At 38.3% G+C, this 288,358-nt stretch overlaps 14 protein-coding genes across 44 annotated transcripts; 7 read left to right on the forward strand and 7 right to left on the reverse strand.

Moving 5' to 3' along the window:
* Nucleotides 1-4,015: 4,015 nt before the first annotated feature.
* On the reverse strand, nucleotides 4,016-8,445 carry purbb (purine-rich element binding protein Bb). Its single transcript, XM_077243577.1, has one exon. It carries the CDS (start codon nucleotides 8,343-8,345, stop codon nucleotides 7,452-7,454), a length of 894 nt encoding a protein of 297 aa, XP_077099692.1. The 5' UTR covers nucleotides 8,346-8,445; the 3' UTR covers nucleotides 4,016-7,451.
* Nucleotides 8,446-13,809: 5,364 nt separating this feature from the next.
* Nucleotides 13,810-15,686, forward strand: h2az2b (H2A.Z variant histone 2b). The gene is made up of 5 exons (XM_077243578.1): nucleotides 13,810-13,924; nucleotides 14,625-14,702; nucleotides 14,792-14,905; nucleotides 15,047-15,176; nucleotides 15,317-15,686. The coding sequence occupies exons 1-5, from the start codon at nucleotides 13,922-13,924 to the stop codon at nucleotides 15,376-15,378; spliced, it is 387 nt and encodes a 128-aa protein (XP_077099693.1). The 5' UTR covers nucleotides 13,810-13,921; the 3' UTR covers nucleotides 15,379-15,686.
* Nucleotides 15,687-21,684: 5,998 nt separating this feature from the next.
* On the reverse strand, nucleotides 21,685-24,647 carry ved (ventrally expressed dharma/bozozok antagonist). Its single transcript, XM_077242032.1, has 3 exons — nucleotides 24,176-24,647; nucleotides 23,134-23,390; nucleotides 21,685-22,250 (listed from the first exon to the last, which is right to left on the reverse strand). Exons 1-3 carry the CDS (start codon nucleotides 24,447-24,449, stop codon nucleotides 21,903-21,905), a joined length of 879 nt encoding a protein of 292 aa, XP_077098147.1. The 5' UTR covers nucleotides 24,450-24,647; the 3' UTR covers nucleotides 21,685-21,902.
* An 8,975-nt stretch (nucleotides 24,648-33,622) lies between these two features.
* On the reverse strand, nucleotides 33,623-41,192 carry polm (polymerase (DNA directed), mu). The gene is made up of 11 exons (XM_077243616.1): nucleotides 40,231-41,192; nucleotides 39,691-39,868; nucleotides 39,501-39,599; nucleotides 39,243-39,413; nucleotides 38,929-39,000; nucleotides 38,667-38,787; nucleotides 36,968-37,100; nucleotides 36,681-36,783; nucleotides 36,357-36,572; nucleotides 35,747-35,830; nucleotides 33,623-34,028 (listed from the first exon to the last, which is right to left on the reverse strand). The coding sequence occupies exons 1-11, from the start codon at nucleotides 40,401-40,403 to the stop codon at nucleotides 33,942-33,944; spliced, it is 1,437 nt and encodes a 478-aa protein (XP_077099731.1). The 5' UTR covers nucleotides 40,404-41,192; the 3' UTR covers nucleotides 33,623-33,941.
* Nucleotides 41,193-41,640: 448 nt separating this feature from the next.
* On the forward strand, nucleotides 41,641-59,209 carry gnsb (glucosamine (N-acetyl)-6-sulfatase (Sanfilippo disease IIID), b). Its single transcript, XM_077243618.1, has 13 exons — nucleotides 41,641-41,977; nucleotides 43,377-43,436; nucleotides 43,513-43,716; nucleotides 48,217-48,282; nucleotides 48,571-48,669; nucleotides 49,892-50,059; nucleotides 54,723-54,805; nucleotides 54,888-55,006; nucleotides 55,086-55,189; nucleotides 55,282-55,383; nucleotides 56,780-56,890; nucleotides 56,986-57,093; nucleotides 58,272-59,209. The coding sequence occupies exons 1-13, from the start codon at nucleotides 41,813-41,815 to the stop codon at nucleotides 58,419-58,421; spliced, it is 1,539 nt and encodes a 512-aa protein (XP_077099733.1). The 5' UTR covers nucleotides 41,641-41,812; the 3' UTR covers nucleotides 58,422-59,209.
* A 371-nt stretch (nucleotides 59,210-59,580) lies between these two features.
* On the reverse strand, nucleotides 59,581-62,739 carry mrps24 (mitochondrial ribosomal protein S24). Its single transcript, XM_077243619.1, has 4 exons — nucleotides 62,650-62,739; nucleotides 62,356-62,424; nucleotides 60,290-60,401; nucleotides 59,581-60,107 (listed from the first exon to the last, which is right to left on the reverse strand). Exons 1-4 carry the CDS (start codon nucleotides 62,686-62,688, stop codon nucleotides 59,824-59,826), a joined length of 504 nt encoding a protein of 167 aa, XP_077099734.1. The 5' UTR covers nucleotides 62,689-62,739; the 3' UTR covers nucleotides 59,581-59,823.
* Nucleotides 62,740-62,930: 191 nt separating this feature from the next.
* nudcd3 (NudC domain containing 3) lies at nucleotides 62,931-68,719 on the forward strand. The gene is made up of 6 exons (XM_077243620.1): nucleotides 62,931-63,287; nucleotides 64,038-64,288; nucleotides 65,791-65,923; nucleotides 66,078-66,221; nucleotides 66,875-67,063; nucleotides 68,084-68,719. The coding sequence occupies exons 1-6, from the start codon at nucleotides 63,090-63,092 to the stop codon at nucleotides 68,192-68,194; spliced, it is 1,026 nt and encodes a 341-aa protein (XP_077099735.1). The 5' UTR covers nucleotides 62,931-63,089; the 3' UTR covers nucleotides 68,195-68,719.
* A 2,985-nt stretch (nucleotides 68,720-71,704) lies between these two features.
* camk2b2 (calcium/calmodulin-dependent protein kinase (CaM kinase) II beta 2) lies at nucleotides 71,705-144,547 on the forward strand. 25 transcript variants are annotated; one of them, XM_077243621.1, is made up of 25 exons: nucleotides 71,711-72,006; nucleotides 76,530-76,624; nucleotides 84,688-84,747; nucleotides 86,495-86,549; nucleotides 87,570-87,635; nucleotides 97,806-97,878; nucleotides 101,247-101,349; nucleotides 101,513-101,596; nucleotides 103,681-103,775; nucleotides 103,852-103,974; nucleotides 104,194-104,277; nucleotides 104,392-104,434; nucleotides 109,359-109,439; nucleotides 114,057-114,094; nucleotides 118,404-118,436; nucleotides 119,462-119,530; nucleotides 122,295-122,339; nucleotides 124,171-124,219; nucleotides 125,398-125,478; nucleotides 128,041-128,160; nucleotides 129,293-129,442; nucleotides 133,999-134,074; nucleotides 135,124-135,218; nucleotides 135,329-135,563; nucleotides 138,639-144,547. In XM_077243621.1, exons 1-24 carry the CDS (start codon nucleotides 71,945-71,947, stop codon nucleotides 135,559-135,561), a joined length of 2,013 nt encoding a protein of 670 aa, XP_077099736.1. In that variant the 5' UTR covers nucleotides 71,711-71,944; the 3' UTR covers nucleotides 135,562-135,563; nucleotides 138,639-144,547. The 25 variants fall into 25 exon arrangements, with proteins under 25 accessions (XP_077099738.1, XP_077099736.1, XP_077099737.1 ...); XM_077243622.1 differs by having other exon boundaries at nucleotides 129,302-129,442; XM_077243624.1 differs by lacking the exon at nucleotides 129,293-129,442.
* Nucleotides 144,548-145,996: 1,449 nt separating this feature from the next.
* On the forward strand, nucleotides 145,997-179,379 carry ogdhb (oxoglutarate dehydrogenase b). The gene is made up of 23 exons (XM_077243646.1): nucleotides 145,997-146,178; nucleotides 147,076-147,474; nucleotides 150,108-150,296; nucleotides 152,561-152,663; nucleotides 167,057-167,172; nucleotides 167,318-167,472; nucleotides 167,777-167,923; nucleotides 168,027-168,117; nucleotides 168,993-169,172; nucleotides 169,532-169,660; nucleotides 172,872-173,051; nucleotides 173,146-173,298; nucleotides 174,066-174,168; nucleotides 174,290-174,418; nucleotides 176,074-176,224; nucleotides 176,307-176,434; nucleotides 176,561-176,739; nucleotides 176,827-176,898; nucleotides 176,985-177,110; nucleotides 177,510-177,582; nucleotides 177,677-177,840; nucleotides 178,002-178,156; nucleotides 178,476-179,379. The coding sequence occupies exons 2-23, from the start codon at nucleotides 147,241-147,243 to the stop codon at nucleotides 178,594-178,596; spliced, it is 3,078 nt and encodes a 1,025-aa protein (XP_077099761.1). The 5' UTR covers nucleotides 145,997-146,178; nucleotides 147,076-147,240; the 3' UTR covers nucleotides 178,597-179,379.
* Nucleotides 179,380-179,422: 43 nt separating this feature from the next.
* On the reverse strand, nucleotides 179,423-186,059 carry pargl (poly (ADP-ribose) glycohydrolase, like). The gene is made up of 16 exons (XM_077243647.1): nucleotides 185,768-186,059; nucleotides 184,601-185,113; nucleotides 184,423-184,509; nucleotides 184,168-184,278; nucleotides 184,020-184,091; nucleotides 183,845-183,931; nucleotides 183,175-183,335; nucleotides 182,978-183,090; nucleotides 182,495-182,567; nucleotides 182,352-182,427; nucleotides 182,129-182,276; nucleotides 181,843-181,921; nucleotides 181,647-181,755; nucleotides 181,465-181,555; nucleotides 181,234-181,362; nucleotides 179,423-179,850 (listed from the first exon to the last, which is right to left on the reverse strand). The coding sequence occupies exons 2-16, from the start codon at nucleotides 185,111-185,113 to the stop codon at nucleotides 179,732-179,734; spliced, it is 1,968 nt and encodes a 655-aa protein (XP_077099762.1). The 5' UTR covers nucleotides 185,768-186,059; the 3' UTR covers nucleotides 179,423-179,731.
* Nucleotides 186,060-197,239: 11,180 nt separating this feature from the next.
* Nucleotides 197,240-246,836, forward strand: zmiz2 (zinc finger, MIZ-type containing 2). 7 transcript variants are annotated; one of them, XR_013207172.1, is made up of 20 exons: nucleotides 197,328-197,927; nucleotides 227,525-227,630; nucleotides 231,247-231,361; nucleotides 232,428-232,621; nucleotides 233,244-233,427; nucleotides 234,014-234,235; nucleotides 234,544-234,735; nucleotides 235,384-235,482; nucleotides 235,712-235,877; nucleotides 236,781-236,922; nucleotides 237,028-237,238; nucleotides 237,349-237,454; nucleotides 237,972-238,129; nucleotides 238,209-238,276; nucleotides 238,867-238,935; nucleotides 239,421-239,665; nucleotides 239,838-240,007; nucleotides 243,616-243,834; nucleotides 244,521-245,011; nucleotides 245,098-246,836. XR_013207172.1 is itself a non-coding variant. In XM_077243651.1 (19 exons), exons 2-19 carry the CDS (start codon nucleotides 227,581-227,583, stop codon nucleotides 244,626-244,628), a joined length of 2,718 nt encoding a protein of 905 aa, XP_077099766.1. In that variant the 5' UTR covers nucleotides 197,240-197,927; nucleotides 227,525-227,580; the 3' UTR covers nucleotides 244,629-246,836. The 7 variants fall into 7 exon arrangements, 6 of the variants coding, with proteins under 6 accessions (XP_077099766.1, XP_077099767.1, XP_077099764.1 ...); XM_077243651.1 differs by having other exon boundaries at nucleotides 197,240-197,927; nucleotides 244,521-246,836; XM_077243652.1 differs by having other exon boundaries at nucleotides 197,268-197,953; nucleotides 244,521-246,836.
* Nucleotides 246,837-247,254: 418 nt separating this feature from the next.
* ppiab (peptidylprolyl isomerase Ab (cyclophilin A)) lies at nucleotides 247,255-250,592 on the forward strand. Its single transcript, XM_077243654.1, has 5 exons — nucleotides 247,255-247,555; nucleotides 248,766-248,796; nucleotides 249,324-249,412; nucleotides 249,487-249,659; nucleotides 249,771-250,592. The coding sequence occupies exons 1-5, from the start codon at nucleotides 247,487-247,489 to the stop codon at nucleotides 249,901-249,903; spliced, it is 495 nt and encodes a 164-aa protein (XP_077099769.1). The 5' UTR covers nucleotides 247,255-247,486; the 3' UTR covers nucleotides 249,904-250,592.
* On the reverse strand, nucleotides 250,576-254,937 carry LOC143750530 (RING finger protein 122). The gene is made up of 6 exons (XM_077243655.1): nucleotides 254,687-254,937; nucleotides 253,209-253,359; nucleotides 251,884-251,929; nucleotides 251,154-251,195; nucleotides 250,988-251,070; nucleotides 250,576-250,866 (listed from the first exon to the last, which is right to left on the reverse strand). Exons 2-6 carry the CDS (start codon nucleotides 253,316-253,318, stop codon nucleotides 250,749-250,751), a joined length of 399 nt encoding a protein of 132 aa, XP_077099770.1. The 5' UTR covers nucleotides 253,319-253,359; nucleotides 254,687-254,937; the 3' UTR covers nucleotides 250,576-250,748.
* Nucleotides 254,938-256,890: 1,953 nt separating this feature from the next.
* On the reverse strand, nucleotides 256,891-261,869 carry dusp26 (dual specificity phosphatase 26). The gene is made up of 4 exons (XM_077243656.1): nucleotides 261,435-261,869; nucleotides 260,722-260,921; nucleotides 260,421-260,632; nucleotides 256,891-259,964 (listed from the first exon to the last, which is right to left on the reverse strand). The coding sequence occupies exons 2-4, from the start codon at nucleotides 260,898-260,900 to the stop codon at nucleotides 259,762-259,764; spliced, it is 594 nt and encodes a 197-aa protein (XP_077099771.1). The 5' UTR covers nucleotides 260,901-260,921; nucleotides 261,435-261,869; the 3' UTR covers nucleotides 256,891-259,761.
* Between the last annotated feature and the right edge of the window lie 26,489 nt (nucleotides 261,870-288,358).

Raw genomic sequence — 288,358 nt, forward strand, 5'->3', positions numbered from 1 at the left:
AATAAATGCTATTCATTATTCAATTGATTTCCAAGGGATTGGAGACATAATCTGTCTCCCCGGCCGTTTGCTCGCTCACATGCGCATGCAGCAGAATGTTTGTCTCACATTCCGGGCACATGGCAACACCAGCTAAATATAGCCTGCCAGTGCCAGCCCATGCAGAGCAGAGCACGCTGGGATTAGGGTTTGTTCCTGCGAACGCAGAATCCCCATCACGTAACGCTCCCTCCTCCTCCTCTTCCTCCTCCTCCTCCTCTTTACGCGTTCTGTCCTCTCGTGCGCTTGCGTCTCACCGGGGAACTCGAGCTGGTTGCCAAAGGCTGCAGTTCCTTTACTGAGTCAAGCGGTGTGTGTAGGCTATGCTGCTCTCTGAGGACTTCATCTCAAACTGATGTCGAAAGCAATGTGCACACGCATACAAAAAATCAGCCCGCTACTTGTTGTTTCAGGGGAGACTGCAATCAACTGGTCAAACCTCCCAGCTAACAAAAATGTGTTCTAAGAACGTTTTCCTAACGTTCCCATTAAGTTATTTAATGTTCTCTGAACGTTTAAATTTTTTTTTTTTAAATATTACACGTTTTTTTTCTTGGTTGTACGAGTGTTAAAGGGATAGTTCACGCAAAAATTAAAATGCTGTCATCATTTAGGCTACTCACCCTCAAATTGTTCCAAACATGAATTTCTTTCTTCTGCTGAAAGAAGATTTGAAAGAATATGGGTATCCAAACAGGTCATGGACCCCATTATGGAAGCTTGTTTCTGCCACAGAATAAAAAATAAAAAGGTAATTACTTTTTATCTCACGATTATGACTTTTTTCATCCATTTGCGAGTTTATATCTCGGATTTTTGACTCTTTTTTTCTTAGAATTGTGAGATATAAACTCGTAACTGTGAGGTCTAAAGTCAGAATTGCGTGATATAATGTCGCAATTGTGAGAAAAAAGAAAGTCAGTTTTCCTCAGAATTGGACTTTATAACTCGCAATTGCAACTTTATATCTTGCAATTCTGACTTTATAACACACAATTGCAACTTTTTTAACGCAATTGTGAGGAAAAAAGTCGCAATACCCCATTGACTTCCATAGTATGGAAAAAATATATACTATGGATGTCAATTGGGTCCATCAACTTATGGGTTACCGACATTCTTCAAAATATCTTTTGTGTTCAACAGAAGAAATTTAAACAGGTTTGGAACAACTTGTGTGGGTGAATGATGACAGAATTTGTATTTTTGGGTGAACTATCCCTTTAAGGGAACATTCCATTTTAAAAACATTATGTGATTGTTATTTTTGAATGTTCTCTGAACATTCTGAAACACTTAAAACATGTTAGATGAACATCCAACATCCATGTTTCTTCATAACTTTGAAAACACCTTGCCAGAACGTTAGCCAATGTACAGAGAATATTGTTCCCTGTTGGCTGAGCTCGTTCACAAATATTACACATTTTGTAACATCATTTTAATCGACTCTGACACGGATGGAGCCATGGTTGCAATCCCTTGAAAATAAATTGAATGAATTGCATTTTTTCTGCAAAATGTTTTTTGCAATCAGCTGCTCAAAAAGATCTACTCATATCCACTTAGATAAAAGTCTTCTAAATGAATAAATGTAAATGCCATTACATTTGACTGAAAAACCTATAAAGCATTATTAATCTTGAAAAAGGAAAAAAATATACACCACAATAAAGTTCGAACAAATAATGCATAGGCTACAAAATGGCCTCGTTATGCATTAGCTGAGATGATTTAACAATGAGCAATATTTTTTTGTTAGTGAAATATAATTCTACATTGTTTGTTCATGTTCATTCACAACTTTTAATCAAGTATAAAAAAATGTATAAAAGAACATTAATATTAATAAATGCTGTGGAAGTCTTGTTCATTGTAAGTTCATCTTAACTAATGAAACCTTGTAAAGTGTTGCCCATATTTGCATTACATGCATTCAGAGAAAAAAAAACTAAACCCAAACTGAATTTTCATGGTTTCAACCTATGCAAATGTTTTGGCTTTTTGCTGTTATGACATCACATGACTCCACCCACCATGACCTAAATCAGAACAACGACAGACCGTGTCCGCATTTAATGCTGAGAGACAGCGACGACTCTGTGACCAATGAATGTCCGTGAGATCACAGCAGGAGCTCATTGCTTTCCCAATAATCCCGGCCTGATTCGGCAGAGACCTTAAAGTCCTTACGCTCTCAGAAATAAAGGTACAAATGCTGTCACGGGCACAGGTACCCTTTCAAAAGGAAGAGGGCATATTAGTACCTCTATAGGCTAGTAGAACCTTTTAAAAGGGCCTGCCCTAGTGACAGCTTTTGTACCATTATTTCTGAGAGTGTATGTGCTGTGGGGTCAGCCGGGACACGGGGCGTATTCGAACCCGGCATCCCCTATCCCGTGAGGATAACTGTCATCAAATAGGCCGCATGCATCTGTGTGCTGCAATGTTACACTTTGCAACACTGCCATGCAAGTCATGCATTAAAGTCAAAATCAAACAATTTATAACCCGTTTTACTTACAATACCACTCAAAAGTCATCTGAAAGTGCCAGTGATGACTTTAATAATTATTATAATAACAAAAGATTTCTATTTCAAATAAATGCTGTTGTTTTAACGTTCTATTCATCAGAGAATCTTGAAAAAATGTATCATGGATTCAAAACCAAATTTTTCAACACTGATAATAATCAGAAATGTTTCTTGAGCAGCAAATCAACATATTAGAATGACTTCTGAAGGATCATGTGACACTCAAGACTGGAGTAATGATGCTGAAATTAAGGTAAAAAACTGTTATTTTAAATTGTAATAATATTTCTATTTTACTGTATTTTTGGTCAGATAAATTCAGTCTTGGTGAGCTTTAGAGACTTCTTTCAAAAACATTAAAACATCTTACGGACACCAAATATTTGAACGGTGGTGTGTGTTATGCGACATATTATGAATAAAAGAAGCTATTCGACTAAATGTACGATGGAATGGGTTTTTGGACGCCATGTGGAAGCTGAAGGTCAAGTTTACCCTCAAAAACAAGAATATCCCACAAATAATGCTTAAAAAAAAGAAGAAAAAAAAGAATATCTATTATTTGCTTTTGTGCAGTAACTGATAACACATTAAGTGGAATTAAATTGCAATAAATGACTGCATTAAGTAGCTTAAAACAATGACTAAACTGCTATTTAATATTAATATTAATCTGTGCGGTCTATATGTGACATCAATCAAGTAAAGTAATTTTAGAATAAGATGCACTAATGAACTCTTTACAAGCACAAATTTATACTTAGAAAAGATAAAGGCTCAATTTTAAATTTTAAATAGTGTTTTCAACCTATTTTACTCCCTTAATGCCATGTTATTTCAGAGTTAAACGAGATTTTAGCCACCCGTAATTGACTGACTGGATCATTAAAAAAAAGTGGGACTTACATTCCAGAATGGAGATAGTTGGAGATGAGCAGCTGAAAAATAATAGGGATTCGTGACATCATCCAATAAGAACAGTCATTTCAGAGGTGGGACTCTGAAACATAAGTCACTACATTTTGATTAAAGATTATTATATTATTATATTAACAAATGGTTTTATAATGAAGGCCTACTTTAAGGTAAATTGGTACAGTTTTTTTATATTGAACTAAAACTATCAAAACATTTTTGTTAATTGAAATAAAATATAAATATTAACACTTTAGACAAAATTTTTAAATGTTACCTTGGCAATACACTAAGGTAAATTAACAAAATAAACCAAAATAATATAAAATTAAAACAAACAAAAATAAACCTAAATAGTAATATTTAAAAACAACAAATATACTAAAAATTAAACTCAAATTAACATGCACTGAAAATACTAAAATAAAAGCGAATTCAAAATATTAATAAAAACTATATTAATATTACTAAAATAACACTGAACACACAACCAATGTACATAAACACAACAACACCAGGCCAGTATTATGCTTTCCATCATTTATAATTTCCTTTATTCTGTTACAAACATACATAGCATTTTCTAAATATAGACTTGTAAATCTCAGAGAAAAGAAAAAAAAAAGTTCAGCCATGGGAAAAACGGAAGGCTGCCGGTTCTTGAGAGGCAGTCTAGCGTGGGACGGGGCTTGATGGGATGGGTGGAGATACTTTGAGTATCTGAGACCTGAGCTCTTGACAGTGTCCTGCAGAAGCTGTGAACTCACTCTGTAACTTCAGTATCAAGTAACAGATAGAAAATATATATACTGAGAACGCCGAGAACCTGAGTTTAAAGGGCATTCCGACGTTAAAATCTCTGCTGAAAACACAACATATATTGGAAAAATAGCTACCTTTCAATAAAGATTGTTCTATGGATTGCTGCTCTTGTGCGTACGGTGTCCAAAGAAAACAAAACAGTGGTTGACACATGGATGCTGTTAAGAGCTCGGGTGAGTCGCCTGAAATAACAGAACATTCTTTCAGAAGTTTTCCAATCTTTCGTACAGTGGAACAGAGGTATTGTTGTTCATTTGAAAAGTATGCGGACGCCCCACAGAACTTTGCACAAATCCCAACCTCAGGAAACAGGAAGACAAATCGGCCAATTGTGAGTCGGCTAAGAGCCTGACAGGAAATGAACTCATAATCTCATCCCTATGGATGAGTATTGCTTCCTGTCCCTTTTTTTTTATTTTTTTATAGTGACATTAAGGTGGAAACAAAACACAAATCTTTACAGTACGTATTCCCAGTACACATTTGAAATAAACGCAGCCAAGTTCAGTCGAAAGAAAGTCCATTTCTGGTGTTTTGCAAGAGATTTGTGCCCGATTCCAGATCTTAAATGGACAGGTCATTGAAGAAAAAAAGAAAAAGTGCTGCGATACTTTGCGATACTCCACTTTGACATTTAGCAGCCTAGAGCGATTTAATGCATGTATGCATCTTAGAGTGAAGGGAAAAAATGGCTTTTTGTTGGTCATTTGCGTTTTTTAAACAACATTAGTCAACCATCTTGGTTCTTCAACATGACACGTTCACGTCGCTAACAGTACAGATGGGTCATACAATCAAAATGATTTAGACACGCCAGCAAGAACATGGAAAATCTCCTTCCGACAGCGAGTTTGTAAAATGAGTTGTGAAGCCAGCTCAGGCTCAGTCCCGAATGGTGCCTCCCGTCTACAAATGCTCAGTTTAGCGGAGCGACCCGAACAGCAGCTGAGGAGGGGCGAGGGGAGGGGAACGCAAGAATGTCCTGCCAACAGCTGCTGTGTCACGCTTTCTATTGCCGTTCGCGCTCAGCTGCCAAATTGGGGCCCGTTTCAGAAGGTTAGTCGCAGAAAACACTATGCTGAATGTTACACATCACTCTCTCTACTATACGGCTGCGGCTCCCCATCACATGCACCAAACGCAGTCTGCTGATGTGATAACATTTGCAGTGGCTCAACAATCGGGCCCTTGTGCGTCGACGCACTTGAGAGCAGACGGCACAGCTGAATCCACGGCCACCAGAGCAGGAACGCTCACCCTCTCCGACGCTTCCCGCATTAAAATAGCCGGCCTGCCTAGTCAGCTCACTGTTGAGGAGAAACAGCTGCTGCACTCGCGAAAGTACAGAGAACCAGCCGGAGACTGGCATCCGTTAACAATCACGCTGCCAATAGATAAAAGTGTGGGAGAATATTTCATAACAAACTATCCATTGCAATTCGTCTTGAAAGGATCACAGCAGTACACATGACTTCAGCAGCTGCCATTTAACACAAAACAGTATGGAGGGTTAAAGGAGGCTTTACACGCCAGCACTAAACACTGTTGCACCCAAGAAGGGAATTTTTTTTTCTTTTTCTCTCAATTCTTCGCCGTGGATACAAGCATTTCGCAGTTTATGTTTTTGCTAAAGTGCATGGATGAAATATTCTCAACATTAACTATCTTTCTCCATCATAACCCACTGGTCTACTTGGTTATTCTTATAATATTTTTGGTGAAAGTTTAAACAATAATATTGCATTAATATGGCTGCAGTTACTACGCAAGAGAAAGCAATAAATTAAATAAAAAGGCAAATGCGGGACTGACATGCACAGAAATGGACGCACGTTGCCACCGGAAAGACGTTTGACATTAATCACGTAGAAAGAAATCATATGCGTGCTGTAAACTCAAAGGGGTTGTGGGAGGAGTTTGGATGCGGTGATGTTTCCCAAGGATAATCTCATATATGATGCTATACTCTTCTACAAAACAAATCCAATATTTCAATCCCAGCTTATTTTTCTTTTTTACAAAATTAGCTTCTTGAGCCTTAATAATTTGGTAGTTTATATATAATTTTTACTGTTTATTCAAAAATATGCTGGTTTTTTTTTTTTACTTATTCTCATAAAGAACAATCTTACATAAAAATTAAAAAAATGACAACGCAAAAGGGGACGGGGTGAAAATGCACTCGTCCATGTCGCTCTGTCCTTTAAGCAATCTTAAGCAATCTGTCCTTAAATATTGAGAGGGGACTTGGACCCAAGTTAGAAAAAGACAAAGCTCTTTGTATTGACCCCAAAACCAAAATATCCCACCGGTCCATAATGTTGTTTTATAACACCGGTTGAATGATGTGCATAAAGCAACAATTTTCATTACTAACGCCTCAAGGAAGTCACAGGTTTACAGATTACCACTTCGGATTTAAAACATCTCTGGCTGTGAACAGCTGAGACATGTCAACACAAAATCAGGGGTCAAAACATTCCCCTCCAAATCTGAATTTAAAACTTTTCATCACTCAAATTGGCCAAACCATAAAAGTCATGTTGATGCAGGAACGAAAACCATAAAACAATAACTTAGGGAACATCGGCCTATTAAAGAAAGAAATAAAATTATCGGAGAACTCAAACTTCTGATGCAACGTTTTGATAACAGTTGTGAAAGTCCCATGCTGCCTGGATAGGAAACACACCATGAATACCAGTGACACTATGTGTATATGTATATATATATATATATATATATATACACACACACATACACACACACATATACACACACTAAATTTCTCCCCTCTAAAAACATGTTGGACCGTATGAACCCTTACAGCCTGGTATTATGGTATCCAGGCCGCTTTTGAAATTCAGCAGCCTTGATGTAACAAAGGTTTAATTGTTAGCTAAGACAATTAAACTTGCTGGTTTAACAGGACAGGGCAGCATCGGGAATAAGTCATACCCAACAAGACATCCTTCGCCCCATGGCTTCAATACAGACAACCCACCCTCCCCAAACCCTCACCACATAGAAACTTCACAGATCTAGTTTTCTGTCCCATGAATATTTTAGTAGGCTATTTGAGTTCAGTTCATGCACTTCTTGTTTCACACGTGTGGTCATCTCCTGGCGAAGTCTGCAGTCAGTCGTCGTCCACGTCCTCGCCCTCGGACTCCTCTCTCCTCTCGTACATCTTATCCCGATGTCTCTCCTGGATCTCCTTCATCTCCTCGGCGTAACGGGAGAAAGCTCCTCCGAACTTCCCCCAGGCCTTGAAGGGGATGGTGATGGAGTTCCTGTAACTGGGCTTGACCTCGCTGACCCGCAGGAACACGCCGTACTTGTTAGAACCCACGTCGAAAAAGAACCTCTTGGAGTCCACCATGATGGAGGTGCCCTCGGGAAGCTCGCCGTACCCCCCCGCGGCCCCGTGCCCCCCGCTCAGCTCCTCGTCCTCCCCGCCGTAGTCATCGATGAGCTTGGCCAGGGCGTCTCGGAACTCGATTAAGCCTTGCGCCGGGAGCGCGATGGTCTGGCCGGTCTGTACGCTGCCTCCGGGACCACCTCCTCCACCGACACCGAAGCCCGGACCTCGGTTAACGGTCTGGCGGATGCGCAGGAACCTCCCGCGCTGGTTCTCCTTCAAGTCAAGGTAGTATTTACGGTTCTCGCGCACCAAGAACTCGCTTTTGAGCGCACGCCGCGGGCCGCCGTCCTCACCTCCGGACGATTGCGCGATCTGCTCCGGGCTGCTTGGCCCCAGCTGGGCGTAGTGCTCGATGAAATCCCCGAGGTAGTCGCGGAACTCGGCCGCCACGGACATGGAGAGAGTCAGGCGGCTCTTGGAGCCACCAGCACCCACCTCCGCTATCTTGATGAAGCGTCCCTTCGCGTTCTGCTTGACGTCCAGGTAGAAGCGCTTGTTCTGGATGTCAAGGCGCTTGGACGCCAGCTCCTGGGTCTCCTGCTCCCGCTGGAAGTGCTGAGGGCCGCCGCTACTGCCACCGCGCTCGCTCCCACTGTCTCCATCCGCCATCTTCAGCACCTCCAGCCAACTTCTCTCTCAGAGAAACGCTCCTCTCTCTCTGCGCTGCTCCAGCACGCACGCACGCACCACAGCATTGGCCTCACATCTGCCAATAACAGGCGGCGCGCGCCCGCGAGGTCATTCATAGGTCCGCGCGCTTGTCATTCGCAGGACGAGGGAGGTGCGCGCGCGCTCCATTGGTTAGAGACATTTCCTCCTCGTGTGCAGGCATTTCCTGTCCTTCTGGGGCTCAGCTGAAGCTTTGAAGGAGAACTAAGAAATGTATCATTGTTTTTTTAAATCATCATATTTGGATCAAATTATTCGATTGCTCTGATTTGCAAATGCATATGCAATGCAGTAAAAGTGCAGAGAAGAAAATACATGCAAATATGACGTGCCGTTGACGTGCTTAAAGAATATAAAATCAATATAAAAATAGAATAAAACATTCAACAAGATGCTATAGGAGTTTTGTGCAGACAATTATTGTACCATTATGGATGTGACAGATGCATTACTCATATTTCATCTGTATTCATATATATATATATATATATATATATATATATATATATATATATATATATATATATATATATATATATATATATATAATCAAATCAACCTATTCATATGCACGCATTTTTCTGCGTATTCCCTTTTGAGATCTGACCCAGGATCAGCCGTTTTTCCACCCTTGGATTTTGAGCTATTTACGAAATGACGTAAAGGCTGACTGTAGATCCGCTGCTGAACTTCCGCCTTCATGTGCGCGATGACGTCAACTGTGACGTCGGGGTGTAATTCCCGAGGTCAGCGTGTTGCGCGTTTTTTTTCTTAAATGTTTTATTTTATAGGTACAGATAAAATAGGGGGGCGAGAAAGCTAAACATGAGTATAAGTTTGTTGCCTAATTAACCAAGTTTAGGCCTAATTGCCTAAAAAGCCCTAATTTTACACCTTTGACTGAGAGGGCAGTGAAGTTTTACAATTTTCACTAGAAGCCGCTCTGGATCTGCTGATCTCCATATAAACTCTCAAAAAGGTACATAAGGGCTGAGGAGCAAGACCATTTAGACATTTAAACACAAACTTTACATAGTGGAGAAAGACAAATTGAGCAAATCTTAAATCTTGTATTTACTTAAGATCTGACAATGATGATGTTATTTGCTTTCTATCTACAATGTGCAATGCTCTGTTGTAAAGACATGTACATCCATAGGACATGTGTGATAATATCATCGAGTTTAAAAACAAGGGCATGATCAGTTTCTTATTATTTTGAAGCTGTAAGATTTGCCTTAATCGTTTTATGTATCTTTTTCACATGACTTATACAATTTAACTGAGAATCTAAAATCATGCCAAGGTATTTTTCCTCTGATCAATAACCTCCTCTTTAATTCTAATGTTTAAGGATTCTGCTATAACTAATTATTTTATTGAAAAACATATTATAGACTTTGTCTTTTTAGTATTTAAGGTTAAAGAACTCTACATCAGTGGAAAACAACATGGAACTTCTTTGGGTAACTTTTTCATTGATAATGTGTTTTAATAAATAAAATAAAAAAGCAATAATAAGGATATAATAAATGCTCTTTCTTCTGTGTCTTTTCCTGCAGCAAGATTCTTTTGGTCTTCTTTATTCGGTATCTCTCGGGTCAAAGCATGGAAATTGCTAAATAAATTTGGTGTTAATAACAAAATGGAGGAAGTGCTTTACAAGATATATAGGCTTCTTCACAGAATGTATCCTGCTAAGCTTGTTTTGGAAAGATTTTAGCTTAATATTTAATTTAGGCTACCTGTGAATTTCAAACTATTCTGCATCTGTTTTTTCACTGTAGTTACTCAAGGTTTAGAAAACATTATTAATAGAAAATGTAAACGTAATAGTATATGATAAAAAGTGATTTTCTTATACTAAGAACGACAATTTGCAATGTAAAGAACAACATTTTATACAGTTATTTATTTTATTAGGAAAATATACATAAAAAGAAGTGGACTCAGTCCTAACCAAATTTTTCACATTTTATAAATGACTTTAAATGATATGTAAATTCTTTTGGAACAAACTAAAAACATAAAAGTGCTAAAAACATGTAATGCTTTGAAAGCACTGGAATTTATGTAATTTTTATGTTTTTTTTGTTTTTGTTTTTCATTTCCTGGCAGCTGATGTTAATGTGACAATGTGACTAATAGGCCTGATGTTCTCGTGGCATTGCATAAAGTAAAAAATTGTTGTGCACATGATTAGTTATTACTCTTGTATTGCTTTTCACTGTAAAAAAATATTTTTTGGTGGAGTAAATACTACTGAAAAAAAACAATGTAATTTACATGAAAAAGTTAGTTCAGGCAAGAATTTAAAAAACTAAGTAAATTCCATATTAGTACTTAATTCAAGCGAGTAGAAATGAAAGTGTAAATATCAAATCAATAAAATTAAGTAAAAATTACTCAACTTTTGTGATACTGGGGTTCCCATCATGCACTGGACCTTGAATAATTAATGAGGTTCATTTTTCAATGGTTTCCAGCTGTATTTACACTGTTTTATCATTGGTTTTTGTTGTCAGTATTAGTAACTTGCCATTTTGTGACATTTTCAGTAAATTTTTTGCTCAAAATGACACATTCGAACACAAAAACGACCCATCAAATGTTACCGCCATTGTGTATTGTCTACCAAGTATTGAGGTCTTTGCATTCACATCATGCTTAACATCTGACAAGATATAATATAAATTACTTAGATGACCTAAGTGAAGCACATACTACAAATGCCTAATAAAATGCAATATTATTGTTGTAGTGAAATGTAATGCAAAGGAAATTTCAACTAAATCGATATTAATCAACCTTTTACTAGCTAAACTACAAGTTAAAATCACTCATTTTCTTTGTTATTATCACTTAACTAGGTTAAGTAATGTTTACTTAATTCCATATTCCAAGTAAATTTAACTTAAAGATTTCTAATTAAAGCTACTGATAAATATGTTTAGGTTTTTACTTGGCAAATCTTTGTAAATTTACTAGCATTTTCTGAGTGAAAAAAGTTGCCTAGCTTTTTTCAAGTAAATCCTACTCTAATTTTCAGTGTAGGAGGCATTCAGGGCTAAACAATATGTAACTGGTTGAATAAGACGAATGTTTTGTTTGTACATGATTGCAAATTGTTTTCATTATTGCTCAACACTGTTCTTATGTGCTTTAGTGATGCCAATAAATCACTGTGAAACTGAGAATTAATTATATTAACATAATTATAATATAAAACAAATATTGAATGTTATAGTAATCAAGATGAGCAAAGCATATTTAAATTGTCTCAAAAGTTATTTTTGATTAACTCTTAAATAATCCACGAATTATTCCATTTATTAGCTACTCTGGCGCTCATACATGCACACTCAGTGTTTTGAATCGCCTATAGGGATTTTAATAACTACATCAAATTCATGCCATTTCTGAATTAAAATAACTTGTTCACATGCAGAGTCTGTCCATTTCTATATGCCATATTTCACACACTCAAGTTTCAAAAAAATAAAAGAATACTAAGAACAGATTCAAAGGAAGCAGAACCCACAATGTGATTTGTTTTTAAATAGCCTAATGTTTTTTATTTTTTTTACTCGTGACTATTTTGGGGAAACATCTAAATGAAAATTCATATTAACAATGTGTATGTATGGGGGGTCACATGGGTCCTACATAAAAAAAACATTAAAAAATGATATGTTGGATATAAGAGTCATTATTGGTACATTTCGAGTCTGACAGATAAACCTTCTTCTATTAAAAAAAAAACTATTTTGAATCAATTAATGATTTAAGAATAATAACAAATTATATTACACTATCACTAAAATTAATGCTTTATGTATATTTAGGGGGGAAAAAATTATGCGATTTAGCAACTCCCACTCCACCCATTATTGACTGTCTCTGCCTCCTGATTCATACATTCAACTTGAATTATCATGAAACCATAAAGTCTAATTTTCAAATATTTTTTGTGTTTACTCTATATATAAACAATTGCATAGAATATATATTTTCTGTATTATTTGTAATTGAATTAGTAAAAAAATAGATGTTGTATCTGTCCCTACGTTCTGGTCAACTCTGTTACCGCTGTTATAAAACAAACAAACAAACAAACTCCATAGCATTTGTAGAAAAAGCATGTGACTTGCACCAAGTGATGTCACTTCATCTGGCGAGAAACTCTGGAAAGCAATGATGTCAGTCATTATTCTTCTCTCATTAATTTGTATCTCATTAATATTTAGGATACACCAATAGTAGATTCATTATTTGTCAAGTCTATTATTGTGATATTGCAGTGAATCTCTCATTCACTTTTTAAAAAATGATAATGGCGAAAACCCATAAAATTCTGTTTTTAGACATGCCATGTGTTATCTGGTTTGAGGTTAGCATTTTGAACTAAAGTAAAAATGGTGGGAAATGTAAACTCTGTTATCGTCAACTATTATCATCAACCCAATTTGTCTATAACAGAGTTGACAGATCTTTCTGGTAGCCTACATTGCTGATCAGTATTAATATTTTAAATCTTACAAGTTTAAGATCAGCAAATAATGAAAATGTTGAAAAGTGCATTCTACGAAAATAAAAAAGTTTAACAGAAAAAAAATGATATATTTTTTGTTTTCTTTCTCTACTTGAAATGTACCCGCAATTATGGAATGAGTCATAAACACTGTAAACACTTAGAAACGCGCTTCAATGGGCATTTAACAGCTGGTCAAATATTAACAGCTGTTAAAACAGCAAATTCCCACAACTGCACGTAAAATGATCATCCTGTGGATGGAAAGAAGAACTGAAAGAAGAAGACTGGGATGAAGAGGAAGATCCATTAAATAATAAGAAAATACAAAGGACTAACAAACTGTGTTCCTCACTGGCTCCGTTTTCTGCAAAGGGAAAATTTAAAACCTGTTTGTTTTATTTAGTTGTCTTATAAGCTACACCTCCTGTTGTCTATTAGTAGCTAAAATATCACAGTGTGGTCGTCAAAGTCAACAAAATGAAAGAAACTCTCGAGAACACTTTTACAATTTTAGCCTTAGGGGTGTTGAGAAGGAGGAGCTGATCAGAAAGAACATTACTTTGTTTAATAAACAAAGTAAAAGACAACACGTCCTCAATATTTATTTGTTTTGCATTGTAGCTTTGACAACACCATAGGCTACACTAGATATCAGACATGCTATTATTCTGTATATTTTATTGTGATTGAAACATTCCCAACATTTCAAAATAATAGTTTAATCGATTTTAATGTAATAAAAGATGACGGCGGCACGCATGCGCACAATACTAGCGTGCTGGTGGTCCGTGAAGAAAAAAAAGAGAACTAAAAGACACCCACCTAGTGAAACGCTCTGTGATTGGATGAAATCACCATTTCAAACCAAGACGGAGCTCGCTGATTGGTTATAACGTTGGACCGTAGCGCGCTATCGCTGAAGTGGGCATCATTGTGTTTTCCCTCCGTTTCAAGCGAAAAGAGAAGAAGCTCGTCTGACGATATGGTAAAATAAGTTTTAAATTGTCTAAATTCTCAAATAAATCTTAGCTCGGACCGATGTATTCTGTATAAACCGTAATTGTGTAGTGCTTTAATTCTGTGCACGTGATGGCTTTTAATAAGCTCGAAGTGTTTGTTTGTTGCAGTGTTTTGCTAACGTTAATAGAGCGCCGACCATGGGAATAAAGTGCATTTGGTTTATTGTTCTTAAAAGGAATAATAAACCCAGAAAATGTGTGTGTAAATGTAATATTTGCAATGCAGGACAAAGTTTCCTGGCTTTAAACTAAATTTAGCGCTTAAACGCATTATGACTCTGGCTGGTGGAATATAACGTTATCTATATTTTTAAAGTTAGTAGAGTAGAGATAACGTAGTGTTTGTACATAAAAGTCAAACCTTTAAGGCATTTTCCTATGTTGTTTTCTGTATCTTGGCCAGATAAACCAAAAAAATCTATTTTTTGAAAACTCCGAGCAAAAATGATTACTAGTCTCTTTTGTTTATTTTATCACTTCATTCTTGAAATTGGTCTATAACAATACACATTGCTTACGTAACTCTCAACATGATTCCGATTCACCAGATGTTGCTACCTTTTTGTTCTGAAGAAAACATGCCTCATTTACAATGAGCACAATGTAATTTCAATGAGCCTTGGAGAAACTTTTGAGTAATACGTCCTTTTTCTTGTGCTTCCGCAGGCAGGAGGAAAGGCTGGAAAGGACAGTGGAAAAGCCAAGGCGAAAGCGATCTCCAGATCACAAAGAGCTGGTCTGCAGGTATGGATTCCTCTGCCAGAGGGGAAAAATGGACTGGTGTTAAATATAACTGTATGATGTTGACCGTTTCTTTGGTTTATGTGATTCAGTTCCCTGTAGGTCGTATCCACAGGCACCTGAAGACCCGAACTACCAGCCATGGTCGTGTTGGAGCCACAGCAGCCGTGTACAGCGCAGCTATCTTGGAGTACCTGACTGCTGAGGTAATGGTTTTATTTTAGCACCGTTTGTTAAACAAGCCTGTTGGATGTCATAGTGGCAGGTTGTTGGCTGGCTGGGATTTTTCTGTTATACATGAATCGTCTCTAGTGCAAATGCAATCCCAGTAATTGTCATATTGGCAGGTGTTGGAGTTGGCTGGAAATGCCTCCAAGGATCTGAAGGTGAAGCGTATCACTCCAAGGCATTTACAGCTGGCCATTCGTGGTGATGAGGAGTTGGACTCGCTTATCAAAGCTACCATTGCTGGTGGAGGTGAGTTTTACTTGCGTAACGTGATTTTTCAAGTGTGGTGTGATTTGAAAAAAAAATTTACGCTGATGCTGTTAAAGTTATAGTTTTAAGACTGGCGCTGATATTATTTTAATTCCATTTGTATCTGTCTTTCCCTACAGGTGTGATTCCACACATCCATAAGTCTCTGATCGGAAAGAAGGGCCAGCAGAAAACTGTATAAGATGGATTGATGTTCGACTCTGTCTTTGTATAGCAACAGCAATCAGCGTTGAGAAAGCAGTTGTTTTTGTCGTTTCCTCATTTGTTTGGTTATGTTTGGTAAGTGTAGTTTAACATGACAGAGGTTAGAGTTTGACGTACTGTATCCATGATTATAATGGGGGGGATGTTATGTGTTCTGGGGAAAAAAGGAAAACTAATCCTGCCTTTTTGTTTAGTTGGGTTAAGGGATGGGGTTTTCTGAGGTGTGGGTTTCCTTTTCGGCTTTTAAAAGTCTGTTTTATACAATAAAATACTTTTTTTTCTAAATGTAATGCTTTTCTGTGATTTTCATTTTAATGCATATTCCCAAGAAACTCCTTTTTGTTAGCTTTATGCTGTGCTAATTGCTACAAGAGATATAGTGATAATTTAATCCTGATAACAAGGCTGCAAATAATCCTTTATTTTAAAATGTACACAAATTCACTCTTTATGTCTAAAACAATGTTTCTTGTCTCCTTGCATTCACTTATGAATTACATGATTCATGAAAAATTATAGCATGATTAGTTAAGTAGTTTCAACTTTCCATCACATGTTGTCGGTTGTTTAATTTAGTTTCTACAGTAAAACAGTTGTCCAATGTTAAATTATTAGCTACTTGCATCTTCCCATGCACTCTTTCACCATTAAAACTAAAGTGTTGCGTTGACTCTACTTCTGTAAACGGTAAGCCCTGCCTTCTTTGGTTTGATTGGCCATCTCAATCATTTTGAGATTGACGACTACTGTTAGAACACAGGCAGACCAGCCTAAAAATGCTGATAATAGTCATTCTTGGATCTGACATAAGGGATAATGTGAATAAACGTATAGAAATTTTTTTCCAGCTATATTCCCATTTTATATATCTTTTGAAACCAAAAGTACATGTAAATAACCTCAGGGTGGGCTGTCAATTTTACTCGTATATAAAATATATTTTAAATGAGCTTTTCAAGTATATAATAATAATTGTAAGGAATAAGTAAGATTAAATGTTTACTTTCAATTCGATATAAATTGTATCTACACTTGTGTTCAAAAGTTTGTTGAATGTTTTTAAAAGGAGACCTTCTGCTCACCAAGGCTGTATTTATTAGATATTAAAAAGAAATACTGTAAAAGTTTGAAGTATTAGAATTTAAAATAACTTTTCTCTTTGAAAACATTTAAAAATGTAATTTATTCCTGTGATCAATGCTAAATTTCATGTCTGATTATTATCAATGTTAAAAACAGTTCTGCTGCTTAATATTTTTGTGGAAACCGTGATGCATTTTTCAGGATTCTTTGAACTAAGTTCAAAAGAACATAATTTAGTTGCAATAAAAAAATATTTTTTTAAGATTATAAATGTCTTTGTCACTTTTGAATAAATGTATTCTATCCTCACTAAATAAATGTATTTCTTTAAAAAAAAAAAAAAGTTAGTATAGTTTGTATTAAGTCACCTTTATTTATATAGCGCTTTTTACAATGCAGATTGTTTCAAAGCAGCTTTACAGAGATAACAGGAAAATAATGTTGTAATAATATTGTTAAATATAAAATTAAATGTCCCCAACTAAGCAAACCAAAAGCCAAAGGGTGCTTCTCATTTCTTATTTGTGCATCCTCGCTTCCTTTCCTAGCGCCTCAGCTCCCCCCCCGTAGGTTGTCAGGGAAGGACGCAGGGAAAGAAAATGAGGACGGAGGAATCGAATGAAAGCTTTTTTTATAGATTGGAATACTTGATCATTCGAGCGTCACTTCACAGCGTCATCAGCAGCGCTCAAAGCATCTGCCCTTATGTTGTTGAAGTTTGTTTATTTAAGAAATTCATAATGAATAATAATAAAGCAAGATACCCTGTTGAAATTTGTGAGATGTGTGGTTTATATAAACTGCATAGGTAAACTATAATTTAAAAAGATTGTGACCGATGTGAAGGGGGAGGAGAATGTATACGTGCGTCACGTTTAGTCAATGGAACAGTTCCGCATAGGATACACCTGTGTATCCTCGCTCATGACTCCTCTGAAAGCCTCATCACTCCTCGTTCCTCGACTCCTCGCGGTGCAATTAGAGAATTGAGATGTCCTTCAAGATGGCTGTGCTTGATTGGTTTCCGGGTCATAGGATGGAGGAGCGAGGAGACGAGGAGGGATATTGAGAAGCACCCAAAGTGACAAATGCGACAGTGGCAAGGAAAACTCCATCAGGTGACAGAATGGAGAAAACCTTAGGAGAACCCAGGCTCAGTCGGGGGGCCAGTTCTCCTCTGGCCAACGAAGAAACAGTGTATGATTATCATTGAGGCAGTATTGCAGGTCAGCGGTCAGATTGGATCAGAACATTATATTATGCAGTTCATCTGATTGAAGATCGGAGTCATCACGCTCGTATGGAGACGAGTTTGTTGAGGATCAGTGCCGACGGCTGTCGTGTCGATGAGGCCTTCACAGGTGAGAGTCTAGTTGACACAATCTCTGCTGACATTTCAGGGATGTGTTGTGGTCGTGTCTAGGCGCAGGTCCGACATCTGATCTGGATACGCCTGGATCCGGCTGATTACATCATGTGTTGTGGTCGTGTGTAGGCTCAGGTCCACCATCTGATCTGGATACGCCCGGATCCGGCTGATAACCTCGAAAACCTACAGTAAACCTCGAAATAAACAGAAAGACTAAAATTAGCTTAGATGCCATTCTTTTTATGATGTAGCGAGTACATCAGGTGTTATAGGAAGTGTTCCCGGTTCCAGCTGACCTAATTTATGCAGCCTAATAATCATTTAACTGATTTGAATAATAGGAATGTATAGTGTTCTATGTGTATGCCAGGTTGAAGAGATGTGTTTTTAATCTAGATTTAAACTGACAGTGTGTTTGCTTTCCAGACAATGTTAGGAAGACTGTTCCAAAGTTTTGGTGCTAAATAGGAAAAGGATCTACGGCCAGCAGTCGATTTTGATATTCTAGGTATTATCAACTGGCTGGAATTTTGAGATTGCAATAGATGTGAAGGACTATAATGCGTTAAAGGGGCACTCGGCAACTCTAGCCATTTCTTCGCTGATTTTCACTTTTGTTGTTGCATATTTTCTCAACGAGCTCCCCCTACAGCTGTGGGGCGTATATTTCACAACACTGTCGTAAAAAAAACTCACTTGCGGAACCCTCCTCCCCCTTTCTACCGCTGCTCATGTGCATTAGTTATTATCGGAGCCGGCCAACTTCAGGGGCGCGTCTAGAAGGGGGGCACGGGGTGACACTTGCCCCCCCTGGAATATGATTGGCCCCCCCAACATCATTGGGCTAGATTTACTGTAAACCTGACAATGCCCAACGCCATTGGATTAGAGCGCTGTCAATCACTGCTTGGTTTGCGATTCGCAAAGCGGAATCACATGTCCGCGTTTTTCAAACAGAAAGAGAGAGAGACACCTCAACACGTCACTGTTTATGGTATACACACACTCAATTACAGTATATATTTTGAAATATCGCACCATATGTTAGTCTGATTACTTTCATGTGTGACTGATCAAGCCAGTAACGTTAGATTAGCTAACGTAACTTCGGCAGATGACTTGTCAGTGTTATTCCGCGGCAGCGCGTCCATATAAATATAAAATAGATACATGGGTCATCCCTGGTATGCAGTGACTTTCCTGTCCTAATGATTTATTTACTCATATTTTCTCTAAAATGAGTCACATATTTATAATAAATGGCTTAAATTGTAGATTTAAGTATTCTTTACCATTTAAACAGAGATAATAGACTGATGTCTATGTCTATAAAACACTATTTTGTATTTTACACAATTTTAATTGATGTATGCATTCAATTATATCATGTCCTCAGTGCACAGTAATCAACTTCTGCAAGAAATATAAACCATGAAATGACAAAAACCTCAAAATATTTTTAAATTATGTTACAGACTAGGCTAAATTGCCTCTAATCATACATATAAATCATGTGGAAATATAGGTATTTTTCTTAAAATTTTCTTCAATTACTGCGTCCCTGAAGTCATCTTCCACCCTGTTAGTATGTACTTTTTTGCCTTCCAAATCCGACTGGAATTTCATTGAGACCATTTTCAAGAAGTGACTTCATTTCTTTTACCTGCTGGAATTCAACTGTACAAACTGAGGTATGCTTCAGCTCTCACGCCTAACTTTGTTTTTAGTTTTTGAAATGCTATCCTGCTTGTCCCACCCTTAAAGTTCCACCCTGTCAGGCTATGTTATGGAGAATGTTTGTCCTATAAAAAAAATGTAAAAACAAATCCGACATAGTTATAAAAGTTCTGTTCATCTGTAGAAGGTTAGCTAGCTAAATGTTGATCACTCAAAGAGCTATGGCTAACTTAGCTCAGAATTGTCCACCCTGTTAGATCTATAAACTTAACAGGGTGGAATGTGAAACATATTCTATTCATCAAAAATTGTTTTGCTTGTTTCAAGAAGAAAAAAATAATCTAAGATGGCATAAGGGACATATACTATCCAAGAAAAGCTCATTATTGTTTAACATTTACATTATTAACATGTGATAATAACTATATGTATATGTCCCTAACAGGGTGGAATATTTTTATGGACAGTGTCTGAACAATCTACCAATACTTATTATTATAGAGTCCCTGAGCTTGACCAATATGTGGTGCTTATAGTTAAACATGTCACTATTTTGATAGAATGCTAAAAACATGAAAATCATGTCATTTTTTTCCCAACACTTATGAAGCCAAAATGTCACTGCATATCAGGAATGACCCGCACATTACTTTATCTTTTGTTTTAAAGACTAAAGGCACTATCATATTTTTCCTAAAAAAGCAGAGCCGTGGTGAAACTTAAAATGTGAGACCTTTACATGCAACTCTGTGTAATTCATACTGAATGGGTTTTTGTTTATTTCTACACCACAACAGGACATCCAAGGTTTCTTTAAGAAGAAACCATGTCAGAGACAGATTTCATGCAGAGAACGTACGCCTACACACACACACACACACACACACATTCAATGTTTGTGTTGAGAATAAAGCATGTTAAATGACTAATTAATGCCTAGGTGATGTTTTTTATTTATTAGAACAAAACTGTGTGGTCCAATCCATGTAAAATACAAAATGATTTTCAGGCTCTTGTTCAGTGCCAGATTTAATACCATCTATATTAGGTCACTGAGCATTGCAAAGATTTTTTTAAATCGTCCTTAATATTTTCTAAACAAGTATTTATTTCCATTTGAATTTTCTGATTTCCCAGGTGCCCCCCATGACTGGATCTTGGTCCCCCCTCTGCCCCCCCATTTATAAAATCCTGGAATCGCCCCTGTTTATCATGTCTACCGAGGTGAGTAATACATCATACACAGTATCTTATGGCGTGTGTGTTAATGTCGAATTGCCGTAAAGCAGTTCGTGTTTCTAGCTCGTTCTCGCTTCTCACGAGACTTCTTATTTCCAACTTACCGGGACTTTAGTCCCGAAGTTGCAAGGTTGGTTTTCCGCCTAGGAACGTTAGGGGGAGCGGGGAAAGTCACCATTCTCACCAGAACAGGTTATTTAACCATCCAAATGATTTCTAAACGGTTTAATTAAGTTGAAATAGTTGCCAAGTTCTCCTTTTAGAGCTCGCTCAAGTACTGGGGAGTTTAGTGCTTTGTAAGTAATCAGCATATTTTAAAATTGATACAATATTTAATAAGGTGTCAATGCTGTCAATGCAGTGTTGACAGAACGGGCTAATATGGTCATACTTCCTGGTTCTGGTAAGAACTCTAGTGACTGCATTTTGGACCAGCTGTAGTTTGTTTATTAAGCGTGCAGGGCAACCACCCATAATAGCATTACAATAAACTAGCCTTGATGTCATGAACGCATGAACTAATTGTTCTGCATTTGTCATTGAGAGCATATGACATCATTTAGATATAATTTTAAGATGAAAAAATGCGTTTTTGTCCAAAAATTAGAATCTCTGTTTTTTCAGAATTAAGTAGAAGGAAATTACTAGTCATCCAGTTTTTATATATCAGCTATGCATTCCGTTAATTTTGTGAATTGGTAAGTTTCGTCAGGGCGTGAAGAAATATAGAGCTGAGTATCATCAGCATAACAGTGAAAACTAATCCATACTTCCTAATGATATATCCTAAAGCATATGCAGAGTGAACAGCAACGGTCCTAGGACTGAGTCTTGTGGTACCCTATACTAAACTTTTGATCGATAAGACATCTCTTCATTAAGCACTTTACACCCTTCGAAAGAAAACAAACGGTGTAGTCAAATAGAAAAAGATTTATTTATACACTCCTCTTGTACACATAGACATTTTTCAAATTTTACAAACATATTTAAATAATTCTTCAAAACAATAATAAAAAAAAATTCACATTTGTTATTGCACTTCACCCTGTATTCACAAATGCAAAGATGTAAACAAAGCCTTGACTAACAGTAACAGGCAGAAATGGCGGGTTTGCTGGCGGTCTCTCCTCTCACTGTGTGCTGTAGTAGTGAGAGTGGTACGGCGGGTACGGGGTCATGATGGAGGGGTTGCTGGGATGGATGGGAAGGCTCTGTATTTGGCTGTACTGATACAGGGCGTCCACAGGCAGGCTCGACAGCCCTCCGGAGGTGGCAGGACCGTAGTGGAACCCGGAGCCGTACGGTGTCGCGCTCTCCTGGACCCCCGCGTAGAAGCTGGGATACGGAGCGGCTCGGAAACCGTGCAGATCGGAGTAATGCATCATATGCGAGGCCACTTTAGCCTGACAGGCGTGAGCGAGGCTGTCCTGAACGGTCCGTTTCAGCTTCATGCGTCGATTCTGGAACCAGTTTCTGATCTGATGAAGAGAAGTATAACGTAAGTTTATATTTAAATATTATATTAGTTGAAGCACTTAAATCACATTATTGAAAATCAGTTTTTGTAGCACCTAATGAGGCCCAATCAGTTAATGTTAGCGAACTAACAAAGATAATTGTTCATCTTTGTTAATATATTAGTTCATGTACAATAATATATGTTCATGACAGCTCTGGTGCCAGAAGTTAGTTAGCTCTTAGTTAATAAAAATACAATTCTATGTTTGTTCATGTTAGGGTAGGCTACATTACGTTTACAAGACAACGATGTAGCTACTAAAACGGAAAAGTTTTTCCTTTGCATTTTTCAAATGACAACAACGTTGTCAAACGATCACGTTCACATGGAAGGATCGCAAAAATGACTATTATGCATGGCAGGCCAGAAGATGGCGATGTCACTTTGGAAACACTACGTACCTATAGACTGTAATACGCATGCGCATGACGTCACTGTTTTCACAAATTTGCGGTTTTTTGTAGTTTACACAGAGGCAATAACGTATTTTTTGCAAACTTACACTTTGAATCCCGTTTAAAAAGTTTTCATTTTTAGCTGAAAATGGTGACGTTTAAATGGCCTTTAAGTTCGCAGTGCATAAATGTTAACACATAACTTTTGATTTTAATTATAGAGTAGTGAATGTTTAAATTAACATTAACAAAGGGACCATTCACACGACAGCGTTTTGAACTAAAAACGGGAAACTTTTATGTGTTTTGGCTGTTCATTTATAGGATATAAATTTTGGGAGCCTGAAAAAAAACGGGATTCAAAGAGATTCCAATATCGGCCCTGTGTAAACTAACGTTACAAAAACAGGAATTTAGTGTTACCAACAAAATAAATCAACCACATACCTGTTTATCAGACAGATTCAGTCTTTTGCAGAGCTCAGCTTTGTCCTGGGCTCCCAGATAAGCGTTCCTCTTGAAGGCTTTCTCCAGACTGTTGATCTGCTCGGCGGTGAAAGCTGTTCGGGGTCTGCGGCCAGAAGAGGGAGATGCAGCTGGAGCCGGGTCTTTGAGGGCCCCAGGTGAGAGAGAACGGCCCCCCTCACTCTCGTACCCGGACGTCTCCTCCTCCTCCGTGCTGCTGCTGAAACCGGCCTCTGATGCTATAGACAACAAACACAGATTAATATACAGATCAAGATAGGAGGTCAGGTCACAAAAAACTACTTTGCAAGAGGGAAAGAAAAAATATACATTTGCATTTAAATAGAAAATGCTCAAATGAAAAAAAAAATAGAAGAAAATTTAGGAAGAAATCACAAAATTATATGAACGTAGATCCTATGTAAACTGCTAATTTGCTGTAAGCATTCAAAATTTTGTTTTAAAATAACACACTAACAAAATGACATGATATGGCTTTATACTTTTTATTTTATTATTATAACAGTATTTTAATAGTACTTTTAACCATTGTTACCATGTTAAATAATATTTCTACTTGTTAGCTACTAATTCAATACAAAAAAATAACAAACATTTTAGAATTTTACATTAAAAGATTATTTAAAAATATTTTTTTTTAATATATTTTAAAATGTCTTTTCTGTGTTGGCTAAGATTACTTTTTACTTTTAACTATTGTAACTATAACATGATTCAGAAAACATGGAGAATCAAGAGAAATGTATGGAGAATCATTACATCAAATAATTAAATTAAAAACAAGTTAATTAAATTAAATATAAAATGTTAGTATTTTAGATCTGTATTTAAAATAACTTCTTTTCTATTTAAAAAAAAGCTTTATAATTTAAATTATATGATTTTACTGGTAATTATAAGAAAAACAATATCAAATAACAATAGTATTTTTTACAGCATTTACATTAAATCATGAAAAAAACGCATAGAAGTTTACCCTTGGATTATTAAAAAAGCATTTTACCGTGAGTGTGTTTCTGGATGACATTGTTGTCATTTGACTCGGTCTCTTGCGTAGATGCACACAGCAAACTGTTTCCCGGCTGTGCTGGCTCCATACGTTTCTCCTGAGCCTCCGTGTTTTCCGGTCTCCATCTGCTGTAGAAGCCGGGAAGGCTCTCGGATGCCGTGCCAGAGGTGCTCGGGCCGTCCCAAGAGTTTGAGGGATGTGTGGATGCCGAGCTGCGCAAGGCCTGGCTGCTCTGAGAAAGCCACTCGATGGAAAAATGCCCCTTCATCTCAGAGAACTTGTCCAAATCCAGCAAAGAAAAAACAAATATCCGGTATCAAACAAGGTCTTCTTCTTTAGGGAGAGTTTCCAGAAGTGAAGTCCTGTGACTGAGCGAGTCAGATCTGTGTTTGTGTTCTGATAAGCGTGGTTTTGGGTTCACTGATCAACACCTCCAGCATGAGGCTCAAGTATTTATAGGGCTAATCCCAGCTCATTTACAATTCACTTGGCCCGGATCAAAGGAAACATCCTCCCCTGTCCTGATCTCCACCCCTTCAGTTTTCACAAGTGTGGTAATGAAGACGTCTCAATCGGCCTTGAGTGAACCCATTAACTCCTGGCACCAGTAAGTCTGGAGATGTAATCCCCTCCCTAAAACCATCTCTGATCCCGTCTCCTCGATGAGGTGTGTGTGTGTGGGGGGGGATTTCATATGTCCACGCTAGAAGGAGTCTGATGGAGGAAGTTCAAGGTTAAAAACAGAGTCTGAGTCATGGAATTCATAACCAACAGCAATATTTGGTCATCTTAAAAGTTAAATAGTTTTAGTGCTTCATGAGAAACCAATGAAAAGCTCTTCAAACTGATTGAAAAAGCATCATAGTATGTCCACAAATATAAATCCACATAAAAAAACAAAACTTTCTTTCTTTCTTTCTCTTTCTTTCTTTCTTTCTTTCTTTCTTTCTTTCTTTCTTTCTTTCTTCCAGAAATGATCAAGAAATTGGAAAAAAACAAAAAAGGACATCCAGTTTGTTTGTTCATTTATGTATTTGTTTAGGTTCTCATGTGTAATTTTTTAACTTTGTTTAAAGTTCTAAATCAGATATTTCTTTGGTTATTTCATGTATGTGTTTACTTGTTTAAGTTCTAAATCAGGTATTTTTTTCAGTTTTTTCCAGTTATGTGTAATTTATGTATGTATTTATTTATTTCAGTTCTAAACCATTCACTTAGTTATTTTAGTTAAATCAGGTATTTTTTAGGTTATATGTCATTTATTTCAGTTCTAAATCATATTTTTAGTTTTTGTCATTTCTTTATTCTAAATCATTCTAAATAAATGTATGTATGTATTCATTTATTTATTTAAGTTCTAAATTAGGCTTTTTCGGGTTGTGTCATTTATGTATTTATTTATTTAAGTTCTTAATCGTGTATTTTTTAGGTTATGTGTCATTTATTTGTTCGTTTGTCTATCTTTTTATTTATTTAAGTTCTAAATCAGGCAATTTTTTTTAGGTAATGTGTCATTTATTAGTTTGTTTACAGTTTCAGCACAACAAAATGAAGCTGAAACATTTCATAGTAAGAAAATATATACTTTTAAAATATATTTATTTATTTTTACTGCTTCAAAAATAAGCACAAAGGTTATTGTTTTTTTGTCGATAGAATAAAAATGATTGCGTCAAACCACCTTGTTTGTTTGATGTGTTCATTGTTTGTTTGTCAGTTTCTCTGATAGAACAAAATTTTAATGAAAATGTGTCTCTCTCTCTCTCTGTCACAAACACAAACGCTCCGTCTCTCTCATACACACTTAATGTTGCCGTGAGTGTCTGCAAACGTGGGTAATTCAGCTCTTGTTGATCCCTCTTCAGCAGGTATTGGTATCAAAGCATGCGGCTCTTTTGAAGTGGCAGGTAGAGGTTAATGGGCTGTTTTAGAAACACTACACGAGTTTGGAGACAGTAGTCTGCAGAGAACAACTACTGATGGAGATAACTGCCGGCCCTTGGATCTATTCACCCACCCAAACGGGATCATTACGCATAGTTGATCTGGTTTATCAGCTGCTTGCTTGAGATTAAGTTGATCAGTCCCACTATTGAAGAATACGTGATTTCAAAGCCCGCCAGACACTTTTGATTATCAGACGAGCAAATGAAACAGACTCAGATTGTCCCATTATTGTTTCTAAAGGATCTGAAGGGTTTGATCCCTTTTGGGCTCAATGAAGGAAGAAAACCCGAAAGACGGCGCCAAGGGTGGAGATTTTATGCATACAAAGGTTCACTAAGATTTAGTACCTGCCAGCTATAGATGCTGGCAAATCTTTCATAGTCATCTTTGTTTATTTATTTGTTTATTATAAATTCTAAATCAGGTATTTTTTAAAGTTATTTGACATATAGTTGCTGTCTTGGCATTTATTTATTTATCTAAATCAGGTATTTTTTAAGTTATTTCTTATTTGTCATATAGTGTGGCTGTCTTTGTATCATTTATGTATTTAATAATTTTTCTAGATCAGGTGTTTTTTAATTATTTCATATAGTGTGGCTGTCTTGGTATTTTATTTATTTTTCTAAATCCTGTATTTTTAAGTTAATTCTTATTTGTCACATAGTGTGGCTGTCTTTATATTAATTATTTATTTATTTTTCTACATCAGGTATTTTTTTAGGTTATTTGTCATCTAAATAAATTTTTTTGTTTGTTATTTGTCATATGTGGCTGTCTTGGTATTTGCTTTTTATTTTCTAAATCAGGTATTTTATGGCATAGTGAGGTTGTCTTTGTATGCATGTATTTATTTATTTATTTTCTAAATCAGGTCATTTTAGGTTATGTGTATTTTAGTGAGGCTGTCGGTATTTGTTTGTTGGATGGTTGCTTGATATTATTCTTTTTCTTTTTTTGGCTTGACCTCGTGGGTTGTTTGCTTATTTATTTCTAGATTTATTTATTTTAAAACTGACAAAATTAAGTGTTTTTTGTCATAATGTCTCTAAATGGTGCACCTAACCAAATATCACATAAAAAGAACAGTCAATATTAGTTGTAGAATCATAAAAGGAGTTTTATCATTTTCTAGAATAATTATATTTTGCATTATATCTTTAAATATGTTTCTGAATGTTCTGGAAAAGGCATTTTACAGTTGTTTGGAAATATTTAAATGATGATTACAAATTATGAATGGAAGCAGCTCCTTTACAAAATCAGAGAAGTGACATAATGTTCATTCATCATCTCAACTAATCAAATAATGAGAATAAAATCATTCAGACAGTTGAATCTGTCAATATTGTTCCCTCTTCAGCCCATTTAAAGGTTCAAAGGGCAGATCATTTGTTTACACTCTCTCATCATATCTTCAATTCTATCTGTCTCTCTCTTTCAGCGAGAGGCCAAACAAACACCCCGATCTCATTCCTCTCTTATCTGTCACTGATCTCTCTGTAATTGTATTGTAGGTTTCTATATTCCACTAGGATCAGTGTTAGGGGACGGTCCCGTCTCGTTTCCGCTGTCCCCGGGCCCTGATATGTGATAAACCCGGGGCTGACTTTGATGTGTGTGTGTGTGTGTGACTGCCGTTCAGACAGGAGCCTGTTTTTATGGATGACAGACGGGAGGGGTTGGAGACGGCAGGGCCACCTCTCATCTCACTAACACTATCATTAAAGCAAAGATTACAGTGTGTGTGTGTGTGTGTGTGTGTGTGTGTGTGTGTGTGAGAGAGAGACTCTTCTGTTATAATGTTCCTGAGATTATAGTAATGTTTTTAGTAAAATCATGGTGAATTCAGGTTGATTGGGACACTTTTTGCCATTGATATGAAAGGGAAAATGTGTACCAATCAACCTGAATTCACCTTGTGCTTTATAGAAACCAGAATCCAAAACACTGATCTGAAAATGCTCTAATTTAACAGCAAGAACAGCAGCTGAAGAACCATTTACAGCAAAAAAAAAAAAAAAAAAAAAAAAATATATATATATATATATATTTGTGAGAACCTTCTAAGAACATTTTCTTTTAAAAGAGTACAAGTTGCATGACTGAGCTCCAAATCAGGTATTTTTTAGGTTTTGGGTCATTTATGTATTTATTAAAGTTCCAAATCAGGTATTTTTTAGGTTTTGGGTCATTTATTTATTTATTAAAGTTCCAAATCAGGTATTTTTTAGGTTTTGGGTCATTTATTTATTTATTAAAGTTCCAAATCAGGTATTTTATAGGTTTTGGGTCATTTAATTATTTATTAAAGTTCCAAATCAGGTATTTTTTAGGTTTTGGGTCATTTATGTATTTATTAAAGTTCCAAATCAGGTATTTTTTAGGTTTTGGGTCATTCATTTATTTATTAAAGTTCCAAAGCAAGTATTTTTTAGGTTTTTGGTCAATTATGTATTATTAAAGTTCCAAATCAGGTATTTTTTAGGTTTTGGGTCATTTATGTATTTATTAAAGTTCCAAATCAGGTATTTTTTAGGTTTTGGGTCATTTATTTATTTATTAAAGTTCCAAATCAGGTATTTTTTAGGTTATGTGTCATTTATTTATTTATTAAAGTTCCAAATCAGGTATTTTTTAGGTTTTGGGTCATTTAATTATTTATTAAAGTTCCAAATCAGGTATTTTTTAGGTTTTGGGTCATTTATGTATTTATTAAAGTTCCAAATCAGGTATTTTTTAGGTTTTGGGTCATTTATTTATTTATTAAAGTTCCAAATCAGGTATTTTTTAGGTTTTGGGCCATTTATTTATTTATTAAAGTTCCAAATTAGGTATTTTTTAGGTTTTGGGTCATTTATTTACTTATTAAAGTTCCAAATCAGGTATTTTTTAGGTTTTGGGTCATTTATTTATTTATTAAAGTTCCAAATCCGGTATTTTTTAGGTTTTGGGTCATTTATTTATTTATTAAAGTTCCAAAGCAGGTATTTTTTAGGTTTTGGGTCATTTATGTATTATTAAAGTTCCAAATCAGGTATTTTTTAGGTTTTGGGTCATTTATTTATTTTTATTAAAGTTCTAAATCAGTGTTGTTTTTTTCCAGCTTACGTGTCATGCATTTATTTATGTATTATTTATTTAAATTCTAAATCAGGTTTTTTTTTCTCTCCTCTCCTAATAAAACATTTCTTTGACAAATAATTATTTAGTTTTAAAGCAGTTTTATTGATTTTTATTTTAATTTCTTACTCACTGGTATCAGTCTGATTAGGCTCATGTTGGATATACTGACAGCATTTTTTATTGATGGATATGTTTTGATGATCAAGTTAAGATGCTCAGCCCATAATACTGTTGTGTTCTCATATGTATTAGTGCTGATGAGTCCAGTTAAAGGCATCATTTGTGCTGGGTGTGTTGTGAATGATCCTGAAGTGCTGCTACAGACGGCAGTCTCTCAGAGTAATGGCCCCCGGCAGTGAGGGCCTTTGATTGTCCTCATTGAGCCTCTTTCATCTCTAATAGGGCTGTTTGCTGCTCTGTTATGACTGCTCAGGTATTGTCCCTCTCCAGCGCTGCAGGGGCCCGAGGGTCAAAGATCCAGCTGTGCAAAATCAACACCGGCACCAAGAGCACAAAATAATCACAACATCAACATTTATACATGTTTTTACCTTTATGCTGGGCATCCGTTGACAGATTTGTGCACAATACTTCATTTAGAAACATTGTTCCCTACGACATGCTGATATCGAAATCAAAACAATAACATTTATACATAAAGGTTTCAATAAAATAAATAAATGTATTTATTTCATTTAGATGTTATATATCAACATCAAATAAAATACATCAGTGTTATTTTAGTATAATTGAGATACTATTATTGTTTTTATTTTTTTAATTTGTTTTTATTTTTATATTTTCTTTTTTCATTTAGACTTTTAAGTTTTAGTAATTTTGTTAAATTTTTGTCATTTTTATTAGCTTTTTAATGTCTTAATATCTTTTTTTCATTTCAGTTTTAACTAAATGAGAAAGAGGACAACAGTGACAAGTTTAAGTTTTTTATTTTATTTCAGTTAGCAATTTGGTGGTAGTTTTAGCCATCAAAAAAAAAATATATATATATATATATAAATGCTGACAGTATCCAATTTGATACCAATAATTAAAAGAAATAACTAGTTTAAATAAATCAGTTACTGTAAAAATTCAATAAATAATTGCACTACACAAAAAATAACCTAAAAAATACCTGATTTAGTATATATATTAGTGCTGTCAAATCGATTAATTGCATCTAACACAAGTTTGTGTATATAATATATGTGTATGTGTGTAAATGTATACATATCAAAATGTTATGTTAGATGCAATTAATATATATATATATATATATATATATATATATAATACATTACTTGTGTGTGTGTGTATGTATAGTAAAATCTTCCTTAAAAGTAAACATTAAAATGTGTTAATACAGTGAACTGCATAGGCCCAAATGCCCTGCCCATTATATAATATGTAGAATATAATAAAGTTACTAAATATAATGCTAAAACCTTAATACATAGCAAATTTGTTCTCTTCCCTATGTTGAGAATTTTTGTTAATCCTATAAAAACTTGCTCTTCCTTTAGTGTGCCGATATCAGCTGGACTTATTTCGACATTTCTATGACATTGTATGTTACGTATCAATTATCACATTAGAACTTCAAATTGTGATTGAACAGTGTTTAACGACTTTAATACGGCCTCGTGATGGTGTGTTCTGGTCTCGTTTGTTATGCAGGGAATGTCCATGAAAGTCACTAATCCGGTTAATCCCATCAACCCTGATTGCAACACATCCAGTAATCCCTCATTGACTCCAATCAGAGATGTGAACCACAAAGAAGGAGCCGAGGAACCGGGCCGGTTGGAAAAGCAGGTCTGTGATCATGAGAGATCTCAGAGCCCCGTCTCCTCCAGAGATCTGCTCCTCGCGGAGACCAGAGGTGTCCCGGACGCTCCGGCGGCCCTTTCAGGACACTTTTGTTTCACACCTGGAACCGGGGAGGGGAAGTGTGAAGGAGGCATTAAGCCCTATTGAGCATAACTGCCGAAACCCACCCACCCCGTCTCTTACGACACACATCACTGAAGAGCCGGGGCCAGATCACCATGTTTGTGAATGCTTTCAAATCATGGACACTTGACTGAAAGGAGCGTCCTCGCCGAGAAAGACAAGGGAGGAGGGAACGCTACATTTGGGCCTTTCCTTTTCCTGTTAAGAGTGTAATGTAAAGGCTGATGTGAGGTGTGAACCTAGACATGGCCTTTGAAGTTAAAATGACATTTCGAGGTCAATTATGTTGTTAGCAGAAGGTGTCTGCCGGTTTCAAACCGCCATAAAATACAACTTAAAGGTAGATAAAATGAGACACGCCGCTTTATGTCCTGTCAAACCTGAAGACACGCCGCTTAAAGAGCCTGCAAACCAACAGCCATCAGAGATAAAACAATATAGTGTTTTACACTGTCCATTAGTCTATTATACACTTTTGTGACATAAAAAAGACTAGGCAAAGAATATGAGATGAAACTCAAAACACTGTTAGTCGTATTATTTTTTGTGTTGATTCAAAAGGCTTTCTTGCCCCTTACAAAAACACAGTGATTATATCAAATAGTAAAACAACTGACTGATTATCATATTCATACATACTAATATTTACACTGTACTCTGGGGGTTTTATAAACTGTACTGGAGCATTACCATCGTATATTGTCTAAAAGGCATCATATTAAAGGGATAGTTTACCCAAAAATGAAAATGATGTCATCATTTACTCATCCTCAAGTTGTTCCAAACCTGTATGAGTTTCTGTCTTCTGTCGAACACAAAAGATGAATGTTTCTATATGTTGGTAGAAAAAGTGAGAAATTGTATTGGGAAAGACCAAAATACAAGTCAGACACGTCAACGTTAATAATTTATCTCAGAGAAAAGGATTTCCACACCAGTTGCATTCAAACTATTATTATAAACATATTTGGTTTGACTTGTGGCTATTTTGTGTTTTCCAATAAGCAGATTATTAATTTGAAAATACTGTAAGCACAGCAGCTTTTTTCTTATTTACTTTATCTACTATCTCTCCATAATATATAACTGCACTCAAGGCAAATGTATTGTAAAATCATGGATTAATTCTCTCATGGCACATTTGATTCTTTTGTAAAGGCTAAATAAATGCTGCTGCCATTAACACTGAAAGAAAGGAGACACGCAGAGCTGAATTTATACTTGAAAGATCCCCCGCAGAGACAGAGACGTCTGTTTATATACTGGAGGAGACACGAGACAAAACACGTCTCATTTCACCTCACGTTAGCTGTTGAAGCGCCAACATTTCCTCTGTGAAATGAATCAGATGATCAGTATGTATTAAAATACAGTACAGAAAGATTTTTTCATGTTTTTGAAAGAAGTCTCTTATCCTCACCAAGGCGTCATTTATTTGATCAAAAATACAGTAAAAATTAAGATATAGAATATATTTTAAAATGTAATTTATTTCTGTGATTTAAAGCTGAATTTTCAGCATAACTACTCCAGTCTTCAGTGTCACATGATCCTTCAGAAATCTTTATTTTGATCAATTGAATGCATCCTTGCTGAATAAAAGTATACATTTCTTATTAAAAAATCTTACTGACCCCAAACTTTTTAAAAACTGAAATATATTGTATTCTTTTAAAGAAACACTATCTACTATGGATTGACAGAAGGAAGAGGTTAATTGAAAAAATAGACGTCTTTTATACGGTTTAACAGCAGTTTTTACAGATTACGTTTAAAATCTTAGGCACTATTGAACTCAGCCTTCATCAAGGTCCTATACAGTTCAACAAGATTCACAAAGGATCTGGTGAGTTTTAAAGTTGACATTTCACGTACGTTTTTTTTTTGTCACAAAAAGAAATGTTAGCATGTTTCTTTTTTATAAATATCCTTATTTTAAGTAGGTTGCAATGCCAGAAAAACAAAATGGCTGCTGACTTTGATGTATTTTTATTTCTTTAGTTATGTCTGTTTTAACCCCAGTATTCGAGAAAATGTTTTAAAATATATAATGAGCATGTAAAGAAGTTTGGCGGTTGGAAAAAGCGGGTCAAAATGAACCAGGTGCACAAAAAGGAGGTTAGAATAATGTCAGGCATAATCTAACCACAAACACATCTGCATATATGATGTGTACATGCATCAAAAAGTCACTGACAAAGCTGAGAGCCTCCATACATCTCCGTAAATGTCAGTAGAACGTTTATAGGTTTGGTATATGCAACTTTATCGAAATTAAAGTATATATAAATTGTAGACAATCACACCAGCAGCTAAGACGATAAAATCAATATTACATAAAAAACCACCAACGGTCATTTATCCAAAGACAACGTCAAATTAATGCAGCGCTAAGATGGAAATAATAAGCAGTGACACATTTTCAGTTTTAATTAAAATATTTGATTAAAAAGTATAAAATAAGAACAACATCTTATAAACATTCAAGTATCTGATAAAAGAGAATTACCATTTCTCATCACTGTACCTTATTTACAAAGAACCACGTTAAAGCCTTAAACCATAGTGCGAAACAGAGAAAACTGATCAAATTATTGGCAGATATCTGATGCTTGCAAAACATTTGCACATCTTATAAACATTTACATGTGAAACGTGATCTGATCATAACTGGCAGCTCTGTGACGGAAGCACTGGCACATTGGTAGTGATAACTGGAGACTGATAGACTGAGTCAGGCGTTGCGCTCGGACGGAGGAATAAACTCAAGACCCAGGAAGGCAAAAATCTCCTCTTCCGTCTTTGCTCTGAGGTATAGATTCTGTGCAATTTTACAGAGAGAGATGTAAATGTAGCTTTTTTAGCAAGGTGTTGAGCGTTTTTACAGTAAAACATTTAATGTTGACTTATAAACCCTTGATCCATTAATACTAACACTTTATCTTCTATTCTATATCTATTATCTAAGAAAAAAAAAAGAAAAGAAAAAAAAACTAGATTAAACTGGGAAGGAACTTGAATATTGTTGTCCTATTGTTAGTTTAACTGCTTCTATTGTTCTCATTTGTACGTCGCTTTGGATAAAAGCATCTGCTAAATGAATATATGTAATGTATAAATGTTTACAATTTATAACTGTAAATATATATATTATGTCCTTCTCAAAAAATTAGCATATTGTGATAAAGTTCATTATTTTCCATAATGTAATGATAAAAATTAAACTTTCATATATTTTAGATTCATTTTACACCAACTGAAATATTTCAGGTCTTTTATTGTTTTAATACTGATGATTTTGGCATACAGCTCATGAAAACCCAAAATTCCTATCTCAAAAAATTAGCATATCATGAAAAGGGTCTCTAAACAAGCTATTAACCTAATCATCTGAATCAACTAATTAACTCTAAACACTTGCATGTATAACCTGCACTTGCACTTGACCTGTATATAGGTCAAAAAGTATTTAAGTCAAATTACACAGAATATGTTAAAGTGCCCCTATATGCTCTTTTAAAGACTCCTAATTTTGTTGGTCAGATGGTTCAGTCTGTTGTGATTGGTCGAAAGCTTACAGTACGTGTCGGAAGCCAAATGCCCATTACCATATCATTCAGCTCCTGATTTCGCAGAACAGAAAATGGCGTCTTCTCTACATGTCGACAACACAAACCAAACTCTTCCAGTCTCAGCTACAACTACAGTGTTTGAGGGTCAAAAAAGACGTTGTTCGCAAGCAGCCAGTTGAGACCATAGGCTGGCATTATGCAAATCTGTTACAAACCTACGTAGGTTCATGCAAGAAGTAAGACTGGAATTGACCCTTCTCAAGGAGTTTGATTGACAGGCTATCTGACCAATCATAATCCGCCATCCGCCGAATCCACCATTTTTGTCTGACAAGGAAGTCAGGAGAGTTAGTAGATTAACGTTGGAGGATTTTAACTTGAAAAACTAAGTGTACTGACGTCTTTTCGCGGTTAAAATAACATTCCTTCTTGTTCATTCATGTTTATTTGATCCTATAAATTAACTAGAAGGAAGAGATGATCAGTTCGAGAGCAGCTTTAACTGAGGCGATCTACAGCGATCTGTCAGACACATTAAAGAGCCACAAAACGGTATTTTTTGTTTAAATTTCTTTTAAAAAATGACCAAATTTGAAAGTTGTTACTTTGTTTCATATCAAAAGTAACCTGGTCTGTCGTGTCTGTCAGCGCGTTGTCAGTGTCCTCTGCTCCGCGTTGTATTTTTCACTTTGTGAGAACATGGTGTGTGTCGTGAGAGCGGCGTGGCTTGTCGGACATAGCAACAGTAACTAAAGGGGGCGGGTCTTTGCGAACAGTCAATTACTGACGACATGTTACAGGCAGTTCAGAATTGGTTCTTTTAGGAGACAATAACTCCATTTTACATTTACTACCAGCTATATTAAGCACTACATAAAAGGTAATATCCTAAAAAGCATAATAGGGGCACTTTAACATACTAAAACTATCGATGTACTTTTAGTGGACACATGCCGACGTGGCTCACCTGTTTGCTGTCGTACAGTGCGTGACTGCTCAAAGACATGTGCTTCTCTTGCCCAGCCCACCGTCTCAACTCCCTCTCGAACAGCTGCAGAACAAACAGCCCATCATGAGTGAACATCACTGACCTCAAAACACTAAGAGACGCCTCTTAAACATTCACATTAATCGACCTGATGATACATTTTGTTACTAGGTAAAATTAACGTTAACTGAAATTACGTAAAATAAAATGTACAAAACTTAAACTTATTTTATTTCAGCTAGCAACATTTCTTATTTTCATTTAGTTTCACTTGTATGTATGTTCTAAAATAACCAAAACTGAAATAAAAATGTCTAAAATCTATTCTATATAGACATATTTTATAATGACAAAAACGAATCGATTTTGATTGATTTCAATCAATTATCATTGATCTGACTATGAAAATTACTAAATGTATTTAATAATAATAATAATAATAATAAGCGTTTATAAGTACTACTAAGAGTGTTTGTTTTCAAACTACTCAACCAATAAAACTAACTGAAAACAAACAAAACATAACAGAAATAAATAATACTGAAATTTCGAAACAATTGAATCCTTTGGAAGTGAGGAAGCTACACACCTTAGACCCGGTCCATCCGAGAGTAGCGAAGGCAAACTGGCTGTAGGGACTGACCACCAGATCGACCCGTACAGCTCTTTCACGTTCACTTCCTGTCTGAAGCTTAAATATGGAAAAGCATCTCTCAAAGCGATCCATGTTATTAGGAGCTCTAGCTGGACCGTCCATTTTTTCCAGATAAGAGTTTCTGGTCGTCTTCTGATACAGCAGTAAACCCTGATGAAAAATACATGTTACTTTGTAAAGATATTGCATGACCATTTGCAACACCAGACACAAGGAATGGATTTGATCATCCAACTATTCAAAGAACTTCACAAGTACCTGCTCCTCCAGCCAGTTTGTGATTTTAGCCATCAGTCCTTCCTCTTTTCCTTCTTCTGGATGCGTTATGAGAAAGTCCACATCATGACCGACTTCTTTCCCCCTAAAATAGCAAATCTCAACTGCTTGATTGTTTATATTGTCGCAAAATGTAAAATATATTATTCGCACAGCTCTATTTATAAAGTTGGATATATAATACATTAAACTTTTCCTGCATACATACAGTATACTCAGGTAAATGCACAAAAATGCTTTGAAGATACAGTATTAAGGCAAAATCTGACCTTCTGAACCCTCCCATGAGCCTGATCTCCGCTCCGGGCAGCACAGCGCGCACAGCTTTCTCTACGATATCACTGACGACATCAGCCTCCGCCTTAGTGACGGGTTTCTGGAGGTCAGCGTAATACTGGACTCCTGGAAGGGATGAGGTCAGAGGTCATTTCAAATTCTAGATCATCCATTTCAGTTTTTTTGAAGAACCAAATAATAACTCATTAACCGGTGCTAAATCTTCTTCTAATTTATTTGTAGACTTATAGATGCAAATTGTTTAAATATTTTTATATTTATTAATTAATAAAATAAAAAAACTTTACATGGACACACACTTAAATATAAATATAGGTATATTTATTAGGTATATACACAAATAAATTATATATATATATATATATATATATTATATACATATATATATATACACACACAGTACACTTCCCGGCCACTTTATTACGTACACCTTCTCATTAACACAAATATCTAATCAGCCAATCGCATGGTCAAGATGATCTGCTGAAGTTCAAGCTGAGCATCAGAATGGGGAAGAAAGGGAATTTAAGAGACTTTGAACGAGGCATGCTTGTTGGTGTCAGACGGGCCGGTCTGAGAATTTCAGAAACTGCTGATCTACTGGGATTTTCACACACACAACCATCTCTAGGCTTTACAGAGTGTGGACCGAAAAACAGGAAATATCCCGTGTGCGGCAGTTCTGTGGGAGAAAATGCTTTGTTGATGTCAGAGGAGAACGGCCAGACTGGTTCAGCTGATAGAAAGACAACAGTAACTCAAATAAGCTCTTGTTACAATCGAGGTGCAGAAGAGCATCTCTGAAGCTCAACACGTCAAAGCTTGAAGCAGAAGATCTCCAGCAACAGAACACACACCGGTGACACTCCTGTCAGCTGAGAACTGGAGACTGAGGCTACGATTCACACTCACTCACCAAAACTGGACAATAGAAGATTGGAAAAACGTTGCCTGGTCTGATGAGTCTGGATTTCTGCTGGGTCGTTCAGATGATCGGGTCAGAGTTTAAACAACATGAAAGCATGGATCATCCGGTCTTGTATCAGAGGTTCAGGTTGCTGGTGCTGTAATGGTGTAATGGATATTTTCTTGGCACACTTTGGGCCTCTTAGTACCACCTGAGCATCATTAAACGCCACAGCCGGCCTGAGTATTGTTGCTGACCATGTCCATCCCTTCATGACCACAGTGTATCAACTTCCAGCAGGATAACACTCCATGTCACAAAGCTCAACTCATCTCAAACTGGTTTCTTGAACATGACAGTGAGTTCATTAAACTCTATTTGCCTCCACAGTCACCAGATCTCAATCCAATAGAGCAGCTTTGGGATGTGCTGGAACGGGAGATTCGCATCATGGATCTGCATCAATTGTGTGATGTCTCACAGTCAATATGGACCAAAATCTCTGAGGAAAGTTTCCAGCACCTTGTTAAATATTTGCCATGAAAAATTAAGGCAACTCAGATGGCACTAGGAAGGTGTACGTAATAAAGTGGCCAGTGAGTGTATATTTGATCAATCAAATGTTGTTCGAAACAAACAAACACACACACACACACACACACACACACACACACACACACACACACTATATAGGTTGTTTGATAAAAAATATTTATATATTTATGAATACAATTACAAAAATGTAGCACATTGAAATGCAGTACCCGCTTGCTGTGCACGGTTCAACTGTTGTCCTGTGCGAAGCAAATCATCAGGAGATCGCAATCCTTCTCTAAACCAGCGATCTGCGGTCCGCACACCCACCCCAAAAATACCAGTCAGTGCCTGCAGGAAAGGTTACGACTTCATAATACACAAACTAAAGGTACGAAATCAGGCATTTCATTTACAATGGCAGATGCCAATATTCAGAATAGTTTGAGTAGTATGAAAGTATGCTATTTTTGAACATATACCCATCATTACCTTCATGGCCTGAAATTGATCTGATTGTCTTGTTGACTCCACTTCTCTTGATGATCCATCTTCTAAAATCTCCTAAATGGTAAAATAAGCTTTTTTAACAGATATATCTCTAGACAATATGGATTTTTGAGAGAAGTTTACATGTATGCATATAGCAGACACTTTTATCCAAAGCGACAAAGGCAATGGTTCTTCTTCAGCAGAACAAAGAATTTTATATGGGTTTGGAACAACTTGACGGAGAGTAAATAATGACAGAATTTTCATTTTTGGGTGAACTATCCCTTTAGGCTACAGGAAAGGATAATTGTCACCTTAATAACCCTCTGTGAATGGTCACCCAAGCAGGGCAAAGACCTCAGATCCTCCATGTTCTTCACTCGATGGGGAAGTGCCTTTAGGACTGAAGCTGCCCGTCTAAAAGCAACGCTCCGTCCTTCATTGTCATTATATTCGGCATTTTGAGACAAGATTTCAAGAGCATCCTACAGGACAGAGTGTCAAATAACTGCTCATCTTTAGCTCAATGGCAGTGAATAAACAGAAAGCAGTTGAGAAATCAAATAACTCACTGTTAGAAATGAATTGTGGTGTTTCAAAGGTGTTCGTCTTTGACAGGCATAACTTTTCATGAGCATTGCAGTTGGGTCTATGTTGGGTTTTGGGTTAACCTGCCACACATTTACAAACTTAGTTCATTTATTCTTTTTAAAGTAATGTGTCCATAAAAGCAGATCCAGCAAGTGAGATCTGCCCTTGTACCTGTAATTTGTGTCTGTCCTGAACAGTAACGGGATGTCCTGCCTCCATGCTCTCCGTGAACCACCTGATATCTAACAAATGGACAGAGCTGGACGTGTCTGGTCCTGTTTGGTTGTCCAGCCAGGCCTGCACTTCATCTCCACTGTTGTTTTCTGACACAATATGTGTGATGGAGGAACTGTAGAAGAAAACAAACAGGGCTAGTCTAAAAGTTATCTTTCATGGCAGGGGTTTTCAAACTTTAAGATGCCACAGACCCCCAAATATGATCATCCTCCTGTGAAGGACCCATCCTAAAATTTAAAAGCCATCTATCATTTATAAACACCCAATTTATACACTGAAAAATGTATACTATACATCTAAAATTAAATTAAGTTATATTATTTATATATTTCTACTCACTATAGTAATGCACACAACAGTATGTATTATTTAAATCCAATTGTATCTGTATTATAGATTAATAACCCGTGTTTTGTGGTACCCTTACAAAAAAGAACTATGGTAAATTGACGACGGTTCGCAATGTAAACATACCTGTAGGTTTCTTTAATAAGAAATCCTTTGCTCCGTCCTAGTCGTGTAAGAAATGCTCTTCTAGATGTTCCCATCTTTCTCTCCAAGATGAATATAGAAACATGGGGAAATTTACAGATGTCATTCTGTTGACTAACAGTTAGAGACACTTTCCTGCGTTTTAATGGGATCATAATCTAGACTAGATTAAACACTTTGGATCCCCTTCTGCCAATTTTAACCACCTCATCTACCACCACTGATCAGATGCAATCCAACACACTGCACTTTCACAAGATTGAGTGACAAGATGTCACGTGTGAGTCAGAAAGAAAGAAAAAATCATTTTTTATGATTCAAGTGCGCGCATTAGTGGCCCGACATTTGCCTTCAATTGGTCTCGGTGGGCATAAATAATAAGTAACGTTATTGTGTTTTAACACTTCACTTGCTATTTTTAAATGAAACTGCTATAAAGAAAGTAAGTTTCTCATTATACATTTCCAGATGAATAATGTTTTAACCGCAGCGAAAGGATGTGGTGTTCACATGTGGTTTCTGTTACTTTTTTCAGCGTTGGTGAGGATCGACCAATCATAGTCATATATGATTACTAGATAAGGATTGCTACACCGGATTTCTAATTATGTAGCAACGTATCGTGCATTATAAACAATAGATTTAAACGACAATGGGGTTGTTCAAAAACGTCTAAAAAAAATTATCCAGCATTCAGTTCAGGTTTTCGGGCCACAGGCGACACCTCTCGGAAGACGGACCGCGTATCTCATGTACACAGGGGGATCTATTTTAAGTGATGCACAATGCACATGTTGGTGCACTCATAAACAGTTCCGACTGGATGCAGAGCGACATTAAGTTAAATTTAACTAAGAATTAAATTAAAACATAAATAAAAGAATGAATTTGAAGCGTCCAGAAGGTTTTCCTTGATCCTCAAATGTCATTTTCGATTCTAAAACAATAACAAACAATCACGTGAAGGGGAAGGGGTGTGACTTTGAAATAAAACGCGCAGTCATGTTTGTTAAAATTTTATTTCGATGATTTGAGAGGAATATATATTTATGGTTTAGTCCTATTTCTCTTTATTGACGATGATGATGATATTCAATTCCCTATAACATACGCGAATTGAAAGAATATAAATATATACATTTTGCATATTAAATGTCATATACATTATTAATAAACTTACATGTGTCATATTTAAATTAAAAAAATCTAATAGAAGACTGTGGAAGATTTTGTGTTGTCAGAACATTATTCACATAAAAAATAAAATAAAAAAAAACGATGCAAAGTTACTCAGAACATCGTCCAACAGGCACAAACTTTGTATCAGTGGAAGAAAAAAGCCAAAACAGCGATTAATTTTCTTAATTGTGACTGTGTATCAGCTGTTTTATCAGGCTGAAGTCATATGACACTGAGCGTCTCACTTCCTCAAACTTTCTCAGCTCATCCCACCGTGGTCCGCGAGTGCTGGAGTTCGCCACGCGAAACCCTCTTGTGCTCGACAGACTCCGTGTCTCCGGGCAGGCAGGCACACAGATCGCGGGTTTGACCTGATTTTGGCCTCATGGCGAGCTCGCGCTTCGGTCAGTGCACGTCCAGCGCGCGCGTCGTGTCCACCTGTGTCCTCGTCAGTCTTCTCACCTGCACGCTCAGGTGTTCAGAATGCGTCAAACTGAACAACATCATTCTCATTCTCACCGACGATCAGGATGTGGAAATGGGGGGAATGGTAAGTGTCTAAAAGTACACTACACATGTTTTTATTGGTCGTGCATCATGCCAGTACCACATTTGAACAAAAGTACTGTTCTGGTAACCTAATAAAATAGTAATACCATGGTACTTTGATATTTAACATGGTACTGAAATTCATACACTATATTGATATAGTATTTCAGTGAACTTCCAAAAATAAAATGGTACTACTTTGGTCTACGTCCAAAAAACAACAACTATATGATCCTTCATAAATCATTATAATATGATGATTTAGTATTAATGTTTGAAACCGTTGTGCTGCTTAATATTTTTTTATAACCTGTGATACTTTTTTCAGGATATGATGAAAAAAAGTAAAAAAAAGAAAAGGGAAAAAAGAGTAGCATTTATTTAAAATGGTAATCTTTTGTAACAATATTCATACACTACTGTTCAAAAGTTTCAGGTCGGAATTTGTTCTCTTTTTTTAAAAGAAATTAATACTTTTATCCAGCAAGGATGCGTTAAATTGATAAAAAAGTAATGCTAAAGATTTATATTGTTAGAAAAGATATATATATCTTGAATAAATGCTGTTTTTTTAAAAACTTTTTATTCATCAATGAATCCTTAAAAAAGTATTACAGATTCCAAAAATTTTTTATGCAGCACAACTGTTACCAACATTAATAATAAATCAGCATATTAGAATGATTTCTGAAAGATCATGTGACACTGAAGACTGGAGTAATGATGCTAAAAATTCAGCTTTGATATCAGGAATACATTTTAAATCCTAAAATACATAATTTAAAATATTTATTTTGAAATGTATTCAAATAGATAAGCAGTTATTTTACATTTTGTAATAATATTTCACAATACATTAAAAAATACAGTGAAAACTAATATTGTGAAATATTATTACAATTTAAAATAGCTGCTTTCTGTTGTTATGCTTTTTAAAATGTAATTTATTCCTGTGATCAAAGCTGATTTTTCAGCATCATTACTCCAGTATTCAGTGTCACATGATCCTTCAGGAGTTTTTACTGTATTTTTGTCAAATAACTGCAGCCTTGGTGAGCAGGAGCGACTTCTTTCAAAAACAAACAAACAAACAAAAACATGTTAATTATTCCAAACTTTTGACCACCAGTGTTCTATACAACATAACAGATTTCTGTTATGCTTTTGAAATGTATATACATATAAACTGTCAGGCTAAACCAGTCTCATGCTGGGTAGGCAGGGAGAGCATGTTAAAGTCATATTGAACCTGCAGTTGTTGCATTTCAAGTTCAGAAGCGAGTCATTAGGCGAAAATTAGTGTGTCTTTGTGAAATAATACATCCTGTTGACAGTTTAGGTGTTACAGATGATGCATGATATTAAAATAAGAGTCATATTGAGTCTTTCTGTTTCCACAGACGCCCATGAAGAAGACCAAAGCACTGATCGGTGATGCAGGTGTGACTTTCTCCAATGCGGTGAGTGCTCAGCCATAAAGTCCTTTTCATAGAGCTGATCAAATATCACAAGTTTCTCATTTCCTGTTGTGTTTAGTTCACTGCCACCCCTCTGTGCTGTCCCAGTCGTAGCAGCATCCTCAGTGGAAAATATCCACACAATCATTTGGTCCGAAATAACTCCATCTCTGGAAACTGCAGCAGCGTGACGTGGCAGAAAGAGGTCGAGCCCTTAGCCTTTCCGGTTTACCTCAATAAGATGCACTACCAGACCTTCTACGGGGGGAAATACCTGAATCAGGTCAGCCTTTAACTCGTCCGGTAATGAAATCTCTATGAAATCTCACTGGCCTATTTGCAGAGTGTTCATTCTTTAAAATTGTCAACAATGTTATCGGAAGCTCTTCACAAATCCTTCAAATCTTTGAAGTGTTCTTAAAGGTGCTCTAAGCGATGTCACGCGTTTTTTTGGGCCAAAACTTTCATTGACACATACAGCAAACATCTCCTCACTATCCGCTAGCTGCCTGTCCCCTGAACACTGTAAAAAAAAAAAACGCGGCCTCTGCAGACACCCCAGGCTCCACAAACGGCAACAAAAACAAACTGGGCTAACCCCTACCACGAAACATAACAAACTTTTCCAGCCAATAACCAACAAGAAGGATTTGGGGGGGTGGGGTTGAAAAGTAAAACCTGAAAAGTAACCTGGTCTGTCGTGTCTGTCAGCGTATTGTCAGTCTCCTCTCTGATCCGCGATGTATTTTTCACTGCGTGAGAACATGGTGTGTGCGTGAGAGCGGCGTAGCTTGTCGGACATAGCTACAGTAACTAAGGGGGGCGGGTCTTTGCGAAGGGTCAATTGGTGGCATTTTGCGGCCATTTTTCCTGCCGGTGCGACCAAATATTTATTTAGGTCGCGTGATTTTTTTTTTTCCCAAACCACTTCAGCGGAAATCCCGCCCTGCTGTAGGTTTACGGATCAGTGTTTGGTGTAGGCAATCAGTACAGTGATTGACATGACCAATGAAAACCTTAGGATCGGCTGCAGGGCAGGATTTCCACTGAAGTGGTTTGGGGGAAAAAATCACACCACTGGCGCGACCACAATGTTGCCGAGAAGCGGATGCAAACAAAATGAAAGCGGAACGAAAATGCGCTACTCGTTTCACGGACCGTTTATTAGTTCGGACCAATAATATAGAGCGCAGCGCCAGAGAATGTCTAATAAGGAGAGGATTGGCACTGTCTGGTTACTTCCGGTTTCTGGACTGGCTACAGTAACACGTCTCTGTCCATGCGGGGGCGCTCGCAGGCGAGTGCAGAATGAATGGGAGTCTATGGGGTTTCACCCCCAGAAATCCACTTTTCTCAGGATGTAATTTGAAAGTTGCATTCAAAGGGGGGGGGGGGCTAAGATAATACACTCAGCTGAAAATTGCATTTTTAAGTTCACTTATCTGTTCTAAAAATCATTTAAAAAATGTGATGACGTCACATAATAGCAGAAGGCTAGCGTGTTCCGGCCAACAACGACCTAAACTGTAAGAAATCGAAAGGACATAAGAACTCGTTCATTCGACTTTTGGTCTATAATCTATATTGAACGTGCGGAATCAACAATAAAATCTACGTTGATTCAACGACAAGCAGGAGAAAGGGATACATTTAGCCGTCTAGCTCCATAGACTCCCATTCATTCTGCACTCGCCCGCGATCACCTCCAGTGGAATTCTAATGGAACTGCAACCAAGATGATATACAACGGGGCTAATAGGAAGTGCCAAGTCTCTCCATAGACGGACTCTGTCAGCGCCCTGAACTTGCCAGTTGCGGGACGATCTAAATCACGCGATGCTGTTTCTAGGAGATCCAGTGAAGAAATCCATTGACTTCGCCTCAGAATTAATAATTCATCATCGCCGTGAGAAACACTCCCGATTCGGCGCAGGGTTCTCCGTTATAAACCATAGATCAGCGCTGATGTGGAAACCAGGAGAAACACTTTGCTTTCAGTTCCCAAATCTGGATGTAGGAAAACTCTTATTTAAACACTTATTTGAAATAATAACAAATTACCGTTGTAAACCGTAGGATGTTTATTGGATATTTTCATTCCCTAATAAATTTTTTTTTTTTACTCGTTTTGCTTTTTAATTTATATTAAGACATTATATATGATAAGAATTAAAGTTAATTTCATCTACACCCTAAATAAGCTCAGTGCTTTATTGTCAGCCCCAGTGCTACCAGATCTGTGTTGTAGAACTCCGTGTCTCGGTGCTGCTGCTTCAGATGTTAGTCTGGAGCCCTGTGAACTTAAAATAAAACTGCACATTGGAATATCTCTGTTAAGTCTATTATTAAAAAATTTGTCAGCATTACAGTTATTTTGGGGGAAATTTGAATAATTGCATTGCAAGCTGATTTAAGGTGTGGCCCTAAATTTTCAGCTCGCGCTCCTAAAAATTTCAGTCAGGGGCTACAGCGCTCGTAGTAAAAAAATTTAGTCTGGAGCCCTGTCATAGTAGGAAAAAAACATCTATGGAAGTCAATGGGGTGTTAATCTACTGTTTGGTTAAAGTAACACTAGGTAGTTTTTCAACCTTCATTATGTTTCCAACACCCTTGTGATGGTACATCGACTTACAATAGGTTGAATGACACGTCTGCCATAGCCTGACAGTGTCTGTATCGCTTTTACTGGCACTGTGTTCGAAAAAAGTCGAATTTTGTAGTTTTTTTTGTGCTCTGGTTCCAACCCGAAACCAGAGCACAAAAAAACTACAAAATTCGACTGCTTTAGGGCATACGTCACTTCCCCCACTTCCTCAGATTCTGACGTGAGAGCCCAACTAGCGTTTGATACCCGTCTGTATCAGTGTTGCCAGATGTACGATAACTATCGTATTTGTACGATAATTTTGACCTCTGTACGATCAATAATGAAAAAAATCCCATAATGTATGATAATTTAAGAGTTTTCAGTCGTTCGTCCAAACACACATCCTACCACTTCTCTCTCTGACCCAGAATCATTTTGCAGACTCACATGCCTGCACGCAAGCACATACACACACACACATACACACACACAAGCACCACACGGTGTCACCCGGCCCGCACGTCAACACTACACACCCCCCATGTTGGGATGAATAGATGTATTCTGCACGTTTACGTCGTGTACGATACTTTTCTTCCAAATACGATAATTTTGAACTTCTGGTACGATAATTGGACATTTCCAATCTGGCAACACTGGTCTGTATGTTGTTGTCATGACCGATTCAACAACTAAAAGGAAGAAGGCACGGGTTTTGTCAGAGGACACTAAAAGAAGAAAAAGGTAGAGTGACAAATTAAAAGACCGGACGAGGATCACTATTGGAGGGAGAGCAAGACAGTTTGAAGACGGTGAGAGTGTGCGCGCGCGCGACTCTTTGACTGCACAGCAGTCAGTCATCTGTAAAGTGTTTATACATTTATAAATAAATTAGGGAGTCAGGGAGCTGACTATCGCGCGAAATGTATAAGGCTGAATAACATGGCCTGGCCACGGAATCTATCTGGTCCTCCATTTATCTTCATGAATCAAGTAATGCTAGTAGAGTAACGAATTATCAATCTGGTAGCTACACTAACATGCTAGTTTACGATGGTTATAATAAATAATCTTTCAGGATAACTATCCTAATGTCTGCAGGCTGATATGTTTGTGTATTTATTTTTCTCGTGAAAGTGTCTTGCCTCTTGTCTTGGCTATAATGCAAATCGATTTTCAAATTTGCAGATTCATCTATGGTAGCTTGATATTATAATATTGACGATATATGGCTATTACCTACCACACAAACATTGAATTGAATTAGCATATCCGTTACGTAAAACAGTAGACAATAGGCTACTATAATGACGCTGTCTTGTAAACGTGAGCTACGCGATCTTTTGACGTTTGAAAAAAATAAAACCAGGGTTGCCAACTCTCACGCATCTGGCGTGACACTCACGCATTCAGCCTCAATCTCACGGTCTCACGCTCAACAAAGAAATCTCACGCTAAAATAGACATTCTTCTGTGCTGTATTTTTTTTCACTCATGTGCACTAATCTCCGAATTACTATAAGCAAGTTCAGGCTCTTAACTACTGATTGGACCACTGCATTTTCTCACGCAGAGAAAAATCACGGACAAAGAGGACACTGACACCGACAGACTAGACAGAGAAGGTTACTTTTGATATGGAACAAATTCTCAGCTGTCAGATTCTGTCAATATTTCTAACGCTGAGGCGCTTTTAAATGTGACATATTGCTGTAGCGTGTCAGTTCAAACGACACGTGATACAGTAGCCTACCAATTTTCTCTTCAACTACTTTCCAGTCCTGGTCATATTTCCCCTGAAAAAAAAGGTCTAAATAAATTGTGTGCTTAATCATTATGAAAATAGTCACATTTTACTCCCAAATTCTGATTACTATAATCAAAATGCTATAATACAATAATACTTTTTTGTTTTCAAATCAGCACTAGTACAACAAATGCTACCATGTAAAATAGTATTTCATATACTTTTTTTCATTGTAATGAGAATTGGGAGAGATTAAATATGTTTACCTGCCACGGAGATAATTGAAAAAAGGAGGAATCTTAACATGGCTTTCATTTCATCAAAAAAATATAGTTTATTTATTTCTGTTTGAATTTGAAGGGGGCAGTATGACTCATGTTTTGACCAGTATTGTGAGATTCTTCTACTGTTTTCACTCAACTTGTATAAATCCCTCTCTGTGTCTTCAGTATGGAAGTAAGGACGCAGGCGGTGTGGCTCATGTGCCTCCCGGCTGGGACCAATGGCACGCACTGGTAAGTCACGAACTGAAGCATCAGTCCCACATTACTTCCTGTTTCACTCTATCTGCATTCAGATCAGCAGGGAAAAGCTATATGTGCCAGTCACTTATAGACACGCATTCATGCAGAACGCATGGTTTAGTACAGTCATGTGAGGGGTTTCATCACATCCTGCACCGCAAAAGCAGATCCAGTTTTTAACCGTTTAATCTCGCTTTTACTGATTGTTTTATGGCAGGTATTTCATTGTGCGTATGTTAAATTCGGTGTGATCTTTTGGTTTTATTTGTGTATCCACAGGTGGGAAACTCTAAGTATTACAATTACACACTTTCTGTGAATGGAAAAGAGGAAAAACATGGGGACAAGTATGAGAAGGACTATCTCACAGACCTGGTTGTGAGTCTTTAATGCTTTAAAGTGTAGAGTCAGTATTAATGCTTCAATTTGACTTCAATACTGTGATGTACGTCCGGGTGAAAGTGGATATTCAATGAGGAATAAAATACATAAGACTTATTATTTTATATTTTACAAAGGGTTTTAAAATCTGTCAAATACAAGTTATGACTTATTTTGAATAAGTTGCACTGATAAATAGTTCACAATAAGACTAGGATTGTGTGTTTGGAAAGCACATTTTAATTTGACATTAAGATGAAACTTGTCAGGTCAACAGTCATCATAATATCACTATATATACTGAAGTGAGACTATTTACTTCCTTGTAGATGTGAAAGCCAATGAATTTGCCTCATCACCTGCTAAATATGTTTTACGTGTGAAATGCATCAGTAAACACAATCTGGTTACCAAATAATGTTGCCATTGGCTGTTTTAGAACAAGATACGAGCTGTTTGTATCATTGTGACTAATAAGCCACGTAGTTGCATTGCATGTTAGATCGAGCCTCCTCACATCGAACTGCTGTGTAGTGTGTCATGTGACTTCTGCAAGATTCATGACTGGACCCCTTTGATACTTGCTGTAACGTTGTTTAATAGCCCTTAATCTGACACTAAAACCTGCTCTGTTATTGTTTAACTAAGGTCAGGTATCCTGGAAAAAGATTAAACTCCACTCACAATAGTAATTCTCCACCTGAGTTGGGTGTAATGCATTACTAAATAATTATTTACTGTAATTTAATTATTTCCCCCTTAAATTATATAATTTAAATACAGAATAAAATTACGTTACTTTTGATGTAATCATAGAATGATTGTATATAAAATAATAGTGGATTTAACATCAAAATTTAACCTCTAATGATAATATTTATTTTATTTCAAGTAGCATTTTTTTGTTTAACGGTTTTAGTTAACTATAGGGAGCTTTAGGAACAGCTAAAAAACAGTGCATCTGCAGTAAATATTTAAATGTTTTTGTTTAAAAATATGAATGTTATTGCATTAGATAAAATATAAACCAAGTGGCATCTGCCCAAAAAAAACAAAAAACGAGGAAACTTTTTTTGAGGCATGTTTTTATTTCGTACAATCAGGTCTTAAAATGTGATCCACACATGAAGTGGCAGAAAATCTGGTTTGTTTGCATAAAGTTATATGTTACATTTAAAACCGATGGTTTATATCTGAAATAAGTCTTTGTTGATTCTAGTTGAACCGGTCGCTGCATTTTCTGGAGGAGCGGAGCCCCAATTATCCGTTCTTCATGATGTTGTGTCCGCCGTCTCCTCATTCGCCGTGGACTGCCGCCCCTCAGTATCAGAAGACCTTCAGCGACGTGAGAGCGCCACGTGACGGCAGCTTCAACAAGCCTGGAAAGGTTCAGCTTTCATCCTTCATGACATCTGATAGGTTAAGAGCAAGTACTGCAGGGATAAATGATGAGATGAGGTTGCATTTAACAAGATTGACTTTCCACAATATTTTAATCTGAGAGAAAACTAATCTAAAATAAGTAATATAAATATTAGTAAAATTGTATTTTATATCAAAAAGATTTGTAGTTTATTTATAAATGTATATAAATAATATTTTATATACAACCCCAAATCAGAAAAAGTTGGGACATTTTGTAAAATGCATTAAAAGAAAGAATCTGTGATTTGTTAATTCTATTTAAACTTTTTTTAACTGACAAAAGTACAAGGAAAAGTTTTCCAATGTTTTCACTGACCAACATAATTGTATTTTGTTAATATGAACAAATTTTGATGGCTGCAACACACCCCAAAAAAGTTGGGACAGAGACAAAATAAAAGTGACAAGATTACCCAAATTAGATTATCCAACTATTTTGAAGCAGTCCACAATGAGCAGGTGAATTGGTAATAGTTGAGGGCATCATGTTTGGGTGTAAAAGTGCTTCAGTCTTTTTAAGCAAAGATGGGTCATCACTTTGTGCCAAATATCATGAGAGAATTGAAACAATTTAAAAAATCACATTTCTCAATGCAAGATTGCAAAGAATTTATGTCTTTTATCATCTTCCATACATAATATTGTCACAAGATTCAGGGAATCCAGAGAAGTCTCAGTCTGTGTTGGGCAAGGCAGTAGACCTCTGTTGAATGTGCGTGACCTTTGAGGCCTCAGATGGCATTGCACAAGATACCATCATGCTAATCCGTTAAATACAGACACATGTGATCAGGAGTAACTTGGAAAACCGTTTTCACTGCACACAGTCTGACTCTGCATCAAGAAATGCCACTTGAATCTCTGTTACGCAAGGAGAAAGCTTTACATCAGTTCTATGTGGAGATGCTGGCGAGTTCTCTGGGCCTGAGCTCATCTCAGATGGTCTAGAAGACAGTGGAAATGTGTGCTGTGATCAGATGAGTCCATGTTTCAGCTTGTTTTTGGGAGAAAATGGACATCGAGTTCTCAGTCCCAAAGACGAAAGGGTCCAACCAGACTTCCACCAGCGACAGGTGCAAAAGCAAACATCTGTGCTGGTATTGAGGTGCATCATTGTAAAGGGTATGGGTAACTTGCATTATTGTGAAGGTACCATTGACATGGAGGCATGTATTTGGATCGTACAGAGACATAAACTGCCATCAAGATGACATCTTTCCTGGGAAGCAAGACAATGCCAGGCCTCATTCTGCACATGCTTCAACTGAGTAGTTTCTAGACACTCTGCACCATAGAAGGGATGTGCCTGCCTGTTTAATGCAGTCCAGATATGTCTCTTATGGAAAATGTATGACCCATCATGAAAAGGAGAATCAGGCAACGACGACCACAGACTGTAGAGCGGCTGTCTTGTATCAGACAAGATTGGGCAAATATTCCACTAGCAAAACTCCTTAATGTATCCTCAACTCCAAAATGATTACAAAATTGTAATTACAAGGAAAGGTGAAGTGACACAGTGGTAAACATGCCAAAACACGATACCCTCAACTATTACCAATTCACCTGCTCATTGTGGACTGTTTCAAAATAGTTGGATAATCTAATTTGGATAATCTTTTCACTTTTATTTTGTCTCTGTCCCAACTTTTTTGGGGTGTGTTGCAGCCATCAAAATCAAAATTTGTTCATATTTACAAAATACAATTATGTTGGTCAGTGAAGACATTGGAAAACTTTTCTTTGTACTTCTGTCAGTTAAAAAAAGTTTAAATAGAATTAACAAATCACAGATTCTTGATTTTTAATGCATTTTACAAAATGTCCCAACTTTTTCTGATTTGGGGTTGTATATTTCTCTGTAAATATGCACATCTTTAGCAGCCATTTTTCTCAAAATATTTCATAGCAGATTTAATCTAAATTAATTTTTAATCTTAAATATTGGTAGTGATAGTTGTATTTTATTTTTTTAAATGGTGCAAGTGTGTTTTTTAAAGCATGATTTTATTTTTTTACATGCTTTCTTAAAGGAACACACTGACTTTTTGGGACTTTATCTTATTCACCGTATCCCCCAGAGTTAGATAAGTCCATACATGCCTTTTTCATCTCCGTGCGTGCTGTAACTCTGTTTGACGCACCCACCGCTAGCCTAGCTTAGCACAAAGACTGGATGTAAATGGCTACAGCTAGCATACTAATCCCAATAAGTGACAAAATAACGCAAACATTTTCCTATTTACATGTTGTGATTTGTATAGTCACAGAGTGAACAAATCACAAGGTCATATGAGACACAGACATCTTTTAACCGTATAAATATTGGGAACTATATTCTCAGAAGGCGAAGCATTGCTACTTGGGCGGAGTGATAACCGCAGCACCTGAGACGCACCGTTGTTTCTTCTTGTTTACCTCTAGCTCCGCTCATTTGTTACTGGGGTGATAGAGCGCGTTCGTGACAACACAATACTAACATTACAGGGGATACATGGAGCCCGGGAACAACTGCAATAGTAGTGACCACCCTATTCATATAATAGTGTCACTAACGTTACATTAGATCTAGCTAATGGCACTGTTACAGTAGGCTAGTCATCTAAAAACATGACTAGCCTACACTTACCGCAGCCACAGGTGATCCACTTTGTCCCGTCTGTGCTATCGATGGGATGGCCGTATCCTTCAGCACACGTTTCATGGTCCGTGTGGCAAATTCCATTTTCTCAAAATAGTCGTCCTCAGTGAAATGTACTGAGCAAACACGATGGTCCTTGATGATCTCTTCAGGTGTGTTTGGATCGATATCCAGAGCAAGTAGCCATTGATTCATCAGGTCAGCGTTTTTGTTTGAAATTCTATGAAACATCATGGTATTACCTGGTCTCTCCTGTTTATTGTCGGAGCTCTTTACAATACAGAGAACACCCATGATTGTAATCTATGCTTTTACTATCTAGTAACTGCTGACTCTATTACTCCAACTCTGAGTGAACTCTCTGCTCCTCAGCACGGTGCGTCTCAGGTGCTGCGGTTATCACTCCGCCCAAGTAGCAGTGCTTCGCCTTCTGAGAATATAGTTCCCAGTATTACGGTTAAAAGATGTCTGTGTCTCATATGACCTTGTGATTTGTACACTCTGTGACTATACGAATCACAACATGTAAATAGGAAAATGTTTGCATTATTTTGTCACTTATTGGGATTAGTATGCTAGCTGTAGCCATTTACATCCAGTCTTTGTGCTAAGCTAGGCTAGCGGTGGGTGCGTCAAACAGAGTTACAGCACACACAGAGATAAAAAAGGTATGTATAGACTTATCTAACTCTGGGGGATACGCTGAATAAGCTAAAGTCCCAAAAAGTCGGCGTGTTTCTTTAAATATTTTGTTAAATAAAGAATACCAGCCACTGAGTTTAATAAATTAGTGCTCTCAAATCGATTAATCACATTTAACATAAAAGATTGTAAATGTATAATGTCTGTATATAACATATACATATATACAGGTGCTGGTCATATAATTATAATATCATCAAAAAGTTGATTTATTTCAGTTATTCCATTCAAAAAGTGAAATTTGTATATTATATAGACTCATTACATGCAAAGTGAGATATTTCAAGCCTTTATTTGTTATAATTTTGATGATTATGGCTTACAGCTTGTGAAAACCACAAAATCTAAATCTCCGAAAATTAGAATATTACATGAAAATCACACAGTAATTACACAGTAATCCCATGGTCATTGAACCAGGTTTTGGTTATTTTGGCAGTGTAGGCAGGTGCAAATCCTGCTGGAAAATGAAGTCAGCATCTCCATAAAGCTTGTCTACTGAAGGAAGCATGAAGTGCTCTGAAAATGTCCTGGTAAACAGCTGTGTTGAGTGGACAGCACAGTGGACCAACTCCAGCCGATGACATGGCTCCCCAAACCAACACAGACTGTGGAAACTTCATACTGAACTTCAATCATCTTGGATTGTGTGCCTCTCCATTCTTCCTCCAGACTCTGGGACCTTGGTTTCCAAATGAGATTCAAAATGTGCTCTCATCAGAAAAGAGGGCTTTGGTCCACTGTGCTTTATTAAATCCAGAGTCAACGCAGCCGTCTACCTGGACATTTTCAGAGCACTTCATGCTTCCTTCATTTTCCAGCAGGATTTGCACCTGCCCACACTGTCAAAAGAACCAAAACCTGGTTCAATGTCCATGGGATTACTGTGTAATTACTGTGTGATTTCATGTAATATTCTAATTTTCTGAGATTTAGATTTTGTGGTTTTCACAAGCTGTAAGCCATAATCATCAAAATTATAACAAATAAAGGCTTGAGATATCTCACTTTGCATGTAATGAGTCTATATAATATACAAGTTTAACTTTTTTAACGGAATTACTGAAATAAAATCAACTTTTTGATGATATTCTAATTATATGACCAGCACCTGTATTTTTTTAATTAGTTTTTGCGTTTTTCAAAATATGCTGAGTTTTTATAAATTTATATTTCAGTTTTAGTTGTTATTTTAGTCTGTCAAATTAAGCTAAATGAAAAAGGTCAGATGTGTATGACCTCAACATGAGTGTAAGATTAAATGCTCTTTCTCTGATCTCAGGACAAACATTGGTTATTACGACAGCCTGTGAATCCCATGCCAAACAGCTCCATTGAGTACCTCGATGACGCTTTCCACAGGAGGTACAAAAATACAGATTTCATAAGTTTTATCACATAATGTAATGTAATGTGATATGATATGTGTATTTAATATCTCTGATAGGTGGCAGACGCTTCTGTCTGTGGACGACATGGTGGAACAGCTGATTAAGAAACTGGATTCAGTAAAGGAACTGGACAACACGTACATCATCTACACGTCTGATCACGGCTATCACACTGGTGTGTCCTCTATCGCCACGCTTCTATCGATGTGTTGTTGTCTGTCTTTATAACACCATATTTTAAAAATCATTTTCAGGCCAGTTCTCATTGCCCATTGACAAGAGACAACTGTACGAGTTCGATATTCGCATCCCCCTCTTGGTTCGGGGTCCAGGAATCAAAGCTAACCAAACACTTCAGGTTAGAGGAATGAATTACTGATTTATCGAGCGATATGTCTAAATATATTATTTTACGTAAAATGCTTTAACATCTATTTAACTGTCCACTAGTCTCCAGTGATGAATATAGATCTTCCCATGACTATCCTGGACATCGCTGGAGTAAATCTCTCCACCGTCAACATGGACGGACAGTCTTTCCTGCCGCAGATGGTGAGTGTGTCATGTTTTTCACTTCCTGTTTCAGTACATGTGTATTTATATTCTTATTGTGTGTGTAAATACACTCCTGGACAAAAAAAAAAGTTTTTTAATGGTCTTAAACATTTGAATCACACATCACTGTTCAAGATTTTACCAAAGGTTGCACAAATACTGTAAATAAAGTAACTTGGCGTGAAATAGCCATCCTGATTGATGAGTCAGTGTTGTTTCACTCAATGTTAATGGCTTCAGTACATGAATAGTTGAAAATGTCTCCCAGTTCGTTTGCTTTTAATTTGAGACCAAATATTTGCTATAGGCTTCAAATCTGAACTCTGACCAGGACAAAACACGAGCCTCGTGGACTTGGTCTTGAGACACTTCTTGGTTGTCTTTGCAGTTTGGGAGGAACATTGTCTTGGTAGAGATGCATTATATTCTCAGCATATTTTAGAAGACATCACTCGGGAGCATCACCAAGAAACTTGTTTCATCGTTATTTACAACTTTCCATATTCTGCCAAAAACTGAATTCTGTTTTGATGTTTTTTTGAGACTGCAGTGGCTTTTTATGTAGAACATTTGATTAAATTCAGCTAATTTTCCAATCAAACATTTGTGATTCTGACAATTAAAAGCTTAGTGTTTAGCCATTTTGTGCTTGGCCCATTTTATTTTTATTATTTTTTGTTGCCCGGGAGTGTGTGTTTCTTTCCATTACGAACTATACTATAGATTATTTATACTATACTGTACTGTGCTATACTTTTTATATATATATATATATATATATACAATACATTATATATTCAAATAGAAAAGTTATTTCAAATTGTAATATTTCACACTATTCCTGTTTTTACGCTTAAATAAATGCAGCCTTGGTGAGCAGAAATGACACTTTTTATTTTATTTTTTTATATATAAATCTTACCGACCCCGACATTTTGAAAGGTAGTGCAAGTCTTAATTGATATATATTGGTGAAAGTGTGTGTATTTATTGTAAAGACCTTGTGGGAATCTCTTAAAATCATATTGCATGGTAAAATCAGAAGAAACAAATTATATTTTGCATAAAGAAAACAAATGAAGCATGTTTTAGGACCATTAAGATCGCAACAATTAAGCAAATTTTTTAAATCTCATTACAAGAAAGCAACAAAATAATTGTAATGAGGAAATATTTCCTGCCATTAGTCTTTATGCTCATTTTGAAATGTGTATCCTAGCAAGATAATGTTCATCACTTTTTTTGCAATAAAATACAGAGAATGAGAATTATATTTAATGTGTTTTCTCACAGTTAATGGGGATTACAGTAATGGAAACTGTCTACTAATGTCACAATGAGAAAGAAAAAAATGCTAAAATGAGTCTTTTCTCTTCTAATGTTGTCCATGAAGGCACCATCATTGCGTAATGGCACCGAACGGCCCTTCTTCCTAGTGGAGTACACTGGTGAGGGATATACTTCCCAAGATCCCAGCTGCCCTAAACTTGGCCCAGGACTGGCTGTAAGTGTTTTGTGAATCATAACCTATGAACCATTTTCCCATAAACCTCTCCTTTTTTCTTAAAATACAAAGCAAAGATTTCCTCTTTCTTCCAGCATTGTTTCCCAGACTGTGTGTGCGAGGACGCCTTCAACAACACGTACGCCTGCGTCAGAACTCTGAAGGATGGAAACCTGCAGTACTGTGAGTTTGCAGACAATGAGGTGAGCTTTACACTAATCCCCATTTACAATTACATTTATGCATTAGGCAGTCGCCGTTATCCAAATCGACTTACATTCTATTCAAAGTATGGATTTTATTACTTCATGTATTCCCTGGGAACACTAAAAAAATTGATGTATTTGAATCGCATATAGAATTTCGATAAACTTGATGTGATGCATATTTGTCAGTCATACATCAATGAAACGGGTAAGATTTCTGCACAAAAAAGCCATGAACAAAGCCAATCAGCTACGAGGTGAATCACAACACTACAAACTTTAATTTGAAGCGAAAAAGTAATTGAAAATCAGACTGTGTACTTTGCTTTATTGATAGAAAGAACTACAATCCCATGAAGCATTGTAAACAGCATAATCGAATTAAAACCGATGGAGAAATATAAAACTACGAATTTAAAAATGTTGATTATATATATTTTTTAGATTATTGCAAAATATGCATATGTATTGAATATTTAAGTATTTTGAGGGGCTTAGAGAGATCGACTCGATTACATCATTTGCGGTGGATGTGGGCGGAGCTAACAAGATCTTTTGAGGTTTTGCTTGTCTCAACTCACTCATTGGTGTAATTTCCTGTACAGCATTATGAGTAATCTAGTTTTTCCACCATGAATTTATTTGAAATAACATGGGCTGACGGCTTCAGCAGAAGCGAATACCAGCAATTAACAACCTCGCAGCTATGGTCACAGTAAGGTCATCTTTAATGGTTTAGGTTTAAGTTATCATTCAAAATCAATTTCCCTATGGACAAAATGAATGGCGATTTTACTTATGGAACCCGACTGTTGTTACTGTAGTTACACTGTATTAAATGTTTTTTTTTAATGCTGTGTTTGACTTTTTCTGGATTTATGATTAAATGCCAAATTATCAAAACAGTGATAATCAAACAAAGACATAGAACATTAACAATTTATTTGCACCCAGAAAATGCTGCACAGCATAGGCTTACTGTTCAAATTTAAACAGTATTTTTACATTCATTATGGAAATCATAGACCCTCCAATGGGATTTTAGACCATCCATGGAATGGCAATTGAGCGCGGCCTGACCTCACAGACCATTTTGTCAGGAAAATGCCCTTTTCGAATGCATCTGGATGAATGTTGACGTAGCCTCATTGAATTTCGCCTGTGTTCTCCTGCAGTCATTTGTAGAGGTGTACAACCTGACGGCAGATCCCCATCAGCTGGAGAACATTGTGAAGAAGGTCGATCCTTCCCTTCTGCAGATCATGAACCAAAGGCTGATCAAGCTGCAGTCCTGCATGGGAAACAGCTGTCGAAACCTCAAATAACCCAGCTCGAGCGGAGAACGCCAAGTTCACTCATGTGAAGATGTCAGGGTTTTCACTTGCACAAATCTCTCCTGAAATTCTTAAAGGGATAGTTCACCTAACAAATGTGGATTTGCATTTGGTGCAAAAACGAAAGTCAAACAGGTTTGGAATGAACTAATTAGGGTGAGTAAATATTTACAGAATTGACATTTATTTGGAGTGAGCTGTCCCTTTATTTCTGATGTGGTGAAGTCACACACACACCCCTCTGATAAATGTGAATGTATCTACAGTGTGATTCTACTTCAAATGCTGAAATACAGCTACAAGAAAAGCACTTCTAAGGACTTGAACCAGTTCAACTGGAAGTTTACTCGTCCTCAGGCTTTCCTTACTTCCTACTGTTGTCATGCAATGTTTTTGAGCACTTTTATGGTAAATGAATGTTCAAACTAAATTTTGACGACTATACTATCAAAACATTTACCCTTTGCATTTTAAGAGCCGTTTTCTTTCTTTCTTTCTTTTTTTTGACCGTTATCTTTGGTTATGCATGGTTGTTTTATGTTTTCTTCATACTGTGAATTGAACCATATATGTATCTATGTGCCACTGTGGAAATCCTGCTCTGATGTTGTTTTAATGAATTTTGCTTCATAAAGGGAAATATCTGATATTTAAGGGACTTTTGCCAACTTTGACTTTTAATCTATATGATTGTGCCTTTTTGCACTAAATCAGTGTTTGTGCTTTTGTATGATACAAATGTCTTCTTTTGAACAATCAATAAATTTACACAAAATAAATTAACTTTGCAGTGTCCATTTGATGCAAGAGCACATTACTGCCACCTGCTGCACTGGAATAACCTCTGACGTATATGAAATATAATTTAATGTATGTGATGAGTGATATACTATATATATGAGTACATATACACATGTACTATATAATAAATGTATGCAAATAGTTTCCTTCTGACAGATTTTAACAACTACATTTAGTGTAATGCTCTGAACGAAAGTCATCTAGATTTTAAGATTATCAAGAAATTATGTGCATAATATTCATATGTATGAATTGCTCAATTAAAGGCTCAAAGTTATTTTTTATCTCCTTAGGTCCATTTATAAAATGCACAATACTAAATAAAAATGCAAAATACATAATTCAATGCTTTTTGTGTGGAAAAAAACCTTTATTAACAACAGAAACTCAATGTATGAAGCAACGCAAATATAATTTGATCTTTATAAATACACAGTGCAAGGCTTTTTTTTTACATTGCGATGTGAATATTTTTACTAATGATTTAATTAAAATGTAAGGCCTTAATTTACACTCATTGAACATTGTAAAACACCTAAAAAGACATTTCACCCCTTCAATAACCAACTTTCTAAAGCCGCAACATATGGCCTTAGAGATATTTGTAGACTACTTTTTCTTCTACTGTTTGCAACTCGATCTTAACTGGACATTTGTAGAAGTGTGAGAGCAGTTTCTCTGTGTAGCCAATGAGAAAGTAGAATTTACTCGGTAAGAGTTTCTGTATCATCACAGCACAGATGACCAGGATGTTGCCTCTGCGTTTGATCACCACCTCATCCGCTAAACAGCCATGAAACGTGCCGTATATGAAGCGCCTGATGAAGACGTCCTCAACCACGCGCTCGGCCGCTCCAGCTTCACCCTGAAGATTACCTACGGGATGAGGAAGTGAAAGATTGTTATTCAGGCACTTACAGTACACATACTACAGTTAAATACCAATGAAACTGAACCATAAAGGTCTGCAGTACCAGCCCACGTAATGTTGTGAATCCAGCAGGTTAAAGAAAGCGTACTGTTTGAGTGGGATGTGTAATGTAAATATTGTTACTCACTAGTGTGTTGTGAGAGCCAGCCCTTCCTGTGGCCAATGTGATGCGGGTGATGCACCTGCTCATACGTCAATGGCCTGTCTCCTTTACCCACTCGAATACGAGCTGCACGGTTCTGTTAGACACAAGATAAATGGTTCTGGAGTGAGGTTTATGTAAATAAAGATCCTAATAGAGTCTATGATGCTTTTTTGACCATGCTAACTGGGCAATATGAAAAGCATTGTTTGTCTAGCGAAAAAATGATGACAAACCATGAATTACTAAGGGAATAGAGAAGGCATGTAAAAAGAAAAATGCTTTATATAAGAAATTTATAACAACTAGAACAAAAGTTGAAAATAAATATAAGATATGTAAAAATAAATTAAGTATTATAAGATTTAGTAAAAAAGACTTAGCATAAATTATTGGACAGGTATAAGAGTAATACATGGAAAGTACTCAACAGTGTAATTAAAAATAATATTGGAAAAGAAGATTACCCAAATTATTTAGTAAATGATGACGCAAGGATTATAAATAAAGTGAATGACATTGTCAAATTTTATATGAGTATTATGTAAATAATGGATATAAGTTAGCAAAAGAGATTGTGGAGCAGCAAACTGGGTACAGGGTAGATGAAGTTAATATTTCCAGTAATAAACATTCAATATTTATTAGGGGAGCTGATGAGATGGAAATACTAGACTTTGTTAATAACTAAGAATAAAATTTGACATGTCATTATTAAAACAATATTATAGAATATATAGTAAATCCATTTACAAGTAAGTCATAAAGTAATTCCTATTTTCAAATTTGGAGATAGACATATTTTTTCCGATAACAGAACAATTTCTCTGCTTTCCCATTTCTCAGTTGAAATTGTCTTATGTAACTGTTGTAAAAAAAGATAGATCGTCTGGGTTAAAGACGCTTCTTAAAGGGATAGTTCACCCAAAAATTAAAATTCTGTCATTTACTCACCTTCACGTTGCTTCAAACCTGTATGAGTTTCTTTCTTCAGTTAGAACACAAAAGAAGATATTTTGAAGAATGTCTGTAATCATTGACTTCCATAGTGGGGTCCATCAACTGTTTGGTTAACCATATTCTTCAAAATATCTTCTTTTGTGTTCAGCAGAAACAGAAATTCATACGAGTTTAGAACAACGTAAGGGCGAGTAAACTTAAACTACTCATTTAAAAACACCTTTTTGAGCCTGCAAATACTGCAGTCAGTTAAATCTGTTTCTCCACTTCCTATGCATAGTATTTGATGTGTTCTAGCTTTTGTTTCAAATGGATATTGTCACCAGACCTGCTATTTTGAAATGGTTGTGTTAATGGACTGGTGTGGAATAAAATGTGGTAACTACCTCATAAATATTTACGTATGTTCCCATTGTTTTGTTCAAGATGCACATCAGTGATGTTTTTTCAAAGGCACTTTTATAAAAGCTACTTAAATAACCTAATTGAACTAAGGTCTAATCCTGGCTTAATTAAGCCTTGTCTGTGAAACCGGGCTTTAATGTCAGATAAAGTTGACAAAATTTCTCTTAAACTCAACTTGCAATTACTATTTGGTAAGCAATGCATTATTGATATATTTTATACATTTTGTGGACGGCATGCATTTAATTTATTTTGGAGTTGTTGCTTGTTTTTGGTTAGGTTTCTTTCATTTATTAAGGATCACATCCTATCCAACTTTAAAATGTGTTTTGAAAATGTTTTTTTTTCATATTTTCCAATTTAGTATACATAAATCTAAATATGGGGGAAATAAGCCGTTGTTTTTCATTTTAAAGGCAGTTCAATACTAAAAAGCAATATGAAGTTGCAAAATCTGTTAATAATTGTAAACATTTGGGCTTTTCTTTTTTCTTTTTTAATTAAAACGGTTTTTTTTCTCGTTTCGTTTATCCTAATGTTCTAATGTCGGTATTTGTATATCTTCAAAACCAACAAAAAATCGAAGATAAATTAAAATAAATGTTTTTGGATGAATAAGGATAACACAAAATTCCCATTATAAATCAGACGAACCCCATCTGAAATCACTAGATCCGATCACATACCTTCAAACAAGCTGCAGTGCAGTGAATGTCCCTGAAACATGCCGCTGAATTTAACTGGCTGGTCACCATCTACGAACACACAGATTATTGGATTAATTACATGAATTTATTAATTATATAATCCCAAAATCAAGCTTCACATTCCACACTACGTTCAGTGCCAGTATCTCTTTATATTTTAATCAGAACGCCTTTCATTTCCTACGTCAGTTACACGATATATGGAAGATCCTCACCTGGAAATAGGGGTCATTAGTTACAAAAGCAAAAAAAAAAGTCAGAATGAAATCTTACCGACAACAATTTAGTCTGTCTGACCAAGGACGTCGCCATGTTTTTGCCAAATTGCACAAGGGCGTCATTCGTTAAGAGCGCATTACTGCCACCTGCTGCAATGGAACAACATTTTATCCTATGTAAAGTAGGCTTATGATATAATTTAAAATGTATGAAATTCAAAGTCAAACACATATTAGTACACTTTATGATATTGAAAACTAATTACTATATATATATATAAAGTGTTTTGTTTTTGGACAGACTTTTATTTTGTACTGAGTGAACCGGAAGTGCCTGAGCAGCTGCGTGCCTGCGTCCTCTCGAAAGATCTGTTGTTGCAGTGCTGTTGCACAAGTTTTCTGGGGGTCTTCTGTTGCTTTGCGTTTGTTTTTCATCAACAAGTGTCTAAATTAAACAGCGTTGAGTCAAAATTGATCCCGCTGAGCTACTCAGCCATGTCTTCTCCGGTGGAAATGACGGAGTTGTATGATAACGCGCTGTTAGGGATCCTGCAGCATGTTGGAAACATTCAGAATTTCCTGCAGGTTTATTTTGGGTTCCTGTACAGAAAGACGGACTTCTACCGTCTCCTCAGCGGCCCACAGGACCGCATGGGCTTCCCACCCGGAGTAGCTGAAAACATGGTGTTCAAGGTACTGAGCGACTTTAGTTTTGATCCAATAAACTGACTGGATTCTTTATAAATAAGTATAAATGTGTCAGTACCATGGTACAGCGATGGCACCAGCTGGAAATGCCATGGTGACGTTACTGAATTTATTAACAATGATGTTTAATATCTTGGTACTAGTTCAAAAACCTGGTATGGTCTTGTTTTGCTGGTAATGAATGATAATGACAGCTAGCCTTGTGTCAGCGTTGTAATTTTGTTTTGGGTGTGACAGTTAATAAAAAAACCTAAATATTTTTATTAAATAAAAATAAAGTAATTCATTTTTTTAATTATCATTCTAATTAAATTATTAATTTAAAATAAAGGTAATTAAAATATTTATTCTATGTATTTAGTGACGCTTTATAATTGCTCTAGTGTCTTTAAAAATCTGACATTAATTAAAATAATAATAGATACGATTTATTAAATTAAATACAATTCGATTATTAATATATTTATTTTATTCCACCTTATAAATGTCTTCTAAAAAGAATTAAATAATTTATTAAATATGCTGTAAGTGTCTTTAAAATAATTAAATTAATTATTAATTATTAGTATTTATATTATGCCTCTTTGTAATCACTGTAACAGTCTACAAAAATAATTAAATTAAAATGAATAATTTATCAAATTAAAAATAATTTATATTATTTATAATATGCAACTTTATAATTTCTGTTATGAATTGAAGAGTCAAGTGTATTTACTGTCATTCTTCCACCAGACGTTTAAGTTATATGAGAAGCTTGCTGAGCAGGACAGAGAGAGGGCAATGAAGCAGGCCGAGGAGCCGAAAGCTGCTCCTCCTGCAATACAGGAGCTGGAGGTTCAGTCCGAGCTCGAGGCCGAAGCTCCTGTGGAGGAGAAGAGAAGCACAGAGGAGTCCACACCTGTCACAGCATCATCAGCGCTGAGCGAAGAGACGCCCGCAGGAGCCACAGCGGCATCACACGCTGATTCTGACACCACTAAGGCGTACGTTTGACTTTACATTTGCTCAAAAAATACCAATACTGATTGGGAGGGAAAAAAACTGGCTGGGAAAAAAATCGATTTGATTTAAAAATCGAGTTGGTAGGTCAAATCGATTCATATTTTCAAAAAATCAATTTTTTTGATTTTTTTTCTCCAATAATTTGGATTGTTTAACAATCTTTTTTGCACACTGCACAGTGACTTTTCAGTTAGAGAAAGGGTTTGCCTTTGCAATTTTGTTTATGTTGATGCACTTTAATTAAATACGATAAATATATATATTTAAAATATATTTACAGTTTGCAGTTATTTTGTTTTAAATGGAAGGGGGGGGGGGGGATCGAATCGTAAATCGCGTTTTTTATTTAAAAAAATCGCAGATTTTTTAGGGAAAAAAATCGCCCAGCTCAAATACTGATACACACTACCGTTCAAAAGTTTAGGGTCAGTGAGAATTAATACTTTCATTCATGAAGGATGCATTAAATTGAACAAAAGAGACAGTAAAGCCATTTATAATGTTACAAAATGTTCTATTTCAAATAAATATATCTATTCTGTTTCAAACAAATACTTTTCTATTCATCAAATAACCCTAAAAAATTATCCCAGCTTCTACACAATATGAAGCAGCACAACTGTTTATAAACTCAACATTGATAGTAATAGGAAATGTTTCTTGAGCAGCAAATCATCATATTAGAATGATTTCTGAAGTGTCATGTGACACTAAAGACTAGGGTAATGATGCTGAAAATTCAGTTTAATGAAATGATGCAAAGAAATAAATGCAGTCTTGGTGAACATAAGGCCCTGTTTACTCCTGGTATTAGGAGGTGTTTTGGTCGATCGGATCACAAGTAGACGAGGGAAACACATTACCGTTTACACCTGGTGTTATAATCCGTCTCTTCTGTCCACTTTCAACCACTTCTGTCCTGATTTCTTTGAGGAGAGGGTCTATGCGGAGTAAATGTTTGGACTTTTTCCAGATCGTTCGATCTAATGGACAAAATAATAACCGGAGACGACTGAAAAACATACAGAGAGCAGCAGCTTTAGTTTCTTGTCTGAGCCGCGAGATCAGCCGAACGCTGTGAGTGTGTGTTAGAAATCAGGAATGATGAGAGAACATTGTGTTTGGTACGTTTTTCATCTTTAACCAAACTTGTGTCTTCAGTGGACAAAGATTCGCACGCTTCCTATAATGTTCACTCATGAGGACAGTAGACGGAGAGAAGACGGTCTTTAGTGGCTGTTTGAACACATTCAATCACATGAGCGTTTACACTACGAAAGCAATCCGGTCTAATGTGTTTTCACTACCTCTGGAAGTGGCAGAAAGTGGACACGATCAAAACGTTTTAGACTCCGTTTACACCTGTATTTAGAGTCGTCCACTTGTGATCCGATCGACCAAAACGCATCTTAATACCGGCTGTAAACAGGGCCTAAGAGACTTCTTTTAAAAAATCTTACCGATTTGTGTTCTGCATTTCCAGTGGACAGGAAAGCTATCAGTCCAATGCAGACAGTTACAACGGTGCCGTTCGAGACGATTACACCTGGTCGCAGGATTACACGGATGTGGAAATTCGAGTGCATGTGCCGCCTACCGTCGTTAAAGGCCGACAGGTGTGTGTGACCTGCTGCCCTCTGATTTTATCATGCTTTACTCTCTTACAGATTGGCAACAATCCCCATTTAGATTGACTTTTATCTTGCTGTCTAGTATTACAACAAACTAAATTCGTTAACAGTCTGCTTTCCATTCCGTCTTACCGTGCAGGTGTCAGTGGACCTGCAGCCGGGACGGGTACGTGTGGCCGTGAACGAGGGAGGATCTCAGAGAGTCCTGATAGAGGGAGAATTCACACATAAAATTAACACAGAGAATTCCCTGTGGAGTCTGGAGCCCGGCCGCTGCGTTCTGGTACACATTATTTTTGGATGGTGCATTTAAAAGTTTGATAGACTGATGTATCAGCCAATCATTAGCCATTTTGAGATGGTCTCCGCTTTTCGGGGGTTTCACCTCATCATTGTAAGGTCTAAAATTTACTGAAAGTCTTGTGACTTGTCAGTGGATAATAAACATTTGTTTTTGTTTGTTTTTTAAGTTCAATTTGAGCAATTTTGTGTACATTTCCTGTCAGTGCTGTTTTAAAAGAAGTCTCTTAGGCTCACCAGCTGTTTTCAACATCGATAATAATCAGAAATGTTTCTTGAGCTGCAAATCAGCATATTCGAATGATTTCTGAACGATCACGTGACACTGAAGACGGGAGTAATGAGTAGCTTTGCATTACAGGAATAAATTACATTTAAAAATATTCACATACATTTTTATTTTATTTTGAATTGTAATAATAATTCACAATATTGCTGTATTTGTAATCAAATAAATGCAGCCTTGGTGAGCATATAATACTTCAAAAGCAGTAGTGTACATAGAATTATATCTCTAGATATTGTATGGAATTATTATTATTTGAATTTTTGTGTCATTGTGAAATGGATAGAGATCGGATGTATTTTGTTAGTAGTTGTAGACAGTCGTGATGATTATTTGGACTTTTCCTCCAGCTGTCCCTCAGTAAAACCGGGGAAGTTTGGTGGAGCGCCGTGTTGAAGGGCGAGACTGAGATCGATGTGAACCAGATCAACCGGGAACGCACCATGGCAACCGTAGATGAAGAGGAGCATGCCGTACTGGACCGCCTGACGTTTGATTACCACCAAAAGCTCCAGGGGAAGCCACAGAGCCACGAGATGGTGAGCACTAGAGATACATGAATCTGGATACATTTACAATGTCAATTTGTTGTTTATAATGGAGATCACAATTCTGAATGGACAACTAAACAAAATAACGTAATTTACTAGTGGTGCTGGCAAATTTTGAATTGATGCAGACTATTTAAAAAGTAATGTATTCATGTCATCTTGAGTTTGGTTGTCTGATGTTTGGGAGCATAATCATGCGAGATACTTATACCAGAATCATTCTGATGACTGACTTTGGCTCAGGCATTTCAGAATGATCAAACCAACATTTGAGATGCTGTGCAAGGAAATTGGTCCACTAGTTAGTACAGTTATCCAATCACATACTTTTATTGAGGCAAAATCACGTGAGATAAAATGTAAAAAGTTTTTTTTATGCACATTTTCAGAATTTATGCGCATCTCGGTGTTTCCATCCAGTGTTTTTTATGCCATATAATAGGTGGATGGAAAAATAGTTAATGACAGATACTTTTTTAACACTCACTTGTCACCACCTACTGATGTAACAATGTAATTGATATTCTTTATTTGAAGTTACTTTCAAAAGATGATTTACTCTATTTTGATCACTACCGTAGACATCAGTGTTTATATCTGAACTATAAACTTTTATAGTACTTCTGTGATCATTTGTATCATTGTAACAGAAATAATAAAACTGTGTGTGTGAAAACCTATAGATTACTACTCTCAGCTGGAGAGATCTGAATGTTCACTGCGATCGTACTTGTCAAAGGTTTAATAGACACAGGCAAATCTTTATCATTTAGGAATAAGTTTGCTTGTGAAATCGAGATCACTGTCAATTTACAATAATAAAGCAACTCTAGTGAGCACGGATTGCAAGTTATTTTCTATATTGCTTTATTACTTCTGTGGAACATAAAAGAATTTCAGCCCAAGGACACTTTAACAGGCTTTTATTTATTTATAAGAGCTCTGGGACTTTTTGCATGAAAAACTATGTGGATATTGCAGTGAAAGATGTTTTATTTTGCATTTCAGAAAGTCCATGAGATGCTGAAGAAGGGCTGGGATGCTGAAGGATCTCCGTTTAAAGGACAGGACTTTGACCCCTCCCTGTTCAACATCCCACCTAATGCTGTCCAGTTTTGAGGTTACACGACAATGTCAGATTTGAAGTCAGCATTTACTGTAACACACTGAAGGACAGTGATGTGGCGCTTTCTTGCGGTGCTACAAAATGAACATCATCAGTGTCTACACTGCACAAATCAAGCCAATATAACTGATTTGCTGAAACTGATCACTGTCTCGTATTTTGCTAGTGTTTGGCATGCAAATTGGGCCATTGATCATTTATAATTTTTAGTGTTTTATGGAATCAGTTGACTGAGGTTTTCTTTGGCTGCTTGTGTCTGTGATCATTACATTTGCCCAGTTACTGACTATTCAGGGCTTATTATGTGTTAGTTTTATTGCTATTTCAGTGACCTACAATAGGAACAGTGAAAGAAAGATTCATCAGATATATAAAACGTCTGTAAGCAGATTGCTCAAACTCTCACATGGGATGAAATTGTCATTTTCAGATTGTGTTGGCTGATAGATGTTATTTCCATTATTTGCATCAGAATTTTTTTCATTTGTGCCTAATTAAAACCTTTTTCAAACATTCAATTTGTTATTCTTTGATTTTTGTTATGCTGTCACACTGACAATGTGTGAGTATCATTGCATTAGAACACACTTCTAATTGCATTACATGCACTAATGTATATTAAAACTATATATATATATGTATATATATATATTAAAACTGTATATATATATATATATATATATATATATGCCTATATATGTCTATATATGTTAAAATGTGATTCTCATTTATTTTAAGTGAGGTATGTAGACAATGTACCACACTTACAATATAAAATATTAAGTTAAAATGTTAAAGTAACAAAAATGTTTTATATTTTCAGACAAATGTGTATATTAGGGTAAAATAAAAGATATTAAATGATATATAACAAATTAAAATGTTTCATGTAATGACCCTCATACATTTTAAGTGAGGTATATACATGTCCCACAAATCGTCAAATTTACAATACATTTGGTAAGTTAAATTTAACAAAATTATTTTTTAATTTTTTAACTTGTTTCATAATGATGTGACCTCTCAACACACCTACTAAAAAAGGTGTTGCAGGTGTTTAATTCTCAACAGATCTCAGATTTCTCTACCTGCTTGTGGAAGTTTTTTTTTTAAATAATAATTTAGTTATATAGAATGGAATAATTTCTGGCTTCTTTGACTTTATTTATTTTTTGGTCTAATAAAGTTGTTGAAGCCTCTATTAAAATAGTACGTAATTGCTACCCTGTAAATTACAAACTAGTAAAATTTAATAATAGCATTTCCCCCATGTGCTCCTTCTGTCATCAGTTTGAAGAAACTATTATTCATTTGTTTTGGGACTGTACTTGTTGCAAAGTATTTTGGGCTGAGTTTTCTAATTTTGATAAAAAGGATTTATTTTTTCAAATTTCTGTATAAACCAATTTTTGTTTTTTGGTGACTCTGAAATTAGACCCTTCTCATTTGAATTAAAAATTGGTAAAAAAAAAAAAATGTATTGCTATATCTTGCCAATTTTTACATAAACTTTTGAAGAAATCTTGTCCTTTTTATTTTTAAGAAAGATATTGAAAAATTCGGAACACAAATAAAGATACGCAACTAACACTTTGATGCTTCAAAAAATTCATAAAGAGATCATAAAACTAATCCATATGAATCAAGCGGTTTAGTTCAAATTTTCTGAAGAGAATCAATCGCTTTATACGATGAACAGATTGAATTTAGTCTTTAATTAACATAAACATTGATCAGTGAAGATAAACAGAAGCTCAACCGGAGCTGGGGCCTATACCATGAAGCCGGTTTAGGTGGCTAGCCAGCTATGTTTCAGTTTAGTTTGCGTCAACCCTGGGTTTTAGGGACCATGAAAGTGGTTTGGCTTTTAGCAGTGTTCATCGCCATAGTAACTTATGCTCCACGGCTAACCTGAGACCTGTACCATGATGGTAGTTGAACAAACTCAGGGTTACAGGATTAGTTTAGAGTTGACAAAACCAAACCAATCCAACCAGGCTTTGTTGGTACCATGATGCTGATCATCAACTTTCTCTGTCAACTCAGGCTTTGATCCTGAGTTTAGGAGTTTAAGTGTGACATCAGTAGCGAACAGCCAATCACACGTTGAGAAAGAGTGAAACTGAGATTAATTTCTCGCGAGAGAAGCAGCGAAATTCACTTATTACATAAAAGTATTAAAATAGTAAGAAATTAAACAAATTTACACAGCAAGAAGAAAACAGCTGTCTATGAAAGAGGACAACTAAAAGAAAAAGTCTCGCTACTGTATATCAGTGCAAGTAAAAGTTGTGAAGTTATTTTATACAGCTGATGAAGGTATACAGAGAATTGAACACTTAAGCTCACATTTAGTCATTTTATAGCTTCATCTATTGATGCTAAAGCGAATTTATATTACCTTTATATATTTATTCATTTAAACTGCGTAATAATAATTGATGAACTAAAATTGTACATGTGTGATTGATAAAGGGTATAATAATTACATAAATAATATCTAAATCATACAAATTTATTATTCTAAATAAGCATCACTAAAAACCAGACGATTTTGTCTTTAAAAATCATTTGCTATGTGGTGACCTTTAATTTGTAGAAATTAAAGAGTAGAAACAGGTGGAGTGACTTTATTGCATCAGACATGTGTCACTTTGCTCACAGCTGATTGGTCCAAGTTCAGTTTGCAACCTCTTACCCAGAACATAACCTGCCCCGGACCAGGTTGGCCGTGTAGCGTAAGTTACTATGGCGATGAACACTGCTAAAAGCCAAACCACTTTCATGGTCCCTAAAACCCAGGGTTGACGCAAACTAAACTGAAACATAGCTGGCTAGCCACCTAAACCGGCTCCATGGTATAGGCCCCTGGGTGATGCACAAGAACAAACCTGTAGCAGAAGCTCAAACATGCTGCGTAACACGAGAATGAACCTCATTGGTTCTTGCTGAAGCTCAAACTGATGATCCTCATTGGTTCTCGCGCATCAAGGAAACATGCTTGACATGTCCACTACAAGCAAACATGATGTGTGAGTTGATGAAATTCTAAATTCAATTTGTTCATCATATAAAGTCATCGTGTCTCTTCAGAAAATTTTGGGAAAAAATAAAAAAGTTTTTATGATCTCTTTATAAACTTCTCGTAGCATCACTGTTTTAGTTGCGTAGCTGTCAATGGAGGAACAGAACTCTCTCAGATTTAATGAAAAATATCTTCATTTGTGTTCTGAAGAAGAACGAAAGGGTTTGGAACGACATGAAGGTGAATAGGCTAATTAATGACAGAATTTTCATTTTGGGGTGAACTATCCCTTTATGTAAGACTTATTTATGGTGTAGTGCTGATGCATATAAGCCGGTATAATACGCTTTGTGATAACGTAATGTAAAGCTCATTGTTATTTGTTTTGTCTCTGCATTTGTTACTGTTATGTTTATCTTGCAGAAAAATGTATTGCCGGTGTAACGCCACAAGCAGAAGCTCCGCTGCGCCCTCCAGCGGTGACAGCGCGTCTCTCACACACACACAGCGGAAAACAAGTGCACTGCAGTTAAACGGCGCATTCGGTGAGAGGTTGGTAAAGCAGTCGAGCCTGCTCGTCGGCGAACCTCTCCCTCCCTCGAATATCCATATCCACGTTTAAGTTTTGTCCTGAAAATCCCGCAAGTCGAAGGCTCAGGAGCGTATAGTAGTGCTGGAAGTCAGCTCGGATATTGCCGCGAACGCTGAGGGCTGAGAAATGGCAACGACAACTTGCACGCGCTTCACCGACGAGTACCAGCTGTACGAAGAACTCGGAAAGTAAGATTTGCTTTCTCTGCTAGTGTTTGTGCATAAGCCGAGTGTCTTATATTGATGCCACGCATTTATGTAATGTAAATCCATATGCTAAAGCCCAGAGGAGTTGTCAGGAAACATTAGAGAATTGCATTTAAATTCTCCCACTACTCTTTAACTATTTATAATTGATATTAAACAAGAGAAATCTGGCGATCATTATGAGGATGTTGGATGCTTTTTGGCAATGCAGTGAGTATCGATCTGTCTGGAAAGATAGAGCACTGTTGCATTTAAATACTATGTTATTGTGCATGTTAAAGTGACTGTTTTCATATATGCACATCGACCAGGGCTTCGTTTTTCATTTTTTATTTTTTTTTGTGGCACATTTGAACTCGATGCGTCTTGTGCACAATGCACAAAACAGCTGACAGGGAACATTAGAGGGAGTTGCATTTAAATACTCCCACTACTGTGTTTATTTGAAATCTGCTCGTAAATATAAGCCGTCAGGGGTTTGATTTTGAGAATATTGCATGTGTTGTGGCTCTGGTGCATTTCATGCAGAATGCTCAGAGGAGCTGTCAGGAAATATTTGAGGGGAGTTGCATTTAAATACACCCACCACTGTGCATGTTACAGTGAATATTCCTATCTCTGAAATGAGCAACCACATGTTAATTCTGAGGATGATTTTGCTGCATTTAATATGTAGAACTCAAAGAGAATCAAACGAGTGCATTGAAATGCATGTACTATTGAATCAAATAACATAAACAGTCCGAGCTAAATTTAGAGGATATTGCATGTTTGCAGCCCCTTTGAATGCACTGGGGAGCTTTTAAGACACGTAAGATGGAGTTGCATAAAAATATACAGATAAAAAACGTGAGGATATTGCATGTTTTGTGGCCCCTCTTGGTTATGTTCAGGGTGATTTATATTTGAGAGTTTAGTCAGGTCAATAGGTCGCAACATTGTACCTCCACATGAACGGTTGATATAATGTATTAAGAGTTGTCTGTCACAATCTATCATAAACTCTGGGCAGCAGTGAAGGACCGCTACATTGTAACGAGTGACATTTGAAGCTGTGAGAGCTGCCCTGACGGCTGTTTGCTGTCTATAATCTGTGTGTGTGTGTGTGTGTGTATATGTTTGTGTGTGTGTGTGTGTGTGTGTGTGTGAGACATGCCTGCGGCCTGACGTTAGGAAATTATTTTACTCCCTCAGCGCCCCTCCTTCAGTCAGTCAGTAAGTATTGCGTTTCTTTCGCACAGTTTTCTCCTAAATTATTAACCGGGCCCGTGTGTATCACCCAGTCATAATAACACACAAATAGTAGTAAACAGATTTTTCCCTTTGAAACCTTTTAAACTTCTCTCTTTTTTTTTATAATTGCTCTTTAGCTTTCATTTTCAGTTCATTTGAACCCAGTCTATTTTCTCTCTCACTGAGGAGAAACAGACATTTACAACTTTTGAGATGTTTTATGTGTGTGATATTTCAACAGATCTTCACCATGCTTAGCTGAATATTTTACCACATCCTCAGTTTGCGGTGGAGACATGCATTTTAGCCGTTACTTTACTTTCTTTAGTAGATACTTGTACATATCATGTTGGTTATGTATACATTAGTGGCCAAAAGGTATGTCTGGTCAAGGAAAATTGACATCTTCTCCATTTTTTCAAATATTATAAAAAATGTGTTAAAGATTATGTAAGCATATTGCACAGTTGCACTTGGAGTCAATTGTTTTATTTGTGATAATGCAATGAAATTGTGCTGACATCATTTTTGGTCAGGCTGTTATACAAACAAATGAACACATGCAAAAAAAACGAAACAAGAGAGAACCAAAAAAATATTAATAGCTGATTATGTTGTAGTCAGTGAACGCTTTTTCCTGTGAGCTTTGTTTTTCTAAGCATTTTCTTTTGTATAGTAAAATAAAACCTGTAGCTATAGTTATCCCTTTTTGCTAAATAATTGTCAGATAAATACCTTAACCAAGTTTAGTGTTTTGTTCTTTCCTCATATTGAAAATATTTGAAATATATAAAATATTTTGACGATTTAATCAAACTTTAAGAACAAATATTTCCCCCAGACATCACTTTTGGCCACTACTATATCGACCTCACCTTTTAAGAAATATTTCTTGTCTTGAGCAGCAAATCCTGTGACAATTGAAAATTCAGCTTTCAACACAAGAATAATTTACATTTGAAAATATGTTAAAAAAGAAAAGTTGTTTTAAATTGTAATAATACTTTTCAATATTAATAAATTGCAGTATTAGTATATTTTTGATCAATCTAATGTAATACATTTATTATTATTAATTATTATATCATAAGTTGAATAACTTTCAACTCATCTTGACTTGACTTGTCAGTCCAAAGTTGAGGTGTGTATTTAGTAGTAGTAGTTTGTGGGCATGTTTTCTGCTGTTTAACCTGAGCAGCTCAGTGGTTTGGTCTTCCTGACAGGACGACAGCAGTAAATCAGCTCAATGTCTCCGCTGAGACGTTCAGGCTTCTTCCAGCACTAATGAAACACACGTTTGCTAACAGAGCGACAGACAGACCCGGCGGCTCCAGGCCTTCGTCCGGTCAGAGGTGAACGGACGACTCATGCTTGTGACACGCTTTGACAGTCTGCGTTATTAGTTGAGAAGTTTCCATTCTTCTTATTAGAGTGAAGAATAAGAGTGGCTGATAACTTTTTCATTTTAGTTGATAAGTGTCATAACAGAGCTGATATCCTTTAAAAGTAAATACTAACATAATTGAGTAAATATTATGCAAAATTAATATAATTTTAGCAATTGATATGCTCGTGTTATTTACTCTATTTAAATCAAATAGTGTGGTGTGGTATATCTTAAAACCACCAACAGTCAACCACTACATTATTTGTCATTGTTAATATGCTCATGTTAATATGCTGACCCTACTGCAAATCAGATGGTAATACCATTGTAATTATATTGAGGATGCAAAATATATATCAGCTAATTTTTTTAGATCTTTAAATTTATATGTGTTGTTTGAGATTGTATATTGGCATAACTAACATAAAGTTACTATTTTAAAACACAAATAACTGTTAAATTTAATATTAAATAAATAAATCTCTTTTTTTCATACTGTAAATTATCATGTTTTGATGCCTATGTGAACTTTAGCATTTAAAATGATTAATTTTTACTTTTTAGTGTTTTATTTTTCATTTATTCACACAAAATATTCTACAATTTTATCCAAAAAATGTTATCAGTCAAAACATCAAAAGATTATAAGCTTATTGTTTTCAGTCAGAATTTTAATATTCATCACTAATTTATTAAGTATTACCATGCAACTATATCCAAACGTCACGATAAAATCTTTTTGAATATGTATGATCGACATTTAGATGTTTTGAATGATGATCTACGTCGAATGATGTTCAAAATCATCCGGTCTTGGTTTCTTCTAGTCCGCTGGCCAAGCGAATCGTGCGCAGGTGATTTGCCTGAGGTCACAGAGGGGCATATGGTCTGTTTTTATCACGTTAACATCACATGGATGTTTCCAAGGGCATTTGAGCCTGTCGGTGAGGGGCGGGAAGTCACGGATCCGACTTCATCTGTTCAGAGCGTCTGCTTGAGACATTCTAAGTGTGTTGTGTAACTGTAACAAGGTGTGCTAAAATTAGCTGGTAAGAAATTACATTAGACCATTATCACAACTGTCTCAAGGGATTTTTTTTTAATGCAGCTCTTTCTGAAAATAGCACCGAGATAGATAGCGTGTGCTCTACATTTTGTTCCCATGTGAATATCATGAATATTTGTGCATCAGACACCAGCATGTTGTGTTTTCTGACTCTGTTGATGCTTTTGGTAAAGAAGATGTGTGCATAACACTTATTTTTAAAGAGACTGTATCATCCATGCCCCATAAAGTCTGCTAGAATAGGTTTTTATGCTTGAATGTTCAAAAACACCTTATTTTCCCCATGTTTGACATTGTTGGAGCACCTCTCTTTCTAGTCTGTCAGTAACGCTCTGTTTAGTCTCTAAAAACCCTCCTCCTAAAAAGTAAAATGGATTCTGATTGGTTGGCTGAGTCAGTGTGTTGTGATTGGTCAACCATTTCGAGCGTGTTTAGGGAAATGTCACACCCCTTACCATAACCGCAAGTTTCAACACACTACTAAACTCAACCAGGCCACGCCCCTTTTTATTTTTGCATATGTCTTGAGCAGGAATTATTGAAATGAGGAATATTGTGACGTGTTCGTACCCGGACTCAAGACTACAATTGAGGCGTTTCAGGGAGTTCAGAAACACTAACACTGATATAGAGAATAACTCCCGCGGGAGGGACTTTGTGCTTCGCAGACCCTTTTCATGCTCAAACAGCAACATTACAAAGGGTACAACCCCCCCAAAGGGTTTTGAGCAGATTTTAGGGTTTGGGGGTTCTTCAAGTTCAGCGGTGTATCTGCCCATCTTCTGAGCTGTTGTGTTTTTCTCTTGTCTGTTTCTTCAGGGGGGCCTTTTCGGTCGTGCGACGCTGTGTCAAGCTGTGCACGGGCCAAGAGCATGCTGCCAAAATCATCAACACCAAAAAGCTCTCGGCAAGAGGTAAATCATGAATGCTGGAAAATGTTTTTGGGCTGGGAAAACGGGGTTGGTTTGCAATTAGAGCTGGGTGATATGGCTAAAAAACCTGTGGATATTTTAAATGTACCTTAATATGTATGTATTGTGCACTGACATGGCTAAAAATTCTGGTTTTGTTTCAAGCAAACAGCTTGAAATTATTTAAAATATTTTAATGTAAGAAATGAAATACATCTCTTACATAAAAAATGAAATTTATTTGCATTCAAACCATCACAATATTTGATATTCATTTGGGCTGTCAGAATTAACACAATAATGCATGCGATAAATGTTTTTCAGTTTAACGCGAAAAAATATTTGACGCAATTAACACAGAATCCGTTTTTTTCATCGTCCTTCGGCTGCGCTACAGTATATGATCACGCTATCGTTCATTAAACTGCTTTTAAACCATTTAAGCGCAATAATATGCAAAAACAAGAACTTAAATCTGTACTGGTGCGCTGTCTGTGAAGCGTCTCTCTGTTAACAAACATTTGAATTTTAGCGCGCCAGCACCGCATTGAGTTCTTTCATGCTTGAATGGACAAAAACTTATCCAAAATACTCCGTTTATGTCGAGTATCCTCATAAGCACAGTCTTAAATGAGTTAAATAAAGTGTTAATATTTTGAAATATTAATACAATTTAAAATAACTGTTTTCTTTTTGAATATATTTTAAAATGTAATTTATTCCTGTGATCAAAGCTGAATTTTCAGCATCATAACTCCAGCCTTCAGTGTCACATGATCCTTCAGAAATCATTCTAATATATGATGATTTGATGCTCAAGAAGCTTACTATTATTATCATTATTTAAAACAGCTGTGCTGCTTAATTTTTGTGGACATTTTTTTAAAGTTTTTTTTCAAGAACATTTATTTAAAATAGAAATATTTTATAACATTATAAAAGTCTCACATTTGATAATGCATTCTTGCTTAATAAAAGTATAATTTCTTAACTTACTCTCCCCAAACATTTGAAAGATATGTATTCTGAATAAGTCAAAATAGAAAGAAATACCATATTGAACCTAGTTTATGCCAAAATTCCATGTTTACTATGGTACAAATATAGTACATTTTTTGTCATTTTCGGTGACAGTGGTGGCTAGTATTAAGTGACCACAGTTTTACAATGCTAAACGAATTATGGCTGCATGGATGAGTTTAAATGACTAGGCGAATATAAAGATACAGGCCTGTGTGTGTGTGTTTTGGGAAATGTTGGCGCACGAGGGCAATCATACGGTCTTCAGGTCATCACAGGCAGCCTGACCGTTTGGCACACCAGAGACAGAGCGTGTCTGTGCGGCCAACATGCCAAAAGCACAGGATTCATCTCCCCACAGAGCGCAGACATGCTCGAACACCAACCCACGATGGTGCGGAGGGGCTTCACTTTTCAAGTACTCAAACACAAGGGGCTTTTGTTTGACTGTTTGAGAGCTGCGCTTCTGCTGCCACCCTCAAACAAAGCAATGCCACACTTCAAGTGGAAAGATTTCAGATTGCCGCCTTGTCATCGCTGCTGTTGTTTTGACTCAGCTTTTGACCACATCTATCACCTCACTGACGTCCATGCAATGATTCGTTTTCTTTGTATTCGTATTATTGTGGTTTGCAATGGAAACAGGCTTTATATGTCAGGTGAAGACATTGCCAGTGCTGAAAGAGTTAATGCAAAATGTGGCAAGTTGAAACTTGAGCAAATGTGAGGGGGCGGGGCCAGGGTGGGGTGATTGACACAGAGAGCAGCCAATGAATACACAGCTCCCTTCCTCAAGAAGGATTCTCTTATTACACAGTGGACCCTTTTCACTGACTGTTAAGACACTGTTATTAACCTCGAATATTGAGCAAAGTTGTTTTATATTTTCACTTGTAAAAATGTAAGTCGGCGCGATACAGAAGTTGCAATACTCTTTTCTTCCCTGTTGTGATGCATATCCGAGTGAAACGGCTTTTCGAACAAGGAAAAGTGAGATTTTGTGAATTGCGAATTGATTGGATGGATGTGGTTTTCTGTTGGTGGATCTCATGTGAATGACAGGTTGCCCCGCCCACACGCCAGTAAACACATCATCAGAGAAGAGAAAAGATGTCGCTGCAAGAGGGAGAGGAAGCTATTTTGATTAAAGATTACGAGGCACATAAATTAAAAAAAAAATGATAATGTGCACGGATAAATCATTTATAATAAATACTGCAATATTCCATAAAAAACAAGAATGGTCAATTTTGATTTCATGGTGACTTTAATATAAATTTATTTATAATACTATATTTTGTGTTTTATTATCGTTTTGCACTGATACTGTTGGATGAAACCAAACTTGAACTGGCTTCATAATGACGTCTAGAGCTGCTAGTTGAATCGACTCTTTTATAATTGATGAATTTTGCTACATCGACAGTTATTGAATTGAATTGATGCTGGATAAATAACACTTGCCTTCTGTAGAGCTGCTTCATAGCTGAATCAAACTCGTTTCATAATTGGTGAACTTTACAGTTATTGAACTGAACTGACTCAACACTGAACTGAATTGAGCTGAATAATATTGTTTTGTAAGAGCAGATTGAATTTTGTCTCATATTTGATGAAGTTTGCATCACTGATTCTGTAAAGCTGCATTGAAACAATCTGTATTGTAAAAAGCCCTATATAAATAAAGGTGATTTGACTTGGCGTGAGTGTTTCTAGTACAACGGCTGTCGGCTGAGGGATGACATCTTTCTTCTGACTACTCTTTATAATTTTTTTTTTTTTCCTCTTTTGGAAAAATCATAGAAATGCTATTTTGGATTTTTTTTCTTTTGCTTTTGGATCAAATGGAACGCATGGTTGATTTTTGTTGGAGTTTCCGTTCACCACTGTAGAAGTTTACTCAACTATGACGACTATTGTAAATGTGAAAAGAATTCATAAGAGCTGCTTTGGGAAGTTGTGATTTGCTGTGAACACTTTGTGCATGATCGCAGCACCTGCAATGCAGCATGGAGTTGACCTGGATTTACCAGAGTATCACACACACACACGCATGCGGCTCTGGAGCGTTTATCAGGACTGAACCCGCTAGTTTGATCGGGGCTATTGACTCAGTGATTGTTTCCAATTATAACAACCTACCACTGGGATAAATACTGGGGAAAATAACGATTGTTTGAGCTGTAATTGTTTCTGACAGGCCTATTATCCTGCCATGCTTCTGTGGATGCAACCGTGAGCACAGTTGCTTGTGATTGCATACAGTTAGTATGTGTACAATGAACATTATCTTTCATTTACTTCTTGGTGAATTTTGTTTGAAATAAAATTGCTTGCATTTAGTTGTACCTTGCATTTTGTTGTAATATATGTTCTCTATGTATGGTAACTGATTGTGATGTTTCTCATTTGTAAGTCGCTTTGGATAAAAGCATCTCCTAAATGCACAATTAATCAATTCCCGATGGATACAATCAAGTCCTGAGTCCTGACCCATATATCTGTTCTTGTTGAAATTCCCATTTTAAGGCAGAACGATTAATCAAAGTAAATTCTCCTCCACTCGAAGTTTGCATCGCTTTTAACTTGCATTTGGTAAGTTTTCGTCATCTGTCTTCCTAAACTTGTAAGGAGAAGCACTTTTAAACTGGCTGTTGTCAACAGAAGAGAAGCATTGGCTGGTCCAGCCTGAAAAATGTTTTTTTTTTTTTTTTCACGATTTGAGCATTTGGAAACAATTAATGAGGCAGTTGTCAGATTTCATTGGTGACTTCAAATATGAAATTTAATCATGAGCTTGGTGAACAACTTTGATGTTTCCCCATTCAAAGAGATGATTGCAATATCTGCCTGAGAGGCGTTTCAAAGATGGCCGCCAAGTGAAATGACTTGCCTGAAAGGGACTTTGGTAACCTGGATTTTTTTTTCAAAGCTTTATAAGGCTCCCTGTGGGTTTCTGTCTAAATGAAAGCTTGATAGTTTAACGTTTAAAATGAAGAAATCAAGACATTTATAAATGCTATAAATGTTAGTGTTGTAGTTTTACTCTAAAATAGATTTTTTTTTTTACTTTTTTTATTTTATTTTACAGTAAAATATTGATATAAAATTACAAAAATGTTGACCAAATTCAAACAGGAACTAGCCTGGGTTTCCCCATCACAGAACGGGGAGGGAGCAGCAAGACGATGACGACGTCTATGCGACACACCGAGGCAGTACCTGTGGATCCAACATGGCAGCAGACACGAAGTTACCTTTCGATGCAGCACAAACGGCAATAGTCGCTGAACGCCATCGTGTACACATAAATCTCTGACCCATCGTCTTCTTTCCTCGTCTAATTTCTTTCGCTTTACATACGTCATCTGGTATAATTGAAACGATTGGCTATGAGCTACGTACAGGCGCATTTGATAGACATTCTTAGCACCCAATAAACGACTCTGGGCATTCGTAAACCACGCCTCGAATACGAGAAAAAGAACATGTGGTTCCCAGACCCACGTCTCAATGAGACTCGGTCTGACGTTAGCCAGGCTAAAAAGGCACAGTAAAACCTGGAGCTTTTTTCTTTCCATTCAAATTTTACATCACAACTGCAATTTTTATCAGAACAGAAACCAATTACAGTGCTTAGCATAAGTGAACACACCCATGCTAAAGTTGACTAAAAAGAGGAATAAAAAATCATCTTTTGGAAATTGATCTTAATTCCTTAATTTAAAAAATGAGGAAAAATCCAACCTTTAAGGACACCAATTTTCTTTGTGAATGAATAATGTATTGTAAATAAATAAATGTTCTTCCTTAAAATACAGGTTGCATAAGTCAGGACACCCCTATGTTAAATTCCCATAGAGACAGGCAGATTTTTATTTTTAAAGGCCAGTTATTTCATGGATCCAGGATACTATGCATCCTGATAAAGTTCCCTTGGCCTATAATATAGGGGCTATAATTCCCTGGGGCTATAATATAAAATAGCCCCACATCATCACACACCCTTCACCTTACCTAGAGATTGGCATGGTGTTATTTCAGTTAGCCGAATAGCTGGTTTGATTTGCATTGATGATTGAGATATGATTTTATGGAAAGTACCCCATGCCAATCTCTAGGGATGATGAGGGGATATTTTAATTCCAAAAGATGATTTTTTTTAATTCCTCTTTTTAGTCAACTTTAGCGTGGGTGTGTTCACTTATGCTAAGCACTGTAGATGTTTTCTCCCCTTAATTGTGCAGCCATATCCCGTTTCACTCAGAAATATGTCACATTATGGGAAAATGGCTTGGGAATGCCATTTCATGAGTTAATTTACATATTGATGGGATTTAGGGGGTACGTTTAAAATGACAGAAGTCTTAGAGTTACAGCAACAAACACAACCTCTTCGATTCTAAATGTTAGAAACTCACATTTGTGAGTTTTTTTTTTACTAACATAAGTGAACTTGAGACAATGCATCTTTAATCCCCATAACTACTGTGAGTGATGTGAACAGGTCAGTACTGTAGCTGTGGCGTGTGGTATATTACTGTAGTCTTTCTCTTTCGGCAGGGTCTGGTGGTGCTCTTTGCTGCAGAGGCGTTTTGTGGTGTTTGGGTGTCAGCACTCTCACAGCTTCACACCAGTCACTCCGCTCAATGTGACAACTTCTCGAGCTGTTGTGTGTGTGTGTGGATTTTTTTTGGTGTGTTTGGGAGGGTTGCAAAGAGGCCTCTATGATGTTCTGTAAACCGACTATAGCTTGAATAGCAATTTATATGGCTCATATCATGCATTTTTTTTATGTAATTTCATTTTGTCCATGAGGTCTAATCTACACTAATGTGCAAAAGTAAAAGCTTTTCTTTAATCAAAGATTCCAAAAAAAATGATCATGGTTTCCTCAAAAATATTAAGCAGCACAATTGTTCTTAACATTGATGATCATTTCTTGATTTCTTGACTAATGTTTCTTGAGCAGTAAATCAGCATATTAGAATGATTTCTGAAGGATCATGTGACACTAAAGACTGGAGTAATGATGCTGAAAATTCAGCTTTTATCACAGGAATAAATCACATTTTAAAATACAATAAAAATATAAAAGTTTTATTGTACAATAAACCTTTTTTTAACTGTTTTTGGTCAAATAAATGCATAAGAGACTTCTTTCGAAAACATTACAAAAATCTTCCTGACCTCAAACTTGTAAATGTTACTGTGTTGAATCTGGGACTGGGGTAAAAACATGTTATTAAATATTCTCTTGTTGTACAACAGGTTTGTAAATGCTTCTCATTACAAGATTGGAAAGATGTTTTGTGCGTGTTGCTCAGGGACTCATGTTTGGTTGGTTTAGTCACTTACTGTTTTTCGCCTACTGTGTAGTATAAGTATGCGATTTCGGATGCATCCCTAATGATGCTGGGATGATAGACAGCGGGCCGTGTCTGTTTATCAGGACTGGATCGTGAAGCGCTGGAGATAATCTGTGCCCTGTGTCCCAGCTGTCATCCTTCCCGTATGACTCATGCATGGCAGACAGCAGGAGTGTGCCGGAGCGGTCCAGGTCTCTCGGCTGTGTGCGTCTGTCTCTGCGTATCATGCAGATTCCTTCGAGTCGAGCATGTCCTCCACAGTCAGACTAGAAGAGGTTGCACTGGTTGGCCGTTGCCATGTGGTTTACAGTAGATCCTGTGGTCTGCATGATGCTGAGCGTGACCTTTGCTGTCGTGTTTGAAGCGATGTACAGACCGCTTTAAAAGGGTTTAACCAATGGGAATGGAGCAGGAACTGTTTGAAAACAACCGTCACTGCCCATCAGAACTATACAAAAAGCTTTGTTCAAAAGATTTGAAATTAATTATGAATGTGATATTTCTATTTTCACATCAAACATCATGCATTCATCCTGCCATGACAACTTTAGTTAGCCTATTTTCAAGATATTTGTTGCCATTTTATGTTTGTTTGTTCCATCTACGAAATGCACAAAAAGTTTGGAGTCAGTAAGAATTTTTTTTCTATTAAAGAATTGAATACTTTTTATTCAGCAAGGACACATGAAATTGATCAAAAGTGACATTTAAAGACATTTATAATGTTCTATGTTCCATTCTATTTGTCAAAGAATCTTGAAAAAATTATCACTGTAATTTTAAGCAGCTCAACTTCTTTCAATATTGACAAGAAATTGTTACATTTTTAAAATAAATGCCTTGGTAACCATAAGAGACTTCTTTCAAAACATTAAAAATCTTACTAACCCCAAACGTTTGGATGATACTCTATATCTCGGCGTGCGGGGGGGGAGTGCTGTGGTGCTGGCCCTTGTTAAGATAAGGAGTCTTATTGTTTATAAATATTCATGGTCTTATTGTGCAGGTTTAATTCATTTTCATAATCTTTCAGCATAATGCAATGACTTTCTCCGCCTCTGAAACGGCTTTTCCGCTGATGTAAAAAGCATGTGTGGGCGGGAAAAAAGAATGATGATAACCTCTTGTCACGATGGGTTGATAAAATAGTGCCAACTTACAATTTCAGCATGTTAATTAGACATTTCAGCATTGTATATTTGGATCAGCGTGATTTTTCTCACAGTCAGCCGAATCTGCAGTGGGGTTTTTTATGTTTTATTTTATATTAGTTATTGTTTATATTATTTCAAGCTAGAAGTTTTTTTTTATGGTTAAATTTTTAGTTTGATGGACACATCGACCATTGACTATTGTATTTTTTTTTCTCCATACTATGGAAGTCAATGGCTACCGTCAACTGTCTGGTTACCCATATTCTTCAAAATATCTTCTTGTGTTCAACAGAAGAAAGAAACTCATACATGTTTTAAAGAACTTTCAATTTGATTTTTTGGGTGAACTATCGCTTGAACTAAAATTCATGTGAAATAAGCATAGTTTTATAGTGGCTAAACTTCCACAAAATTATTAAATTCCACAAAAGACTTGTGTTTACATAAAAAAATAATGCACTGCACATTTAATCAATCCATCTGCAATTTCTCCATTACATTACGGATGCAATTGTTTTCCCAGATCACCAGAAGCTGGAACGGGAAGCCCGTATCTGCCGTCTGCTCAAGCATCCCAATATCGGTGAGTCTGAAACCTCGGCCATTAAAGTTCACAGATCTACCTGAACTTCTCCACTGATGACAAAATGAGCTTTGAGGGACAATGATATAGAAAGCTTTCCTGTTAACTCTTTCCCCGCCAGCGTTTTTGATCATTTTCACCAAAGTGTCATGGCCGCCAGAATATTTTGTTGCATCAATAACTGAATATGCAATATTTCAAGAGAAAGAACAGAGACTTTTTTATCAACACTTGAATGTGGGTAAGTTTCATTAAAAAAGCAACAATTTGAACAAATAGCTGAGAAAATCGAATTTTTGTCAAAGACTACATCCAGACCGGATTCAGAACGATGATCAAAACATAGACGGAGTAGATCGAGTCCATCAACACAGGGCCGGCCCAGGGCATAAGCGAACTAAGCGGCTGCTTGGGGCCACCAGGGGGCCCAACAATCGAGTAAAAATTTTTTTTTATGACTTAAACAAGTGACATAAATGAATGAATGAATATTAATGAATATTTCAAGACAAGAAAATTCTGATTTCATGATCAATATACCTGCGAACAACTGCTGCTGTGTTTGCCAGCGTTTAAGTCATACGCATAATTTAGACACCTCGCGAGTGCATAGACAATTCGTGCGCAACTGCCCATAGTCACGGTATCGGTTTAAGTTGGAGAAAATAGCCGCAGGGGAACTTAACCTTCTAGGTGTAAGGGTAGCAGTTTGAATAAATAATAAACATAGCAGTTTGAACTCTTCTCCACTTTATTATACCACACATCAGATCACTAACTCCAAAAAACCCCGACACTCCAGTACCAAGTGCGCACGACCCATTCCTATCTACGGCAAGCCCCGAGGGGAAAAATAGATTGCATACACACATACAACGAGCGCCAGTACCTCATTACCACATGACAATCCAACAAAGTCTGTTACAATAATAATAATAAAAAAAGATTTTAAGGACAGTTAAACTGTATTGAGACAGTTGAGAAATAATACTATTTTTATAGTTTTCAACAATAATTGTCATTGTTGAACCCTTGCTCTTATTATGTTTCTGATTTCTCGGTTTTGTCATTATTTTAGCAAATAATTTATTTTATATGTTTTGAGACAGTTTGTTTTAAGAAGTTTCAAAGAGTTAGTAAAAGAGTAAAACTTTTAAAAGTTAAAACTTTTTTATTTAAGTAGGCATCTATTTTTATTAAGTATTTATTTTGTATTAATACATAACCTCACTGTATTCATTTATAATGTATCATTATTACGTGACATTTGTGTCAATAATCGTCAAGCACAGGTGACTTCGCATAGTGGGAGGGGGCCCCCAAATCAAATTCTGCTTAGGGCCCCCAAAAGGCTTGGACCGGCTCTGCATCAACACCCCGAAAGCTTCACAGTCCTACAGCTCGTCCTGGGTTGACATTTCATTCTGTAACATTAAGCAGTTTTGATTTATATGGCGTTTAATGTTGATTATCTCATTATTTTACTTATGCATATGTATGCATATGATATCGCTTGTTTCTGCTTCTTCTTTGCCTGTTTTTTGATTAGGAGATTCAGTAATCTTTCAGAAGATGTGTAATAGCGCCCCCTACCGTATAACAGTGTAAACACGGAAATCCAGAAAATTCTGTCAATTGCGGAGAAAGAGTTAATTTCATTTCATAATCTGCTCTTTGAGTTATGCTCTGAGAGAATGGCAAATGAAAGTATTTGATGATATTATGACTCTCTTTATCTTTAATGCAGTGCGGCTCCATGACAGTATATCAGAGGAAGGCTTCCATTACCTCTTATTTGACCTGTAAGTGTTTCAATATAATGTGGTGCATAATATCTCTTTCTCTCTGCTTTGTTTTTGCTCCGTGTGCTTTAGACGCCCACCCACTCTACCTTCCCCATAGCATCCCTCTCTCTCTCTCTCTCTCTCTCTCTCTCTCTCTCTCTCTCACTCGAGAGCCAGTTTCCATAGCAACAGAGCAGGGCTGCCCAGTCGAAGAGAAATCCTGCATCGGGGTTTCCCCCCGAAGCCCCAGTGATCTCTATTCTGGAGGATTCCCCCATCCATACTCTCTCGCTCTGTCTCGCTTTCTTTTCCTGTCATACGCAACCGTGCACACACATGTGTCTGTAAATTAATATTACAGCTGTCTTTAGTTTGTCCTTTTTAACTGTGCTTGTTTAATAAATGCTGATGACTTCATTTATTTATTTATTTGTGTATTTTCTTTATTTTTTTTAACGTAATTTAGTGTTTCAGGTGAAGTATGTAAATTCTGCAGAACAATTAAAAATCACGCCATTGGTTGAGCCTGTGTTGCTCTATCAGGCTTTTGACACTTTAAAGAAATCAACCTAACCCAGCCTAACCTAGCATAAGAGAAAGTATTTTATAGTAAAAAAAAATATTCTTTTAATTTATTCGTTTTTGCACATTTGCTATCCTATGCTATTTCATTTTTATTTTATTTTCAAAAATAATTTTTAAAACATTTGAATTATTATTATTAGTTTATTCAATTTAAAATATTTTAGTTTACATTTTTACATTTATTGTATTAATATTTTAGTTTAGTAATATTTTTATTTAATAATATATATCCAATTGTTTCATTTTGTTTGGATTCCTATTTTCCTATTTTTATTTGATTTAATTTCATCGAAGCCATTACACCCAGCAAGAGTGCAAATGCTTTTGCAATATGAATGCACAGTTTTTGCGATGCCAGTGTAAAGCACACCAAACTGAAGCTGACGAATTACAGAATAAATTTGCATTTGATTATGGTGACCGTGGTGCCGATATCTTCTCTCTGTCCTGCAGTGTGACGGGTGGAGAGCTGTTTGAAGACATTGTAGCCAGAGAATATTACAGTGAAGCTGACGCCAGGTAAAACGGCATCTCTATTTTCTGTTATCCAGACCCTCCCACGACCATTTCCTCTCCATCCGCATTTCTGTTCTCCTCTCTCACTCTCGTTTTAACTGGGCAAACGTATGTACTTTGTACACGCTCGAGTATAGTATGGGACATATGTGAGTGATAAATGAGTTTTTTAAATGTTTGAGGCAGTGTCACGCTCTCTCCGTGCGTCTACTTCTGCAGATCCCTTTCCTCCAGTTTTCCCAACGGCTTCATTTTTCCCCCCGTTCCATCTATTCCTGTTTTCAGATCTTCTCACAGACACACGCACACACACTGCAGTCACCCTCAGGAGAAAAGCTTTAATCAATTTGACTGTGTGGGAAAGCATGTGGGAGTGAGAGATGCGGCGAGAAAGAGAAAGAGAACTAGAGATCCATACCGAGGGAGGAAACACAAGAGCTGGCGAGTGATGAGACTACAGGGCTCAATGAGCTCATCAGCCATATTCGTGGGTAGAAACGTGTCACGATGCCGCCCATTCCACCGTCAAGACGATGAAATGTATCCGTCCCGAGGGCCGTAGCCCCTCCACCTGCCTCCAATAGAGCAGTGTCTCTAATTCACACACACAATGACAGTGTCAGCTCATATTCAGCCCTCTCCAGCACAGGAACACATGAACACGCACACTGGCTTCATCCGAGCTTGATCGGTTTCAATAGCACTAGAAATCCCTGACAGAGACTTGATGTCATTTATAATATGTGGTTTGGGTGTTCTGAGTTTGCCGTTTTATTGTTTATTAGTTTGATCACTCAAACTAATAGCCTAATGACACGATACATGGCTCAAAAGTGAGAATGTCTTGGTTTTTTTGGCCACAAATTATCAATGTTTATTTATAGCTGTATATTTTAAAATTGGTTAGAAATTAATTAATTAATTAATTTAAATTTCAATAAGTACATACTCTACCGTTTAAAAGTTTGGGGTGATTAGGACTGAAAGAAGTCTTTTAAACTCACTGCATTTATTTGATAAAAAATATAATTACAATTTAAAATAACTGTTTTCTATTGTAATATATTTTCAAATGTAATTTTATTCCTGAGATCAAAGCTTAATTTTCAGCATCATTACTCCAGTCTTCAGTGTCACATGATCCTTCAGAAATCATTCTAATATGATGATTTGCCGCTCAACATTTCTGATTATTAGCAATGTTCAAAACAGTTGTGCTGCTTAATATTTCTGTGAAAAAATATATATTTTTCAGGATTTGTTTATGAATAGAAAGTTCAAAAGAACCACATTTAGTCGAAATATAATATTTTTTAATATTATAAATGTCTTTACTGTCACTCTTGCTGAATAAAAGTATTAATGTATTTTTTCTTTCTTTTTTTTTATCTCACTGACCCCACACTTCTGAACCATATTGTATGTTTTAATATTGGCTATTTATTTATTTAGAATATATTTATTTATTTATATTCATTAAGTATTTTCAAAAAAAATTCTTTACAAAATCATGTGTTTTACAAAAAGAAAGACATACAACATTGCTGATTAGTTTGCCATTTTCTAAACTTTTAAACACTTTTATTTTTATTTTTTGCCGTGTTGACAACTTCAGAATCTTTTATTCGGCTACATTATTTGAGTGATAAAACATCAATCCATCACAGAAAACTAAACTGTTAAAGGGATAGTTCACCCAAAAATTCTGTCAGTATTTACTCGCCCTCATGTTGTTCCAAACCCGTAAGACATTTGTTGATCTTTGGAACACAAATTAAGATATTTTTGATGAAATCTAAGAGGTTTCTGAACGTCATTGCAAATTTCAAGGCCCAGAAAGGTAGTAAAGACATCGTTAAAATAATCCATGTGACTACAGTGGCTCAACCTTAATTTTATGAAGCGACGAGAATACTTTTGTGTGCAAAAAAACTAAAATATCGACTTTTATTCAACAATTTCTTCTCTTCCGTGTCTTTGTTTTTTGCACACAAAAAGTATTCATGTCGAATCAACGAATGTAAGATTTTGAGTGGCAGTGCAGCACTGGCCTAAAAGGACTTTTCTCCTAACGGTCCCGAAACGCTCTCACCATCCTTATTAATGAGGCATGTGTTAGATGTGTGTGAGGAAAACACCGTAAGCATTTCAGAAAACAGTTGATACACTCTTAAACTCCCAGACAGACACACACACACACACACGCACACACACGGATCATTTCCATATTTTCAGCTCTACTCTGTTTGATTCATCGACCCTTCCCTCCATTTCTCCATCCCACATGTGAGCGTCAGCGGCACAGCGCCCTCACAGGAAATGATGCGTCCCCGCCCGACTGCTTCTATTGATCTGCGTCGTGTTACATCAGGTCTTTCACTGTTATCACTCGTCTCATTTCATCACCCTCTCCATACAATCATATCAAACAGTCTCTCTTATCTGTGTTGTTCCTGTCCCGCGCTCGTCTCCCCGTGACTAATTCACCACCTCCTTCACGGCTCTCTTTCCTCATCGATTCTTTTTCTTCTTGTTTCCTGTCTGTCCTCTCCTCTCTCGCTTGTCTTTACAGTCATTGTATCCATCAGATTCTAGAGAGTGTCAGTCACATTCACCATCATGACATAGTGCACAGGGACCTGAAGGTCAGTATGGGAAGTGCACTGGCCCCCTGCATGTGTCATGTGATTCTTGCCTGTTTCGTGCCGCCCATTTGTGTGTCTGACTGTCTTGAACCGTACGTCTGGGACTTTAGGTGTGTTTCTGCACTCGATGGCTGTTTTCACACTTGGTTTGATCGTTTAGTCTGAACTGGAGTTTAATTTCTCACTATGATCTCGTTTCACATCGTGTTATTTAGCTACAATTGGCAGTGGATTTGCACACTTAATGCAAATACTATTGTGAGCCCTAGCAGCATTTGCAGCATTTTTTTGTGTGCCATTTTAGCTAGAAAACAGGGTCTAAGATCGAAAACATTGTTTGACTCATATTTTTAGTAGCTCTAGTTTTACTACCAAAGCTTAAAATGCACAGGAATTGCAAGAAATGGAAATAAAGCACTGATTGTTGGAGCATGTTTCACTAGAAAATACTATTTCAGACTTTCTTTAAAATTGCATGTTTAATTCAACGCGTTACTTTACATTTCTTTGTAATTCTTTGTGAAATTTCTGAAGGAAATTATTTTTAAATGAAATGTTTTGTTTGTGTGCAAGTAGTTTGGTCTCAATTCCTCTACAGGTCACTTTACACTTTGTATTATTTGGCTATGATTCACAGTGCAATTTGTGTCATACCATCATAAACACGTCTGTTGCAGATGCAAGTTGTCAATTTTGAACAAGCATCAAAAATAAAGTTTTATTATAATGTAATGTTTTATTATTTATTATAATTCAAAAAATGTGTTCACAAAAATGAGGGTTCTGTCTTCATTGCTTCATGCCGTTCCAGACCTGCATGACTGACTGTCTTGTGTGAAACACGATAGAAAAATTTGACATTGAAAACACTTTTTCGGCGCCGTTGGTTCCGGAAGTATTTTTTCCATTAATTTCTCCCATTGGAATTAAAGTCTTGATTAAAGATTTTTAAGCCAATTAACCAACTCAACCAGCAACAAGGTGAATCATAACATTACAAACTTTGATTTGAAGCAAAAAAAAGTATTTGAAAATCAGACAAAAGTACAAGACCATGTACTTAACAGCTTTTGTGGTTGAAATAACTAAAATCCCATGAAGCATTATTTAAAAATGACAGAAAAAGTATGACACTACTACTATATTTAAAAATATTGATATATATATGTATGTTATAGCCTATATTTAAATTTATTGCAGAATATGCCTATATATTCAAATATTTAAGTATTTTGAAAGCGTAGGGAGATCTACTTGATTACATCATTTGCTATGCTTCATGTGAGTGGGTGGAGCTAACAAGATCTTTTGCAGCTTTTTGCTTGTTTCGACTGTGATTGGTGGAATTCTCCATACAGCATTATGGGTAATGTAGTTTTTCAACCATGATTTCCGCTGTTAAACACTATTATTTCAAAACTACGTTGAAATAATGCAGGCTGACATCTTTAACAGAAGCAAATACCATCGATTAACAACCTCACAGCTCACAGTAAAGTTCTTTTAAAGGTTTATAAGTTATCATTCAAAATCAATTTCCCTATGGAGAAAATTGAGTTTTTACTTCCGAAACCCAACTGTTGCGCTCTAATAGTTTTAGTTAACAATGACAATACTGACAATGCTCTTCAAAATATCTTGTTTTGTGTCATATGCACAGTTGTGTCATACAGGTTTGGAACGACTTGAGGGTGAATAATGACAGAACTCTCACTTTTGCATGAACTATTAATTTAAGGTAGTATTATGCATCCTTTAGGGGTAGATAAGGTATATTTGAGCGTTCTGCCCCATCGATCAAACCAACCAAATTGTGACGTCAAATGAACTCGGGTCGGCAGCAGACGCTCGAGTGTGAAAACAGCCGAACTGCTCTTGATGCACTGAGAGTTTCTCCTCACCCGTTCTGTCTTCTGCTGTCTGTGTGTTTCTCGTATCGCTGTCTGTCTTCCTCTCTGTTGTTTCAAAACAGTGTCATTTATCTTTGCAAATGGGTAATTCTCGGGCGCGTGTAATGTATTGTTTCAGTCAAGCCTGGCATTCAGGATGACAGAGTGCCGCTGTTTTGTTTAATAGTCACTTGAGTGAAGGGCTCTTACAGAGTCTCGCAGTTTGTTGGGGTCTTGGTTCATAAGCTCAAATAAAGCTCTGACTGTATCTGCTCAGTTCAAACTCATTTCAACCAGACCTCCACCCCCTTTGAGAGGGGAAAACGGGAGGTTATCTGCGCCATATGACCTGCTGGTGATGCTTTTGATAGGTCTTACCTCTTGACTTGCTGACATAGGAAAAATAGTCAGGAATTGAACTTTTATTGCTCAGGAGACTTAATTGAGTTCTTATTTATTTCATTTACCCATCAACTTTGTTTCAGGTTGTTCTCCTTAAATAAGAGTTTAGAGCCATAAAATTAAATTGGATCGCATAGATGAGATAATTTGGCCATGGGTGAATTTGACACATGCGACTCAGAATCAAAGTTTTGGGGTCATATGCTCTAAAAACAATGATAATGTAATGATTTGCTGTAAAAACATACTCTTAGGCTCAAAAACAATCATAACTTAATGTTGTACGTCTTAGATTCAGTTTTTTGACAGAGAAGTTAGCTAGTATTTGCAGGACAAAGATAGAGGTCTATACAGTTTTCTCTCTTTTTTAGTTGTTTATATTTTTAGTGATGGATGGATGGAAAAAGATGGATAGAAAGAGATGGATGCATGGAAAGATGAATAGATGGAGAAGATCGAACAATAAGATTGATTGATAGATAGATAGATAGATAGATAGATAGATAGATAGATAGATAGATAGATAGATAGATAGATAGATAGATAGATAGATAGATAGATAGATAGATAGACAAGATGGAACGATGGATAGTTAGAGAGATGAGATGATTTGGCTAGACAACGGTAGTAAAATGCCCAAGATTGAAAACGTTGTTTTACTCAAATTTTTAGTTGCTCTAGTTTTACTACCAGAGCTTTAAATGCACAGGGAACTACAAGAAATGTAATTAAAACAAAGATTATTGGAGCATGATTCAAGAGAAAATACTATTTCAGACTTTCTTCAACATTTGATTCTGCAGCTGGGCTTTAATAAATGTTGCTTTCAGACTGGAGAAGTTTTGAGCTCTCGGAGTTACACTGTTGAACTCTTCTACATCAAAAGTTTAAGAAATATTGGATTTCTTGTGTTATAACTCCTTTAAAGTGGTCCCATTTGTGATTTTTCTTTCTTACGGAGTCTTTTTATGTTAAATTAGTGAACCAAACAGTGTAAGCCTCGGGGCTCTTCAGATGCCGGCCTGTGAGCCAGATCCAGCCATCAGTCATTTTTATTGGCTTCCGATTGATATTGATGAAATTGCTGTGCGGCCAGAGACAAGTTCAGCACTCAGTGCTCGCATCTGGAGCAGAGTTAGAGGTTAAGTCTATAGTTCAGTCATGTGAACCATTTTTTATTGAGTCAATTCTGACAAATGTGTCTTATTCAGTAAAGAGACACTGATGGTGAAAATAAGACCTTCATAGGAAAAGTGACAGAGAAGTTAGTTGAACGGATGTGGCTCATTTTATTATCAGATCAAGTTGTAATGAAATTAAATTAAATTAAATTATCTGCTGAAATATCTGAGAATTGCACTTGATCTAGTATTTGCAGGACAAATATAGAGGAAGTCTATGCTATTTTCTCTTTTTTGGTTTTAGTTATTTATAATTATAGTGATGGATGGATGGAACAACATATATATATATATGGATAGATGTATAGATAGATAGATAGATGGATGGATGGATGAATGGATGAATGCATGGATAGGAATGATAGATGGATGGAACGATAGATATAGATAGATAGATAGATGGATGGATGGATGGATGGATGGATGGATAGGAATGATAGATGGATGGAAAGATAGACGGATAGATGGAACAATGGATGTACTGACGGATGGATGGAACAACAGATATATGGATGGATAGATGGATAGATAGATGGATGGATGGATGGATGGATGGATGGATAGGAATGATAGATGGATGGAACGATAGAATGATAGATGGAACAATGGATGTACTGACGGATGGATGGAACAACAGATATATGGATGGATAGATGGATAGATAGATGGATGGATGGATGGATGGATGGATGGATGGATAGGAATGATAGATGGATGGAACGATAGAATGATAGATGGAACAATGGATGTACTGACGGATGGATGGAACAACAGATATATGGATGGATGGATGGATAGATGGATGGATGAATGGATGGATGGATGGATGGATGGATAGGAATGATAGATGGATGGAACGATAGATAGATAGATAGATAGATAGATAGATAGATAGATAGATAGATAGATAGATAGATAGATAGATAGATAGATAGATAGATAGATAGATAGATAGATAGATAGATAGATAGATGGATGGAAAGATAGATAGATAGATAGATAGATAGATAGATAGGAACGATAGATGGATGGAACGATAGATAGATAGATAGATAGATCGATAGATAGATAGATAGATAGGAATGATAGATAGATAGATAGATAGGAATGATAGATGGATGGAAAGATAGATAGATAGATAGATAGATAGATAGATAGATAGATAGATAGGAATGATAGATAGATAGATAGATAGGAATAATAGATGGATGGAAAGATAGATAGATAGATAGATAGATAGATAGATAGATAGATAGATAGATAGATAGATAGATAGATAGATAGATAGATAGATAGGAACGATAGATGGATGGAACGATAGATAGATAGATAGATAGATAGATAGATAGATATATAGATAGATAGATAGATAGATAGATAGATAGATAGATAGATAGATAGATAGATAGATAGATAGATAGATAGATAGATAGATAGATAGATAGATAAATGAATGGATATATAGGAATGATAGATGGATGGAACGATAGACGGTTAGATGGAACAATGGATGGACTGATGGATGGATGGAACGAAAGATATATGGATAGATAGATGGAATGATAGATAGATGGATAGATAGGAATGATAGACGGACGGATGAAACGATAGATAGATAGATGGAACATTAAATGTACTGACGGATGGATGGAATGACAGATATATGGATAGATAGATGGAACGATAGAAGGATGGATGGATGATGGAACGATGGATGTATGGAAATATAGATGGATAAAATAAAAATAGGTTTTTTGTTTTTCATGTCAGGACATTATGTGTAATGAAAGTGCTCCGATCTAATGATTAAAACTCTCAGATTCATCTTCATCTGGATATTCTGTGCCCCAAAAGAAGGCAGTTAAAGAGTCCTAGTGTAGAAGAAGTAGAAAACAGCTTTATATGTTCCAGTTTTACAACTTGTACACACACATGTACACACACATTGACTCTCAGTAAATCAGCAGCACACGCCTACACAGGCTGACTCACACGTCCACCTTCCTCTCCTCACACACCGGTACATTTCACCACACAACTGCCAAAAAACACTCCAGGGCCTCCTGCCAGTCTTACCTCTCTTTTTACCATTCAGTCTTTCTCTTTCTCCTTCTCTCTATCTCTCCTGATGCTCGCTGTCGTCGTGGGTGGTGAGAGCAGTTGAAGTGTGTAGTGTTAGCTAGAGCTTCCTGTGTCAGTAAAACAGGGTTTCTGAATGCAGGAAGAACATCATGTCTGCTGTTGCAGAAGACCTAGACGCACGTTAACACTTCAGTCTGCGGACTGATCAGAGTTTATAATGTAGAGAAAGAGCCTTTATTTCATCCAGAAGTGTCAGAAAACTCTTAGGTCTCTGTTGTGGGTGCCGGTGGTTGTCTTCCTCAAGCCCCGAAGTTGCTTTTAGTTATATGTGCTATTTTTTTAATGTGTTTGAAAGCTAACCCTTGAGTTTTCTTTGCAGATAAGTTAAATCCAAGGGTTAATCTCTGTCTGTCTGGGTCATGTTTTACTCTGAAATCAAAATAAAGAATTAATGAGCCAAACTTTGATAACTGGAGCCCTTGATTAAGAAATTTGGGATGAAATGTGCTTAACGGGCATCAAAATGTCACACATGTTTTAAGAATTTTATTTTAAATGTTATTATTTTATTTTTTTAAATATAACAAAAAGTAAATAATAATAATAAAAGAATTTATAAAATACTAATATTTATTTATAATAAATATAATACAAATAAATTTAATAAACATTAAAGGGATAGTTCACCCAAAAATGGAAATTCCGCCAGTAATTACTCACGCTCATGTTGTTCAACCCCGTAAGACCTTCGCTCATCTTCGCAACACAAATGAAGATATTTTTGATGAATTCTGAGAGCTGGATCACTCCTCCAGCTGCTAGGTAATTGTTTTCTGCTGGCTAAGAAAAGTTATTAAAGACATGGTTAAAATAGCCCAAGTGACTACAGTGGCTCAACCTTAAGTTTATCAAGTGACGAGAATTCTTTTTGTGCACAAAAACCCCCAAAAATAATGACTTTATTCAACTATTCATTTTCTTCTGTGTGTGCCTCTGACGCGAGTTCACGAGAGCCACGACGCATGCGCGGGAACTGAGAAGATGAAATGGTTCTAAAGTTTCCTGGATGTCCGAATCATGAGAAACCAACGAGAAAACGTAAAAGTGCCTTACCAATCCCGCAAATGAATTTTCACTTTCACTCTTTCACTCTCACCACTTTCACTCTTTCCCATTAAGAAGATCGTGAGCGTCATCTTCTCAGTTCTCGCGCGCAGGCCCAAGATGAATAGTTGAATAAAGTCATTATTTTTGGGGGGGTTTTGCGAAAAAAAAAAAAATTATTATTGTTGCTTGATAAACTTAAGGTTGAGCCACTGTAGTCACTTGGACTATTTTAACGATGTCTTTAATAACTTTTCTTAGCCAGCAGAAAACAATTACCTAGCAGCCTATGCAGGAGTGATCCAGCTCTCAGATTTAATCAAAAATATCTTCATTTGTGTTGCGAGGATGAGCGAAGGTCTTACGGGTTGGAACAACATGAGGGTGAATAGTTACTGGCGGAATTTCATTTTTGAACTATCCCTTTAAAATGTATTTATTATAGATAAATAAAGTAAACAACCATTTTAAGAATTTTATTTTAAATTAAAAATGTTTTTATTTAAACAAATAATGAAAAAATTAATAAATAATAACATCAATAAAAATAATTTAAATAACAATAAATTGTATTTCTAAATAAATAAAAATGTATTTTGATTTGTGGGGGAAATGTGACCTGGACATGTTGTATGGAGATTCATCCTGTAGATAAAAGTCTTTGCCACACTTGTGAAAATGTGCAAGATTTAAAAGACAGTTTTTTAGTAGAGGGAGTCACTTAAAGTATTTTATTATGTTTGGCAAAGAAGATGTATTGTTACATTTATTAGTTGCTCCTTGTAATGGCCCTGCATTACCTGCCTGTGCCTGTGCACGAGAGAATGGCATTGCTCAAACTAACATGCGCCCCCTGGTGTTTGCATGCAGTCACTGCATCCAGCAGATCCTGGAGGCGGTGCTTCATTGCCATCAAATGGGCGTGGTGCACCGAGATCTCAAGGTGAGTGACAGGTGATGTGTTTTTCTGTGCTTGTGTTGTGCATGCTTTGATGTCCAAATGTGCCTCGCGTGCTGTACAATTATAATGAGAGTCGAATGGTGAGATGATTAATAACCTGTTGGAGGCGTGGCTTAATACTCCGGATCCGATTTGGCATGGGTGACTGTGCTGCTGCGTGCATGGATATCTATTTCTTGCTTAACTTCAGATTGGGCTAGTATGTCAGATTCATTTTTTGTTGTTTTTTTACGTCAATTTAAATGCAATTTGTTTGAAGAGTTCACAAACAAGTTGATGCTGAACTAGAATGGGATATCGTTCACCAGTAAATAATTTACTGTGTGATCAAGAATGTCTATTAATAAAGTAAATAGGGTCAGTTTTGATTTCATGTTGCTTCTCTTTCTAATCCTGCTTTAGTTTAGAAGGTGTTTTTTTTAATATTTCGAAGAATCAGGTTATGCAAATCTCAGTCTGGATGCATGTCGAGTGCCGTTTCTCCGGATGTGGCTCAAGGTCATTAAGTATTTCACACCATCCTACGGATCCTCAACCAGAACGCATTTTAAACCAAGAGCCCGAAACATCATGATGCCATCCGAGCTCCACGAATAGCTCCCGCAGATGGCAACGGTGGTTGAGCGTCACAACTTCTATACAGCATCTGTAGCGTGAGAATGAGAAAGAAGGAGATCAAAGATTTAGCCTGAATAAGTTTCCCATGATGCTTTGCTCCCCTGGACCCAATTTCCCACCTGGCTCGACTTCCACCAGAGCAGAGGGAACGTAACCTACTTAATAACAGCACACACACTCTCACTCTCCTGATGAACATTGTGTGGAGGTGTGAATGTGTGTGATGATATATTATTAACCGATATGTCTAAATGAGTGACAGTTGGTTATGTGACAACCTGCATGTGCGTTTTACCTTCGACATGTTCGAATTAAAATGAACCCTATTGGATTTCTTGATACCGTTTGTTAAATGTTCTGTGTAAATATTTATGGAGGTACATTACCGTTCAAAAGTTTGGGGTCAGTAAGATGTTTTTATGTTTTTGAAAGAATTATTTTGCTCACCAAGGCTAAAATAACCTAAAGATAAAGATATCTTATTTATTAAAGATGATAAATAAGATAAAGATCTTTAGTTTCGGTCAGTTTAATGCATCCTTGCTGAATAAAAAAAGTATTAATTTCTTTAAAAATAAAAAAATGTTGACTCAACTTTTGAATGGTAGTATGTGCATATTTATACTATGTACAGTTTATAAGATGTGAAATGTGAAATCAAATCAACCCTAGTAGGTTAAAGGTTCTAAATGTTCTGTGTAAATATCTATGGAGGTAAATATTTTTTGTGCAAAAGTAAGCTAATTTTACTGAAATCTATCTAACACCAGTGGGATCACTGAGAGCCCGTCCTGTCAATCAAATGGACCATGTTAATCTAAAGATGATCCAGTCAGATCTCAGAGGAAAGTGCATGTAGGTGAAGATATTCCTGGTACCTCTGCTGGAGTGACTAAGCTGCTTATTTCCACACAAAAAAAATGTTTTAAATGCATTTACACAAATTAGGAGTGTAAATGTGTTAAAATAGTTAAATAAAATTTGTGTGTGTCTGTATCACACACACACACACACACTGGCCACTTTATTTAGGTACAACTTGCTAATACCAGGTTGGACCCGCTTTTGCCTTAATTCTTCATGGCAAACATTCAACAAGGTGCTGGAAACTTTCCTCAGAGATTTTGGTCCATATTGACTGTGAGACATCACACAGTTGCTGCAGATCCATGATGCGAATCTCCCGTTCCAGCACATCCCAAAGCTGCTCTATTGGATTGAGATCTGGTGACTGTGGAGGCCAATAGAGTTTAATGAACTCACTGTCATGTTCAAGAAACCAGTTTGAGATGATTTGAGCTTTGTGACATGGAGTGTTATCCTGCTGGAAGTTGATACACTGTGGTCATGAAGGGATGGACATGGTCAGCAACAATACTCAGGCCGGCTGTGGCGTTTAATGATGCTCAGGTGGTACTAAGAGGCCCAAAGTGTGCCAAGAAAATATCCATTACACCATTACAGCACCAGCAACCTGAACCTCTGATACAAGACCGGATGATCCATGCTTTCATGTTGTTTAAACCCTGACCCGATCATCTGAACGACCCAGCAGAAATCCAGACTCATCAGACCAGGCAACGTTTTTCCAATCTTCTATTGTCCAGTTTTGGTGAGTGAGTGTGAATCGTAGCCTCAGTCTCCAGTTCTCAGCTGACAGGAGTGTCACCGGTGTGTGTGTTCTGTTGCTGGAGATCTTCTGCTTCAAGCTTTGACGTGTTGAGCTTCAGAGATGCTCTTCTGCACCTCGATTGTAACGAGAGCTTATTTGAGTTACTGTTGTCTTTCTATCAGCAGAACCAGTCTGGCCGTTCTCCTCTGACATCAACAAAGCATTTTCTCCCACAGAACTGCCGCTCACAGGATATTTCCTGTTTTTCTGTCCACACTCTGTAAAGCCTAGAGATGGTTGTGTGTGTGAAAATCCCAGTAGATCAGCAGTTTCTGAAATACTCAGACCAGCCCATCTGACACGAACAAGCATGCCACGATCAAAGTCTCTTAAATCCCCTTTCTTCCCCATTCTGATGCTCAGCTTGAACTTCAGCAGATCATCTTGACCATGTCTACATGCCTAAATGCATTGAGTTGCTGCGATGTGATTGGTTAATTTGATATTTGCGTTAACGAACAGTTGAACAGGTGTACCTAATAAAGTGGCAAGTACTTATATACACAAGACATTAAAAATGTAAAAGAATTAATTTAATAATTTTAGAAGTTTCAAGAACTGAATGTTTTTCATACTCTTGATGGGCAATGAATTTACATGACTTTTCCAGTCATTCGTGATCAAGAGAAAAAAAGGTTTCTTTACTCAAATAGCAGCTTCTGTTTGCTTAAATCTTTCTAGTTATGTCAAGCTCTAAAATATTTATATTTACTATTGAAATTTACATGATTTGTTAAGATTTAATATTTTTCCATTTTTGAATAAGATCAAAGATCATAGATATCAAGTAGGAAGATCTCGCATATGATTTTAAATGGAAAGCATTGGTAATTAATCATGCTAATCAAACATGATTTTGATTTATTTTTTAAACGAAGTTGAAATCAATATGAAAATACTTGTAGCGAACTCTACAGGTGACAGAACTTGCCTCTGCCCAGCACAGCTTATGCTTTGTATATCTCGCGCACAGCTGTGGTTATGCGTTAAGTGTTAAAAGGTGACGTGTATTAGATTTGGGTTCAGCAGTAATATGAGTGCGCCCCTGATCTCCCCCCAGCCGGAAAACCTGCTCTTGGCCAGTAAATGCAAGAACGCCGCCGTCAAGTTGGCCGACTTTGGCCTGGCCATTGAAGTACAAGGGGACCAGCAAGCCTGGTTTGGTACGTGATCACTTTAAACTGTTCATCATTTGTTTAATATTTTGTTATTTCCATGTGTACTGTGATACCCAGATAGTTTTCTCAAACATCCAGACTGCGTTAAGATAGAAAGTGTCTGTATGTTGCATTTTTAGATGTGTATTTTTTTTACTTTTGCACGCAGGGTTTGCTGGAACGCCAGGTTACCTTTCCCCAGAAGTGCTAAGAAAGGAGGCTTATGGGAAACCTGTGGACATTTGGGCATGTGGTGAGTCACACACTCACTACCGGTAGAGTTAGTTGCATCTATTTCTATCTTCTTTCTCTCTCGACACCCCCACACATATTCAGACGCATCAGCTCTCCGATGTGGAGAGCTCATTCCGGCAGGTGTTGTCAAGAGGCTGTTGCCAAGCGCCACTTTCACCACCATCCTGTTTCACGTCCACTTTCTCTAGAGTATCTCTAGTTGAGCGCTTTAATTACTTTGCAGATCAGTAGGTGGGATGGTGTTGTTTTGTCTATGGTTGGGTGTGATTCATTTCAACTAAGTGGTTCATTAGGACAGTTCATATATCAAAGAAGCAATTCACAGATTCACAGTCATTCTCAAAATGTAACACTCATTATTAGTGTTCCCCTATGTAGCATCTTATGTTTGTTTGTTGTCACAAAATAAATGCTGTTAATTAAAACTTTATCAATCTTGAAATGAATTTTAGTTTACATTTGATATAATATGCCTCTATATAAGTAAACAATATAATTTATACTTTTTAAAAATATTTACTTAATATTTTATTTAATGTAATATATTTGCATTATTTTATTATTTAGAATTTTTTAATTATGTATATTATATTATTTAAAAATAAAATTAGACATCATTAAAAGCGTAACTGTTTTGACAACATATATATATATATAAATAAATAAATTAGATTAAAAATATATTATTAAATAAATTAGACCATGAAAAAAGCCATTGTTTTGATAACATTTGTCACTTTAATTTAGATTTATATTGTATTTTTATATAATGTATATTAAATATTTGTTCAAATATATTTGGAAATAAATAAATAAATAAATATATATATATATATATATATATATATATATATATATATTTCCAAATATATTTGAACAAATATTTAATATACATTATATAAAAATACATATAGATATATATATATTAGGGCTGTCAGTTAAACGTGTTATTAACGGCGTTAACGCAAAACCATTTTAACGCGATTAATTTTTTTATCGCGAGATTAACGGTCTTTTTGGTCTAGCAAACTTTGTAGTTTTTTTTCACATGCTTTTGCAACAGGACGCGGCATGCGCGGCGCTGCGCTATGAAACCCATTCATTTCAAGGGCTTGCGCCGTGCGAGGACGCTTTGTTGCTTCGTCGACCAAAGCGCAAGTGGATCTAGCTAGACCGGAAACAAAACAACAGGCACGCGCACACACACTTGTTTGGGCTTGCGAGCCGGCCAAATAGGTTAACGTTACGTTTTGAGTGGATGACGAGCGCGAGACGCCGAAATGGATGCCAATAAGATTCTGAATGGAAAGTTTAGTTTTAAAAAGTTGGCAAATGGTTCCATTGACTAGACCAAAGTGATCTGTGTGTTTTGTCGTTATGAACTGAGCTATCATCATCGCAGCACGTCGAGTCTGAAGTACCACTTGATGATGGCCAAGCACACACACACAGCTGATGCGAATTCTCCGCCCCCTCGTCAATATCAGTACCTCGTCAGTATTTCTTTCACCCTTTTATTGATGGACAGTGTTACATTGTGTTACAAAGAAATTATTTGCTCCAAGTGAGAACGTTAGTGTGAAATTGAACACAGTATTGCCTATGTTGTTTTCAATAAAAAAAATGTGCACAAAGCAAGCAATCCACTTTTTTCATGTTGATAAGAGCATTAAAATGAGAAAAAATAATGAACAAAATGAAATCAAGAGACATTTAGAATAGATAAAAATGTGCGATTAATCGTGAGTTTACTATGACATTAATGCGATTAATCGCGATTAAATATTTTAATCGTTTGACAGCACTAATATATATATATATATATATATATGCTTTAGGTTAAAACATTTGCCATTTTTGTTTACATTTATTATATTTTAATATAATTTATGTATAGATTTAATATTTATATATATTAAAAAATATTTGAATTTTTTTTATGTACTATAATTTTGAATCTCTCTCTCTCTCTCTCTCTCTCTCTCTCTCTCTCTCTCTCTATCTATTTAATATATAATTTTATAATATAATTTAGAGAATTGCATAGAATCTAATATTAGTGAAATGTCTATAATGTTGCAGGAGTCATCCTGTATATTCTGCTGGTGGGATATCCTCCATTTTGGGATGAAGACCAGCACAAGCTCTACCAACAGATCAAAGCGGGGGCTTATGATGTGAGTCCCCTTTTGGTTTCTATTATACAGTAAAACTTGTGGAGTCAAAATATAACTGTTCATTTGTTTCCTGTAGTTTCCCTCCCCAGAATGGGACACGGTTACCCCTGAAGCCAAAAACCTCATCAATCAGATGTTGACCATCAATCCAGTCAAGAGAATCACGGCGCAAGAGGCCCTTAAACACCCGTGGGTCTGTGTGAGTATTACCAGCCACCGACCGGAACAAAACACCAACACACTCCAGAGTACTTATGCTTAAAGTCAACATGACACCCATATTACTTCTGAGATGTGGTATATTTCAATTAATGTGAATAGGATCCGTTTTAGTATTTATATTAACTTTAAGACACAAAATAATGCACAAAAATTCGTATAATTCGAATCAATAAAATGGTTCTTCTGTTTCTCAAAGCAACGCTCCACTGTGGCGTCCATGATGCACAGACAGGAAACAGTCGAGTGCCTGAAGAAGTTCAACGCAAGAAGGAAACTCAAGGTCTGCTGATGTCTCTTCTTCAAAGTCATTATACATGCAACTAGATGCATTTCATCTGTATAAAACCACCGCTTGATTCTTCTGTTTACATTACTGTCTCTTTCTCGCATCTAGGGTGCAATTCTGACCACCATGCTGGTGTCGCGCAATTTCTCAGGTAAGTTCACATCAAGACATTATGTACTAAATCACTAGACCAACTGTTGAATAGACATAGTGCCCAAAATAGACAAAACCAAAGGCCTGCACAATCACTCGGTCAACCCGGACTGCTCTAGGTGAGCTATTTGACTTCTTAAAGTAGAGGAATAAAAAATTACAAATCAATAAATGAATCTGACTTCTATTCTAAAAGCCTCAACACAAACTCTTATTAACAGTGTTGTTTTAGAATTATTTACTATAGTATATTTTTAATTAGCATTTCCTTTTATATTTTCACATTTAAATTTGAGTAATTTATATGCTTTTGTTATTTTTATTGTTTTTTTTATTTTAATTTAGCTTAAATTTATTTATATTTTAGTGTTAGTAATTTTAGTACTTAAGTAATTTAGTTATTTTTAGTAGTTGCCAAGGCAGCATTTCACATTTTTGTGTTAGGATTTTAAGTTTAAATTTTGCGTCTAATATTTATATTTTATTTTCTAAAATATAGCTTTATTCCCGCCACAATTTTTTAATTGTTTTAGTTAACAAAAAAAAACAACTAAATTATTCACCCCAAAATGAAAATTGTGATCACACCAAACTCGTATGACTTAATTTTCATATGATGCAATTGAATGGTGAGTAGCAGCTCTAATGGTTACAAAACATAAAATGAATCCATGCAGTTTGTTTGCTATATTTTGCGTCTTCTGAAGCCAACTGATAGCTTTGTGTAAGAGTAAAAGCTTTTTTCCATATGTCTTCAGAAGTAATATAGTGTATAGGGTATATATAATATAATGGACAAGTAAAATGGTGCTTTTATTGTGCTTTTTGGATGGTCATCACCATTCACTTTTATCGTGTAAAAAAAAGAGCAGCATCAACATTCTGTCATGCGACAGGGGATAGGAAATCATTCCTCGTTTTGGAAAGACATAAGGGTGAGCAAATGATGACTGAGTTGTCATTTTTGGGTGTACTATCCCTTTAAATGATCTACTTAAGTATTTATGCTGTTAATAAATCCTGCCTTGTGGTTTGAGGCATCAGACACTTCAGTTCAAAAGGAAATCTCGCAGCTAAGGCAACGATACGCAGTTTCTTATCCGACTGTTGGATTTGGAGTGCAGCTGGACGTTCAGAGTCGGGCCGTGTCCTGACAGATTTATTCAGAGACGTGTGCTTCCTTAGGAAGTGCGTGGCGTTTGTGAGCAGCGGGCCTCGTATTCTAGATGTTTGTAGCTGTGCCAAATGCTGCTTGTGATAACTGGCGTTTATAATAACATGTGATTTATATCTGCTGTAATGTAGCATCTGCTCTCTCACTTCCCGACACACACAAACACACACACACACACACATTCTCCCTCGCTCGCACTTCAACAGCAGGCTGGTGGGCGGAAGCAACAGTGTTCCTGTTTGAGGAGCATTTTAGATGGCCACTCTCTCTCTCTCTCTCTCTTTCTCTCTTTCTTGCTCTCTCCATCAGAGGCTCGTCACCCGTCCTCTCTCTGCTCATTACTGTAATTACCTCATCCCGCGGGGTGACTCAGTGCTAGAGGAGGCGTGCGAGTGTCCGAGCGTCACTCCACACACTAGCCCTCAAGTCATCCCTTATCCATTATTCGGCCTTTGATAGAGACATTATATATATATATACATACATACATACATATATATATATATATATATATATATATATATATGCCCCTTATTCTGTCTTTTTTGGGGGGGAGAAATTGTAAAAATGTAATCATCACAAAAGTCATAAATAAATCTGCCTTGGCTATTTCATAGTAGAAAAATAGTATGATGATTAAAGAGTCCATGATTAAAGAAAAAATGTTGATTGCATTTTTTAAATGTTTTTTTATATATACATTTTTTATATATTATATATATATATATACACACACATTCTTTTATATATATATGCTGTCAATTGATTGAAAAATTAATTAATCACACCTAACATTTCCATTTTTTAATTTTTTTTATTTTGTAGTAATTTCACATTTAAACGCCAAATTAATGTAGAAACAACATAAAGACAGTAGCCCTATTTGTAAAAAAATTTGTTTAATAGCATGTTTTAATGAAAAAAGGCCAGTATCACTGATACCAATTATTCTGCTACTAATTAATAGAAGAAAAAATTGTTCACAATTTTAGCCATTAATTATAGGCATTCAGTTATCAAAAACTTCACAGTCGTCACTGCATGAATTATAAATTAAGTATAGATGAATCCTTATTAAAGCTACAAAAGTTATTATTAAAACTAAAAAAGAGCAGTGAGTGATTTTCTTTTTCTTTTTGTTCTTTGATTAACATTAATGACAGACTGCAGCAGGTTTATTAGGCTGCTGTCACACATTTCAACTCATTTAACTGTGCTTGTGAGGATACTCGGCATTTTGTCACCGACGCGCACCAGTCCTGCACTGCGTTCTCTTATGCGTCTTATTGCACTTGAATGGTTTAAAAGCACTCGAATGAATAAGAGCGTGATCATATAATGTAACGCTTGCCAAAGGATGACAGGAAAAAACAGATGCTGTGTTAATTGTGTTAATTTTGACAGCCCTAATTATATTATATTATATTAATATTGTATTATTTTTTACTTCATAATAATATAATAAAATTCATGAATAATAATATTATTATATATACATTATTATATCTACTGTATAGATTTTTTGTTTTCTACTATGAAATTGCCAAGTCCAGTTAAGCTAATTATTGTCAACAAATGTTACTTGGTACCTATTTTTTGGTAGGCTTCTTTCTTTTCATGTTTTTATTTTAATTAAAATATTTAGCGCTGATTTTTATTTTATTTTTATTTATTTTTTACGTGTATTTTTAACTACAGGTCAAATATCCATTTAGTAAGCAAGTCGTTTTTAATTCAGTAACTTCTCTGAAGCATACAACTCATTAGATTTGATTCAAACCAATAACACAGCAAGTCGTCTTGACTGAATCAGTAAAAGAACCAGCTCATAAAAAGTCATCTGTTCATGAATCGGACTGTACTGTTTGTATTGTACGCTTTTTTGAAAGGAGTAAATGTGGGTGAACATTAGATTGCATATGGATTTATTTCTTATTTTCTTCATCTCTTGTTTACCTCTTCTCTGACACTTATTTCCCTCTGTATTTCTACTTCCTTCTCACAACACCGAAACTCCAACCCCCAAATAAATGCTTTGCCGTGACTTAGCTCGGCGCTGGCGTAAGTGGCGTTTATTCCCCGCTGATAGGAGAGAGTGGCTCCCCGAAGAGAGCTTGACAAGAAAATGAGCCTTTTCTTTATTCCAGAATGACAGGGGAAAACTCATTATATGATTACTACTGTAATGGACTCTCAAAATCCCTCTCTGGTTGCAGACAGCAGCTTGTGTTTCCAGCTAACTCTCTCCAAGCTAACAGACTGTTCTATCCTTTAGTTTCTCCCTCAATGTCTACAGCAGTGGTTCTCAACTGGTGTGCCGTGACCTAAAAATGTATCTTACTGCTAACGTCAAAGGCCTTGTGTCTGAGCTATTTCGGTGTTAATTTGTCTGTCACTTGGCAGAAGATCATTTCCAGCGCATTTGCTATAAATGTTTTACGCCAACTCGGGGTTTGATCTTATGATTAACTCTTCAGTGCGTGTGCCTGAAAGTGTGACATCTGCAGCGACCAGCCAATCAGCAATCTCACAAAACATGGAGATTCTGCTGAAGATTAAGAGATCATTATGAAAAATATCATGAATTTAAAAGGCAGGAAAAACACTGTAGCTGACATGAAAGCTTGAGAATGCAATTGCATGAAAATATCTGGCTGTATTAATGCAAGTGAATCAACTACATTTATTTAATTCAGTTGTATAGGTTCACAAAGAGCTTAAAAGAAAACAAAAGTTAAGTGGTTTAAAAATAATTTAAAGAATAATATATTTTAAAGCTTGTATTTATATGTATGCATTTATGTACATTTTAAATAAAAGTTTAATATTAATTTTCAAAATGTATTTGCTATATTGCATCAGATAAATGTCACTTTGTCCGCAGCTGATTGGCCCAGGTTTGGTTAGTAGTTGGGTAGACAGTGAATCGCTTCAATCATAGGTCGATTCAGGATTTGGGTTTTTTTTGTTTCTTTTTACATACATTCATAGTGGGGGTGTTCAATATGACCAAAAACATAATTTTATTTCACAATATATATTATGATATAGTTATTTTTGCTGGAAATAGAGTTGTTATGGTGAGGTTGTTACTTTAGATGCCAATTCTTGATACCAATTTCAATACCGCAGCAAAAGTGAATACTTGCCTAATATTAAGTAAAAAGCTTTCAATTAAAAGCAATTATTGAAGTAAACCAGTAATCAGTCAGTATCAATATAAGAGCAATTAAAAAAATGACAAGCAGAAAAATTGAATAAACCGTTCTTTAGGTTTTATTGTAATTCTAAAATTATTAGATCTAAAACCCAAACATTTATTCAGTCAGTTAATAGTGAAGTAGAATAATACTTTGGAGAATCGTAATTAACTCAATTTTAGCATTTTTAATCAATTATTGATGAAAACGAGCAATTCATGATTCAAAAATCCATGTTTCAAGATCTACGCATATGCATCAGCAGGATTTGTAATCGATGCATCGAGAAAACAAGTGAATTGTTTTTACTTAGCCAGAATAAAACATTTTACAGAAGGTTATATGTGTAGCCTAAGTTAAAACAAAAACCCTGAAAAAACTAATGGAAAACGTACCTGGGTAGCCACTAAATCTGGCCTTCTGAAATAGGCTTTTTTGAGGGGTTACTTTTTAGCATTACGCAATATTGATTCAGTGTTGGCAAAACCAGTTGAGAAGCAGTGGTCTATGGCACGATGGGCATATGTGTGTGTCTGTGTGTGTGGCAGTGGGCAGGCAGACCACGGCTCCCTCCTCAGTCTCTGTGGCCGCCGCTGCGGCAGGGACCACCGCCGGTCTGGTGGAACAAGGTAGCCCTCGTCACATCCATCCATCCACCCATCCATCCATCCACCCATCCATCTTTTCATGATTCATATTCAGCATGGAGCTTGGAGCATGTCACGGTTACAGCGATCTCGTGTTCAGCACTGCGGACGCCGCTGGCTGACTTTGGGAATGGCCATTAGATCTCTCTTTCTTTATTCCTTCATTTCTCTCCCTTTGTCCTCTCCATCTCTCTGTTTTGCAGGCTTCATAAAGCCCCGTTCACACTGACTGAGGGTCACTTTGTGCAGCTGTATCGTTGATCGTAGTGGGCGTTTGTTCTGCCCTGGGCTGCGCAACCAGCCATTGTTTGTAAAAATCTCATCGCAAATGGAGCAGCTAAAAAATTAGAGTTCAGAAGAGGAACGTTTTTTTGATTGCAGCTGTGAATAATGCATCACAAGATAAATGCATGAAACAGAATTGTTTAGAAAGCACACAGTTTCTGACACAGTTTGTATTAGATCAAGAGAAAGAGTAAGAAATGTTTCTTGAGAAGCAAATCAGCATATTAGAATGACAATGAAGACTGGAGTAATGATGCTGAAAATTCAGCTTTGCATCAGGAATGAATTATATTTTAAAATATATTCATATTGCAAACGATTATTTTAAATTGTAAAAAAAAAAATCACAATATTACTGTTTTTACTGTATTTTTTTTATCAAATAAATGCAGCCTTGGTGAGTATAAGAGACTTATTTTAAAATCATTAAAATATCTTGTCGACCTCAGACTTTTGAACATTAGTCTACCTGAAGTTGTTTAGGATAAAATGCAAATCTAAATGCATTTGGATTGTGTAAAACGGTGAAATTACTCACTTCTATTAGTGGTTGCTGCTCTATTTGCGTGAAAGAAAAATAACGGTAACATTTTACTTAAAGCCTTTATGTGTAATCCGTTATAAAAGTATTTTTAATGCAATAAATATGCCTTGTTGCATCGCTAAACATGCCCAGATTGCATCGGCAATAGTTTCTGCTCAAACCAGCCGCTATTAATAAAAATGAAACATTTTTATTATCATCTTGTTGCTACAAATCACTATCAGTGCGAACGGCTCACAAAATCATCTCTCTTTTCTCTCCTCTGCTGGAAAAGCCAGTTCGTTAGTTTTAAGCAGTCAAGTTGTTGTCATTTTTGCTGATCTAAAATGGTTTAACTGTTTGGCCAAGATGTTCTACCAGTTCGAAACCACAACCCAGTAACCATCTAGACCAGCATATGTTAAACTCAGAACATCATATTTCCCCACAGCCAGAGTTTTTATTATATGCATTATCGTCTTGTTTAAGCTGAACTTTCATTGTTTCTGGTCTCAAATGTCCACATCCCTTACGAAAATTTAACAGTTTTACTACAAATAAAACCAAAAAATCATGGTTACTATAGTTAAACCATGGTAACCACAAATTAAACATGTTTTTGCTACACTAACCATAGTCTAAACATGGAATTTATAGTAAAACTATTATTCAAATGGTAATCAATCTGCGAGAAAACAATGGTTACTACACTTCATTAATTTTCATATGCGTATGAATAGAAGTGAGTATGAACCATCTGACTGACATGTAATGTGCAGGTAAATCTGAAAATAGTTATCGATTTAAAGTGGCACTACTGCAGCTCGTTTTAGCTGGATTTTCCAACAGGGTCCATCTATCTCTTCTGATTTCTTTTTTTGCACTCTCTCGCTCTCTCTCTCCACTTGCTCCATCCTTCCATGTGCAAATCTGTCATCCTTCAGTCGTGTCCTTCCTCTTTTCTTCTTCCCTTGGGTTTTTTTGTGTGTCAGATCTCTTGATTATAGGTTTCTCTCTCTTTCTCTTGCCTGATGACTGAACGTTGCACGAGAGCACACGCATGTCTTGTGATGCAGGAGAAGCCTGATGTCATCCGATTCGAGTGCATGTGTCTCAAACCTGTGTGTTCGGGAAAGGGGGTTCAATGTCCTTTCAGCATTCAATTATAGGACACTTTTACTCTGCAGCAAGTCTTCAGTGATGGTTAAAGGAATATTATTAGCTTATTTTGAGTTTAATGTCTGTGGACTGCTGTTCATTGCCACTAGGGTTGGGTATCGGTTGGGTTTTATCCGATACCAGTACCTACTCTGTATTTTTTAAACGGTTCCGGTGCTTAAACGGTTTTTGAACCGGTACTTAAGAAAACGAAACCGCACACTCTTGGTCAAAAAATAATACCCTTTTATTTACAGGGCCAAACTGGACACAATATTAACTTAAATCTTTAAACAATATAAATACAAGTAACATATGGTAATAATGCAAATGTTTCGAGTCAACAGCTGTAGATACAATCCATAGACATTATATTGAAATTAACCTGGAATACATGGTGCATTTTCAAATATAATAATATCTTGTGGTCCATTTATACTTGAAATTTTTGCAAGTTTTGAATTTAGTTTGGTTGAACAGCATCTGTAACACAACGGTTTACCTATAGTGGATTGCTTCACAATTTTAAAATAACTCCTAGCAGTCGAATTATTAATTTTGATCATTTTTATCTGTTTTGTAGAATCTTTTTTCCCCCCACAGATGCTCATCTCTCCGTCTCTACTCCACGTCTTCACTGTTTCTGTGTGTGTGTGTCTCAGAGGTTTTAGATGAATCGGGTTTATTGCCACCTCTAGGTGTCACTGCAATTGTGTCATGGAGGAAAAGGCTTGATAATGGCACAACATGGCAAAGATAAAGATTTGAAACTTAAACCAAAGATGAAAAGTTAACCTTTTTTATATGGCAGTGAAGAAACACACATTTGAACCCCCTGCCCTCGTCCAGACAAACACACTCCAGATCATGAACCAGTACTGATCTCTCTCTCTTAATCTACTCTTTCTTAATCTCTCCTTCTCTCCATTCCTCTCTGCCTCTAACATTTGTGTCAAGGTAAGATTCTCGCTCTTTTTCTCTCTCTCTCTCTCTCTTAACCCTCCCCTCCACACAACACCTTCTTCTTATCTGCACGGATTAATAAAGTCGGGGACTTTAGCTCCATAGAAACGCTAAGAATATTTTGTTCATCTTGCCAAGGCGGCAAAGATTTAAAGTTCACATTGGATTTGCTGGCTCTATTTCATTTGATTTCATTTTAGTGATGTGAAGTTGTCAATGACAGTTTTAATGCACTTTGACAAACTTTAACATCCTTGTGGCACGAATAGCATTTTATGGTAACAGGTGTTCGCCACCTCATGAAGCAAATATTTGAACGCATCATGCTTAAACTGCACTGTGTGTGTGTTTGTGGGTTTATTTAGCTATACTTTGGAGATAAAAATGTCCCAGAAGTGAACTAAATTTGACTAAACCTACCTTTGGGAGGTTATTAAAAGGATTAATTGAATAATATACATTTGCCATTCAAATGTTTTGGATCTGTAAGTTTGTTGTACTTTTTTTCAGCAAGGATGCATTACATTGATAGAAAGTCACAGTAAAATTGCTTAATATTTCTATTTCAAAGAAATACTGTTCTTTTGAACTTTCTGTTCACCAAATAATCCTGACAATTGACAGTTTCCACAAAAATATAAAGTAGCACAACTGTTTTCAACATTGATAGTAATAAGCAAGATTTCTTGAGCAGCAAATCATCGAAATTGGAATGATTTCTGAAAGATCATGTGACTGGAGCAATGATGCTGAAAATTCAGCTTGGATCACAGGAATAAATTACATTTTATATATTTGCATAGAAAAAAGTTATTTTAGATTATAATAGTATTTTAAAATGTACTGCATTTTTTATCAAATAAATGCAGCCTTGGTGAGCAGAAGAGACTTTTAAAAACATTTTAAAAATGTTACCGACCCCAAACCTTTGAACGGTAATGTAAATGTTTAGTTTTTTTTCCCATTCTAAAAATGGAAAAAACTTCTATTTTAGGGGTTGAATTAGAGTATTTTTACACAGAGAAGAAAAAAGAAAGAAAAAATTCTATATTTTTGTCTTGATTTAATGTAAAAATATTCTTAAAACAACTATTACCTGAATACCTATTTTCATGTTTATTTTTATTTATACTTGTATCTTGTTTTAAACCTAAACCTCAGGTAATTTACTTCTAAAAAATCTAAAGTAATTTGGCTTTTCAAGTAAGTTTGTTTAATGGATGTTTAGTAGCTGTTAATTAGCATTATATAAAGTAATATATAAACAGACGTATATACTATGCATTTAGCCGGGTAACTGTGTGTGTGTGTGTGTGTGTTTGCTTGCACTCTTCTGCACGTGCACCAGCGCATCCCCTTGCGTATGCATGGCAGTCACCGACCCCTCACTCCTCGACGGGATGTTTCGATCACATCGACTGATTTATTTGACCAGTTTTCGCTCTGGGCATTCGCTAACACACAGCACACTTCTGCCCGTGATGTGTGTGTGTGTGTGTGTGTGTGTGTGTACTCTTTAATCCTCTGGATGTGGGACGGGGGGATTTCCCCAGCTGGCTTGGACAGTTATGTGACATGTTAGGCCGAGGACCAGTAGCGCTCCTGTAATGTTGACTGTTGCTCCTATCCCGGCGTGCTGATGTTTGCGTTTCCTCTCTCCCCGTCTACAGCAGCCAAGAGCCTGCTCAACAAGAAGGCCGATGTCAAGGTAAGACCCCGTTTATTTCCCTTCTCCTCTTCCTTTTTCATACCTTTTTCTCTTTCTCTTCACATTTGCCCAGTTTCCCGTAGAGGAGGGATCCTGAACGGTTCATGTCTATTAATTGGTGGAAGTTTTGATTTGGCTTCCAGTGTGTGTCTGAAGCTGATCTGTGTGTTTGCGTTCGCAGTGTCTGTCTCCATGTTCTGTGTGTTTGTGACACCTCTGCAAGATTAGATTCAAGTGATCTTCAAGTAAGATGAGGTAGTGGTTGGTGGTATAATAATCTTGTTTCATAATATGAATAATATTACATTAGTGTCAGGATATATCACAGTATAGCTATTTTTTCCAGAATTTCATTCCAAAAATGTTTTATGAATTACATAACCACGTACTAATGTCTATTTCGGATAATTTAGTGAATAAAATGGTTTACAAATAATCCGAATAAAATTTTGTTTTTTTATTTGCAACTTGATTGATGGAAAGCGGAAGATTTTGCATAACAAATGAATGATAAATCTGGCAAAACAGCTTTACTTTCTGTGACAGTTCAACAATTAAAATTCATTCATTCATTCATTCATTCATTAATCAAAAACCATAATAATAAGATTGGATGAGCCACACTCATAAAATAGCCTTTATACGAACAACTGAATATATGTGATGTTGCAACTAGTGTTATTTTAGCATATATATGCTATTTTAGTATTTATTAATATTTTGAATTAGCTTCTAATTTTATGTTTTCTTTTTTTATTTTAGTTTGTTTTATTAACTTTGTTTTGTGCTTTTGTCATTCTTATTTGTTTTTATTTTTAAAATATTTCTATTTTATTAATATTATTCATATTTCTTATTTCTGTTTTAATTTTAGCACAACTGAAAATTACAACACACAAACATATATATATATATAGAGATACATATATATATATATATATACATACGAATATGATGTAAACATAAACATTTATGTTAGATGCGATATTTATGTATATTATATATAAGAATAAAAATGACTGCTACAGCACTTATATATGTATATATATATATATATATATAATTATTATTATTATTATTTAATTCAGCTTTATTTTTAACAAAAACTATTTTTAAATGGTTTTAGGTTTAGTTAATAGCAACTCTGGTTGCAACTTTAAACTACATGTCAGATTTTTCTAAATTGCACCGTGGACATACTGCAGTAGAAACAATGTAGCAGAATCTTTACCAGTTTACCCGTTTATGTCGTCGCACAGTAAACATGGTCATACCACTCAGCCCGAGTATAAGCGTGGTTCTTCAATAACTTCTGAATCTTATTCCGTTATACCTATATAATTCACCCATTGAGCCTCAGTCATTGTTCGAGTTGTTCCTGATCACCATCAGTTCCATTCAAAGCATCATGGCGCTCGGTACGGCCCGGTGTGCGTCACACAGCATCAGGTGAACGCGCACAGATGTTGACCTCTGACCTGTAATGAGCTGTTAGAGAGAGTGCACTTGCAGGTTCATTTGTTCTGATAACATATAATCCTCTCAGACAGAGGAAAAAGGTCGGCTTTCACCTCTATTGCACCGCAGAATTAGAAATGAAACTGTGACTGCTCTCTATTAGGGATTGGATGTGGAGTCTAATCTAGAGAATAATCCCCTCCACTCGCAGCATTAATCATGCGTTACGTAATCTTTTAGCCTGCAAGTTTTTATGAGGCCTAATGCCTAAAAAGCTCCCCAAGGAAAATCCTGCGACTCTCTCCTGCGCTGATGCTGCGTTTCTGTAACATTTAGTCCTGAATAAATGAGGATATTTGGGCTGAACCGTCTCGTCTCAGACATTATGCTGTACATTTTTTAATTTGTTCAGTGCGTTACAGGTCAGTGATCTTGCTTGAACTTAAGATTCCTCCCTTAAGTTTCTCATCCTCTCTCTGGCCGTTCATTTCTGGGTGAATTGTAGAAGTTTTACTACAGTAGTTTTGTACTGACATAGAAAGATATCAGAGAAGTTTGGAGTCAGTTACATTTTTTAAAAATGTTTTTGAATAAGTCTTATGTTCAATAAGGCTGTCGAAAATACAATAAAAAACAGTAATTTTGAGAAATGGCTGTTACATGGCTTGAATTTCGGCATGGGATTGCGTGCATTGTGCATAATTTTACTCATGTTTACCCAAAGTGTGTGCACATAAAGCCGCCTCTTTCTGTGGAATCAGTAATACGTACTTTGATGAATAGACAGTTCTAAAGAACTTTCTTATTTGAAACAGAAATCTCTTGTAACATAAATGTTTATACTTTAAATTATGATTAATTTAATGCATCCTTTCTAAATAAAAGTATAGATTTTTGCTGACCCCAAACTTTTGAACGGTATCGTAGTGACCAATATGTCTAGCATTCATATCTTCCTGTGACTGTCTCTCATCTGGATCAGCTCGGCTCGCTCGCCCACCATCAGCATTTCCGTCAGACTGTGTTCTCATCCTCAGCGGAGCTCACTTCCTGTTAGCCGCTGATCTCATCCACAAGTTCACTCAAAACTGCACCTGCGGCGGGAATCTTTTTTTTGGAGCGCTCTCATTATCCGCTCGGGCTGGTGTGATCTTTCATCACCCCTCAACTGTGCTAATGAGCCACTTTCAGTCTCCCTGCCAATCATTCCATGATTCCTCCTCCCACGCCTCACTTTAGATCCACAATATCATCCCAATCCAGAGTATGAGTGTGAGAAAGCCGGGGGGTGGACCTCCTCGATGGGAATGTAGCTCTCGCTCCAGGAATAGCTGGCGGTTTGAACCCAGAGAACCGCGAGACAGAAATAGACCCTTCCACTGTACCTCACTCATTGCTTAGCAACTGGCTTAACACACTCCTCCTTTCTGACAGTTCCCTCCTTTTTTCTGTGCTGTCGTCTTGCCGTTCGTTCTGCAGTACGATGAAGAGCATCACTACGGGATGAATTGTGAGGGGAAGCTTGGATGATCATGGTTTAACTCCCTCCCACAAGTTCAGTTTGAAAGAAATAACAGATTAATGAAATGGACAGAAAGTAAAAGAAGACAATAAATATAGATGGATATAAATTTAGACCCTTTCAAGTCATAGCTATGAATTTGAATCTATTTTTATCTTATCTATCTATCTATCTATCTATCTATCTATCTATCTATCTATGTCTATCAATCTATCTGTCTATCTGTCTGTCTCTATCTTTGTCTGTCTATCTATCTATCTATCTATATATCTGTTTATCTATCTTTCTATCTATCTCTGTCTGTCTCTATCTCTGTCTGTCTGTCTGTCTATCTATCTATCTATCTGTTTATCTATCTTTCTATCTATCTCTGTCTGTCTCTCTATCTATCTCTCTATCTGTCTATCTATCTATCTATCAATCTCTCTATCTGTTTGTCTGTCTGTCTATCGTTCACTTGTTTGTTTGTTCTGTCTATCATTCGTTCATTCTATTGTTTTATCACTTGGTCATTCTATCTATCTATCATTTTGTTGGTTTGTTCATTCATTTGTTCATTCTATCTATCTATCATTTTGTTTGTTCATTAAATCTATCAATCATTTGATTGTTCGTTCATTCATTTGTTCATTCTATCTATCTATCTATCTATCATGTTTTTTGGGGGTTTTTTTGGTCATTTATTTGTTTGTTCTGCCTAGGTTTATTACTTCTATAAACCTATTGTTTGTTTAGTCTCTCTATCTTTCTATCGTTCATTCATTTGTGTGTTCTGTCTATCGTTCGTTCGTTCATTCTGTCTATCGTTTTATTGTTTGTTTATTCTATCGTTCTATTGTTCGGTCATTTTGTCATTCTATCTATCATTCTATCTATCATTTGTTCTATCTATCATTTTATCGTTTGGTCATTCTATCTATTTATCTATTGTTTGTTTGTTCATTCATTCTATCTTCTATCTATCTATTGCACTATTGTTCTTTCTATCTATCGCTCTTTCTCTGTCTACCGCGAACATGTTTTTTTCCTCCTGACTGTAGAGCTACAGGAACGGTTCTGTCAACACCTGCACTGACTCCCATCAGCAGGTTATTAAGATAGGGAAGTTTAAGAATATCTGAGAAGAGATTAAACCACATCAAAACCTCTTTTATCCAACAGACAAGTTTACTTTCTTGCCAAAAACCCACACCTTGCTTCACCTTATCTCAACCTTCCTCCCTCTCATATGTCTGTCCGTTTCTGTTCGATTAATGTTCATCTCAGCGTTTATCATAACATGTATTTAACTCTCTCATTCCATCCCTCCATCACCTCCTTTCCACCCAGAAACGGAAATCCAGCTCCACCGTTCAGTACATGGTGAGAATGATATTTAATCCTAATCTCTTTATCCCTCCATCCCTTTCTCATCTCACTCTTATTTATCCATTCATTCATTTGCTCATCCTTTTGGGCTTTTGTGTCATTTAATGCATAATGTCGAATAAATCTACTCTTCCTCTGTAATGATCTATATTGATTCTTCTCTTGCTCAAATGTCAAGCGATTGATTTAAAGGGTCACATGGCATTAAATGATTCCTCAAACACAGGTGAGGGTCCTCAGACCTGCCGTAGTGTTTTTGTGTTGGCATTATTTATGATGTGGAGGGTTGTAGCGAGTCATTGTTGACCTTTGTTGTGTATGTTTTAGATTGTGTCTTTTGTGTTTGGCTTTTCGTTATCGCTTCCCTGCGTCAGTGTGTCTGTCTGATGTTGTCTGTGATTTTACTTCCCGTAGCTTCATAAGGACTTTACTCCAGTTGTGCTTTCCTACTGCATCTTTCTCTAAGAAAACTATGGAGCAAGCACAGATTTTCAGAACTTTTTGCTTTCTTTGTTTCTATTTTGAATGCTTTCATTCAGCTTGCTGGAAACACGTCATAGCATCTTAAACTGAAGAAGCTGTTTTTTGCTGGTCAACTTTGGTAACCGGTTGGTAGTCCAGTGGTTAACCATCTGGACCAGCAAATGATCAACTTGGACCACATAAAAAACATGTAAAACCAGTTATCACAAACTGTTTTTAACTGGATTTTCCATCAGTACAATGTAATCAATTGTAATTATTTTTTAATTTTGTATGGAATTGTGATGTGGACATGAACGTGTGCTTGATAGGTTTTACGAGATTCATCTAAATTTACATTGATTTAGAAACGATGAACAAAGGGCACGCAATGTATCTCCAAGACCTCTGCTCAATTTATGAATTATGATTTCAAACACAATCTACTCCCTCACCACTGAACACATTATCAGTCTCTCTCTGTATGTCTCTCTTTCTGTCCTCTCGCCCTTAAACACCCACTGACACCCTTTAACACTCTTTTGTGTTCTGCACAGCCACAGTCAAACAGTGCGAAAAACAGCATAGTCACCAGTCCCAAAGGAAACGTCCCTACTCCTGCTCTGGTATTTACCTCCTTATTCCTCTCTGTTCTCTCTCGCTCCGACTCGTCTGTCACTTTGGCTTCCTTCTCCTGTCTCGCACATATCTGTCTGTGTCAGCGTCTGGCCCGTCTCAGGCCACCTGTCATAGACGCCGTGTGTCTGTGTATCTTCATGTTTGTCATCGAAACAATGCTAATGTTATGATTAACGATTTTATAGTCCAAATCTGATGAATTTTGATGCTTAGAGCGACAATTAGCTTCATGTTTTCATAAAGATTTGTGTTGAGTGTGCATGGACGTTGTTTGGACAACATTTGTGTGTTTCTCATTGTTTGGATCAATGGCAAGCCAACCAAACTTTGACATTGGCTTTGTGTTTACACTATTTTTGACACTCATTATGATGTTCCTTTTAATTATAAGTGTTTGTGTGTGAATGTCTCTGCATTTTTGCTTCTTTTTTGACCTAATGCTGTAAAGTCTGACGGATAGAAATGATTTATATTATTGTACTGAATCAAGTGTGATATAAACCAGTACAATATTGTCTTATAAAACCCTAATTTCATGTTGTTTGTAAAACTATTTTTAGCAATAACTGTTCAAAGCCTCACAATTGCATTGATTTTTGAGAGATGCAGTGACCCCAAACATGTATTTGGCCACCTGAGTCACATTTAAAAGATGTCCAAATGTTATTGCATTAGATAACAAAAATATAAAAAGGAAATGGCATAACATAATTTCAGACCTAACAATCCTTTTTGGTAAATTGTTTTGCTTGAAAAGTGTTCTTGTGCTAACTTTCTTAAACTGCTATTATTATTATTATATTTTATTTGATTTAAAATTTTTTTTTTTTTTTTATAATTTAATTTGTAAAATGCAGGGATGCAGGGAACTCTTTTGTCAGCTGTTCTAAGATATTTACTTGAAGTTCCCGTGATATTTAAAGTTAATATTTCGATAATTTAACAAAACAAGTTCACAGCTTTCTGATGACTCATGCCCATGCAGTTAAACAATTAAATATTTCCTCTTTTTTTATTATTCTAGTGAGCGTTTTATTTTGATTTGTTTTTATTTATACATTTATTTATTTTAATCTGGTATTTTTATTATTTAAGTAATTATTAGCTTATCATCGACTCGCAAACCCCAGATTGGGAAACCCTGATGTAACGCAATAATATTCACTTATGAATGTGAATTAAGTGTCCAGTTGCAATTATAGACCATTTTAGATTACTTAAGTTGCAGGTTTTCAAAATTTTATTAAGTTTAAAGAGCAAAACTCTGTTAAAAGGCTGTTAGCGCACTAGTCTAGCCTGTTTAACTGGATCTATATCTTTGTGATTTTATAAATATTTTGTTTTAAAAGAAAGCACTTGGCATTAAAGTGCCCTAATTATGCCATATTTAAGGATCATCATTTTGTTTTGGAGTCTCGAACAGTTAGTTTACATGCAAGGTCAAAAAACACTTTAATTTTCTCAATACACATTGCAGCATCAGCTCTTTTCTAACAGTGTCTGAAACAGTTTGATAAAGGATTCGGTCTCTCAAAACCCCGCCTTTCTGAGAGCCTGCTCTGCTCTGATTGGTCAGATGACCCAGTCTGTTGTGATTGGTCAACCGCTTGCAGGAAATGAAACCCCCTTTTACCATAATCTGAACTTCAGCTTCAGATTTTCCTCAGCACTTAATACACAGTTATACAAACAGTAACGATGGCGTCAGTTTTACCGTATCAATTCCAGCACGAGTCCCCCAAAGTAGATTTGCTTTCACAGCGCAGAAAACAGTGACTTCTCTACATGACGACAACACAAACCAAACTCTTCCAGTCTCCGCTACAACTACAGTGTTTGAGGGTCAAAGTAGACGTTGTTTGCGGGCAGCCAATAAAGATCACAGCCAGGCATTATGCAAATTTGGGTAACACTTTAGTTTAGGGTCCAATTCTCACTATTCACTACTTGCTTATTAGCATATATATTAGTAGGATATTGGCTGGTTATTAATACTTATAAAGCACATATTAATGCATTGTTCTGCGTGACCATATTCTACATCCCTTAATCCACCCAATACCTAAACATAACAACTACCTTACTATTAGTGAGCAGTAATTAGGAGTTTGAAGCAAAAGTCGTAGTTAATAGTGAGAATTGGACCCTAAACTAAAGTGTGGCCTCAATTTGTTACAAACCTGGAATTACTGACAACTCATTTCAGGCACTTTAGAGTCGGTTCTTTTTTTCGGGGGGAGACAATAACTCTATTTATCATGCACTGTAAAATTTTGCAGACCTTTTACATTCACAAACAGCTATATCACACACTACATAAAAGGTAATATCCTAAAAAGCATAATGGGGCACTTTAAAATGTTATTCGAGAAGTTATCGATTTGCTGAGCTCCTCATTAGCTCTACAGTGTTTGCACTGGGATTAAATGGGTTCACATCTCTGGACTGGCTTCAGATGTTGGCTTTGACCTTCGCTGTCCTCTGCCTTTAACCAGAGCGCCACCTCTGACTAATAACCTCCATCATCTTCCTCCTCCTCCTCTCTCTCGCTTTGACTGAGACTGCTCTCATGTGAATCTCTACATTTCTCCTCTTTTTTTCGCTAACACTTGTTTTATTCCTGCCATCTCTCATCTCCATCTCATTTTGCTCGTCTTTTTCCCTCTCGTTCTCTCTCTCGCTGTCTCCTCCTCTTCCTCTTTTCTCTCTCTCTCTCTCTCTCTCTCTCTCTCTCTCTCTCTCTCTCTTTAGGAGCCTCAGACCACTGTTATCCATAACCCAGCGGATGGGATCAAGGTACATCCTTCCTCAGCTCCCTCCCCATCCTCTTCTCTTTCATCCTCCACTCTCTCTCTTCCTCTCTCTGCTTCTGTCGTCTGTTGCCAGTCTCTTCATTCTGTGGTGCGAGGAAGGTTGTTTTTTTGGGTTTGTGTGTGAGCATGTACTCGCATTAAGATGGGAAAGTGTTTGAGAAAGAGTGTGGTGTTTAGTACGGTGTTCAATGTTAATTGTTTCCGTTAAATCAGTGAAAACCAATGGTTCAGTCTAATCATTTGACCCATGCTAGTCAATATGCACATGGTTTTAAGTAGAAATTAATCAAAAAGACTGCATTCAGAATGCATTTTCTTCCATAATATGACACATTTGCAAGAAAAGTCTTTACAGTACTGCTAAAAAGTTTGGGGTCGTAATGTTTTTTAAAATGTTTTTTTTTTAAGAAGAAGAATCATATGCTCAACAAGGCTGCGTTTATTGTATCAGAAATACAGTAAAAGCACTCATTTTATGAAATATTGGTATTTAAAATAACGTTTTGTTTATTTGAATATAATTTAAAATGTAATTTATTCCTGTGATCAAAGCTGAATTTTCAGCATCATTACTCCAGTCTTCAGTGTCACATGATCCTTCAGAAATCATTCTGATATGATGATTTGATACTCAAGAAACAATTCCGATTATTATCAATGTTGAAAACGGTTCGTATGTTTTGTGGAAAACATGATAAAAAATAAAATCAGGATACTTTGATGAAATAGAAAGTAGAAAAATCAGCATTATTTGAAATTAAAATATTTTGTAACATTATACAACAAATAAAACAAAATCTTAGTGACCCCAAACTTTTGAATGATAGTCCACCCCCCTTGATTACTGTTTCCAACCCAGATTGTTAGCAAATATATTATTTTTATATACTATATAGCATTTTTTTTCTAACTTCCTTAAAAAGGTTTGATTTAATTTCATGTTGACTTTAATGGTGTAATTTAAGAGTCTTTGTTTATTTACAATAATTAAGTAGCTATTTTTTATGCTAATAAAAGTTATTTTAGATGTAGAATAGAATCAGGGTATGACGCAAGCCAGATCTGAACCTGCATCTCCCATATGAGAACCACAGCTAAATGTGTTTTTTAACAAATATTTCATACTGTTATCAGTTTCTTTCTTATTAAAGATTATATTTATCCAATCAGACTTTCCGATTCTTACCAAAAAAGTTTCATATCCTGTCTCCATAATGACAGATGCCCGTGGTCATATGCATGGCCACAGCTGGGTGAAGTGTGATCGTCCGTTTGTCTGTGGCTCAAACCCTCATGGTGCCTGCGGTGGGCTGATAACACACACACAGGAACCCGTAGAGAGAAATACGAGCAGACGGGGGCTCAATCATTTGCATTTGTTATACATCAGAAGCTAAATGCAAGCTATTAAACGTGTGTGTGTGGGTGGTTACATGCATATGCAGAGGGAAGGAGGGGGCAGCTGCGTTCTCAATGCTGCCATCTGGGAAAGAGAAGTGGAGTTGCACAACAGAGTTTCATTGAATGGCTGTGTTACAGCCTCACCAGCTGGCTGAGCCTGAGATTAAACCTAGTTCAGATACAGAGCTCAGATCAGCCCGCTACCGTCTACTTTACTGTTGCCAATGTCATTCATCTGAAGTGTATTATGTACGACTTCATTTGTGGTGATGATGCATTTGTCTCAGTGGTAGTGTTGGTCGTGCTTTATTGGAGTTAGTTGCTGTTTGTTGAGTAAATATTTCGTTGTTGGTATATTTGTGTTAATGAAGATGTGAGTTTCAGACACTGATTTGCTTTTGTCTGTCGTACAGGAATCTTCAGACAGTAGCAACACCACCATTGAGGATGAAGACGTCAAAGGTGAGTGCCGTTTGTTTCTGTTGCATTTTACTACAGCAATACGCTGCAAGAGTCCATGCATTCGCTGTGACTTTTTCTAAGGACCATGTTTCTGATGATGACATCAAGCCCTTTTCATAATCTATTAAATTCCTGATGGATAACAAGCCACGTCCATTTTTTCTTCAAATACAGCTAGGATGCATTAAACTGATCTAAAGTTAAAATATATATATAATGTTACAAAATATCTTAAATGCTGTTCTTTTGAACTATATTTTTCAAAGAATGCTGAAAAAAAGTATCACTGTTTCCACAAAAACTGTTTTCAAAATTGATAACAATCAGAAATGTTTCTTGAGCAGCAAATCATCATATTAGAATGATTTCTGAAGTATCATGTGACTGAAGACTGGAGTAATGATGCTGAAAATTCAGCTTTGATCATAGGAATAAATTACTTTTAAAAATGTTTTAAAATAGAAAACAGCCATTTTAAATTCTAATAATATTTCACAATATAACTGTAATTTTTGATTAAATAAATGCAGCCTTGTTGAGCAGAAGAGACTTCGTTCAAAAACATTAAAAAATGTTTAACATTTATTTTTTAAAGTAGGCTATAGTGTATATGCTGCAGTCACAGGTATGCCTCGTCTTTGAACTTTGATCCATCTGGTTTCCTATCAGGTCAAGCCTGAACAGTCCATATACAAAAAATCCAAAGCATTTTTTTATACCGAAATGTTATTCGTGTCTGCTATTGTTGTGACATAACAACCCTGAGGTTCAGCTGTCAGGCCTTATGACTTCCTCTGACTTTGTAAATTACATAAGAAGTGTTGGCTTAATTCTGCTCTCTGCCATCCTGCTCTTCTGGGCGACACGTTCTTCCAGGGCACCTTGAATGTATTTTTATCTTAAAGAACACTAGAAATGTGAGAGATGTGGGCTAAGGCCATGTGTGCGTTTTATTCATACGAGTCAATGTTGGTTCACCTTGCACACTTTTGTGTGGAAATGTCGTGTTCAAAAGTGACAGAAGTGATCGGGTCTATTTGTCACTCTTTACTGTAAAAGTCTCAGTCTCAATAATAGGTTATGTTGTTAAATAGTGTGCTATGTTCCGTCTTTTCATGCCCTCCTTTCTCAGTCTGATCTGTCCAATCTCTTCCCACCTTTTCCTTCTCGCTCAATAGGGAAAAGCCTAGATAGCAGTTCAATTAAAGCCCCCTCTGAAGTCAGCCAATCACCTCCAGGCTCCGCCCCCGCCATCTTCTGTAAGTCTCAGAATGACTGGTCTGCACTCGTTTGGTTTGGCCTAGCTGGTTTGCACTGCATCTATCCGCGCTCTGCTCACTAACTTCAGCAAATCCCTGAAAAAGAAACCGCTTCCAGCTGAGTTTTGCTCCTCTTGAGGTGACTTCTAGATGTGAAAATATTGGTTGATGATCAATTTGGGTAATAACAGACAGTTTAAGGTCTAGTGTAATTTGCACAATGCTATCTGTGGTCTTTCTGCTTTATTAATCAATAGGGATGTGTGGCGTAGAAGACTGTTCAAGAGTTGCTACAGTATAGTTCATCCAAAAATGAAAGTTCTGTCATCATTTATTCACCCTCATGTCATTTCAAACCCATAAAACTTTCATTCATCTTTATAACACAAATTAAGATATTTTTAATGAAACTTGAGAGCTTTCTGTCCCTCCATTGAAAGTCCAGGTAACCAAATTTAAAAGATCCGAATAGGTTATAAAGTCGTCATAAAATCGAGCTATACACTCACTTTATATGATGAACTGATTTAATTTAGGCTTTAATTTACATATAAACACATACATTTGGTAAACACTGAAGCTCGGAAAAACCTCATTGGTTCCTGTGCATCATTCCTGTGTCGATCATTCGTTAGGTGTCTGAAATTAAATCTGTTCATCGTATAAAGCGATCGTATCACTTCAAAAGAGTTGGATTTAAATGCCTTTTATGAACATTTGATCTTTTAATTTTTGGTTACCTGGACTTTCAGTGGAGGGACAGAAATCTCTCAGGTTTCATTAAAAGTTTGTGTTTCGAAGATTAACTGATGTTTTATGATTTTCGAATGATATAAAGCGGTGTAAAGATGACAGAATTTTAATTTTTGGGTGAACTCTCCCTTTAACCACTAATAAGTGTAGATAAAAGACTTGAAGCCCTACAGGAAGGGGTTTTGATCACCGTGGCATCCAAAGAGCAAAGACTGTTAAAAATGTGAATATCCCCTTAATGAAAGCAACCCACTTTGGCCCTGTCCCAAATGGCAGCATAAGCATTCGCCATCTTCCAATGAGTCCGGCAAAAGTGCGCATCGAGGGTGCATATCGACCGCAAAGGGGGCGTTCGCGAGCACCCTTCTGAAACATAAAATGACAAATGGGACACACTACGGTCTCATGGACTTAACGGACACGCGCACACGCAGCCATTGTAAGTCCACAAGACCAAAAATGCATATGAAGTGTGCCATTTGAGACAGGGCCTATCTCTTGCTGATCAACTCCCTGCTGTTTCCCGTGCGCTGCCCCCAGCAAATGTAATGGCATGCACTCATCCACTTCCCCTGTACACACATTTCTTTAAAGGCACAATACGTAAGTTTCACTGCTAGAGGTACAGTAGCTGATTTAAAACCGTAACAAAGGTGTAACTTGATGACTCAGTGAATGAGTGTGGAATCATGGGAGGGGTCGTCTTCACCTCCACAGCCGATGGAAAGCAATCCGACGGGATTCAGGCAGAAATTATGTTCATGCATGAGCTAATGTATTAAAGTTTTATTAACGTTACTGTGGGGTGAGCAGGGCGCACCGAGAACCTGGGACATTTTACCCTGCTGTTTTTATTCTGCTTATATGCCGGAGTTAAAGTTACCTTTAATGTTCGCCTCGTCCTTCCCTGAACTTGAGCTTTGTTACAGTTACGTTTGATCACTTAAATTCACATTATTTTATTTTAATCTACTGAAACAGCCACAAGTGCTGATTTACTACTCATACAGGTCACTTTATCTGACGAATTAAAATTGTGGGGTACTGCAACACTGTTTAGTTGGTCAAAACAATCATATTGAAAATATTGTGTGTTGAAAGTGATGTTATAACGTTATTCTGTTCGTTCACTCGGTGTCTGCTATGAGACACTTGTTGTCCAGTCCAGTAAGCTAGATTGATATCATATTAATAAACCCTGGATGACTTGTGTTGCTAAATGGCATGCAATTCATTTTAAAACATTGTATGGTGGAGAAAATGCTGTATTACTCTTTTTGATTTTGCAATGTTAGCCACTTGACAAAAAAGTGTTTATAGTGATTTACTTTTTGGGCACAAACCTGTTACTCAAAGTAAATCAAGAAAACAAGCTATTCAAACAATAAGACTAACCGTGTTGAGCTATATAACAATGATTCGTTTTCTGTCAATAAAGGGATCCAGACCTGTCTAATAAAACATGGAATATATAAAAGCGCCTGTGGTGTTTCCACGGATTTTACTGAAGTAAAACCGGTAACGCGGATATGACGTCATTAACAGGTGACGCAATGACACGGGCCATTATACTGGTTAAAATGGCTGATTTCTCTGGATTTAAACATTGTTGAAAACATTTGGGATAATGTAAAGTACATAAGTCAACAAAATACAGTATACTCTAGTGGTTTTTGGATATTTAAATCGAAAAATCTTACATATTGTGCCTTTAAGATGCATGAGTTTGGATGAATCTGTATCATTAGTATCATCTTGTTCCCATCGGTCATCATTATAACCCCCCCCCATCCCCCGATGTGTGAACAGCCACCAAGCTGACCGACATCCTGGGCTGCGCCCGCAGGGTCTCAGGACCCTCGACCGGGCCTGATACTGAAGCAACTGCTCTCTCCACCCAGTCCCCTCCACAGACCCCCGTCCTGCAGAGTGAGTACAGCGCCCCCTGCAGACCCCCGCAATCAGGCTCATGCACAGGGTCCAGGATCAAATTTTTGGCTGTTGCATTATTTATTTGAAATATATTTTTGTCATTTAAGTAATTATTTTGTAATTGTTAATATTGTAGCTATAATATTAATAATCAATATTAACATTATTAATTTTAATAATAATAATAATTATTAACAATAATTATGAATGTAATTATTTAAAAATTATAGTATTTAATAAAGTATTTTAATTTAATCATTTGTCATAATTTTTGTTTTTTAAAGTAATTTTTGTTTTTAATGATTTTAAATTAATATTAGTATTGATCTGTTATTGTATTTTATATAATAATCATTTTCATTTTAATATTTAAATATTGAATAAACTAACAGAATTTAATAATAATAATTGGTTTTAATTTACTTAATTTGTTAATTTAATATTAAAGTATTAAATTAAAAGCTTAATTTATTAATAATTTAATAATGTGTTGAAAAATGTTTTGTTAGTATGTAATAATGAATTATTCATTTGAATGATTAAATAATAATATTGTTAATCTATAATGTATTTAATTGTTAATAGACATTAAATTAATTTGACTTAAATTAAGTAATTTAATAATGAAGTGATTTTTTTTTTAGCTGTCAGCTATGGTTCTTATTATGCGATTTGGACAGTGTATTATGGTTTATACCTTTTAAGTTTCCAGTAACAGGGGTTATTGGGATAAAGTGAGTAGTATTCAGCTAGTCATACTGTATGTTCTTAATATGTCAGGTCCCATGAGCCAACCTGCTTCCTGCCTATTAAAGCTTTTTCTAGGCTACTGATCTAACTTATTATAATGTGAATGTGCATGATGTTTAATTTATTCCCTTAGGTAACTAACAAGAAAAACTTGAACTTTTAATGTTGGACCCTGTTCATACTGACATTCGGCCCAAGCGCTGACCGTTTACCCTTGTTATTGACACATACCCCCTTCAGTCAGACGTAACTGCCCCGTGCATCTTGTTATTTGTCTGATGCTGCTGTCATTCATTTCCTTTTCATCTCTTGACATGTTATCCATTTCTCTGTCTTTCACCATGGGTTAATGCTTTCCTCCCTTTCCCGACCCACTCAGCCCACTCAGCCCGCTTCACAGATCTGGTGAGCAGTGTGGGCCGTGCACCTGTCCCGCAAGCTCAGGCCGAGCCGACCTCCTCCCAAACCTCTGCCCCCCCTCCCCAGCCCTCCTCCCCCCCGACACCACCCCCCTCTGTGTCTGTCCAGAGTGAGTATATAGTGGAGTGAGTGTGTTTTTAGCATAAAGTCTAGTCCACATTGCACTTGATTTACTTCAAGTGAAATCGAAGGACAAACTGGTGTGATGTCATTTTAAAGCTAAATCAGGCCAAAACAAAGTTTGATTGGAGTTTGGCAGGAGCTTGCCAAAACCAACTTCATTGGAAAGTTGGCAGCGGCTGATGAACACCTTCGAACTACCATTGGTCTGTGGTGATTACATCATGTGGTGATTACATCATGTGGTGATTACATCATAGGGCCCCACCTTCTTTTCTATGGGAATCTCCTCTGGTTAATTTCTTCTGTTCAGTTCGTCGAGGCCTAATGTGATTTAAAACATGAACTCACTGGAGAGCCGCTGAATAGTAGAAATTGAAGCTGTAATTCTAATTGAAAGAGAAAGTAATGTTTTTTTCATGTTTAATACTGTAAAGCTGCTTGCTTTTAAAGTAACCATTTAAAAGTTTTTTATGGTATATTGCAGTATTACAAATGATTTATCAGTGCACATTGTGTTTTTAGGCATTTATGCCAACCTGTCACTCACATGAGATCATAGCAACAACAAAAAAAAAACGTGTATATATGCCAAAATACGGAAGTAAAGACAATCGCAAACTATGTTTCATGCTGACTTTAAGCATTCTATCATATTAAGTAAGTGCTTTGTAAATCAATGTTGCACAAATTGACTGGAGTGTTCAGAAATTCGAAGTTTTCACGCAACATCACACCTTTAAATCGTGGAGGGCAAAATAAGACTTTCCTCCACTACCCGCCAGTCCTTTTTACCAAGTTTGTACCAAGTACTAGTAAGACAGTGATTATTAAAAGACCAAATTCAGTATACACCTTATTGATGATACAAACTATGTACAGTCAAGCCGATGAACCCTGAATATAAACTCAACGTGCAGTTAAAGGTACAATATGCAGGATTTTTTCGCCACCAGGGGTCGCTAACCTCTTACAATAACAAAGGCGTATATTGATGACGTATATTCCACATTAAGCTGAATTATGGTTCTTGTCGTCAAGCTGATGGATCTTTTATAGATGAGTGAATACATTGAAGTTTTTAACATGACTGTGGTGTGAAGCAGGGCGCGATTGCTAGACGAATACCAGCACCACACACAACGCGAGTCCCGCGGATATAAAGGAATAAGGACATTTCATTCTACCGAACTACACGCAAGTGCTGAATTAATACTCACACAGGTCAGTTTATTAGACGAATTAAACTTGAGGTAACGCAGCGCTGTTTCACTTGCTCTAACAGTTACATTATCACACTAAACGGCATTTGAGTGAGTTGAATGTTGCTAGTTAGATTGTTTATTGGCTGTATGAGACTAACTAAGCTAGAGCAACATTAGAATAACATACAGATCATATTCTAACATTTCATCATGCTGAACTAAATAACAATGATAGTTTTATGTACATTTGCTCACCTGTCTAATAAAGTACATGCAACACTCGCGTCTCTGTCAAGTCGAAGTTAGTCGTGGACGAGGAGCTCTCTGCATCTCGAAAGATGCTGATCTTCATTTTAGTCCTTTTTTTGTCTCAAAGTCTGCTTGCCATGGTCCATAATGTTTGAACAAAACAACAACAGCGTGAGCGTCCTGCTAGGCATAACGGGCATAACCCAGTTGTCCACGTCTGTCGCCATGGTTACTATGGCATTGCAAGGTCAAACCTGGCGGAAAAAACCGAGGCTAACACGGATATGACGTCATTGACTGGCGACTCATCACCCCTGCTCACACGTCCTGTTTCCTTGGTTAAAATCGCAATTTTCTCACGATTTACAAATCGTTGGAAATATTTGGGATATTGTAAGTAATCAACTCAACAAAATATATAACATTGGCCTAGTTGTTTTTGGATATTTTACTGCAAAATTCTTACATATTGTACCTTTAAGCATTAAAGTCCCTGTAAAGGTAATTCTAAAAAAAAATTCTAAACACATTATAAATGTTAGAAATGTATTGGTAAAACATATTACAAAGACTATGAACTGTGAAGTACTGAATTGTGGAGTTAGACCGTTAAACAGTTTTTCACCATTGCTGTGTTCCGGATTTTTTGGGCGGGGCTAAAACGGGGTCTTGATGACGCACAGGAGCCACTGAGACTGGCCCCTCCCCTAACAATATTATAGGGCTTATTCACATCAGTTTGTTTTCAATCGCGAGTTACTTGTCAGTACTATTAGATGCAACAGTCTACAGTTCGCTAGCTAGCTATGCCTTCGTCACGGAAATGCGTACTACTAAATGCGTAATGTGAATGGGACCGAACCGACTATCTCCCGCCTCGGCCTTCATCCTCCCGTCGCGCCGACAACTGGTGCCGTCATCGGCAGTGCCCACCGTGCGAGCATCCATTCCGGCTGTAGCGGTGACAGTTGAGTGTGGCGACGGCAGCTTTCCCGCGAGTGGGCGTGGTTTCAGCAAAGCCAGCGGACACGCCCCCAGCGTTTGAGAGCAGAGGCTACTGCTCATTTTTTCAAGATTTTGATAGCTTATTTTATGTACTTGCCGGCTTTTTTATCATTCAAATTTGGCTGGGTGGCTTATAACACATTTTTCTGTGGTGTGACAAACTCAGAACACATACTTAATTTTGACTTTACAGGGACTTTTCCCATAGAAAGCTATTATAAAGAAAATGCTTAACCATTTAGCGGCGTTCATATTCTGGTCTCATCTGCTCACCTGTATATAGAATGCATCAGTAAGGTATATACTGAATTTGAACTTTTAATATCACTGTTTTAGTAAATTAAGGCACTTCATGTGTTTTTCACGTTAATCGCTTTAGAACGTCCTGCATTGTATATGGATCACAAGATCACAGACTGAAAACTATGAATTGTAAAACTGGTGCAAAAATATCCACGTTGCAATGATCAGATGCTTTCTTAACTGTAGTTTTCTCATCGCTGTCACCATTGTTGTGTTTTTATTTTTATATAGAGAGGAAAGCACAAAGCACAGTATTTCAAACTTCTTTTAACCCCTAAATGAAGAACAAAAAAGATGCTGTGAGTGTATCAGGGCCTTAACAGTCTGTAGCTGACACCACCATCACATAAAAGCGCAGGATTTAAACATCTGAAGTGACATTTTCCTGTTTGTGAAAGTGTGACAGAACTGCCTCAGCTCTGATGTACTTCCATACAGTTTTCTCTTTAAGGAAGTGGGACTTTTATCAAAGCTGAAACCACAGTCAGAGACTTTAGATCAGGCCTGTAGTGTCAGATTGACGAGGAGAAACTAAAGGACGTGTCGAGGCCACTAAGCTCCCTGACGGGAGGGAGAGGGAGAGGAAACATGGAGTAAGCCTTATCTAAGGGTCCAGGAATAGCTCTAGCTCCATGCGGTTAACAGGGAAAAGACGGGAGAAGACCAGGAGGAGGAAAGTGGATGAAATGTGAATTAGATGAAGCGTCAGTGGTCAGGTTAAGGTACACACTTTATCAGGAGGGAGGATTTAGTCATAGAATTGATGAAGGTCTCGATTGAAGACCATGACTGAGAAACTGGGTAAGTCCACAGCAGAGCTGGAGTATTAAACCTTTCTCATCCTCTCAGAAGGATCTGACCTCTGTGTGTGTGTGGGGGTGTGTTTTAGAGTGTTCACTCTTTTTCTGTTCCTGTCATGTACAACAGAGAGGAACAGTTAGCTTTGGCTCTGTTTGTCTATTGTTTAAAAGAATCCATCAATGCACATTTTTTTTTCCCCTGTGCCTAAAAATTCCTAAAGGTATTTCCTATTGAAACAGGAAGTTGGGCAGGACCATTCAAAAGTTTGGGATCAGTAAAAAATTCATATTTCTATTCAACAAGGACACATGAAATTGATCAAAAGTGACAGTGTTTATAATGTTATAAAAGATTTCCATTTTAAATCAAATCAAACCTTAAAAGGAATAGTATCATGGTTTCCACAAAAATATTAAGCAGCACATGTTTTTTTAACATTGATAATAATCAGAAATTTTTCTTTGACTGCAAATCAGCTTATTGGAATGATTTCTGAAGGATCATGTGACATTGAAGACTAGATCAAAATTTTACTTTGCCATTATAGGAATTTATTAAAATATATTCAACTGTTAACTGAACTGTTTTTCCTGTATTTTTATCACATTAATGCAGCCTTGGTGAGCATAAGAGACTTCTTTCAAAAACCTACTGACACAAAAACCAAGATGAATAAATATTATAATATTTTCCATAAAGAGCTACTCAGTTTTAAGCATATATCTGTTTAAAGTATATTTAATCAGGGGTACATTAACATATAGATCTCAAAGCTAAAACACATGGACTAATAGATGCAAAAGCCACAATTTATGGGGGTTTTAATGTACATACTGTATGTATTTTAATGTAAAGAGTAAAATATTCCTATACCTGAAGTAAAATGTTTATTCTTTTTTTCATAAATCATAATTTTGAGAGGAAAAAATGGTTAGACCAGTGTGGGATTAATTAACTTGATTGTGTTTGTTTTCTCTTACAGCACGCAAGCAGGAAATCATCAAGATCACGGAGCAGCTGATAGAAGCCATCAATAATGGGGACTTTGAGGCCTATGCGTACGTTACCTCATGCTTTCTCGCAAACACAACCCACATGACCCAAAACATACTCTGTACAAAATCAGAAGGCAAATGCTTCTATAGCTACTCAAGCCAGATGTCTTGCATTTCTATAAATGTTGTGTTGCATTCTCAGTGTTGCCACAAGGGACACTAGAGCATGCATTATTAGCAGGTCTTCTTCTACAGTCAGTTGTACTCTCATATACCCCTTTTCCAACAACAAGAACCAGGTGCTGTTTCAGAGCTAGAGCTAGTGCCGGTTCGGAGTTGGTTCAACTGACGAGCTTTCAAAGAACCGGTTTGCCTTTCCACAGGCTAGAGAGCCATCACAGAGCCAGATCTTACGTCACTGTATACATCTCATGTTGCCCAGCAACGCTAGCGTGGCACACACAAACACACCAGGCTTCTTCGAGATGGTTCGGCACTGTGAATCTCGAACTGCGAGAGCGATCCAAAAGCAGGAGTCGTCGTATGCTCTCCAAACACTCCCGCAGCTCCGATCAGTCCATGCCGCTCCGATGCATCTCGAACAAGCATTCCATCAATAATGGCGGTCTTTGCGTTACTATTTATGCTCATGGCTTTGCAAACCTACATCGGTATCCAAACACGGCGAATCCAGCACGTTCGTGCAGCTCGCCGTAACTTGTATTAACGGAGATTACAATCGAGCTGCTATTAGCACGATTAGCTGCTATTTAAAAAATGGCGGTCACAAGTTTATGTTTGTCTTGTTGGTCACGGTAACCCCGCCCCCAGCCCCTGACGTAAGCGGTTCTTACTTCTAGACCAGCAATGATTTGGTGCTACTTAAGAACCACTTTTACTGGTTCGGAGCTGGTGCTTTGGTGGTCGAAAAACAAAGAATCGATTTGAAACTATGCTCTGGCTCCAAACCAGCACCAGCTCTGCCTTGGTGGAAAAGGGGTATATTACTGGAGCAAATCTTTTTTTAGAGAGCCTCACATGTAGCAGCAAGTTAGTATAGCAGCTACATGAATAATAATAATAATACACAATGGGATCATTCATTGTCACAGGAAAATCTGTGACCCTGGACTGACCTCCTTTGAACCCGAGGCTTTGGGGAACCTAGTTGAGGGGATGGACTTCCATAGATTCTACTTTGAGAACTGTAAGTGTGAGAAGGACTAACATAAATGATATCAGTTATGTGTAATTCACAGGAAATGTGAGTAGCACCGTGCACATGATCTTTCTCCATGCATGTTTGTTTCTCTACAGTGCTTTCCAAGAACAGTAAGCCCATCCACACCACCATCCTAAACCCTCATGTGCACCTGATCGGAGAAGACGCCGCCTGCATCGCCTACATCCGCCTCACCCAGTTTGTGGATGGCCAGGGCCGACCGCGCAGCAGCCAATCGGAGGAGACTCGCGTCTGGCACCGTCGGGACTCCAAATGGCAGAATGTTCATTTCCACTGCTCCGGTGCACCTGCTGCTCCTCTCCAGTGAAGGTGACGCTTTGCATTTCTGCATTTTCTGAATCTAGTTCACAATACTGTAGAGGTAGAGTCCAAAATGATTGGTTTCTGGACTTATTTCAGAAAGTGTAAAAAAATCATTAAATCTATATTAAAGTTGCAAATGAAGATAATAAATTAGAAAAAATAAATATAAAATGTACACTATATTCAATAAGATTAATTAAAGAAATTAAGATTTTTATTCAACAAGAATGAATTTAAGGGGATGTATTATTCCCCTTTTTACAAGATGTAATAGATTAGATTAGATTAGATCAGCCTTTATTTGTCTCACAAATGAGAAATTTCAACATTACAGCAGAAAGTGGATAGTAAGGAATGAAGAAGAATATTAAGTACATTAACATAATAAATATATGCATAAAGGCATGCTTTTCCTTAAGCTTAAAACAGATAAAAACAAATTCCCATATTAACGCTGCAAAGTGACATTGTACATTGATTTTCCCTCAGACACAGCGTAGTACTTTCAGTATAGTGCTCAACAGTACTGATTATATAGTCTCACAGCCGCCGGAAGAAAAGATCTTCTAAATCTTTCCTTCACACAGTGTGGATGTATCAATCTGCCACTAAAAGAGCTTCTCAGTGATGTAAGTATCCCATGAAGGGAATGGGACGGGGTCTCCAACATGGATGAGAGCTTAGCTCTCACCCTCCTCTCTCCCACCACCTCAACTGGCTCAAGTGAGCAACCCAGGACAGAACTGGCCTTTTTAATCAGTTTGTTTAGCCTCTTCCTATCTACCGTTGTAATGCAGCTACTCCAACATACCACACTAAAGAAGATGGCTGACGCCACTACAGAGTCATAAAAGGTCCTCAGGAGTGAACCCTGGACTCCAAAAGACCTTAGTCTCTTAAGCAGGTATAGTCTCTTCTGGCCCTTCTTGTAAAGGGCGTTAACAGTGTCTGTACAATCCAGTTTATTGTTAACCTGGAAACCAAGATACCTGTTGGAGTCCACAATCTCAATATCCACCCCCTGAATATTCACAGGAACCGTGGAAACATGCTTAATCCTGCGGAAATCCACCACCAGCTCCTTAGTCTTTGCTGCATTGATAAGGAGGTGATTCAGATTACACCAGTCCACAAAGTCCTGATTCAGTTCTCTGTACACTCTGTCATCCCCATCAGAGATTAGATCAACGACGGCAGAGTCATCAGAGAACTTCTGGAGGTAGCAGTCTGAGGTGTTGAAGGTGAAGTCTGCAGTGTAAAGGGTAAAAAGGAAAGGTGCCAATACTGTTCCTTGTGGTACCCCTGTGCTGCAGACCACAGTGTCAGACTGACAGTCCTTAATCCTCACGAACTGTGGTCTGCTGGTGAGGTAATCCAGGATCCAGGCTGAAAGGTGAAGGTCTACTCCAGCATCCCCCAGCTTGTCTCTCAATAGAAGTCCCCAGAATGAGTCTGTGAAGTATCAGCTCAAAATACCCCACAGATAATTTATTATACCATGTTGTAAATGCCCCTTTTTTGAATGGAAGCAAAAACATGCTGTTTTCGTGCATGTATCTTTAAATGCAAATGAGCTGCTGTTCTACCCCCTATCCAGAATAGGGGTGTGTCTTCACAGCTCTCGCTTCGGATACTCTGCTAAAAACTAAAATGCGTTTTAAAGCCATATCAGTTTAAACTTCTGATATATGATTTTCTGAGTGAATACATCCGAAGCACGCGCACAGAAAGCTAGCTGTCAGACGGTGTGTTGCGTGAGTATTAAACCAAGTTCTCTTATTTTCTTATTACACTTAAATGGTCAAAAACATAGAGGGTTATGTAAAAAGCACACAAAGTTCAAATCTGCTTTTTGCCGAACTCGTTATTCCTTTTTCCATCGCATATCAGATTGGAAAAGCTTTGATTTTCAATGAATATGAAGAAAATATGTGAAAAGTGGAATAAAAGTCCCTTACGGTTATTTGATGATAAAGTGTTTATCGGGTAGGGTTAGGAGTAGGTGTAGGGAGGGCTTTATTGTCCCAATAAGGTGGCATTTATTTAATAAATACAATAATTTACACTCAATATGTTATTATTGCATACTGTTTTATAATGTAATAAAATACTGAGGTGCAAATGCAATCTAACTATTTACATTTATTGCATAGAAAATACTTTTTACATAGCGGCAGTGGCTATGTGGTTCATGTAGGTTATCTACAAACCGAAAGGTTGGTGGTTCAATCCCCGGTTCCACCTGACCAAGTGTCGAGGTGTCCATGAGTAAGACACCTAACCCCAACTGCTCCCGACGAGCTGGGTGGCGCCTTGCATGGCTGACACCGCCGTCGGTGTATGAATGTGTGTATGAATGGGTGAATGTGAGGCAACTATGTAAAGCGCTTTGGTGGCCATTCGGTCTGTGAAAGCGCTATATAAAATGCAGTCCATTTACCATAGTGTAAATAGAATCTATCGCTATGAAAATATGCTATTTTCACTTTCACAAATAACAAACAGTGGATGGATTTTTACCACAATAGGGTATTTGTTTACACACTGCGGACACATAAATGTATTTAAAAACAGTATAAAAGGGAATTTTGAAGGTCCCTTTTAAATTGATCAAAAGTGTCAGTAAAGACATTTATATTGTTACCGAAGATTCTATTTCAAATAAATGCTGTTCTTTTTTACTTTGTATTTAAACACAATACATTTAAATAAAACAGCTTTAAATTGTAATGATATTTCACAATAATACTGTTTTACTGTATTGTTGATCAAGTTTATGCTGCCTTGGTGAGCAAAAGAGTCAATAATCAATAAACAACAATAAATATCACAACAACCTCATACTTTTGAACGGTAGTGTAAATAAATGTAGTTTAATTATAGTATAATTTGTTTATTAATGTAATAAATTAATATTGAATATATGATAATTAATATATAAGTTAAAAACAACAAGATGAATTGAAGTTTTTTAATTTATGTGCATTTTGTATACATACCGTATGTAGAGCATTGTTTAAAGCACACAGTATTCCGAGTTGAACTCTTTCAATGGTGACTCTCTGTCTCTCTGTATTTCAGACCGGCCCTGCAGCGAGTACATTAGAGGCGGAGGTGAAGGACAGGGAGGACTGATGGGACGGCAGCAGGGGTCCAGCGTCGAAACGCTCCGAAACCTCCAGCCGTCCTCCCCCTGCATGCAAACCAACAGTTATCTCTCTGCCTGATGGGCTGCTCTCGAAACACACCCCTCACCTCCCACAACACCCAGCACGTCTTTATGCCAAGACTCACCGCCGACGCAAGAGCAGCACTGCATATATTAATCATCGAGAGCCATCATAGACTCCAGGTCCCCGTCTAGAGTTGTAATAACCCGCACGATTGCCTTCTTGTCCACAGTCCTTTGCGCTCCACTTTCGTCTTCACTGGCCTTATGCCCCCTGTGCCCAGGTACTCCCAAATACAGTAGATCAAGTTTTAATAAAATATTATTATTATTATTATTATTGTATTCTTGTTATTGTTACTACTATTATAATGATTATTACTTCCGTCAGGATTCTAACTATTGCTGTTGTTCTTGCGATTGTATATTTGATGGTCAAATTACTGTTTTGTTTTAAAACACTTTTGAGTTCAATCTCTTTTTTAAGCATGGATTTTAAGTATTAGCGATTGTTTTTTTTTTTTTGGTGTTCAAGTAATCTCTAGTGTACTTCGGCAGCGCTGTGCATGTTGAAGTTCACAGCTCGCTGTTTAAATTAAAATAAAACCGCGGCAGTTCACACAAGGTTTTAAGATTCAAAACTCATATGTCTCTTAGACACACATGTGGTGGCGACCAGATTTCCCATAACCGTGATCAGTGTCTGTATTATCAGGGTGCTTCATGGTTTTTACAATCAAATCTCTTGGAGGCAGCTGACATTATCACATCATTGAGATTTGCCTCATATATCTGCAGGTTGAGCTGAGCTGTTTGTCTCTAAATCGGAGCATAATCTCATTTATTGGCCAGCAGCTGATGTGTCCTCCTTATTGACAGTCAGTGCTGATCTGATCTTATTTGAGATGCTATTTACTAAGTTTTGTTAAAGTTGTCTGCGAGGTTGTAAGAATGTGAATCTTTTTTTGTTTTCCAGTACAAATACCTAAACATTCTTAAATCAAGATATATTTACTTGAGATGCAAAATGTCCAAAGATATTAAAGGGGTCATGAAATGGATTTTTTATTTAAATATTTTCCTTGTAATTTTAAAGGGATTGTTCACCCAAAATGAAAACTCTGTCATCATTTACTCATCCTCAAGTTGTTTGAAACCTGTATGAATTTGTTGAACCCAAAATAACATATTTTGAAGAATATGTGTAACCAAAAAGCAGTTCATACAGGTTTAGAAAAACTTGAGTCTGAATCTGAAATGACCCGTTTTTAAAGAGCGGCTCCTTTAAGGCTTGTCAGGAAACGGCCAATGTTATGATTGGCTAACGTCATTGCATAGGAAACCGTATCATCGCTATTTAGGGCTGCACGATGTGTCGTTTTAGCATCGATATCGCGATGTGCGCATCCACGATAGTCACATCGCAGGATGTTGCGATGTAAGTCGTACAGTATACAGTTGATCCGTGATTCATGATCAGCACGGGCCAGCAGCTCCCCGGCCCGTAACGCTTGCGATTCGCGGATTAATTGCAAAGTTTAACCATCATATAGTGAAAGTTTATCATTTGCATGTGTTTTTAAGTCCTGTCAGTTTGAACATCAAGCGTAAGAAGACTGGAACTTGCGCGTTGTTTTCTGTGAGCCGGGCAGATCAGTGGTCTTTCTCTTATTTCTGAGCTTGAACGAACATGAGAATTCAAAATAAAGTCAGAATGCCCTTCCTCCATTGAACATTTTTTGGTGGCCGCCAAAGCGTATTTTTGTCCCGCCAAAGCCTTATTTGACCGGTGAGTGATGATAGATGACTGACTGCTGCGCAAAACTGAGAGAACGAGCAGAGAGAGAGAGCCCCGGTCGCGCGCGCACACTCTCACCGTTTTCAAACTGTCTTGCTCTCTCTCCCTCGCGCATATTAATGAATTGAGTTGACTGAATATCTTTGAGAATACACAATGGTAAAAAGTCGGAAGACCGAAGTTTCAGGTGAAGCATTCGGATATATTTTTTTCCTGAACTACCGCTGGTTGTGAATTGTGCTAAAAAAATATTCTCTGAAAAGCGTTCCACACATTCAGATAAAACACACTTTCAATAAACAAAACAAAAAAAATCTATCCAGTGATGAAATGTTTTCTGTGTTGAGACCAATCTTGTGCGATGTCCTAACTGCCGGGATAATCACACAACGTGTGCCGTGGTCCGTTAATGACACCTCCAATTCGCGAACTAATGATTCATTTGAACCGATTCACTTTAATGAATGGTTAAAACAACTGATCTGTCCAACACTGAACTCAAGAGACATAACAAATCGGAAACACTTTACAATAAGGTTCCATTTATTAAACTCTAGTTAACTACATTAGTTAATAGAATCTATGCAGATTTACTCCATTACAAAATCACCCCAGTCATTCAGATGATTCATTCTTTCCAAAGAGAGCTATTCAATCATTGGGTGAAATATTTTTCATATCGCAATATATATCGCAGAAAAATAAAATATCGCAATGTAATTTTTTCCCAATATCGTGCAGCCCTATCGCTATTGCACGTAAGTGTTTTAAAAACATTATCCACATAAAACTATCAAAGCATTATGAAATCGTTCACTTACAGTTTGCTATGCAGCTTCTGTCAGATTCAATATAGTCGACTGCTTCCTCTGTCAACAAAAGTTTCTTTGTTTGAAAAAGTTTGTTCTCCGAACAAACATATAATCCTCCGACGCGATCTGGGACATCATTAAAGTAAACCATTTGCCATCCATCTGTTCTGTTGTCGACAGACTCAAGCGCGTGGAGACTGAACAGTGTAGACAGCTTCACTGATTATAATGGCTTCTGTTTGCTTTTGACGTGCCGCTCATATCCGATGCAGGCAAATATCAGCCATAAAGCAACTGATGGCAGGGGGCGGGGCCTATGGTGTGATGATGTGATTGGTCGATGTCTTGCTCTGGAGGTAGTCATATGCAAATGAATTTGCCAGTGTCACAGTTCCTACAATATCAGAACGAGCAGTTTTCGGAGCTTGATTAAACAAATGCTTTGTTTATAATGAGGAGGACGTTTTAAGCAATAAAACTTGTAGGATGTTTTAATGGTACAAAGACCTCTTTTATGACAAAAGAATTTGATTTCTCATGTCATGACCCCTTTAAGTCTTGCTTTCTGAAAAAAAAATCAAAATTAGATGGGTTTTTGCTGAAAACAAAAAAATATATCTGCCAATGGGGTCAGGAATATAATCTTGATTAAAAATGTTATGTTTTGTGTGTATTCTTTTCTTGTTTTAAAACAAGACTTAAGTTATTAAGTCATTTTGCTTCTTCACTGAGGAATGTTTAGTTATTTGAACTGGAAAACAAGACAAAACTATTGAATAAGAAAGTAATTTTTTTTGCAGTGTTTACACAATCATTTCACTGTTAAGACTGAGCAAGTGTCGGAACGGGTTATCATTTTATCTCTGAACGCTCTGGGGATCTTGTATGAGACTCGTTTTGAGAGCGTACAGCATGTCGTTTTTGAGGGCCTTTATTGTAAAGCAGCAGGAAATGTACTGCTGTTCGCCGGCTACGTGTGTTCGAGATTTAAATAGCCATTCTGGTTACCATGGTGATCTGTAACCTATGAGACGAATTTTAACATGTGTCTACCTTTGTCACAGGAACTTTGCGTTTCACCTCGACTCAGGCACCTTCAGCTATAGTTCTTCGCTTTTCTTTTTGTTCTGTACTCACAAGAACTTTTTATATCTAATTTATGTGGAGTTATTAAGGCAGTATTGTTTTTTTGTATCCTTTTTAAGAGTGAGTGTGTGGTTTTACAATACAATGGCACTGATATCTTGAATGTGAACGCATATAATCCCTATATTAAAGTGTTGAAAGCCATAACGCACAGACGACTCTTTACGCCAGATTTGAAGGGATGTTTCTGTTAGTGTTGTCTTTCTACCTAGCAGAATTGCAAAACGGTCCTGACAACTGGTACTGTTTTTGACATCCTGTCAAAAGATTTATCTCCTCCTGAATGTGGGCCGCTAACTGAAGTCACATGACCTTTGTTGAGGCTATAGTTTCTGTTGCTTTTAATTTTATTCTGAAATTTGACACTTACTTTTGTAGTTGGCTCTAATGAACCCAGCGTTGTAAATGGTGAAAAATGCGACATCCACCGCAAACGGCGATCTGCATGTCGACAAACTGGTGTTATTTCTTTCTTATACGCGTTTATTGAAGATAATGGAAAAATACAACAGCTCAATAAATAGACATCTTGTAAAACTACCGCTGCATAATGTTAACTTATATTGTAGATGGAAACTATTTGCATGAACTTCAACTTCACAATAATACATTTTGGTGAATTTTGTTTTTTTGTTTTTTTGCCATTGTTTATTTTATACTGAATGCTGGTGATTCTATCTATTTTCTGAGCTTTGTAAGTGCATATAACTATTTTGTCTAAAAATGATGACTTACTGATAATAACTATCATGGTAAAACATAATTATTCTGATTGTAAGGCATGCTTTTGTAAAAGAGTTTGTTGTTGTTTGAGCAGTGTCGGCTGAGCCCAAATGTGAAAATGTGAAATAATTAATTTATTAGCGTGGCTCAATCGCAGCGTTTGCCGCTGTCACGCTTGGTCGCATTATGCATGTGTTTTTATTACGGAATGGATGCTTTGGCTGCTAGTCTACAAAATTGACCTCGAATTATGTCTGTCAATGTAAGCATCTGATTTGCATTTAATCAGCAACCCTCATTGTGCTTTGCTCAAATGCTGCCTAAACCTTTAGTGGGCGCTCTTTACCACAATGTTCTTGTTCGAAAAAATGCATAATGTTACCAGCTATCCAAGAATTCACTCACTTTTATTCTTAAACAGAAAAACCATTTTCTTGCACTAATAAACTTAACACCTAAATCATTGCAAAAACTGTCGTCTTCAGTATGTTTGTCTTGTTTTGCAGTACAAATATCTAAACATCCTTAAATCAAGATACATTAACTTGAGGAGTGAAAAAATGTTTAATGAAAAGTTTAGCAAAGTCAAGTAACAATTACATTGAAAACAAGAAGAAATATCTGCCAATGAGGTCTGAAAAACCAACTTAATTCAAATGGGCGATGAGAAGATATCTCATTGGCAGATATCAGTTCTTGTTTTAAGCAAAAACTGACATCTGAAAATTTTTTCAGAAAACAAGGCCTAACATCTCATCATTTTGCCTGTCAGGTAAATGCATCTTTTTTTAAGAATGTTTATATATTTGTACTGGAAAACAAGACAAAAATACTGAGGAAGACATCTTTTTTGCAGTTTATACACTGAATAACCACCAAAAGAGTTTAATCTCTGTTATCAACTGGATACTTCTCCAATCAGCGGCCTGTTGGATGAAACGTTTTAGTGATGTAATCTAATCAGGCCACTAATGAGAAGCTTGTGTGTGTGTGTGTGTGTGTCTGAGTGTTACTCATATGTGAAAGAGTGAACCAGTGTTGTGTTTCTCTAGTGGTGACGCATTGCTGCTCTTACAACATCAAGCCAATAGCGATCAATTTGTAGTCTTTTTTAATCTTTAATATGATGGCTTCACATTTCTCTAAAGATGAGCCTTCCAACTTGCAGATTTTTTTTTGTATGTAACCTCAAATCCTGCAATGTGGATTTTATTCAGTTACAATACTCATTAATATTCATACCTGTTCTTCCAATGTGCTCTCCCTCTTTTTCTCTATGTGTGCTATAAGAAATGTATTAAGATGTTATCAGTATTATCAATAAACAGACTGTCAAAACCCATGTAGTGGTTTATATATCTACAATTTACGAAGCCAAATGAAATCAATATAAAAGAACTCTACTGTACTGCTGACCTTGTGGTCTTGCTAACAAACGTATGGGCGTTATCTGAATGAGCCGGGAGGTCTAGCTGACGGCTGATAAGATATGAGAAAACAGCATGTGAATTTATTACACAACTGTGCCAGTCATGCATACTTCAGAGTGCTGGGTCACTAAAATTATCAGTTTGAATTAAATTAAGCAACTGTGGTGTAAACACACAGTAAAACTGTTGTTTGTGCAGGTTGTCTAGTTACTGTAAAAAAAATTCTATGATCAAAAAGTTATGACAAGATATGTTTTACATTGCTTTAACTCATCAAAATTAGTTGAGTAATTTCCAACTTTTGTTTATAAGTTACCCAAGATTCCATTACTTTTATTTAAGTCCGTTTAATGTAATATAAGTTGAAATGGCTTGAAAATCCAAGTTGATTGTACTAAATGTATAAGGCAGCAACTTTTTACTCTGCCCAAATTAATCAACAGTTGCTGTTTGCATGCTGATAATTTCAGATTAAGGAAAAGTTCTGGTTATCAATGTTATAGCATGTCTTACAAATTCTGTATAATTCAACTTCTCATCCAGTCTTAATGTTTTTTCTCACTATTGTAGTACTTTATATTGTAAAGTTAGTTTTAGGCCTATATATGGTTTTTATAAATCAGTTAAAATAATGTTTCAAAACAAAGGACAAAATGGATCTTTTAAAGAGTATAAAGGTCAAAAACCTGTCCTGATCCATGAAGCTTAGTGTAACACTACTATGCACTTTATAGATTTTATGTACTTCTATCTACAATAAACAACTTTCGCAGAAGTCTGCATTTTGCTTTCTTCATATCTGCCTCCCTATATTGAATCACTTGTGTAGGCTACTTTTTCCTGAAGTTTTCCAGAAAATGACACTGATCTATAATTTTCCCTTATTTGTGTCTATGTTTATGATACAGGAACAAATTTGTTGAAGAACATCCACGAAACCCTTAAAAGTAGGCTACTGTAGTCGTACCATATAGTAGACCTAATCATCTAAAATGGTAATACCTCGTAATGAATGATTGACTGTACTATGGTTTTGTAATCTCCATATTAAAAAATCATGGTATTGGAAGAATATTCTTACATGGTAGAATATTCCAGTGTACTTCTAAGAATATAATTTGGGTTTTTTTAATGGTACATTACGTTGGCGCTTTTTTCTTTTTTTCTTCTTTTTTTTTAGATATACCAAAATGTTTGTGTATAGTATTTAACGTTTTTATGTAGGCTTTTGTTATTTGTTTTGCTGAAACCTCGCTTTGTTGTGTATATGGTACTGTACATAATAAAATAAATAATTGCATTAGTTACATTCCAAGATGTCTAGGGAAAAAAATAACCGCAACTCTTTGCGTCGTGTAGCTGACGTCATGCGCGCTCGTGACGCAGAGCAGTGCTCGCTCGCGCTGCCTAGAAACGAGCGACTCATTTATTTGAATAAGACCAGCCACGAGACACATCCTGCTCCTGATATCTCGCTCATTCTCTTTCAATTTTTGTATTTTATGAAATTAAACTACACTTTAAAAAATATCCTGCTCTGAGAGTAAGTATCTGAATCGCTTTTATCTATGTTTTTGTATCGCTTTTACACGTTTTAATGTTCCTGTCAGTAACGTTAAGGCGTTAGCGAGTCACTTCTGCATCAGTCAGCAACAACCTCACCGGTACTGAAGAGAAAACTCTTTTATGAGACACATTTAGAGGTATATTTTGTTATTAGAGCTGTATAACGTGCTATTTTATTATCTTCCATTGATGCATGGGGCAGTTTAAAGGGGAGTTTGAAGGTTTTATGGAGAGTTTTGTTATTAGCTCGAGTTAGCTGAAGCTAGCCGGTGTGCTCCGTTACTCTGAGACATTTCTGCTACCAACAGATTAAACTCTTATTTTGTAATTTAATAGTAACTCTTGCGCTCTATGTATCTTCATTTCAAGCCCTGTTTGTTCGGTTTATAGGGTAAGAAGAGCCACAGTCATCAAAAGTTAAGATCTGCAGTTCATTATTATAAGAAATTTTTTTGTAATGATTTCCTCTAGTTAATTTTACTTCCCACTGTTACTTGACAAGGAATGTTTTGGCACCTTAAACTTATATTTACAGTAGTGATATTTACATATTCTATTTCCATTAAGTGATTTACTGTACACTTAAACCCTCCCTCATGCAACCTGAGTTCAAGTGTCTTGTTTATGCAGCCTTTGAACTTCCTTATTGCAGAAAGGCCAACTATTTTGAGATGTGGATGTCAGACTGTTTCAGGGTTTAAGGATGCATATGCATGCATATAATCAGTCTTTTTCATAAATTAAAGGACAGCTCGCATATGGATGGTGAGCAAGAGGGCACAAAAGCATGCTATTTATTTCTTAACATTTAGTGTTGCCAAAATGTAATCTTTTTCATTTTTTACTTACATGCTTCATTTGGTGTTTTCTTCAGCTTCCTGGGAGGGGCAGGATTTCGAACAGGCCTTGAGTGGACAAGTAGGACGATAACCACCTTTATTAAAGGAACACATCCAGGATCTGTTGAATTCAGTGCTGTGGGGAGCTTTCATTCTCCTGGTTGGTTTGGAGAGGCGGTGGAGCTGTTTTATAGACTGCGATGCACCGCTTAAGGACTTGCGCTGCACGGCTGCGGCCGCTCACAGCCTCTCAAAGTGCTCAAAGTTTCTCACAGCACAGGACAGCAGTGGCACCTGGGGCCCTAAGGACGTTTCAGCCCTCTAGGTGCTTCACGGCCCCTGTCGCCGCTGAGCCTTTTCTTAACGGGACAAGCTCCAACTATGTGGAGGAGATGTATTACGCGTGGCTGGAGAACCCCAAAAGTGTGCACAAGGTAAGACATCGGCGTTCAGCGTCGAGGATTTTGTGAAGAAATTCTGGCTGCTTTGGTACAGTCATTTGTGGATGGATCAAACCACAATACCACAGTTATGCTTAAAGTCGACATGAAACCGAAATTGCAGTAGTTCTTTATTCCTTTATTGTGATGTATATACAAGTGAAACAGCTTCTCAAACAGAAAAGATGTAAGGTAGGACTTGATATTGTCCAATGGGAGTTCATTGGATCGTTGTCGTTTCCTATTGGTGGATCTCTTGTGAGTGACGGGTTGTCCCGCCCTCACGCCAGTAAACGCATCATCAAAGAAGAGAAGTGATGTCGCTGCAAGATGGAGGGGAAGTTATTTTGATTAAAGATTACGAGGGCACATTCATTTTTTTTAAAAATGTGCATGGATATATCATTCATTATAAATACTGCAATATTCCATAAAAAATAATTGTCAATTTTTATTTCATGGTGACTTTAAAATCCACATGAAATCAAAATTCACCGTTTTCTTTCATACTACGCATTCGTGTTTATATTTTTAATGATTAATCAGTGTTGTTTGTTTTTTGTTGTACTACAAAAAAAATTACATTCCTTTTCGGTCTTTAAGTCAGTTTAAAAGTGAAGTGGGTAGTTGTTTCAGTGTTGGAGCAGTTTTCATGTTATTGTAATACAAACCGATATTTCTTTCTTTTAAGGTGTACAAAAATTGAGGACTAAATACGGAAAGCATCATAAATGCATCATAAAAGTAGTAGCCCATATGACTTTTGCACAATTTAAAATTTTCTGAAAAATCTTGCCATCTGGCTTATCATGAGAGGTTCATGAGAGTTAATGTAGCAATGGTTTAATATGTGAATGAAATGTTAACATTTGAGTCAGATCTTTAGAAATGATTCAGTCAATTCAGTTCACAAGCCAGCCTGAATGATTTATTTATGAATTGGACAGATTCATTTCTCTAGTTTGAAGGTTAACTGAAGAGGAACTTCTTTGATCTCCAAGGTTATGCTTGAGGACATCCACGTTTCATAATGTGACTGGTTCACCACTCAGACAGTAAGCTTAGCTTTGCAGGGCTGTTACGTAAGACTTTTCTTTTACATGTCACATGCCCTTATCTGGTTTCCAGGATGTTTTCAAAGTGGAACTAAATGTTATATGAATGTAAAGAATGTATCATACTGAAACATGCTAAGTCAAGTTGAGTGGTTAAACCTGCTGCGTTGCGTTACCCTTTCATTTAGTTCTGTATCTTTTCAGTCTTTGAACGACACACCTTAGTATACCTTTAGATGCATAGACAGCAGTTGTTGTTTATGATATTTATATCAATTAGCTTGAACTATTTTGACCTTTTGAGTACTGGGTGACAGTAAAAGTAAAGTACACGAGTGATTCATATAGGCTGGCAGATATGAAGAAAGCAAAATGCAGACTTCTGCGAAAGTTGCTTATTGTAGATAGAAGTAACATAAAATCTATAAAGAAATGGACTTCCCTCATGCGCCCTACTGCAGGACGATACACCACCGCTTCTCTCAATTTAACACACTGAGCTCTTTAGCTCCTCAAAGCAGGAAAGCCTATGAAACTATTATCAGGTTAGTATGAGGTCCTTTGTGATGTCATTGAATCACAGTGACCTGATGTGTCGGTAAGTAAGCCCTCATGTGCAGAACCAGGTCATATGTTGTCTATAGGGTTCAAACTGCTCTTCTTTTCTGTCCCTACATGAACCTAAATCTTTTTAAATGATTGCATATAAAGTCTTTGGTTATGCAATTAAACATCTAGTTTATCCAGTGAAGTTTTGCTCCTCTGAAAAGCAGTTTGCTGAGATTTTACCCCTTCCCACAGTTTACTCTGATGTGACTGCAGTTCCAATCTGTACTTGAGACTTTGGAGGATGAACCAGATTGATGAGTCAGATTATGTTCCTGTGTGATTATGCAAGACACCAATACTGCTAGTCAGCAGCTTTTACTTGTTTAAAGTTTTATATTAATAAACCAGAATTACTGATGTGCGTCAGTGGATTTACAACAGTGGCTAAAAGTGATGTCCGAAGGGGATATTTGTTTTTTTGAATGACCCTACACGTTCAATTAAACCATCAAAATATGACAAAAATATTAAATGTGGGAAGAACAAAGCACTAAACTTGGTTAAGGTATTTATCTGACAGAATTATTTGGCAAATAAAGGCAAACTTCAGCTACAGGTTTTATTTTACTATACAAAAAAAAATGCATAGAAAAGCAAAAAGCTCACAGGACAAAGCATACACTGACTACAACATAATCAGTTATTAATGTTTCATTGGTTCTCTCTTGTTTTTGCATGTTCATAATTTCTTTGGCTAAAAAAAAATGATGTGTGCACAATTTGGCATAAAACAATTTACTCCAAGCACAACTACAATATCCTTACAAAATGTTTAATAATAATTTATAATAATATTTGAATAAAGGGTGATGTCAATTTTTCTAAGATTGACATCACTCTATTTCAGGATTAGGGACACCGTAAAACAAACTTTCTAATTTATTTTGTGCACAGCACTTGAAATATTGTTATTGTTCTCTTTCTTAATCTCTTCCTGTGCACACTGTGCTCGTTTCTCAACAGTCATGGGACATCTTCTTCCGTAACGCCAACGCAGGCGCTCCCCCTGGCACTGCCTACCAAAGTCCACCTCCAGTGGGGGTGAGTCTCTCAGGACTCTCTCAGGCCCAGGCGCTGGTTGGAGCTCAGCCCAATGTGGAAAAACTGGTGGAAGACCACCTAGCCGTGCAGTCTCTCATCCGTGCCTACCAGGTATAAAGTTTGGAGGAAAGGACCCTTTAACTGCTGCATGTTTTCCCCTCAACATAGTATATGTTATACTTATAATTTATGTATTCACACTGCTGTTCAAAGGTTTGGGTTCAGTAAGTTCAGTTAAGCAAGGACGCTTTAAATTGATCAAAAGTGACAGTAAAGACATTTTATTATGTTACAAAAAATTTCTATCAAATAAGGGCAAATAAATTTCCTTTTTAATTGTGTGGGAATTTACAGTCAAAAACCCAGAACCAGAAATTATTAATTAAGAAAAGAGTCAGAATTATAATAAATTAAAGAGAAGTTTTACTGAAGATAGGCAGAAGTGAGCTTCACATGGAGTTCGTAGGCCACTCTGTTACAGTTACAAAGATAGCAGTTATTCCCTCCACCAAGGCCTAAGCTACGTCCTTGCTTCAGGTTACAGTTTCTGATTGACTAAGAAATAGATCAACATAGTAATTTTCCACACATATACAGATAGACTGAAGCATATCTCCGTCGATTATGCAGCTGACACTCAGACCCTGAAGTTAGGCATGTCCTGACCTTCCAGTTTGCAGATTTGCGTTGACAGGCGCCAGTCTGTCTCGAACAACAACTCACCGTTAATTTCCAATAATATAATGCCACTGGTTCCTTAACCTGTAACCAAAAAGACTAACACACACACCGACACACAGCTTCCTCAAGGTTGGATTTGGCCAGGCTCTAACTATAAACAGGAGAGTATTCTCAAAACATCAAGATAATACGTTCTTTCTCTCAAGGAGATGACACTTTAATATAACACAGCTAAGAAATGGTCACTTAAACTATTGGTTTCAATGACCCTATAGTCATCATGGTGAGCTAGAAAAACAGATATATGTTATAACACATGTTGAAGACCTTTCTCAAACAAAACACCTTTCCATATTTAATTCCTGGAAGCCAGGCTAAATGAGCAAGCACTGTTACTGCATTTAGATACAAACATTAGAGAATACATGAAAAGAACATTTCAGTAATCACACTGGTAACTTATATAATAGAGTAAAATCTCACTAGCCTCGAGAAGTCATTCAACTCATTTCATATTTTGAAGGAAGAATATTGATTAATACCTTGATTATAATCACTCAGACATTGAAGCAGCATTGGATTCCAGAATCCACCCCCTTCGAAACGTTCTATTATTCAAAGATGGATCACAGTTTCCACATAAATATTAAGCAGTACAGTTGTTAACATTTGATGATAAAATGTTTCTTGACCACCAAATCAGCATATTAGGATGATTTATGAAGTATTGTGTGACATTGAAGACTTTTCCATCACAGGATTAAATTACATTTTAAAATAAACTAATTTTCTATTCAACTAATTAACTAATAGATTTAACTAATAGATAATTTTATTGTAATTATATTACAGCATATTACAGTTTTTACTGTATATTTGATCAAATAAAGGCAGTCTTTGTGAGCATAAAAGGCTTCTTTCAAAAATATAAAAAATTCTTACCAAGCCCAAACTCTTGAATGATAGTCTACATTTGTGTTATTTCATTGTTTGATGACTCAACTGTTACTTTGTAAAGGGTTAAAGAACAAGTCAGTGTTCCCTTTGGCTGGTAGTGAATGTCAACACTGCCTAAATATAATTCCCTTCCTTCCAAACTTTCCACGTTTCAATGATATATTTCTGGTCTAAAACTTTGGATACTGTAGGTGAGGCCCACATTATCCTCAAACACAATCTATAAAGCTCCACAGAATTTAATGGAATAAATCTTTGCCCCTCACATATTTTTTTAAGTGAATTATCTTGGCTAATTTTATTAATTCGAAAGCTAGGTCCCTTTAAATATTAATATATAAATGCCTTAAGAAGGACAATTAATCTGTGATTGCACTCCTCTGTAAGCTTGTAAGGGCTGTTGCCTTGTTCACAGGTCAGAGGTCATCATAAAGCCAAACTTGACCCATTGGGCATCAGTTGTGTAAATTTTGACAATGTCCCAGTATCTATCGGGTTTCATCAATCTGGTGAGAACTGCTTGTGGTGTTCGTGTGATTGCAAGCATGCTCATTCAGTGTGTTAACATTGCTCTGTGTCCTTCTGTCTCTGCTCTTCTGTCCTCTCTCTGGTGGTTTTCAATCTCTATCTGTCCCAATCTCACCTCCTCAACTGTCCATACTAATCTTTGGACTACTGTCCTTCCTTCTCCACTTTTCCTTCTTCTATCTATGTCTTTTTCCTGGAAATCCCTGCAGATTCGGGGGCACCACGTTGCACAGCTGGATCCTCTCGGAATAATGGATGCAGATCTCGATTCGTGTGTCCCTGCAGATATAATCACATCCTCTGATAAACTTGGTGAGGTTTTGATTGGGCGTTGGAGAGAGATTGAATCTTTGATGTGGTATGGCTTGTTTATGTGCTGTCCAACACTGTATATCCTCCACCCTTACCTGAAGCATGCATGTGGTCAGACCTGTTTGAATATTTGCAATGGGTCAATTTTAAACGTGCAGCAGTGAATCTTGTTTGTGTGCAGGTTCATCATAATATAAACATTACCTGGGAATTGTGTGATATTGGACACGATGGCCTTATTCCAAAACCTAGCTGCCAATGCTCAGTTGATTACAATAGAGCAATACTAGTCTAATAAGTCCAAATAAGCATATAGCACACACATATATTAGGTGAAATTACGCATTTATTAAATGGACCTATATATATATATATATATATATATATATATATATATATATATATATATATATATATATATATATATATATATATATATATTACTACTCAGGGCTCGACTTAAGCAATGGCCGATGGCCCGGGGCCAGTAAAAGAGTATGTCGGGCTAGTTGATTGGCCAGTCACTGGCCATCAGCATAACAAACAGCAAACGTCATACACAGTGCCGGGAAGATTTTCAATGTTACTTCAAGTTATTTATAACGTGTTAAAATGTCAAAGAACTACGAGGCTGATACGAGAAAGAGGACATTCCTAGTAGGGCTGGTATATCGAGTTTGTACAGTATAATCGATTTTTTTAAACGATATGGAATGAGGCAATAACGTTACCGTTCTCTTTCATCATCTCGTGTTCGAGATCCACCTATGGGAAGGGCATCCGTACCTGACCTCTGCAGAAGCATCCAATTGCACCAAGTCTGGCTAGACAGACAGAAGCGCGCAGCCAATGCCAGGTGAGGCCACACCCCCTCACCTAAGGGCATATAACATCTGGGCGCGCTGCTATTCCTCAGTTGACATTCGCTTCTCGCGATCTCTGCATCTCACAGCTCGGTTGGATTTTTACACTGCTCACCTCGTGTCTTCAGGAGGACATATCGACCAGATCAGCCTCCGCCGGACGTGACAGTTGTTTATTTTTCAACTACTGCTGCTTTGCATTCGGAGCCGCCCACGCTCTCGCTATTTTCACCGTTTCTCCTCACGGCTGCCCGCCACGGATTTCTCCGTTTTCTTCGCTGGTATGTCACTGTCTAAGCCTGCAGCCTCTCCAGGGGATAGCATGTCACGGGCCTGCCCGGCCGCGTGTGGTGCCCTCATCGCAGCTAAGGATCTTCATCAGCTTTGCGTGGTCTGTTTGGGTCTTAAGCACGCTCGGGAAGCCCTTGAAAACCCGGAGAATTGCAGTTTCTGCCTCTTGCTGCCTAGGAAGCTGCTAAAACGCCGTCTTAAGGTGGCAGTGACACAGTGCACCGGGCTCAGCCCTTCTGACTCGGACGGGGGACACGGTGATGACGACGCGCTACCGGGGGCCTCCCGGGGCGCAACGTCTCTCGTCTGGGCTGACCAGCCCAATCCCGCCTTCCCCGAGGAGGACATCTTCGGGGACAACCTCACTCTCGTCCACGACCTGCCCGGTTCTGGCGAAGAGGAGGATGCGGCCATTCTTGGGGTTTCAGAGGACGAGGAGGCCATCCCGCCCTCTGGTGTTCCCCAGGCTACGGCCCACGCGGTTCTGCCTCAAGCCATCCTCCTGGAAGTGTGTGAGCGAGCGGCCGCTCGTCTCAACATCGAATGGCCGGCACCGCAGAGCGCCACCGACCAGGAGAGGGATATTTATGATGGGAAAGTGCTGGGACCCCCTCCCGGCCCGAGGAAACAACTCTTCCCCATCCTCCCGGCGTGCGCGAAGCACATGAGAAATTATTGGAGCGACCCGCTCGACTTCAAACACGGTCTCACGGGACTCGAGGTTAAGGACATGGCGGCGCACGGTATGGGCGAACCTCCCACCGTCGAACCTTCCATCGCCAGGCACCTTAACCCCGCTCAGGGCGGGCTGCTCGCTCCCCCCAAGCCGGTCTTGCCCAACAAGATGGACCGTTTTGCTGCCTCCGTTCACCAGGCAGCTTATAAGTCCTCGGCCGTGGCTGTCAGGGCCCTTAACGTTTCTTCGCTCCTCTCCGCCTACCAGGCGGAGATCCTTGAAGAGTTAGGGCAACAATTGGAAAAGGGAAATCCTTCTGAAACCCTGTGGAAGGAGATCCTAACGGTGAACGACCTCGTCCTCCGTAACGCTCGGCAGGCCGTCCAAGCTTGCGGGCGCTCCATGGCGCTTTCCGTGGTCGGAGAGCGCGCGCTCTGGCTGAACCTGTCGGGACTCCCTGACAGTGAGAAACGGCGCATCGCGGGCGCGCCGGTGGAGCCCGGCCGGGCTCTCTTCGGCCCCGCCGTCGCACTGATGCAACAACGGTGTGACGATAAGAAAAAGGAGGATGAGGCCTTCAAACTTTGCCTTCCTAGGAAGTCAGTCCCACGCCAGGCGCCCCCTGTGCGTTTGCCTAACCCACCGGCCACGGGACGACAGTTTCATCAGGGCAGAGAAAAGCCCCGCAACAAACCACCCCCTCGGCAACATAACCCAGCACCTACACACAAGCACTGGGGTAAGCCCGCTCCCGCCGCGGCCGCGGCCGGGAGACCTGCGAATTCCAACCCCACCGACTCGAAACGCAAGCGGCCTGCCTGATGTTCAGCCGATGGGGGCTTCGAGTCCATGTTCACGGGCCGCAAGCCCTTCGGACTCCCCTCCTCTTCTAGGACCCCCGTCCAAAAAACCCAGGGGGTCCCGCGGATGGGTCAGCTCTCCGTGTGTAAACGAGACTGCCCAGCTCGTGTGTTCGAGAGATGTGTGTTTTCCCCCCACGTTCAGGGGGCCCTTTGTAAGGGAAAGTTTAAGCTCAGTGACACCACACTGCCCACACTCTGTTCCCCTCACTCTCTCAATAAAGGCTTCGGCCCCAGTGTTTGCCCAACACAAAACACACAAAACACAAAAAAATACGAATCAAATGAATTCGTTTCGGCGGGAAAACCTCTCTCCGCAGAGAGAATTCATCTCACTGCAGAGAGAGGAAATCCCTCCGAACCCCTGCATGTCGCCTCTAGTGTACCCACTAGATGGCGCCATTGCATCACAAATAAACCTGTCGGTCTCACACAGCTCCGCTCTGGCCCGAGCGGGAGCTCTCGCGAGTCACGAAGCGGCTTGGCGAACCGTTTCAGCTCCCGAGTGGGTGATGCGTACAGTAATGCAGGGTTACAGATTGCAATTCGCAGTAAAACCCCCGCATTTCAACGGCATTCTCTTTTCTCACACGGAAGAGAACGCCTCTCACATTCTGAAAGAGGAAATTTCATCTCTCTTAAACAAGGGAGCGATTCAGGTGGTACCTCCCAATCTGATGAACCAGGGTTTTTATTCCCGTTATTTTCTGGTCCCGAAAAAAGGCGGCTCTCTCCGCCCTATCTTGGACCTTCGAGTGTTGAACAAACATTTGAGGAAATACAATTTCAGAATGCTGACACAAGGCGCACTCGCCCGTGCCATAAAACAGAACGACTGGTTCACATCAGTCGATCTGAAAGATGCTTTCTTTCACATAAGCATCTATCCTCCGCACAGGAAGTTTCTTCGTTTCGCCTACCAGGGCATATGTTACGAATTCACAGTTCTTCCGTTTGGACTCAGTTTGAGTCCCCGGTCTTTCTGTCTGTGCGCGGAGGCGGGCTTAGCACCTCTGAGAATATCAGGTCTGAGAATCCTGACTTATATAGACGATTGGCTCATCATAGCCGAATCAAAGGAGAAGGTGTTGCAGGACACCGACCGTGTGCTCGCGCACATCACATCGCTCGGGTTTCAAGTGAATGTGAGCAAGAGCAATTTCACGCCCAGTCAGAATGTCATTTTCTTGGGCTTGGAGTTGAATTCGGTCTCCATGCGAGCGCGCCTCTCTCAAGAGCGCGTTCGCTCTCTGATGAACTGTCTGACGCAGTTCAGAGAAGGGGCGAAAGTGCAATATCGCACATGTCTCAGGCTACAGGGTCTCATGGCTTCATCCACCCAAGTTGTGCCATTGGGACTTCTGAGGATGAGGGCGTTCATGAAATGGGTCTTGTCACTACATTTCAGCCCGATTCGCGACCTTTGCCGCTCGGTAACAGTGACACGCGCCTGCTCGGCGACCTTGCGCCACTGGGAGAGCGAGAACTTTTACGCACGGGGAACCCCTCTGGGGGCGGTTACGATGCGGAAAGTTGTGACGACAGATGCGTCCTTGACAGGCTGGGGTGCCACCCAGGAGGGCAGAACGGTGAACGGTCTGTGGCCAAACAGACTACGTTCAGCGCACATAAACTATTTAGAGCTTTTAACCATTTGGAAAGCTCTGAATCATTTTCTGCCTCGCCTGCAGGGACATCACGTTCTAGTACGGTGCGACAATACCACGGCTGTGGCTTATATCAACCGTCAGGGCGGCATGCGCTCGTCGAAACTCCACGCTCTAGCTTACAAGCTTTTGGTGTGGAGCAGACGGGTTTTCCTGTCGTTACGCGCAACTCACGTTCCGGGCATTCTGAACAGAGGTGCGGATCTGCTATCAAGGGGAAACCCAATCTACGGAGATTGGCGTCTTCACCCTCAGATAGTGGAAATGCTATGGATGAGATTCGGACGGGCGAGCGTAGATCTATTCGCCTCGCGCGAAAACTACCATTGTCCTATGTTCTTCTCTCTAAGGGACATGGACGCGCCCCTCGGGGTAGACGCACTGGCCCACCCATGGCCCAGAGTGCTCCTGTATGCTTTTCCTCCCCTGTGCCTGATAATTCCCTCATTGGCCAGGGTGAGAGAGCAGGGCCTGTCTCTCATTCTGATAGCACCCAGGTGGCCCAAGGCACCATGGCTGGCGGAGATAATTCCTCTGTTATACGCCGAGCCGTGGCGCCTTCCCGTTCGCACGGATCTATTGTCCCAAGCCAACGGGGAGATTTACCACCCCCACCCGGACAGGGTGGCTCTCTGGGCCTGGCCCGTGAGAGGACGAACCTGAACGCACTTGGGCTTTCGCCGCGTGTGGTCGCCACTATTCAGAATGCCAGGGCCGTCTCTACACGGTCCTTATATGGCTGTAAGTGGCACGTGTTCGAAGGGTGGTGCGATGGGCGCGGTCTCACATCTTATCAGTGCTCAGTTCCTGATATTTTGTGTTTCCTTCAGGACCTCATGGAAAAAGGGAGGTCTCTTTCCACCATTAAGGTCTATTTGGCTGCGATTTCAGCCTGTCATGTGGGTTTTGAGGGCTCTACTGTCGGGCAGCACCCTCTAATCCGCAGATTCATGAAGGGTGCACGCCGCTCGTTGCCAGTCATCAGGAGAACTGTTCCGGAATGGGACCTCTCCATGGTGCTGGAAGCACTGTCTCAACATCCTTTTGAGCCCCTGGGGAGTATTTCCCTTAAGCTGCTGTCCTTCAAGACAGCTTTGCTCTTGGCCTTGGCATCTGCCAAACGTGTCAGTGAGCTACATGCACTCTCGGTTCACCCCTCGTGCACTAAGTTCTCCCTCAGTGGAGATAAGGTTTCCCTTAAGCCTAACCCGGCCTTCATGCCGAAGTGCTTCCCTGCGTTCACTTCGGAGGTGTTGGAGCTGTCCGCTTTTCACCCTCCACCTTTTACCTCTCTGGAGGATCAGAGGCTGAATGCTCTGTGTCCAGTCCGTGCTTTACAGGCTTATATGACCAGGACCAGCGCTTTCCGGAAGAGCGACCAGCTCTTTGTTTCATGGGCCCCTCCGCACAGAGGGAGTCCCATATCGAAGCAACGCCTCTCACATTGGGTTGTGGGCGCTATAACTATGGCTTATGAAGCAAAGGGAGTGCAGCCCCCAAGGGGCATCAGAGCTCATTCCACAAGGGGCTTAGCCGCCTCTTGGGCTTTGTTTAGGGGAGTGTCACTGCAGGACATCTGCTCCGCTGCCAGTTGGGCTTCTCCTCATACCTTTGTGCGTTACTACCGGCTGGATGTCACCAGAACCTCGGTAGCACATTCGGTTTTAGGGGTTGGGTCTTCTTAGCTCTTCCCTGTACCCTGTTGAAACCAATAAGAGTGAATGGCCCGGCTGGTCATGTTCATTCTTGCCACCAAACATTTACTTCCCGTTATGGGTTTAGTTTATGTGCCTTGGTGGGTTGGGGGTACTTTCATGTATGTGTCTCATGCATGCTTCATGTCCTGCGTGTCCACAGCAGTCGGTGTGGCGTCACCTTTGCAGGTTCATGATTAATGGACGTGTCAGGCACCGCCTCCCCGGGGTGACCGTCTTTCTCTGGCTTTCAGAACCTCACTGTGAGTGTATTGGGCAATCGGGGAGCTGTCCATGTCTCTCCCATAGGTGGATCTCGAACACGAGATGATGAAAGAGAACAATAGGTTACTATCGTAACCCCGGTTCTCTGAAACATCGAGTGGAGAGATCCACCAGCTTTGCCCCGCTTGCTGCACGAGAAGCGAATATACTTACTGAGGAATAGCAGCGCGCCCAGATGTTATATGCCCTTAGGTGAGGGGGTGTGGCCTCACCTGGCATTGGCTGCGCGCTTCTGTCTGTCTAGCCAGACTTGGTGCAATTGGATGCTTCTGCAGAGGTCAGGTACGGATGCCCTTCCCATAGGTGGATCTCTCCACTCGATGTTTCAGAGAACCGGGGTTACGATAGTAACCTATTGTTTATATCGATACATTAGTTTGATACGAGCACATCTGAAAAATAGCGGAGGACGCAGTGTGAACTCCTGCAGTGAAAGTACATAGTAGCTACAATTTGTCCTAAACATGACACAAGGTTATATTAAGCGCTTCAAAATAACTGGTAAGATATAACGTTAGTTAACAGGTTTAAAGCAGCTTGCCCTGTCAGATGCTCTGACAGATAACGTTACTGTTGCTGACTGACAGATAAATACTGCCGCTGTTTAATGCGTTTGAGACGTGGTGCTTTCCTCAGTGCTTAACTTACATTTCACAGGTATATTCTCCATCTGTAAATGTAGAAAGTCAAACAAATATGTCTATTTCACTGTCAGGAGAGGACGAGCTTCTGCAAGTGAATTCCGCTAAAATTCAAGCTTCCGTGAACGAGCCCCGCCTCGCGCACGCGCGCCTCTAACAGACGAGCACAGTAGAATAGTAGCGCAATAATTCTAAATAAAATATTTATACATATTGCTAAAATATTTGTTGTTGGAGACAATAAATGTGCCATATGTGGAATTTAAACCTATAAGTATGTTTTTATGAAAGTGACCATTAAAATGGGGTAATCAAATGCAGGCTAATATAATTAGTTTGTGCTTTTGTTTTTATTTAAATTTTTAGTTTAGCCTTTAGTCATTTTAAAAACAAAAGCAATATTTTTGTTTTTAGATTGTAAGGCTAGAATGTAATGTGATTTTAACTACCTTTTTGCATATAATATATTGCATAGCCTACATTACATTCCCTATATTTGTTTCCATATCCTTCAATCTCAACATTGTTGGATATCATTGAGCAGAACGTGAAATAACATTTTTTTTTTTAATAAATACAGATTTTATTTATCCAAATAGAAAAATGTAGAAAGTACAGAGATATATTATCGTATATCGCCATTTAACCAAAAAATACAGAGATATGATTTTTTTGGCCATATCGCCCAGCCCTAATTGCTAGTGTCATGGAAAACACAGTACACCTGGGTGGAGAAAGGTGATGAGGGTATGTACTGTTTCGTTTGCCGGAAATTTCCAACAAAAGCCGACCGAGCCATTATGCAAAATGCATGATTCGTGTTCGCTTCAGTCTTGTTATAATCAGATTCAGCGCGTTCTTCATTTTTTCTTCATTGACAGTTTTTTTAGGTCATAAATGTTAAACGAATGACAGAAATAATCAGGCAAACTAATATACTTTTGTCTAATTTTGTTTTGCCATTTTGAAGGGAAAATAGGCCTATGTAATGTTACTTATCACTCATGTAATGTAATTAGTTTACTGTCATTGTGAGGGGACAAGAAAAATTAATCCTAATGTATACAATATACAGTTTAATGGAAAAGTGCTTTTCCTTATATTTCTTTCAGGGCCAGTAAAAATATAGAAGGGGCCAGTAAAACTCTGATCTACTGGCCCTGGGGGCCAGTGGGGATTTTTTCTTATGTTGAGCCCTGTACTACTGTTCTAAAGTTTTGTGTTAAGATTTTTTTAATGTTTTTGAAAGAAGTCTTTTATGCTCAACAATCAAAATTATGCTAAAAAAAAAAATGCAATAAACAGTAATAGTGATATATTATTATAATTCAGAGTAGCTGTTTTCTATTTTATTACATTTCGAAATGCAATTTATTCCTGAATTATCAGCATCATTACTCTTCTGTCACATGATGCTTGCTTAATAAATCATTTTAATATACTGTTTTGCTACACAAGAAGCATTTCTTATTATCAATCTTGATATCAACAGTTGTGCTGCTTAATATTTTTGTGGAAACTGTGATGCGTTTTTCAGGATTCTTTGATGAATAGAAAGTTCAAAAGAATATTCTATTTGAAGTAGAATATTTTATAACCTTATAAAAGTCTTAACTGTCAGGTTTGATGCATCCTTGCCTAAAATAAATCTAGAATAAATATATATTTTAAAAAATCGTTCTGACCCAAAACTTTTTAGTAGTGTATGTATGTGCATATATGACATTTGACTAGACTATTGTGCCGCATACTATTCGGATTGTAATATATATGATCCCTAAAAATCAGTTTGTACATTATCACTGCATATCCAGGCCTCTGGCTTTTCCCATTGTAAATGTTTGCTCATGTCTCACTCTTGACCTCAGAAGTGTGTTGGTCAGTGTAGCACTTGTATCATATAGTGTGAAGCTGTAGTTCCTCTTTCTCACTTCGCCTTTTTCATCTCCCCTCACAGAGGCTTTTATTGCACTGGTAATGCCTAGGCTGTTGATTGCTTTTCTGGATGCTGTGAATAGCAGTTGCTCTATTTTTCATTGTATTGTGTACAAACTTTGTAGAGGTTTATTTGCATGCACACATTTAACAGGGATAATTGGAAACCTCTAGGAAGAGACAAATCACACCCACATAGTTGGCCTGCCGAGCAAGATTGTGGTTCTCCATCAAAACAGTCAACACAACAATTTGAGAAATGTGAACCATCAGAATGCCTCAAAAAAGCTCATTATAGCTCATAAAATGTCGTTATTTCTGGTCTTCAGGTTCCTGGTGTCATGAAAATGTATATAAAAAATAAAAACTTATCTCATTACTATATATTACACAGCCTAAAAATAAACATTTTAATCAGTATTTTTGTCTTGCTTTCATAGTGTAAATATATTACCCTTAATATGAGGTGCATTTATTTGAGAAGAAATATTACATAGATGGTATATATGAGGACTTCAGAAAATGAAATCTTGAATAAATTAGATTTTTCTTACCTTATTGGAAAATATTCTTGTAAGCATAAGATAAATTTACTGAGGTTTATGCTTCAAACAAGAAAAATCATTCTGCCAGTGAGATGAGAAACATAAACCTAATGTTTTATGTTGTGTACATTTATTTTTACTTTAAAACAAAACAAAAATACTGATGTGTAATGAAAATGTGTTTTGGCAGTGCGGAGTTCTGCTTCAGCAAACTTAGAATCAAAAGAGAATCATTCAGATTCCAATTCACCATCCCAAACAACTTTGCTGTGTCCGATCGGTAACTTCCAGTAGTCAAGCATGATATTTTAGACTAGAGCATTTATTATCAATGGCAGGCTGATTGTCAATGAGCATCCAATACAAGTGAGCCGTCCGTCTGTACTTTATTGACGGTAGGGTTGCAATATATGAGGTGAGTGAGTTTTCTCTCTCTGACAGTGTCAGGGCCCTCAGTTTTCCAGGGTTGCATTGTTCTGCATTTCATTCAGTGGAAATGCTGCGCTCAGTGCTTTTTCTCAGAACACCTTACAGGTTCGGTTCATTTCAGGTCATTGCGTGGTACAACAGTAAAAAAAAACACTTTGTAACATTGGTTACGTCCACACCAGGGGCATTTATTTTCTCACCTTACTGCTGGAGGTATGTGGACTAGCTAGTGCACTTCAGTTAATAGCATTTTTTTAGAAGCTCCCATCAGTTCCCTGATCAAAAGCCAGTGATTAAATACATTTTGAGTTACATACATGCATAATCTTGCCTTCTTTATTAGCATTTAGTGGAACCCCATGCACTTGATTTTGCATATCCAAATATGGTCCTTAGGCCTAGTCCAATAAAGCTGTCAGTAACTGAACATTTGACCATGCTTTTTTGGTTTCCATGGACAGCTTTCCCTTTTTGTACCTTTATTCGGTATGTAGTTTTAAACTTTCATCAACTCTTAACAGAAATACATTTATGTAACTTCACGTGGCACTGCACCGTTCTTGTCCTCGCAAGAGCCCCAGCTGGCATATGTGGCGATTTCCCTCATTAACCTTGCCTAGAGTCTGTTTCTTTCCTCATGCTTTTGGAATGTCAATTTTTGCCTCAGTGTTTGAGTTTGAGGCTGTGACATGTTATTAGACTCTCCCAAATTCATTTTTGGTTGATTCCAGTTGGTAATGGTAATAGTTGTTTTAATATAAACATTGCTTTTACCAAGGAATGATGTTTGAATGTGAATAACTTAGGTCTATAGTTTTTGCCTGTCAGAAAATAAAACAGGCAAAAAAAATCCAGAGCCATATCTAGAGACCAGAATATCACTTTTGACATAAAACAATTTTTATATTCATTCTCGGTTTTATCTTTGTTTGTACACTTGTCACGCTTGGTTTTCCGTAATCTTGTTTTACTGGTGTTGCAAGAAAGAACGTTTTCATATTTACATGCCTGCAGCCTCAATGTACATTTCTTTATGTATTTTGTGTGGCTAGATAAATAGGAACAGCTCATGGTACACGAATGAACAGTGTTTTGGCACCTTGAGATTAAAGGTCACAGCAATCTGCTATGTAAGACCAGAGGTGTCAAGTAACTAAGTAAAAATACTTTGTTACCTTACTTAAGTAGAAATTTTGGGTATCTATACTTTACTGGAGTAATTATTTTTCAGCCGACTTTTTACTTCTACTTACATTTTCATGCAATTATCTGTACTTTCTACTCCTTACATTTTAAAAATAGCCGCGTTACTCCCATTTCATTTCGGCTCGTCATCGTAAAAAAACAACAAAAAAAACCCTATCCAGATAGAGTGATTTTGATTGTGGTTGAATGAGAAGTATAAACATATATACCATTCCGACACCCTTTTGGTTTGTACGCGATCCATCACACCTGCACATGACGCAAATCACGTCACACAGATTCCTGCAGCTAAGCTTGGATGTACATTTACATTCCAATAAAGGTTATTGATAACATGCCTCTGAAGTTTGACTTTTTGCACCATTACAATACTTACAATGCTCCATGAAACGCATGTTAATGCTCAGTACTACAGCTATATGTTTCTTTAAAGGGACAATGTGTAGTTTTTTAGGTATTTTATTATCTAAAATCAATATTTTTATTCATAAATATGTCCTCAATTGTGTACAAATACCTCTGCCAATTATCTGACTTATCCTCGTAAACGAAGAGTTTATTATCTTTATATACATGTGACGGGTAAGTCCGCGGAGGCTTCCATGTCGTTCCGCCATCTTGAAAAACTATAATAGCAGAGAGGGTCAAAGTACTAGGCAAACGCGTTTCCACTACGCGTTTTCGTTCAGAGCCAGCGTCAAGTAACTGGAAGCAGAAACGGCTCTTTGGTACATAACAGCTACCGTAGATGCAACACGCATTTGAAAAAGCGAGACGCAAGAGAGCACAATTCGTTTGAATGCAAAATACAAATTCACCGCTAGATGGGAGAAATTCCTATGTCCCTTTAATGTATTTGCATTGTACTAAAATGCATTTATTTTCAATGAGCATTTATGCGGCTGAAACGGGTAGCCTAGTGCATCACAAATTTTTCAACATTAACATTTTAATATAACATTATAGTCATTATGGCCTTTAGAAAAATGTTTTTTTGAGGAGATAGGGTAGTGCACTATAGGCCCCTGTGGCACGGCCTAAGCTTTTGTCCTTAAAGAATTAGTTCACCTCAAAAAGAAAATTTCCTAATAATTTACTCACCCCAATGCCATCCAAGATATCCATGTCTTACTTTCCTCAGTGGAAGAGAAATTAAGTTTTTTGAGGAAAACATTTCTGGATTTTTCTTCGAATAATGGACTTCAATGACAACCAGCGTTTAGAAGTCCAAATCAATGCAGTTTCAAAGGTCTTTGAAGTGCCTGAAATGGCTGTGCACGATCGCAGCCGAGGAGGAGAGTCTTATCTCGCGAAACGATAGGTCATTTAAAAAAATATATCATCACGTTGAAAGGTCACTGTCGATGTTGCGGGCGCCAGTGAAGTCCATTATTCGAAGAAAAATCCAGAAATGTTTTCCTCAAAAAACTTAATTTCTCTTCCACTGAGGAAAGAAAGACATGGATATCTTGGATGGCATTGGGATGAGTAAATTATTAGGAAATGTTCATTTTGAGGTGAACTAATCATTTAATGGCATTTTTTTCCCTTGCATTACTTTTACTTTTGTACTTTAAAGGAGAACTCCGGGCAATTTTTAAGTTAATCTTGATCGTTAGACCTTTGTGAGTACTGACTATAGAAAAAAAAACGAACCGGATTGGTGCTTGCTACGCGGAGCTGCGACCGCGAATGCCCAGAGCTCCCACCCAGCTAAAAAGGCAGCTATGGGGGCATCGACATAAAGAGCGTTTTTGAACCTCTTAACAGACACAAAATGCAATTAAAATGTCTGTCCAACATGAACAGGGACCCTACATGTGAACAATATGCGTTTAGCAACTTAGCCATTGTTTCAACTCACCTAAATAGTCTTTTAGACGGCAAGCTGTAGTCTCGCGCTGCAGTCCCGTGCTGTAGCCGGAAAAGGTAAACAATGTCCAGGTGGGAGGAGCGTTGATCATGTGCGACGAGTTATGATCAGAGTTGCTTACAAGTGAAGAAGAAATGGTTCGTGTTTGTGCCTTTCCGAATTGTGACAACAGAATGCGAAAATATAAGAGCTTATATTTTCATCGTCTTCCTTTCCATGACCTCGAGATTCTGCAGTTTGTGGCTAGTTGTATTTCAACTTGATGTGCAAACTCCCGTAGAAGTACTACGCGCTAAAGATTACCGCATTTGCAGTGAACACTTTGACAAGGATGACTACACACACTCAACACAGCGGGGCCGTTTGAAGAAAAATGCCATTCATGTACGAAGACTCGTCGCACATGATCAACGCTCCTCCCACCTGGACATTGTTTACCTTTTCCGGCTACAGCACGGGACTGCAGCGCGAGACTACAGCTTGCCGTCTAAAAGACTATTTAGGTGAGTTGAAACAATGGCTAAGTTGCTAAACGCATCTTGTTCACATGTAGGGTCCCTGTTCATGTTGGACAGACATTTTAATTGCATTTTGCGTCTGTTAAGAGGCTCAAAAACGCTCTTTATGTCGATGCCCCCATAACTGCCGTTTTAGCTGAGGGGGAGCTCTGGGCATTCGCGGTCGCAGCTCCGCGTAGCAAGCACCAATCCGGTTCGTTTTTTTTCTATAGTCAGTACTCACAAAGGTCTAACGATCAAGATTAACTTAAAAATTGCCCGGAGTTCTCCTTTAAGTAGTTTTGAAACCAGTACTTTTACACTTTTACTTGAGTAAAAAGCTTGAGTTGATACTTCAACTACTACAAAAGTAATTTTAACCGTAGTATCTATACTTTTATCTGAGTAATGAATGTGAATACTTTTGACACCTCTGTGCAAGACTCATTGTAATGATTCTAGTTTACATACCTTCATGGATTGCCGATAAAAACATGCTTGCATTGCTTATTAATCAATGAGAAAAGAAGTTAAATTGTACACTGAAACACATTTCTAGGTAAAATATGTTTGTTCAAAATGCTTGTTGTCATTTGTAGCATCTCATGCATGCGTTACCCCTGGTACTAGTGGACCGGGCTGCAATGGATCTGTATTTCACCATCTTTCCTTTTTTCCTCTGCTAACACTGTTGGCTTAGCCTTTTTTTCACATGTTCTGTGTCGTATGTGCATGAATGTGCTGTTATTTACACTGTTTGTTTTTAATAAAACTTTTAAATCATAAATATTGTTTCACATCCCTGATTCCTCTAATACAGTACCATTTTGTCTTCTGTGTTTACATGTGTCGGTTGGATCCGCTGTGGTGTTTTGTTTCGCTTGCCTATCCATCCCCTGCCCCATCCATTTGTTTGCATGTATCCTGTCAGGCTTCTACGGACTGGAAGAAGCGGATCTGGATAAAGTTTTCCGGCTTCCCACCACTACCTTTATCGGGGGCAGTGAAAGTGCCCTTCCACTCAGGGAAATCATCCGGCGTTTAGAGGTGCGTAACCAAGTATTTCCCTTCTTGAGATGCATGTAATGCAATAATATTTAAATATGAATGTTGTATGAGTATCATTGCATTACATAAAAAGGTTTTGAAAAATTTAATATGCAAAAATATGACTTCTCGCTACACTATGCAGATGGCCTACTGTCAACACATCGGGGTGGAGTTCATGTTTATCAACGACCTAGAGCAGTGCCAGTGGATCAGACAGAAATTTGAGAAGCCAGGAGTAATGCAGTTTACTCTGGAAGAGAAGAGGACGCTACTGGCCCGCATGGTCCGCTCAACCAGGTCTGCCCCTTGCCATCGTTTTCTGGAGACCTGAATTAATGTTTTGCCATTTAAATAATTAAAGCACAGGTATACTTTAAGCAAAAAGAACAACTGACTTCATACACCCACTACAATTGACAGCAGTTGGTTAAAAGTCATTGAAAAAATTCAAGAAAACGGAAGTTCAGTCTGAGAAAACTCTTACATCATTTGTTTGCAGATGACACTTGTTTTGATATTGTGTTATATGCAATAAGATGTATATTTTTTAGTATGTCACAGGATGTTTGTGAGTGTTTTTGTAATGTTGTGGTTCCAACAGATTTGAGGAGTTCCTGCAGAGGAAGTGGTCGTCAGAGAAACGCTTTGGCCTGGAGGGATCCGAGTCTCTCATTCCTGCACTCAAAACTATCATCGACAAATCCAGTGAGAATGGAGTGGAGAATGTTATTATGGGCATGCCACACAGGTAGAGGACCAAGATACTGAATAATGTATTTTAAATAGGGAAATACAACAGGGTACATATGTATGGCCATTGAAACATGTCTGAATTGTCTGCTCTCCATCAGAGGTCGTCTGAATGTGCTTGCTAATGTGATCCGTAAGGAGCTGGAGCAGATCTTCTGCCAGTTTGATTCAAAGCTGGAAGCTGCAGATGAGGTGATCATTTCTCAAGCCACCATCATTTCCTTCAGCAGACAATCACTTTCACAGTTCAACTCCGTAAACCGCTTAGAAAAAAAGTAGATCAGTTTGCAAGCTCTGAAATATTAGTTTTGTTAGGCCTAAGGTCCCATCTCAGCAATTTTACCAAAAAAATTACGAAGTTTCATACGTGCAGTGGTTAAAACAATGCTACATTTGTGAAGTACTCATGCGTACCGAATTGGAAGACCCGAACTGAAAATATTCGTTTTTTCAAAGGTGTGATAAAAGATAATAAACAACAGATTTAATTTCTTCCTTATTGAGACGTGCATCTAAGTGAAACAGATTATCAAAAAAGAAAAACATGTAGGGAAATCTTCAGTTGTTGATTGAGGCAGATCAGCTAAATGCGAGCTTGTAGTCAATTGTAGTAAGAAAGGGTAGATTAAATTATTAAAGAACTCTGACATGCATCAGCAGATAGAAGTCTAACGTTTCACCAAATTATTGATTTATGACATTTTGATTAAGAATTATGAGGACAAAAAAATGTTTAAAAAAAATGACATTCACAGAAATTATTCGTTTTTGTCATAGAATACACAGTAATAGAATAGAACATTTCATGACATCTTTAAAGTGGTAATGTTTGTCAAATCTGGAAAAACCAGTGCAGTAATATTTTAAACAATCATTACTGTAATTATAGTTAACATAAGTTGCTCTGCACACAATCTTTCTGTGAAAACATCCTCTCTCTCATTTCTGAGAAAATTAAAGAATATAAACTCTGTAATGTATGCAATGTTCCTCTCATACAAAGAATCATGGCTTTTGACATTTCAGTCCTGTTCATGCATTGGTTTTTGTCTGTGACTTTCCTTCAGGGCTCAGGTGATGTGAAGTATCATTTGGGTATGTACCACAGACGGATCAATCGGGTCACTGAACGCCACATCACACTATCCCTGATGGCCAACCCTTCACACCTGGAGGCAGTGGACCCTGTAGTGCAGGGCAAGACCAAGGCAGAGCAGTTCTACTGCGGGGACTCTGACGGCAATAGGGTGTGTGAACTTCCCTTGAGGTGCTAAGAATCTGTACTTATGTTGTTGGACACAAGTGTGAAATCAAATCTATTATTACTGTAAATTTTAAATACTGACATTGTCTTAATTTAATTGTTCAAGTAGTATGCTAGTTTATAGATGACCTCAAAGTTGCAGAAATGGACTAAATGAAAGGACAGATAAAGAGGCCTGTATCCAAAGATTAAACAGTTCCCTCAAAGACAAACACATTGCGGTGTGATGTGTTGTATTTTGTCAGCAGTTTTTAGAACTGTCTTAAATCCTCTTTTAGTGATTAGAAAACAAGACATGATTGACATGTTGTCAGTAAGAAGAATGTGTCCTTGTCTCTCAAGGTGATGTCCATCTTGTTGCATGGAGACGCAGCCTTTGCAGGTCAGGGCATCGTCTACGAGACATTTCACCTTAGTGACCTGCCGTCCTACACCACCCATGGTACTATTCATGTGGTCGTAAACAACCAGGTCTGTTTCTCTCACACTCTCACCAGCAGAGAATTACCTTTTCAAGCAGAAATTCGTTATTTACAACCGTTTAAAAGTTGAGGGGCAGTAAAAAAAATGTTTTGCTCACCAAGACTGCATTTATTATATACAGTATAACCAGCAATATTTTGACATAGTAATACAATTTAACATCACCGTTTTCTATTGTAATATATTTTCATATGCAATTTATTCCTGTGATGCAAAGCTGAATTTTCAGATTCTTTACTCCAGTCTTGAGTTTCACATGACCCTTAAAGGGGTGGTAAAACCGATTTTTCTCAAACTCTTGATTGTGTTTGTGGGGTGCACTGTAACATGCTTCGTTTTTAAAAAAATTGCATTATTTTTCATATATTTTACCTTTATTCTACACTGCTCTGTCCCTCCTTGTAAAAACGGTCTGATGGTTTCCGGGTTCTATGAAGCCAGTCACTCAAAACTACGCAATGGGCTCAGATTGGTTAGCTGGCCCAGTGTGTTGTGATTCGCTAACAGTCTAGTGCACGTTTTCCGGAAATGTAACGCCCCGTACCTTTACCGGTAGTTTGTGCTTTGGTGTATTATAAACGATGGCGTCAATAAAACCATACCAATTTGAGCCCGAATCGGACCCAGAGAATGTTAGTGAAGATGATCGAGCAGAACCTGTTCAAGAACGGCTGTTAAACGACGTTTCAGAAAGGTTTGTTTTTTTTTGTCTCATTACTTTTTAGATACGCTGTTATTAAATTGTACGAATTATTATAGTCATACAAACAATAAGCTTCATAAACAAGAATTTCATATAATCGGTCTAACAAATTATACTACAGTCCTCAAAGGGATTTTTTTTGAGTAAAGACTGCGGATCTATAGTGATCGTTACTGACTGTATGGCACCGTTACTTTTGTATTTTTAGAACGATTGTAGCCAAATATCTGTCGCCAGAACTATTAAGCCAAACCGAACACTAAACATTGGCTTTACTACAGTAGCCAAATCAAACACAGAACTATATTTAGCATGCCTGTAGATAAACAAGCAAGATAAACAATACATAAAAACTGTAATCAAAGAATAATTTACACTAATTCCAAGTTCGTAACGTTATTTGTTTGTCGGATAACGTTAAGTATGAATGAGCATTTAACAAGCTGGTTTGCAGAGCCAAACAGTGTTGTCATTTGTTTACTTCCTTGCTACAACGTATATTTACAATACGAACTATTACAGGAAAACACATCGACGAAAAATAAATCATACTTGCAGGTTGTGGCCCGTAAACAGCAGCTTCTGTTCTTAAAGTTGGAACTGCTCCATCTTTCAGGACAAGCCGGTGTGCGAATCCTGCATTGAGCTCGCGAAGATTGTGGAAGCTTTCCTCCATAAAATGTGCAGCACAGAGAGCGAGATTTGGGTAATAATTAACTATTGATCCCTATCTCCCGCGACCCTAGGAAAGCTGAACAAAGTGGACCTGCAATCCGGATGAAAATAACAGCGTTTCGACGGCATTCGAACAACACTCCTATACCACAACAACTCTTCTACAACACAATATAAAATGGCCTCGCCCCTCTTATTTAGTATTCTCGGAGGAGGGGTTTATTGGGGTTAGTGATGTCAGCAACCCTGGAGGAATGTCGTGTAGTCCCTACCGGCCGTTTGCTGTAGTCCTTAGAAATCGATTTCTTTAAAAGCAAATATCTTCCTTTGACTTGAACTTTGTAAACAACCAGGTCTGTTTCTCTCACACTCTCACCAGCAGAGAATTACCTTTTCAAGCAGAAATTCGTTATTTACAACCGTTTAAAAGTTTGAGGGGCAGTAAAAAAAAAAAAAAATGTTTGTGATAGAAGTATTTTTGCTCACCAAGACTGCATTTATTATATACAGTATAACCAGCAATATTTTGACATAGTAATACAATTTAACATCACCGTTTTCTATTGTAATATATTTTCATATGCAATTTATTCCTGTGATGCAAAGCTGAATTTTCAGATTCTTTACTCCAGTCTTGAGTTTCACATGACCCTTAAAGGGGTGGTAAAACCGATTTTTCTCAAACTCTTGATTGTGTTTGTGGGGTGCACTGTAACATGCTTCGTTTTTAAAAAAATTGCATTATTTTTCATATATTTTACCTTTATTCTACACTGCTCTGTCCCTCCTTGTAAAAACGGTCTGATGGTTTCCGGGTTCTATGAAGCCAGTCACTCAAAACTACGCAATGGGCTCAGATTGGTTAGCTGGCCCAGTGTAATAATTAACTATTGATCCCTATCTCCCTCGACCCTAGGAAAGCTGAACAAAGTGGACCTGCAATCCGGATGAAAATAACAGCGTTTCGACGGCATTCGAACAACACTCCTATACCACAACAACTCTTCTACAACACAATATAAAATGGCCTCGCCCCCCTTATTTAGTATTCTCGGAGGAGGGGTTTATTGGGGTTAGTGATGTCAGCAACCCTGGAGGAATGTCGTGTAGTCCCTACCGGCCGTTTGCTGTAGTCCTTAGAAATCGATTTCTTTAAAAGCAAATATCTTCCTTTGCCTTGAACTTTGAGCGCTTTAACTATGCAGATGTTGTTTATGCTCAAACAGCAACATTACACACTGGCTAAAGTTAGAAAAGTGAAATCGTGTTTTACCACCCCTTTAAAAAAACAAATCGGATCTATTTGCTGATCAAAATAAACATTTCTTATCATTATCATCAATGTTAAAAACAGTTGTCCTGCTTAATATTGTTGTGGAAACTATAATTTTCAGGATTCTTCAAAAACAGCATTTATTTGAAATGGATATCTTTTGTGACATTCTAATTATCGTTACTGTCACTTTTGATCAATTTCATGTGTCCTTGCTGAATTAAAGTATTAATCTCTTTTCAAAATAAATATTATTGGCCTTAAACTATTGAACGGTAATGTATATATTCTATAATTTATACAAAATATGGCTTTATAGGTGCTACAAGTGTTTTTTTGTTTTTTTTAGGAATGACATGTATCAGTTTTCCCATTTCCTTATAGGTTGCATGTTCAGGAGTATTGAGTTGTCTTGGGTTTTTATGAGAAGTTTGCAAAAGGGTGTAACTTTAAAAAATGGCTGAAATCACTGAGAGAGTTTGACTTTTTTTTTTTTTTTAGGTAAATGTTTGCATTTATTTAAATTGCTTTTGTTCCCCTCGCTTTAGATTGGCTTCACCACTGACCCTCGGATGGCACGCTCCTCACCATACCCCACCGACGTGGCCAGAGTGGTCAACGCTCCCATCTTCCATGTGAACGCAGACGACCCAGAGGCTGTCATGTATGTGTGTAACGTGGCTGCAGAATGGAGAGCCACCTTTCATAAAGATGTGGTTGTTGATCTGGTAGGAAATCTGGTAGTTTTTTCAACTGGGAATGTTGCCAACTGTGTCAAAAGTGCTTTAGGTGTTGATACTATAATTCAACTTTGCTCTATAGGTGAGCTACAGACGAAATGGCCACAACGAGATGGATGAGCCGATGTTTACTCAACCATTAATGTACAAACAGATAAAGAAACAGAAACCTGTTCTGCAAAAATATGCTGAAAAGCTCATTGCTGAAGGAGCCGTGAGCAGACAGGAATATGAGGTCAGATTAAACAAATGTTACAGCTAATCTGAATATATACACTACTATTCAAAAGAAATGAATACTTTAATTTAAGGACATATTAAATTGATCAAAAGTGACAGTAAAGATGTTTATAATGTTACAAAAGACTTTTCTGTATCTTTTAAACTTTATTAATCAAAGAATCCTCAAACAAAATGTATAATAATTTATACAAAAATATGAAGTAGCACAACTGTTTTTAACATTAATAATAATCAGAATAGTCAGAATAATCTGTTTCTTGAGCAGAAAATCAACATGATGAATGATTTCTGAATAATCATGTGACACTGAAGACTGTATTATACACTAACTTATACTTGTCAATACTCAAAGTATAAGACTCATACTATCTTATACTCAGACTTACTCATATAAGTACGAGTATAAGACTGTATTGACACGGAGTATTGATGCTGAAAATTCAGCTTTGAATCAGGAATAAATTACATTTAAATATGTTAAAATAAAGAACAGTTATTTTGAATTGTAATCATATTTCACAATAATCTTAGTTTTTCTATAGTTTTCACTGTTTTTTTTTTTGATCAAATAAATTCAGGCTTTGTTATCATAAGAGATTTCTATCAAAAACATTAAAAAATCTTACCTAACCCAAACGTTTGACTAGTAGCAATGACATTAATAGAAAGCATCTGACAAATAATAGTCAATATTTCCTAACTGAAATGACTCAAAGTGAATATTTACTTTAATTTAATGTTGCCTTTCTGTCCTTGTAGGAGGAAATTGCTAAGTATGACAAAATCTGTGAAGAGGCATATAATCGCTCTAAAGATGAGAAGATCATGCACATCAAGCACTGGCTTGACTCACCTTGGCCTGGTGTGTGTTTTTTAAGCTAATCTACAATGTCCCTAAACAGTATCAAGACACTTATATATGTGTGTATACTTGTATTTGCTCTGAAATCTGCTTGACTTGACATTTGTACTTAACTCTACAGGTTTCTTCACTCTGGACGGTCAACCTAAGAGCATGAGCTGTCCGTCCACTGGTCTCACTGAGGAAATGCTCAGTCACATCGGTCAAGTGGCTTCTTCTGTTCCTGTGGACGATTTCACTATCCACGGAGGTACCTTTGCACTCCCCTTTCTGCATACACATGCACATAGTTAGAAGGCAGATCGTCTGTACCCAAAGTCCTTTTTAAACATGTTGAGAACTGGCTGTTTCTGGTAATAAAACTACAGCTCCTATATACAGTACTGCATGTTACTGTCACAGGGTTCCCGCGGATCCTTAAAAAGTCTTAAATTAGATTTTTAAAATATAAGGCCATAAAAAGTCTTATAAAGTCTTATTTTTACTTAAATTTTAGATGACACTTCGACTTGGACATATCTGAATGTTTTCCAATTAAAACTATCTAATTAGCGTACGTATTATTTTTTATTATTCTATCTTTGTGGATTTGCTTGATCACGTGACAATTCGCATCACATTTCGCGGCAGAATAACGTCTGTCTCCTGCACGCGAGAGAGGAGAGAAGAAGAAGAAAGTTGGCAAATGTCAGTTCAGTCGTAAGTTCATTCTTTATGTGCGTAGGGGTGTGCGATGTGTATTGTCTATTATGATATTGTAATCATTGTTTTAACGATGTACGAGGCACTGTGAGCTGACATCGCATTTGTCTCTCGTGCTTTCACTGCGTGATGTGTGCAGTTATAGGTATGTCCCCAAATTATTTTTTGTCTTATATTTATATTATGTTCTTATATTACAATATCACATCAGTAAGAGTGCCGTTTTCCCGTGCACAAGTGTGATATTTGTTATACAATAGTTAAATTAAAAATAAATTAACATTGTGAGTTACTTTTTAGACACCATATTGTCAATATTGTTTGTTTTCCCTTTATTTTGCCGACTAGAATTTCCAAATGAAACCGTAGCAGAGCCTCAATGCAACAGACAGCGATGATTTCTTAACTGTGAAATCCGCGTTTTGAACATGTCATTTTAACGATTCAATGAACAATCACTTGCTTCTTTCCCGAATGAATCAGCCGTTTGAACAAATCGGTTGAATGAATGACTCCCTCAACTCGCTTATTAAGACAGTGACTTGCCGCCGCCTACTGGCAGTTTTAGTTTCATATTTAAAATAAAGTACCCTTTAATTAAAACGTTAAAATTAGAAATCATTTCATATTTAAATATTGAATATTGATTTAAAAATCTCATAGCTTTATTTATGCAATTGTAAATGGAGTGTAAATATGAATGCCTCTTCTGATGCCGCTTCTGTGTCACCTCTGCACTGCAAAGATGGATTTTGATTGAATGATTTAATTTGACTGGTAACAGTGGTACTGTATAATTATTGTGTAATTAAGTATTATTGTATAAATAAGTATAATTTCAGGTGATTTCAGGCGAATTTCAGGTGATCTCAGCATGATAGAAAGAGCGAACAGGGGAATGGGGGTTCAAGGGAAAAAGATGTAGATTATTGCTTGGATTGCTTGGGTGAGACTTGTGTCTCGAATGGTGCACAAGAGAGAAATTAAAATGTTAATTTGCCCTCTCTTCCAGTTTATTCCGGTTTCTTTAGTCTGTCATGTTTTCAAAAACATGTGAAATCATCTCTAAAATCTGCCAAAAATTTTATTATAAAGTTGCTTCTTTAACTCAAATCTGGCGTCAAAAATATGTTTTAGGTTAAGCTAACATCTGTACCTCAGCATCATTACCCTGAGGTCATTTTGTCTCTGTCGTCCTGTAAGGTCTGTCCCGTATCCTGAAGGGCAGAGCTGCGATGGTGCAGAACCGCTCAGTGGACTGGGCTCTGGGAGAATACATGGCCTTGGGCTCTCTGCTAAAGGAAGGAATTCATGTGCGTCTCAGTGGTCAGGATGTGGAGAGAGGGACCTTCAGGTGAGAATAGCTGCATCTCCTGCTTCTGATTAACCTTGAATTGAAAGTTAACTTCACAGTCTCCCTTTTTATCGACAAACAGTCATCGGCACCATGTGCTACATGATCAGAACGTTGACAAACGGACCTGCATTCCCATGAACTACATGGACCAGAACCAGGCTCCTTATACTGTGTGCAACAGCTCCCTGTCAGAATACGGGGTTCTTGGTGGGTATAAATCAAATGAACTGTGGTTGGTTTCTGTCAGTCAAACAAACCCAGAATAAGCTGCGGTGTGTACCATTTTATGCCCAATGAACAAGCATGTCCTCCTGTCTGTCTTATTGTGTGCAGGCTTTGAGCTTGGCTTTGCCATGGCGAGCCCGAACGCTCTAGTGCTCTGGGAGGCTCAGTTTGGAGACTTTCATAACACAGCCCAGTGCATCATCGACCAATTCATCTCCCCTGGGCAGGCCAAGTGGGTCCGACAGAACGGCATTGTGCTGCTACTGCCTCATGGCATGGAGGGCATGGTGAGGTCTTTTCATCCTAAATCCACTTTAGGGCTTTCATATTTCCATCATTTCCCTTTTTCATTGCTTTCTTGCTGTTGTTTCCAGGGACCAGAGCACTCCTCTGCCCGCCCAGAGAGATTCCTGCAGATGTGCAATGATGACCCTGACGTTTTCCCGGTAGAATACATAGAAATTTCCACCAAGCCCAGTTATTTTTTTAATCATTCTAGCAAAATACTCAATACTTATTTTTTTTGCCACAGAAAATCACAGAGGACTTTGCCGTCCGACAGCTTTATGACTGTAACTGGATCGTGGTGAACTGCTCAACTCCTGCAAACTACTTCCATGTTCTTCGGAGGCAGATCCTTCTACCCTTCAGAAAGCCTGTAGAGACATTTCACTCTGTTTATCAACTCTACAAGTTTTCCACATAATTATAAACCTGGAAATATCTGGGAATTTTAAAATTGCTTACCAGGCCTGGAATTAGTCATGGATTATTCATGGTAAATCATATTTGCAATAAAAATATTTTTGCTCTAAAATAGTTAATTGGACAGCTATTTTATCATGCCCACTTTCAGAGCAAATAATTATTTTAAATTGCTCTTTTTAGTGATTCGGTCAAAATGGCTTGCATCATTTTAAAATCTGAATTAAAATATATTTTTTTTTAATCCATCTAAATCCAGGCCATGGAAAAGTGTGGGACAGTCAAAAAGTGTGGGACCCTGTCCGTAGCTAACTTGTTTTAAAAAAATTTGTTTTGTTTCTGTTTGCTCTAGCTGATTATCTTCACACCTAAATCGCTGCTACGGCACCCAGAGGCCAAGTCAAGTTTTGATGACATGTTACCAGGTGTGTGCTTGAAATCTTGGGAATGTTTTAAATGTCATAAAAATGCTTTAGCTGGACGTTGTAGTAATGGTCTGTTATGTTTGGTTTTGACCAGGCACACACTTCAGACGTCTGATTCCAGAAGAGGGAAGTGCATCAAAGAATTCAGCGCGAGTGAAACATCTCATCTTCTGCACAGGGAAAGTTTATTATGACCTCACCAAAGAGCGAAAGACCAGAGGCCTGGAGGACTTAGTAGCCATCAGCCGCATTGAGCAGGTACCTGCACACACTTTCATTACCATTTTTATTAATTGGGCCATATTCTGTATTTATTTCCCCATGCTAGTCAGGCTTTCTTTCCTAAACATTTATACACAACATTATAATTTTCGCTTAATTCCTGCACTGTGTTGGATTGACTGATATTTTGTTTCCAGCTCTCTCCATTCCCGTTTGACCTGGTGAAAGCAGAGGCAGAGAAGTATTCACAGGCTCAGCTGCTGTGGTGCCAGGAAGAGCATAAGAATCAAGGCTACTATGACTATGTCAAGCCACGCATCAGCAGAACCTTCAACAACACCCGTCCTGTTTGGTAACTAGTGTTTTTTTTATTCATTTGAAGAGGCAAATCTCACAAAATCTCTCAAGATCTATTCATATTTTACTCCAGAATAAAAAGAATTTGAATTTGGTACAAAGAAAATTAAGCCATGTGTCAAGTAATATTGACTCTCTTAATAAATATTTTCTTCAGTTTCTTATTGTAATGGGAAATATATATTATATTATTTACATTGTAAATTATTTATGCAATTTTGTAGAAATTGTTTCTCTTCTTTAAATGTTTTCATGCTATCCACTCATGCAACATTTATCTGTAGTCGTACCCACTCGCGTTGGTTTCTTCTCAGGTATGCCGGCCGAGAACCTGCAGCTGCCCCTGCCACAGGGAACAAGAAGGCGCATCTCGTGGAGCTGGAGCGGTTCTTGGACACCGCCTTCAACCTGGATGCTTTCCAGGGCCGGTCTTAACTACCTCACCCCATCCATTCACTTCATTTCCATCCCTCGGTCCCTTGTTTTTCAGGAAGCTCACATCCTGCTGATAGCGTTAAGAGGGCAAACTGGCAGCTAGGTATCTCCTGACCAAAGCACAGGTTTGCTTTACTCTTTTAGGTATGACAGGTCTATCAATGCAGATTTTTTTGGAAGATTGCAAGCTTTTAGCAACTACATGGTAACAATTTGCATGCATTTATTTTCTGAGGCATGTTGATAATGGTTTTAATAGAGCCTTAAAATGACACCGGTTTAACCGCTTGAGGTTTCCCAATAATATGAATAATATTTACTTTTAAATATGCACAAAAATTACAGAGAAGCGCTAGAGACGTCTCTCAGAAATGGCACATATTGAAAAGTCATGATAGCATGAGGATATTAAAGGACATGCATGGAACCCTATGCATTTTTAAATTATTGCGAAAGGAAATAGTAAGCTTACCTGCATTTAGGAGTTTTAAAATACAGAAGGAAATGTAAAGACAACATATTCTTCATCCTCATCTTCACCCCTCCCATTCACCCTCTAAGCACTCCGTGCCAAATTATCATGAACTTCAATAGGTGACCTCAAGGACTGAAAGCTGAAACAATAATCTTGTCCTTGTATTTAAAAAACAATAAGCTGAGATTATGCAGCAAACAGAAAGAGTCTGCAAGACATAAAATAAAAGGATTTATTTATTTTCTTAGGTTTATGTTTATTCCAGACTATTATTATAAGGCTTCGTTCAATAAAAGCATCTCAGTTTCCATTTGTCTGCTTGTTTGTACTAAGAACTGTAAGAAAACTAAATTTGATGTGAAAAGTGTTTTATTTTGCTTTAATGAAGATGTGGTATGTGCACTTTATCAGATTAAACTACAATTAATATACATCCTGAATAACTATAAAGCATTTTAATTAAGCTAAACAATTTGACTATGACACATGTGTATCAAAAAGAAATACATTACAGTTTTTTTAAGTTTTGTTACTTCATGTTTCTGATCCTTCAGAAATCTGATACATTCAGAGCAGCTTTACATGTTTAATACTGCTGAACTGTTTTGGCAACTTTTCTCTGAAATTAGCTTGTATGAATCTCACAGTAGTCAGACAGATTTACAATAAGCTTTCCTTATGCCCAATTTTCTCTCTGATGAATCTGTACAGGTCTTTAGGCGAGTGATGTTCACGAGCGTAGTGTCCAGAGTATTCCTTCAGCAACTTGTACAGTTTATCTGTTGAAAGAAGAAATGATCAGGGTACTCTAAACTCAAAAATACACTAGTTACTTTAGTAATATTATTTTTACTTCGCATTTGTACAGTGGCACTGAGTGCCCTTAGTTGTTGAATTTGACTATTAACTCTTTCCCCGCCAGTTTTTTTTTTTTTTTTTTTTCCAGCCACTGAATTATTTTGTTGTATGAATACCTGAACATGAAATATATCAAAAGAAAGAACAGAGACTCTGCTTTTAAACAACAAAACTATTTTATTCTAGCTTCATGCATTCAGAAAGATGATCAAAACAGATGGAGTAGATTAAGTCCATCAACATCCCTAATGCTTCACAGTCCTGTAACTCGTCTTGGGTTGACATTTCATTCTGTAACATTAGGCAGTTTTGATTTATATGCCGTTTAATGTTGATGATCGCATTATTTTACATATACATCTGATTACATATGATATCGCTCATTTCTGCTTTTACTTCGCCTGTATTTTGTTCAGGAGATTTATTAATCTTTCAGAAGAGGCCTAATAGCGTCCCGTACCGTATAACAGTGAAAACACGGAAATCCAGAATATTCCGTCATTGCCTGGGTAGCGTTTTCTAACAAATTATGGAATTTTCCGTCAATGGTGGGGAAAGTGTTAAATTAAGCTATTAAAATTTAAAAAAGCTCAAATAACACTGAAAGTATCTACATAACCATACAGTACTGTTCAAAAGTTTGAGGTCGGTAAGATTTTTTTTTTTATGCTAGCCAAAGCTGTATATATTTGATCAAATTTTTTTTTAATGTAATTTATTCTTTAAAATTATTTTTGTGGACACCATAATAAATTTTTTCAGGATTCTTTGGTGAATAGAAAGAATAAAAAGACTATTAGAAATGTCTTTAGTCACGTTTAATCAATTGCTGTCAAGTCCTTACTGATTAAAAGTATCAACTATTTTGAATGGTTGTGTAAATCCTTAACCTTCGAATCTGACTCCATGAGCTCTGAGGTTGAGGGATCGATTCTCAAAACCGGCAGGAAAATGTAGATGGGAGGGTGAATGAACAGCACTTTTTTCCAACCTCAATACCCATGACTGCGAACCCCCAATCACTCCCCGGGAGCCCACCAAATGGCCTCCCACTGCTCCAGGTGTGTGTGTCACAGTTTGCTGTGTGTTTGTGTTGACTAATCGCAGCTTCTGTGAGTAGTCAAGCTCCTAATGTGCGTGCATTAACTTGGATGGGTTAAATGCAGAGGACAAAATCCAACTATGGGTTACCATATTTGGCCTTCATGTCACTTAAAAAGATATTTCTTTAGGAGAAATGAGCTGGATTTTTTATTAACCTACTACCTGCTTCTGTTTGTTTCAAATGCAGTTTATGTACGTACCCACAGTCACTTTGTTTTGGGACAGTATTTCATGCATTCTTTGTACTTCGTATGCTATATCTTCATTGCCAAATGTGAAGTAAGCCATGTCTCGATCAGCCACTGCAGCAGCCATCAACTGGATGAGAGCTTTAAGACAAACACATTCTGTTCTGTGCATTTATCACTGCCATCAATAGTGTTTGCAATTCCTCCAGATCAAACGTGGGTGTGTGTTTTGTCTTCATTTACCTTTGAGCTTAGGATCCCCTTTAAAGGCTCCACAGCCCCAGTTGCCCGTTGCGATGGCTGTTTTCGGATGTCCTTGGAATCCCACGAATGCCTTTGAGAGTTACGCAGTATACGTCTGAATAACCTTATAACAAATTCTCATGATAACAAACAGTGATATTTTAATGTGTAAATATGAGTACCTTGTTGAGTTCACGTTTTATATTCTCTTTAGTGTACTGCTCCTTCGGGTTCTTGAAGTCCAGAGCATCAATGGCAACAATCTGCCGATAACGTCTCTTCCACATGTCCCTATGAATAAATGTGCCACAATTTACACTCATATCTGTAAAACCAATGTTTTTAAAAAAAATTCAACACTTTTGAAGTGGTACCTACCGCTTTACTTTATCAATATATGGACCAGCCCAACAAAACCCTTTGCTATAGCCAGAAGTAATGCTGTACATCTGAGGCCCTGATGAGACATTAGAGATTAGACTATGATGAAGAAAATATCACATAACCATCATTCAACAACAACAACAAAATAAGTACTCTGATGCTTTTGATGCTTTCCAAAGCAACTTGCATTGCACTCAAGGTATACACTTTTGGACGAACTATCCCTAATACCTATACTTTTTAAAGATAACTTTGTCTTTGCTGATTCCCCCAGCAGTACCTGTGATCTTAAGACACTCGTTATCAGCCAGTTTCTCAGTGAAGAGTCTGGCCACGATGAGCTCTGGACTCATGAGGAAGAAGATCTCCTCCTGAACCAGTCCTGACTTCAGCACTCCACCACCAATATATTTGCTCGCAAAGTCCACCTGTTCAGAACAACATGATGGAGGTGAAACTTATCTGAAGAACCGGTACAAAACTGATGTTGAGATGAAACTGACCTGTAGCATGCCTGCACCCTCGTTCTCAATGGATCCTTTTGAAGAGATGTGAAGGTTCTTCAGGGTTTCCTTCCGACTAAATCAAACACAATCAGTAACACGATCACTATAGTCTATTAATTGTATGAACCAGTGACACTTACTTATCCCATTTGGGGAGATTTGACGGTGGAGTGCAAATCCTTTCAAAAGTAACCAGTCCATCTGGTTTTGATGCTGAAGAAGATGAAAGGAATTGTTTACACTGAATACAAAATAAAATCCTTGCTCATCATATGTGCATGCGTTCAAACGTTTGGGTTCTGTATGTTTTTTAAATATTTATTTAGCAAGGACACATTAAATTGGTCAAAAGTGACAGTAAAGGCATTTATTATGTTACAAAAGATTATATTTCCAATAAATACAGTTCTTTTGAACTTTCTATTCATCAAAGAATCCTAAAAATATTTTATATTTTAAAATACATATATTACAATAGAAAAGTTATTGTATTGTTTTTAATTGAATAAAAGCATTCTTGGTGGGCAGAAAAGACTTCTTTCAAAAACATTTATAAATCTGACTGACCCCAATCTTTTGAACGGTAGTGTACAGTAGTCGTGTGTTAAGTGTGTTCTCAGTACCTGAATCTTGATGAGGATTTTCATTTGTCACGGTGTCGAAGTAATGGAATATGGCTCTTAGTTTCTCTGCCTTTAGGGCTGCTTTTACTGGGTCACTCCGGCTACCAAATAGGCTACAGCAAAAAAGAAATGAATAAATAATTGATACAGCACCAGTATAATAGAGTGGTGTCAGTCTAATGTGATCAATGTAACACCTGCTGAAGTTAATGGTCGGGTAGTTGGCGTATTCTGAACCAGGGCTAGTGTCGTTCCTGTGAGGGAAGGTGCAGAAGAAGGCGTTTGCTAACAGACAGGAGATCTGCTGCTGACTCATTGTTATGGCTTGGTTCTGTTGCTGTCGCAGTAAAGGAATGGGCTAGAGACAGAAAGAAAATACTTACAACAAACTTGCATTCAAAAAATTGTATAAGCAATGCAATTAATCTGAATATGCTTATTTTCTTCAGTCCAGTGGGACATTATAGTTTAACAAATGCTGCACTGTAAATTATTATTTTTTTGCTCTTGTCAGGTTGTTGCTCGACAGATTGTTCAGTACGAGTCCGGTGAGACCTTTCATAAAAGCTAAGACAGACTTTAAGTCAGATTTTATGATCTTAGTAATCTCAGAGAAATCAACATAGCTGATTAAATGTTAATGAAATGTAACGTCGTAAATGTAGTATTGTCATGATTTACAGCGTTAAAAGGACCTTTACATTCATTCTTGCATTTTTATTCAGACTTCACATTTAAATGGAACCGTGAAAAAAAAACAAGTTAGTCCTTGCTGCGGAAAAAAACTCAATCAGATTTAACTTTAAAGTTATACTAGTAATAATGGATAATGCAAGTGGCTGTGGAAGGAAGGAACCTGTAACATACCCGTTTAATGAGAGCAGGTAAATCAAGTGCCAGTTTGACCATCTTTGTGATCACCATAAGGAGATTATTGTCCATTGAGTGTACGCGCTGTAGAGCAATTGCACAAATCTGTCAGCAATTTGTATTTTTACACTAACATTTAGCTTTCCTCTGATATGCAGAATGTTTCACTAACCTGACCGTAATTATGAAATGCTTCAAATGTCCATTTGTCTTTGTTGCTGGAATTGTAAGACATTATCGCGGTCTACAAATAGACAAAAGATAGAAAACAGGTCACGTTATAGTGTAAAAGTAATTGACATTGTTTAGCGTCGCAGTACCTGAATATCTCCAATAGAGAAACTGCCTTTAGTGAGTTTGTGCAACGCTTGACAAGTGGCGTCCCATCGAGAGGGTGATGGACGGGACTTCTGGTGGGACGCAGGCGGTGGCTATGGGGAATAACGATTACTCAGTATGAATATGAATAAATAATGAATAACCAATACCATATCTATTTTGATAAGCTACTTGTTCAGAAAAGCTTTCAATATAGAAATTATGATTTTTAGAAAACATTCTATGGTCATACTTACATACAGATGTGGTAACTTCACATGGTAGGCATCCCAAACGTGTTTCCCTTCATGGGGGACAATTAGATCCCTTTGGAAATGTGATGTCTGTTAAAAAAAACAAGTAAGATGAATTATGACTGAATTATAAGGAAAGATTAGCATACAATAACTGAGGATGAAATTGCATGATTCTTACATCTATCAGTATTGTATGTCCTTTCATAAGAATTTGCTTGTTGAGCTCTTGGCTGAAGCTTTCCATTGTCTTGAGGTTCTTGATGGGATATGTGGGTCCCAGCACTATCACAGGCTTTGGTCTTGTTACTGAGCTGGAGAAATCTGAAGTGTCCATAGGTCCACTTCGAGAGGGCTGGTTTGAGGCCCAGCTGTTGTCAGATGCATTTGAGAATGAGTTTTGGCCCTTTTTGTCTCTATGTTCATCAGATGTGGGTTTTTTGGCCCCTTTCTCTGCATTCTCGACACATGTGCACCTTTTTTCTCCTCCCCCTTCACTTTTTTTCTCACTAGATGTTGGCATTGTTTTGCCTCTAGTCTCACAAGATGAGGTCTGGCTTGTGGCCTCTTTTCCTGCAGGATCAAGTGAGTCCTGGTTTCTGGATTCTCCTCTTGATGAATGATTAACAGTGCATCCACTGTTACTTGTTTGACCGAGGCATTCCTTCATTTGATCGCTGTTGTTGTGCGACATCTAAGCCCAAAACAAAACAAAAACAGTAGAATAAAAAAAACTACATTATCGTTCTTTTCGATTACGTATGGTTCTAACAAAGGTATCAAACGTTACAATAACTTTAAAAATTCGAATCATTCCAAAAGTGAGGTAACTATAACAAACTAGTATCGGGCGATAACGTTCCGTGACTTTCACCTTGTGAGCAAAATTATATTTTATTACTTTAATAAAATAATTCGCTCTAATTAAATTCAGATTTTCTAAAACTGTCGTCTTTAATATTTTGGATATGGCCAATATTGACAAAAAATATTTTGACAACGTAAAATACAGGAATCACATATTTATAAAGGCAGTATAGCCTCCCTACGTAGTAATAACAGTAGCCTACGTAGTGTAAATCTAACTCACTCAACTCCGATATGCTGAAACAGCCTGGCAGACATCTCGTCTTTTTCCTTTAAATACGTTAAATGCTTAGTTATTATACCCACTATGTAGTAGTGCTTCAATGTTTTGTGCAGTAATGTTTTGAGCTCTTTCACTTTCGATTTTGTCAACTGCGTGTCCAGTTAAATGCACTGTTGTTATAGAGGCCACAAGGTAACTTTCGCGAAGTTTTACAATTGAGACAGGACGTGCAGAAAATGGTAAGTAACATCTACTCACTTGTTCGGCGGTGACAGTCCGTGTTGTTGAAGTGTAGTGTCTGTGTTTGCTGTGATCACCTGTGACAACAGACTGAAAGTGAGCGTGCAGGAATGAAACCTTGAGCTGGTGGCACTTCCTGAGAACTGCAGGGCGCGAGCGGTGTCGAGATGCAAAAACACCACAAACATTTATTCATTATATTAAAATGTATTCAATTCTGGCATAGTGTTTCCTGGTCTAAACCGCACAATAAACCTTTTTTTTTGTAATCTCTTATCTTTCTTCCTCATTAACCATCAGATGACGTCACACTAATTATTATGTGGTTTAGTTGTGGGCGGCGTTTGCTAAGGCTCTATTGCTCATGCTCACACTTAAGGTTAGTGATTTGAACAATCCCCTACTCAACTTTTGTGATACGCACCATGAATTATGCATTTTGAATGCTTACATTTCTGTAAACATGCCTCCCTGATATATTTTCTGATACACTTGCAAAATATAAGAATACTTCATGTTCATTTGTTTACTCAAGTAAAGTTCAGTTCGGCCTATATTTTAAAGTATACTTTATATAGTATACCAATATTAATGTACTAGTAGTAAACTTGTAAGTGTACTATTTCAATAGGCCTACTACTGTGGCTAAATTGGCCCACTTTTTAGTGTATAAAAGTATACTTTTAAGTATGCTTTAAGTGTAACAGTAGCAAACTTTGAGTACAAGATAGTTAACTATACTACAAGTGAACTTATACTGAGTTTACCAGTTAAATACTTGTAGAACATTTTTTTGTTTATGAAAGTATGAAGTAGGCTATACTCTCAGTAAACAAATGGTTTTATACTGCAAGTATTCTTTAAGTGATCTTAACATCATTTTTAATTTACTGTTTATATATTATTTTTCCATTTTAAGTTTACTACTATGTTCATATAGGTATTTTTTTTATATAATTATACCTTTAACTGTACTTTAACCCTATTCCAGCCAGTGTTTTTTTTTAGTTTTTTTTTTTAAGTAGCCAGCCAGTGCCAGAATTTTTTATATATATAATTTTTTATAATTTTCACAAAACATTCATGGCCCCCAGAATATTTTTTCTCCAACACACATTATATCAAAAGAAAGAACAGAGCCTTTGCCTTTACACTCACACACTCACACAAACACACACATTCTCTCTCTCACACACACAAACACACACATTCTCTCTCTCTCTCTCACACACACATACACGATTCTATCTTCATGCATTCTTTTTATGTCATAATTTGAACATGGCTAAATTATGTTTTTATTGTTGTTGTTTTATTGTTGCAAACAGCACTCATGTCACTTCATAAAACTGAGGATAATCCACTGGATTCACATGGATTACTTTAATGATTTATTTCCTTTCTGGGCCTTGAAAGTAATAGATGCGTAGCGCTGTCTATAAGCTCTCAGACTTTATTTTAAAAATCTTTATTTGTGTTCTGAAAATGAACGAAAGTCTTACGAGTATGGAACAACATGAGGGTGAGTAATTAACGACAGAATTTTCATTTTTGGGTGAACTATTTTAGACAAGACTCTCAATATAGTCAAAATATAAGGAGCAATTTATTTATTTCTGACAGGAAACCAAAGCCATATCATCAAGCATGCATTATAAGTGAACGATTACTGTCATCACCACTACACTGCACACTGCAGTTCATTGATGCACAGAGAACAACAGGAAACACATTGCGCTACACCAGAATTTAACACCAAGCAGTCAGACATGATATTATTGATACTGACTCACTGAGACCGATCTTTTATTATTTATTAATCCGTAGAATCATCCAGCTACTAACACCGAAATCATCAAGGCATTTTAAAAGATGAAACTGAACAGTATTAGAAATGAAAGTCCATAAAGGGAGTTCTAACATAAGCATTTGTTTTATCTATGATGTTGAACTTTATTTAAGAGAGTGAGCGAGGCATCCATTATCCTGGTAGGCAAATTGCAGGAGATATGTTACATTTATTTGCAAAACGGTAAGCATCCTCAAACTGGTTTCTTATCATTATATTCAATCCCCTCCTCGCATCTCTTGCAAGGCAAGTAATTACCAACCAAGGTAAATACTTCATTATTGTGATCCTTCAGAGTTCTACATATAAAGTAGTTCCATATATAGGCTACTCACTAGCTCGTCTTTTACCCTTTAACTGTCACCCCCCCTTTTGATAATTGACATTAAAATGCACTATACAAACCTAAATGGTTGTAATTCAAGAATGCTTTGGAATATAGACCTAAATTTGGTCTTGTTTTAAAGAAAACAATCAGCAGATTATTACTAAAGTGAAAGCACTTCAAAAAATTAAAGTATGAAAAAGTTATGGAAGTTACAATTTACAGTAAATCAAATATACTTTATTTTATTTTTTTATATAAAATAAATATTTTACAAAATATTTTTTACTCTAAAATTACTATAAAATGAAAGCTATATATCTAACCAAGTTGTGTTCCAAATTTAAAGTTGATATCACAAAAATTGAAGTTCCCATGAGATTTTGTTTAGGCGTAGTACCAAAAATAGCCACCGGGTGCCATTGCATTCCATTGAATTTAATTGTATGCATTCTGCCATAACAAATTAATAAATTTCTATCCAAATATCACTTCTGTCACTAAATGTGGAACCTTGAGACTCAGACCTTTCTGACAATATGTGTTTTGTCAAGATTAGAACATTTTTGATGATAAATTATGAAAGATGATGCCCAAAAGGGGAGGGGCCTAATAAAAAAATACCGTTAATATGTTAACGCATACGTCCAATTTTAAAACGGTTTTTACAGGATGAATTCTGAGTTCGTAAGCTTTCAAATGATACCTAATTTATGATAACTACTAAAATATGTGATATAATAATAATAAAAAAAGTATATTATACTTTTTAGAGGACTTTTTACTTTTTAAAGTATAATTTTATCTTTTTTATTGACAAATACTAGATTATGTTTTATTATGAACTTTTAGCATTAAAAACCAAAGTTTCAATTATTAAAAGTGTGTGCGTCGACTTTTGTGACAAAGGTCAGAAACTCCTAATGACATCGATTTTTTGAGGTGCACTCTTGTCATAAATTCATATTGCTGTCCATACAAAATTTGTAAGAAAAAAACAGCGCTAAAATATCTATTAAGGAGTCTTAGACGTTTCCAACGATATATATAGTTTGTCATGATTAAATTAGGATTTAATAGTAATATTTTGAAGTAAATTTCGGGTGACAGTTATTAACGCGTTGTTGACGTTCAGTGTTCAGTGTTCAGTGTTCATTTCTTGTGATTATTCCGGTGACTTGAAAAAATACAGTTGGCATTCCTCAGGTTAACCACAAGATGGCACCATACTCCAATTATTGTAACCTCATTCATTTACTTTTTAAAAACTTAGCTGTTCAATTTGGTTATTCACATTGACATTCAGCTCACTCAATATGAATCTAAATGTGAATTTTAAAATATTAAAACCCTGCTGTTTCTAGGTTGCTTTAGGGCTGTTCTTAAAGTGATTGCGGGATTTTCCCAAAACTGCAGCTTCTAACCACTGCCCATTGTGTCTCAGTCAGGTCTGCATAATGACTGTGGGACAAACCTGTGCTCACTGGTGCCTGAAGCCCTCAGCGGGACGCCATGGGAGAGATTCACCTCAGGCAAGAGGAACAACAGCTCTCTTAACATGTGAAAAGCTCTCCCTGTTTGAGTCAGATGGTTGGTCCTTTCCTGAGGGTTTGTTCTGCTGTCTGACCCATCACATGATTGGCCTGCTGTCCTGAGCTGCAATCTCATTATCCCAGCCTTCACCATCACTGGCCCTAGAACCTCCAGATAAATACATCCACTCACTAAGCTGACTCTGACAATAACTAAATCTATTGATAATATAATATATAGTCGTTATGTAGCCTAAACAATAATCAATTTGCAAGAACAAATCACAGATATCTCTTTTTGAGAGCTCATATATCTTTAGATGACACACTTTCTTCAAGCTTTCCCTAATTAGGAGGGTTGTGGCTTGATTGAGACGGACAGAATGTCCTCTTCAATCGCTGGCTCTGCTGCTGATGTGGCTGTTAATGTCTGTCTGAGTTATGGAACTGCATATGATCCAGCAGCTTTATACAACACGCGACGCCTTTGGTGACTTCACATTTCTAATATGACAACTGTAGTTTGATCGCTGGCCTCGTAACAACAGAGAGTGTGTGAGGAGGTTCAACAACAGGTGTGGACTGAGTCTGACTGATTTATTCTATGTTTTCAGTTATAATAGAAACTAAATATACTTATATAAAACTATGATTAAACATTTATACACAATGGTTCGAAAGTTTGGGGTCTGTCAGATCTTTTATTCAGCAGGGATGCATTATACTTTTTTGGATAATGTAAACATGCAGAAAGTTTTCTGTTATGGGTTGTGAAGGGTTAGTGTAAGAATACAGTTTGTACAGTATAAAATCATTATGTCTATAAGTTAAGTCATTAAGTCCCCATAAAACATGTTTGTATGTGTGTGTGTGTGTGTGTGTGTGTGTGTGTATTTTTATTATTTATTTTATAGGTGCAACAATATTCAAAATGAACAGGACAGGCTGGCTGGGAAAACTGACCGCATATAAACAACAGCAGAAGTGAGATTTACAGCCAAACACATGCACAAACATATACATATATATAAATGTGGACACCATGATTTTGACATGTTCCTGGATCAAAATATTTTGTAATTTCTGTCTGATAATTTAGTCCTATCACTACCCCTAAACCCACAACTTATCTCTAAAATCAGAAGGAAATGATAGGTGAATAACACGGAAGCACCTAGCCCTTGTTGTAAGCCTAATTGAAATGTTGTTCCTGGATCAACAAAGGTTGATCCAGGAACATATTGTAGCCTACTTGGTGAATCACGTTAACCATATACACGTATGGTCGAATGTTATTTTACTATTAGCCATATTTCCAAGTGACACAATTAATACTAAAATAGTTTGGGCACACAACCTCTGACATTAAAAACAATATCTATTTGGAGGAATCTTGGTAATCATACAGTTGTTTGGCACCATTGACTTCCATATTGAAAAAAAATACAATGAAAGTCAATGGGCTCCATCAACAGTTTGGAATGCCAACATTCTTCAAAATATCTTCATTTGTGTTCAGCAGAACAAAGATAATATACAGGTTTGAAACAACTTGAGAGTAAGTCAATTATGACAGAATTTTCATTTTTGGGTGAACTATACCTTTAACTAATAGGCTAATCTATTTAAACTAAAAGTCCATACTCCTAATTGTTTTAACTATGCACGATTAGGCTATATGAGTAGTTGCATTTTATTATTTGCATTTCGGAATGGTTTTTTTTTTTTTTTTTTTTTTTTTTGAGCAATTGAGACGCGCTGTTCCAGATGATGCAGATGAGGTAAAGCTTCTAGTTTTTTGGGGTTTCAGAGAACAAGGCTGGAAAGAACAGCTTTTTCAAACCCGCTCCTGCCCCCTTTTTGCTGCCGACAGTTATTGTCGGTCAGCCACTTCCCAGGAATGTTCCTCTTCAGGCCAGGGAGAAGTCACTGCAATGGAATGCAGCGCGCGCCCCGCTAAACAACAATGTTGACTTAAAAAGGCCAGAAAATGAAATCGATCTGGATGCGCGCGCGTCACATTTAAATCTGATGCTTTCTATTCTTTGGAGCGAAAATAGAACCTAGACAAATACTTGTTTAATTATCTCGCTTTAAAACACAGCTGCATCCCAAGCGCATATTAGAACATTGCGTAAGATGGTACCAGGTTGTGGATTTGCCAACGACGCTGCGTGCGTGCGTGCGTGCGAGCGAGAGGGAGGGGGCGTCTTTTTCAGCAGTCAGATTACTCTTTGTCTATCCTTGTTGCTCATCCAATAGGAGCACAAAGACGAGACTAGCAGAGTGGCATTCTAGCGCGCAACCGCTTGTGCCGTGCGCGGCCGTGCAGTGAGATTAGCCGGGGTCAGATTGATGCCGCGCGATTTGACAGCGCTCATAAGGATCAATAACCGAGTGCTGTTTGACCCTCATACAGTGGGCGATGTGGTTCTCGAGCGTGTGCGGAACGAGGGGGTTGGTTGTTCTAGCCTGTGACATTGTTAAATGACTGCAGTAGATGTGGAGGGAGGGAGGGAGAGGGGGATGCAGCAGGTCGTGGGGGAGGGGAGCCTGTGGGAGGTGGCATTGACATCGATAGCGAGGAGAAAGATGGAAAAAAAGGCAAAAGAATCTCAGCACCTGTTTCCAGGGCAACAGGGAGCTGCTGAGCATAAGTCTGATTTACCCCCCACCCCCTTCACTGGCCGCATGCAGTGATGCAGCCTCTTCAAACTGACACTCAAACTAATAAAGACTCGGATTCTTTTCACTAGGTTTTTGAGCTTTGACCAATAGAAATGTTACAGAAACCTCTATAAATGGAGTAGGCTAGTTCACCTAAAAAATTAAAAGTCGGAGCAAGCAGACAACTTTCTTCCGTACAAAAACAGTTCAGTCAGTTTTGAGAAGCCATTTGACAAAGCACCAAAATAAAATTCAATACATTTAATTTGCGATGATGTACGGATTCAACAAAACTTTGGATTTCACTCTTAAAAAAAGGTTCTTGATTGGTTCCATGAAGAATTGAGCTTTTCCATTGCTCTAAAGGTTCTTTACACAGAAAGTGTAAATCCCCCAAAAGGGGGGTTTCAAAGTGTAAACCGGGCCTAAAGAATGTTTTTCCACTATAAAGAACCTTTTGTTCAATGCAAAGGTTCCATGGATGTTAAAGGTTAATTCTTCATGGATCAATAGATTGTATGATAGAAAAAGGATCTTTAGATTGTTAAATGCTAAAATGATTTAAAAAGACCAAAGGTGCGCTCACATTGCAAAAATATCGTGGGCAAAAAAAGGACCATTCTATAGTGTGAAAAGTGTTGAAACTACATTTCATTAGCATAAAGTGCTCTGTTCATCACACAGAAGTCGTTTGGACTCTGTCTACAGTGCTTTTTCGAGCATGATCACAATGAACATTAGGAAAACCTTTGCTTGACAATGCTAAAAATGACAGAATTGTCATATCTGTGTGAATTAATACTTTCAAACTTTTAAAGTTCCCCTATTATGCTATTTAAAAGGGTCTTCACTTTGTTTTGGAGTCTCCTGTACAGTAGATTTAAATGCATCAATGGGGAAAAAAACACTTAAATTTTCTTACAATATACATTGCACATCACCTAATTTCTCAAAGAGTCTGAAAATGGTTCGTTTGAAGATTAAGTCTCTCTAAACTCCTCCTTTCTGAGAGCTACTCTGCTCTGATTGGTCAGATGGCCCAGTCTGTTGTGATTGGGTATCGCTTAAAGCGCTTGTCGGAAACGAAACACCCATTACCACAACAGAACTTCACCTCCAGATCTTCCTCAGCCCTTGATACACAGGAATATGAACAGTAACGATGGCGTCGGTTTTTACTGTATCAATACTTAACATGCATCATATATGCACAACGTGTCGACAACACAAACCAAACTCTTCCAGTCTCAGCTAAGTACAGTGTTTGAGGGCGGGCCAAAGTAGACATTGTTTGTGGGCAGCCAGTGAAGAGCATAGGCTGGCATTATACAAATTTGTTACATTTTTCTTTAGGTTTGTAACAGAAAGTGAGACTGGAATTGCCGACGACTCGTTTCGGCATTTCAGAATCGATTCTTTCTTGTAGGAGACAAGAACTTTATGTGTCGTGCACTTTGATCTTTACAACTTTGCGAACCTTTTACATTCACAATCCGCTATCAGACACTGCATGAAAGGTAATATTCGAAAAAGCATAATAAAAAAGTAACCCACTTTAATGAGGGTGCAATCTACCAAACCAGAGTTGCAAATCAAATAATGTGTTTTTCACGGTGTCTCCTCATTACCTGCTCATCTGACTGTCTTTGTCCTTTCTACCTCTGACAAAGAATATTCTGTACTGTTTCCCTACAGCTCTTCGCCTGGCCCCAAACCTCCAGACTAACGTTCAGTCATGCTCATCAAGACTGCAGATCTATTGTTCTTTCCTCAGCAGCTCCAGTCTAGCCCCGGCGCTCTCACTCTCCCCCGCCTTCCCTCCATTCTCTCTGCTGGATAATTCCCATGATATGTTCTTGCCATTGGCGTGGGGCGTACCATTCTCAGCGAGGGGTGAGTACAAACCAAACAGGAGCTCTTTACGCCCCCACACTGATTTATACAAACACTTGCATCTTAAAATCATGCAAACCTCCTATTCACAGAGATGTTGGTGAAGCATGGCACAAATATTAAGACAGTTTGACATCTGTAGCACGCAAAACGCAACTCCCACCCCTCTGTTGCACCAACATAGCACGACCCCATCCCCTCACGGCGTAGTAAAGTGCCTGTTTTATTGACTCAATGTCTTAAGGGCAGTACACTGCGAGATTTTAACAGGACAGGAATGAGAGAGGAATAACAATGTCACTGCATGAAAGCGAGCGGTTGATAAACTAACAAAATGGACGACGTGAGTGCTGCCTCTTTCTGTGATAAGGCAAAAGAGCATCTGAACAAATCATAAACGTACAAATGTAGAGGCGAGAGAAAGCCAGGAAAGCAGATGAAAGATCAGGTTGATGAACACCGTCTGTCACTGTGTCACCTCATGCCCAGAAGCTGAATTCAAACCTTAACATGACACCATCTCTGCCAAACACAGCGCTGCTGACTGTTGCCAGATTGCAATACATCTGTCTCACAGTTCAACCACTGCTGTTCCTTTCTCCTGGACTTGAAGCTGCGCTCAGTCCTGAAATGTACTCTTCCAATTCACATTCCTGCTCTTATTGTGAATGATTCATCCTGCATGCTATTCTAATGAAAATATTGTAATGAGATCATTAATGGAATAAAGTGTTGATTATGCGAGTTACTTCTCTCACCAGGGAGAGTGCAGTTCACATCTAAGCATATCCGAGGGGTTGGGAATTTGAGTTTGCCCTTCTCTGACCTCTGTATTGTGAGATGTGCAGCAGTCTGAACCAATCCTTTCACTGCCCGCTGCTTTTTAGAGGACAGCGGACACCACTGCTCTTCTAATTCATGATTTAAAGACACTTTGGCTACCTGCCCATGTGAAAAACATGTCCCTGAACACATTGGGCCTCATTCATGAAACGGAGGGGGAAGGAATTTCTGTGTAGATTGACATCTTATCCAACAATTTGGATTTTAACTAAATGAAAATGCTAATTTTTCTTGCTCAGACATTTGTTCTGTTTGTGTTTCATGAATGAGGCCAAGTATGATTGTGCTTATAAATGAATCAATCTGTAATTAGGAAAAATATTTTGGTTATGTGTTGGTAACATAATTAATTGGATTTTAATATATAAACTTCTGTTCAAAAGTTTGGGGTCGGTAAGATTGTGTTATGTTTTTGAATGAAGTCTCTTCTGCTCACCAAGGCTGAATTTATTTAATCAAAAATACAGTAAAATATTGTGAAATATTATTACAGTTTAAAATAGCTGTTTTCTATTTGAATATATTTTCAAATGTAATTTATTCCTGTGATGCAAAGCTGAATTTTCAGAAATTTTACTCCAGTCTTCAGTCACATGATCCTTCAGAAATCATTCTAGAATTTTTTTTTATTATTATCAATGTTCAGAACAGTTGTGCTCCTTCATATTTTTGTGAAAACCATGATAGATTTTCTTTCAGGATTTTTTGATGAATAGAAAGTTCAAAAGAATGGCATTGACTTGAAACTGAAATCTTTTGTAACATTATACATTTCTTTACTTTCACTTTTGATCAATTTAATGCATCCTTGCTGAATAAAAGTATACTTTTTTTAACATAAAAAACAATACTGACCACAAACTTTTAAACAGTAGTGAAAATTACAGAATGATCTAATTATACAAACTGAGTAACTTCTTAAAAAAAAAAAAATCCTAAGGAGAAAAAATCACCAGGTGTGAAACTGCAGTGCTTGTCAGTAAAATAATAGCATTAGTATGGGCTGCCTGCCTAATGTTCCCTGACTGAACATGTATAACGCAGCAACAGTGCGCCATTTTGGCTCAAGCATCCTCCCTAAAAATTCCCTTTATTAACATAACAATATGGTCATATCACAGAAAAAAAAGGTACAAAAGCTGTCACTGGGACAGTACCCCTCAAAAGGGTTCTAATATGTACCTTTGAGGGACTAATATGCACTCTTTAGGTGCAAAGGTGTACCTTTTGAAAGGGTTCCACCACAGTGACAGCTTTTGTACCTTTTTTTCTGAGAGTGTCACAATGGTGGTCATTCACGTTTCATATTCGCAGAGTACATCCATCATAATCTGGTCAGGTCTCTACCCTACAAATGTTTTTTTTAATAAAATAAAATAAGTTACTTTTTACACATTTTTTTATTTTCTTAATAGTATGCTTTTAAAATGCATGGAAAAAGCATTCTTTTTTAACTTTTCGTTACATGGAAAGATGTAACACCTTTATTTTTGTTTCTGTGTAAGATCTTCTTGACATTAAAAATAAATAAATGTGTGATTCTTCAATTAAGAACTTATGGGGACTTTTCTGAAAAAAAGTACAAAAATTATGCTTCAACAAAAAGACAAACAATTACAAGTAATTTTAATTAATTTAAATAAAGCTGAAATAAAAGAAGATATAAATAGCCCATTAGATGAAAAATACAAGAAAATTTAATTTGAAGTACTAAATTAACTAATTATAAAATAAAAATTAAAACAACATTTAAAAAACCCTAATAAAGATCAAATAAAATAATAAAAATGACAAAAGCACATAACAAAATAACTTCAAACTTCAAATGAACTTATAAAATGTAAAATTAAAAGGTACTTTATAGGCTCAGTTTCACAGACAAGGCTTAGATTAAGTCAGTATTAGACCTTAGTTCAATTAGGACATTTAAGTAGCTTTTATAAACGTGCCTTAGAAAAAACAAACATTACTGGTGTGCATCTTGAGATAAAACAATGGCACTGACTTATTTTAAGATATATCAGTACAAGTTGTTTTCTGCTTTCAGTTGAAACAACTCAAAACATGCATTTTAGTCTGGGACTAGGTTTAAGCCTTGTCTGTGAAACCGGGGTTAAAATATTAATAAATACGAAATATAAATAATATAGAAAAGCTATAGAAATAAAATAACACTTCAATTTTATACAAAAGACATACTTATAAAATTATATATTATAATAGCTTTAAACCTTTCAAATAGCCTCTTTAATGCATGTGATATATTTTTCTAACATAGATTATAGGACTACAGGTGATTCCACAATGAAAGGCACTTTATATTCACAATCGAGCGCAGCACAATCGTCATCCTCCCCAACCCAGCCTCGTTGGTTTGATTCATCGACGCTCCGTTAATTGAGTCTCGCCATCGAAGGGAAGTCAGTCAGCTGGGGAGGGCGATGAGGGGGTGAGTGACAAAAAAAAAGAGAGAAAGAAAGAACGAACGAACGAAAGAAAGAAAGCAAGCAAGAAAGAGAAAAACTGCCTCTCTTTCTTCCGACAGAGCACCTCCATCCCCATGATCTCATGAATAAATTATAGCGACTCATTGTGCAATAGAGGGAGGAATGCAGTCGAGCAGACTCGCGCGCACACATACACACGCACGCGCGCGCAGGAGCAGCAGCAGAAGCAACACGAGAGCCGTCGCGACTCTTTGGATTTACACAAAAACATTTCATTAAAACAAACACATGCTGGGAGTCTGAAAGCTCAGGGTGTTTTATTTCGTAACTTATGGATCATATAAATAGAAATCCGTAAAAAACGGATACATTCACAGAGAATATGATCCAGTTTTAACGGTTTTAACGTAGTCGCACGGCTTCCGATTTCTGAGGAAACCTTAGCTAACGTTATCCAAGAAAAGACAGAAACGGCTACGTTTTTATCCATTTTAACCCAGCGAGGATCGAGCTAGATCCTGATCTCAATTTTGTGAACATTAAGAGAGGATTTCTCACAAGGAAAGCCGAACACGGAATCAAATCCAGCCAACAGATCAACCTCGGGCAGCCGGAGTGGAAGGTGAGGACGGATCATTGGAGCTTTCAGTATGATCTCTTTCATCTTATTATCTTTTTGCTTTGTGATTTAGATTATTTTTGTATGTGCTGATGTATGTAGTGATATTTAGTGTGATCCAAGGCTCAAATGTGTTAGCTTTCAATCATGCTTGGTGATTTGAATGGCCCTGTGCAGTCGTTTCCTGCTTTTCTTTACTAACTTACTTTATTCCAGCTGTCAATTCGATAATCATCTACCATAAATATGCGTTGCCCTCAAATGATTAAATAGAGTAAGGATGGACCCATGCACATGAGCTTACTGTAGAAATGCCTTCTGCTGGACTAGAGTATGAATTAGGTAATCAGTCAGGGTTAGATGCTTTGAATTTTGATTTAAAGGGCATTAAATGTGTATTAAAAGAAAGAAATGCACTCACTCAGGGTTGTAGTATCATTACTTTGGTCTGCTGCATGATTGTACTCTCATACAATTGGGTTATTGTCTGAAATATGTGTGAAATAAGGAGCTAGACAGTGAATCTCAGTTTGAGCTGGTGCATTCTCAGTTTTTCTCAATGCAAACATGGCCAACATGGTTTTAAATGTGTCCAGCTCTGATCTGATGAGTGAAATGTGTGGCATGATATAGCACAGCTTTTATTAGATCAATCAGGATGCTGTTAAGTGAATTTCACAGCTAAATGCATTTGAGACACTAGTGTTGCCTGTCACAGTGATCACTCCATTGTGGCTCTTTGGTTGAATGTGGTTTAAGTTGTTTGTTATGAATATCAACCTCTGAATTTAGTCATTAGAGACCACACGATCTGTTCCAGTAGATGTTTTTACACATCATTATCAGTGTGTGTGAAAGATGCAAGGTCTAATGCTTGTTTTCCTTGTTTGAGTCATCTTTTTTGGGATCTAAGCTGAAACCGAGTTGGTTCACATACACAGGGCAGCATGAGAGGGGGGTTTTGCCTGTCGCATCACAATACCTTTTGCATTAGCATCATGATAGAGCGCTCCACCCAGATGCTTTACATACTGGCAGTACACCTACAGGCAGGTCGGTGTAGCGGGAGGCGTTTTAGGCTGGTAAAGACACAGCAGGTGAGATGGACAGATGGTGAAGGTGCTGCTGCAAACTCTGTGCTTGCAGGTCATAGACCAGGTAGTCGACAAATGCTGCGTTGCACATCCCCAGGGGTCAAATGATGGCCACAGACATCCCTCTGCTGATTTTTCTATTTTTTAAGCCCTAATTTGCATGCATTGTCTCATTCTAAAACACCATCGGAGATAGATCACTCAATTATGATAAGGACCCAAGCCATCTGCTATTCTGGACAAACAGCATACGGACTGATGTTCTTTGGGTTTTTAAAATAAATAATGACATCATTGCTTATCGTCATGAATATTTAACTCAGAAGGTGGCATTGTCTTTATATGCACTCTATGTGTTGAGGAAATGTTTACTAAAAGCACCTCTGGTCGTGAGGAGTTGGTCAATAATTGATGGCAGGCCGGCCTCGGTAGTGTCAAGTAAAGCTTCGGTCCTGAAGATGAGTGTCATGGCTTTGTGTCGGCTCTCTCTGGGGATACAGGCCTAAGTCTAATATTATTAAATGTGCTCTGAGTTTGTTTGCGCTTCTGTGGTATTATCAGGGTAATATTTGCATAAAAGAGTGTACAGAGTTTGCTGCTTAAAAGCTCAAAGGTTTAACGTTTGAGAATTAAGAAAATAAGAAATGATTACTATTATTATTACTTAAAATATGAAACAAAATAAAAGGGATTACTATTTTGTAGTCATATTGATATATAATCAGAAAAATTTTTGGACAATTTGTACAGCCTTGCACAAAAGCATTTTAAATCACATACAAAAATAAATCACAGCACCCCATCTATCCCCACGCAAATTTGAATTTAAGCACCTGGATCATTTCATCTTACTCCTTTGTTTTTATAAATTGGGCTGTGTTCGAAATAATATACTAGCATAGCATACTGTTGTATCTGGTGTATAATAGTTATGTATACCATGTGAGCGGTGACTGCTTTAACCGCGTATGCTGGGTGGTGTGTCATGTCAGAAAAAGTGCTAAATCTTGATTTGTTGCTTTGGGTTATGTAAGTGAGACCCTCGCGTTCGCGCTAAACAGTGTTAGCTACTCAGTTGCTTACTCTGACACATTGCAGCACAGTTAAAAGTATTCTGAATATGTTGGACCTTTTATTAAAAGTAGCTTAAGCCTACATTTACCTGTTGAGACCAAGTGTGCCGCACAAGTCCTGAAAAGTGAAGCCAAAAAGTTACGATCGCCCACGGGTGACAAAATAATTCATGAATTTTGAACAATACCCTTTCTTGTTTTAGGGCAACTTTGATGAACTTGTTTTGATCCACTTTTTAAATGTTGACTACTGTAGTTTAAATCACAGAGACATTCGTGTTCTTAGTTAAATTCAAGCACTTTTCACTGGATCTCACAGCAATGTTTAGTGGTCACGTGATCGAGACCGTTCAGCGAGTAAATCCATATGCTAGTAAGCTCGCGCCGTTAAAGTCGCCATGAAACGAAAGTTGCGATTGTCCATTTTTTCCCTATTGTGACATATATCCGAGTAAAACAGCTTCTGAAATGATTAAAAAAATGTAGGGCGGGGCTTGATTTCATCCATCGGGGATTGATTGGATCGTTGTATGTTAGGTGTTGCTAACAAAATGGAAGTGGATCTGAATGCCAGTTTGCACTCATTTGTGGAGGATTACTCTCCACCAGAGCTACCGCAGGCACCCTCCCATCATGTAGGGTTTTTTAATGAAGAGCCCGACGACAACGACAAGAACGAGGACAATCAACTGATGCTAAATCTTACGGACGGAATCAGCCCATATTTATTTGAACCACTGCTTCCTGCGAACCGAGAGAGGGACAAAGACAAGGCGGCTAATGGTCAAGTTCACCCTCAAGAGCATCTCGACGTGTCCGAATGGTAAAACTAATTTTCTAAATGTTGTTGACCTGCCATGACAATAACCGGCATTCATCGACTTTACAGTCACCACAAAAATTACAAATCTTATTCTTTACAATTCTTATTTGTTCGCAATATTGTTGAATGCATCCAACATCTCGTGTAAGTGGCTATTGGACAAGTGAAACAACTTAAATTTCAGAACATCCTTCTAAAAACGTTACATGATTCTTTCTAGTTAGCAAGTTAATTCATTTTACTAACCTTCACATTCGTTGACGTCCCAACTGCGTACACAGATGGGACAGCTGTGTCTGTAAAATGTAGGACTTGGACTAAACCCATTACCGTCTCAAGTTCTTGAAACATACTTCGGTAAAATGCCTTGCACACAGACATGAATTCGCCGTTATTCCTCCTCCTTCGAAATGTAGGTATTCGAGCCAGCGAACTTTTTTGTTGTTTTGTTGAACTAATGACTTGAAATGTGTGTGCTGGTGACTTTGCTTCCTGAACCAGTGCGCTCCTGAGTCCGAGTTGCTTTCACATTCACGCGAATCACCCCACAGTTCCAGTGCAACCAAACTTCTACATACTCTTGGGTTCGGTACCCTGCTGCGCTCACCATGTCCGCATGACCGCTATCACATTAGCAATTTTTCATGCCTACCGTTCCCCCGTTTCGAACTAAACTACCAGTGTGAAAGCACCCTTGGACTCCACTCGCTTCTGTCATATTTTTGAACTCTGTTTGAGTTGACAGTCATGACTCATATAAAGTCTTTTTTATCTGACGTTAATTGACTTGTTAATGATTAGTAGCTTTCATGCATGTGTCTCCGCGATAACAGTAGACCACATCCATTAGCATGCCATGTCTTTGAGGACAGGAGCAGTGTTTTAAAACAGAGTCATTGCACCCGGAAACCTATCGCTTTATTTTTTAACCTTGGTTTGTGCAAACACTGTGCTTGACCTTGGCTCAGATTGGGAGTGTGAAGACAGCAGTTTTGTAGAGGATGTGTCAACAGAGGCCCTTCTGTACGAACAAAAGGATGAGCAGGTAATTTAATCCAGGAACTCACACAATGACGAATAAAAGGCCGCCCAGGAAGAGCGATTCCTTCAAACATAAATCTGTTCCTGTTAATTTAGCCTATTTATTTTGAGTCCTTAAGTTGAGCTATGTTCATAATGGCTTAATCACATGCTATTCTTGCAGTATTCATTCTGTACAATTTCTATATGTGCCATATTACATGAATGGTTTATTGCATGTGCTAAAATGTCGTATACACCCAGAGCACACTGCTTGAGAGACTGTATCCTCAATGCAATGCCCTTAACCTGACTTTGAAAGAATCAGCGGAGGGATGCATGATTATTCGAAATGAAACTATAATCGTGATATGGCTTAGTGTGATTATCAAATCGCAAAGGCTGCAAATTAATTAAAATATATGCACCTCGTGTTTCAGAATGAAGTGTGGCGCTGTTCTTTTACTTGCGAGCGGCTCCTGATCCAGAGTTTTCAGTGTCTCAGTTCGGCTTACTTTGCATGCGAGATCCATCTCTGCATGTGCTCTTGAGTTTGGGTCGCTTACAACGTGCATTTGGGAATGCAAAATGTGCCAACCATCTTTCCCAAAATTGTTGTAAGTGCTCAAATAGAAAAAGAAGCTTTGAGAGCCACAATAAAAGACTAATGGCCCTAACATTTGAAATGAAAGAAAATAAGCGTTAAATAATTGATTTATTTTACAGTGAAATACCACAATAGTAATTTTTTTATTTTGTTTAGTGATAATAATAATTACTAAATAAACATGTTAAATAAAGAGATACAATATTATTTTATAGGCATATTGATGTATAATCAGAAATTCTTTAAAAAAACAAAACCGATGTTATTAGAAAAATGTAACAGAAATCTAAAGCCCTGATCAGATGCAATATAAGTCACAGTTTTTACTCAAAAGTAGGTTAAGTTCAGTTTTCCTTGAATGTCACTTGCGTAGTTAAACGTGCCACGTAGTGAGAGTAAGTGATGAGTGATGACAGTGTAGCAACTGTTTGAAATGTTTATGGTTGGATACTATGTTTAAAACGCATGTAAACCATATGCTTTGCGCAGTGTGCAAGTATTAAATGCTTATATTATAGCTTTAAAAATTGTGAGAAATCTTTAAACTAGACATGGAGCATTTTAACATTTATCCTGCAGGTGGTTGGTAAGGTTGAACGCTGTTTGGTGCTTGCAAAGACCGAGTAATGCTCTAGATTGCAGCAATAAAAGCGCACACAGACACATTCTCAGCCATGCCCTCTCTTTTCTGTCTGCCTCACTGTTTCAGTACTCTGGGGGAGTTTCTTTTTATATCCGTGGAGTGAGCAAAGCACGCAGTGTTGAAATCAATGTCCCTGCCGCATGTAAGGATCTAGCCAGGCTATATTTGGTGTGCTGAAACACAGCTTTAAAAAAAAACTTCCGTTACGTCAATTTCCTCTCTTGAGTTCTGTGTTCTGCGGTCATCAATTGCGGCGGATTAAATGTCTGAGCGGTCCGAGAGACCGCATGAAGCGCGGACCCCCGCGGTCCGCCTGGGGAGAGATGTGGTTAAAGGGTTTAATGGGATCACATGACAGCGCAGTAAAGGGGGCTGCTTTGTGATTAAACATTAAGATGTTGAGGTACAGATCAATGCAATCGATGTTCGAGCTGCTCCGTGTCCTTTTTCCCTCCCTGGTGATGTTAATGGCTAACCGCTATAAGACGCAGATTAATATGGCCTCTTTGTTGTTGGCCATGTTATGTCATGGAGGAAAACGCATGTGCACTAATCTAAAATGAGTTTTTATATAGCTAATGTGTGGAATGCAGTGGAGACGTGCATCAGGGAGAAGATCTTGCATTAACACCATTCAGGCGTTGCTCGAGCGGCATGCTAACAGGCGGGTGACGGCATTACAGAACAGCCTGAAGATCATCGGATAGGCCTGGCAGTAATCCGCCTGCGGTTTTGCCCCTGCAGACAGTGCATTAGAAGACAGGCGCAGAGAGATGCCTAACCTCTTATTGACTAGCTGTGTGCATGCATGCACGCCGTAACCACTCGCTGCTTTATTAACCACACACCACTGCCAGATCAAAACAAGAGGGCAGAGGTCATAAACCTGGATATATCTGCCTTGGGTTTTCTTCTTTTTTTCTTTGCTTCCCCCTTTCTGGTGCTCACATTCTCAAGACTGACAAATGAGATGTTTCGTCTCTTTAAGGGAATGCTCTGGAAATTGCTGAAGTCAGATTGCAGGCTGCAGGACGGGGTTTGCCAGAGTGTTGAGACTCTCTCATTGTTGTCCTTGGATGATTAGCATTCCCAAACGGCCGTCTGATATCGTCGAGATCTAGACCGCATCACCGGCGGCTTCATACCTAGCGAAAGCAAAGACTCTCCTTCAAAGGCTGCGTCGGAAAACGAAGTGTGAAGCTAATTATATTAATAAAGCCCTTAAATTGATCATTCTGTGTAAACTTAAGTATTTTATAAACTGTACAGCTGTTTAAATCATCAATTTTACATGTTAGGGTTTATGGCGTTTAGTGTTATTTTATTATTATTTATTTACTTTATAATATTTAGTAGCGTTGTCACAATACTGGAATTTCCAACTTCGTTGCGATACCTTGCAAAATATTTATATTCGATACCACAGGGAAAACTGCCATATACACCGCCATAGTTTTGTTGAAATAGCTTACAGTAAGTACATTTAAAAAAATTGTTACAAAAAATGACAAGTAAACAGTAATAAAATAAGAAATAATAAACATTGCAAACAGTAGTACAAATAAATACAAAAGAATAAAGAGATAAATGAAATAAACATGGCTTTAAGTTTTACTCGGTTAAGAAATACTGCAGAAATTACAGTAATCAAATGTAAAGTAACACTGGATAGTTTTCATTGTAAAAATTAAATACAGATTAATTCTTGCAATTAAAGTTACAAAAGTCAAGGGCATCGAATGATTTTCTCTTTTGTTATTTAATGAACATGACAGACAGCAGCAGATTTATTAGGCTGCTGTCACTTTAAGAGCTAACGCACAGATCCGATTTACTGTTACATGTGTTTTCTCTACTATTTACCTTCCAAAACTGACTGTACTTGCCTGAATACTCGACAACACTTGCACTTTGATATAATTATGTATGTATTTGACCATCTAAGCCATGGAAATGACGTCAATATGGTACTCGCGAGCTGTTTGAGAGGCGGCTTTATTAGAGCGCCACTATCAGTGGTGCACGTGCTTTTGGTGTGAGCGCTGAACATGTGGGAATGACACAAATGATGCACAATACAAACACTATTCAACCTTTAGTGTAGGAGACGAGTAAGTGACAGGAAGACGGCGGGTATCAGTTTGCCACCGGATAGAAGAGAGGGAGAACATGAAGCTGGTATCAGTGTATCTATACTGCAGAAAAGTTGCATTGGAACCGTTTCAGATATTTCAGTGTCGATGCATATCGAAATAATCCATATTTTTGACAACACCAGTACTAGTTATTTTTTATAATTTCAGTTATTTTTTCAAGTTTTGATAATTTTGTTACAAGCTTTTGTTGTTTTTATGTTTTTTTTTTATTTTTTTTATTTTCAATGTAGCTTTAATGTATTTTAGTTTTAGTGCTTCAACATAATTTTTTTTATCTGATAACGTTGGCACTGAGATCCGGAGGCTTCATACCTCACTAATGGCGAATGGTGGCGGGATCCTCGTCCACGAGCAAAGCTTCTCCTTCAAAGGCCACGTCAGTAGTAGAAGCACATCTAACGGGATTAAAGGAGGAGAGATGATTCCACAGCCCATCATTTCAAAGAGTCGGTGTGAGTAGTAAATTCCACTTCCAGAGGTGTATAGAGGGTGGTAATGGACGCTGAAGATGGACGAGCCCACCGGCGGGGTGGGGGGTGGACGCTCTTTCCCTTTCAGTGCAGCTGCCGTTTGCTCTGCAAATTGATGTCCCCCCCCCCGTATGTTGGGATATGCAGGAATAGCTTTGATCTCCTTTGGGCTGCAGGGTTTTTTTTTTTTTGACCACTCACGCAAATTGCTCCTGTAGGGACTCTGGCCCGAGGACTGTTTATTCGGCTGTAACTGCAGAAAAAGGTAAAGACACTTTGTCTCGGATATCAATGTGCAAGGGTCGCAAGGGGTCACCCCACAGTACCTTTCCACCAGCTGCTAGGAATCCTGGGAATGTGTGTTAAAGGGGTGCTCATCTAGACAACAAGCAGCTAATGGTTTCACTCACGTTTTTTTGGCCAATCTCGTGATTCAGACATACAATTAGCTGCGGTCATCCGCACGTCCATATGCTACACACCCTGCCAGATTGTGCGAAGACTCCTGTGAAAAGTGACAATGTGTGGTATTACTGCATCATGAGAGTTGAGTCCCTTCATTTGCGTGAATTTTTTATGAATCATTATGGAAATTTGTTAAAGGAATAGTTTGGTTTCAATACAAGTTAACTGAATCGACTGCATTTTTTGGAATAATGTTGATTACCCCCCCCCCCCCCCCCCCAATAGGAGTAAATAGGGCAAAAAAATTCTGAAGGATATGAATATTTAAATGTGAAACTTAATTTTTTGTAAAGCACTTACATTATTTACAATAATTCCTCTGTTTAAACTATTAAATCTGTACAGCTGTTTAAATCATAATTTTAGCATTTAAAGATTTAGGCGTTCAGTGTTGTTTTAGTATCATGAATTTATGCACTATTATAATATTTATTAATGTTTTTAGTACATTTTATTTTTACTTTTTAGTTTTCATTTTAAGTCTAGTTTAAGTTTAAGTTGTTTTATTTCGTGTTTTTGTCATTTTTATTGCTTTTTTTCAAATACTAGAAGTTTTTTAATGTCAGTTTTAGTAATTTTAGTACTTCAGCTTACTCTATTTCAGTTAATTGCCAAGGCAACGTGTCCAATTATTGTTTAGGTTTTACATCTAATATTCATATTTTTCTATATCAGCTTTATTTTAGTTAACAAAACTGATTTTTAATAGTTTTAGTTAACAATAACAACAACGTTATTGCATTGCTTTGTCATTGCAACAAAAGTTGTAAAATTGTGATATAGCTAAGCTTTACAGAGAAAAGGTTAGTAACAAAAAAAAATCGAATTTACCTGTTCAAAGAGTGAGTATTTTAACAATTTACAAATTGGCCTTAATCCATTTAGTGCCTCATTGTTACCCAGTTTTTAGGAGGGAAAAGAAATCACCATCATTATGCTACAAATGCTGTGGATTGAGCTTAACTTGTATTGTACACTTTTATTTGCTCTAGTCCACTAGTTTGTCTCAGTGAGAGAAGGGGTAAGGCGTCGATTTCCGCTTCTTATTTTTAGTTGACTGTGGTGACAGCTGGTACAGATAAGGAGGATTAGAGGCTGTGTTCAATGTCTTGTAATACACACTCCCAGATACACTACTGTATTGGTGTTTGGCCACCTGAGAAAAGGCTTAGACACACTATGGCAGTTCAAACACCAAGCAGCAAAGTGTCTCTCTCTCTGTAACTTCTTTCATCCTTCCTTCAGGCACAGACAACTAAAAAGAAACATATTTGTATTGACAGCTCTGAATGTTTCTAATCTTGTGCGTGTCTGCCATGAGGGACGCTGAGTGAGCATCCTCCTTTTGATAAGTCTCTCTGTCAAGGGAGTTTTCTGACCTCTCTGTGCAATCTGAATGGCTTTCTCAGATTTTTTTATGTTCACCCTTAATGATAAACATGCTAGCGAACCAGTAAAGAGAGAGAACCATAGTAGTTTAAAGAGTTTAACAAAAAGTGAAAATTTGAAACGATGAAAGTCAATGGGGTCCAATTTTGCTGGACAATAACATTCTTTAAATAATATATATTGTTCCTTAGAAGAAAGAAGGTCAGGTTTGGAGCGACATGAGTATTCATTTTGTGTGAACTGTCCCTTTAAATTTGTAGGGCAACATCAGCTTAGCTGTTAGCACATGTATTTAGACACAATGAGCTGTAGAGCTCACACCAGTGATATTACAGCTACATTCAGGTATGGATTATTTACTGTCCTCTTTGTGAAAATTATAGTCTATATATCAAATAAATAATTTGGCGCATAAAACATGAGCTGTCGTTCTTTAAACGGGCCGCCCGTAACTGATAACACCAGAATCAGATCAGAAAGATAACAGGGTTGTACGTTGCAGGAAAACCGGACATGTTGTCAAAATGAATCTTTCCTGCGGTCTCGTCTGCAATGTCAGCCGCTGTGTAATCTTGCCATCAGGTTCGCCCGGGCTCTGACGCAGGTCCTCCCTCGCTCTGCCCTGCCACAAGGCAACTCCCAGAACAGGCTTGTTTCCATCTAATCTGGCCACCAGAGAGAAGCACTCTGTGTCATCATTCACACCCTCCATATGGCGCACCTCCCCGTATGAGGACGGCAAGGCACAATTCTTCATTATAAAGACAAAAAGAGGGCAAGGGGGGGTTGGTAAAGACCCTTGCGTGCGAAACGCACACGATATTGTTGGCCATACAACATTATTTGACAAGATTAATCAGTCGGGATTTGTTGTTGTAAAATAATAAAATTGTATATAATAAAAAATATGTATATAGAGAGAGAGAGAGATCAGATTTCTTTTTTTAATGAATTTATTTATATATATAGAATATATAATATATTTATAAATATATGTAACATTATTGCTTTAAATATATGTATAAATATGGATATAGTGATATTGATATATACATTTAAATATGATTGTATTTATATTTCTTCAACTGTTAAAATATTTATTTATTTACTGTAGTTATTATTGTTAATTATTACTTTTAATTCTAGCAGTTAAAATTGTGCACTTTCTTGTCAAGTAAAGTGTTATATGTTAAACATTTGGTCTACATTTGGTGAGAGAACCTAAAAACAAATAATTATTAGCAAATTACCTAATTACTAATTTAATATCATTTAAAAACATACTTAACAAATAATTATAAAAATCTATTTTTGACACCCTGGCTTCTTTTGTCATTCAGTTGATCATTTGCTTAGTAGTGCGCCGCAGCTTTTGAGTCTGATTTGAATTACAGGCAAATCGATCTGCGACAACCCGTCATTCTCCTTTCGGCCGAACCGCGAGTGCACGTATCGCTCCACACAAGCCTTCCCTGCCAAGGCCGGTCTTTCTGCAGTAATGAGCTCCTCCTCAGGCTGTGGTGGCGTTGTCTGGTTACTGTGGAGTGGACACAACCCAGCAAGGTCGCTCGGGTTAATGGATTCTCTGTTCTCAGTGACAGGGGCACCGTGGGCCCTCATAGATGCCTCATTAGCCCTACATCCCTATCCTGCCTTCTGTGAGCGAACAAAGCGGATGGTGAAGTCAAAGAGTCTGATTGTTGAGACGAGAAAGTTGTTGTGCAACGTTTACAGCAACAGACTCTGTGTCTTCATGGGTTCGCTTAATAATTTACTGATTGGCATCGGGTGAAATGGCATGTTTGTTCTTGCTTCTTGTTAGTGAAGGTTATCGTTGCACCCTTGCCAAGACTTTATGTCCATAATTGATATGCAGCCTAAGTCATTGGGTTCTTTAGAGTTATCTTGAGTCATTATTTCTTAGAAAGCACCTCTGAAAAAAGCCATGCAGAAATGTTAATTATAAAACGCTGTTTTAACTTTCTCACATGAAAGTGCAAGATGCAAGTTGTGTTTCTTGACAGCAGCACCACCCAGGATAGGGACCTGCCGTAACTTGCTTTTACAAGTGCTTTCCTAAGTATCCCGAGATAGATTTGTCACACTAATGCTTTTAACACTCTGCAATTTCTGGGTGAGAACAAAGGTGACTGGCGTTCAGGCCCTGTGTTGCCCTCAGCCCCGGCTGGCACGATGACAAGGTGAGAGTCTGGACAGAGACTCACGGAGGCTGTTGGACCAGAACGGCTAAGCCAGCGTCACCTCTCCGTCTGCTCGTGACAGACAAAACTAACAGGGTGTCGGGTTTGGCTGACCCTTACCCCCTTGCCTTCATCATAAGCTGACTACTGAATAATCCGTCATGCCTTAAACTTTTTGACAGACAGCCCCTTAAACCTGGTAGTCTTAGAATCTTAGAATGTTTCGGATTCTTAACTTTCATTTTCTTCTTATTTTCTAACGTAAGAAAAAAGTTAAAGTCCCTGTAAAGTCATAATGAAGTATGTGTTCTGAGTTTGTCATATTGTCATATTGGTGGGCACGCACTGCCGATGATGTCACCAGTTGTCGGCGCGACAGGATGAAGGCCGAGGCGGGTGTTCGTCGTTCGGCCCCATTCACCAGTAACACAACAGCGGATTATCAGTGAATCCCAGTTGTCTCCAACGAAAGTTTATAAAACTATCCCGTGTAAAATGATCACTACAGAGGCGGGTTTTGGTGGTGATCCTCAGCTCTCCATCAAGGTGGATCTTCACAAAATGAATCCACCTCTTCTTGATGTGATCGTTTTTAGGAAATTGAAATAAGGTCACCGATCTGTTTTGTACGTGATCGCATCCAGGTAGTACGCATTTCCGTGACGAAGACATAGCTAACTAGCAAACTGTAAGCTGTAGTAACTAATAATACTGACAGTAACTCGCGATTGAGTGGTAAACTGATGCGAATGTGCTCTATTTATATTGTTAGGGGAGCGGCCAGCCTCAGGGGCTCCAGTGCATCATCAGGTAGGGGCGGGGCCAGGAGCTCAGGGGCTCCAGTGCATCATCAGGTAGGGGCGGGGCCAGGAGCTCAGGGGCTCCAGTGCATCATCAGGTAGGGGCGGGGCCAGGAGCTCAGGGGCTCCAGTGCATCATCAGGTAGGGGCGGGGCCAGGAGCTCAGGGGCTCCAGTGCATCATCAGGTAGGGGCGGGGCCAGGAGCTCAGGGGCTCCAGTGCATCATCAGGTAGGGGCGGGGCCAGGAGCTCAGGGGCTCCAGTGCATCATCAGGTAGGGGCGGGGCCAGGAGCTCAGGGGCTCCAGTGCATCATCAGGTAGGGGCGGGGCCAGGAGCTCAGGGGCTCCAGTGCATCATCAGGTAGGGGCGGGGCCAGGAGCTCAGGGGCTCCAGTGCGTCATCGAGTACCCTTTTAGCCCCGCCCAAAAAATCCGTAAAATATCAATGGTGAAAAACTGTTTAACGGTCTAACTCCACAATTCAGTACTTCACAGTTCACAGTCTTTGTAATGTGTTTTAGCAATACATTTCTAAAATTTATAATGTGTTTAGAATTTTATTTTAAATTGCCTTTACAGGGACTTTAAGAATATTTTGCATTCCCAAAAAATCTTCAAAAGAATGTTCTTAAGACAAAATTTAAGAAAAGATTAAACCTTGAAAAGTATGTTCTTAAAAATCATCTTAAATAACTATTTAAAGTTAGGATAACTGCCAACCTATCTTAAATACCCAAATGTAAGATGTTTAATGAATTTCTTGGGTTGTTTAAAATATTAACCATTTTAAGATAACAGTAGCTGGCCAAATATAATATATATTACTACTAATACCATGAATGTGGACGAGTACTCTCAGTGACACTGATTTACGCGAATGATGCGCTCACTCAAGCTAGCACTAGCGAGGCAGCACAACACAGATACCGGACGCACTGCACACTGTGTAAACTTTGAACCCTTTAAATTTAGTCAATATTTTCTCATATTAATTCATTTTACTCTATTATGGTAGTGCATTCTTAATATCTTTCAGTATTTTTCCTCTTGTTATCTTTTTCTTTGATTGCTACCTTATTTTTCCTGTCCTGTTTATTACTTGACATCCAAACATAATAGAGCTTATTCAGAGGTATGAAAGTGAGGACTAGACTTGCTGAGTTTTCAATGGCATCCGCTGTAAAAAGCTGTATAAAGCTCCTAGATCACTTATAATTTTCCACAGCTCATAATGTCTGGGTTTTTTTGTCTACTGAAATTTCTCGGAAAGATATTTTTGCAGTGTTTCGTCAGCAGAACAATCCAATAACAGTACAACCCAGTGAAGAGACACACACACACACACACACACACACACACACAGCCTCGCTTTCATTCCGTTAAAAAATCAATGATACCGCTGCTGTGAATAAGAGCTAAATCAAACCAGTTTGTGATGGCTTAAAAGTGAGTAGTTACATTACTTTGAATGTTAAGTTCTCAAAACTAGGAAACTCTAAAGACTCTAGCGCTCTAAAATTCAGACACTGATGCCTCTTTTACATCGTAAACGTGTTTAGATGGAAAAGAGGTTTCAGTGCCTGAGCTTTTGAGCTGAAATTTTTGGTAAAATGCCTATCACTCAGTTGATCTGGGATATGTTGGTTTGTATCTGTCGGCCCTGACAGCTTTACACACACCGGTTGCTCTCAGCGTCTGCTCCGTGTCTGTGTGAGTGATGGAGAAGCAGTATTCCTGAGTTTCCTCCAACTCGGATCTCTTATTTAGACGGCTTTCACACTCGCTGATCGCGAACGTCTTGCATGCGCACCCAGTAGATCTGTGAGGAGAGAGGTCATGGAGTGTGTGCATGGTCAAGGGGGTGTGTGTGCGTGTTTGTCAGACTGAAACCGTGAGTCAGGGCAGGGGTGGGACACACTGACACACTCTAACACTGTGTAAAGCCCCAGCAGAATTGCAACTGACCTGTTCCTCTGACGTTGTTTAGCCACGTACACAGTCACTGGCTCCTCTCGCAGGCCTTGACCACAATACACCCACAACCTGAGAAAACAGAGGCGTAGTGCTTTTTCTTCCAACGGACCCCTCTGACTAACGCTTTGTCACATGTTTGTGTTAGTATATGCTAGGCTACTTGGATGCTCATGCGCGGTAGCTTCCTGTAACAGCAGCAGAATTTTCTTCCTGCCTTCTGAGTGGTGATTTCCTCTTCTTCCTCTCTCTAGCCGAGTAGTGTGTCCGACTTGTGAACACGCACAGGGTTTATACACCTGACACTGCAAAGGACCGTCATTCCTTGCCAAATATTGCCTGAAAAACTGACGGGCTGTATGCTTGCAAGTGTCTGGAAAGAAAGTCAGTGTTACTTGACATAGAATCGTTGTGTGGTTGAAGATGTATACATATTATTCACATATAATACATAATAATAGATAAATAATATATATATATATATATATATATATATATATATATATATATACATAACATTATAAACATTGTTCAATCTGTGTATATATATATTTTTTTTTAATTATATATATTTTTTATTTATTTTTTATTATATATATATATATATAATATATTTGTATATATATATATTTTTAATATAATATCAATAAATATTTAGAAATATTATTTCAATTCAATTTACATTTATTTGTATAGCACTTTCACAATACACACTTCAAAGCAGATTTACAGAAAATGCATGAGTCCACATCTCACACACACACACAAACACACATATATAACAATTTGTTTATTAGATATTGGCATAATCTGATAATGCTTTTAAAATTCAAATCCATTTTGCAAATTTAGTTCCTAGAAAAGTCCCTGGATTTCATCAGGGCTTGGTGGTGTGACCATGAAAGTCTTGCCCCTTTGGTCACAGGGCAGGTGTTGTTTTTTTTCACATTTCAAGCCGCACCTCACCATGAATGGACAAAATAAATGAGCGAAAAGGCAAATTGCTCAATTAGCCGCAAATGCTTTGGGGTGTGCCTTTTTTACAAGCCTTTTCATCAAACTTTACTTTTTTGTATGCAGGTGTGATGGTGGTTTGTGGTGTTGTGGACACACTCAGCCCAGGCTCTGTGAGCTGTCTTTGTGAAGAGCCTCATCATGATGAGTCCCATGATTACAGCTAGTCATCAGAAGGGGATCTTCTTTATGCAAGCGTGTTTGTTGCTTTTGCATGAGTAGGGATTGTCACGTTCCTCAAAATAAGATATGGAAGTCCCTCAAATTGATTTGAGAGGCCACCCACTTAGCTGTAGGATTGAAGCATTTATATAGCGCTTTCAGATGTACTACTGTACACCCAATGCGCTTTAAAATCATTATCCTCAACCACCAAGTGTCGGTACCAAGGAAGCATCACATTAATGTGAGGATGCGAAAGCCCTGGAAACACTGACAGTCAAAACACTGCCATTAGAGTAACATCTCTGCTACAGTCCCAGCTGAAGCTCTTTTACAGCTCCCGTAAGCCGCACGGCAAGCGTCGTTCTCTGATAACGGAGCAGAGGGACCGCTGTTGGCCAGCAGAAAGCTGTCTCAATGCAAGTCTCCATCGAGTGGCTCTGTCACCGTTCATCAGCCAAACCATCAGTCAGTCAACCTGTTTTTCCCTCTATACCAGTGAGGGAGAGAAAGACAGTGCTTTGGGCAGAGTGAGTCACGTTGCAGTGGAGACAGAGAGAGACACACACACACACACACACACACACACACACACACACACACACACACACACACACACACACACACACACACACACATCCTCACACACGCACGGAGCAGCTGAGCATTGAAGTCAGACAAGTTTATCAAGCGGAGGCCCTTGAACGAACCAGCCAGCTCTGCTTTTGTAAAGGACAGTCAGAGGCGTAACAAAGTCATTAAAGGAGAATCAATACATTGTGATGCAATTTGCATTCGGTCCTGCTCGATTCGAGCTAGCACAAACGGGGGAAATGGGTTTTAGAGCGGCGAGGCTTGGGCTCTTATAGACCGTTCACTGATGCCCGCGAAGAAATCTGATATCGGCCAAATGAATGTGCTCCATTGTGCACTTCCACTCACCCTTTTCTTGTCTTCGAGAATGACGATGCAACTTGATTTCTTTTCTAATAACCTATGAACACTGGTGCATTTCGGCTGCGTTCTCACATTTTCTGTCATAAAAATACAAGTATGGTGCACGTAGGAAGGACATTATTAATGGAGATGCACCGATTACAATTTTCTAGGCCGATTTCCGGTTCTTCATTGAGTTTGACCTGTCGATACCCATTTTAGTTGTTTTTTTCTAAACACTTTACAACACACACAAATATTTATTTTCTATCTTCCCTTTAATAGAACATTTGACATTTTGCATAGAACATAGAAATATATACTCCTGGTGTGGGAAATTCACACACATCAAGTGCAGTGTTATGGAAGAACTGTTTCCTTTTCACATCCAATATCCAACTAAAACAAATGTGATATATTTAGCAAACTAAACATCTATATGAAAACCGGTAATGGCAATAAAATAATATATAAATAACAAATAAAATAAATATAGCCTTGCAGGATAAAGATATTTCTCAAAACACACACACAGGCCTATTGCAATCACTTGTACATCAATTGCAGGGATGGGACGGTATGAAAATTTCATATCACGATTATAGTGAACAAAATTATCGTGATTATCAATATTATCACGGTTTTGTTCAAACGAGATGAAAATTTTAAAGAACTGATGCTCACACTGAAAACAGTTTTATATTTTAAAATCAACAAACAACAAATAAAACAAGCAGGTCTATGCACTTTTTTTAAGGAAGATAATATTCTGTGGCATTTCCTTCCTTATAATGACTGTCGTCAATAGCAACATATTATAACACAGCGCACATCCATGTATCACAACGGACGCGCTCTCTCATTTCATTCAAATACAACTTGCCGTCTTGCGTCACCGTTTTAGATTTTATTGAAAATGAAATCAGAGTTATTTTATTGTTTACAGAGTTTGATAATATTGTTGTGATCCTCTTGTCTGGACGATTGTTTTGAATGCTGTTCAGAATGGATTTATAAATGGGTAAGATTTAAAACATGAATCTATCAATTCAATATTCCCCTTAATTATGTGTTTAAAAAATCGGTGTTATAAGTGTATAATGTATATACATTATTATCTCTTAAATGTCACTCTAAATAGTCTTGTTTGAACTTGTTCGTTCGGCCACTTGCTGCAAACTTTTCTTCGCGGAAGCTTCACGTCTATTTGAAGTGAGTGAGATAAAATATTTCAACTCAAAACAACATTTTGTGCCCAATTATTTCCCAGACGTAGTTTTAGTATTGAGGTCAAAGTTAACTTGCCTTGCTGCAACAGTTTGATGGTCACACTAGACGACTCGTTTCCCCGACTTTTTTTGTGCATGTTCTGCAGACAGGGCGACCATCCTCCATTAAGTTTCCCTCAGGACTTTTGTAAAAGACAAAATATGACCACACCTCAGATTTGGTCCTCTTAAAAGGCTGAAATATCTCCCGAGCACGGTCACTGCCTTCCGCCATTCCTGCTCGAATAAAAAAAACAACAACCAACATTGCGCGCCTGCGTCAGACTGTTGCTGGCTGGACAGGATATACAGTGAGTTATTAAAATCACGATAATCAAACACGGTTTTAATGATAATTAAATTTTTAAAGGATAATACTAACCGTCAGTACATTTTATCGTGGTTTATATTAATACTGGTAATCGTCCCATCCCTATTCAATGGCAAGTTTTTCTTTGTAAACAGAAGCATTTCTACTTTGTCACCAGATAGTCTGTTTCTTCTCTCTCTGCCACATGACAAGCGCTCACTGTCAACGCTTGTACATGGTGCAGAGAGGTAAGCTCGAGGATTGGGAAATAATAAAAAACATGTTTAAATGGGCAAATTTTCTATAAATATTTTTGAGTCTTCATTTTCTTTTCTGACATAGCCTACTCTAGTTCTTGTTAAAACTCACCAGACATGCAAATTCTGTGCATTTTGGGCACTTTTTGTATGAAATCATATTTATTTTGTCCATCTAAAGTGTGCTTTCACTTTAATTGAGCAGCGCAGCAAAAATAGACTCGGCGCTGAAACTCCCGCTTCACCGTTGATCACGCTACGCTCCTGCTCGACGCTCACGCGACGCTCCTGCTCCTGTGACTGCGCATTGATTAACATGCACGCCGAAAGAAAAAAAGTCACTGCTCACGCTTGCGGTGTGAAACGGCTGTAATTCATGAGTTTCCCTACATGTGCATACCTTGTGCATGTGTGATACTGATGTTGCGCGATGTTAATCATGCGGCGCCCGAATGCATTTGACCAGCATAAAATCGGAAAATGTCAGACTGGCCGATCACGTAAAAATCGGCCAATTCCGATCTCTAGCCGATCAATCGGTGCATCTCTAGTTATTAATATGCTCAATTGTCTTTCCTAGTCGTTTTCCTCTAGGAATGTCTTGTTGGGACATTGAAGAGCAATTCTTTCCACAAAGAATATCTTCACAAGAGTTGTGATTTGCACTGGAGAACCCCGGGACGCTCCCGCCCTTGCAGGCGGAGGGCTAGAGGAGAAGCAGGAGTGTGTGTGTGATAGTTTTATGGTGATGAGGTAAGCCTCACGGCGACGGGTATCTCCCACTAACTTTGGAGCCAAAGAGAGGAAGGTGTTTTGAGGAGGAGATCGCTGAGGAACGGTGCAGATCTTGACCTGTAGAGACCCACTTAATCTGCTGAGTGAAGATAGTCACGGCCTGTTCTGTTCTACCGTTACGTACTTGCTCTCGTCTGGCGCCTTGCCGCTACTCCAGAGTCAGACACAAACAAACCACTCGCAGATGTGTTATGAAACATGGATGCTCTTTACATGCCATGCTGGTGATGTCATTGTAGTATCGTTTGGAATTTAGTCTCGTTGTTGTTGTATTTAAAGGATAGTTCACTCAAAAATGAAAATGCAGTCACCATTTACTCAACCTCCTGTCATTCCAATCCCAAACCTGTATGACTGACTTCCTTCTGTTGAACACAAATATTATATTTTGACCAAATGCCAGTGTTTTGTATATGGGTCATGGACAAAGCTTCGAAAAAGGTGTATTGAAAAGAAAAATCTTTTTAAAACTGATGCAATGCATATTTTTGAGTCATGAACAATGTGTTTAAGCAAGTTTCAGTTGTTAAATAACATTTCAAAGTGTTTTTATATCAGGTGGTACAGTTGTATACTATAGTTGTACCACCTGACATGGATAGTGTACCAACCTTCCCATACTTGAAATTAATTTTTTAGTATTTTAGTGATATCTACATACCTTTTTAATCTGCCACAAGGATCAGTCGGTCTCCTCTGAATGATGCATTATCTTGTTTACTGTTATTACCTTGTCAATTCATAATAAAAGAGCCATGTGTGCAGTTGTCACCCTGACATTTGAGAATATAGAAATTGCTGGACAAAAGTTTTTCCATGATCTCAACAGCTTTAAAGGTACTGATATTTATAAAATATGTTTAAATGAAAGGTTTCAAACCTAAAGTGATGCCATAGTATTTAGTTTTTAATGCTTTATTAACACTTTAAATAGTTTTTGTAGTTCATTTGTTGGGACAGTTGCACCACCTGACATTTTGGGGTTTAAAATGACAAAACGTAAAATATGTATATATACTGTATTGTGTGTGTGTGTGTGTGTCTGTGTGTGTGTGTACATTAAAAAACTCTGTTTTTTAAACCCGGTATATATAGAGAGTGTGTTTCTCCAAAGGTTTTGGGTGAAATATCCCTTAAAGCTAGTTCTTTGTACCATAACTGGGCGAAAATTCACCTGTCATCACCTGAAAATCACTTTTAAGCAAACTCTTGAAGTTAAACTTTTGAACTGAAACTGACTCGGAATAATTGGATGCTGACATGCTGTTGAGTGTTAAAAAAACCTACTGAATCTCTGGCATCTGGCTTTGCTCTCATAGGTGTACACCAGGATGAGGCTGCGTGCAAAAACCGGTTGTTCTTCACTTTCTGTTTGCAACTAAATGAATTTATTCAAAGGGAGGTGGCAGACCGGCTTGTACACACTCTTTAAGTACTCTGTGTTTGAGAAATTCAAACAGCACCAAACACGGGCCTGGACACCGAACAAATACAGCTGACCTACTCGGTGGCATGCTCTACGCACACAGACATCAGTGCTATACTGAGCTCCCCACTCCTGTACACAACTCCTCTATATCCATCGACCAACACTGGGATTCAAGTTACGTTTGCATATTTTTCCATGTCAGAGTCTTTGTTGTGCGCTTGCATCATGCAATCTGCAACAAGGCCTAAAGGTGAAGCGATGCAGGTATGATTTTAGCTGGGAACATTTGCTTTTTTGTCTCTTTACAAAGAATCAAATTTCCATTTTCATCACAGTTATGCTCATTACATTTCCATTTGTGGATCAGTGGTGGACGATTGCTGCCCTGGGGGTGACGCATTGAATGTCAATTTATCTGTGCTTAAAACTGACCCAGCACTCAAACTTCGGCTGACAAGTCACAACACTTAACGGCGCAAGCAGCAGCGTGTTTTTACACGTTTTTGTTGTAGAAATGTATACATTGATGCATTTATTACGCCAATTATTGGGTAACTTGTTTCGGATCTTCCCGATTTCTCAGGTAAAAGTGTTGTTCTTCACAGCTCAGAGTCTGTAGGCGTATATTGCGGACTTTTTTTTTTTAATTCACAATGATATTCATTATACTCTGTTCTTCCTTTAAAGGGATAGTTCACCCAAAAATGAAAATTCTGTCAGTATTTACTCACGCTCATGTTGTTCCAACCCCGTAAGACCTTCGTTCATCTTCGGAACACAAATTAAGATATTTTTGATTAAATCTGAAAGCTGGATCACTCCTCCATAGGCTTCTAAGGGATTGAAACTTGTTCCCTGAAAAGTTATTAAAGACATCGTTAAAATAGTCCAAGTGACTACAGTGGCTCAATCTTAAGTTTATCAAGCGACGAGAATACTTTTTGTGGGCAAAAACAAACAAAAATAACGACTTTATTTCAACTATTCATTTCCTTCTCTGTGGGCCTCTAGTGAGTTCACTAGTGTAATAGCGCATCACACACATGACCAGCTTCGGCCAATAGCACTACGCTGTTGAAACTACGTGAACTGATTTGAGGCCCACAGAGAAGGAAATGAATAATTGAAATAAAGTTGTTATTTTTGTTTTTTTTGTGCACAAGAGGGTGAGTAATTACTGACAGAATTTTCATTTTTGGGTGAACTATCCCTTTAAAGTTTCAATAGGCCATTCTTTGCTGCAGCTCCATTGCTGGTGTTGAGACACTATTAGCCAGAAAGCAAGCGTGTGTGTGTGTGTGTGTGTGTGTTTGTGTGTGTGTGTGTGTGTGTGTGTGTGTGTGTGTGTGTTTGTGTTTACACATGTGTGGAGGAATGCGTTATCAGGCCCAGCCTTCCTGTGGTTCCTAATCCTCTGTCCCCTTCCCCGGCCCTCTCTCTCTCTCTATCTCTCTCTCTCTCTCTCTCTCTCTCTCTATCTCTCTCTCGCTATCTCTCGCTCTCTCTCTCGCTCTCTCTCTCTCTCTCTCTCTCTCTCTCTCTCTCTCTCTCTCTCTCTCTCTCTCTCTCTCTCTCTCTCTCTCTCTCTCTCTCTCTCTCTCTCTCTGGCAGCAGATTTGTCCGCTCCGGCTTCAGCGATGTGGGGGAGGGGATGCCTAACCATGTGACCCAAGGCACTCCCCCATTTGGCTGGCAGACGAATTGTGGATTTTTGGACAGGCGGGTCTTTAGCTAACCACTGTTCTTATTGATGTACTGGGATTGTCCTTCGCTTGAAATCACTGGCTTTCATATTGAATTAAAACATTTGGAAAGAGGGGTAACTCTTGTACGTATTCGTATTCATTTGGCTGCAGTGAGTAATTTCTGGTGAACCTTTAATTATTTTATTTTTTGGGGGGTTTTTTCAATTAATTTCTTTTCATGTCATAATTTTCTTTTCAGTTTTTTATTCTTTTCAGTTTAGTTTTAATTAGCTTTTAGTTTGTAATTGTTAGATTGTAGTATTATTATTTTTTTCTCCAGAATTTTATACTTTTTACTTCTGTTTTAGTATTTTAGGGCTGCCAGTAACTGGTATTTATTTATTTATTTTTAAATAAATTGTATTATTATCATCATTACAGTTTATTTAAAACTAAAATTAATTTGTGGCCATTTTTTATGTTATTTTAGTTAGTTTCATGAAAAACTTTTTTTCCAGTTTTATTTTCAGTTGTTTTTTTAGTTTTTAGACTAATATCAATGGTTTCTGTGGCACCAAAAAGCATTGTGAAAAAAAACGATATGTTTGGCAATACGATAACAATTCTCAAAAACACGATATATATTTATTTATTTATTTGTTTGTTTTCATTCAATTTTCGTGTCAGTGACTTGTGTTGGGTTTAAACCCGACCGCTAGATGTCAGCGTTATCTCAGAGCGTAAACTGTGGTGCAGAGAAGCGCAAGGGTACATCGCTGGCGTTAGCATTAGCAAACCCAGCTCACAAGACGATAGTTATACCAGCTACCGCTGTGGTGTACAGAGCCGAAGTGTGGAATCATTTTGACTTCCACTATAAAGAAACGACCAAGATGATAGATAAGAGTCATGCTGTTTGCAAATTAAGCCATGCTAAAATCCAATACTCGAGAAACGCATTGAATCTGAGCGGAGCCTTAACATCCCGACGCCATTGCGCTGCTGAGAAGGGCCTTTCGAGAGAACACTTAAAGTTCAGTAAAATAAACACAACAAAAATTAAAGTTCAAAAGAACAGCATTTTTCTGAGATAGAAAGCTTTTGTAACATTATAAATGTCTTTGCTATAACTTTTGATCAATTTATTGCATCGTTGAATAAAAGTATTAATTTAATTTCTTTCCAAAAATAACTTACTGACCCCAAACTTTTAAATGGTAGTGTATGATGTTATGAAATCTTTCTATTTCAGATAAATGCTGTTCTTTTGAACTTTCTATTCATCAAGGAATCCTGAAAATAATTGTACACAGCTGTTTTCAACATTTGTTATTATTATTATTATTATTATAGTAATAATAATAATAATAATAATAATAAATGATTCTTGAGCAGCAAATCAGCATATTAGAATGATTCTGAAGGATCATGTGACACTGAAGACGGGAGTAATTTTACTGAAAATTCTATTTTGAACACGAAATAAATTAAATTTTGACCTATTGAATATAATAGGTTAAATATTAACCTTTGTGCCAGAGGTGTTAATTCCAATTGGCACCGACTAGGGATATAGAACTCGATTCCGGTCTCGAGACCGTTTTTCTATGGTCTCGGACTTGTCTCGGACTCGCTGGTATTCGGACTCGGACTTGTCTCGGTCTCGGCCACTGGTCTTGCCAAATATGGCTTTTGGTCTCAACCGAGTCCAGGTGTCTTTATTATGTTCGCAGAAAGCACACATAAAAGCCGCCTATTTGCTCTGGTGTGAGCCGCGATTGCGCCAGAACCAGCCAGTCGTCGAGATAATTCAGCACGCGCACTCCCCGGAGTCTCAGGGGCGAAAGCGCCGCGTACATGCACTTCGTAAATGTACGGGTGCTAGGGACAGACCGAATGGCAGAACGGTGTATTGATAAGCCTGCCCCTCAAGGGCGAGTCTCAAGAATGGCCTGTGATGGGGGGCTATCTGGATGCGCCCTTCAGATCCACAGTGAAACACTGCTATTATGTGGTATCACCACATGTCATCATTCTGTTTTCTTTAGATTAGAAGATTATACGATATCAAGGGGAATGTCTATACTTAAAAATCCTGGGTGTTGTGACACTGTTTTTGCTTTTAGATCAACAAATAATAACCCAAAATGATTGTCTTGATAATGTCATGCATAAGACTTTTTTTTTCCTGTCCTGGACTTGGTCTTGACTCGAACTCAAACCTTTTTGGACTCTGTCTTGTCTTGGACTCGAACCTCTTTGGAATTGGTCTTGACTTGGACTCGACTTGTCCTGGTCTTGGACTTTCCTTGGACTCGACAAAGGTGGTCTTGACTACAGCCCTAGCACCGACACAGAAAATACACATTGTAGCTTCAAAAATTGGCTGAAAATGTGAATTCAGGTGTGGTACAATAGTCCTTTTTATTCCGATCTTGATCGTTCCTCGAATACTCTTCTAACCTGTGCTGTTTCAGGTTCTGTCCTCTGAAAGCGCAGTCCCTGTAGAGAGCTGAATCTGCACTTCATTTCAAGAGCGCTGACACACAGGCATTTCTACGGCCTACCAGAAATCAAAGACCTGCAAGCTTTTTGTGTGCTGCTTGGCAAAAAAAAACCCGAGACGCTTCGTAGCCTTAATGGTCACACCCCTGCGGTGCCGTCTTGTGTCCTACTGTCCTAGACAGAATTATCCTGTTGGATGGGTACAGGGAGAGACATGGACAGGCCTAAAAGTGTTTGGCGTGCCGCAAGAGAAGTAGGGTAGAGAAAGTTATAAGTGAGCGAAATGGTTCGAGAAGTGAAGGATGGTCCACGTGTTGGAGAAAGGGAGGGAAGCCCAGAAGGAACAGGTCACTGCAGGCCAGGGGTGGAACTGGAGGAAAAGAGAGGAGGGGTTTAGATGGAGCCCAGCAGTAAAGAACAGTGTGTTCTGTTCATTCCAGAGCAAGAACTGTTTGTGCTGTTATCCGTCACACAGTGAAGGGAAAGCAATAAGCAAAGATGCTGAGCCGTGTTATTTCACAGCACAAAATAAGATCTGGTGCTTCAAAAGACTGTGTGTATGTCATTTGAACAAACTTTGGCTTGTGGTTGCACCTGTCACGTGTGTGTGTGTGTGTGTGTGTTTGTGTGTGGTGTTGGGATGTTTACTTAGGTGCCCGGGTATGTTTTAAAATGCCTCATGTTTGAAATTGGATTTTTGTGGCTTGAGTCCAAAAACAAGCCTTTCTCTACTAGGAAAATGAACTCAAATTTCTGATGACTCATCTTGTACTTAGGGTCGTGTGCAAATTTTTTTCCACTCAGATGCTCTCTAGAATGAGAATGTAACATTGTAACGGCTAGTAGCAAATTATGATTCATGGCTGTGACATAAACTTGTTGCAATAGGAAATATGTCAACACAGGAAAGAAAGCCATATCATGGGGTCCTTAACTGTGTGTGTGTGTGTGTGTGTGTGTGTGTGTGTGTGTGTGTGTGTGTGTGTGTGTGTGTGTGTGTGTGTGTGTGTGTGTGTGTGTGTGTGTTCCTAACACGCATCATATCGTGTTTCTAGAGCGGATGGATTAGGTTGTCCACTGTTTGAATAGATGCTCCTTCATTGAAGGATTGTTCCAATATGAGAGATTAATGACTACAGGGGTGGGCTGAGCAGCACTGTGCTAATTAAGAGCCATTAATGATGATCACTCTGCAGTAATTAATCTAGAGAGCTATAAGGTAATGCATTTCATGGATACAACCTCCAAAACCACGTAGGGCTGGGTATTGGCAGGGGCCTCACGATACGATACATATCACGATACATGGGTCACGAATCATACGATATATATTGTGATGTATTGCAATATATATATTTTTTTAAATCCAAAATGTAAAAAATAATAGAGCTGAATATACAACTTGCTATGTACCACCTGGGGTATAGGTATGTGTATCACATTGTATGAAGTGCATATCACTAAAAACTAAAAATGTAGATGCTACAAAAATTATATAAAAATAAAGTGCCTTAAATCAACAGGTTTCTGTTGCGATTGCAGTCCTGCTATTTCAACTGTGTGGTGTCTTAATAGGTGAAAACGCAAGTTGGTTGTGTTTCCTGAAAATTTAATTGTAGCCAGTCAAAGTTTACAAATGGCATTGTTTTTATCTAGTTCATTACTGCCCGAGTTACTTTTAGAACCAAAGTGCTTCCACACATCGGCTCTGAAAGCTGCAGGCGTTTTTAAATTTTCTGCCATTTTCTCACTCCCGCTAACTTCTGAGACATTGGCCGTATATGAGAGACAACTGGACACGTCACGGAGGCCGGTGTCTGCGCGCGAGAGAGACCGGTGTCTGCGCATTAGTATGCGTGCGCTCTTTTAGAGACACTCGGATATTTTTTTTAAAATATTGATACTAGAGGTTGAAATATCGATACACTATCATGATAAAAAATATCGAGATAGTTAGCTGTATCTATATTTTTTCACAGCCCTAAAAACCAGTAGTAGTAAAAAGCATTTTGGCTTAATACAGAAAACTGATACTTATTAGTGTTCTCTAATTCCGTTCTCTCTAAAGTCTGTTTAGAGAGAACGGTGTCGTCTTAGCGGCCCCTAATTTAATAACAAATGATCATTTAGACGGAAGTGAAACAATCAAAACTAACTTTAGCTGGAAAAAACATTTTTCAAGAACCACTATAAAACCAAACCAATCTCTGTTACCTTAAATTATATGTTTATCTCTGTAAAGCTGCTTTGAAACAATCTACATTGTTAAAAGCGCTATATAAATGAGGATGACTTGACTTGACTTGACTTGACTTGACTAGTGGTCTTTGCTATCATATCAAGAGACTTGGGTGGGCTATTTGGATTCTTGGACCAGTTAGAAATCAACCCAGAATAAACTAGCAACCGCATAGCAACACCCTAACATTGTGGCATTGAATTTTGCAAGGGCAAAAACCCCTAAATATTTCTTATATCCAACAATCGATATGAGATGATACACTTTTGAATAATTGATTGATCTGTTGATTATTTCTTTCATTAATTGGATTTTAAAAAGCCATTTTTCAGCATGTTGTTGGGATTAAAATGTAATGCTTATCTTGGTCATTATTTTCTAAATATAAATATTGTTAAAATATATAGTTTTATTTTATTTTTGTACCAATTATTATTTATTTTTTATTATTTTTTTATAAAATAAAACATATTTTTTATATATTTACTGTATTATTTTTAATATATTATTATTTTACATATCATTTATCATTTTTATTGCAATATAATGATTTAATGTTTACATGTAGAAATTAGCCTATTATTTATAATGAATGGTCTCCATTAAAGATAATTCTCCATTAATCAATAAGGACTTTTGTGTTTAATGCTTTAAATCAGCTTAATCAAACCAATAATAAAAACTCCAGTAGAAATATACAACCAGATTAAATATGCTCTGTACAGTTTAAGGTCAATTTTGTTTGTGGAGGGGGAGGGGGTCTTTTTTTGTTTGTGATCACCTATATATTATGCACCATTAGTTTTAAGAACATGCACCAACCATAAATGGGCAAATCCTGCAGTATAGCATCGCAAAGAGGCTGAAATCAGACGCAGGTTTAATAAACAAATATTGCTAAGCCTGCTTCAGTCAAGTGGTTATCAAAACACGACAATGGAGGATCTCATTTTGTCGCTGCCGCCCACCTCCCTTTCTCATCCTCCGCTCGATCCTCTCATTATCCCTGTAGGTGAAGCTCATTCTGATCAACTCTGTTACTTCTCTGAGTGACTCTTCTTCCAGCCCCCCCTCGACTCAACAGCGTTCATCCACCTTTCTTTTGCAGCTGTGGGGTGTCTGACCTAAATCTGTGAGGAGAAGAAAATGGAAGCAGAAAGGGATGTTAAGGGGAGAGTGTTAGAGGTGTGGGGCGTCTGACAGCCATTGATGTTGGCGGCAAATTACTTTAAATTTAAATATTATATATATATATATATATATATATATATACATACATTTATTAATTTAATTATTATTGAGGAACTAAAAAGACATGATTCTCCACTAATAATTAATGAAATTTGTCGTTAATGTTGGTGTCTGACCTAAAGAGGGACAGTGAGGGGACAGTGTTAGGGGTGTGGGGCGGATAACAGCCATTGATGTTGGCAGCAAATTAGCATGTGTGCTAATCAAGCTTCACCCCCGAGAGTGGAGACAGACGGAGAGGCAGTGGGGTGGGGCGGAGGGGGTCTTGTTGTCATTATTAACGTTGTTCAATCTAAATGGACACACACAAAGAAGCACCCTCTTTGGTCAGAACAAGCTCCCTGATCGCTTAAATAATTGAGCGGGGTAACCCGCCGGGGTTGAAGGCGTTATCTTTGTAGAGGGCTCGGATCTCAAAGCGGCGGCAGCCATGAGAACCTCCGCTTTTCCACATCTTTTCTTTTTTGATATCAAAGCGCTATAAATAGCCCTCTCTGTCCTTCCCTCCCTCCCCGGCTCCTTCCGTCGACGCAGAGCGTGAGGATCCTGCAGTAAGACGTAGCGTTCGGGTCGTCCACGTCGAAACACACGGGTTACGACCCGTTGCTCTTGTTTTAAAGCTCTCGCTTTGCACCGGCTTTTGTCTCGGTCGATGCAGTCTGGAGAATTCTCACACACACTGACTGCGGTGCAGCAGCCCGAGAGATGCCACATGCTGTCAAATCTTGCTCCTTTGTGTGCGGCGCTGGCTGCTTTTTAAACTGTGATTGGTGGAAAGGCTCCAACTCGAGGAAACGATTGCAAAACACACCCTATGAAAGCACTGAGAAAGATGTGCTGGCGCAGTCAGTTGTTGATTAACCCCTCGTGCCTCTGGGCAGAACCGCAGCCTTCTGAGAGCCCTACGAATGAAATTGGTTAAAGCCACTACAGTGGCAGAAGCTTCAGTCTCAGTGAGTCGAAGCGGAAACAGAGCCTTTGTTTTGATTGAGTCATGTCACTCTAACGTGTCTGTCTTTCTTTCTGTCTTTTGCAGACTGCCTGCTAGGTTGAGGAGATTCGGGGTGCCCCATAGACCCCTAGGTTCCTCCGATGAACCCCATCAACTCCATGAAACCTGCCCTGCCTCCAACGCCACACAGGTCAGTGTCTCCTGCACGTCGACTGCGATTCAAAGTGTGAATCGCCCACTGTTTCCTCTCTAACGACATTGAACTCTCAAACCCCCTCGAACTGACACCTGCTTCCCTGAGCGCTGCATCGAACAGTCGAAACACTACCGCTGATGTTTTGATTGTTGATTTTGCATATTTTAACTACTGTTTGGTAATAGCTTCAGGGAAGCAATGTGTGTTAATTGTTTTGCAGTCTTATCTGGATGAGATTAGCCTTGGCGTGCAGTTCAATTGTGTTTATTTGCCTCTTCTAAATTGTTGTTGTTTTTGCACACTTTTAAAATGAAAGGTTCTTTGACAGTTCTCATGTTCACTCATCATATCAAGATCCTCATTTGGCTGTACACGGGTCCTCAAGTTGCTATACGGTTATTTGGAGAGTAAAAAAACAAGTTTTTGATTTTACACTATAGATAATTCAAGCTAAATACCAGTACATGGATGGTTACAATAACAGTTTATTAATAATACATGTTTTGGTAACACTTTATTTTACAGTGTCATTATTACATATGTTACATGTAGTTACAAAAGTAATAACTATAAATTATGCATAATTACATGCAACTAACCCTAAACCCCTAATCTTTGTGGAACTTTTTTTGTATCTTTATTTTAAAGGGAAATTACACTCAAAATTGACTAATCTGGCATTTACTCACCCTCATGTTGTTTCAGACCTTTATGACTGACTGACTTCTGTGGAACACAAAAGGAAGTTAAGCAGAATGTCCAACATGATGTTAATCATGCAATGAAAGTTAATGCTGCACATAAATAGTTTATATTTTATGTAAATATATTATTTTATTATGGGCCTAACGTCTATTTCTTGTGTGTGTTCCACTGATGAAAAGAAGTCATACAGGTTTTGGATGACATGGGTGTGAGTAAATGATGACAGAATTTGCATTTTTGGGTGAGCAACCCTTTTAAGAGTCCTAAATTCTCCAAACCAGCAAAGAGAAATATACAACCTAATTGCTTAATCTGCTTTGGGTATTTTAGAGTAGATTTTATGCTTTCATAGTAATTTGGTCTTTTAAATATTTAGTAAATGGTGCACTGCAGGCTCCCGTAGGTAGGTGTACTTGGAACATTTTCATAAGTTTTAGTGATATTTGAGCACATAAATGGAATTATGTTGCTTAAGAGGCGATAATGAAGCAAACAGTCTGAATATGTAAAGTTGTCTTTTCGCTCTCACCGCAGTAAACTGAAGATGAATTGCCCACGGCAGCACGTGCATTGGGGCCCAAACTGAATCCGCACGCCCACATCTTCTCCTATTATTTGCAGAGCTCTCAATCAGCTTGAGTGTTGTTTTTTTAATTTTGATTGGCTGCTTCATCTCTCAGCTGCTGATTGGCTTCTCGATGGTTTTGAAACCACAGTTTCCTGTTTCGCAGAGGAGGGGTATCTGGTGGTTCTCCTGCAGAGGAACTTCTGCCTCCTATGGAATGTCTAAGCTGCCGATAGTTCATTTTGTTTACTTGCTAAAGCAGTGCAATGACCAGCCTCAACGAGACGCATGCTTTGAGCCTTTGTCGGAACCTCAATATCCTGTGGGCCGCAGGCCAGTGGATACTTTGCCGCAGATCGAAGTGGAAATGTGTCAAGAAGGGGATCTTGTCTTTCTACGAGGGCTTTAAAAAGAGGAGTCTTTCATGTGGCAGTGGGGTTGAGGTGTCTCGGGTCAGTCCGGGTGACAAGCTGTTCAGAGCCAGTTATCACTCAATAAACCCTCGCAGGTTTCATTTTCTTGATACTCTTGTTGTCGCTTGGATAGGTTTTACCTGGAATGCTCCCTTTTGGTGTCCAAGGTTTTTCGCCAATCCTGCCAATGAGTAGTGACTAGAGATAATTTACTGGCCACTGTATTTAACTGTACTTAGATTTTTCATTTTCATATACATACTACCTTTACAATATATTGCAATGCATCACAATATTGAAAGAAGTGAATTGCTGCTGAAACTGACAAAAGCATTTTAGAGCTTATTTAGTGGAATCACTTTTTGTTAACTATAAGAAATCTTATGAATGGGCAAGTATTGGTACTCAGTTTTCATGCAATATAGAAAGAAAGAAAAGTATACTAGCAAAGCGTGACTAGTAGTAAAAGCTTAATCCTGTCATTGTTCAGTGTGTCATATACTAGTAAGTATATTGAGACTTTTTGTTATTTTTCAGCCTTGTGACTTTTTGTCGAGGCTTGTCTGTAAGATTGTTTTTTTAAGAAATCTCTTCTGCTCACCAAGGCTGCATTTATTTGAAAAATAGAGTAAAAACAGTACTTTTATTTAAAAGAACTCTTTTCTATTTTAATATCTGTTCAAATGTAATTTATTCCTGTGATCAAAGCTGGATTTTCAGCATCATTAATCCAGTCTTCAGGGTCACATGATCCTTCAGAAATCATTCTAATATGATGATTAGGTGATTTTCTTGAAATATTTCTTATTATTATCAATGTTGAAAACAGTTGTGCTGCTTAATATTTTTGTGGAAGCATGACCTTTTTTTATTTTATAGCATACTTTGATGCATAGAAAATCCAGAAGAATGTCATTCATCTGATATAGAAATATTTTGTAACATTATAAATATCTTTACTGTCACTTTTAGTCAATTTGATGCATCCTTGATTAATAAAAGTATTAAAATATTTACTGATGTTTGCATGTTACGGTTCGACCAGGTCATAAAAGAAGTTACCAGCCAACTCTGCTTTATCTCATATTGGTCATTTTGGGCTCTGTTCCTATCCTTTTTGTCCTTAATAGGCACATTTCTTATCCATCAAGACCTTTTTTCTAATTTGTAAGAACCCCTAAAATGCTTGTAATGCGAGTTCTGTTAGAACCATATGTGTGCACATTTTTGCCCTTTAATGTATGGGTAGACTAGACACCATATTTAACTTGACGCGAATGAAAAAGAGGCTTTGAAGAGTAGATTGCACAGTGTCGTAAATCATGTCTAATTTTGACATGCTTTTCAGAATTTTTTTTTTTGAAGATGTATGTAGCACAACTGATTGAACATTCATCCCTCACAGCCTCGTTTTTATTCAAGTCAAAGTAAATATGGCGCTGACTAACTAAGGTGCATTTCCATGTTCTAATCAGCATGTGATGTAGTTTGGCTAATTATGGGAAGATGGCGAGCGATTATTGAGAGCGATCTGGTTTGATCCAGTTACACAGAAAACAGTAGATACACACACACACACACACACACACTTACTCTCTCACCCCCCTCTCCCTTGGCATCGTTACTCTTTCCTGTCTCTAAGTGACTGTGGAGTCGCCATGGAAACATTGTGCGAGTACCTCCAGATCATGTGGCTGTGGCACGTCTGAAGTCGCAGAAAGATCCTCTCTCTCTCTCTCTCTCTCTCTCTCTCTCACACCATATGCTGATATCATACCAAGACAAAAGATGTAGATGGAATATAATGTGGATCTGGCTGTGGATAATACGAGGCAGATCAGTGAAAAGTGAATTAAGAGCTTTTTGTAGAGGAAGCACTCAGATGCATTAATAACCCCGGTGTCTGTGTGTTTCTCTCGCCCCGCAGTGACGCCTCTTACCCATATGATCCTGTCCCCTGGCAGCAAGGCCCCAATCAGCCTGCCGGCTCCCTCTCTGTGGTAACCACAGTGTGGGGGGTAACCAATCCTTCACACAGCCAGGTAAGAAGGAGTGATGACATCACCAGCTTGTTTACCTTAAAGCAAGGAAAGCACTGCATGTTCCTGGGATGTCCTAGTCATGTCTGGTTCTCAAACAAAACATTATTTGTCGTTTAAGAGTTTTTTTTTTTTAAAGAATGAATGAATAATTTAAACAATGGGTTACACTTTATTTTAAAGTGTCTTTGTTACACTGTAATTATACATTTAAGTACTGAGTAATATTAAGTATGTACATTTACTTACTATAGGGTTAGGATTAGGGGTTTAGGGTTAGTTGCATGTAATTATGCATAATTTATAGTTATTACTTTTGTAACTACATGTAACATATGTAATAATGACACTGTAAAATAAAGTGATACCAAAACATGTATTATTAATATAAAATAAATGACAACCCATTCAGTCCCTGAATCAAAACATCTCTTTTAGTCATGTCCAACTCATACTGATACTAGTGAAAGTTTACAATTTTAAAACCTCAGTAATAACTAATATGTTATTGAACACACTACGTATATTTAAAAAAACAATTAGATAATTGAACAAAGCGTTCTCAAAGTTAATATTTTGGCTTTATATACTGTATGGTCAGACACTTGCATTTGTCATTAGATTATTTACATTTTACCAAAATCAAGCTCAAATGGAGTTACGAGGTTTTTGACCAGCGAATTTTGGACATGCGTGTTTTGTCCGTCATTCGAATGGCCGTGTGCAGCACTTCACTCACGAAACACGATACAGGAGGGGTGGAATTATGAGTTTTGAGGATCCAATAGAGTTACGAGGTTTAGTCACACGCTCTTTTTAATGCTTTTGATTGGTTAAATAGTAGCAAAACCCACAGGCAGATGTAAAGGAGAACAGTAGCAATTATTTATGAAATAATTGACGAAATATGGAGATACACCATTCGATAAGTGATGATATACAGTATAATAATAATAATAATAATAATAAATAAAATGTAAGATATATCAGCAAGCAATACCAAACGAAAAATGTTATCAATTACATTTATGACTGAGCTAAAAAATAATAATAATTCTTTTTTCGCCAGGTTTTTGGTGCTCCCATGGGTCCAGGCGGAAACTCAGCCGGTGGTCACATGATGCCTGGCAACAGCCCGGGAATGAACTCCCCGCAGTTCATGAGCCAGCAGGGCTACCCCGAGCCCAACAAGGGCTACATGCAACAGGGCATGTACGGCCGGTCCAGCGGGGGATATCCAGCCGGACCTGGATATGGGGGCAGGTGAGGGAAAGCAAATATTGTCCATGCAGTCTGCGTTTATGAGTGTCTGTGATTGTGTGGCTGTATTTAGTCTCTGCTCCTCGTGGGAGTTGCGTGACGTCAGGCAGCTAGTGGACGTCACCGCAGTGGGGGATGTGTGCGCTGTAATGTCCCACCCCTGCGCTGACTCAGAAACACACACTCACACGGTTGCGTCCCTTAAGATCAATTTGCATCGCAATAAATCTTTTGATTCACTGACTCGGAGCAGTCAGCATCCCCCTTGGCTCGCCAGACCACTCACGCAACACTTTGCTGCCACGACAACGTGAATGATCAGTTCCACTTACGCCACCTTCTACAAATATGCCGGGTCACATTATTGAGCATTTTTCTAACATGAATGGGATGCTCTACATCCGTGGTTCTCAAACCTGTCCTGGGGACCCCCCTCCGTTTCACCTTTTGTTATGTCTCCCTCATCAGACACACCCAATTCAAGTTTTGCCGTCTGTACTTATGAGCTGATAAGTTGAATCAGGTGTGTTAGGAGAGGGAGACATGCAAAATGTGCATTGGTGAGGGGTCCCCGGGACAGGTTTGAGAACCACTGCTCTACATAACCTGTTTGTCTTCTCTTTAGTTACCCCAATAATGGAGGGGGTTCCCTCGGGATGCCGCCCCATGGAGTTCGTCCGCCCACCGACTTCACCCAAGCGGCCGCCGCTGCTGCCGTAGCCGCCGCCGCTGCCACGGCAACAGCCACTGCCACGGCAACAGTCGCTGCGATACAGGAGAAGCAAAACCAAGAGCTGAACTACGGGCCGGTAAGCCACCCGACTTATTTGTGTTCACATTATGTGCGGTTGACCTTTGTTGATGAGAAATGCACTAAAGGGAAGGGCATAGGAATAGATCTCCACATGCTTAAATGTTTTGGAAATAAATCGTGTACCCTTGTTTAATATCTGTTTTTTTATTTTATTTTATGCAGTTAATCTGATTGCTGATCTTTTTTTGGGTGGTAAATGCTTTGCACTCCACTTCAGCAATCTTGTGTGACACACAGTAACCTCTGATTTCATTGCGCTCAAATCGCCCCCTGCTGGACGAATGCGTATAAACAAGCCCTGATTCCAAAAACATGGCTTTAATTATTGCAACAAAAAAAAGCGAAGTATTTTCCCCTCATTTTTCCAGCAGATTTCACATGCCTCCTGTCTGCCTGGGTTTAGATGGCAGACATCATGGCCACACAGGACTTTGATTGTTTACGGTGGTGACCTAGTTGCCGTTTCCCTTTCATGCCCAGGGCCCGACGGCCATAAGTCACAGCAGCAGGCACGTCTCCAGCCATTGTTACCCAACGCTGGTTCTGATGGGTGTGGATCTCTGTGTTGTTTTGCTCTACAGATGGGTGGTGCTTCCTCTTACAACACCCAGTTCCTGTCGCACTCTGGACCCCGTGGGCCGCCCGGCATGGCCCCCTCTGGGATGGTCGGCTCCAGACCTCCTTCCATGGGACCCATGTACACGCAGCAGGGCCAGAGGTTGCCCCAGCATCCCGTCTACCCAGGAGGCCAGCAGGGTCCTCCACGCCACCAGCAGGGCTTGAAACGCCCCTACAACTCCGAAGTGAGTGGAGACTCGCTGTTCACCAACTTGACCTTTCAGAGGTCACAGTACCTCTGTTCCAACACCTGCAGAACCTGACCAAACTAGACATGCTCACGACAAGAAGGCTGTTCCACTAGGTTCTAAGATACACAAGCTAATATTTTCAAATGGCTTTTTGTTTGGGTCAATATTACAAACTATATGTTAAAGACAGTCTGTTTGAGGACTCAACATGATAAAACCTAATTTAAAAGTCTAAAAATATGATGATAGTCCTCCTGACAACTTGCTTTAATCCTGGAATGACTGTTGTTCTTTTCTTACAGGGATTTCCGGGACAGCAGTACGGTCCCGGTATGGGAGCTGGGAGCCCGTACCCAGGCCAGCCCATGCAGTACCATCCTGGGCCACAGCGGTCTGCTCCTTCCCCGTCTTACCCAACCCACCGAATGCCCCTCCAGCAACCCAATATGGGCCAGTATCCTGCAGGACCAGGAAACCCCAGCCAGTACTACAAGGTACAAAGATCATAAGTATTATTGCTAATACATACAGTTAGTATTTGAAAAAAGCCCTGCTATGATTAAGCAAGACGCTTCAAATCAATTTAGGTACTTTCTGAAAGTTATAGTCATATTTTTCCGTTTGAAAGCTATCAGAAAGCTTTCACTTGCAAATTGCAACACATTGCAGGCTGCAAGCAGTATCATGTTTCCCAAAGAACAGGTTCCTTTTGTCAGTATTAGTGACAAACAAGCTTCTTTTTTAGAGAAACACATTGGCATTTGATACTGACGAATACGGCAATGAACTTTAAAGAGGCAACTAGTCGTGAAAAGATTTTTTGGTTGTACCAGTGAAACCCGAACCAACCCAGGTGGTTTAAATTCCATTCTGGGTTTTGAATTACAGCGGTAGATTATCACCATTGTCATACCACTGTAGTGTGCACTTTAACATGCTCAGGGTCCTTTCCAAAACCTAGTGTGCCTCACCATGCTGGGGAATACAGGTCCAAATTTTAAATATAAGATGTTAGATACCTCTTATGGCTACTTTCTAATGAATGCATTGCAATGAGCTCCCTAAACTTGTGCTTAACCGGGGGTTGGGTTGACTCGCTCTGTTTTAAGTCTGATGTTGAAAGAGTTCTGTTTGCTTAACAGGCGGACCAGTTTAACGGACAGGGCAACAGCCACAACAGCCTGTCCTCAGGAGTGACGGGAGCTGGGTACACCACCTTCAACCAGGCCACTGTCAACGGGGTTGGTGTCCTCTCTTGCATGCATGTGTGTTTGGTGAAACATGAGTCGGTTGGAGCTGCCTGTTAATATTTCACCATTTCGTGAGCGCCACGAATGGACTTTGGCTGCTGGGGTCCAAACTCCACACAGCTGAATCTGTTTTTGCAGAGTATCAGTTATGAAAATCTGACTGTAAAGATAATTTGGCCTCATCTTGTAAAGCCTGCACACGTCTTGTTTTTTTCCACAGCCCGGACGTGCGATGCCAGGATATCCCAGCTCTCCTCTCCCAGGAAACCCCACTCCTCCCATGACCCCCAGTAGTTCGATTCCGTATATGTCCCCTGGTCAAGACGTCAAATCGCCCTTCCTCCATGACGTCAAACCCAATATCAACTCTCTGCAGCCCCCTACAGGTAACACACAGCACTGCATGTAAGACAACACCCATCCTATCTCTGGAATCCTTGTTTATAATTCTCTGTGATGTAAATGGAAATAAAAAAGTTTAATTGTCAAATGAAATGTTTATCACATGGGGAAACGTTTTTTCCCCTCTTTCCTTACATAAGAAGAAAACGCAGTCATATAATGCTGTTTTATTCCACATAAGGCTAGGTTTGTGTTAGTATTATTTATATGCTATTTTAATATTTATATTATATATAAATTATATATAATATCAATTTTTTTTTTATATTTTCATTTTACTTTTAGTATTTTTTTTTACTTTTTATTATTTATTTGGCTTTACTTAATTTTATTTCAGTTTTTATTTTTAGTAATTTATTACTTCAGCTTAATTTAATTCAGTTAGTTGCCAAGGCGTCATTTCAATATTTTATTTTAGATTAATAACGAATTTTAATTTTAATAATTTTAATAACGACTTTTCGCTTAGTTAACAACAACACTGCAAAAAAGGATTTTCCCCATCATGCTGGCCTCCATATTGAGATCACATGACCACTTGATCCACTAGTATACTCATTTCTGTAACCCCCTATTATGATATGCTATCTGTTGTGGAATAAATAATGCATGACAAATGCACCTGTGAAATAAGGTATTATGACATTGTTTATTTTACAAGAAGCTAAAATTGTGTCAGCAATGTATCATCCAGAGAAATATAATAGAGAGAAATCCTTTTGAACATTTAAGCCATTATAGCATTTACTAACTTTAGGCTACATCTAGAATTTTTGGGAAATTTCTGTTGTCTCTTTCCCCACTTTGCTTTTGTTTCTTCCCAGATGTGAAACGATGAATAACCATGTGGCACCTCAGTAACTGAAACTCTGTTCTTCTGTCTGTAGGAAACCCCAGTGATGACCTGCGTCTGACCTTCCCTGTACGGGACGGGGTGGTGTTGGAGCCCTTCAGATTGGAGCATAACCTGGCCGTCAGCAACCACGTCTTCCAGCTGCGAGACTCCGTGTATAAGACTCTTATGATGAGGTCAGAGTGCAACATCTGTCCTTCGTAGTCTTTGTGTTTGTGAGTGTTTGATGTGTCAGTGTTGTCGCATTCAATATTTAATCTTGCCCATCGTGTGTTTAACAGGCCTGATCTGGAGCTGCAGTTTAAGTGCTATCACCACGAAGACCGGCAGATGAACACCAACTGGCCGGCGTCGGTGCAGGTGAGCGTCAACGCCACGCCTCTCACTATCGAGCGCGGGGACAACAAGACATCCCACAAACCCCTTTACCTGAAGCATGTGTGCCAGCCAGGACGCAACACCATCCAGATAACGGTCACAGCCTGCTGCTGTGTAAGTACAGATATTCACATCACACATTTTCTTCTAGTTAATTACAAACAGCCCGACTAATCTGTGTTTTATATCGGTCTGTTCATTTTCTGTTTCTTTTGTCCGCGTAGTCTCATCTGTTCGTGCTGCAGCTGGTTCACAGGCCGTCTGTGCGCTCCGTGCTTCAGGGTCTGATGAAGAAGAGGCTCCTGCCAGCGGAGCACTGTGTCACTAAGAGTGAGTAATGCCATGATCCTTTGCACATACACTAAAATCCAGAAGATTGTGGGCAGTAAGATATGTTTTTAAGTATTTAAAATTCTGTAATTCAGCAAGCACACATTGTCTTCACCAAAATGACAATGAAGACATATATAATGTTACATAAGATTTCTATTTCAACTAAATGCTATTTCTTTTTAACTTTTAATTCATCATCAAAAAAGAATCCTGAAAAAAATTTATCATGGTTTCACAAATATTAAGCAGCAAAAACTGTTTTCAACATTGATTATAATAGTAAATGTTTATCAGCATATTAGAATGATTTCTGAAGGATCATGTGACACTGAAGACTAGATGTTGAAAATTCAGCTTTGATCACAGGAATAGATTACATTTTAAATTATATTTCCCAATAGTACTGTTTTTCTGTATTTTTGATCAAATAATTGCAGCCTTGGTGAGCAGAAGAGACTTTCAGAAACATTAACAAATCTTACCGACCCCAAACTTTTGTACCCTTCTTCCACAGTTAAGAGGAACTTCAGTAGCGGAACCATCCCAGGAACTCCCGGCCTTAACGGAGAGGACGGCGTGGAACAGACGGCCATCAAGGTCTCGCTCAAGTGTCCGATCACCTTCCGGCGCATCCAGCTTCCTGCCAGGGGCCACGACTGCAGACACATACAGGTGATGAGGCCCGAAGTTTAAATCACATGACATCATAAAGTGAGTTTCTGTGGTCAATAACGGCTTTGTTTGTCCATAGTGCTTTGACCTGGAATCGTACCTGCAGCTCAACTGTGAGAGAGGAACTTGGCGTTGTCCTGTGTGCAAGTAAGAACCTTCTTCCCCTCTTTTTATCTTCATGATATTTTTTTTATTTTAAAACTAAGAAAATGATTAGGGATACACAATATATCCATACCGTAGTAGTTGTCTGACAATATTACAGATTTTCGGGAACGGACAACAATGGATTTATAATTGTGTATGCACAATTCTTTCTTTTTTTTCATACAAAACACACTTAAAGTTTTTTCAAACTCTAAATTTAATAACAGTGCTAAATGTAATCTTTGAGTTTTTATTCGTTTTATTGTTTTTTGTTTTTTTTATCCAGACAAAATAGTATATAATTTTTATATTTATTTTAACAAATATGTATTTATATTGTATTAATAATAATAATATTAGAATATTATTTAATTAATCTTAAAAAAATGTGTGTACATACATATATATATATATTTTTTTTTTTACTTTTTAAAAAAATTATATTTCTTTGGCCATAACATGAAATAGTTAATGGCTTATCAGCCTGTATAATATCATATTGCATATCGGTGTATCCCTAAAAAATGTGATTTGCATGGTATATAGCTGACATATTTGTACAGTTTTACAAACTCATTTGTTCCTTGCAGTAAAACAGCTCTTCTGGAGGGGCTAGAAGTGGACCAGTACATGTTGGGCATTCTGATCTACATCCAGAAGTAAGTTTCTTTGCAATAATGTTACCTCTGTAGCCTCTAAACTGTGATTTGAAAATACAGATATCCTAAATTATACTTTTATCAGTTGTAATCAGCCAGTCGTACATCGTACAGACCGTACATGAACTGTTTGCTGACCATGTGAAGTGTTCTGCACACAAAAATGGCAAGATCTGGGTGACGTAGGCCTATCCAGTATGATAGGCTGGCATCTACCCAATTTCCCTGAGTCAGAGTGCACAGATTGTTATTTACAAATTCCCAGGCTGTTTTAACAAGCATTTCCAAGGAAGAACTGGCTGCTCATTTTCCAAAATGCCATTAGCATCACAAGTATTGTCCAGTTTGCACTCCATCAAAGGTGGTCAGTTGATTTAAGTAGTGGTCAAACATCCCCTTCCTGTCGAAGTTTAAGCTTCTTGGCCAAAATAAGCTGCAGTGTGTTCTGTATTTTCAGTTTTTAACTTCTTTCTCCTTGTTTTTAGTTCGGACTATGAGGAGATCACCATTGATCCGGTGTGCAGCTGGAAGCCAGTCCCGGTGAAACCAGACCTGCATATTAAAGAGGACCCAGACGGCCCTGCCCTGAAACGCTGTCGCACCCTGAGCCCTAGTCATATGATCTTGCCCAGTGTCATGGAGATGATTGCAGCTTTGGGGCCGGCCTCCTCGCCCTACCAGTCTCTGCCACAAAGTGGCAGCAGCAGCACGCCTGATTATCCCAGCCAAGGTGAGTGACGCATCTGATTGTGAAGGCCTCATAAGAACCACAGAAGCATTTATGTGCTTATAAAAATGTTTCAGTGAGCATTTTATTATTGAATACTCTGCTTTGGAGTCATAATAGATTTGGATGAAGTGCATTTTGACCTCCAGTTAATTCATTTTCGCGTATCTTTTAGGTGGCTCAGGATACTCTAACCAACCAGGCTTTTCGGACTTTCCCAATGCCCCTGGCACACCGACCCTTGGGGAGTTTTCCTCTGGGCCCCCCCCACTGTCCTACCAGTCTGACCTGCCGAGTGGGCTCCTTACCCCAGAAAAACCTGTGGGACATCAGATGTCAGGACAGGTGGGCTTTCCTGTAAATACAATTTTACCATAAGGGATTGATAAAGTATGTCTGTCCTTCTGTCTGTTTGTCCGTCTATTCATTAGGGCTGCATGATATATCGAAATATCGTAAATGTACATATCGCAATATGCATTTGAATGATTTTAATATGCTACTTCAAAAAGCTGTGTGAAGTTTTAGGTCGACTCAAATAGCAGAGTTCAGACTGGGTACTCTACTGTTACTTACGTGTGACTTGACATTTAAAAAGAGTTAAGCTCAGAAAACAACTCATTGCAGTACTCGTGCTGTCTGACACACACACCTGAAGCGCTCAGACAGTGTGCGATCCCGAATTCAGTTCTCTTTCGCGGCTTATTGCACTCGAACGGTCAAATACATACGCCTGTTGTGGCGAGTATTCGTGTGAACACAGTCGATTATGTCTTAAGGGAATGTAAAGAGTTGGGAAAGAATTCAGATGTGTCATTAGGATGCTTGCATTATGTCTTAAATTTCAAGCAGCCTAAAACAGTAATCCTGCTGCTGTCTGTCAAACAACAATAGAAAAGTTTAAAATCACTAACTGCTGAATAACTTTTGTAGCTTTAATATGAATCAATGTATTTAATTCATGTGAAGACTATGCAGTGTTTTAGTTTAACATTTGTTTATTCCTTTTCTGTATTGTTTCTTACTTGAATGCTACTGTTAAACAGACTTAATGTAGGTCTATCTGAAAAACATAAAGCACTGTTTATTTCATTTGTATCTTTGTTTTATTGTATTTGTCCTATAGTTGAAATATGCTTCTTTGTTGTTTATTTAATAACAAAGATAAATTAAAAGAACTAATCATCCACCCCTAGTTTCAGGTGTTTTTGTTTTCCTGGATGTTCTTGATGTTAAGTATTCGGGTTGATATAACTATATATTACCAAGTTGAGCAAAGAGTTGTTGGTATTTAAATATCTTTAATTTTTATTTTTATAACATTGATGTTAAAATGGCATTGTCAGATTTGTGACATTTCATTTTTATGTAATGCTAAAACACTGCTGTTCACTTTCAGTTATAGTGATGCTTTCTTTTCTCAGAAAGAATGTGAAACATATATTGGTTATATCATTTTAAGTTTTAAATATAATTTAAATTGATTTTATACACTTTAAGCAATATCATATCGCATGTCGAATAACGCATTATCTAACAAGTTATCGCATATCGCATTTTTCTTCAATATCGTGCAGCCCTACTGTTCATCTGTCTATCCTTCTGTCTGTCTGTCTGTTTATCTGTCTGTCTATCCGTCTGCCTGTCTAGCTATGCATCTGTCTATATGTCTATCCATCTGTCCAACTATTAGAGGTCGACCGATTGATCGGTATCGCCGATCGGCAATATTAATCGGCACCGATGACTGATTGCTGGAACAATCGGTTATCGGCAAAAATCAACATCGATATTTTTTCCGGGTTGCGTCCGTTGCTGAAACGGCTGAGAAGGGTCCGCTGTCATTATACAGTACGAAAATGGCCTCTAGAGGCGAAATAAAAACTATCGCTGACGCCTCGTGGAGTAGTTTTGACACGCGAGACTGCGCGCTGCACGGAGCGGGACGTTTCAGATGCAGATTTAAAGCATAGACAACAAAACGGTATGTATACAGTACACTACACTACACTACATGTTTTCATATCATTATAAATTTGTTGACTAGATGCTGCATTAGTAGAAAAAAGAACAGCAGTATGTTTGCCATCAAGGCTGAGGACACTAACATTAGTAGGACCTCAAGCGGTTAAAAACGTGTGACAAAAATACACACAAATCTGACTCAAATGTTTAGTGTCACAATATATCAATATTTAAAGCTAGTGACGTGAGAAAGCAAATTGATATGTTCATGCAGCTGACAGAAACAAATCAGAAATGCATCCAATTTCATTTTTTTTGTTTTTGTGATCATTGAAGCAAATAACATGTGAAAGTATACATATGCATATTTCAATGCTATGGCCTTTGTGCAGACATTTAAAAATGGCCATCTTTAAGCATGGCTGTTTAGATTTATATGAAATTGTAACACTTTACAATAAGAGTCCATCTGTGACATTCACTAAGGTTAATAGTATTTTTCATTGTTAGAGCACTAATTTCAATATTTACTAATACATTTTAAATGTTAACATTGTATCTGTTCACTAACATGAATGATCAAGGTGCAATTAACATATTAATATTTAACATGCATATATATATATACATTTCTATAGTATTTGTCATGTAATAAGTTAATAACATTTTTGTAGTAAAGTTCAGCACTAATTTACTTCCGAGTATTTTGTTTGTTTTCCGTTGATTAACCGTTTATCGGCCAGGAGTGCGTTTCCTGAAAGCATCATTTGCCAACTATGGTCATAATTTTTGTCGTTATAAGCATAGTTCAACGAGCTGGTGTTTCCTGAAACTATAGTTCTAATGAACATTCGCAAATAGCATCGAAACTTGTGTGGTCTGAACGACAGCCCTCCACCTGTGGTTGGAAGCAGAGTTTCTTGTTTGCATGACATGTGGACTCAATAAATCCTTTTCTTGAGCAAAATAAGCAATCTGACATTCAGTACAATCTGGATCTTTTATTTAGAGTACAAATGCCATTTACGTCTTTTAGATTGTCAAGAGATTTAAAGCATCGCTTTTGAAGAGTTTGCATGTGCGAACGTGCTCTAGTACGTAAGAACGAGCCTATGATTGAATCTGGAAATAAAGCAAAATAACTGAGAAAAATTAGAAATTGTTCTCAGATGCTATGTCCGTAATTTATAGCAAAACATCTAGCATTAATTCGATCTCAAAATTCGATTACTCCTAACACCTGCGTGACATCATTAACCAATGTGGTTGAACGACCAATTTGCGACAATATGGTTTCGGGAAACAGTCGTGTCTAGCTAGTTGATTTCTTCAACGATGCATCGTACTATTGTAGTGAAGCAGAAAGTTAAGTCACTGTACTGTAAACGCACCCCAGTGCGGTCCAACCTAGTTATCGTTATCGGCAAAATACACTATCGGGCGACTTCTACTATCTATCCGTCTGCCAGTCTGTCTATACATCTCTTTGTCTGTCTATCCATCTATTTATCTGTCCATCTATCCATCCATCTATTTATCTATCTGTCTGTCTATCTATCTATCCATCCATTTATTTATCTATCTGTGTGTCTGTCTATCCATCTGTTTATCTGTCTGTCTGTCTGTCTATCCATCTGTTTATCTGTCTGTCTCTTGCCAACTAGCTTGCAGATGAAAGCCTAAAAGGAAATAATCATGTAGATCCATAAATTAATTTATCTATATGACTTGAAATAGCATGGCTAGTTTGCTGCCCAAATGGATACCCAAATGTCTTTTACTGGCATCTTGGTTTCTGTCATCCACGTATGTCGTTGTTTGCATATAAGAGCTATTGAAACACTGTCACTCGCAGTTGCTGCTTTTCCCACCCCTTCAAACCCGCTCCAAACTGAGCACAAGACAAGCCACTTCAAATTACTGTGCAGTGTGTTCCAGCTTCACTGACCGTCTCTCTTTCTCTTTACACTTTCCCTTCCTTAATAAAGATGTCCCACTCTAGCCGCATGGACCCTTCCCACAATCCCCTTCAACAGCAGCAGCAGCAGCAACAGCAGCATCAAGCTCTCCATGGTAACTCCGGCATGGGTGGCCCCGGGGGACCCATGCACTCCCGCAACTCCTCCCAGAATCCCCGGATGCACACAGACAGCTTTGGGCTGGGGGGCCCCGGGGGACCTGGCGACGTTCCTGAGCCGCCACTTGATGTAAGTCAGAATCAGTCATCTATTCCAGATCAAACAGTCATGATTTTTGGCCATTTGAATTAGAGGTCTGCTGAGAGTCTCAATCGAACGCCCATGTTCAATTTTACTCCGTGTACATCCACTACCAACTTATTATGATTTCCTTGCCAACCGTTCCTGCTTAATTTAGGTCCTTTTTTTGGAATTCGTCATGTTTAAAACTTTTGGATAATGGTCATCCCCACATCTGCTTTGGGATGCATGTTTATTTATTAACTATTTTGGATAATGTAATTTTGGTTTCAACTATCAGTAATAGTTGTCTATTCTAAAGGTGCATTTACCATCGCTCAGTGAAATTCCATAGGAGACATGCCAAGTTCAGTCATGAAACTCTTTATGTGCGGTTCAGCACCCAATAAATCAAGACTATCTACGGTCGACCTTTATATTCCGGTCTGACTAAATGGAGCTCAGTTTGAGCTCCATCAAACTGAGCCACTTCTCTAGATCTTCTACGGGGGTCTCTTTATCCTGCAGAAGCATGTTTTACTATAATACACGCAAGTCTCAGCAGCTGCTTGTTTTCTTCTCTGTATTTCTCGTGGTTTGGCAGAGCGCAGATCTAATTCATCATTACGATTATAAGCTGAGAGTTTTGCCATAGGCCGAATCTTAACCCCTGTACTTCCCTTTTTGTTTTCCAGCTTCTCCCAGAGCTGACAAACCCAGATGAGCTGCTGTCCTACTTGGGTCCTCCCGACCTTCCCAACAACAGTAACGATGACCTGCTCTCTCTGTTCGAGAGCAACTGAGCCCCTTCTCCCTCTTATTCATCACCGTCCAACAGACAGCCTCCCCAATCCCGCACACTCCCGGCTCATCGAGGGGAGGTCTGGGAAGCGTAACAGATATCCGATTGCGTCTTTGCACTGTGTCCCTCTGAGACTGGAATGCAGTGACTCATGGGAAGGTGCAACGAAGATCTTTATCCTTTTCTTTTTTTTTCCTTCCTCCTGTGACAATGTTATTGTTCGTCTGCTTCTCTGAACTCTGTCGAGACTTTATTGTGAATTTCAGTTTGAAAGAATTCCTGCTCTCTCGAATCACTTGTAGAAAGACGCCTCATCTCACATCAGACTTGTGTGGTGTAAATGACATTCTGTGTGTGTGTGTGTGTGTGTGTGTGTGTGTGTGTGTGTGTGTGTGTGTGTGTGTGTGTGTGTGTGTGTGTGTGTGTGTGTGTGTGTGTGTGTGTGTGTGTGTGTGTGTGTGTGTGTGGAGGGGAGGGGGGGGGGGTCAAGTCATTGTTTGTTTTTCATTGCAGCTCCTGTTTTAAATCTAAATTAGATGAGGGACTAACGTCAGTGCTGATGTAAAGTACTACACTTCAGAAATAACACGGGGAATGCCAAAGTGTCTCACTTCTGTTGTAACTTGAAAAGCAAACATGGCTAAACTTAATTCTCTTAATAAACAGGCAGGCTTAAGTTTTATTATTTCTTCTTTTTTCCTCCCAAAGATGACCACAAAGCTAGCTCCATGTGATCTAACATGGTTTTAAACCACGAATGACTTAATCTTAGAACTTACTTGACTTGGAGACCTCAAGTGTAGCCTTTTTTCCTTTTAAACATGCTAGTAGACGCAATCACAATGTGTCAGACCTTAACCAGTAGCATTAAAGAAGTGCACTATGACATTTTGCACACCATGTGTTTGCCAACACGAAGGAAATTGAAGGCAAAAAATCAGTCATCTTTTGTGACACCCACACAAATACACACATGCACACCTCAAGCCACACTGTGTGTGTGTTTTGGCACAAACTCATGCCAATAGACTAATTTAATGCCACACCCTGCTCTCTTTTTTCGTCTGTCTCGTTAGTTTTTTCCCCCCTCTGTTCTTTTTAAAAACGGTCTTCCTCCCCTGTGGATTTTGAGACCACGATGTCTGTGGATTTCTACCATTACAAGAAAGGACTAGTATCCACTGATCATCGTTGGCTCAGATCACACCCTCACTTGCAGACGCATTTCACTCGCCCTTAAATATGCAAGTTTGGGCTGTTATTTGGTAGAAAACAAGTTTTCTTCGTCAACAAATTGTGTGAAACCATACAGAGCACAAGCAGCCCAGTAGCACCTTGTTGACAGGTTACAAAACACACAAATGCACATGAGGAGTCACAAACAGGGCGTTTTTTGGACATATACCTTCCCGTAGTGAGATTTTGCACGGACAAATCTGGGTGGGTGGGAGCGTCACAACAGGTAATGGACTAATGTTTATAGCCGCACTCATAATTGAGAAGGAAAACATTGGGATTCATGTGAAATATGTACAGATATAGTATTATTATTGTCGCAGATGTGAACTTTCTCTTAACCCCATGATATGGAAAAAAGAACATTTGAAACACTATGACAAGAGCTCATGTCAGACATGCGCTTCATTCCCCCCGTTTTCCATTCAGCGCTCGCTTTCTCAGCAGAGAAACCGTGGAGGGGAGATGAGTCTGCTGTCGGTTCCTGTCTTGTCTGATTTTATTATTTATCATCGCTCTTTGGACACCGTTAGCGAAGTGCAGTTTGTATATTAACAATACAGGGAGCATCATGAGTCGACGGATGTGCTTTTGTTCTTTTTTCGTTTGTTTGAAGTCATTTGTGTATCATACAATTTTATCTTTGATTATATAATAATTGTTATTATAATTATAAAGATAATTGATGGGCCTGTATGCATCTCTCTCTCTTCTGTGTTAACTAGCAGAGTTTATGAATTTGTTAGAAAGAGAAAAAAAAAGAATTCATCAAAATCTGTGACCATAATCATGAAAAACTGAGAAACCAGCATCACTTGTTGATCAAACTGTTGAAAAAGATGTTTGACTGTCATGTGTTGGTGGATCATTAAGTTCTATCAATTGAATTAAACATGTACAATTGAAATCGATTTGTTTTTCTAAAGATGTGAAATATTTCCATTATGTTTTATAAGTAAAGAGTTAAGCCCCATTGCGTTTCATTGGCTTTATTTGGAGAGAGCAGAAGCAGCACCGCATTGTGTCAAGAAGCGGTAACGCTGCTCACGGGGCGTGTCCGGAAAACGGGCGTTTTAAGCGGAAAAGAAAGCTTTTGCGACTCATTTCGATTTATATCTTACTGTGTTACGTTTAAAGAACACTTGGTTAATCATAAACTATGTAATAAATGTAGAAAATTCCTAAATGTAATCTTCAAAACATTCGCTATTCGTGATACAATCTTATGTGCAGTAATGGCGAATTCAGCCTTTGGCCACCGCCCTCGTGCCATAACAGATCGCTGGTACACGCCCACAGCATTCCCTCGATGCTTATTGGATGGAACGCAGTAACATCATTCTACCTACTCTAACGGGCCAATGAGGATGTCAATCAAACGCACTCCCTCTGATCTCTACGTTCGAGCGCTGCGGTAATTTATTCATCCGCACCGCCTCTGATTGGAAAACGCGTACGTCATTCAGCGGTTCCTCGGCTTCATAGGTTCCAATTGAAAAAAGGTCTGCTGGCTGCTTCTATATATCCCGTTTTCGCACGCATTATACTTCCCGATGAGCTGCGGCATTTTGTAGGATTCATTCGGTGACCAGCTGCTAATACAAATTGATTTTTTTTGTCATCATGGCCAACCCCAGAGTTTTTTTTGACATCACCATCGATGGAAGGCGTGCTGGGAGGATTGTAATTGAGGTAGGTCATAGAAAATGAATTTATTTGGGTGGATCTTGTGTTTTAGCAACACACATCATTTTCCATTGAAAATCTATGTCAAGTCTTTGCGTGTAACTTAAATAAAGTAACCTCATCTTTAAATAGGAGGATGGGAAGCAGTTCTTTCCCGCGTTGAACTACAACAATGTTTCTTTTCGCCGGTGATCAGGCGCTACATTGTTACTAGTGTTCTTATTAAAATGTAACGCTGTTCGTAATTCTGATGCTTCTGAATGACATCTAGAAAATGAGTTGTGTTGCTGTCATTGACAGGAGACTGACAGCTAAGCGCACATGGCGGAGTTTTCTCTGATTACAGACGCAGACTGCGCGTGTTGCGCTGCACGCGGTTTTTTATGCAGACGCCATTTTCACCATTTTTTCAGAACCCCATGGTGCCATTTTGAAAAGGGAGGGGTGAATGCTGGAGTTTAGCCGTCTATCGAAACTTGTTCACCAGAACTCCATATTAAAATGTGCTTTGAGTGTTCAGACTTAATTAATACGATTTTAATCCCTTCTTGAAATGGTATTGCAGAAATGTAGATAAATGTACTCGTGCAGAATAAGCACCTCGCGCGCTCTCGCTAATGAAAATCGACGTTGACGCGGAAGTCATGGCATTTTAACCTGTTCGCGTTCTTTCAACGTCATAGCAGCCGAAACATCTTTATGTTCCAAGTTATGGTCTAGAACTTACTGTTACTCGGTTAGAAATAGAAACAGGTCACTACCTCCGTACTTAAAAAGCAACAAGAAATAACAAATCCTTAAATCTGTCCTTTGATATTTACTTATCAAGATGCGGATATACTCTATTTAGATATTATGTTTATCTCAGTATTTGGTATGACTTCAATGATTGCATTTGATTGTTCATTGTTTAAAATGTGGCATTAAAAGAAAGGTTATGCTCTAAAAGTGTATCTTCGTCATGCATCGTTATGCAGATTAATTGCAAAACATACTGGAAAGAAGTTTGATTTATGAGGGGTTTTATGCATTACACTTACTTATCTGATATGTATAACACATAAGTGAGATGCCAAAACAAAAAATATTCTGAAAATGACCATATTTGATAACACTGATCCATTGATATCCACGCATACTATATATATATGCATGCAGTTTCTGCTTGGGCTTCAGCTTAATTTCTATTTCTTGTTTTCCCCTTCTATTTAAATAGCTGAGAGCTGATGTTGTTCCCAAGACAGCTGGTAAGCATATTTCCACATTAAATGGGTTTATTGTAAATGTTGATATTCTCTTCTCACTGAAATACTATTTAAACTTAATTTAGTCTCAGAAGAAAAATATTTTCTTACTGCTACTCCTATAGATTTATTGCTACAAGCACCAAGCCTGCCACAGACATTGGGCCTGTTCTGAAGTTTATTGCTAGTTTATCTTTTCAAAGTGATCAGACTTACAGTATTCGTATAAATAATCAAAAATCGAAAGATTTCCGTAGACTTGCTGAGCAAAAATCCTCCCTCTGGCGGAGCAGTGCTGTCCACTAGAGGGAGACTCTTACCATTTGATTGTGTATCTGAACAAAACTGATTTATTTGTGCCATTGCTTGTACTATTGTGAACTTCAACATGTATGTATAATTTTGCTGTAATAATAGGCTAGTTTATTACAATACAAAGGATTGTCCAGGCTTTCTCAAGCTGACATCAAAGTTTGTTTAGAAACTTTAGCTTCTAATTACACATTAATGTCTCAATAATGTCCAAACAGAGAACTTCCGTGCTTTGTGCACTGGTGAGAAAGGTTTCGGCTACAAGGGCTCCGGCTTCCACCGTGTCATCCCGAAGTTCATGTGCCAGGTAAGCTCTAAACCCTGTGATGTCATCAGAGCCTGTGATTGACATCACACTGATGTCATGCTCTCGTCACGCAGGGCGGCGACTTCACCAACCATAACGGAACTGGTGGAAAGTCCATCTACGGCAACAAGTTTGAGGATGAGAACTTCACCCTGAAGCATGGAGGGAAGGGAACCCTGTCCATGGCCAACGCCGGACCGAACACCAACGGTTCCCAGTTCTTCATCTGCACCGCTGATACCGCTTGGTAAAGCCCTTCTTTGTGACTTTGTGCCCTTCTGCTGTCTAACTGATTTTGTATTTACGTTCGGTGATGTTCGTGCTAAAGGTCCCCAATGCTGTCTTTTTCCATGAACAGGCTCGATGGCAAGCACGTTGTGTTCGGTAAAGTGGTAGATGGTCTAAACGTGGTGGACGTCATTGAGGCCAAAGGAAGCAGCAGCGGGAAGTGCTCCGCCAAGGTCGTGATCGCTGACTGTGGCCAACTTTAATCGTCGCTTACGCCTCCTTCCGATCCCAACCATGCACATTCCTTACTATATAGATTTCTTTTTTTATTGCCATTCCTAAATGAGAAGATGCTTACTCCATGTGTCATGGTCCTGTTTTATGTATTCCAACGGTCCCCAGGACTTAATTTGTTAAACATGGATTAAAGATGGATCAAGATTCCTTTCAACAGGTTGTTGTATTCTTTCTTTCATCAGAACAGACGGCTCAGCTCATTTGTTGCAGAGCAAACCCGAGATCTTTTATTTCTCATTGTGCTTTTGTGTTCTTGTAATATAGAAGTAATTTATAAGGAGCCCATTAAAGTCTGTTTTGGTTCCAGAATGGCAGCGTGCTGCTGCAGTTCTTTCTGTTCTGTTGACCCTGCTTACTTCTAGTGCAGTGGTTCACTAAAATACTCTTTAAGAAAAAAAAAAATTCTTGAAAATGAACATTCACTGAAATTTTTTTTTTCCAGCTAATATTTTCATTGTTTATCTTAACAAATAAATTTAATGATAAAAACAACTGTATAAACATAATGACATTAGTGTAATATTAAATGAACTGCATAGGCCCAACAATATGCAAATTATTTGAAATAAGCATGGTTTTTCTGTCCCTCCCAAGTTTAAGCAAATCTATTATTTTCCATATTAACACAGGACACCAAATAAAGAAACTCACAATATTTCTTGTGTGTGAACCTTTTTAACCACATATACAAAAACATTACAAATTATGTATTACAAGAGCAGTGTTTTTAAATAAAATCCATTCGCTTGAACTCTACAAGATTTCTATGTAAAAATGTGTCGAAGCCTGTGTCCGTGACGAGGTGTTTGGCTTAAAGCAACTCATCCAGCAAGTTTCCCGGGCTGTGTGTTTGTCCCAGAGCAGCGCTGATGGGGTTATCGTTGCACATGGGACATGAACATCTCACTTCCAGCCACTTCACCAGACACCTGGTAAGACAGAACATCAGAACCGCTATCCTGAAACTAGTCTGTCTGTATGGAGTTAGGAGGCCCAGGCCGTGTTCAGCCACTTTTCCTCAATGGCATTAACATGATAAAAGGGAATTACCTCTTGTGAAATGAGTGTTGGCATGGTAACACTCCAAGCTCATCTTTCGTCCTGAAGTCCTCCAAACAGACTGCACATGTTAACTGAGAAACACAAGGTGTAAGAGGGCAAAATCAGAACAGTTTCAAAACTTTCTAAATAGTCAAGAAGACAGAAAGCGTTTTACCCCATGTGCATCTATCCGCGTCGTTTCATCTTTAAATACGACCTGTAATTTAAAACATGCTTTAAATGACAGTGGCACCAAAAAAGTATTTACACACTTAATGTCTGAATGTCATTGCATCAACAAGTAGCATTTCTTTGAAATGGCACAAGCGCACTTTCTGAGTACATTTGACAAAGAGAAGTTTGAAAATCAAGTATTGTGTTGATGATTTTCCAAAACCATGAGAATTCTATATAATCATCCATATAATTGTGTTTGTGTGTGTGTGTCTGCCAAAATATCCCCACAATGATGGCAATATCCAAAATCCTTCTCCTTTTGGGGGCATTTTTTGGTCCCCATGAGGAAAACAGCCAAAATGCAGAAAGTTTTCTGTGATGGGTAGGTTTAGTGTAAAGGGATATAACATACAGTTTGTATAGTATAAAATCATTATGTCTATGGAAAATCCCCATAAAACATCAAAACACAACGTGAATTTCTTTTCAATTCAGCATGTTTGCAGGTTCTTAATATATCGATGATTAATGTGACGCTCTCCAGCTGTGCTTCCTGTGATGGAACGCCTGTGTGATCCTGAGGAGAACTGACTTCATCCAGACACTGAAACACCAGCTCATTCAAACACACGAGACTTCAAACATCATGAAAAGTGACACGCAGGTACAGACGTTTTTAAGTGACGTAAGTGTCAAATAGTTTTTGATGCCTCGCATCACACACTCACCATTTTGTATCCCGCTCTCACATTCCGAGCCTGATGTCTCAATTTACTGCGAAGAGAAAAAGGCCACACATTTCATTAACAGGATTGATGTTGTTTTTATTTAATTAAAAATAAATCATATTTATAACTTAAGTATATTATCATCATGGCCATATATTTCAGGATGACAATGTCAAGATTTATCTGGCTCAAATTGTGAAAGAATGGTTGGGAGGAGCATGAAGAATTAAATATTGTGATGTTATTTCAATCAAAATGTGCATCAATTTTAGGTCAAGATCTTGTATTGGCAATGCAAGAGTCCAGCACTCTGTAAAGTCTCCTCCAGCACATCCCAAAGACTCTCAATGAATTTAAGAACTGGACTCAGAGGAAATGATTCATGAGTGAAAATGATTCTTCATGAACCTCACAACCATTCTTTCACAATCTGAGCCTGATGAATCTGGACATTGTCACCCTGGAATATGGCCATGATGTGTCTCATACATGGCTGTTTAAGAAATGAAAAGCTAGACGCTCCATCAATGAGGGTTAGAAGAACTGTTGCCAAACATAAAACATAGAAACAGTGTCAGTAATCACTGAAATAATGATCCAATCATAAATTGGGTTTCCATCCAAACGTGAAGCGAATCATTTCAAAGTCCGAAGAAAAACAAAATAAAACACCATCAGCGGAAACCGCCGATTAGTCACGTGGGTTTAATGTTCTTTACGTCAGATTTATTCGGCGAAATACACTTCAAAATGCGCATAAAAACAGGGTGATGGGAACATAGCAATAGACTCTTGAGCATTTGTCTATTTAAATCCAAACAGCGACTCTTTTTTTGGGCCGGGCAGTGTGTGTGTATATATATATATATATATATATATATATATATATATATATATATATATATATATATATTCATAATTTAATTCAATTTAATTATTTGAATGAAATACTTATATTACGTGTTTGTGTATCTATCTAGTATATCTCTATCTAGACATCAGTTTGGCAGTACAAGCAATGGCTGTGCTGTGTAGTGTGTTCTTAAACCACACAAATTTGTCCTGGGAAGGTTTGCTTCTCTCTGTGTTTGACATAACATTACCCAAAAGCCTTTGGTCAAAAATAGCATAGTGAACAAAAAGCGTGGAGATACAATCTAGTCCTGAATTGTTCGTGTTCGGAAGCGCGTGAGGCCGGAGGAAGTCCTTTCTGTCAGTCTGTCACCGCCGTTATTTACAGGAGAACCCTGATGAAGTCCAGCGACAAACTACAGCTTTATAAACATGACCCCGGATCTGAGGTTCTGTGTGTAACACTAACTCACCTTATAAAGAAGCAGCAGAATATCAGGCTTAAGACAAAGACAAATAACCCAGTGCCAAAGATGACCACGTAGATGTTGAGAGGGAGTTCCTGAGAGGTGACTGGAGGCATGGTGCTTTAAATATCAATCATTTCCTGAAGATCAAGAAGCCCTGAAGGAAGAGAGGACAGAGGAACGGACTGTTATTAGTGAGTCCGTTATTCACTATTGAAGGGACTTTATTTGAGTTTATAGACTTTATCTCAAAATACAACATATTTTGTTTTTTTAATGTAATATATTATAACATTAAAATAATTCAGACTATACCTGCTGGGGTGGGTATGTTTATTAGAAATAATGTCTATATGTGTGTTCACTCTCTGTCTGTCCTGCCAGAACTGAAAATACCCCAGTTGGCTCAATTCGCTTTTCCATGTTAAAATCTAACAATTATAAAGTATTTTTAAAAGAGAATATTTCTACTTCTGTTATTTTCTATTGTGACAATGTGTTAAATAGTGTAAATTGGACTCAAGTTTGGTCGTTGCTTTAAAAATTCCTCCTTACAAATAAGGTTAAGGAAATATAAAATAATCCTTGAGTTTATCCTACCAAGCTATTTTTACAAACAAAACAAAAAATAAAGATATTGAAATGAACTGCTCTTTCTGTGAAAGTTCTACTGAAACCATTTCTTATATGTTTTGGTCCTGCCAAGATACACAGTGTTTCTGTAAAGATGTTGAGAGAGATTTATTGCTGATAATATTTTTTAAAATGTTCTCTTATCCAATAAGTATGTGATATTAGGTTACTGCTTTAAAAACCATTGCACAAAGGATGCTGGTTTCATTATACATTTTATTTTTATGTAAATTTTATATCCACAAAATGTAAATTCACAAATAGCAAACCCAATTTTACAGTGTTTGAGGATGAGATTAAAATGTGCATAGATGTGATGTCAAAATCGAAAAATAGCAAAGCAATTAAAACAACTGCAATATGTTAATTTAACATTTTCATAAAACGTATCTACGTTTATTCAACCTGATATGTACCCTCTCTGATGTTTTTCTTTCTTTTTGTCTCTTTTTCTTTCCCTTTTCTCTTTTAAAAAAAAAATAATTTCTATTGCATTGTAAACCATGTGATATGTTCATCTGATGGAATATGGAAGTTACCCTATTTGTTGATAAAGCATTAAAATAAAAAAAGTTAATTTTGCCTAATATACGGAAAAATTTAAAGTGATTATTTTGTGCGATTTAACAATACGAACCTGAACCAGCTGAAAGCAATCTAGTACATTTATAGGGTTAGTAAAATACATGGAAAGGCCGTTAACACTAATTTCAATCTATTTTTTAAAAACACGTTACTTTTTAGATTTTTTTTTTTAAATCGATTGATCTGAAAGATAGCCTAAAGAAACAAAATTAAACATTTACAATGTATTTCAATAAAAAAAAATTATAAAAACAAAAAAATCTCACCATTATAAACAGGCTCCATAGGTGTTTTTTCCCTTCAGTGGTTCTTCATACTCGGTTTTGAATGTTCTCACGCGCCAACCTTCAAATGACTCAAAAGAATCACTGACTGTTTAGTTACATCTACAGTATCGAGAGTTTGTAAATGTTAATAAAACAATATTCCGTCTGGAACACGGAAATCAAACAATGTAACGGACCGCAGACAGACATAAATATCCACAACATGCGCGAGAAAACAATAAACCCCGCCTGTTATTCAAGGGGCGGAGCACAAATATCAGATGATTCACTGATTATTCAGTGATTCACTCCGTTAAAAACTTCCCATATTCATCAAATGAAATTGAAATCGAAATCAAGCAATTAAAAGGGGATCAGCACAGTCAAAGTCTCCTAATTTTGTTTTTCATTTAATTTAGCGACAATTATTTATGACTCACAATAGACAAACTCTGTTAAGTGGTCTGAAATGACTTTGTAGTATTAAGCGAAAAGAAAAGGTAGGAGAGTTTAAAAGGCATGTTTAGACAGAAATATTACCAGGTTAAAGGGACCAAAGGCTTTTGAGTGTTTGTATCCCGGGCGCTGGTCATGACTGACTCAGATGGTTGTTTGTTCACACCCTGCTAACAAATCTGTCGTTAGACACCATAATCAATTCACTAAAGATTCATTTAATATTTAAGAAACGCAGTAAGAGTACTTATAGACTTGTATTATGAAGTTATTCTTAATTCTTTAAATAGAAAAAAATCAAACCATTGCCAGTTTTCAGTTTTTATCCCTTCTCATTATCCAGAGCACTAAACCAAGGTGTTGGATTTTAAAAAGTAGACATTAGAACAGCAATCATAATATGTCTATGTCAAATGTGCCAGGATGATACTGGAATATTGTATTTACATTTTTTATATTTTTTATATAAGTTTTAAATACATTATTTTATTGCTTTCTAACTACAGAGCTTTCTAACTATTGCTTTCTATCTACACAACTTGATTCATTCAATGTCTGTATGTCTGTTTATTAGTCCATTTGTAGTTTCTTTATTTATAACATTTTCAAATAATTGATTGCTTTAGTTCCCCGTGCTGCCATATTCACAAACAAACAGCCCTAAACATTCAGTGGTTCTGTGTGAAAATCCAGCCCTGCTCTCTGACAAACAAGGCTTTAACAAAGGTTACACGACACCACAGTGCAACATTCAGACGACATGCCTTCGACATTCTCCAGTCAACCTTAGGGACAGTGAGGACAAAGTTCATATTTCATCAGTCATTTTCCTTGTGAACATTTCCTCATCATGAAATTCAAAACATTTGCAAGGTGTTTTAAATGCACTGCATTCTGTATGAATTGGCCACATGGTGGCGCTAAGTGTTTTAATGTTAATGCTTGTATAGGTCCAGTGTTCACTAGAATCTTAATTTTGTTTTTACGTCTTCTTGAGTACAATGAACCATCTTGTGTAATAAATATTTTGTTGCTTTTGTTGAAATTTTACGTACACAAATGTACATTTCTCAAAATTCCTCCACGATTATTGTTTTTCAAGACAAATTTCTAATATATTTGAGGACATTGAGAGGGATGAAAGGCCCCAAAGCAGTGTATTTGTACTCCTTATTGGAAGATTTTGGTTTTATAATTTGAAAAAAAAAAAAATTCCTACTCCCCTAATTTATTATTGTTATTATTTTTTTTTCCTCTTTTTACTTTGTCTTCAACTTGGTATGGTATGGATATTGTGTTGTGATAACTGTATGTAAGCTCAGTTTTGTTTGTAAATCTTTAAATTATTAATGAATTTCTGTTAATGTTCGACGAATTTATGAAAAAAAAGTTCAATGAAGCACTTACGAATTACGTAAAATTATGAAAAATGCTTAAATGTTTGTATATATGTGCATATTTTGCAATAAATATCAACATTTTTAAATGTGTAGTTCAAATCAAAGTTTGTTTTGTTATGATTCACCTTGTAGCAGATTAGCTTGGTTCATAACTTACAATGCTTTAACAAAGATTTTCAACAAATTCTTAAATGAGAAATTAATGGAAAAAATACTTCTTGAACCAACAGTGCTTTAAAACTGGGCGGGCGCTAATACACACTCTTTGTTCCAAAGTTTGTGGTAAAAAAAAGAAATAAATAACAGCTTTGCTGGAGAAAAAAAATAATTTAAACACTTACGTGTAAACAGGTTTGAACAATTTTTTTTATTTCAGATCCAGCACAAAAGCAACTCTTTGCAAAAATGAAATGCTGTTTATTAGATTTCATATGCATTATAAATAAAATAACAAGAGTAGGATTTTTTACAAACTCCTCGTTTCGTCTCTGGCTGCACGCTCCCGCTCAACTCAGAAATTTGGTCCAAAACAAGTTGAATCTCTGAACGATCGATACTTGTTCTTAAGACACAAACTGGTGTGTGGTTCAGCTCTACATACTGTGGAAGGAATTGGCAGTCCTGGCAGTATTTAGCAGTGGTTGGAAGTTACGACGACCAACACATACACAAATACAGTAAACAGCGTTCCCCAATAATACTAATTTACAGAAATGACAATAATACTAGCACACTGTAATTTCATACAGCTACAGTTTGTACTGCACTTGAGGATTTGCTGGATTTGTAAGTACAACAAGTTTGCACTTGTTGTGTAGCTACCGTATTTTACAATACCATACAAAACAAGTTAAAAGAGACAACTTGGGTAACTTGAAACTTGTAGAATACTTCACATGACATCTTTTTTGTAGTATTTATACAGACAACAATAAATCAAACAAGTTAATGTGTAACAAAACTGACTGCAAATTTCATATAGTCACATGTACACTTGAGCTCAGGTCACCAGAGTTTAGTAACTGAGTGTATCTGTCACATCACATGTACTGGCTCACTGTGATGAATGCGATCGGCTACATTACCTTCATTAAAAGTCAGTTGAGACACCGGCATTTAAATGCAAAATCGATGGATCATACTTACAAACTTTTCAAATAGCCTATCATAACTATAACACTGCACCTATAACAAGACATTTTTGAATTTCAGGGGGAAACTACATCTTCTGGACAAAATATGAGCCATCCTTCCTGTGACAATTTGGCAGTCAAAATATTTGAGTGGTTGTTAGGGTGTTCTGAATGGTCACTATGGCAATATTATGTGGTATATTGTTTTGGGTTGTTGCTAGGGTGCTCTTGGCAGTTACTAAGGCATTGCTAAGATGTCTAAGCTGTTACTAGGTTGTTCTGAGGGGTTGAACAACCTGGAAGCTTGTTTCTGCCATGGAATAAAAAAAGACTTTTATCTCACGATTCAGATTTTTTTTTCTCCTCACAATTGCAAGTTTATATTACAAAAAGTCAGAATTGCGGGATATAAAGTCGCAATTGCGAGGAAAAAAAAGTCCCAAATTGCGAGGAGAAAAAAGTAAGTTGCGAGTTTATATCGCAATTCTAACATTATAAACTTTATTATGTTTTTTCTTGTAATTCTGAATTTTTTTCTCTATCAATTATGAGTTATAAAGTCCAAAAAATCACCTTTTCATTTTTTATTCAGTGACGGAAATAAGCTTCCAAAGTTGCTATGGTACCGCTAGGCAACTAGGGTGTTGCTAGGTGGTTGTTAGGGTGTTCTGGGTGGTTACTATGGCCATACTATGTGGTTACTAGATTGTTGTGATTGATGTGGGGTCTGTGGCACTGTTCACAAAGAAAGTGCATCCCACTGCGCTGCTTTTCCATTGTTTTTTTATATAAACACGCTAGACTGACGTGTTTGTACGCGCATTTTGTAGCGTCTCTCACGCGACAAGATGTTCTAAAAAACATTTTTAAAACTACTTTTAAAATGTAAAAGTTCGTTGGGATACCTAGGTGGTTACAAAAGTGTTCTGGATGGTTGCTATTTCTATGTGGCTAACTAGGTTGTTATGGGTGGTCACAAGGTCACAAATGGTTTTTATATTTGGTCTAAGTGCAAACTTAGAACATGTTGCACAATTTGCAGTATCGTTAGTTAGTAGCTCAAATGTTGCCAAAGTTTAATATTTATGTTTTCTCTTTTAATACAAATCATGGCGATAGTGTATATCTTAAGATCTGTTCAAGATGGCAGATGTTTTTATTTCCCATATTTGTTTCCAGCACATTGGTTAAAAATCGATCACATTCTAATCTGATCCTAGAACATTGTCAAGTTGAAATTCTGGTCAAATGACCCTTTTTAACAACTCTTTTTTTTTTTTTTTTGTGGCGAGCCACGAGCATAAAACAGGTTTAGACCAGGCTTAATGGCCATTCACACAGAATGTGGTTTAGCATTACAATGCGCTGCTTTTCCATTGTTTTTCTATGTAAACACACTAGACTGACATGTTTGACTATTGCAATAACATTTGGCGTCTTTTGCAGCGTTTTTTGCATGACAGCGTTCTCGAGTTTGGCACTCAAGTTAAAAGAATTTCAACTTTTAAAAAAACGTCTGTAGACCTGATTTATTTTATTTTTTTCTTGGTTTTTAGCTGCAAAAAAATGTTGTGTGAATGCCTAGGGGCCATTCACACTGATTTTTTCTATTCGCTGTGCTGCTTTTCCACGGAGCTCGACGGATGTGTTTGCCCGTTGCGCTCAGGTCTTTTGCAGCGGCTTGCGCCTGACAACCCATTGTTAAAACGCAGCGTTCGACTCTCTGCACCTTTTTTTTCTTCTTTTCTTTTTTTTTATTCGCAGCACTGCCCTGCATATCAAAAACACATCATGCGTGAATGGCTTCTTAAGCATTCCTGCTTTCTTTGAGGAAAACACGTTGGTCAATTCTCTAACATGGCAGCATTTCAGTGGGTGATCGTGTGAACAGATGTGAACGGTTAACAGTGTATAAGGCATTACGCACATTTCTAGAGTTCCTGATGTAATAAGGCATTTCTATTGACCGCAGGAGAACAGCTGGAATAAACTCACTGTTTGTAAAAACATTCTGCTCTTATTTACTGCAACGCATTAGATCAAGGCGTGGGCCAGAAAGGTTGAAGTTCAAAAGCTACCCGAGAGTTTATGTTGAATTGCGGCTGGCACGCAGAATGCTGTCCAGACCGCTGAGCTGACGTAGGAAACCGCGGTTCGGTGTTACGCCACGGTGGTCCTTCACGGTCTTGATGGCCTCCACTAAAGTCATGTTCTGCCGAATCATGAGGTAGGCCAGAACCAGCGTAGCAGATCGGCTCACCCCGACGGCACAATGCACAAGAACCGTTCCTACAAAATTAAAGACACTGCATCATAATTCTCACATGTATGATAAAAAGTCTGAGACTACACTGAATATCTGTAATTAAAGTTACATATCAAATACTGAAAAATACAACTTTCACTCAAATTGTTATACTGATAATGTAATGCATAATGACATAATTTACAATAGAATGAAAAAATAGAATTACGTATAAGAAAAATATTTAGAATGTCCAAATATAAATTCAAAAGTCGCATATAAGCACAAATATGTTATACATAACAGCAAATGGAAAATTAAAAGTGCACACTCAAGTACAAGTATGCACACTCAATCAGTACATCATTTATTTAGTATAGAAATGAAGAATAAAAAAAGTTCTTCATGAAACTTAAAGGCTGTTTGTTTTTTTAGCCTTTATTTTTATTATACTAAGTCTGGGAATTGTTTAAAAAGAAAGAGGCCGCTTCTGAACTGACCTCCGGTACTAAGGGCTCTGTGAATGAACTCGGCCGCTGGGTAGAAGTTCACACTCATGTCGAAGGAAGGCGAATCGTGGGCTTCAATGCCGTGATACGTGATGCTCATGCCAGCGTAATGCTCTGCACCGCCTCTCCATTTGTTCTGAGCACAGTTGAGGATGTGTGTGATCCCAAGCTTGATGAGTTCTTTGCGGTTTGAGGCAATTTCTCTGAAATGAGTATTAAAAGTTTAGTAATCTCCTGTTCAATATGTTGTATACGTAATGACCAAAAGCACATGTATTGATGGGCTACTCACTGGTCACCTATGTAGAGTCTTGGCCACACTTCATCTGCATGATTACAGGCGGTTTTCCCCGTGTAGAGCAGACGCTCCAGCTCAGAAACCGTTAGTACAGGAGAACCCTTCTCCGAGTCCTTTCTGCTGGGAGACCTGGAATTACTCCGGGACCGAGACAGTCTGGACATGAAAGCCATCGGGTCTGGCCTCCAGTCAAGCTATAAAATAACATACAAAATATATACAAAATAAAAGTAACAGTTAAATGTTAAAAGTATTTTTAAAGGCAAATTAAAGGGACAGTTCACCCCCAAATTACCCACCCTACTGTTGTTGTAAAGTTGACACATTTTTAGGTTAAATAGACTATCAAGAAAACAACATTTTTTATTTTTACATTAAGAATGTCATACATTTTCTTTTTTATTAAAACAAAGTACATTTCTTATGAAGATTAAGCATTTTAAAACATTTTTACATTTATTCCAAAATAATAACTAAAAAGTTTTTCATTTTTCATATTTCATGTAGTTTCGTTAACTGATATTTAGCTGTTTTTAATCGTCAACACTGCAGACGTCATAATGGGCATAGACACGAGGATGAATTTCACAAAACGGACTGCGCACAACATAAAAACCTCACAGATCACATTTCAAGCCATTTCAAGTCATTTCAAGTTTTAATGTAATGTGACAAAGCGGTGAAATCCAAGTAAGTTGTTTACTTACTTTTTTATTACTCTTCCCATTAAGACCATTTCTTATTCATTCTGACCAGTTTGGCAGATACTAGTGGATGTGGCACACACACTAAAATGCAAGGTGGGATTTAGTAATTGACCAATCATAGCTTGATGATGGAGGCACTGCCTCCTCTCACATGACTATTCCCCATTCATTCTTAATTAACCCTCACCAAACCCATGGCACACTTTTGGGGGTCTATCAAAAACGCCATGAAACGGAAGTTGTGATAGTCTTTTCTTCCCTATTGTGACGTATATCCAAGTTTTTTCTTCTGGAACAAGAAAAAATGTAGGGTGGGACTTGATTTTGTTCATAGAGATTGATTGGATTGTTGTGGTTTGCTATTGGTCGATCTCATGTGAGTGACAGGTTGCCCCGCCCTTGTCATCAGAGAAGAGAAGAGATGACGCTGCAAGAGGGAGGGAAAGTTATTCTGATTAAAGATTATAACTTATATATATATAACTTACAGTAAATAGTGCAATATTCCATAAAAAAATAAGAATAGTCAATTTTGATTTCATATTGACTTTAAAACTTTATGGACTCTTAATTAAAATTAACTGCTGTTGTCACTTGTTAACATCATATTTTGTAATATTTGAATTGTTTTATTTTTGTACTGTGGATTATTCTCTCTCTCTCTATTTATTTTATTTATGTATTCCCTTGTTCTGAGGTCATACGATAGGGTTTTGTGAAAAACAAACCGAAATATAATTGATCATTTAGTGAAAATACTGACTGTGGCTGTTTATGCGCTTTCATGGTGAGAATGTATTAGCAAAGCAGTTTAAAACCATTCAAATTAAGATTTAATCAAAACGCAACACCCGGCTCCTGGATAATTAATTATACACGTAATTTGTTCTCTGAGGTGAATATCTCTCTTGTGTTCTGGTTGTCGCAACAACAAAGCGAGTTCACATCACAGATTCACACCTGTCAAATGTCATCTGACAGCCGGAGCTCTGGTCTGGAAAAATTCACCTGAGAGAAGAAAGTACACGTATACTTTTAGGGATTTCCTTACAGTTGGAAAATACTGCACTTATCAGTCATTTTGTGATAGTTTTGCATCTTTTTTTTTATTGTAAAAAGTTAGTCACTGTTCACTGTCATTATGGAAGAGCGCTTGCAGGACATTAAACAAATTTTCCTTTTGTGATCTGAGAAAGATTGTACGACATTAGAACAATACAAGGGTGAGTAAATTAATTTATAAATATATAGTAATTTATTTTATTTATATATATATATACACACACACATACATATATACATATATATATATATATATACACACACACATTATACATACATATATTTTTAAAAGAAAGTCACTAAAATTTGTATGGCATTTAGACCTAACTAATCTCTAAATTATTAATATCTATAATATTTTTATACGACTTTTACTACATTCATTAAGAAAAAATTAAAAATTTCTCAACAAAAATAAAAATTGTAACCAGTTAGTCATCCACATATGTTGGTCTAGATCTCTGGAACCCAATATTCTTACAAATTTTCATTTCTAGATACAAGTTATGAATTTTGATATATACTTGCTTAGAAATACTAATATTTGTTGAATAATTTTAAAATCCACTTGTTTTTGCAGTCATGCCATAGCCTATTATGGTTACAAAGAGTGTTACAGAGAAAAGACTAAAGTATGCATTATTTTGTATCCTATCTTTATTTAAAACATCAACATTCGATAACTAAATGATCAAGTGTCAATTTTTGCAGTAATCACACATTATGGTTACAAATATTGTTGCAATGAAAAGACGTAAAGTACACATTGTTTTGTAGTGTATTGTTTATTTAAACATCAACATTCAGTAACTTTATTGAGGCAAACTAGTAAAAATGTCAAGAAAACAGGAGCAATAATCAGAAGATTAGCAAACAAATTATTAAAGAGAATAGCAAGAACAGAATTTGTCATAAAAACAGAGTAAAAAAACAACACATAAGCAGTGACAAATCCTGTTTAAACTTTCTTTCTCTTTGCATGGGTAGCAGTAAGTAGTTATAACAGCGTGTGACTTGCAAATATACATGTTATATTTACTGCACGTCATGTTGGTTTTTGTGTCCTCCTTTGATTCGCAGACCTGACATATTTTCCTCTTGGAGGAGGTTGAGACTAGCGAGGGGGAGGCTTGTTTCCAGATCAGCATTCTTGTGCTTCATTTACCATATTCTGAGAGGCTGGCGTGCGCGGAATGCCTTGTCGTCTTTTCATGAAGGGAGTCACCAGAGCTTCACCTAGCTCTTCCAGAAACAGTCTCCTTTTGTTTCTCATAATTTCTTCCCATGTAGGATTTATTTCCATCCACAGCACAAATGAATCGTAGGCGGAGACATTCAACATGCTAAAAAAATCACCATGGGCCAACAATCAAAAACTTGGTGAATGCGAAAATGGACGAGAGTCGAGCCCTGCCTTTGACTGACAGGAGCGCAGGTGGGAGCTCAGACTTGTTTGATCTGACTGTTCCGATCATGGTCATTTTTCTTTGTAGGAGCTCCTCACCGAGGGCATACGAGGTGAAAAAGTTGTCACATGTAATGGTGTGTCCCTGGAGACCGGATGTCATGTCCAACACCACACGCATTCCCTGGTTCTTTTCTGGCTTTCTGTCGGCAGCTTTGCCTGTGTAGATCTGCATGTTCCATGCGTAGCTCGAGCTGGAATCGCACGCCGCCCAGATTTTAATTCCATACTTGCTTGGTTTACTCGGCATGTATTGTTTGAAGGGACAGCGACCTCTGAAAGGAACCAGGCACTCGTCCACAGTGATGCTCGGGCCTGGATTGTACAAGCGGGGCAGGAGTCTGACCCAATTTTCCCAGATGTCCCTTACTGGTGCCAGCTTGTCATCTTTCTGTCGGTCAGGCCCTGGAACCCTTCTACAAAAGCAGAGGATCCTTGACATAATGGTAAAAGTTTTCATAGGCATGGTAGCACGAAAAATTGCCCTTCCCGACACACCGTTCCATAAGCTACGCAAAGCCTCATTGTGAGATCGATACACACCCGCCAGAATCAACAGACCGAAATAGGCCTGTAAGTCCGTCCAGTCCAGGTTCTTCCAGGCTTTACCAAAAACACGTTTCCCCTCTAAATTGGACATTTCAATCTAAATCTTTTTAATGTCATTTGGGAAAAACAATTCAAATGTTGATTTTATGTCTTTGGCATTGGAACATGTAAACCTGGTTGGTCCAGGGGTCATTTTGATGACACGATGAGATGGTAATCTCCCTCGTCTCTCTGAAGTAGTTGTTGAAGTCCACAATATGTTCCCGTTTTTGGACTGGTAAGCGTCCTCCACCTCAGGAGGGTCCTCTTCCTCTTCTCCATCAGTAGAATGGTAGTCTGGGTCGAATTCAGTATTGTCCTCTGTTTCAGAAGCTTGATCGAAGAGCTCCTCCTCTGGCTCAGCTTCTCCTTCTAGGTATCTGTCCTCTTCCATCCATCCATCACTTGAATGTGGGGTCGCATCCCTTTCCCCTTCCATCCATCCATCACTTGTCATATGTAGTATCGCATCGGTTTCCTCTTCACTAGAATCAAGTAACTCGACCAGGGCCTCCACAACATTAAACCGTCTCTCCATTCCGTCTCTTCCTCTTAAACCATCTTTTGTGCAGCTTCAGAAAGAACTGCAAGCAAGGTCCAAGGAAGCCCCATTTATAACCTTATTTGTTATACTTGTTAGGGTAAAATGTCCTGTAATACTACAGTAAAACTTGTATTAAAACCACATTGGGAGTACATTTTATTGTGTGTCCTTATTCAAATTATAAGCTCTTAAAATGGGACAGATAATGCTTATTTTTAAAGCTAGTGATGTGACTAGGTTTGTGTGATGGTTAGAATATATCTTTAGGGTCTCGGCCCATCTGGCCCGGTTCACTCTTAGGCTGCGTTTAAGTCCAGTTTTTTTTATGCCCTTCCCTCACTAACTTCCCTCCATCACCTTCACTAAGATGTACGTCATTACTTGCGTTGCATGAGTGCCCACTACTGGTGGAACCTTTGAAAACCCGTCAAAATAACTCCAATATCAATACACTAGAGTTGTGTCGGGTGGGGGTAAATTAAGTGTCAGTTTTGTGGTGCATTGCGGCCTTTGGATCTGCCTGAAGTGTATATATGGAGTAGACTCGCTCCATCAGTCAAAATCGCGGGGTCGAGGGTCTGTCCAAATAAACTTCCCTTGTCCACTTCACAAAGTTGAATGCACTTCAAAATGGCGGTGGGGAATTTTGAAATGTTAAATTAGAGATAAAGAATTAGGTGTGTTTGACTTCATGCAGGGCTGTGCAGCCAAATCGGCATCTGATTTTAAACAGTGCATGCAATTTTTGTTCACTGTGATGTATGACATCAAAGTACCACGAGAGTACGAAGCCCCTAAAGGGACATGGTGAAGGAAAAAAATATAAGATGGACAAAAAATGGTCAATGCTTTTGCGTTCTCTCTCAAATGTTCTGCATTCCCCGAGAAACTTTGCATTCGTACGCAAAGAGCTCAATGGGGACAGAGGAACATGGAAAATGTCCAACTTTACGTCTCCTTTCTCAATTTCTTCCCAGACTGCAAGCAGCTAGTGATGGGTCAATCATTCACGATTAGTTAATTTTTAACAAAATCTTTAATATGACAGCGAGTTGTCTCAGAGAGTGATTTGCTCATTTTGTGTTGACCGCACAAGCGCAACATCCTATAGGTTCTGTACAAGAAAGACCCGGGGGGTGAACTAATAATTTCTGTTTCCGTTACAGACTGCATAGCTTCAGCCTACGTCACAAAAGAACAAACGACTCGTATTGGGAGGTGAGGTGAACTAACAGAAGACCCAGCTAAGCAATGAATTAATCGTTTCTGTTTCTCATAATTTGGCCTTGGCTACATTATAGTTTTCTCTCATTCAAAATGTGATCAACATTTGCGTAAGTAGATGTGTTGTGAAATTTGGCTATTAACATGTAACATTTTAATTATATTCTGCTGAAATGAACGAAATGACTTCTTTCATTTTGCGGAGCGAGATTCAAAGATCCGAGTGAGTAAAATGATCCGGACTTCCCATCACTGCAAGGGGCAAATCTCACCGATCGATTAAATCCAGCCAAAGTCAAACACTCCTATTAACATTTCAGCCAGGAACAAAATGTCACAAATGTTCTCAGCCAATGAGCGATTCCCATCGTAGTTTTGGTTTGTGCTGCTGGATCTAAAAACTGAGGCTGCCTTGCCGTTACAGACATTTTAACATGCGCCAGCATGGCATCACTAAAACTATATGGGTTTGACATTAACTTTTTTGATCTCTAGCCACTGTGGCTGGGGGTTTTCAAAATTTACTAGCTACTCACACGCATTTTCACTGGCCACAATTTTGACATCAACACCATGGGAAAAAAAACTGCCATATAGATATTTTTAATATAATCTCATAATTTGGCAGCAGCATAATTAGGCTGCTGTCACTAAGACCTGATGCTCGGATCCATTATACTGTTACACATGCATTTTCTTTCTCAACTGTTTACGTTCACTTAAAACATAACTGGCTGTGTTTACGTGAATACTTGCCAAGACATTATTTTGTGTGTATTTGACTGTTTAGGTGCAATAGCGAAAAATATCAAAATTCATTACTGACAGGCGGCTTTTTGTGCGTGTACTTTGGGTGTGAGCACAAAATCTGTAGGAATGAGTAATATACGCAATGCGAGCAATCCCATTCCGAAATTGAAGTCCTGTAACACCAACAATATTCATCTGGAAAAAATTAAGGAGAGGCGGGTTTGTGCGTCACTCGCTGTTGGAGAGATAAAAGAGAGAGAAAGCGCACTGATATCGTATATATATTCTCCGGAAAATGAGTATGGAACCGTTTCAGATATTTTAGTATTGATGTCTCGAAAAATGTATATTTCTGACAACACTACATTGCACTTAGGTTATTATTTCAGATGCCTTTGTAAAAGAATACATTTAAAAAAATTTAAATACATGCAATATTTACAAAATTAAACCCGTTAAAGTGGCTAGTAGGGAGTGACTGTGTTACACGCCACTGCTGAAATCCACCCGCATTTGACATTGTGTGTGTGTATCATAGACTGTAAAAAAATAGGTGTGTATATATATTGCTTTGGCAACACTGTTCTACTCCTAATTTATGCCCAATAAATCTAGAGGCTGCCCACTGCAGTCATGGGTGGAATGTGAAGTCCAGCTCCCCCTATCTGGATATAATGGGTGGAGCTAGGTCTAACCACACCTTAACCCCACCATAACTCTATCCCTCAACCTATGACGTCCAGAGAGGTGGAGCTGGATGTCATGTGGTTCTGCAGTGAACGCCCCTTGAATAAATCCGATTTTTATTGACAAATTAATATAACAACAACAATGTCATGTCTTATATCATCATTCAGTTTTGTGAGTGTTCTGCAGTGTGCTTGAATGATTAGTTGATTTTATTTGACAATGTATTTAATAATTGCTCTGTTTTAGTCCGACGTATTATGGTCGATCAAATTTTGACTTTTTAATTAACCCCTTATCGAATCTAGTCCATGTTAAGTGTGCTCAAAATTAAAATGTGCTTAAAATGACCGAACAGAACCGGGGGGTTAAAACAATAAACAAAATGGCAGCAGCTGGAATGTGAACAAATCCATCCACAGGAGATCTTTACACCTTTGTGTGTAAAAAACGATAAAACGCGCCATGACATTTGAAAAATAAAAATAAAGCCAAAGATTACATATCTGTGAGTTTTTTTTGATGCTTAAATTCAAATCAGGCTTTGTGTGCATCTTACCTTATCTACACGAGATGTTTTGGATTGCACACAAATCCTTTATGGAATCCTTCCTGTTATTCCCGTGTATTTCAGAAGCAGAATCTGCGTGAGGGACAGATGCATGACATTAGCACGAACACCAGCGCTGCATTTAGACGGAAACGTCCATGTGCGGGTTACCTTAATATCTATAATGTTTCCTTGAATTCAGGGGTGCTGAAATTGCATATATGACCATATTATTGACACTGTAATGGAGCAGTAGCACGCGCCCTCTGGTGATGCACATGCACAGTCATGCAGATGTGGCACACAACGGAATATGAAGCATATTTTCGATGCTTCCCGAATGTTCAATGAAATAATTAGTGAAATTTTAGACGACAATGTTGTAATCTGTCTGGAACTTTGCAATAAATAGCATCATGGACTGTTTTCCTCCCGATATAAATTGGGGGGTTAATATTGGATTATTCCATTAAACAATAATAATGAAAACACTTATGCATGTGTGTAACGGAGGCCAGCTAGTAGTCGCTGTGCGAGTAAACCCGGGGTTACATATGCATTTTTTTTCTTTTTTTTTTTCGGGTTACATATGCATGCAAATAACTACTTGATAATCTTTTACTTATTTATTGTTGAGGAATTGCATGCGAAATCCACAGGTTGCAGGTTCAGAATACAGAAGTAGTTTAAAGCACCGTTACTATCATCAGAAACATTGGTTGCAATACACATTTATAGCTACAAATTCCAGCTAGTAAGTTAATAAAAAACAAACATCCGCTCCTAAGTATTTTTTAACAAAAAAAAGTAATATCAGTTAACTTGTTCGTTTCTTTTGAAAGTTCTATGGTATTTAGACTTAACTTACCTCTAAAATTACACCATTCATTTTCAAATAAAATGAAATAATTTTTTTGATACAAACGCTCCATTAAACTGACAATAGAAAAATGTAGTTGAAAACACCTGCTGAAAAAACTGACAGTGACATGAAATAACAATTATAACAGGTTGGTGGCTTCAGTGATGCATGTTGCCTTCTCTGGGGCCATATGTTCGCACAAACTCCATTTCTAGACACACAAGTTTTGAATTTGGATATATTCTTATGATACACTTAGAAACTACTACTCTTGAGTTTATCATGTTTATATTCACTTGTTTTGAAGTGTCAGTTTTTGCAGTGATGCCACAAATAGTTACAAAATAGTGATGCAATGAATGAAAAGACGTAGAGTACACTATTTTGTCATATTATCATTTATTTAAAACATCAAGCATCAACATTTATTAACTCTAATGAAGTAAACAAATAAAAATCTCAAGAAAACAGATTAAATAATCAAGATTAGCAAAAACATTACTAAAGAGAATAGCAAGAAAATAATTTGTCATAAAAACTGATTAAAAAAAACAAGACATAAGCAGTAACGCATCCGGTTTAAACCTTCTTTCTCTTGTTGCATGGGTAGCAGTAAGTAGTTATAACAGCGTGTGACTTGCAAATGTACATGTTGCATTTACTGCACGTCATGTTGGTTTTTTTGCTCAACTTTGATTCACAGACCTGACATCTTTTCCTCTTAGAGGGGGTTGAGACTGGTGATGGGCCGGTTTCTTTGACTTCAACAGCGCAGGCACGTGCTTCCATCACTTTATGGTATGGAGCATGTTTGTGGGAGGCTTCATTTTCTGATGAGCATGCTTGTGCTTCATTTACCATATTCTGAGAGGCTGGCGTGCGGGGAATGCCTTGCCGTCTTTTCATGAAGGGAGTCACTAGAGCTTCCCCTAGCTCTTCCAGAAACAGTCTCCTTTTGAAGCATTTCTGTTTGTTCCACATAGGATCTATTTCTTTCCAGAGCACAAGTGAATTGTAGGCGGAGACATCCAACATATTAAAGAAAATAACCATTGGCCAACGCATTGTCTTTCTCTGGCAGGTGTATGTGGCAACTAGCTGGAAGTTAAATGAAAAGCAAAAAACACAAAAGCTTTAGTCATCAGCTGACAATTCAGGTCACTTCATACATGCCATTTGCCCTAAAAGTTGTGATTAAGATGGAAGTAGTAACATATCAACTCTATCGTGTTCATCCAGGTTTAACAGAATTTTGAAAAAGAAAACATATGCACAGATGAATTGTTCACAATAAGATCTATTATATACATTTAGAAAATAGATAGGGTTGATTTTAATTTCATGCCAATAACATATAAATAATGCAAAGTAGTAAAATACCTTGTCAAGGGTGTCAACTCCACCTTTGGTCTTGTTGTAGTCTAGGATTATTTCCGGCTTCTTGTGGTCTTTACTGCTTATTGCTGCATCTCTATGTAATGTGCTCATCAAAAGCACGTTTTTATTTTTTCTGGGACAGTAGGACACAAGAGCGTGTGTCCCGGTGAATGCAAACATGGACGAGAGTCGAGCCCTGCCTTTGACTGACAGGAGCGCAGGTGGGAGCTCAGACTTGTTTGATCTGACTGTTCCGATCATGGTCATTTTTCTTTGTAGGAGCTCCTCACCGAGGGCATACGAGGTGAAAAAGTTGTCACATGTAATGGTGTGTCCCTGGAGACCGGATGTCATGTCCAACACCACACGCATTCCCTGGTTCTTTTCTGGCTTTCTGTCGGCAGCTTTGCCTGTGTAGATCTGCATGTTCCATGCGTAGCTCGAGCTGGAATCGCACGCCGCCCAGATTTTAATTCCATACTTGCTTGGTTTACTCGGCATGTATTGTTTGAAGGGACAGCGACCTCTGAAAGGAACCAGGCACTCGTCCACAGTGATGCTCGGGCCTGGATTGTACAAGCGGGGCAGGAGTTTGACCCATTTTTCCCAGATGTCCCTTACTGGTGCCAGCTTGTCATCTTTCTGTCGGGCAGGCCCTGGAACCCTTCTACAAAAGCAGAGGATCCTTGACATAATGGAAAAAGTTTTCATAGGCATGGTAGCACGAAAAATTGCCCTTCCCGACACACTGTTCCATAAGCTACTCAAAGCCTCATTGTGAGATCGATACACACCCGCCAGAATCAACAGACCGAAATAGGCCTGTAAGTCCGTCCAGTCCAGGTTCTTCCAGGCTTTACCAAAAACACGTTTCCCCTCTAAATTGGACATTTCAATCAAAATCTTTTTAATGTCATCTGGGAAAAACAATTCAAATGTTGATTTTATGTCTTTGGCATTGGAACATGTAAACCTGGTTGGTCCAGGGGTCATTTTGATGACACGATGAGATGGTAATCTCCCTCGTCTCTCTGAAGGAGTTGTTGAAGTCCACAATATGTTCCCGTTTTTGGAAATGTAAGCGTCCTCCACCTCAGGAGGGTCCTCTTCCTCTTCTCCATCAGTAGAATGGTAGTCTGGGTCGAATTCTGTATTGTCCTCTGTTTCAGAAGCTTGATCGAAGAGCTCCTCCTCTGGCTCAGCTTCTCCTTCTAGGTATCTTTCCTCTTCCATCCATCCATCACTTGAATGTAGGGTCGCATCTCTTTCCTCTTCTATGCATCCATCACTTGAATGTGGGGTCGCATCTTTTTCCTCTTCTATGCATCCTTCACTTGAATGTGGGGTCGCATCTTTTTCCTCTTCTATGCATCCATCACTTGAATCTGGGGTCGCATCTTTTTCCTCTTCTATGCATCCATCACTTGAATGTAGGGTCGCATCTCTTTCCTCTTCTAAGCATCCATCACTTGTATTTAGGGTTGCATATCTTTCTTCTTCTATGCATCCATCACTTGTTTGTAGGGTCGTGTGTCTTTCCTCTTCTCTGGATTCAAATAAACCAACCAGGGACTCCACAACACTAAACCGTCTCTTCATTATGCAGCTACAGATTGACCTGCAAGCAAGGTCCAAGGGAAGCCACATTTATAATTTAATTTGTAATACTTGTTAGGATCAAATGTGCTCTATATACTAAAACAGTGAAACATGTTGAAAAACACTTTGGAAGAACAATTTGGTGTCTTTACTATTAAAATTAAAATATGACACTTTTCTTTAAAACTAATGATGGTTTGTGTGTTTAGGGATAAGGATAAGAGATGTCATTAAACAGCTATGAAAACAATTGAAGCCTTTGAAATCTCCTCACTTACGTCAAATTAACTTTTTTTATTTGATTCTAATAAAGTGGATGGTTTTAAAATACTGCTGCTTTTACATAAAGAATGATTAATGAACAAGTAATTATTAACAACAATTAAATTTCAACAAAATCTGTATCTTTTCTATCAATTTCAGTTTAATGACAGACATTCTGTAATATGGTTAAAATCATATTCTATACAAATGTCACTGTTAGACTGCAAGGAGTGTTCATGCATAATTAATTTAAAAGAAAAACTAGATAAAGTTTGTCAAGAAAATGTTTGATGTTGTCCTGAAAAAGCCTAGTCAAAAAGTATGAAGTAGTTTTAAAGGGGTGGTTTACTGCTTTTTTTCTTTGCATGATTGTGTTTATGGGGTGCAATATAACATGTCTAAGTGTGTGTTTTTTTTAAAAAAAACCTTATTTTTCATAAATTTCACCTGTATTGTAAGACGCTTTCTCCTCTGTCATTTGAACGACCGGTTGACTTCCTGATTCTATGAAACCACTCCCTCAGAAACAGGCAATGGGCTCAGATTGGTTAGTTGGGCCGGTGTGCTGTAATTGGCTAAACTGCGTAGTGCACGTAGTCCGGAAACTTCACGCCCATTACCTTTACGGGCGAAAGCTGCACGTGCTCCGGTCAAATGTATATAGTGTCAATAGCCTACTGCCGTATCAGTTTGAGCCAGAATCAGACCCAGAAAGAGGCAATGGAGAGAGTCAAGCAGAACCTCCCCACGGCTCTTACAAAACGTTTCTGAATGGTACATTTTATTATTATTATTATTGTTCTATTCTATTCTTTTCTATTCTACTATTATTATATAAGAATTTCGATACGCTGTTACTTGAAAATGCTAATGCTGCTTATAGCTTTTGAGATACGGTTTTCTCCTGATTAAACGTTTAATATAACTGAATAAATTACAGAGTAATACCGTTTTTTAAAGTTATTGTTTTATCGATATAATGAACAACCGTTTATCTATTCACAAAACTTTGTTTACTCAGTGTGCGTTTTCTTTAGGTACACGTTTGTCTTACACACAGTGGCGGAGCCAGGATTTTTTCATAGGGGTGGCAAGGAAAGAGCCAGCAAACAGTCTGGGGTGGCATATAAATCTTAATTATTTTAACATAAAAATTTGTTTAAATAATGTATTGGACTGTTTTAGTGCCTTCCTACACAGCTGAATACAGTTAATTTGTACTTAATTGTAATTGAGATAGTAGTGAATTAGGAATGATGGAATACTGAGTGAATTTGATCTTTTTTATTATTATTAGCTACTTACTGCCTCCAGGCATATTAATAAAGAGTACACACACTATAGCTAAAGTTCAACTTGCTCAGTTAGCTTGTTTCTGGTTCTCAAAACCCCCAACATTGTTGCACCTTCATGGATGAGACATGCAGATAACGACTCGGTTACTAACGTAACCTCGGTTCCCTGAGAGGAGGGAACGAGTATTGCGTAATTAGCTTACGCTATGGGAAAACTCCTTTTCTCGAGAATATTGAAGTCTTTATGTAAAACGCATTGCAGCTGCACAGCAGACAGCAATGAGCGAAGGAGCTCGGTCCTTGGCTGTGCTGCGGCAACTTGCTCGAACCAATGACGGGGCGACTCTGAATGCGCGACCAACCTATAGCCTCAACTATCCAGTGAGAGATTCTCTGCTTTGAAACGGCGGAACCCTTCGTACGGCCGCCAAAGCATACAAACAGTTGTTCTGTCTGTCTGAATAGGGCAGAACGCTCCAAATACACTCTGAGAGCCCTAACGGGGCAGAGCAGGTTAGCGTCGTGTTCGTCTGCTGGAGACGATAGCGCAGTTAGGGAGATAACCTGGGCTCTGAAGGGAGTGGTGAGCACTTTAGGAATGTACCCATGTTTTGGCCTAAGGACGACCCTGCAGTCGTTAGGTCCGAATTCCAAGCAGGCAGCGCTTGCCGAAAGCCCGTGCAAATCGCCCACTCTCTTGACCGAGGCGAGTGCCAGCAAGAGCGCAGTTTTGAGCGAGAGCAGCTTAAGGTGCACGGTTCGGAGTGGTTCGAACAAGGGCCCTTTAAGAGCGTCTAGGACAGTAGCTAGGTCCCAAATCGGCACTGAGGTGGGGCGTGAAGGGTTCATCCTCCTAGCGCCCCTTAGGAAACGAATAATTAGGTTGTTCTTTCCCAATGGACGTTCCATCACAGGGTCGTGTGACGCTGTGATGGCCGCCACATATACTTTGAGTGTGGAGGGGGAGCGGCCCGCCTCCAGAAGCCCTTGTAGAAAAGCGAGTACGTTCATAATCTCGCATGTTTCAGGGTTCAGGCCCTCGGCGTTACACCAGTCACTGAACACTTTCCATTTATGGGCATAAGCGTCTCATGGAGGGCGCCCGCGCCTCAGCGATGGTTTTTAGCGCTCCACTCGTGAGGTTCCTGGGAACCCGTTGAGGAGCCATGCATGAAGGGCCCACAGATCGGGGCGGGGATGAAATATCATCCCGCTGGCCTGACTGAGGAGGTCTGGCCTCAGTGGAATCGGCCGTGGTGCAGATTGCATTTGCATCAATTCTGGAAACCATGTTTGGTTCTTCCAGAGTGGGGCTATCAGGAGCACTGCGTTTTTCTCCTCTCTGACCCGACTGATGACCTGTGGCAGCATCGCGATCGGCGGAAAAGCATATAAGGGGCGGCTCGGCCAGCTTTGGGCGAGCGCGTCCGTGCTTTTCGTGAAGAAAAGAGAGCAGTGTGCATTCTCCTTGGAGGAGAAGAGGTCGACCTCCGCCTCGCCAAAGATTTTCCATAACCACTGAATCCTCAGCGGGTTGAGAGCCCATTCTCCTGGGAGAATCTTGTCTCTGGATAGCATGTCTGCCCCTTGGTTCAGCGCGCCTGGCACATGCGCTGCTCTCAGCGAGCGTAAGTTGTGCTGGGACCATAAGATGAGTCTCCTGGCCATTGAATGCATGGGGCTCGACCTGAGTCCACCCTGGCGATTTATGTACGACACTACCGTCATGTTGTCCGTTCAGACCAGGACGTGTTCGTTTTTTAGATGTGGAAGCAGGGCTTTGAGAGCCAAAGCGACCGCTTTCATCTCCAGACAGTTTATGTGTAGGCGCTTCTCCGGGTTTGACCAAAGGCCGGAGACAGGCCTACCCTCGTAAAGGGCCCCCCAACCTATTTTGGGGGCATCTGTTGTGATCATCTTTCTCCTTGTGTTCACACCCAGACTCACGTCTGACTGGTACCAGTCGGCGGCTTTCCAGTGCCTCAGGGCTTTTATACAGCCGTGGTTCGCTCTGATTAAATGGTGGCCCGAACGCCACGCGTGAGCAGGGACGCGGCTCTTGAGCCAGCGTTGGAGAGGACGCATATGCAACAATCCTAGCTGGAGTACGGCCGATGCTGAGGCCATGAGACCCAGCATCCTCTGAAACCGCTTGACGGGGGCGCGCGCGCCCGCCCTGAATGATGTTGCAAGGCTCCGGATGGTGAGCGCGCGCTCTGATGAGAGACGAGCTGTCATTTGCATCGAGTCTAGAACTATTCCCAGGAAAGAAATCTTCTGGCTGGGAGATAGTATACTTTTTGCAAAATTGATTCTTAGACCCAGGCCTTCTAGATGGCTGATAATCCAAGATCTGTGTGTTATTAACTGACTCTCTGATTGTGCTAGGACCAGCCAATCGTCGAGATAATTCAGTATTCGCACTCCCCTTCGTCTCAAGGGGGAAAGTGTTGCATCCATACATTTCGTGAATGTACGGGGAACCAGGGACAGGCCGAACGGAAGTACTGTGTACTGGTAAGACTGTCCCTCGAAAGCGAATCTCAGAAAAGGCCTGTGATGAGGCGCTATTGGAATGTGAAAGTAAACGAAAGTAATCTCCTGGGCGTACTTGCGCGAGGATATGTTTGGTTGTTAACATTCTGAAAGAGCGAATCATTAGTGCTTTGTTCAGGTGTCTGAGATCTAGGATGGGGCGGAGACCGCCATCCTTTTTCGGGACGAGAAAATAGCGGCTTTAAAAACCTGCTCATAGAGGGGGAAACAGTTTCCACAGCGCCCTTTTCTATTAATTTGCGCACCTCGGTGCGTAGAACATGCGAACACTCCTTTCTCACTTTCGTCTCGACCACAGTCGTAAAACGTGGTGGTCTGCGAGCGAACTGGAGCGAGTATCCGTGGTTTATTATATTCAACACCCATTTCGGCATATCTGGAATGTTTTCCCATGCCGCTGCATGTACAGATATGGGCTGAATACAGGCTAGGGGCGGGCCGCTGTGACGTAGGGACCCGGCCAGTAAAACGCCTAAGCTCGTAGCTCTCAGAGGCCCGGGCGCGCGCTGAGCAGTTGAGTGAATGGGCGCGTGTGTGATTACAACAGCCTGAGCTGGGGTTGCGTTTGACACTGTAGGGACAGTGTTTATAAGTGGGGGTACATTGACAGTGGTAGGCACACGCGTCACTTTTATAATGTTTCCCGCTTTTACTGGGGATGAATTCATAACTGTGTGAACAGTGCTTGTGTGTAGAGGTGCGTACATGACCGTAGGCACGTGATCTACATTCATGGGGCGTGGAGCCTGAGGAATGAATTTGGCACTGTTTTGACAGTATCTGGGAATGCACACTTTGTGGACATGTGAACCCTTAGTGACACAGGCAGAAAAAGACTCTTTTTTTGTTTTCTGTGTCGCCGTAAAAAAAAAACGGCGTTTGTTTGCAGGTGAGCGAGCTCTGTGACTGGCCCATTGACTGCTGTATAGACATTTCCAGCCGCCTGTACGGGGACTGGGTAATGTTTGAGATTTTGCAGAGAGAGTGGTCCGGCTTTTGCAAGACACGCACTCTCTCTTCTCATTCCTGTGGCTAGGAAGGCTTTCGAGGCTCAGGGTTCAGCACAATCTTGGGCCGAGGACCCCGTCATTCAGGAGGCGGCTTGCGGTTGTGGGAGCGCGAGCGGCGTCGAGCGTCAGTCTGAGGCGCGGGCTGAGAGGCAGTGGGGGCTGCTCTAGCCCGCTGCGGCTGTGGCGGCCTCTGTCTGCTCTGCGATGAGCTGGAGCGTTTAGGCAGGAAATGGCGCATAGCTTGTGAAGCGTTCTGGGCCTCAGTGAAGCGTTCGGCCAAACCTTTAACTGCCGGTCCAAACAGCCCGCTGGTGGAGATAGGCGCGTTGAGAAACGGGGCCTTATGCGCGTCCTTCATCTCCGTCAGAGTCAGCCACAAATGGCGCTCGAGAACAGTCAAATTAGCCATGGTGCGGCCAATAGACTGGGCGGTGGCCTTCGTGGCTCGCAGGGCTATGTCAGTCGCGCTGCGTAGGTCCTTGAAGGCTTCGGGGCCAGACTCGTCCAGGGAGCGGAGAAGCTTGGCTTGGAACACTTGAAGTACCGCCATTGAGTGAAGCGCTGACGCAGCTTGGCCGGCGGCGGCGTAGGCGCGACCAGCGAGAGCCGAAGTAGTGCGGCAGGGTTTCGAGGGGTGGGAAGCCTTGGCTTTCCATCCGGTGGTGGAGGGCGGGCAGAGATGATTGGCCACGGCCTCCTCGAGGGGCGGCGTTCCCTCGTAGCCTCTTTCCTTCTCGCCGTCCACAGAGGAGAGCGACGAAGAAAAGGAAGGCTTCAGACACGCAGAGTGGGGGGCTTTCCATGACTTGGTGAGTGCGTCGTGAACTTCCGGGAAGAAAGGAGAAGGCCTTTGCCGAGGGGCCTGCTGGCGCCCCTGCAGAAACCACTCGTCCAGTCGGCTTCGGGTTGGTTCTTCGGGAGAAGACCAATCGAGCCCGAAGTCCTCCACGGCCTTCGAGAGGATGCGGACAATCTCTGTATCCATACAGGAGCCCCCACTCGTGTTAGTTAGCGTCGACGGGGCGGGGTCGAAAGTGGAGCCCGGCCAGTCGTCAGATGCAGCATCGATGGACAAAGAGTCATCTACTCCCCCGTCGTCCTCGGACGCGCCGAAAGTCACAAGGCCCACCGCTCTGCTAGAGGGGTGTGGGTCTGGTTGAGTGAACTGAACCGGCGGTGGGGAAGACAAGAGCGGCGGTGAAGCACGCGGAGACTGGCTCGGCGTGACGTCACTGAGCTCAGGTTCAGGAAGCCTCTGTGAGCGGCGCTTTTTCTTAACACGCGGCTCAAACAGAGGGGTGTCGGCGATGGGCTCGCTCGCGGCGAAAGCGGCGAAGCGAGACCGCAGTGCGGAGAGACCCAGGTCGTCACATTCCGGGCATCCGCCCTTGGTCAAAGCAGCTTCTGCGTGGTCCCGGCCCAGGCAGCGAGCGCAGATGATGTGACGATCCCCGTCTGGAAGAAGGTCTCTGCACGACGCGCAGGAAGGCATTTGAAACAACGCCTCAGAAAATTGCTCTTTTACAAATGTCGCGGGGCGAACAGATGTAAATACTTGCGTGTAGCGCGCCGGATGGCTCAGTAGGATGGCGTTCGAAGGCGGCTGAAGATGCCGACGTCCTCGTAGCAATCCCGCTGGTATGCTTTTCCACGGCGGCGAAGGCTTTCAATAATCCGGAGGATCCAGCGAAGAAGGTGTTCGCTGAGGGAGATTAAATCTGAAGAACTCTCATGACGGGGCGCCCAATATATAGCTCTTGGCCACGCCCATCTTGGCGGGCTCTGACGCGCGCGGGCGCGAGGCGCGCTCATTGGTCGCGCATTCAGAGTCGCCCCGTCATTGGTTCGAGCAAGTTGCCGCAGCACAGCCAATGACCGAGCTCCTTCGCTCATTGCTGTCTGCTGTGCAGCTGCAATGCGTTTTACATAAAGACTTCAATATTCTCGAGAAAAGGAGTTTTCCCATAGCGTAAGCTACTTACGCAATAGGAGAGACCTCTCGAAAGGGAACTACTGTAGTTCGAAGATTATGTAACCTTCATTGAATTTTATATAATCAATTAACTCTTCAACTTTCTATATTAGTTGTCAAAATAAAGAATCTTGACCGTTCTATCATACCTAAATTAAAAAGGGGGGAAAACATCTCTTTTGAATCCCTATGTGCAAGAATGTGAACAAGACGGAAGTAAACAGCACATAAATACCAGAATGTAAAATTAGTTATTTTATGGATTTAAAAATGATAATTTTTTGTTTTTCCTTTACAAATTAACGCAAAATTACCGCCTATCTTCTAGTAGCCTACAAATCCACAGTGCTCACATTTATTTGAACATTAAAAAAATCAGCCTATCAGTTTGTGCCTTAAATTGTGATTTCACATGGCAGAATATTTTAGTCGAGACATATGTGACGCATATATAACAAATACATGCATGCATGCAGTTTTTTGTCACAGATTTTATCGACTTTTCGATTATTTCATGAGTTAGCTAATTGACGACAGAATTACTGCTACAGCACGCCACATTGCGCGTGATGTGCAAGTAACTTACATTAGGCTACAACGGCTGTCAGAACAGGAAAGTTAGTTTTACTGACATTTATTGACCTTACAACATCTCATCTTACCGCAGATAGCCCAACGTTACTGATTCAGGATGTCCTGGGGATAAAAAACTATCGGCCGCTGTCAATAGCACAAGTAATCTGCTGAAGCACCTGACAAGGCAGCATCGACGAACACTTTTGAGTGATCCATGTTCGTCGAGAGATAACGCTACGGCAACCCCTTTTAAGCAGCCTAAACTTGATTTTACACCGGCGGTGCAGAAAGTGTCTGAAGGTGAGCTTAAAAAAACTATTGCAGGCTACGTAGTGGAAGAGATGCTACCTCTGCGTACTGTAGAGTCTCCGTCTTTTAGGTGCATACTAAACAAAATACCTGTGTGTGGCAAAAAAGCAGCCTTGCCCGATCGAAAAACGTTTTCATCTTACTTAGATAAGTGTTACACTGACATGGAAATTGAGCTTAAAAGGACATTCGAGAGTTTGGAATATATTTCCACGACTGCCGACATTTGGATGAGCCATAACAAAAGTTTTCTCGGAATGACGACACATTGGATTGATCCTTATACTTTTCTTCGTGGACATGCAGCATTAGCTTGTAAAAGAGTAAGAGGGAGACACACGTATGATGTAATCGCCAATGAAATCGAACAAGTCCATTCAGCTTATGGACTTAACTCTAAAGTGACAGCAACTGTGACGGACAACGGGTCCAATTTTGTCAAAGCATTTAGAATGTTCGAGCAATCAGATACTGATGAGGAATCAGAGGAAGATGAAGAGGTAACATTTACTGATGTTGCGCAGACTCTCTCGACAGACTCTGAGGGAGTTTTCTCTCCCTCCACACTTAAGGTGTGCATCACATACACTGAACTTAATTTTTCATGATGATGAGAAATGGCTTACAGCAAATAAGTCCAAATTCATCTACAGAAGTGCTACTTCAAAGTGTTCTGTACTGTGGACAAAAGCGAGCCGTTCTTCTGTGGCTTCAGAGTTAGTAGATAATTTTTTCAAGAAAAAACTCATAGTGCCTACTTCAACACGATGGAATTCATTTCACGATGCCCTGTCCAGGATCATTGACATTCCAGTTGCTGAGTTAAATACTGTTTGCGCTCAGTTTGGAAGAAAGTGCTTCAAAGATCGGGAGTATCTGTTCCTAAAGGAATATTGTATTGTGTTGAAGCCACTCACTGTAGCGATAGACATATTGCAAGGAGAAGATAACTGCTATTTTGGAACCCTTCTGCCAACTCTGGAGATTCTAATGTCCAGGACGCTGGCACTGCGAGACGAGTTTAGGATGACAGCATCTCTCCCTGATGTCATTGTTCAGGTAATCTGATATTTATACAGATTGCTAGATTTTTGGTTTACCCATGGCATGGCTTAAATACATTTTTAGATTATTTGTCATCCTCTTGTATAATGTGAAGTGTCTGATGTATTTTTTTCCTCATAGGCTATCAAGACACGCTTTTCCTCTATGATGGACAATAAAAAAGCTCTCCTGGCTGCAGCCACTTTGCCCAAATTTAAGTTACGCTGGATCAGAGAAGAAGAGAAAAAAGACACTGTTAAGGCATGCTTACTAAAGAGTGCCGTGGGTTGCCCCTTGAAGACCAACAGCATAATGATCAACATCACAACAAGCATGCTGACTCCACTGATGACTTTTTCTCATTTGAGGAGAGGATTGTGCCTACTCTGCTGAAACAGAGGTCATGATATATTTGAAATCTGCAGGGTCTGACTTGGGTGTTCTTAGACAGTATCCCAGGATTAAGGCCATTTCACTGAGGTACAACACAGCCACACCATTAAGCGCACCAGTGGAAAGGCTTTTCAGCCTTGGCAATCTTGTGCTAACCCCCAGGAGGAAATGATTGTCAAGCAAACGTTTTGAGAGACTTACATTAATGAGATACAACCACTTTTTCAAAAAGGAGGCAGCACAGTCAGCTTGTCACGAATCTGGTCCATGCACTTCCGGTCAATCACCACCAGAGGTCACCAAATCACAGCATGGACTCTTGCACTTCACTACAATCCCCATCATTCATTGCATTGACGACTCACACAGCTGATTCCACTAATCACGCTCACACCTGAGAACTATCACACACTATCTCACACTCTTCATAAGCCTTGGACTTTCTCTCCCTGATGCCGAGTATTGTATTGCGTTTAGCGCTCCCCTAGTGTTAGCTACTCTACTGAGCCCATCCAGTGTTCATTGCCTTGCCTGTTTCCCTGTGTTCTGATTCTAGCCTGTGTTTCCTGGATTTACCCCTAGCCTAGCCCTTTGGACTCTGTTAGCGCCTTGTTTGGATTTTGCTGGTTACCTGGATTATCTCTCTTTGCCTTGCCCCTGTTGGATGTTGTTTGCCGATCGTCGACCCACGCTTTCCCTAAGGATAACTCTGTGTCATGCCTCTGCCATTCCTGTTTGCTGTTTGTTGAACTTGCCTGTATACGACCATGTTTTGGAATAAAGCCCTGCAAATGGATGCGCACGTCTCTCGTCTTGTTCGCCGCGTCACAGAATACTCGGCCATACAAGGATCCAGCGGCTTTTCCTGTGGAGATTGGCCAGGTATGGACACAGCACGAATGTTATTAAGACTCAAGCAGGGCTCGCGATCGCTCGAGGAGTATATACAAGAGTATTTGGATCTCGCCTATTCTTCTGATCTGCCGGATTGTGTGCTCATTGATTTCTTTTGTGAGGGCATTAATCAACCGCTCAGATCACGTTTAGTCTGTGAGGGTCCCTATTCATCTCTCAGTCAGTTTATGGATTATGCCTTGGTGTCTGTTGGTTCAGCTTTCACTGTGGGTGTCGCAGAGGAATGCGACTCCGCACTCACTCATGTAATGTCGACCGTACCAGAGCACGCTCACAAGGTGGCGGACACAACAACATCCCGTTCCGTCATAGCTACCAATCATGAGTCAGGCCAAGTCACCGTTGATCGTCATGGGTCAGGCCAAGTCACCGTTGATCGTCATGAGTCAAGCCAAGTCACCGTTGATCGTCATGAGTCAAGCCAAGTCACCGTTGATCGTCATGAGTCAAGCCAAGTCACCGTTGATCGTCATGAGTCAAGCCAAGTCACCGTTGATCGTCATGAGTCAAGCCAAGTCACCGTTGATAGTCATGAGTCAAGCCAAGTCACCGTTGATAGTCATGAGTCAAGCCAAGTCACCGTTGATAGTCATGAGTCAAGCCAAGTCACCGTTGATAGTCAGGAGTCAAGCCAAGTCACCGTTGATAGTCAGGAGTCAAGCCAAGTCACCGTTGATCGTCACGAGTCAAGCCAAGTCACAGTTAATCATCAAAGTCAAGTCATGTCTCAACTGATCGTCACAAGTCCCTTCACATCTCAGCGGATTTTCCAGAGTCTCGTCAGGGCACCGCTGACCACACAGAGTCTTCTCACGTCCTGTCTGCCAAACCCAGAGATTCAAGGTCAGTCCTTCGATTTCCTAGTCTGGTTTCCAGTGTGAGGGATGCCCAGCTGGGGTCTGCACGCGCAGCTGGTATCCCCAAACCTATTCGCTTTCATCCTTCTGTTCCTGCACTAATTACCCTGTCAGAAACGCTTCCCATGATGGGGATCGCTCTATGTTGCATTTGGGCTGCATATACCACCTCAGAACTGCCCCAGGTTTTGGCACCCGCTGCAGTTTCTCTAGAGATGGCGGCACGCGCTGCAGAACCTCCCGAAGCAGCAGTGCTCGCTTCCGCCCCTTGTATGGTGGTAGCGCCCAGCAATGTCCTCTCAGCCTGTCATGTCACGGTCAAGGGAACCGTAGAGGAGAACTGTACCTGTCCTGTTAATGAACTTTACCTGATTCTTAATGCTACCACTGTAGAACCTCCAGAGGTGGCGGCGTCTGCTGCAGAACCTTCGGAGGTGTCAGAGGTAACCGTTGATGAATTCCTGTCCTATCCTGTCACGGCTCTGGAAGCCGTCTGTAAATCCTCGTCTTGCCCTGTTACCAATCCAGAGACTCCTCATGTCATGGCCACCGAACCAGGGACTGTACATGTCGTGCCCACCGCACAAAGCCCAGAGGCTTCACCGCTGGTCCCGTCCAGCCCAGAGGCTTCACCGCTGGTCCCGTCCAGCCCAGAGGCTTCACCGCTGGTCCCGTCCAGCCCAGAGGCTTCACCGCTGGTCCCGTCCAGCCCAGAGGCTTCACCGCTGGTCCCGTCCAGCCCAGAACCTTCACCGCTGGTCCCGTCCAGTCCAGAGCCAGAGACAGTTCACGTCACGTCTGCCGAGCCAGAGACTGCTCACGTTATGTCTTCCTGTCCAGTTCCAATCCATGCCGAACTATCATTGTGTTCTGAACTAGCCTAGGTGGCTGATTTTGAACTATCTGTCCTGCCTGATTCCATCAAGGAATCTAAACTGGAGTTATCTGTCTGTCCTAGTACTGCTGTTGAGTCTGAATTTAAACTATCAGTTCTGATTTAAGCATTGTATTTGTCGAACCATGTGTTTGTCCCATTTCAATCTATGAATCTGTCTCGTGCCCCACTAGTTCAGTCACGACCCCAGAAACCTTACCCGAGCTCTCTTTGGGCTCTAGTAGCCCTGTCACAGCCCAAAGACCTGCCGTTGATCTCTTAACCCTTTCTGTCATGAACTCCGAAACCATGAATGCACTCTATGTCTGTCCTGTTCCTACCACAGAGTCTGATTTTGGAATGTCTGTCAGTCTAGTTACAGTCAATAAGCATGCTCATGAACTGTTTGCCAGCTCAATTGTCAACAGGGAAAGTACTGACGAACTCGTGTTCCCTGCCTTGGTCCTTGGGACCATAGATACTCTGTCGGTTTTGTGTGTTTCTGTGTTCCCTAGGTCCCAGTTCTTGCCATGGTCCTCAGTCTCTTCTGCACAGCCTGCTCCGCCCTGGGTTCCTGTCCCGACTGCACGGCCTGCTCCGCCCTGGTCGACTGCACGGCCTGCTCCGCCCTGGTCGACTGCACGGCCTGCTCCGCCCTGGTCGACTGCACGGCCTGCTCCGCCCTGGTCGACTGCACGGCCTCCTCCGCCCTGGTCGACTGCACGGCCTGCTCCGCCCTGGTCGACTGCACGGCCTGCTCCGCCCTGGTCGACTGCACGGCCTGCTCCGCCCTGGTCGACTGCACAACCTGCTCCACCCTGGGTTCCTGAACCGACTGCACGGCCGGCTCCACCCTGGTCACCTGCACAGCCTGCTCCACCCTTGGTTCCCTAACCGACTGCACGGCCGGCTCCGCCCTGGTCGACTGCACAGCCTACTCCGCCCTGGTCGACTGCACAGCCTGCTCCGCCCTGGTCGACTGCACAGCCTGCTCCGCCGTGGTGGTGCTCTGCTCTGCCGTTGAGGCCTTTTGTTTCGTCTGCTCTACTGTGGTGGTATTCTGCTCCTGTCTGGGGGTCTTCTGCTTTGCCGCAGAGATCTTTGTCTCCGTCCCGGCCCCTGTTCCGGCTCTGCTCCATCGCCATCGTGGATTGTGTAAGAGCGTCTGGAAGCCGCTCCTTGGAGGGGGGCTATGTCACGAATCTGGTCCATGCACTTCCGGTCAATCACCACCAGAGGTCACCAAATCACAGCATGGACTCTTGCACTTCACTACAATCCCCATCATTCATTGCATTGACGACTCACACAGCTGATTCCACTAATCACGCTCACACCTGAGAACTATCACACACTATCTCACACTCTTCATAAGCCTTGGACTTTCTCTCCCTGATGCCGAGTATTGTATTGCGTTTAGCGCTCCCCTAGTGTTAGCTACTCTACTGAGCCCATCCAGTGTTCATTGCCTTGCCTGTTTCCCTGTGTTCTGATTCTAGCCTGTGTTTCCTGGATTTACCCCTAGCCTAGCCCTTTGGACTCTGCTAGCGCCTTGTTTGGATTTTGCTGGTTACCTGGATTATCTCTCTTTGCCTTGCCCCTGTTGGATGTTGTTTGCCGATCGTCGACCCACGCTTTCCCTAAGGATAACTCTGTGTCATGCCTCTGCCATTCCTGTTTGCTGTTTGTTGACCTTGCCTGTATACGACCATGTTTTGGAATAAAGCCCTGCAAATGGATGCGCACGTCTCTCGTCTTGTTCGCCGCGTCACACAGCTGAGCTGAACATATGACCGCATACAGTATGCATGAAATAAGTTGCTCATTGCTTTGAAATTTTTTTAATTCACAGCCTGATTTTTGCAGATAATCAATTATTAATTAATTTGGATTATTAATTATTTTTTTGTTATTCAGATATGTAGCAGAATAATTTTTTTTTTTGTTATTCAGATATGTTGCAGGATAATTAATTTGTTGTTTGTTATTCAGATATGTAACAGATGAATTATTTTTTTGTTTGTTATTCAGATATGTTGCAGATGAATTAATGTTTTGTTTGTTATTCAAATATGTTGCAGATGAATTATTTTTTTGTTTGTTATTCAGATATGTTGCAGATGAATTATTTTTTGTTTGTTATTCAGATATGTTGCAGATGAATTAATGTTTTGTTTGTTATTCAGATATGTAGCGTTTGTTATTCAGATATGTAGCAGATGAATTGATTTTTGTTTGTTATTCAGATATGTAGCAGATTAATTAATTTTTGTTTGTTATTCAGATATGTTGCAGATGAATTCTGTTTAACTAAAGGTTACATTTGTTACTAAAATGTTTAAGTATTAAAGTATGTTTTAATAAAGCTAAAATGCTTTAAAAGGATAAACTATTCCATGTCTGACTCATTTTTAATTATTAAAAGAGCTTCATTTCTATTGTCTATCCGGTCAAGGTTTATAGGGATTTTAAGAAGTAATTTGTTTAATTACTTGAGTAATTAAATTACTTTTCAGACAGAGTAATTAGAAAAGTATTTCAAATAAAATATTGATGATGTAATTAGTAATTAATTACTTTTTTTTTAAGTAACTTACCCAACACTGTTCAGGACAAGGCGCTTTTCTCCGCATCTGATAGAAGTGTCACAAGCTTTCGCACAGATCTTTCAAAATAAAAGTAGAATCAGAAAAAAAAAGAGAATTACGTTGTTGTTTCTTTGACTGGACATATGCGACTCACTCAAAACGGTCTCGCAACCCACCAGTTGAGGAACATCGAATCTATATTTACTATGCTCCGATCACTGCTCAAGCTCATTCGGCACCCGTAGGGGAGACCGGGGACAGTTGCAACAGGGGATGGTTGCAACATGTCATTTTTCTCCAACCAGAAACAAGCTAGAATGGCCCTGTCCCAAATGGCACTCTCCGGACTTGTGGACTTCCTCAGAGTCCACACTTCGGTGACGTCATGTAGTGCAGACCTATAGGGCCCTTAGCGAGAGTCTGCGAGGGTGCATTGAGAGGTATTTTTGGGACAGACTCGATCGTCAGGAAACAGGAAGAAGGTCTCAGCTCAGACGTCGAAGCTGAATAAACTTAAAGGTCATCTCATCAGTCCCTTTATTAGAAAAATATCACAAATATCATTAAAAAAAATTACAGTCTTTAGCATCGAGAACAGGATTTATTTTATTTTCCCAAATCTTATGTCCATGTGAACTACACAGCCTGCTTTTACAGTTCTATAATTGTATATGCCACCTGGGCATTAGAATAGATGTCATGGTTATGTAAATGATCAATACAGTTGTACATAATAATACATAATGTTCAATTTTAACACAAAATTCAAATGTAAATGAGTTTAAGAAAAATGTATAGGTTTCAATATTCATACTACATTTATATGACTCAGTAAAGCCATGACATTTGGTTCTATTTATGTAATGAATCATAATGCGATCGTATTATTTAACACGCTATTATTATGTTTGAGATATCAACCACTGGTCGATAATGTTTGTATAAACTGTAAGTAACAACTGGTAAAATGTACGCCTATATCATAAAGCCATGTTAAGAGTCCATGAGCGAAATCTCCTCCCATCCGTTTTCTGATTGGCATTTCGCAAGGATTCCTGGGTAGTTAAAGTGCGTGTAGCCTGCATCTATGCGGGCTTCGCTGAAGACCGCTTCAAGGGTACAAAGGGGGCGCTGCTGAGCACACTACAGAGCGTTAAAATCCTAAATGGGACGGCCTACGGACTCATAGACTCGGCGAGCACACGCAATTTAAGTCCAAGAGACCGAAAGTCCGCATGAAGTGCGTCATTTGGGACAGGGCCACTGATGCCACTCAAACTGCACATGGTCAATTGGATGCCTCCCCTTGCAAAGAAAAATCAAGGAGATTCTTGAGCTTCTCCAGGACTTATTGAAGAAAAACTGTTTTTAAAGTATGAAAGTATTTATTTTCTTGAGCTTTGTTTTTGTTAATCTGTTGTCACTGTTTTTGTGATTCAGCTCAAACTTATATGGTTTAAATGAGTGATATGTTAACTTTAAACTAGTATGGTTAGCATGTAATAAGGTTTAGCTAGCACAGGAGGTTTTATCATGGCTTACAGGAACGGGGACAGTTGCAAC

Source organism: Siphateles boraxobius, unplaced genomic scaffold (assembly GCF_051911475.1).
Source record: "Siphateles boraxobius isolate OS27281-9 unplaced genomic scaffold, OSU_SipBor_1 25, whole genome shotgun sequence".
Classification (NCBI taxonomy): domain Eukaryota; kingdom Metazoa; phylum Chordata; class Actinopteri; order Cypriniformes; family Leuciscidae; genus Siphateles; species Siphateles boraxobius.

What these genes read in the sequence shown, in the direction of transcription:
- ved (XM_077242032.1), bottom strand. Translation starts at nt 24,449, where the DNA reads ATGAAGGGGCATTTTTCCATCGAGTGGCTTTCTCAGAGCAGCCAGGCC. An exon ending in CATCCAGAAACACACTCACG is followed by an intron (nt 23,391 to 24,175) that starts GTAAAATGCTTT and finishes TGTTGTCTATAG; the next exon opens with CATCAGAGGCCGGTTTCAGC. An exon ending in TGAATCTGTCTGATAAACAG is followed by an intron (nt 22,251 to 23,133) that starts GTATGTGGTTGA and finishes TCTCTTCATCAG; the next exon opens with ATCAGAAACTGGTTCCAGAA.
- ogdhb (XM_077243646.1), top strand. Translation starts at nt 147,241, where the DNA reads ATGCACCGCTTAAGGACTTGCGCTGCACGGCTGCGGCCGCTCACAGCC. An exon ending in CTCTCATCCGTGCCTACCAG is followed by an intron (nt 150,297 to 152,560) that starts GTATAAAGTTTG and finishes AAATCCCTGCAG; the next exon opens with ATTCGGGGGCACCACGTTGC. An exon ending in TTTTGATGACATGTTACCAG is followed by an intron (nt 177,583 to 177,676) that starts GTGTGTGCTTGA and finishes GGTTTTGACCAG; the next exon opens with GCACACACTTCAGACGTCTG.
- nudcd3 (XM_077243620.1), top strand. Translation starts at nt 63,090, where the DNA reads ATGTCTTCTCCGGTGGAAATGACGGAGTTGTATGATAACGCGCTGTTA. An exon ending in CCGTCGTTAAAGGCCGACAG is followed by an intron (nt 65,924 to 66,077) that starts GTGTGTGTGACC and finishes CTTACCGTGCAG; the next exon opens with GTGTCAGTGGACCTGCAGCC. An exon ending in AGCCACAGAGCCACGAGATG is followed by an intron (nt 67,064 to 68,083) that starts GTGAGCACTAGA and finishes TTTGCATTTCAG; the next exon opens with AAAGTCCATGAGATGCTGAA.
- gnsb (XM_077243618.1), top strand. Translation starts at nt 41,813, where the DNA reads ATGGCGAGCTCGCGCTTCGGTCAGTGCACGTCCAGCGCGCGCGTCGTG. An exon ending in ATGTGGAAATGGGGGGAATG is followed by an intron (nt 41,978 to 43,376) that starts GTAAGTGTCTAA and finishes CTGTTTCCACAG; the next exon opens with ACGCCCATGAAGAAGACCAA. An exon ending in GATGACGCTTTCCACAGGAG is followed by an intron (nt 54,806 to 54,887) that starts GTACAAAAATAC and finishes TATCTCTGATAG; the next exon opens with GTGGCAGACGCTTCTGTCTG.
- h2az2b (XM_077243578.1), top strand. An exon ending in TGGAGTACCTGACTGCTGAG is followed by an intron (nt 14,906 to 15,046) that starts GTAATGGTTTTA and finishes TCATATTGGCAG; the next exon opens with GTGTTGGAGTTGGCTGGAAA. An exon ending in AGCTACCATTGCTGGTGGAG is followed by an intron (nt 15,177 to 15,316) that starts GTGAGTTTTACT and finishes CTTTCCCTACAG; the next exon opens with GTGTGATTCCACACATCCAT.
- mrps24 (XM_077243619.1), bottom strand. Translation starts at nt 62,688, where the DNA reads ATGGCGACGTCCTTGGTCAGACAGACTAAATTGTTGTCG. An exon ending in GCACTGCAGCTTGTTTGAAG is followed by an intron (nt 60,402 to 62,355) that starts GTATGTGATCGG and finishes TGTGTCTAACAG; the next exon opens with AACCGTGCAGCTCGTATTCG. An exon ending in CTGGCTCTCACAACACACTA is followed by an intron (nt 60,108 to 60,289) that starts GTGAGTAACAAT and finishes CTCATCCCGTAG; the next exon opens with GTAATCTTCAGGGTGAAGCT.
- camk2b2 (XM_077243621.1), top strand. Translation starts at nt 71,945, where the DNA reads ATGGCAACGACAACTTGCACGCGCTTCACCGACGAGTACCAGCTGTAC. An exon ending in ACCCAGCGGATGGGATCAAG is followed by an intron (nt 122,340 to 124,170) that starts GTACATCCTTCC and finishes TCTGTCGTACAG; the next exon opens with GAATCTTCAGACAGTAGCAA. An exon ending in CCCCTCTGTGTCTGTCCAGA is followed by an intron (nt 129,443 to 133,998) that starts GTGAGTATATAG and finishes TTTCTCTTACAG; the next exon opens with CACGCAAGCAGGAAATCATC.
- LOC143750530 (XM_077243655.1), bottom strand. Translation starts at nt 253,318, where the DNA reads ATGCCTCCAGTCACCTCTCAGGAACTCCCTCTCAACATCTACGTGGTC. An exon ending in TGAGAGCGGGATACAAAATG is followed by an intron (nt 251,196 to 251,883) that starts GTGAGTGTGTGA and finishes TTTAAATTACAG; the next exon opens with GTCGTATTTAAAGATGAAAC. An exon ending in CAACACTCATTTCACAAGAG is followed by an intron (nt 250,867 to 250,987) that starts GTAATTCCCTTT and finishes CTGTCTTACCAG; the next exon opens with GTGTCTGGTGAAGTGGCTGG.
- purbb (XM_077243577.1), bottom strand. Translation starts at nt 8,345, where the DNA reads ATGGCGGATGGAGACAGTGGGAGCGAGCGCGGTGGCAGTAGCGGCGGC.
- polm (XM_077243616.1), bottom strand. Translation starts at nt 40,403, where the DNA reads ATGATCCCATTAAAACGCAGGAAAGTGTCTCTAACTGTTAGTCAACAG. An exon ending in GAACCGTGCACAGCAAGCGG is followed by an intron (nt 37,101 to 38,666) that starts GTACTGCATTTC and finishes CATCCCTTCCAG; the next exon opens with GAGTCCAGTATTACGCTGAC. An exon ending in CACTGTACGACAGCAAACAG is followed by an intron (nt 34,029 to 35,746) that starts GTGAGCCACGTC and finishes AAAATTGCACAG; the next exon opens with AATCTATACCTCAGAGCAAA.
- zmiz2 (XM_077243649.1), top strand. Translation starts at nt 227,581, where the DNA reads ATGAACCCCATCAACTCCATGAAACCTGCCCTGCCTCCAACGCCACAC. An exon ending in CTCTCTGCAGCCCCCTACAG is followed by an intron (nt 235,878 to 236,780) that starts GTAACACACAGC and finishes TTCTGTCTGTAG; the next exon opens with GAAACCCCAGTGATGACCTG. An exon ending in ATTCTGATCTACATCCAGAA is followed by an intron (nt 238,936 to 239,420) that starts GTAAGTTTCTTT and finishes CCTTGTTTTTAG; the next exon opens with TTCGGACTATGAGGAGATCA.
- ppiab (XM_077243654.1), top strand. Translation starts at nt 247,487, where the DNA reads ATGGCCAACCCCAGAGTTTTTTTTGACATCACCATCGATGGAAGGCGT. An exon ending in TCCCGAAGTTCATGTGCCAG is followed by an intron (nt 249,413 to 249,486) that starts GTAAGCTCTAAA and finishes CTCGTCACGCAG; the next exon opens with GGCGGCGACTTCACCAACCA. An exon ending in TGCACCGCTGATACCGCTTG is followed by an intron (nt 249,660 to 249,770) that starts GTAAAGCCCTTC and finishes TTCCATGAACAG; the next exon opens with GCTCGATGGCAAGCACGTTG.
- dusp26 (XM_077243656.1), bottom strand. Translation starts at nt 260,900, where the DNA reads ATGGCTTTCATGTCCAGACTGTCTCGGTCCCGGAGTAATTCCAGGTCT. An exon ending in AGACTCTACATAGGTGACCA is followed by an intron (nt 260,633 to 260,721) that starts GTGAGTAGCCCA and finishes TACTCATTTCAG; the next exon opens with AGAAATTGCCTCAAACCGCA. An exon ending in CAGAGCCCTTAGTACCGGAG is followed by an intron (nt 259,965 to 260,420) that starts GTCAGTTCAGAA and finishes TTAATTTTGTAG; the next exon opens with GAACGGTTCTTGTGCATTGT.
- pargl (XM_077243647.1), bottom strand. Translation starts at nt 185,113, where the DNA reads ATGTCGCACAACAACAGCGATCAAATGAAGGAATGCCTCGGTCAAACA. An exon ending in CATTTCATAATTACGGTCAG is followed by an intron (nt 183,932 to 184,019) that starts GTTAGTGAAACA and finishes ATTGCTCTACAG; the next exon opens with CGCGTACACTCAATGGACAA. An exon ending in AATCTCCCCAAATGGGATAA is followed by an intron (nt 182,428 to 182,494) that starts GTAAGTGTCACT and finishes TGTTTGATTTAG; the next exon opens with TCGGAAGGAAACCCTGAAGA.